The following is a 288358-nucleotide window of genomic DNA, read 5'->3' on the forward strand; positions in this document are numbered from 1 at the left end:
AGGTCAACCTTTAGTGAGCATGAGATACAAATATCTTCACCATTTTTGACCACTTAGAGAGGTCCATCCACATACTTCTTCCCCAAATTTTTTGTCACCAATTTTCCAATCATGCTTCTTCTAAGTCCCTGATCACCTAGCTAAACCACTGGCTACAGCCCATTAATCAGTATATAATCACACATCATATAGTTCTTCTTCCAAGGAAAGTGCATAATCAGGTACATAGCTTGAAGGCCTGCCCACTGGGAGATTTCCCTTTGCCACCATTAAGGATGTCCTAGAAAGGGGCTGTACTGTTGCAGCTGTCCACTTTTGAGTGGTGCCTGCATATTATGCAGAGCCATCTGTAAACCAGGCCTTAGTTTTCTCTTCCTCTGTCAATGGATCATAGGGAACTCCCCATAAGGCCATCAGTTCAGGCTGGGGAGAGAAGGCAGAGTGGCAGAGTGGGGACCATGAGCATTTCAGCCACTTCCTCAAGTTACTTACTTTTGACCTCAGGACCTACTTGAGCCCAGTCATGTGTATACCACTTCCATTTGGTTATGGAATGCTGTTGTGCCCACTATAAGACTAGATGGGGCAGAAAGCACCCAGTTTATGACAGGCAGTTCAGGTCACATGGTGACTTGATGACCCATAGTTAAACATTCAGTTTCTACCAAAGCCTAGTAATAGGCCAAGAGCTGTCTCTCAAAAGGAGAGTAGTTATCTGTAGCAGATGGCAGGGCCTCGCTCCAAAATCCTAGAGGTCGCCACTGTGATTCACCTATGGGAACCTGTCAAAGGCTCCAAACAGCATCCCTATCGCCACTGACACCTCAAACACCTTCGGATCTGCTAGGTCATATGGCCCAAGTGGCAGAGCAGCTTGCACAACAGCCTGGACCTATTGCAGAGCCTTCTCCTGTTCTGGACCCCACTCAAAACTGGTGGCCTTTTGGGTCACTTGATAAATGGGCTGGAGTAACACACCCAGATGAGGAATGTGTTGCCTCCAAAATACAAATAGGGGCAGTAGGTGTCGTGCTTTTTTCTTGGTTGTAGGAGGGGCCCAATGCAGCAACTTATCATTTACCTTAGAAGGAATATCTCAACAGGCCCCACACCACTGGTCCCCTAGAGACTTTACTGAGGTAGAGGGTCCCTGAATTTTCATTGGATTTATTTCCCACCCCATGGTACACAAATGTCTCACCATTAAGTCCAGTGTGTTTGTTACTTCCTGCTCACTGGATCCAATCAGCATAATGTAATCAATATAATGGTCCAGTTTGATAATTTGTGGAGGGGAAAAGCAATCAAGATCTCTGCAAACAAGGTTATGGCACAAAGCCAGAGAGTTGATGTACCCCTGAGGTAGGAAGGTAAATGTATATTTCTGGCCTTGCCAGTTGAAGGCAAATTGCTTCCGGTGCGCCTTATAGACGGGAATGGAGAAAAAGGATTTTGCCAATCAATAGCTGCATACCAGGTACCAGGATATGTGTTAATTTGCTCAAGCAATGACACCGCATCTGGTACAGCAGCTGTAATTGAGTCTCCACTTGGTTAAGCTTATGATAATCCACTGTCATTCTCCAAGATCCATCTGTTTTCTGCGCATGCCAGTTGGGAGAGTTGAAGAAGAATGTGGTGGGAATCCCCACCCCTGTGTCTTTCAAGTCCTTGATGGTGGCACTAATCTCTGCAGTCACTCCAGGGATGCGATATTATTTTTTGATTTACTATTTTTCTAGTTAGAGGCAGCTCTAATGGCTCCATTTGTCCTCTCCCACAATAGTAGCCCTCATCCTACCAGTCAGGGAGCCAATGTGAGGATTCTGCCAGCTGGTAAGGCCATCAAATTCTACAATTATGTTTCATTATGCATAGGAATAATATGCTATTTGTTCTATGTATTGAGAGAAGCCTTTAGCTCAATAGTGTGTCTCAATGTTTTTAATCAGTGTATCCCAATAACAGAGAACACCCTGAAATTTGAGAGTACAGCTGAAAATAAGTTCATTTCATGAGCAACCAAAAATTCATATAATTTTGAATTAACTGCAAAAATATTTTGCAGCATTAAATTAGTATTTTAACTTACTTATTTTTCCAAAATGTTTTAATAAAATTAATTAGACTGAAAAGCTTTGACATTTTAACTTATTTTTGGACGTTTAAATTTATTTTTAGAACTCCAGCACATGGTCATTTGGCCTAATATGAGAAGTTTGAGCATAGAGCCAAAGTTCAGTATTTTGTCTCTAAGTTTAGCCTTCTGTAACTGTGTAACGTAGGGTAATTTATTCAATCTGTATGAGCCTTACATTTCTCAGTTGACAACAGAGATACAGATTCTTACTTGGCAGCATAATTGTAAATGTTGAAGTTAAATGCAAGGTTGCAATGAGTTCAAGTGTAGATTTTTAAAAGGTGAAATCATGACTCTTACCTAAAAATAAAATGAATCCTTGTCAAAAAATTTATTCAACTCCTTAATTATAAGAATGATGTTATGAATGGTCCAAAGAGCTTTTGTGAAGTAGGTATAAGTTGACAAGTTAACAAAGAAATGTTAGGAGTTTTGGGGTGAGTGCAAAACTGATTAATGTCCAATAGAACCTTAAACTCTTACCTCTGGAATGATCAGTTTCACCAGACAGAAATACTCTGCAATTTGAACAGATAAGAATATGCAAGTTAACTTCTGCCTTGACAGATTAATAAATTGCCTCATCAATAGAAAGTCAAACTCAGCACTGCACCGAAAAAAGCCTAGTAATCTCTTCTGCCCATTTCTAATTTTCAGATGAGTCTAAGAGTGAATGGGGATTGGAGAAATAACTGCATTTATAAAATTAATGTAGAATTCATTTTTAAATGGCTAGGGAAAATTTTAAAAATGATAACTTTTAAACATTAAATATGTATTATTTTTTAGGTAACACATGTAAACTTTATTTTTCACCACAACTCTGAGTGATATCTTAAGGATTTTTACCACTGTTCAGACTGTGACACTGAGGCTGGGAATATTATTTATATTTACCTTTCAAAAATACTCTACCCCATCTCTTCAGTTTTTAAATGTATTTAGATATAATCTAAAATAACATTTTAGATTATACATTATTTTACCATAAAAGTAAAATAATAATTTTATTGTGGCTCTACTTCTAGCTACTGTTTTGACTCATGCCTGGTATCATATACAATAATGTTGGCTTTGTAGCCAGAGTACATGAAGATATCAATTCATACAATCTGGCTCCTGAGAATATAAGATATGAAAGACTCCTTGTGGGGATAAAGAAAGGGAGAGGGTGAGGAAGAGAAGATGAGAGAGAAAACTCACTGGTAGAAAAATTCAGAATCGACCGGGCATGGTGGCTCACGCCAGTAATCCCAGCACTTTGGGAGGCCGAGGTGGGGGGATCACAAGATCAGGAGATCAAGACCATCGTGGCTAAAACGGTGAAACCCCATCTCTACTAAAAATACAAAAAAAAAAAAAAAAAAATTAGCCAGGCGTGGTGGTGGGCACCTGTAGTCCCAGCTACTCGGGAGTCTGAGGCAGGAGAATGGCGGGAACCCGGGAGGCAGAGCTTGCAGTGAGCCGAGATCACACCACTGCACTCCAGCCTGGACAACAGAGTGAGACTCGGTCTCAAAAAAAAAAAAAAAAAAAAAAAAAAAATTCAGAATTGCTGAGTTTTTGGGGTCTAATTGAAGCTGTTAAATGTTAATTTATACTTTTAACCACCTACATTTTGGTAGATGTATTTTGTGATGTTTCTGTTTTGTTGTTTTTGTTTTAAGCAGCTCTCAATAGGCTCAGGAGATACCGTGATCAAGACAAGCAGTTGGATTTTTCTTTGTAACAGCACAGGAGAAGAAAACTTGTAAGGATACAGGTATATTTGCGGACATAAGTGTGAATAGTTGAATGGCTTCTATTTTCTTTGTGAAAAAGGATAACTGGTAGCTACTAAGTGAGGAGGAGCTGATAGAGCTGGAGATGTAAGACAAAGTTAAATTCTTTCAAGTCTGAATCCAATAACCTCCTCCCTTCTCAGCATCTCAGTCTTCTTGTGAGAATATTAAACTGAAAGCATAAAACCAGGGGAAGAATTCAGAGGAACATTTTCTTTTGTAAGGAGTTCAAAGAAAGAGAAGCCGAGAAGGAAATGAAAGGCTTAGTCCAAAAGATAGAAGCAGGACCAGGAAAATCAAAGGAGTGGAATTTTAAGATGTAGAAAGGCCAAAAGCAACAAAGCTGCTTGATGCAGGGTTAACGTAGGAGGAGAAAAACGTGTCTCAGTAATGAGGATGTTCTTAGAAACAGCAGTTTTTAACAGTAGTATGAAAGGAAAATGTTTTAAATTTGAGAAGAAAATAATTCAAACAAAATATAGAATATATTTTTAAAAACTGTTGATATGTAATTGATATACAAAAACTGTACATATGTAATGCATTTGGTTGGTGCAAAAGTAATTGCAGGTTTTGTCATTACTTTTGATTAAAAGTAAGTAACATTATTTTTAATGGCAAAAACCACAATTATTTTTGCACCAACCTAACACACAACTTGATGAGTTTAGAGATAAGTGTAGAGTGCTTTTAAACTATACTTTCAAAAATGTTGAAAAATACATTTATAATAGAAAGAGAAAGTTTTTCTTAATATTTAAAGAGATTTTTTGTGTAGTAATAAGAAATGCATGAATATTTCATTAAAGATGGTCAGATACATTGAACCAGAAATAAAAATGACCAATAATTATTTTAACATATTAGCCCACAATGGTAATAACATAATGAAATGGATACCATTATTTGCTCTATAAAACTGTTGTTATAAAAGAATGAACAGTTTTATATGCTATCTGTCAGGTCTAATTTTACATTCTTCTAGGGAGATGTAAAAGGCAATTTTCAATGTATAGGGAAGCTTGTAATAAAGTTGGTTAATTTCAATTTTTATATTTTATGTTAAGAACTTTATAAAATATAAACTAGTCAAAAAATTGATTTATATACCACAAAAATGTTTGTAATTACCCAATCAAGAGTAACAATGAACAATTAAAAATGACCTAAATGTCTAAAAATAGAAGATTGGGAAATGCTCATATAATGGAATATTAAATATCCATTACAATTACACCTTCGAAAGGCAATTTATTATAATTTAAGAAATCATAATTTGTTATTAAGGTAAAAAAAGCCTTAAAACAATAGGTACTGTATCATTCCACTTACAAAAATTAAAACATACATACTATCTGGGAACAAATATTTCTTGGAGGTATTTCAAACAAAAAGTTATGCTTTCTGTTTGCTTTGTTCATTTCATTCCACATTTTAAACTTTGATTTATGGTACTTTTATAGTTGCAAAACAAAATTCTTGAATTAAAAAATTTTGCAGTGAAGGAAAAAATAAAGTTAGAATGGTGAATGAAATGAAGATTTAGAATTGAACCTAATTTCTTTGTAAGGTAGTGTTCGCCTGGGTGTTTTTGTTCCTAGATGGGAGGTAACCAATGGAGACTGAGAGTTGAAAAGCCAAGAATATATGTATTTCATGTGCTTAAAGACAACCAGAATCTTGTCTTTTTCACTGATCACAGATCTGTTCTATACACCAAAACTACATTAATTTCTTCATTATTTGTCTGTGGAATGCCTTTTGCCATTTCTGTTTCTTAGCTCAATGTCTTCTCCAACTCTTTTCAAAAATAAAATTAAAGTCCTACTGAATTCAGAGTTAAACTAAGGTCACACAAGGCAAAACAAACAAAATGTCTCCCTAATAGCTCTGAAAGATTCTCTCAGGACTAAAGCCTAATCTTACGTTTAATGCATTTTATCATCATCAGCTGCTAAATAATACTGAATGATCTCACTGATTAGATTCAAATTTTGATGCTAGAATAATGAAGTATAAACAAAAATGCAGAAATAACTTAGATGTAAAATACGGTTTTATTATTTCACATTTAATTATTTCATGGTTTCAATTATGCTATGGGTCATATTGTATAAATGAGTGCGCACTGTGGTTTACACTTTGTGTTCTGCAGGTCTTTACTTAGCTCTGTGACCTTTTTAACTTCTAATTTTAATGTGTTCCTTTGATAAAAATGGAGCTGGGCTAAAGCAACTTAATGTGCAGCAGAATCACCAGGTAATGCTACTGTCGCTGCTGTTCTAGGGACCACAGTTTGAGAATCACTGAGTTAGTTGACATTTTAGATTTCTTCTAGCTTAGAAACTCAATAAATCTATATGCTCAAGGCAGTGCACTGATATAGTATAAGGGCACATTGGAATATTTTAGCATCATTTACATAGTTAGATCAATCAGAAGACTGGTCCTAGTCCATGTAATATTGTCATAACAGAATATCTGAGTCTGAGTAATTTATAAAGAAAAGAGGTTTATTTAGCTCATGGTTCTGAAGGCTTGAAAGTACAAGAAGCAAAGAGCTGGCATCTTCTCAGCTTCTGGTGAGGGCTTTTTGTGTTGTGTCATAACACGATGAAGAAAGTCAAAAGGGGCATGGACATGCATGAAGAGCCAAAACCTAAGGGGCAGCCTGGCTTTATAACAACATACTCTCGAAGGAACATTTCTGCAAAAACTAATCCAGTCTTGTAAGGATGATAACTCACTCCCTACTGGAGCACCAAGCCATCCATGAGGGATCCACCCCCATAACCAAAACACCTCCCACTAGCCCCACCCCCAGCACCACCACAGTGTGGATCAAACTTTAACACAAGTTTTTTTGGGAACAAATAAACCAGAGCACTGCTAAAATCCTCTTTATTCCAGATGTGTAGCATTTATATGATATTCTTTCTTACATCAGGGTAAGGAAATCATTTCACAGAGAAAGAGAGATAAATACCTTTAGTAACAGTTTACTTTAGACAATTTACTAGATGTCTTAGTCTTTTGCATATGCTGCTCTAACAAAATACCTGAGACTGGGTAATTTTTAAAAAACAGAATTTTATTTCTTGCCATTCTGGGGGCTGCAAAGTTTGAGATCAAGGCATAGGTGCTGGGAGGTTTGTTGTCTGGTGAGGTCTCTGCTTCCAAGCAGTTGGTCTCTTCTTCCAAGAAGGCATCTTAACTGCTACTTCTGGAGGGGAATTCTGTGTCCTTATGTGGCAGAAGGCAAAAGGACAAAAAAGGGACAAACTCCCTCCATCAGTCACCTGTATAAGGGCACTTAAGACAACTAATCCCATTCTCAATAGAGCAACTCTGCTGGTCTAATTTTGTCTTACTTGTCCCAACTGTTAAAATACTATCACATTGGCAACACCTGAATTTGGAGGGAATATATTCACAACATAGCCTTCTATCTCTGCCCACCCCCCGTTTGTGTTCTCCTTATATGCAAAATACGTTTATGCCATTTCAATAACTCCCCAAAGTCTTAACTCATTCCGCTAACAACTTTACAGACTCAGTCCAAAATTTTATCTAAACATCATATGGAAGAGATTCAAGGTACAGTTCATCCAGAGGCAAAGTCCACCCCAGCTGTGAGCCTATGAAATCAGACAACTTATGCGTTTTCCATTTACAATGATGAGACAGGTATAGGCCAGACATTTTCATTCTGAAAGGGAGAAATAGGAAAGAAGAAAGGAAAGGTGTGGCAGGTCCCACTAAGTCCAAGACCCAACAAAGCAAACAACATTAAATCTTAAGCCTTGAGCTCATCTTCTTTCACTCTTATGTCTCACCTTCTGGACACACTGGGATGGAGGTGGGGCCTGAGGGCCTCAAATAGCTCTGCTCCCATCTGTGCTTCAGTTCTCATGAATTGAAGTTGCATCCCTATGACTTTCCTAGGCTAGCACAGCACACTGGTCACTCTATAGTTTTGAGGTCTCATGGGTGTCTCTGCCCGCACTGCCTAGTAAACATTATCTTAGTGGGGACTCTCTGTGGTGGCCCAGATGCCACAGGCCCCTAGGTATTGCCCTATTAGGGACTCTGTTTGAAACCCTTGACCCTTTGGTGGTTCTCTGCCTGGGCCTTGAAGCTGTCTGGGACATTATTTTTTGAAATCTATGTGAAGGTAGCCATGCCTCTACAGTTTGTGCATTCGTTGAGTCAAAAGAGTTAGCACCATGATTATGCTGCCAAGGTTAATGATTTATGTCCCCCAGAGGAGTGGTCCAAGCCACACCAGGGGTCATCTGGGCCACACCTGGGATGCTGAGGAGTGCTGTGTCAGAATGTGGGAAGCAGAGATCTGAGATGACTCTTGGCAGTGAGCCTGGAGTTCCTACTGGCACCCCAGTCCCCTCCTTTATAAGTATTCTGCCATCAAGGCACTAACATCATGGATCTGCAATGAACATGTCTGCCCTGAAGATCTTCAAAATGCCTTTGAAGTCATTCTTCTATGGTTTGATAAATAGCACCTGGCTTCTTTCTAATCATATGAATCCCTTTAGCAAATGGTAATTTGCTCTTGGTCACATCCTTGTTGTTCTCTCCTCTACATGTTATATATTTTTTAGTCTTTACATAGCCAGGCTGGGAATTGTACAAATCTTTATGCTCTGGTTCCCTTTTAAAAATAAAATTTTGTCTTTAAATCATATCTCTCTTCTTGCATTTCACTCTAAGCAATTAAAGGAAACCATGCAGTACCCCGAATGCTTTGCTGTTTAGAAGTTTCTTTCTCCAAATAGCCTAGTATATCATTTTAAAATTCTTGCTTTTCACAAAGTCCTAGGACACAGACATAATTCAGCAAAGTTCTTTGCTACTTTATAACAAGGATAACCTCTCCTCCAATTTTCCAGACCTTCTTTCTCATTCCATCTGAGATCTCATCAGAATGGTCTTTAATGTTCATTTTTCTACAAACATTCTGTTCACAGCCACTTAAGTAATCTCTAAAAGAATGAAGCTTTTATAATAGTTCTTCTCTTGTTCTGAGCTCTCACAAGAATAGCCTTTAATGTTCCATTCATGACAATATAGACTTTTCCTAGAATTCACTTCAAGACTATTCCAGCCTGTACCTATTATGCAGTTCCAAAGTTGCTTCCACATTTTTAGTTATTTGTGATTGTAATGTCTCAATCCTGGTATCAAATGCTATCTTTTTGCTTCTGTTTTAAAATACCTGAGACAGGTCGATTTATAAAGAAGAGAAATTTGCTTATCACAATGCTGGAGGCACGAAAGTCCAAGATCGAGGCACTAGCATCTGGTGTCTGGTGAGGGCCTTCTTGCTGTGTCTTAAGGACTAACTTCCTGCATCAAGTTCTTTTATTCGGTCATCTAATCCCATATACAAGGGAGGAGCTCTCATGGCCTAATCACTTCTTAAAGGTCCCACTTCTTAATATTGTCACATTGGCAGCACCTGAAGTTTAGAGGGAACACATTTACACTATAGCACTAGAAAAGTATGTTGCCTAAACAAATGGTAGAGTTTTAGATGACTTATTTATATTTCTTTTCTGGGAGTGCTTGCTACAATGTTACCACCTAGTAGAAAGTCCATATTTTTTTTTGTTGTATTGAGTAGATTTGGTATTTCTTATACGAGTTATAGATTTTTTGTGGATTTGATTTTTATCACTTTAATATTGGGAGGACCAGTGTTGGTTCTGCTTTTTCTCCCCAAATAACAAATTATCCCTCTAGCTAGCTAGCTAGCTAGCTATTATCTATCTATCTATCTATCATCTAAGAATCTATTAACATAGTTTTAGATTAGGATACAGATTTGTCATTTGTCTTTTAAATTACTTAAACATTTTCACAAGAACGTCTTTTTTTTAGTCTGTTTTTCCTTCTTATTTTATTTAATATATTTATTTGCATGTTTATAATTACTGAAAAGACACTACAAATAATAGAATAAACATCTGGGGTATGGGGAAAGAACAAAATGAAAGAAATTGGAAATGTTTTACTTATTTATATCATATCAAATAAAAATCAAAAGCAACCCAACAGCCAAAATAGTCAAAAATACACAAAAGAAGCAGGCAGAAAATACACATAGGACCTCTACCCCAGAGAATAGACAAAGGTAAACATACGGTGACAGGCCATTTAGGCAGTTAAATGTTTGTTCCTGACCTCAGAATTGGTTTTCTTTGTTTTTACAGGGACTGAAATCTAATTTTAATACATCTTTACTATAAAACAAAACATATTTTACTAGGTGGTTAGGAAAGAGTAAGTGCCAGCAACAGTGCATTGTTGGGAACCATTTTAGAACCGTTCAGTAAATAATACCCTTAGCTCTCCGGCATATTCTAAGCCAAGTGGGATTTGAAACACCACACCTACAGAGTATACTTGTCATCTAGCTTTCCCACTGAAATGCCAGTGTATAATGGAGTATTGTAACACAACTTGGCAGGAAAACAGAAAGTGCAGCTCTTTCTTTATATGATTTTCAAAGAATCTTGTGTGATTGAACTGCATGACTGCCATTAGAAGAAACAAAAGTCACGCAGCTTTAGCACATCACCATCGTAAGAAAATGAAGGAGCTAGTGTTATCATTCAACTAACCATTAGAGCAAGGATTTGTGCAGACCTTCAATTCTACAGCACAGTAGGGAAAATGCACTATATCTAGGATAAAAAAATAAAAGTCAAGTGGCATTCACCTTTCACATGCCAGTCTTAATCTAAAAAACAGAGATTTGGAAGAAAAATTTCTAAGCATTTTCCATAGTGTAATTGCCCCAGATTTTCAGATGATATTACATTTTGATAAAAGTATTTGTTAGCAGAAATGACTCTATTTTAAATTTTAAAAAAATAATTAACTCAACAACTGACATTTCCTTCAATCATTCTCCACTTTGATTTTTAAATTAATGTTCTTCTTATTCTATAATTAACTGCAATACAGAAGAGAAAGTTAAAGTTACTTAGATCGACTATTATTGGCTCCAGAATGTTTCTTTCCAAACTCAAATATAAACAATCTTCACACATAAAAGTTGCCAGTTTCAAATTTTCATATTGCTAAACTACTAACTTTATCTTCATGGGCATTGAGTTAAGACATATGTAGTGGGATCAAAAGGTTCCCTATTTTGACAAAGTGTGGCCCATATCCCAGTAGCATCAATATCACCTGGGAGCTTGTTAGGATAAGGATCTGTCTATTAATGAGCTCCCAGGTGATCATGTTCACATTAAAGTTTGAGAAGCATTGCTCTATATAACTGATGCACAAATGCAAACTAGGGAAATGTGGTAGGGGGTAAGGATCAAGTTTAAATGAGTATCCACATTTTAAATTTACAAACAGAATATAAGAAAACATATTATAACATAATACTTTAAATTTCTCTATTTTGAGGATACAGTTGTTAAAAATAATCTTCATTGGTTTAATTCAGCTATAAACCACTATTCTTTCTAAGAATACAAGTTATATTATATGTATAAATCAAATATTTAATTTTGATTATTGAAATGTAAACACAGTGATACCCTAAATATGTTATTGGTCTCTGTTTTTTCCTTTTTATACACTTGTTCAGTCTTTAACAAGTGTTAATGCTATCCTATCTCAGTAATAAAAATTTGAGGCATTTTAATTTTTGTCTTGGATTCATTCTCAGGTCCTCTAATCTATGAGTTTATCACCATACTCTTCTGCACAGTTTAGAAACCTGAAGGGTCATCTCTGTATCCAAACTACATTAGACACTTATGCTAAATTAATAATAAGGTACAAATGCTGGTTTCTGCTATAGAGTCATCTCTTTGTATTCAGAATGCAATAGAAGTGTTACTCTCTGTGACGTAAGTACCAACTTAATTAAAAATATTTTTCATTATTTTGTTTTTATTGATAGTGAAATGTATAATTTTTATTTTTGTAAGGACATTGTAGTATATCACACACCAAGATATTTTAAATAGAACAATTCACACATTTTAATTCTATTCTGCTTGTGAGGTATACTAATAATCTTCATATGAAGCATAACAATTCCATTGGAACTTATTAGAATAATTTAGAGGAATAGTGCTAACCACGTTTAGCCAAATCCTGGAAACTTTCCCTGGTGTAGCATAAAATTTTTTCTGTAATATTACCATTACTACCATAACGAAAAGAATAAAATCTTAGTTTTTTTTGTAATGAAGGTATAAATGATCATTTTGAAACATGGTAAGACAAATATGGAAAGGCATCTTCCTGGATGTGACCTGCTGTTCTCTTAACCCAATGTCAGTCCCACAACTCCCATCTTTAATTAGTGAAGCAACTTCTGAAGCAGCCAATCAAGGCTGTGAGATTTGAAAAAAATATATATTCTGGTGTTTCCAGATTCCTGAATGAGAAATCAGGCTTGTTCCTTTCTGGGCCTACAGAAAGCTTGGTGTTCAGCAGTGAGTTTAGTAGCAATCATCAGAATTGCATGGAGTCTGCAGAGAGCTTAGTGCTCTGACATCCCTGGGTCCCTGAGAGGAAAGAGGGTAGCTCCAGCCTGGATCTATGTTCCTGGAGGACCTTGTGGTCTCTCGGGTTTACTGTGGCTGCTGAAAATTTGAATCTGTAACTGAATCTTCTCTGTTCCTGAGGCTGATGGATAATATTTACCTGCCCCGAAGAGAACTGGAAACTTTCAAAGAGCACACTTTCAAGAAATTGAGTTTAAAGATTCCTTTGGCTTTTATTAGTAATTCCTGAATTGGGCAGTATCTCATTTAGAAAACAAAAATGTACTCCAATAAGTTGAGCAGTGGAAGTGGGCTTTATCAGCAGAAAGGGACTAAGAATCAGAAATAGGGAACAAAAAGAAAACTGTTGCTTTTAGAGTTACTTGTTTTTATAGGGTTAAAGCAGACGGAACATTCTTGTCATGCAGCTTAGGAAGACAGGGCCTTTTATAATTGGTTGCTGTGAATCTCCTGTTTTTTGAAGAACTAGCTCGGTTTAAAGTTCAGCTGGACTGCATGGTACCTACCGCAAGTAAACCCATTGTTTGCTCTGGTTCACTGGGTCCTAGTGCAGAAGCTCATTCCAATATAACGACCTCCCTCAAACTGTATTTAACAGAGGAAAGGTTTGTTGCTGGCATACAGAGTAAGCTCAGGCTTACTGTACTTTCAGAAGAAGCCAAACATAAATCCAATATACATTAGAAATAAGGAAAGAAAAATAATAATTCAACTGGAAGTACTCAGCAACTTGAAGGAGAAACAATAAGCAAAACACACAGTTCCTGGTGAAATAGACTTGCGGGAGAAGGCAGGCGTTAAGCTGATAAGTGAATAAACCATTTTAGTAGATTTGATTATATCAACAAAGGCTATTGGGAAACAAAATACTCTGTGAATTTTGAATATTGAAATTTTAGAGAGAGCAAACAGGAAAGGAAATGGAATTTATGAATACAAAAATATGAGATTTGTAAAGTGGATACTTAAGAAAAAAGAAAATAATAGGAAAACTTGAAAAGTTAAAAACTGGAGGAGAAAAAATCTCTTGTCTTAAGCAGAATTGATGCTTATCCTGATAAAATTTATAAAGTCTATAATTGTAATTATAATGTCAGAAACTTCCAGATTAAATAAAGTTTCCTAAAGGAAAACGAAGAGTTAGTTTGGCATCAGGTGTCTTATTAGCAACACTGGAAGCAGGAATATTGTGGGAGAGAATTGCTGCCACTCAAAAATTCTATTTCCAGCTGAGATATCATTTACCAGCCAGAATGAAGGAGATATAGATTTATTTCGGGAGGAATTTAGAGACTGCATTACCCATCAAGGAAAATACCAAAATGAGGTTTATAATCAGTAAATCAAGACACTTTAATATGGGATTGATGAAGCAGAGAGGAAATACCGGTGAATGACAAATATATAAGGATCGTGATAAATGACTGGAATGGTGTAATGTAATGTTACATGAGGATGCTTGATGTAGAGAAGACATAGTGCAGGGAAAACAGCAATTGAAATTAAAAGTAGAAACTTATCTCAGCAAAAGTATAATCTGGTGGGTGGCAGAAATGGAGCATTAAAAGCATTAAAAGGGTATCAAGAAAATAGAGCATTTGGTGATGCAAAATACAGGGTATTTTATACTTACATAATAATATCAATATATTCATTAATTCTAGAAATTTTTTTTAGTGTGTACTATGTGCCAGACATTTCGATTATGTCATTGACAACAAATCGTTCATGCTTGTTTTTGGTATATGTGCATTTGATCATGATATATAGAAAAGCAATCCAACTGCAAAGAACAGAATAAATTACATATTTCCCTGGGAAGTAGGGAAAATGAATAATAGTTTGATCAACTAGAAAATTAAGAAAACAGTAAAAGAGGGAAAATTAGCAGCATAAACCTGAAAAAATGAAATCTTTGTTATAATTTGTTTATTTTTTTAGAGACAAGATCTGTTTCCAAGACTTGAGTGCAGTGGCTATTCACAGGCACTATACCATTGCACTACAGCCTTGATCTCCTGGGCTTAAGCATTCCTCCTTCCTTTAGACTGACTATGAAGATGAGGAATTCTTACATTAAAAATACTATTTATATTCCATTTTCTGTGGTTATGGTTACATGAATGTGCTTACTTTGTGTAATTTACAGATATATATAGTCATAATTTGCCACTTTATGCTTCTTTAGCAGTTAATTTAAAAACACACAGACATTTTTTAATGGTTGCAGAATTTTGTATCTTACTTTTCAATTCTTTGTTGTTAAATATTTAGGTTTGTATTCAGGTGTTTGTGTGTGCATATGTGTTGGGAGCAAGTTCCCCAAAATCTGGCCATAAACTAGCCCCAAAACTGGCCATAAACAAAATCCCTACAGCACTGTAACATGTTCATAATAGCCCTAACACCCACTCTGGAAGGTTGTGGGTTTACTGGAATGAGGGCAAGGAACACCTGGCCTGCCCAGGGCGGAAAACCGCTTAAAGGCATTCTTAAGCCACAAACAATAGCATAAGCGATCTGTGCCTTAAAGACATGATCCTGTTGCAGTTAACTAGCCCAACCTATTCCTTTAATTCAACCCATCCTTTCGTTTCCCATAGGGAAACTTTCGGTTAATTTAATATCTATAGAAACAATGCTAATGACTGGTTTGCTGTTAATAAATATGTGGGTAAATCTCTGTTTGGGGCTCTCAGCTCTGAAGCCTGTGAGACCCCTGATTTCCCACTTCACACCTCTATATTTCTGTGTGTGTGTCTTTAATTCCATTAGCACCACTGGGTTAGGATCTCCCCGACTGAGCTGGTCTCAGCACATATGCATGCCATGGACATCTTTGCCCAGAAATCTTGAGCAAGTCTTTATTTCTTAAAGCACACATTGATTTGAGACTACGATGAAAATTTAATTGAGTGACCAAATAAAAACAAGATGTCTGTTTACTATATCAAGGGTCATTCCAAGAGAGTTTTCTAAGTCTAACCTTCATTAAACAAATGGCTCTTGCTTCTATCCTTTCTTTCTTTTTTTTTTTTTCTTTGATAAAGAAACTTTTCCAGAAAAGAGTACAAGACCCTGGACCAGGCAGCAGCAGGATGATGCTCCTCCCTTTCAGAATATTTTTTTCAGAGATTGTTGAACTTCTTCAGAACATGACAACAAATATATCTCCTTTTAAACGAGAAATGAAACAAGGACAGCAACATCTTGAAGGAGCTGTTTGTTGCTCTAGCTCCATGGAAACAATCACCCACACATGAAAACCCGTCAAGCAGGGAACACTTGACAGAAATGACAAAGTAGGTTTTCACCAGAGAAAGCCTGCAGAAATCTACATAAAATCCTGTATTCCAAAAGGATCATTATGTTCAAAAAAAGTAGATGAATGTGTGGCATCCTAACATTCTCTCTTTGGGTATCTCTTGAAGATACAAATCAAATTATTTTATCACAAATGAATAAATATCATGTACAAGGAAAGTCATGAGTACAGGCTGATAGGAATGTTCTTTTAAAGCAATTACAATTATTTCTCCATTTCCAGTTGAATAGAGAACAGAACCTGGTGAAAATCCTAACAATTTCTTTCTGGATGAATGGATTTTTTAAATGCCAGAACCAAAACTATATACTTGCAAAAATCATTCACTAAAATGGTCAATAATTAAGCCTTGTATTGTATTAACAATTTTCATAATTTCATCTAGTCCCATTTAAAGCTTTTTGAAGGACTATCATTTGTTGCTATTTAAAAATAAACCTAAAGGGAAAATGTATTTGAAGAGCAAAATATTTCTTTAAAATCTCCTCACCAATTAGGTGATTTCATACTCTAGACTGGGGCACAGAATTGTTAATAAACTTTTTGAGAGTTAACATATGGAAATAGAGAAGGGATCAATTGCTAAAGGAGCTACTTATTTAGTAGTTAGCAGATACAATTCTCAGCCAGATCTCTCTCCTGAGCTTCAGACATACACATCAAATCTCTTATTAGACTTCTTCACAGCCACCTCAAATTAAACTAGGGTTGTTAAATCTCTGCACTATTGACATTTTAGGTCGTCATTCTATGTTGTGGGAGATTGTACTGTGCATTGTAGGATGTTTAGTACCATCCCTAGCCTCTGCACATTACATATCAGTAGGACATCTCACAGTTCTTACAACAAAATATGTTTCTAGATATTGCCATGTGTCACCTGAAGGGACAAAAATCAGCCTTGGTTGAAAACACTGAATTAAACAATGTCCCAGCTGAACTCACAGTTTTCTCTTTTTATTATTTATTTATTTATTTATTTATTTATTTATTTATTTATTTGAGATGGAGTCTCGCTCTGGCACCCAGGCTGGAGTGCAGCAGCACAATCTCAGTTCACTGCAACCTCTGCCTCCCAGGTTCAAGCGATTCTACTGCCTCAACCTCCCAAATAGCTGGGATTACAGGTGTGTGCCACCATGCCCGTCTAATTTTTGTATTTTTAGTAGAGAAGAGGTTTCACCATATTGGCCAGGCTGGTCTCAAACTCCTGGCCTCAGGTGATCCATCTGCCTCGGCCTCCCAAAGTGCTATGATACTGGCATGAGCCACCATGCCCGGCCACAGTTTTCTCTTTTAAAGATGATAATTTTCCTGTGTTCTCTATATCCATGCTGTTGTCCACATCAGAAATCTGGGAGTAATCAATTATACCTCATGAAATTTGTTCCACCAAAACTTCTTTTCATGTGTGTGGTTTTTTTTTTTTTTTTTTTTTTTTTGAGATGGAGTCTCCCTCTGTCACCCAGATTGGAGTGCAGTAGCATGATCTCAGCTCATTGCAAGGTCCACCTCCTGGGTTCATGCCATTCTCCTGCCTCAGCCTCCCAAGTAGCTGGGACTACAGGTGCCCACCACCACACCCATCTAATTTTTTTGTATTTTTAGTAGATACAGGGTTTCACCATGTTAGCCAGGATGGTCTCAATCTCCTGACCTCGTGATCCACCCAACTCGGCCTCCCAATGTTCTGGGATTACAAGCATGAGCCACCGCACCCAGCCTTATGTGTATGTATTTTTATGAACACTATACCATCCATAGCAGAAATACTCAGTTAAGACTTATATTAAATAAGAAAACACCTATTTATTTGTTCTCATTGAACAGATCAATCTCTCACTAGACAGATTAAGCAAAAGGGAAATACTGGTGACCAGTGAATATATGTGGATCATCATGAGTGACCAAAAGGATATAATAAAATGTTAATGAGGATATTTATGTGGATGGAATGTAATTGAAGAAAAAACACAATAATTGCAGTTAAAAGTATAACGTTATCTCAGCAAAGCATCATCTTGTGGGTAGCAGAAAGAGGAAAGCAAAACCATTCAAAAAGGGAATCAGTAGAAGAGAGGCTTTTGGTGAGGCAAAATTTTGGATTTTTTGCCTTTATATCCTAGGTTAAGCTTTTATAACATTTCATTAAGCCCCAACAGCCCTAATTATATCTTTCAAATGCAGTTTATTTATCTATTCTCATTGAATTAATTAATTTCCCTCTCATTAGACAGGTTCACTGTGTTTCAGAGTTCCAAGGAAGCCAAGCACATCAAATTCTAAGTCAATGATTTCCCTTGGAGGTGCAGCACATGCAGCAGGCAGAGGCAAAGACACAGTCCTTACAGTTTGCTCAGATGTTAATTTTGTCTTACCCAGATCATCGTGTAACTCTCTCAAATAAAACCTGTACTTCCAGCCTTGCCTAACTCTATCTATATTACGTATTATAGCCAGAATATTTTTTAATTTTGTTTTCTTATGAGATATATCATATATACACATAAAGCATATGCATAATATAAATAATAATTAGGAATAGATAAATAAAAATAGAATAATTAAAAAGAAAACATCATCCAAATCACCACCCATGTCAAGAAATGGAACATAGCCAGCTCTTCACTGTGCCCCATTGTCTCATGATTCTATTTTCCTTCTCTCAAGATAGCATTATCCTGACACTTGTGATAACATCATCCATGCTAGATATTTATGGCTTACTCCCCTATGCCTTCATTTTTAAGCAACATGAATACATCTTTCATTTTTAAGTAATCTTGTTTCATTTTGCTTGTTTTTAAACTTACTTTAAAATTTTTCTTAAATTTTCAAATATAGTCATATCAAGTTACTCATGAGATCTTACTTTTATATATTCATTTTAGATTTTTAAAATTTTTATGGTTACATAATAGTTGTACATATTTATGGGGTACATGTGAAATATTGATACATACATACAATGTATAATCATTAAATTAGAATAATTGGGATAGGCATCCCCTCCAGCATTTATCACTTTTGTGTTAGAAACATTCTAAATGCAATATTCTAGTTATTTTGAAACATACAATAAATTATCGTTAACTGTAGTTGCCCCGTTGTGCTACTGAATGCAGTATATTATTTATTCTAAGTATGTTTGTGCCCATTAACCAAGCTCTCTTAATTTCCTTCTCCCCACTACCCTTTCCAGCCAGCCAATGATAACCATAATTCTATTCTCTATCTCTATGTGATCAATTATTTTTAGCTTCCACATGTGAGTGAGAACATGCCTGGCTTATTTCACTTAATGTCATTCAGTTCCATCCATGTAGTTGTAAATGACAGGTTTTCATTCTTTTATGGCAGAGTAATATTCCATTGTGTATACGTATCACTTTTCCTCTTGTTAATTTGTAAATATCAGTATCACTGGCCGGGTGCGGTGGCTCAAGCCTGTAATCCCAGCACTTTGGGAGGCCGAGACGGGCGGATCACGAGGTCAGGAGATCGAGACCATACTGGCTAACACGGTGAAACCCCCTCTCTACTAAAAAATACAAAAAACTAGCCGGGCGCGGTGGCGGGCGCCTGTAGTCCCAGCTACTCGGGAGGCTGAGGCCGGAGAATGGCCTGAACCCGGGAGGCGGAGCTTGCAGTGAGCTGAGATCCGGCCACTGCACTCCAGCCTGGGCGGCAGAGCGAGACTCCGTCTCAAAAAAAAAAAAAAAATCAGTATCACTGTCCTATTTAACATTCCTGTTATAAATATTCTGTGTTCTCATGCATTTATTCATTCTTCCCTGATTTTTTTTAGTTTATGTGTTCTTGCATGAAATTACATTTTTATTGTTATTGTTGATATTCTCTAGTTCATATTTAGCTTCCCTTTTCATTCTTTTTAAAATAAACTTTTTTTTAGGATCATGTTAGATTTACAGATCTATTGTGGAGATAGTACAGAAAGTTCTCCTGTATCCTATACCCAGTTTCCCTATTAACATCTTATAACAGTATGGCACATTCATCGCAACAATCCAGTATTGATACATTATTATTAACTAAGTCCATACTTTATTCACATTTCTTTTTCCTAATGTCCTTTTTCTGTTTCAGGATCTCAACCAAGATACTGCATTATATTTAGTAGTCATGTTTTCTTAAGCTCTTCTTGGTGGTGACCATTTCTCCGATTTCCCTTGATTTGATGACCTTAACAGATTTGATAATTATTGACCAAATATTTTATCAAATGTCCTTCAAATGAGATTTTGCTGACTTTTAAATGATTAGATTGGGATAATGTGTTTTTGTGTGAGAGGCCGCAGAGGTACAGTGCCATTGTCATCACAGCGTATCTGGGGTATCCATATTATCAGTATGACTTATTACTGTTGATGTTAACTTTCAGGTTGTCTTTGTGAGGTTCCCTTTTTATATACTGTATTTTTTGGAAGAAAGTCACTATGCACAGTCCTCACTTTAGAAGTCGGAAGTTATGTTGTAATTCTTAAAGGTAGAATATCTGCGTAAATTATTTGGAATTCTTTCTCACAGAGACTTGTCTATTCTCTCCATTTATTTGTATATCAATCACTTATTTGTATCAGTATGAATTCATGGATATTTGTTTTATGCTTAGAGTTAGCCTCAAGGGAAACACTATATCAATAGAGTACAGAAATTAGGTACAGTTCTTTTTGCCTTTAGGGTTATAGACTCCACTCGTTTCCAAAGTTACTTAGGCCACCAACTTAGTCTTTCATTCACTTCAGTGAGGTTGTTTTATAAATTTGTAATACATTTAGAATATTTTGTCACATTCTGCATTTTACTCTACAGTCCCCTAATCTGTTAAAAATTATTTCTTAAAATTTGCATTTATTAAAGTTTATTCTTCACGCTTTCATTTCAATGGGTTTGACAAATGTCTAACGTCTTTTGTTCATGATCGTAATATCACATAAAATAGTTTCACGGTTCTAAAATATCTATGTGCTTCACCTATCTAACCCTTTCCTGACTGCATATTGAATCCCTGGTAGCCACTAATCTGTTTTCTGTCTTTGTAGTTCACCTTTTCGAGAATATAATTGACATTATATACTATGTAGTTTTGTTAGACTGGTTTATTTCATAGCAATGTGTATTTTAGATTTGTCCATGTCTTTTCATGGCTTTATAGCTTATTTCTCTTTAATGTCGATAATATTCCATTAACAGAATGCAATGAATTTTGTTTTTCTATTCAACTTTTGAAGGATGCTTTGGTTACTTCCATATTTGGGTAATTACAAGTAAAGCTTTTATAAACATTCACATGCAGGTTCACGTGCAGCTTTTCAAATCAGTTGGGTAAAAGCCTAGGAGTGTGATTGCTGGATCATATGGTAAGACTATGTTAAGTTTTATAATAAATTGCTGAGCCACCTTCCAAAGTTGCTGTACCATTATTCATTCTTATCATCAATTAATATATATTCTAATGCATTGTAATCTAGCCAGCAGTTCATAGCGTTAGAGTTTTTAGCTGCCATAATAAGGTACACATCATTGTTTTAATTTGCAGTTTCTTAATGACATGATACTGTGCATCTTTTCATATGCTATTTGCAATATGTATATCTTCATTGATGAAATATGTGTTCCGATCTTTGTCCATTTTTAAATTAGATTTGCTTGTTTACTTATTGGTGATTTTTAAGAGTTATTTTTATATTTTGGATAAAAGTCCTTTATCAGATGTATGCTTTGCATATATTTTTACCTAGTCTATGACTGATATTTTCATTATCTTAATAATGTCTTCATCAGAGCCAAGTTTTTAATGTTAATAAAACTAAAATTATCAGATTTTTCCCCTGAATTTTACTTTTGATATTTTATTTGGAAATAGCATCACTAAACTCAAGGTCCTTTACATGTTCTCTTATGTTTTTCAAGAAGTTTTGTAGTTGTACATTTTGCATTTATTTCAGGATTCATTTTGAATTAATTTTTATGTGAGTTGTAAAGTCTGAAGTTCATTAGTTTGTGTACTGACATCTAAATTTTCCAGCACCATTTGTTGAAAAGACTACCCTTCCTCCATTGAATCACTTTTGCTCTTCTGTCAAATATTAATTAAATATTAATACAATATTAATTTGTGAGGGTTAGCATAGCAAGGTACCCCAGACTGGGTGGCTTAAAGAACGTAAATACATTTCTTCACAGTTCTGGAGGCTAGAAGTCCAAGATCAAGGTGTTAGCAGGGTTAGTTTCTTCTGAGGGCCATGGGGGAAGTATGTATTTCAGGCTGCCCTCCTTGGTTTGAGGATGACCATCGTACTCTGGTGTTTTCACATCAACTTCTCTCTGGTCATGTCTGGTCCAAATTTCCTCTTTTTAGAAGGATGCGTGCCATACTGAATTAAGGCCCATTCTAATGACCTCATTTTAACTTAATTACCTCTGTAGGGACTCTGACTCCAAATACAGTCACGTTCTGAGGACCAGGGATTAATACTTCACTGTAAGAATCTGGGGGAGCACAATTTAACTCATAACAACTGTATTTGTGTAGATATATTTATAGGCTTTCTATTCTGTGCCATTGATCTACATGTCTGATCTTTCACCAATACCATGCTGTCTTGATTATTGTAGCCTTATAGTAAGTCCTGAAATTTGGTAATGTGAGTTCTCAAACTGTGTTGTTCTTTTTCAATATTTTAGTGGCTCTTTTATGTCTTTTCTTGTCTATATATAAACTTGATAATCAATTTTTCAGTATCTCTGAAATAGCTTGCTAAGATTTTGACTGAGATCTTTTTAAATTTATGGGTCAAATTGAGAAGAAGAGACATATTAACAAATTTGAGTCTTCCAATCCATACAGAAGGACAAGGACTATCTCTTCACATTATTTTTCTCATGCATAGTTATTCATATATAGGTATGGTACATATTTTGTTAAATTTACATTTAGTATATACTTTTGGGGGTGTCATTGTAAATTAAATTGCTTTTGAAATGTCAAATTCCAATTGTTGCTTGTATATAGGAATGCAATTATTACAATATTACAAAGTAATATTACAATATTAACCTTGTATCATGTGACCTTGATGAACTCATTATTTCTTCTAGGAAATGTTTTTCTTTCCCTTCTGTCAATTCTTTGGGATCTTCTTAATCAACAAACATTTCTTCTTTGAATAAAAACTATTTTTTCTTTTGCAATCCATATACATTTTACACCTTTTTTGTTTGTCTTACTGTATCATCTAAGATTTCCAATATGATATTGAATAAGAGTGCTGAAAAAAGACATCCTTACTCTGTTCCTACTCCTAAAGGGAGCATTTAATTTCTCACCATCAAGTATGACATGATGTTAGCTGTAGTTTTTTTTGTAGATGTTCTTTACCAAATTGAGGATATTCCCTATATTCCTAGTTTTCTGGGATTTTCTAATCATTAATACATATTGGATTTTTGTCAGATGATTTTCATCTCCAAAAATCACTAGCTACTAGAACTTGAATCCAAAACACAGGATGGAGATTTTAGAATGGTGAGATCTATACAGTTTTACCAGGTCATTAGATTTTATATTGTATTCTGCTGAATTTCTGCTTTTCCAGCTCAGCTGATTAATATCTCTTTTTAAGTTAAAAACCCTACTGATTTTATAGAAGAAATAAACATAGAAAAGGAAAGATTCTACAAAGCTGATTTAATCATTTTGTTATACGACTTTGAAAATAGCACAATGATTTTATTACTTATATGTTTTGTACACCTGGATATTACTTGTATGTTTTGTACACCTGGAAGTCAGAAGATTAGAGATTTGGAACCAGTATAGAATTTCTCTCGATTTTTCTGCATCTTCTAAGTCTTGGGCTCAAGAGATCCTCTGGCCTTGGCCTCTCAAGAAACTGGGACTACAGGTGTGTACCACGATACCTGGGTAATTTTTGAATTTTTTGTAGAGATAGGGTCTTACTATGTTGCCCAGCTGGTCTCAAACTACTGGCTTCAAGTCATACCTCCATTTCAGCCTCCCAAAGTTCTGAGATTACAGGTGTGAGCCACAGTGCCTGGTTCCTGCTTATTCCTTTCTTATTTTCTTCCTTTATTTCTTTTTTACACAGATACTCATGAAGATTTACAATGTGCCATTTCCCCGTGAATATTTCGGAATACTCTTTCCTACACAGAGAGTTTTAAAACTCATCCAAACAGTTGAAGACACTCTCAAGGAATTACAGCAAAAGGTAATATCAATGAACAATTCTCCTTCAGCTTGAACTTCTGCATCTGAATTTTTTTCTCATTATTCTGTTATGTCTCTTTTCCGCTAGCTTTGCTCAGCGAATAGACTCATTAACATCAGTTAATGCCATGTGTCATTCTACAGGAATAAGACTAGATTGTGGAATTCTAAGTAGTGACCTAATATAGGAAAATGTTCTATGTAGAAGACAAAGATAAAAATGATCTATTAGATTTTTAATTTAAATCCTAACAGTAAGATCGTCCATGTAGCAGAAATTAGCTATGGAATAATACTGAGACTCTTCTTCCTAATCGTATTCTTCTATGGTCCAATTCTCTCTCTCTCTGAAGAATTGTAGTATAGTTTGTCTCCAGTGTTTTGAAATTTTATGAGGGGTACGCCTTGATAAATGAATATTTTCATCTACTGTGCTAGACAATCAGTGGGTTTTTGAATCTGGAAACTCTTGCCTTTCAAATGTGGAAATTTTTCTTAGTTTATTTTGTGTGTGTGTGTGTGTGTGTGTTTAATTTCTGTTTCTGAAGCACTATATTCAGAATTTGTTCTTCTACAAGCTCATTCTCCAATTGAAACTTTCCTCTATTTTCTAACAATAAAAAACGTTTTTGCTTTACTTTCTGAAAGATTTTTCAAATTTATCTTTCTCTCTTTCATTTGAATTTGTCATCTCTGTTTTTGTTTTTATATTTTAATTTCTAAGAGCACTTTTAGTTTTCTGAGTTTTTAAAAATTTGTAAATTTGTATTCCATTATTGTTTCAATGAAGGAAAATCTCTCTCTCTCACTCATTAATTAGTGACAGTTTTTTTTTTTTTTTTAATTACTTCAACCTGTATAACCTTTCTCCTCAAGTTGTTGTTCTTATATTTGCTTATTTTGGTCTCTTTTATAAAAGAGTTTTTTCTGAAACGTCTGGTGACCATGGAGCTCTGTTCATATTTATGAATAGGCATTAAGTAACTTATTAGAATTCTGTACACATGAGTGCAGCTGGTTAACCATGGACTTTACTACAGCTGATCAGATTTCTCAGGGAAGAATATTACAGGTTCAGAATGATCTGTCCCTTTCTGGGAGCTGAGTGGATTACCACGGGGCATGTAGACTCTCACTTCCCGTCTTTCCAATATGGCATTCCCATGCTGCCTTGTGTCTTCCAATACAGAGACACTGTGCTTTACTTTCTTCCTTGTTTTCTGTCTGGTAAGATGGAACATTTCACTCTGCCACAAGATTCTAGTGATATGGGGATCTACTTGTTTCTTTGAATCTAGTGATATGGGGACCTAACTGCTTCTTAGAAGACTTTCAACAATCCTATTGTTTTAATACAAACTTTCATGCTTGTTTTCAGCCTTCCACAAATTTCGAGGTTCCATATAGCTCTATAGTGCTCTATACGATCTTATTCCTTCAGTTTTCTTTCAGTGTTCTAAGGTCTAGGTCGATTAAAGGTCACCAAAGATTATGTTAAAAACCATGTCAACAGGCTAGATAGTTCTTCAAAAGAGTTCTGAGCCCTAAATTGTAGGCATGGAGTGCTTTATATACCAAATCAAATGTTCACATTCAAATTTATTATCAACAAAAGTCAGGAACACACACACAATAACAAAACATATTGATATACCATTTGTTTCCTACAGATTGTCTATTGATTTCCATGTGATAATTTATTTAGACTTAAAAACTATTTCAGAATTGATTTTAAAAGATATAAATTAGAAGTTAATCAAAAGTTCTTATCAAACTAGGTATATTACAATGACCTAAAGTAATGTACTCCTTAGATAAACATTTCTCTCATGCCATTAATCATGACACAGTCAAATTAAATGATTCAAATAAATGACTTAGTATCACATCTTTTAGATTAATCTCAATGTCATTTATTATTAAACTGCATGTCCAATAAATTGCTATGTGTATTGCCAGACATGCAATTATAACTTTGCCCTAATGTTTCTCTCTGTCCTAAAGGAGGCAATAATTTAAATATTTGATTAAATTTATTCTACTTTACAGTTGTGGTTTCTTTTTCTTGGTAAAGGAAACAAAACATTCTTATTACCTATAATCCTTATTGTCAAATTAATGAAAAGTTTTAACCACATATATTAATAGCATTAGCTATAACTGCAGTGAGCAAATATAAACAAAAACAACTCAATATTTTCTTTTATAAACACAAATATAGAGTTCCTTCTTTCTCACATTCAATGTAATTTTCACATATAAGATTATCTGTAAATGTAATTATATTTTCTGATTATATATCAAAATTTCAACTCCTGTATATTTAATTTTGGGCAATTATTCCTTTATTTTTTTGTTTCTATTAGTGTTCATTTAGAAAATATTATTTTGATATGATATATATTCATATGTATTTTATAAAATGAAGATAAAATGGAAATAAAAATAAATGTAGTTGGATCTTTATGTAGTTTAAATTTTCAAATTTTATAATATGTAGATATACTTCATAATGTAAATATAATTATATTTTAGATAATGTAGGTAAAATTTAAAATATGGACTAATTTTATAAAATGTAGATTAAAAGAAATAAAAAATAAATTTATTTAATTAGATATTTATGCAGTTTAAAAGCAGAGGACTTGCTTCAGAGGACTTGGTTCAGACAGATTAACCATTATGTGGATGTGATAGAGTCAACGCAAAGTTAATCTGTGAGGGTTTTCATGTTTATATTATTCATAGGGTTCTTCATGTACTAGGAGATCAGTGAATCTTCTAAAACTACGAACCATCATAATTAGGTGTTTCAAATCAAAAAGGAAGAAGGTAATTACAATGCTTATGTAATCAGAGATGTCAATTTCTTTTAAGGAATGTCATTGTTTCCTATTATATTCTGATATCCAAATTTTAGCTGGATAAAATACATAAAATATCTGTTTAATATATGCATAAATATGAGAAATACTATTATTACATTTCAGACAACAAATGGTGCAACACTGTAAAATCTGGGAATATGGAAGAAAAAAAAATGGTCCTGGCTTTTTATGTGGAGATATTTTTAGGCTGCAGTACACTTTTGTGATCCCAAAGGAAGCAAATAGTATCTCCGAGCAAAGATAGAAATTGGAGCTGGCTGGGCGCAGTGGCTCAAGCCTGTATTCCCAGCACTTTGGGAGGCCGAGACGGGCGGATCGCGAGGTCAGGAGATCGAGACCATACTGGCTAACACGGTGAAACCTCGTCTCTACTAAAAAATACAAAAAACTAGCCAGGCGAGGAGGCGGGTGCCTGTAGTCCCAGCTACTCGGGAGGCTGAGGCAGGAGAATGGCGTGAGCCCGGGAGGCGGAGCTTGCAGTGAGCCGAGATCCGGCCACTGCACTACAGCCTGGGCAACACAGCAAGACTCCGTCTCAAAAAAAAAAAATAAATAAAAATAAATAAATAAAAATAAATTGGAGTTTCACATTACTAAGGTAACTGAAATGTACAGGCAGGGTATCAAAGAAACAAAATGTTACACAAAGTAAGAAATAAGTAAGAAATACGCATTGGAGACTCCTTGATTTGTTGGTCCAATTCTAAGTTGCACCTTGACAGGTAGAGGCTCCATGGTGAGGGCAAAACAGCACCAGGGAAGGAATGGCTACTGAGGAACAGTAACTAGAGGCATATGAGCCATGTCCTCATGCTGTCTTTCCTGCTCTCAGGATTTGCTGGAGCTAACACAGGAAATCCCCTGCAACAGTTGCAGCCATTTTACGCTTCCAAGAACAGGGCAGGAGATGCTCTTTTCTTTATATATTTGGTATCATCATACATTGTCGTTTTTCCATTGATGTCTGTGAAGTCATATCTCATTGCTATTTGGCATTTTATTAATTTCTCATGAGGCTGATCACATTTACATGTTTGTGGAACATTTCATTTATTCTATAAATTGTCTATCAGTATTTCCAAATTATTTGTTTCACAGTTTTTTTCTATTAGGTGTTTGTCTTTTCTTACATTTTTAAGAATTCTTTATATATTCTGCAACCAAATATTTTACAGTTGTAAGCTTGAAAAATCCTTTCAACTCTGAAGTCAAAAATACATTACTTTTTTCCTAAAATATTTAAATTATTGCCTTTTAGATTTGTGTTTTTAATTCACATACCAAGTTTTATGTATCATGCAGAAGTTCAAATTGCTCAGTTTTTCACTAATTTTTTAAAGTAAAAGGGATCTTTCATAGTTTCATTTTATTAAGTGGTTATAGCCAAACAACTTAGTAGTAGTTTGGTGTCTGACATTACTGCTGTGTTTCTCTTGAAAACTTAAATATTCCACAGCAATCTTAATTCTTATCAATTGACGTATTATGAGGTAATGATCTAATTTATCAATTTCTGAGATTGATACTCATGTATCCCAGCATTATTATTATTATTATTATTATTATTATTATTATTATTTTACGAGAAGGAGTCTCGCTCTTGTCACCTAGGCTGAAGTGCAATGGTGCGATCTCGGCTCACTGCAACCTCCACCTCCTGGGTTGCAGCGATTCTCCTGCTACAGCCTCCCAAGTAGCTGGGATTACAGGCGCCTGCCATCAGGCCTGGCTAATTTTTGTACTGTTAGTAGAGACGGGGTTTCACCATGTTAGCCAGACTGGTCTCAAACTCCTTACCTCAGGTGATACTCCCCCATTGGCCTGCCAAAGTGCCAGGATTACAGGGTTGGGCCACTGTGCCCGGCCTGTCCCAGCATTATTGACACCTTCTCATTTCCTGATTCATGTGTGATGTGGCCTCTATCATATATCAGGCTTCTGTGTGCAGGCTTTTGATGCTTGACCATATTCTGTTTCATTGATCTGTGATCCTGTCCATTTTCTGGTATTTTGTAGATAAACATGCTGTTTTCAAAACCTTCTGGGTTCTTCTTGCCTTTTGATTTTCTACATGAATTTTGGGTGAAACTTGTCATGTTTCATAAAATCTCATTCAAAATTTAGTTAGAATTACATGGAATTTACAGATTATCTTATAGAGAATTGGTATCTTTATGATATTGACTCTGCCAACAGGGAAACATTCCTTAGCCCCCTATTCTTCTTTGTTGCAGATTTACCCAATTTTTTAAAACAAATACATTTACTTCACTCTTTTACTATTTTCTTGGCAGTTGTACATAGACTTTTAGTTTTAGAATATAAGGAGCTGCCTCAGAAGAAGCTTACAAATCACTTACACGTACATGTTAAATATTGAATACCTGCTTCTGTCAGCAGACATAACATTTACTTCAATTGTATTGAATTAAGCATTACTTTGCTTTCCAATAATTATTTTGGTTTTGGAATTATATTTTTATCTTTTATGTGTAAATGTTGCTTAAATTTTGATAGTTTCATAGTTTTATGAACCTGTACATCTCCACCAATAGCACTGTTTTAGTACTTCCTCAGCTTGAGCTGCTCACCAAAACTTATATGTGAAGAATGGTACTTCTGAGTAAAATTAGCACAAAATATGTTGATTCTGGTTTCTTCAAATTCACTTTCATTATCATTATTTCATTTATTATTATTGTTGAGTTCATAAAAATCTCATCTTTTCTTGACAAAAATTCTAAGGAAGCTTGTTTTGACATTATTAAATTAGGATTAAAAAATAATAACATATATTTTACTTCCTTAATTTAGTCAATAGTAGTAAATTATACATAATAAAAATCAGGCTTAACTAAAATTTAAATTATTTATAAGATAAAACCACAAAATGACCACATGTTTTTAATTTCTTTCTTTTTACACTTTAATTTTTTTAAATTTTTAATTTTTATGGGTACATAGAAGGTGTATATACATTTACTGGGTACATGAGATATTTTAATACAGGTATACAATGTGTAATAGTCACATCATGGTAAATGGGGTATTCATCACTTCAGTCATCATTTATTCGTGTTACAAACATTCCAAGTTACTTCCTCAGTTATTTTCAGTTATATAAAGTGTATATAACTGAGTTATATAAAGTGCATATAACTGAGTTATATAAAGTGCATTACTTTATATTACTTTATATTTATATAATTGCTTTATATTACTCAGTTATATAAAGTGCACTACAAATTGTTACTGACTGTAGTCACCTAGTCCTATCAAACACTGGGTCTTATTCATTCTTTTTTTCTAACTTTTATTTTAAGTCCCGGGGTACATGCACAAGATGTACAGATTTGTACAGATTTGTAACATAGGTAAACATGAGTCATGGGGTTTGTTGTGCAGACTATTTCATCACCCAGGTATTAAGCCTAGTACCCATTAGTTATTTTTCCGGATCCTCTCCCTCCTCCCACACTCTCCCCTCCAGGAGGCCCCAGTGTGCATTGTTCCCCTCTATGTGTCCGTGTGTTCTCATCATTTAGATGTAGCCAACAATCGTATGAAAAAAGCTCAACATCTCTGATCATTAGAGAAATGCAAGTCAAAACCACAATGAGATACCATTTCACACCAGTCAGATAGTTATTTTTAAAAACACAAAAAATAACAGATGCTGGCAAGATTGTGGAGAAAAAGGAATGCTTATACACTGTTGGTGGAAGTGTAAATTAGTTCAACCATTGTGGGAGACAGTGTGGCAATTCCTCAAAGACCTAGAGACAAAAATACTACTCAACCCAACGATCCCATTACTGGGTATATACCCAAAGGAATATAAATTGTTTTATTATAGAGACACATGCACACAAATGTTCATTGCAGCACTAGTTACAATAGCAAATACATGGAATCAACGTAAATGCTCATCAATGAATGACTGGATAAAGAAAATGTGGTATACATACACCTTGGAATATTACACAGCCAAAAAAAGGAATGAGATTATGTCTTTGCAAGGACATGGATGGAGCTGGAGGTCATTATCCTTCAGCAAACTAACTCAGAAACAGAAAATAAAATGCCACATTTTCTCATATTTTAATATACTTTTAGATTACAGCTGACAAGTTGACTCTGAAATATCACATGCCATAATATGGTCCTACTTACTGCAAGCAACTGGACACAGTTCATGTAAGTCACTGCAAATTGTGTAACACCTGAATTGTTCTATAAACTGCAATTCATTGAATGAGATAGATATGCTAATTACATGTTATGCTGTTCTAGAAGTTTCTAAGTGCTTAATATTAATTTATGTACTTAACTTGTTATGGCTCAGTAACAAACATTTTATGCAAAGCATTGGTCCTTGAACCACACTTTAAATGCCAGTAGATAAGAAAATGCAGACGCTGTATATAGGAATAATAAAACCAAAGACTTTGATTTGAAATAGATAACCATTCTTTTGGTATATGTGCAATTCAAACACTGTGGTTATATAAACTAAGACTTTCTTTTTCCAGCTTTATTATCTGAAAACATGATGAAATGATATACAACTATGAAGGACTGTATGACAATAAAAGTGGTTTGATATTTAAATTTTGTGTTGGAATGTGTTTGGATGGTACAGTTGTGAAGACAGGAAAATATTCTGGAGTCATTATCCAGGTTAAGGAGCTTGTACACTTCCTTAATTAAGATAGTATTGCTATAAAAATAAAGTCAGCTAAACTAAACAGTGAGCTAAGTGGCATCATAAAGATTGTGAATTATGTAAATTCTAATGTAGTATATTAGAGAACATTCTCCATGTTATTTAATAATATGGAATCCTATCAAAAACTACAATCATGTCTCATTAAGGAATAATAACTGTTGTAGGGACTGGGCGCGGTGGCTCACGCTTGTAATCCCAGCACTCTGGGAGACCGAGGCAGGTGGATCACCTGAGGTCAGGAGTTCAAGACCAGCCTGGCCAACATAGTGAAATCCCCCTCTCTACTGAAAATTAAAAAAAATTAGCCCGGCATGGTGGCATGCGTCTGTAATCCCAGCTACTCTGGAGGCTGAGGCAGCAGAATCATTTGAACCCAGGAGACGGAGGTGGCAGTGAGCCAAGTTTGCACCATTGTACTCCAGCCTGGGTGACAAGAGCTATGCTCTACGCTCTGTCTCAAAAAAAAAAAAAAAAAAAAAAAACCAAAAAAAAAAAACTGTTGAAGGAAAATATTTTATGGAGATCTGCTTTTGGTACAAAACCAGAAACCAATTTGGCCCTATGTTTTTAAAGATGTAAATTGCACCCTGACTTGCTTAAGTGTCTGTTGTCTTGATTATTTGTAATGATATTAATACTTCCGTGAGAAAAAGTACAATGCTTTTCAATGACAAATATGATCATAGGGAAACAACAAAAATAAGAAGTTTGGAGAACAAGGTGTCTGCAAATTATTATGACACATTTCATAACATAATTACAATTTTTACCGAAGTACGAAAAATACATGGTGGTGTACTCTAAGAAAAATTTTTACTGAGTGTCTTAGAACTTTGATAGAAATATTTAAAATTTACATTAAAAGTATATACAGATGTAGAAAATCTATTGATCTGTACTTCATATTTTTTATCAAAGCATAATTTATATTTATTTAAAATGTCACAAGATAAATTATTATAATTATGGGATTACTTAATTCAGTTGGGAAAAAATTTTAAATAAATATTGTGGCATTTCTTTAAAATATCTTCACTTTGATTTATCTACTGTGCATCTTATTTAAAAGAAATGAAATAATTTAAACATACATAGTTTCCCAAAACAGTGCTTTTTCATTCCAACCTAGGCCAGATAGATTAACAAGTTAGTAAACAAAACACAAGCTTATTTGTCACATTAAATACTTTAAATATTAAAGTTCATGGGATTTATTTAAAATGTGCATATAAGGATTTTATACAGATGTATCATTAGATATTTCTACAATTATAATACACAATAGAACTCCTCAACCCTCAGTGTCTTACAACAATAAAAATTTGGTTTTGCTTATGAACTTAAGTTTGGCTTCTTAGGTTTGAAAAATAATCAGTGTACCAAATGATGGGATGCTGAGCCAGCTAGACCAATGATTTTTAAAGAAAAATACCAAATTGCAGGAAGACCAAGGAAGTCATAGAAAGTAGGGCATATTATTGGAAAGAATTAGAACACCTATCAAAATATATATCTGTCAAGAGCCAGGACTGTCAGAGGCTCAATTCATACCAGAAAGTGGTAGACATAGTCTTTCTAACAGAATCAGAAGTAAAGCTAAATTTTTCAATCAAGGATTAAAGGCCCTATCTGTGAGTGAGAAAGTTCCAAATTCCTTATTCTTACGAGTATATGAAGCATAGCCATTTTCTGATATAACCCGCAGCACTCAGATTTAGGAAAATATATACCAGAGGTCATCAAATTAGTAGCCAAATTAACCACGATTAAGTGAATACATGAACCAAGTCTGAATAAATATTCAGAACCTCTATAAATGTAGGGATAGCATAAGTTAAGAAAATGTCAATGAAGTCCATATAACTTACAGAAGAAAGACAATACTCTATATAGCATAACAGCTACTAAAAACATTGAAGACTTAATATATGCACGGAAATGGTGCCATGGGAATAAAACTATACCTTTAAAGCTAAGTTTTATAAATAAAAGGGAAATTAGCAGAATAAATTTAAACCAGGCATTTTTTACACTAAGCTAGATGGAAAAGCTATATAGAAGGCACTGTTACAAAGAGATGTTCTCAAAGAGTCAGTGGTTGGGATATCCACAGACAAAATGTGAAAAATGTCAGGAAATTATTGAAATATAATTAAATTGGTGAGTAATTGTGGATTCAAATTGTGGGGTGGCATATAAAACAGTATAAAATAATAGTTGCCCCAACAAATAAAAGCATTATAAGAATCAATATTATTAAGGTTGATTTAAAAAGTATATAGGAGAGAATAAAATTTAAAAGATCAATGAAGGTAGGATAGAGAAAATGGGAAGGTATCCCTCTCCCCAGGCTGGCTTAAATTGTACTTATCCTCTAATATAAATTAGGGATTTAAGAAAATAGTAAAATAATAGAGAAATTTTAAGAAGAAGACATAATTGAACATACCATGTCACTATATAATTCAAAATTGTAGCTTATTTATAAAAAGCTTCTGTGAAATGGAGATCTGTCATAGACTACAGAAATCTAAAAAATGGTAACATAAAGAGCAAGATCTACAGGAAATATGAAAAAGTAATTGGTGAGATTTTTATTACAAGAAGTACATGTCAGTAATGTACTTGTCATGTTCTTTGCGATTTTATATTTGAAGACGACCAACATCAATTCACATTCACACGAAAAGGTCCCAATATTCTTTCAGTGGACAGTCCCACCTTATTTCAATAGGCCGATGATAGCAAATAATCTATGTAGACAAATGTAAATATAATAGACTGATGATATTGCAATCATAGAAGAAAATATAGAAAATGTATAAGAAAGGCTAACAAAACAATAAATCTTTACAAAAAGGAAAATAATTAATGGTACAAGAAAAAGTATGCAGAAACTTGTTAAATTCTTTGAATTTACTTGATCTTCCAAGGGAACAAAAATAACTATCTTAATGAAACGACGAAGAAAAGGAAGAAATCATATCTCAAGATAAAAGAGAGTACAAAAATTATGTATTTTTTTAACCTCTCTAACAAGATTAGGAAAATTTTTGTGGAAACAAAATTTTGAAAACATTTTCCTCATATGTTTTCTAAATTGTTTATTCTCTCTCCTTCTCTGTCAGGAATACCAGTGAGTTATAGAGTTGGTCTGTTTACAGAATCCCATATTTCTCAGATTTTTTTCATTTTAAAATATTCTTTTGAAATTTTTGTCTGACTGAGTTGGTTTAAAAAGGTGATCTTCAAGCTCTGAGATTGTTCCCTTAGCTTGGTCTATTCAGCTGTTAATATTTCTGATTGTATTATGAAATTCTTGTGGTGACTATTTCCATTCTACAAGTTCAGATTGGTTCTTTCTTAAAATGGTTATTTTGTCTTTCATTTCTGGGATGATTTCACTGGATTCCTTGCATTGGGTTTCAACTTTCTTTTGAATATCAATGAGCTTCCTTGCCATCCAGATTCTGAATTCTGTGTAGGTCATTTCAGTCATTTCAAATTGGTTAAGGACCATTGCTGGGGAAGTGAGGGGACACTGACTTTTTTAATTGCCAGAGTTATTGAACTGTTCTTTCTTATCCAGGAGAACTGGTGTTCCTTTAACTGTGGTATAAGTTGAGGATAGTCAGTTGACTTCATTTCTGGGTGTTTTCAGAGAGTCAAAGTGCTGTCCAAATTCTTTACTTGTGGCTGAATTCTTGCCCTTTGTTTTCCATGGAGGGTACACTAGCCAAGTATTTTTGGTGTTGTAGTTTCAGCTGTGATTCCGTAATGGCAGGTAATAGGCTTTCACTCAGCCAAGTGACTCCTTTGTATTTCCTTGCATTTGTGGCCCTGCTCTGTGATGCGGTGAGGAGAGAGGTGACTTCCTCACCAGGTCGGCTCTAGAGCCTTGGAGAAGCCCCTTTCAATCACTGATACACCCATGTTCTTTTGTCCGGTGTTCCAGGCCACAGGGCTCCCTCGGTCAGAGACAGCAGCTGGGAGACAGGCCACACCTGTTCTGGATAGCCCTGTGGATGGAGGCATGCCTCACTCTCACAGAAGCCCACAAGCCTACGTGGCTCACCTGGCTCAGTGCTCTGAGAGTGTGGGTTCCCCTCCCTCTTGAGTGCCAGCCACAGGTCTCAGCTTGGCACTCCCTAGCTACACAGAGCAGCCCTGGGATGAGCTCAGGCTTCTTGTCATTCTCTCTCCTCCTTTTGTTATTCGCTCTCTCCTACTGCTTGGGGGCAGCAGTGGAGGGGACCACGGCAGCTGCATTGACAGAGGACCTGTCAGTGGTCTATGTATGGCACTGCACCCCAGAGTAACACAGAGCTGCCACCGACTGAAGTGAGCAGGTGTGGCTGGGGCAGCTGCACTGTGGGCCCTGGCAGGAGCCCTGCCTGGTGAAGAGCAAGGAAGTCAGGGGTTCACAGGAAAACACTGTGTCCTCTCCATAGGGCAGCTGTGGCATTCTGGAGGTGCCAGCAGAGCAATCAGGGTCTTCGTTCCCTCCCTAGCTTGGGGGAAGTGAGGACTGGTACCTTGGCAGTGGCAATGACAGAGGGCCTGTCGGTTGTCTCTGGGAACTCCCGCCCACAGAAACACAGAGCCCTCTCAGACTGAAGTGAGCAGGTCGGTGGATGGCAGCTTTGGCGTCCCAGGCTAGGAGGTCCTCTCCAGCGAGGAGACAGAGGAGCAAGGACCTGCATGGAAAACAGTCTGGCTGCTTTTCCGTTAGGCAGCTGCAGCATACTGCAGGCCCACAACTGTTCTTGGGTTCTTGGTTCGTTCCTCAGCCTGAGGGCAGCAGGGATAGGGACTGTGGCAGTGGGAATTGCAGTGGGACTCTCGGTTATGTCTGGGAGCGCCGGCCCACAGAAATGTAGGGCTGTGATTGGCCAGAGTTTCTCAAGCCAGAAGCGGGGCCGTGGCCAGACTGTGCTAAGGGCTAAGGTCCTAGGCCAGTGGGCCTTCCCCGGTGGGGTGCAGGGGAGGTGAGGCCTGCAGTCCCTTAGCTCCTTAACACTGTAAATGTGGCCCATCTCCTGTTCGAGAGAGCTCGCCTCCTCGTGTTGACGTGGCTATCGCAACTGGCACCTGGATGTGCCGGGATCCAAGGCCCATGGGGCCCCGCATGGGCTTGAGCAGTGGCTCTGTCCGGACTCCAGGAAGTTCTGTGTGTCAATCAGGATATGGGGATTCAGGAGGAATTCCCGTGCCCAAGGTTACAAAGGTCCATGACAGAAGTGTGAGTCCCCAAGGCCTCTGGCTCACTCATCATTTCCCCGTAACAGGGAGCCTCCCCTGGCTCTGCACCCATCCTGGGTGGGCAGCTGTCCTGCCTCGCTCTTCTCTGCTCTCCATGGTCACCGTTGCTCTCTTGATGAATCCCAGCTTGGTTTCCTGGATGTTCCACTTGAAGAGCTGGAATTTACTTGCTGCTCTCTCTCTCTTTGAGGGAGCCACCTTGGTGCTTCTCCAAAGCTACTTTCTGTAACAAATTTTTTTCTTCTCTGTTATGCTCTAGGTCAGCTTCCTAATCTTACTTTGTTATTCATGGCATCATATTAGAGTTTAAATTCCTAAGTGCTCTTGAAATTTTGATTATGATCTTTTTTTAAGATTTATATTTTTTATTTGTTTTCTTCACATTTGCCGTGTTTTGTTTTCTGATTTCTTGCCTTTTTTAATGAAGTGATTATTATAGATTAAATTAATTCCCTTATGAATTTTTATTTTTCTGACTATCTTAAACAGACTAATTTGAATGTCGTTTTCGGATCCTTCAATAAAATTGATATCAGGAGTTCTTGTCTGGCTGTTGACTTCTTTTGTATAATAACATTAATGTGTTTGCACGTTTTTGGATATGGGTGGGTGGCTCATTTTGGTTGACAAGTATTTTGTTTGTATCTTCTCTATCTCTGTCCCTACTGCTTTGCTCTTTCCTTTCTATCTTAGAGTTTTGTATTTGCTTCCACTGACCCCTAGTTTTGAATAAGAACTTACGGCGATTTGGAGTCTTGTTCACATAATATCAGAGATATTACAAAACCAATCACGAGGTCAGAAGCTGCCTTTATTCTTGATCTTGAATCCTCTCTTCCTAGATGTACAGCCATCATGGGCTATATACTGGGACATTTTTTGATGGCATAGTTGCTCCCCTTATTCACCATTTCACTTTCCACAGTTTCAGTTACCTGCAGCCAACCAGAGTCTGAAAATATTAAATGAAAAATTCCAATGACAAACAATTTATGTTTTAAATTTCATGTCATTTCTGAGTAGTGTGATGTAATCTTGTATTGTTTCATTCCGTCTCACCTGGACATAATCATCTGTTGCCCAGCATACCTATGCTGTATATTCTACCTTGTATATTCCAACCCCTTGCTAGTCATTTAGCAGCCATTTGGTTATCAGATTGACTATCAAGCATTGGTGCTGATGTTCAAGTAACCTTTATTTTATTTAATAGCCACAAAGCAAAAGTGTTAGTGATGCTGGAGACTTGGATATGCCAAAGAGAAGACTTAGAGTGCTTCCTTTAAATGAAAAGGTGAACGTTTATGACTTAATAAGGAAAGAAAAAAAAATCAGACTCTTAAGTTGCTAAGACCTGCAGTAACACTGAATATCTTATCCATGAAATGGTAAACAGTATGCTATTATTAAATTACATAATTGTTGTATTTTGTTATTAGTTACAGTGATTAAATTCTTACTGTGCCTAATTTATTAATTAAACTTTATCATAGGTATGTGTGTTTAGGAACAAGCAGATTCTATGTAGGCTGGGTACTATCCATAGTTTCAGGCATACACTGAAGGTGTTGGAATGTGACCTCCAGACATAACTACTCTATTTTCAGCATCTTTTCCTGATAATGGGAGGCCTTGGATACACAAACTAGTTTTAAACAGTGAGTCTTGAACTGACTTATGTGGGGCATTTTTGACTATTTTCCTATGTAAGATACTCCATACAGCTTAAGGATAATTAACACTTTGCATTTGTATGCTGATTCTGGTTCAAATTAAATGTTCCGCTTATACTCAGACTTAGCTATATCATGTTGATTTTGCATTTTAAAAAGTCTCATTATTTTATGGAGTGGAGAGACTAAGAAATCTCCACCATAATGAAAGAAAATTGATATGATTTCTTTGTAGCAGAGTTTTTGAAAAACTAATATGCAATTAATTTAAAATAATCCCTCATGAAATCCAAAAATCACAACAAAAAACACTGCAACAATTTCTCAAGGAATGAAAAGCCACAACAACAATAAGTACTCCATTTTGGTAGCTACAGTACAACATCTGGCAACCTGAATAATACCAAATAACACCCTAATAACACCATCCTAATAACAGACCACACCCTAAATAACACCAAAATAAACTTTTGAAGAAACTCTTGTCAAGGGCTATTACAATGAAGGATAAAAATTATATCTATACATAGCAACTAGAGTTAAGGAAAAACAAAACAATAATTAAGGAAAGACAAAAAACAATTAAAACAATGATTAAGTAAATAATTTAAAACCAATAAAGGTAAACATCTTATGTAACGTGAGTCTTGTCATGTGATCATCCCTTAGCTCAGGCTACAAATAACAGGATGTAGTCTGTCCCCAGAGTGAAGTATTGGTGTCCTCTTCTGGTATAAGAAATTTGGTCTATTCCTCTACTAAGGTCTATTCCTAGCACAATTCTTAAGTGAGTCCTTAGGAGTTGTGCATTCTGATTTGGTGTTTTTGTCAAATATTGAACATAATAGCAGAGAAAAAGTTGGCCTTGGTAGCCATATTCAAAATGTTATATCTGGAAGAAGTCACTGCTTCTACAGTGGACACAGATACCAAGAAAATGTGTTCTCTAGAGGAGCAAATCTTCAGGTATTAAGTATTCCCCTCTTTGTTTCTATGGTTAGTGTAGGGAATTCAGCGATAATGTCCAAGGGCTTTTAGATAAAGTACTTTTGATTCATTTTTGATTCGTTGACTGGGGAGAGGAGGACTGAGACATACAGGAGGTGATCAAAGCCCTTCAGCAGAAACATCTGGCCTTAGAGAGGTGAGTCACATTTTAGTTTGTCACATCGCTTTTGATAGTTCAACTCAAACACCACAGCGGAGGCTAGTCAACTGGCGGAAACCAGAAGGATTCTCGGAGAATCTTTTAGGTAGATTTCTTTAGGAAAGAAAAATTTGCAGTATCCAGTATCATATCAAACTACAAGATTTTAATTCCTTAATTATCTGTAGCCCAATGGCATCCTTCCTAGAACACTGAGGCATCCCAGGTTACTGAGATAAGTCTGATTTACACATTAGTACTTTTCAGATCCTCTCCCTTTTTCCCCCTGGAGAGCCAGCACCCTTTTCATTGTTCCTTTATTTACATAAGGGTTCTGATGAAAAATAAATGCAAGTTTCTTTTCTTTGAAGTACATCAAGTTGGAATGTTTCTGCAGTTGCGAAAGCGGTTCTTATCCTTGAACCACACCTAACATGGGCTCATGCTAGGATCAGAGATGATCAATACAGAAGTAAACTAAACAGAATAGCTTAAATCAGTAATGTAGCTCCCCCATTGATCTTTAAGAAAGATACTGATTTAGCCTCAATATTGTATGGGCCTAAAGAATAGCAGACTTTTGAAATTATTCCCAAGAAAATTTTATAAACTCCACTAAGGGAAAAAAAAACCTTTTAACCTGGCTTGCAGGCACAATCTACAGTAATCATTAGCCAGCTTGCCCTTTACTCACTTCCTTGTAGCAGGTCACTGCTTACTACTTCAGGATAACATAGCCCTTGTCACAAGAGTCTTTGTTCTATAGACAAAATTAAAGACATTGTGAGATGATAAGCTTTATGTCTGAGTTTTGAGTTTCTCCTTTAGGTTCTTAATACCGACAAAACTACCCATGCTAGCTGGTCTGAAGGGCCCAGTATGAAGCTGACTTATGAAGAATACAGTTTTCACAATCTGATGATTTCATCCTCCTTACACTGACCAATCGATAGCCCCAATTTTCCAGCCCCTTTGCCCTCCATGATCCTCTTAAAGACCATGGCCAAAAACTCCTCAAATAAATGGATTTGAGGTTTAAGAATTCCTCTTGTTTCCTCATTTGGTGGCCTTGCAAATGTTAAACTCTGCTGCAAACCCTGTTGTTTTCAGCGTATTGGTCTGTTGTTGCACAGTAAGCATATAAAGCTGGCAGTCTTGTAACACTTATAATGAAGACGACCTTAAAAATTGTTAAAATTACATCAAGTGAAAATATGTTTCAAAGAAGAATTACCCTGGATGAGTTAAATAGGCAAGAAAGACTTTATTCAAGACTATTGTGTTAGGAGTCAATACTGTTACAATAGAAGAGAAAGACTGACCTCCTTTCCACTGCTGGAGTGACAGAGCAAAAGAGAGAGAACTCTAAGATCTCCTTAAAAGGAAGTTGGTCAAGATGATTAGGCATTTGTTTTGCTGAATGGTACTTATGGAAGTTATGTTCCCATCTTCCTACAGAGACTGGTAGATAAGGCCACTCTTTTCTTACTGATTACATTCCAATGGGGATGGCTCCCAGGTTCTTGAGAAAGATATTTCTTGGTTGTAAAACTAGCAAGAGTGTGGGAGGAGGTTTATATTTCAAGAAAACCGAGAAATAATTTACAATTGCAAGTGTTTTTTTTTTTTGTTTGTTTGTTTTTAAGTAAATGCTCTAAGAAAAAGAGGGGATAGGAGGAAAGCAGTCTAAAGTTTAGTTAAGTTGAGGACAATGTTGAAATCATCTTAGTTACATGTTTTCTCAGGCTAAAAAACACTCGATTTTATGTTTGACAATAAGCATTCACTTTAATGTATATTTTTAAACATTCAAGTTACCCAATTTTCAATTTCCAAACTTTATGACTAGCTGCCCTCAAATAAGACCTTAGTCATATATAAGTTCTCCCTTGTATCAGATTATAAAGTACAAGTGCACTAGTTTGTTGGGATGTTTGAAGGTTAATTGATCCAGGATAGCTCTTTCAATAAGAACAAAATTTTGACTAAAATCAGAATATAAAATTGTATTCTTTATTTTTTGAGTCGAGAGGAGAAATTGGTTAGAAAATCTGATAAGTTGTGTTTGATTGTTTTGACTGTTTCCTGCAAGGGAGCACCAGCCATGAGTGACAAATCTTGGTACAGTGTTCAAGTTAAAGGTAAAAAGTCACCTAACAGTAGAAGTAATCCTGGGCAGTTTGCAGAACAGTGATGATGTTGTTCACACAACTAAACTCTTAAGAAAATCAAATGACCATATTCTTCCTGAATCAGAATTTCTGCATGATCTCTCTGGTAACACAAACTGTAGGAAATTGGATACAAAAATTACAAGGCAATGACCCCTGAGTTGTGTCAGCTCTTTAGAAATGAAAACCATGACAAGTACTATATGTTAGAAAGCCCCTAGGGTAAGAGCCATGCCTTAATAGAGCATATTGCTTCATAGAGAACTTTAAACAATGCAAATTCCATATGCAGGAAATCTCAGAGAGAAAGGCACTGAGAAAAAGACCTTTGCAACAAAAGATTCAAAAAAGATCACATGAAATAATTTTAAATACCTTGTATTACTTTTTATTCCCTTGGAAAATATTCATACAGAAACAAACAAAATTGTGTCTACCAGTTTATAAATAATAATCAAAGCATATGTAATTTAGTTCTTTGGAAAAATAATCTATCTAGACTTCACAAGGTCAACCTGTAGATAATAGAAATAAAATAAGATACTTCAAAGAATTCTAGATGGGTAACAGCACTTATCATGTCTTGACATTACTAATTCTCTGATCTTAGGCTTTACTGTGATAACAATGCTTTCAAAACTGTTTCATCTGATCATTTTGGAAATAAAGCAGGGACTATCATAATAATTATGATCAAAAAGAGGAATAGAGCAAATCTAAATGAAATAAAATGACATGATATAATATCTTGAACTTTCCCCTCAACTTTGATTTATCTTATTTTCTTTAATTTGAAATTACTATTAGATTAGAGCAAACTTTATGCCAAGAATATATTATTGCCAATAGTTAGAGGGAAATGACAAACTTTCAGTGGTTTGGGGCCAACTAGGCGTTCTTCTGAAGAAATTCAAAGTTCTGATTTTGTAACAGGTCGTTTTTGCAGAATGAATCATCTTTATATTCGGAAATGCACACACCACCACCAACACTAGTGCTAAAATGTCTATTTCAACAAATCATGAATTCAAGGTAATGAACACTAATGAATACATTTATTGTTTGAGAGGAATGTTCTGTACTACTTAAAGGAAATATTCGCCACTCTATGATGTTTCTCAGGCTTCAGAAGATTGTCTGGGACAATCTATTCTATCTGCTTATTGATACTCTTAAACATTTATGGAGTTTCTTTTTAAAGTACTCCTCTAATTACTAGGTATAATGGGTAAAACACTATACCTCCGTTTATGATTATAAATAAATGTATTAAATGAAAATATTTGGATACAAAATGGAATAACAAAGACAGTAATATTTAAATGCCAAAATATCATCTAATTATCAATGTAATTTGATAAATGTAGACTATCATAAAAGTTCTTTAACTTAGCTCATATTGGTTATTTATACTTCCAAAAAGTTACTAGTTAAATTTCTATTGTATTCAGTTTATTGAGATGCTGATCAATTGTCTTATGTACTAAGATTGTTTATGAAAAGAATCTATAGGATTTCTTCTGGCACATATATTCTTTATATAAATGATGAAGATACCAGTAGTAGCTGAGAGTAATGTGGTAGTGAAGCTTTATTTAGTAGGTAGAATATAGGCTTGTCAACCTGTATTTTCAAGTTGAGGTCACATAACTATTAATTTTTCACAGATTCATTATTTCAACCTCCTTCAGATGATGGAGGAAATGCAACGATGTGCAAATCTCTCTTTCTAAATTAATGCCTCTGGGGGCGACGTGAGTTTCAGAAACCGGGGAAATCATTGTTTCAGATTCCAACTTGTGTCCAATGTGAGTAACATTCGAAGTCCTCTACCATGGATGTGCAGCCTTCCTCATGCCTAAGTCATGACTACTGTGTCAACTTGGTTCTTGGATATTTTTTGTAATGGATTGAATAGGATAAATTGCACTTAATGCATTTCGCAAAAGATAAAATTAGGTAAAAGTTTAAGGCTTTTCTTTCATGTTAATTTTCTCCTTTCTTTCTATTCCAGAATGGCATACTAATGCTTCATATTTCAGAATCTGAATCCAGTTCATTAGGACTGTACCAACATAGGATTCTACATATCCTCAACAGAACATATTTCAAAGAGAGTTCAATGACAGATTTCAATATTCTTTAGATATTCTCAGAGATCTTGAACCCACAACAGTGGACATTGCTAACACACATGGAAATACTCTCATGCTTCTGGGGAGGGAGGTGGGCATGAGGGAGAATCTGAATCCCACAGCATTGAACAAGAGCAAAATCCAAATCATTTCCCTAAGTTTTTCATCTTAATCCACCTGCAAAAACACTGGTTTCATAAAAAATTTTATTAAATAAAAATTTTGTTCAAAAGACCTTTAGAGAGGAGTATTCAGTGTATTGATGGGTTGATAATTTCTGGAAAAATCATTCAAAACTTGAACATAACTAAGAGAGACTACTGGGTATTCTTTCAGAGAAGTCCCGGCTGCTTTATTTTCCGTTGACTAGATCTTACTACTATTCTAGTCTTACTATTAGAATATATATGTATGCTACGTATATAAGCATGCTATATACATTCATAATGCATATACATATGTAATGTATATATATATTCCTTATATATATGTAAATGTGACTTTTTCATAAAGTCAGTTTTCTGCTGATGTCATGTCAGCAATTTAGAAAGCTGATTTATTTTTAACTTAAAGGAAGTGGAAAAATACTACTTTCCAATGGTATAAAGACACGATATGATAATTAGGGACACTTCATAATAGAATAGGGAATATTTCCAAAGATAAGTTACACGAGAGAAGAAAGAGGCTGTCTAATGACAAAAGGTTAATATAAGCATTGAATCAGGAATCATAAGACCAGAGTTCTTGACCTTACCCTGCTGGTACCTAAACTACCTAAACAGAAATTATCTTAAGCTCTCCAGGTCTCTATTTCCACTTGAACAAAAAAATAAAATTAGTAGTTTCTTCAGTATTTTCAATGTATAAATTTTGTGTTTCTATGTAAAGTAATGGCAAATATCCAAGCGCTATTGCTACCAAACTGATAATTCTGGATGAATTCTGATTACACAGTCAAAAAGATTTAGTGTTTATTAATACCATTTTCAAATAGTAAGGAAATGCAAAATAATCTTGAAAGGAAAATATGACATTTCTTCGAACTCTACAACACAAGTTGATATTATTATACCCTATTCAAGGTAAGATTTTTTGAAAAATGTATGAGGCTTTTTATAGAAATAGGAAATCATCGCTACCAGATTGTCTCCTATGTTAAGGCCCACTATTCATATTTGATAAGCAACAGAATGAAACATCTAAGGGCACCAGAAATAATAGTTAAATCATTGATTTAATGAATTGTAATATTTTGTGGTTGATAATCTAAAAGAGAAAATTCAATTAGCACAAGTTGTGCCCATACTTCTCTGTGGGAGAACATATCAAAGTAACTATACGGTAGTGAGTTGAAGTTTAGAGAGGAATACAGATTCTGTGATGTGGTTTATGATAGTATAAATAAGTAATTTATTACAAAAGGATGGTGTTGAATAATATCATAAATCAAAAGAAATATTAAAGGTAACTACAAATAAATGTTTTATAATCGTCACTGGGCAAGACATGAAAATATCAAGGTGCTAACTAAAATAGTCTTGAAATATAACTCAAAGAAATGTTACTCAGATAAATATCTACCTATCTATAAGGGTTTACTGTACATGAAAACTGGATTCATTGCTACTGGTAAAAATGAATGTGACCTACCTAATGACATTAAATTCCACAGATACCAAATATATTGGTAAGTCTTGTTTCTTCCTCCTTTGTGCTAGTGGTAAACTTTTCAAAGAGTTTGTTGCACGGATGAGAAAAAAATACAAATAGTCTTCATCAATTCTGTTGTCACTTTCCTCACAAATTTCTTCTTGTGTATAGACAGCATAAGTGTTCCTATATCATTTGTGATCACTACTGAGCTGAAGTTTATTTTTTATTTATTTATTTTTTTTTGAGACGGAGTCTCGCTCTGTTGCCCAGGCTGGAGTGCAGTGGCCGGATCTCAGCTCACTGCAAGCTCCGCCTCCCGGGTTCACGCCATTCTCCTGCCTCAGCCTCCCGAGTAGCTGGGACTACAGGCGCCCACCACCTCGCCCGGCTAGTTTTTTGTATTTTTTAGTAGAGACGGGGTTTCACCGTGTTAGCCAGGCTGGTCTCAAACTCCTGACCTGGTGATCCACCCGTCTCGGCCTCCCAAAGTGCTGGGATTACAGGCTTGAGCCACCGCGCCCGGCCGGCTGAAGTTTATTTTTTATATGTTCCTATTAGAGATTCATGGATCAGCTAAAAATAATAAATAATAAATAAATGAGATACTATTTAAAAAAAAACATAAATCATTTCTGATTGGTCCTTGCAGGTAACAGGAGAAAAAAAAGATTCTTTAATAGTTGTCATCATCGTTTCTAGCCAGTGGAATTGCTGTATGTTGTCAACCCTTCCACCACACTGAGAGTTTATGTAGAGGCTGCTTCTGGCTATTGGCAGAGTTCACGTTTCACTAATTAGGTTGAAGCTGCACTCTGCAGAGATTATGCTGTGTGAAAATGGAGTGGATTGACTCTTTTCCATGCTTAAAAGCAAACCCATATATTTGGGGAAAAAGAAAAAGGAACAGAAAATGGCAGCTAAAAAATTAAAGCTATTATGACATAATTTGTCTATAAAGTTTATGAAATCTTGAGTAAATTTCATGCTATATATTAAAAATGAGTGGAGCATCCTCTTACACATGAGAAACTAAGTACCCCAAGAATTGAACATCTACTCAGTAATTAGTAGCAATGCGATAGACTGCAGGTATAACTCAGAATTCTTTTGGCTGCACAAGTACTTTTGAACCAATATGAAGATGGTAAGTGTTATCAAGCTTCCTAGAAAACTGACATATCTTCTGATTTATTCAGTGAGTCAGTGATAGTTTCACTCAATAAAGTAATAAATATAATACATTTGCTGAGAGTGTTTTAAAGATCAGTTATTGTATTAGGATTTGCAGATACAAAGTAAATAACTCACAGCCCAACCCTCAGTTTTTAGTTTTGCAAAATATAGGCTGTCCTATTTGCATATGATATTTTTCTTAATTCATTCAATTAGATTACATCATCTCCCTATCTTCAAATCCATGAGTTCGTCTTTCTGAAAAAATTAGGAAAAACATTTTGCTTATAATTCAAGACTAAAAATTATCTTTCCTATCTAAAAATTATCTTGTTTGTGTCTTCTTAGCTTAATAAAAGTCAATATAAGTGAAAATGTTCTACAATATTGGACAATACTAATTAAGTATTAATTATCATAGTGAGTTATAAATTGTATTTATATATTTGTGTAATGAAGTGTCTACTATATATGTCAACAAGAACAAGAAAAATTAATGAGTGTAATATCCAGAGTAACTGGAAGTTTAAAGAGATATAAATTAAGGGAAACATCCCTTATTAAAAAAAAGTAGTAGTAAAGTTCATATGCTAATATGTTTTTTATTAATTTTTTGAAAGCATGGATAAAAGGAGAACGTAAAATGAATTAAAACATTATTATATTTTTTATGTTAGTGAATAGGCCATACAGCCAAATATAGCACTTGGGCTCACATAGGTGAAAAATACTCAAATCAAAATTCCTACCACTAAAAGGCTGCCTTTGCCTGTGTAGGTAAAAGTAAATTGAAATTTACCATGTTACTAGAGATCCGATGGAACATCTATTGACTGATACCGATCTTGAGGTACAACTATTCTTTAGCACTCCAGGAAATTGATTGAATTCAGGCTCTTCAGTCTTAAACTTGTCTTTTAGATCCTTGTCATTAGTCTCTTCTGGTCAGTTTAATAGAACATGAGTCCAAGATAAGATGTTCGCTGAAAAACTTGGTTGGTAATACTGTCTTCTGTCTCTCACATCTATTGATTCCCTCCACTCAAGTCAACTTTAATGTTATCTTGGAGATTAATTTTCATAATATAGCAAATTAAATAGACAACATAGAATAATGCAGAAAGAATTTCTCAAAGTGAATGTTAAAATACATGGAGACATTTTATTATTGAAACTGGAATGATAATTTATTTGAAATAAAACATGTTAATGTTAAATTAAGTATATAAAACCCACTGTTCTCCATTTTTGAGAAAATATTCTAATTACACATTAGTCACTCTTTAATTATTTTTAAATAATTAAACTAGAAAAACAGTGCACCAGAGTCCCTAACCTTTGGTATAATATCTAAAGTACATTGAGCTTTAACATTTGTGCTTTTGATTAACTAGTGTCATTGGGCAAATAGGCCAAAAATTTTCTATGTGTATCTAGTAATACTTATACCTCAGTTAACAAAACATGTTAACTGCTTTCAATTTCATGGTTGGCAACAATGTATGAGAATTGTTTTCCCACATGGTTGCCATAATGATATATTTTCAATATTTATATTCAACAACAATTTGATGAGTAAAAAATATTTTTTTTCATTTATTTAGTTTTTAGTAAAGCTGAATCTGCATGCAAAATGTGAGCTTTTATTTTACTATTATCTAGGTATTTATGGGTTTGTTAATATTCAATTCAATTACTTGTCCCTTAAAAATTCTTTCACATTAGAATAATTAGTTTTTTGTCTATTACTTTGCTCCAGTATGTCTTTTATCTCCAATGATTTCCCAGTATTTTTCTCAATTTACTTTTCATTTGGACAAAGATACTTTTTAAATTACATATTAAAAATTATTTTACTTTTTGGTTACCTTTTTTTAAGGTAGAATTATTTTTGTTTCTTAGAACCTAGAGGCAGTGACAGTATGTTGGAGATTTAGATCTTCATGAATTCTTTTCAGATTTCAGGTTATAGAGTCATCATTAATTCAACCAAGTAAATAGAAAAACAGGGGAAGTTGCTGCCCTGATTGTACTCACTTTCTTTTTATTATTATTATTATACTTTAAATTCTGGGGTACGTGTGCAAAACGTGCAGATTTGTTACATAGGTATACACATGCCGTGGTGATTTGCTGCATCCATCAATCCGTCAGCTACATTGGGTATTTCTTCTAATGCTATCCCTCCCTGAGCACCTCCACCCCCAGACAGGGCCTGGTGTGTGATGTTCCCCTCCTTGTGTCCATGTGTTCTCATTGTTCAGCTCCCACTTATGAGTGAAAACATGCGGTATTTGGTTTTCTGTTCCTGTGTTAGTTTATGGAGAATGATGGTTTCCAGCTTCATCCATGTCCCTGCAATGGACATGAACTCATCCTTTTTTTTATGGCTGCATCATATTCCATGGTGTATATGTGCCACCTTTGCTTTATCCAGTTTATTATTGGTGGGCTTTTGGGTTGGTTCCAAGTCTTTGCTATTGTGAACAGTGCTGCAATAAACATACATGTGCATGTGTCTTTATAGTACAATGATTTATAATCCTTTGGGTATATAACCAGTAATGAGATTGCTGGGTCAAATGGTATTTCTAGTTCTAGATCCTTGAGGAATTGCCACACTGTCTTCCACAATGGTTGAACTAGTTTACACTCCCACCAATAGTGTAAATGTGTTCCTATTTCTCCACATCCTCTCCAGCATCTATTGTTTCCTGACGTTTTAATGATCGCCATTCTAACTGGCATGATGACCAGTGATGATGAGCTTTTTTCCATATGTTTGTTGGATACATAAATGTCTTTTTTTGAAAAGTGTCTGTTCATATCCTTCACCCACTTTTTGATGGTTTTTTTTCTTGTAAATTTATTTAAGTTCTTTGTAGATTCTGCATATTAACCCTTTGTCAGATGGATAGATTGCAAAAATTTTCTCCCATTCTGTAGGTTGCCTGTTCACTCTGATGACAATTTCTTTTGCTGTTCAGAAGCTCTTTAGTTTAATTAGATCCTGTTTGTCAATTTTGGCATTTGTTGCCATTGCTTTGGTGTTTGAGACATGAAGTCTTTACCCATACCTACATACTGAATGGTATTGCCTAGGTTTTCTTCTAGGATTTTTATGGTTTTAGGTATTACATTTGTTCTTTAATCCATCTTGAGCTAATTTTTGTATAAAGTGTAAGGAAGGGGTCCAGTTTCAGTTTTTTGCATATGGCTAACCAGTTTTCCCAACACCATTTATTTACTAGGGAATGCTTCCTCTATTGCTTTTTTTTTTTTTTTTTTTTTTTTTTGGTTAGGTTTGTCAAAGATCAGATGGTTGTAGATGTGTGGTGTTATTTCAGAGGCTTCTGTTCTGTTCCATTGGTCTATATATCTGTTTTGGTACAAGTACCATGCTGTTTTGTTTACTGTGGCCTTGTAGTATAGTTTGAAGTCAGGTACCATGATGCCTCCAGCTTTGTTCCTTTTGCTTAGGATTGTCTTTGCTATGCGGGCTCTTTTTTTGGTTCCGTATGAAGTTTAAAGTAGTTTTTTTTCTAATTCTGTGAAGAACGTCAATGGTAGCTTGATGGGGATAGCGTTGAATCTATAAATTACTTTGGGTAGTGTGGCCATTTTCATGATATTGATTCTTGCTATCCATGAGCATGGAACGTTTTTGCATTTATTTGTGTTCTTTCTTATTTCCTTGAGCAGTGGTTTACAGTTCTCCTTGAAGAAGTCCTTCACATTCTTTGTAAGTTATTTAAAGTCTTACTCAGTTAAACTTTATGGACTATTGCCTATGATATACATTTTCAATTTATTTTTTAGAAATACTTTATGTACAATCTTTATAGAACATGTTTGCATATTGGGATGAGGTAGATACACTACATATTTTTTTCCAGTTGATTTATTTAATAACTCTTTGAAACTCTGGTACTATGAGATTGAGTCTCCCTCAGAATCCTTTCTTACCTTTGTCCATTTTATGTTGTTGCCATTGACAACTTTTTATTATTATCTTGAGTTGGGAACAAAAGTATCTTCCAGTGTCATCAATGACACAGTTTCTGTTTTGACTTCTCATTCCCATTGTTTTTATTAATTTAAAAGAGGAAATAATGCAGAGATAATTTGACTCTGGTTTCTCAATCTGAAGGTTAACAAAGATTTGGGTTCTGTTACCTAACTTTTTGTGGAATTGGATACAGGATTACAAAGAAAATTTTTACATCATTTATTTAAAGGCAACATTTATTGCTTTGTTATTTAGAGAAAATGTAAAATCTTACTATTTGTGCATTCCAGACCTATTATGGTAAGCACTATTAAAGGTAACAGAAATTGTATGCTGCTTAGAGACTAGTCAGAAAAGAATCCCTACATGCAAGCAAAAGAGAGCAGTCTGGGATGACTGCAGTTCTTTTTATGTAGTCACTTTAAATAAGTTTCAGACTAGGAATCTCAACAGGAAATATCTGGAAGAGGTAAATTCTGCATCAAATTGTTCAGTTACCCAAAAGTTGCTTATGAGATTGGCCTCTTTTCAACGGAATAACATTTTAAAATACTTAATGAACTGGAGCATTCTAAATCTAAAGTTGTTTGGAAGAGGATAAGTGAAGTCAGTACCCACATTGAAGGATGTGCTTAAAATAGCTAGATTTCCCCATAGCAGTGCAGTAGATAATTGACATCTTCTCCCTTCCTTTATTTCTCTTTCTTTCTCTCTTTCTTTTTTTTCTAAAGCGTAGATTTGGCAGAACTGCAAGTTAAAACTTGAATTGTGAACACAGTTTATAAAGTGTTCCAAGTCCTAAAAAATTAAAAACCTCATGGTTTCCAGTTTTAAAATATGATTAATGTCTGTGAGATACATCCACAATGATTATCATCATAACATTGTAACTTTGAAACAACAGTAGAGAAATAATTTAATAAATTATTGTATATTCTTATGGCTGAGTGTTATGGGTCATTACAAGTAATATCTATCAAGAACCCTTGCTATTACATGGGATCAAGCCACTGATATAATATACAGGAGGAAAAGCATTAAAAATAACATGTATTGTTTGAACTAGCAATGTAAAATTATACTCACAGATATTTGGAACAAACACTTATACACAAAATATCAACTAAATGAAGACAATGAACTATGAAAAACAATGTTTAATAGAAATTTGGAAAACACACATCAATAACCTGTGAAATAGTTTGCCCTCACCACTCATATAATTATTCTTTCAACAAACCTACATAAAAATATTTTATAACATCCCCTCTCAAGCAGTCATGACAGCTCCTCTTTTTCTCCTAAATCACTTTCATCTTGAAGGTTTAAGTGTGTTTTTCATTTAAGAGAACAGGATAGAATGGCAATTTTTCTTTCTGGAAAAAAAGGACCCAAATAAACAATATTTTTGTAAAAACCACAGAGGTGTCTACCGGTTTCACAGCACCTTCTCTCAAACAAGTCCCTGATTATTATGCTTTGGGTCATCCAACAAACTCCATGTAGCCTGGTGTTTGTCCCTGCCTGTCAGTTCTGCTGAAGATCTCTGTTAACTGTGCATCATGTCTTGGAGATTTCATTGCCCATGACTGGAATGCTGGTGTCTATGAAGACAGTGATACTGGTGTATTCCTCAAGTGAATTATCATTTTGGTTCTGAACCGAGTTGCTTTCGACTCAGTGAGACACTAGAAGAACCTTCTTAATTCTGTGCCACATTTTGTAAATACACACATGTACACACACACAAAGAATATTTATTTTAAAAATATCTACTTTTTACTTTTCTTGGGAGTTCAATAGCAGCTTAAAGGATCAAGTGAAGGATCAAACACCTACCATATAATTTATTCTTTTCTTGTTCCTTTTTCTCTTCTGCTCACCTTCATTACCTACAATACCTCAATATTACCAAATCATAATTTCCTTCTTCACCTGAACGTACTAAATATATTATTTCATGCATGCAATAGGAGACCTACCTGCTGATAGAACGCTTGAATGCTGGAGTATATTTGTGCATGCAAGGACACCTATGTGGAAGGAAGTAGTGGTAGAGTGATTTTCTGTCTAATCCAGGATCAAAATGACAAGACTGCCTTGTTACACTACAGGCTATTCTGATAAATGAATGGGAATAGACACAGTAATTGACATCTGAGATTGAAGAAGGAAGATCTGTGGGATAGATTGATCATTTGCCTGGAGTAAAAATATATGTACTATGTTATATTTCAAGTTATATTTGGGATAGAGATTACAGCAGGGTGGAAAATATCATTTGTAGGCACCGTTTCAGATTCAAGTTTTACCAAAAAACAAACATCTGTTTGCTTAATCAAGAGACACTAATTAGTTATCATGGATGGATATTAACATTGATTTAAAATTTTTCAATGAATTAAGTAACCTAAAGGATTCTCTGCAGAACTCATTTTCTTAACAATAATTAACACTGTATTGTGCTTTTATGCTTTTAGTTCATTAAATCATCTTTGGAAACTAGGGTAAACATAAAATTCATTTGTTATTTTATTGTTCTCAACATAGCTGGCAAAAAAAAAAAAAAAAAAAACCTAGACGTGTCTCTGAGATATGGCATTTAAGACTTCATCTTAAAAATTCTTGCCGTAGGATTATAAATCATTCTACTATAAAGACACATGCACACTTATGTTTATTGCAGCACTGTTCACAATAGCAAAGATTTGGAACCAACCCAAATGCCCATCAATGATAGACTGGATAAAGAAAATGTGGTACATATACATCATGGAATCCTATGCAGCCATAAAAAAGGATGAGTTCATGTCCATTGCAGGGACATGGATGAAGCTGGAAACCCTCATTCTCAGCAAACTAACATGGGAACAGAAAACCAAATACCACATGTCTCACTCATAAGTGGGAGTTGAACAATGAGAACACAAGAACACAGGGAGGGGAACATCACACACTGGGTCCTGTCAGGTGGTGGGGGGCTAGGGGAGGAATAGCATTAGGAGAAATGCCTAATGTAGGTGACGGGTTGATAGGTGCAGCAAACAACCATGGCACGTGTATACCTATGTAAAAAACTTGCATGTTCTGCACATGTACCCCAGAACTTAAAGTATAATAAAGAAAAAATTACTCCCTGTTCAAAAGCACCTTTTTTTTTCTTTCAGTTTTTATAGAAGTCCGACACAAACACCTGTGCTTTCTTTTTGACTGCCGGGAGAAGGCAAATATCATTGACAAAATCCTTGCCTATTTACATTTACTGTCATGTGTCATTTTGGTTATTGCTTTCAAGGTGAACCTGATCAAGAGATTAATGAGTCCTTGTGAATATGTGAAAGAACAGTTGTAATCATTTTCCTCCCAAGAAAGGAGTCCCTCAATTCAAGTATGATTTACTTTCTGTTTATGGCAATAGCTGCAGGAATGCATTGTACAGGTATTAACATGCGTTAAGGCATAAATCACAGAAATACAGGGACAGAGGGAGAGAAAGGAAAGGTTGCTATTTTAGGCAAACAAGGGAGCTTTATATGCTGGTTGTGAAACCTGCCTTGTCAGGGTTAGCAGAGCTAATTCTGTCAAGGCACGGTGAAGTTTGACACAACTGCATTCACAAGAAAGCTGCAAAGGTCATATTATGCACTGTGTACCTTTGGGGAGCTTAACAGAACCAATTTGGACCAATTCTGTCAAAAGAACATCTAAGTAACCTAGAAGAATAAGCCTTTGAAAAGAAGTTTATGAGGCTTGGGAATGGAAAGCAGGAGAGGGCTATATGTCAAACTATTTTTCTCCCTGAGTCAAAATTGGGTATCACTACTTTTAAAAAGCTTTGCCATTCACAAGAAAAGAATGCTAGATAGAAGCATTAACGTAGAGATAGAAAAAGAAAAAAAAAAAAAGGCAAAAGCCATCAGGGATCAGGGCTTTTAGAGTGGTTTTCGCCAAATTTACAATTGAAATTTTCCAGCTTTTCTGAGGCCCAGGGAATTATTGGGCTCTATAGGAATAAAGGGAGAACATTTCTGCTCACTAACTTAGAAATCTATATTGTTTGCGAGAGAAGAGTAACCTCAGTCTCTGATGACTGCAGTCAGAATGGCTTGCACCAGAGATGAAGTAAAACTCATGGAAGTAAACATAGCCATGGTTCTTACCCAGAAATATAGATAATTTCAACAACTGATCATGGTATAAATGATTTTGAATGAATAGGATATGAAAATATCCCTTGAATATAAAATAGGATATAAAAATTACCCTTGAATGAATAGGATATAAAAATAAGCTTAGCCACAGTGTGCTGACTTTGTGTGTGTGTGTGTGTGAGATGGAGTCTCACTGTGTTGCCCAGGCTGGAGTGCAGTGGCACAATCTCCGCTCACTGCAAGCTCAGCCTCCAGGGTTCACGCCATTCTCCTGTCTCAGCTCCCTGAGTAGCTGAGACTACAGGCAGCCCGCCACCTCGCCTGGCTAATATTTAGTAGAGAGGGGTCTCACCGTGTTAGCCAGGATGGTCTTGTTCTCCTGACCTTGTGATCTGCCGGCCTTGGCCTCCCAAAGTGCTGGGATTACAGGCGTGAGCCACCGCACCCGGCAGCCAGTGTGCTGACTTTTTCAATGAGATAAATTAGGTTTACTAAGATATTGCAAGTAGTAATGAATTATAACATTTGTTAAAGACTCTACTGAGCAAAGCTTCCTGATGTTATTGAAGAGCAAAGCTTTGAAGAGCAAAACTTCCTGATGTTACAATATCAGACATAATTAAGAGGGCATGGGTAGTCACTGTCTTTCTACTCCTGCTGGAATCAATGCAAGCATACATTTTTCTTCGTAATAGCAACAAATTCCGATTTTATATGTTTGGTGACTTGACAATAATTCGGATTCTGAAATAAATTTGTAAATGTCTTGTGTCTCAGCATAGTATTATCTACTTTGACATGGGATAAAAAAATAACAGTTTGAATAATTAAACACATTGATTTGGCATAGTAACTGGAAAACATTACTCTTTAGATTTTGAAAATAAGAGCCTCTTGTTCACTTAAAAATCTATACTGAATTATGAAGTGTTTTTGATCAGTTCTTTGTTATACCAGGCATAATAAGTACTAGCGTCTTTCTAGTGATGTTATATTGAAGAATTCCATGAACCAAAATACTATTGAAGGTGTCACTATTGTGTCTTTGGTATTACTTGCCTCTGGATAAAATCTGATTCTCTGGGTCCTGGTCTTTTTTGTCTTTGGCTCATGTAGCAGCTGGTTTTGCTTTCTCTTCATTAAGTTTTCTGAGCATCAACACATTCATGGTTCTCATTTCCAAGTTAGTTCTCATTTTTGTATGACCTTTAATTAATTTTTGGAAGCTTGTGAGTTGTTTTGTTTGTTTGTTTTGTTTTGTTTTGTTTATTGAGGGAGTCTCACTCTGTCGCCTAGGCTGGAGTACAGTGGTGCAATCTCTGCTCATAGCAAGCTCCGCTTCCCAGGTTCACACCATTCTCCTGCCTCAGCCTCCCGAGTAGCTGGGACTACAGGCACCCACCACCACACCTGGCTAATTATAGTAGAGACGGGGGGTTTCACCGTGTTAGCCAGGATAGTTTCGATCTCCTAGTTTGTGATCTGGCCACCTTGGCCTCCCGAAGTGCTGAGATTACAGGCACGAGCCACCGAGCCTGGCGCTTGTGAGTTCTAAAAATCCCAGCATAAAAGACACCTGTGATCTATTTGCTATTACTGGATGGAAAGATGCCAGGGACTTTTACTTCTGTAGGTGACCAACAAGAATTGAGTTTTTCTTTCTCCTCCCTTCAGAAATCTATGTAAAAATAAGTTCCAATTATACAAAACAATTATTCCTACCTTTCCAAGTTTCTTTTTACAAAACACTCAGTTGATCAGAATGATGAAATCACACCAGTTCATCTACACTTTAAACTTAAGTGGTAAAATTGCATGACTTGACTTAAAATTTGAATGGCAGAAATCTTCCTTAGTGGAGTTCGTTGGTCTCTTGAAAAGAGTCATTCTAGTGATAAAAAGAAAAGGATGACTTGAGTGATTGAATATAAAGTGATATGCTAAATAATAATTTAAGAGTGATAACAATGATATCCTAATGGTAACTGTTGGAACACAGTGGCCAACAAAACATGTTGGCTATTCCATTAAGGTTATAATTGATTTTGGATACGCTGTGTTTAGCTGGGTTTTAATTCAGGCTCTTCAACTTGTTATATGGGTGGCATTAGGCACATTTCTTATCCTTACTAAGTTTCATCTTCTCATCTATAAACTAGGATTAATAGCAGTGTCCACCTCAAAAGTTGTTAGTTGTTGTTAGTGATAAAAAACATGATCCACGCAAAATGGACCGACTGAAAAAGTCACTCAGGAACTCATCAGCAACCGGAGATATGTATCAGAACTCATCTATTTCATCTCAGAAAAATGCATAGATTGATGAGTTCACTAACTACTTAAATAACTACTCTGATGATAATATCCACAGATAATCTCTTCTATTGGTGCTTCTCAACTTTAAATCACTTTGGGAGCTTTATACAAATCATCATACCCAGGTACAAACCATCCTGAGAAATTCCGACTGATCTGGGTCATATCCCACATAAATCAAATGTCAGCTAAATCTGAGAATCTTAAAATCTTTGTACTAAAGACTTATTCTCCTATTTCCTATTATATAAAAATAATTATTAATTTTAAAAAGCATGTAACCTACTAAATGAATCAAACCGAAGTGTCTACAGCTGCATCTTAGTTCTGTCTGATTAAAACTGATGACATTTGCTCTTTTGAAACCTCATGGGAACAATAATATCAGGCTTGTTTTGTAACAAAAAACAAATCTTATGTGACCGACAAACATATGAAAAAAAAAGATACACATTACTGATCATTAGAGAAACGCAAATCAAAACCATAATGAGATACCATCTCACATCAGTCAGGATGGCTATTATTAGAAAGGCAAAAAATATGATGCTGGGATGGTTATGGAAAGAAATGAATGATATACACTGTTAATGGGAGTGTAAATTCGTTCAACCATTGTGGAAGACAATGTGGCAATTCCTCAAAGACCTAAAGACAGAAATACCATTAGACCCAGCAATCCCATTACTGGGTATATGTCCACAGGAATATATATTGTTATATTATAAAGACACATGCACACATAATTTCATTGGAGCTCTAATCACAAACGTATGTTCATTGCAGCTCTAATCACAATAGTAAAGATGTGAAATCAACCCAAATACCCATCAAAGATAGACTAGGTAAAGAAAATGTGATATGTGTATGTACACCATGGAATACTATGCAGCCATAAAAAAGAATGAGATCTTGTTCTTTGCAAGGACATGGGTGGTGCTGGAAGCCATTACCTTTAGCAAACTAATGCAGGAATAGAAAACCAAACACCACATATTCTCACCTATAAGTGGGAGCTAAATGATGAGAACACGTGGACACATAGAAGGGAACAACACACACTGGAGCCTATCAGAGGGTGAAAGGTGGGAGGAGGGAGAGGATCAGGAAAAACAACTAATGGGTATTAGACTCAATACCTGAGTGATGAAATAATCTGTGCAACAAACCCCATGAAACACAAACATGTTTGTTACATGTTTACCTATGTAACAAGCCTACATATCCTGTACATGGACCCCTGAACTTAAAAGAAAGTTTAAAAATACTTTTTTGCTTTGTAAAAATAAAATGTTTGTTGTTTCTTTGTAAGTTTAGTGGGAATGAAACAGGAGACAAAAATGTTGCTTTCCTGTTGTCTTTCAGATTGCTGGAAGTCTGTCCTTCATACCTGAGGAAAGTTATGTGAAGAGCCTTTTAAGACAAAAAGAGGAAACAGAAGACTTGAGCAATACTACAAATCAACAAGATTTAACTGATACAGAGCATTCCACCCAAAAACAGCAGAAACTTACTTTCCCAATGTATATTAAACATTACTCAGGATAGGACACATGAAGATTATAAAACAAGTTTCAACAAAATTTTATAGTTTGAAATCATAAGAAGTGTCTTCTCTAACCCCAAGAAATAAAGCTATAAATGAATAACAGAAGGAAAACTGGAAAATTCTTAAATATTTAGAAATTAAACAATACAGTTTAAACAACTAGTGGGTCAAATAACAAATTGCAAAAGAAACTAGAAAATGTTTAGAGATATAGAACCTCAAAACAAACCAGATTTGTGGGATGTAGCATATGTGGTACTCAGAATAATATTTATGGCTGTAAATGCCTATATTACAAAGAAAATCTCAATTAAATAACCTGTACCTTGAATAAATAGTTTTTTTTTTTAAAGAGCAAAGTAAACTCAAAGCTAGCAGGACAGAAATAATAACAATTAGTATCAAGTTATTAATACATAAGATAGAAAATACAAGCAAACCAAAGAGATTTAAGAAAAAACAAAAATTATTTATTTGAAAAAAATCAACAAGATTCACATATCTTTTCGCTAAAGTGACCAAAAAAAGGGGAGAGGGAGAGAAGATTCAAACTGTTCAAATCATAAAGTGGAGACAATACTACTGACCATACAGAAATAAGAAAGAAATAAGAGATTATTATGAGAGATTTTATACCAAAAGATAGGCAACATAGATGAAATGGTCAAATTCTTAGAAACACAAAATATGTCATTATTAACTCAAGAAGAAATAGAAAATCTCAAAAGAACTATAACAAATAAAGAGATTAAGTCAGTGATTTTAAAACTTTAACAAAGAAAAACCCAGGACCAGATGGTTTTATTGGTGAATTATACCAAACAAATACTTCCAAAAAACTGAATAGGAGAGGATACTTCCTAACTCATTCCTAACAGTTATAAGCCAGTATTACTTTGATTCCAAAGCCAAGGAAATTACAAGAAAAGAAAATAAAAGGCCTACATTTCAAGAATATAGGTATAAAAATCCTCAATAAAGCACTAGCAAATTGAATCTATCAGCATATTAGATTATACATTATGACCAAGTGGGATTTATTCCAGAAATGCAACAGCGGCTCAATAAATACAAATCAATAAATGTGGTACATCATATTAATAGAATAAAGGGAAGAACACATGGTCACCTCAACTGATGTAAAAAAAAAATGTGTTTGACATGTTTTCATGGAGAAAACACTCAACAAACAAAGAACACAGGGAATTTCCAGAACCTGACAAATGGAATGTATAAAAAAACGCATAACTAACATAATACTCAAAGGTTGAACTTGGAATGATTTTCCTTAAGATGATGAATAAAACAAAGATGTCCATCCTCTCCACACATATTCATCATTTTCCTGGAATTTCCTAGAATTTACTGGCTATAGTAAGTAGACTAGAAAAAGAAAAGGCATCCAATCTGGAATAGATGTGAAATTATCTCTGTTCACAAAAATAATCTGATATTATACATAGAAAATCCTAAATAATCCACAAAAATCTATCAGAGCAGATAAATATTACATGGCCTATTTGTGAATATCAATTACACAGTAATAATACTGTAAATACCAAATGCTGATCTAGCAGCAATTATACAATTAAAACACAATGACAAGGATAAAGATTTCAGAATTGAGATACCTGAATTGGGGAGAAGAAAAAGAGATAAATTATTATGGTTTATAACGAGAAATCCGTAAATAATGCCTAAAACTTGAAAAGAAAAAAAAATAACCACACAAACATGGTATTTAGAGTCCTGTTACTGAATAGCAAAAAAAAAAAAAAAAAAATGAGTTGAGAGAACTGTGAATATTCTTACTGGGAAAGCAGCAAGGCACGGTCAAGATGGGTGCTAACAAGTGCTCTTGATCTTAAAAGTTCATAAGAATAATAGATTCCTTAAATTATGCACATGTAATAATTCGATTAAAAACAACATGAAAGATAATATGATAAGACAAATATACAAGGGTTAGAGCACTGCCAGAGGAAAAAAAGACAGAAAGGGGCCAAATAGTTATGTGAAAACAAAACAGATCATTGACTTCATTTTGATTATGAATAATGACATTCTTCAGAGCAAGTATCAAGGAATGTGAACCTCAAGGCTCATCTTTTTAAGAAAATAATTGTGATTTTCAATGGCATATTCTTTTAAAAACATACAGCTATTTTATGTAGAAGTGAAACAAAAATAAGTGTGACAGAAAAAAAGAAATGCCTGAAATGGAACAAAATAATGAGAAAAATACCTATCGAGCTTTCATGAAGAGAGATGGAGTGCAGTATGCGTGTCACTTTCTATACTTGTGACAAATTGCTAAAAGTCATAGGATATTTGGGGGAGGGGAATCAAACTGAATTATGTATAATTAGATTTTTATAAATGCCAGGTTAGATGCATTAAAATATTATCATTCTCACATATGTATGTATGTATGTGTCATATATAATTGGGGAAAGGCAGCACCTGCACTATAATACTGAAGGAAATCATCATCTTCTCTTGCCATAGTATTTCAATCACTTGCTAACAAGGGTCATCGTTGTAAACCTTGCCTGGCTTTAATTTAATCTCAAGAGTGCATAGAAGGCAAATCACCAGACTGTGCTAAAATATAACCTTTGGGCCTCCACTGATGACACCATATATGATTGCAGCCCTTGTCTGTTTATTTGACTCTTGTTCCTTTCCTGTTTTATTTCTTTTCTACACACTCATTATTAATACAAACACAAAAACAAGTGACTAATTAACATATAATATTTGTCATATCAAATTATCTTAGTTAATAATGTCAATGGTATTGTAATTTTCTATTGTTTTGACTTTTGAAATAAATTATTTCATGGTTTAGCACTAAATTATTCATTTAGCTTTTCCACAGAATTCTTCCCTAACATAAATCATTCAATGAGGAATTCTTCTAGTTGACCTTGTGTGTTTCAATATGTTGGGATTAAATGTAGACATTTATGTAAATTGTTATTAAAATGAAAGAATGAGTCAGAATGTAAAAGCATTGCTATGACACTTTGTTTTCATTTTGAAAGAATTCAGTAGTTATGTAGCACAGAGCAATTTAAAAAATCATCCTAAAAATGATACAGGCAACCATATTATCCATCCAAAAATAATTCATGTTGGCACTTCCAAAATGTTCCAGATTGGATTGCACTAATATCTCATGAGATCTCTGTACTTTAGTTTTTTCATCTTTAAAACATGAGCATTGGAAATAATTTTTAGTTTTTCTTTGAACTTAGCCTGTTCCCAACTCTAATATTTTATATTCCAGTAAATCAATTGCACTTTATTTCATGAAATTACCAAAATTCCAAATGCCATTCTCCCCTTTGTCTACTTTCCAGCTACACCAGATTTATTTTCTCATTATATTCTCCTCTCTCTCTCTTTTCCCATTGTCTCTGTGGAGGAGACATATTTTTTCCTTCCATTGTTCTTTTTGGAAACCCTGTAAGTCAGACTCATTGCAGGAATCCCTCCTCCTGAATGCCCACATAACTTCCAATAAAACTTACATTCTTTTGCCCCTCTTTTTACTGGACTGAGCTTGATAAATTCAAAGAAAAGGACTGTTTTGCCTTTCCTAATCCTCTACATAGTAGTGCACAAATATTGTATGTTCCCACTTGTAAGTGGGAGCTAAATAACAAGTACACATGGCAATAGAGTGTGGAATAATAGACATTGATGACTGGGAGCATTGGGAGGGTGGAAGGAGGGTCAAGGATGACAAATTACTTGATAGGTACAATGTACAGTCTTCAAATGATGTTGATAACTACAAGCCCAGACTTTACCACTATGCAACAGGGACCTATACAGGTTAACATTTCTCTACTTTTGAATATCTTGTTTTCTCTTGTTCTGATGTCATTTCTAAATCTCAGTTTTCTGCTTATCTATTGTCTTAACTTTTAAGATTCAAGAATTTCAGTATCTGAGTTGTTTCACTTAAGATAATTGTCTCCAGTTCCATCCATGTTACTGTAAAATACATTTTGATAGTGACAAGACTCAGCCAAATGACTAGGCAGATAAGGGTGGGTCCTTTGTGAAACCCCACCTTCAAGCCCCAAAACAGCTTGAAGGCTGAGAGAAACCCACAACCCAGACTGAGAACTTCTGTTCCTGTTTGTCCACCCTTTCCTGATTGATACTTTCTGAAAGAAACCTTTTGAACAATCAAATGTTGCCTCTTCCAATACTACCTACTGCCTGCCCCTCCCCCATTCTGAGCCCATAAAAGCCCAAGACTCAGCCACATTGGGGGCATTCTCCCACTTTCAGGTAGGGGGACCATCCCCACATCCCATTTCTGCTAAAAGTTGTTTTATCACTCAATAAAACTCCTCACTTTGCTCACTTTTCGATTTTCAGCATATCCTTATATTTCTTGGGCATGGAACAAGAACTCGGGAACTGGAGAGCAAGCCAGACTCAGCCTGGGATGGCTGAGTGCACAGACCATCTCCTACAGCAGATAGCGTGGCTGAGTGAATCCTAGGTGGGGAGACACTGGATGGAGGTATCCAGATTGCAAAGTGACCAAGAAAAATATCCTGTGTCATTTTAGGGTCTTGCTCAGGATACCTGAGGGAGTGAGTAAATGTGGACAAAGACTCTTCACTTTTTGATGAGACTTCTTGCCCTCAGAGTTTCTTCTGAAGGCAGATGAAGCACCAAATCTCTGACTAGCCAGTTGAAAAAGAATGCATAGCTACAGAGGATCGGGTGTGACCCTGCTACCTCTCTCTCTCTCAGATGAAAGGAGTGTTGGCTTTTTTTCCCTTCAGGGAGGCCTAGTCATTGTGTGAGGCCAGAATAAGGTCCTGGGGCAACTGATGGGATCTGGCTGAAACCACACCTTGGTGTGGCCAGAAGGTCCCTGAAATGGTTCCATCCCCACCACCCCACCACCCGTTAGGGCATCAGCCAAGACCCTCAGACTTTCCTATGACATGTTTTCTTACTTCTTTCATGGTTTGAAATGGCCCCTGCCTCTTTTTTTTTTTTTTAATAATGTTAAGGGTGTTGCCGAAAACTGCAGAGCTATTACTGGATAGAATGAACATTCAGCCCAACCATTAGATATGCAATTCAGAACAATGTGGTTTCCATCTGGCACAGAGGATACAGTGATTAAGAGTTTTCTTCCTTTTGGAGGAATCCATTTGCATAAAGTAAGAAGAGACTTTTTCCCTCAGGCATCTTCCCTGCCCTGCACTTAAGCTGTTTTATTTTCTTTTCTCTACATGTGAGGGGTTAACATAGCCATGTGAATACAGGAAGCTTTTCTATGCAAGAGTTTTTGGGTTTTTTTTTCTGTTTTTTGTTTGTTTGTTTGTTTTTTGTTTTAATTTCCTTTTGGAAGGCATCTTATTAGGCCAGGACCCTAGTCCACCAGACTCCCTAACTTAATGAGTCCATGCACCCTCCTGAGGTACCCCTTTGTCCCAAACTCAATTCCAAGCTTTGGGTTGAAGCCTTGGGGGAGGGGGAAATTGGATCTGAGGGATCCAGAGGCAGACAACCATGGAAGTCAAGGGGCACAGTGCAGATGAGCATGACTAATTCTTGCTGATTACCACCCCACCACCATTTCATGGACACAGGTCATGCTAGCATCCATGGCACAGATGAGGCTACCTACAGCAGGGAGGATAGGCAACATGTAGGTGAGTGGGGATAATTCCTACCCTCTAGACCTCCCTGTTTCACATGGATGAAGGCCACATTGGTACCCATTGACAGCAACCTGCCGAGGTCACCAGGACTCTGGGATATAAAGAAGGAAGAAAGAAAGAAAATGCCTTTTCTTTCTCTCCCTCTCATGTACCCCAGATATTCACTGGGAAGAAAAAGAAGCTAAAGGATGCCTTTTTCCCCTTTCCAGATAGGTAACCAGCCATCTTCAGTCTGTAATTCTCTTGAAGGCATCTTGAATCACTGGAACTCCTTTGAAATAAATAAAAAAAAACAAAAAACAAAAAAACCAAAAAAAACACCTTCTTTTTCTGTTTCCTCCTTTATCCTCTCTTCATAAATGGGTAATTGTATCCCCATAGCACAGGACACTTCCCTTGGATGCATCCTCAGAACTGGGAGAAGTTTAATGTCCCCAAACATTAGACTGCTTGGCTTAAAAATGAACTGAGAAGAAATTATAGATCTAAATGAGCAAATTTATTAAGAAGGGACAACTTTTACAGTATGCAAATAACCTATTTGTCTGCTTCCCCTTCACAAGACTCCAAGGTAGACAGAGTTCCTTAGCTCAGGGGAAGGAAACCCAGAAGGCTGACATGCTGGCAAAAAGGTAAACGTGTAATGTTTTTTGTTGTTTTTTTTTTCCCCCCAGTCAAGACTCCTGCCCTCCCTCTCTCTGTGCAAACTGGTAAAATAAATGATAAAAATCAGTTCGTATCCTCTGTAACATTTTGATTAATGGGACAAATGGATTTGTGAGGCTAGTCTGAAGCTGTAGTGAATCTCTTGTACTTTTGCTAAAAATCTGCCCTACTGTGTCCTTCTAACAGAAAGAGGAATACCTTAGGATAAAATGTGGTTGTAGGACTGCATAAGCCTGCTGATCAAGACAGCCCAGCAAACTAGTCAGTAATAAACTTTGCTGCAGATCTCCATCTTGTTTTATGTTCTTGGGAGCTTAACCCTGTAACATGGTAGTACTTTGTTTTGGTCTCTGCCATTGTAAAATAGCAGTCAGGGTTCAATCCTGGCTTAGGGAATGAGTACTTATGGTTAATATCATTTGCTGGTTCTCTTTCCTTCCATGAACAACTTCTAGCTTCTTTTCGTAAATCCTCCTTTTTCTGAGCTACCTATAATGATTCTAGGTTTTGTAAAAACTGCTTACCACCTCTTCGAAAATACCTCATACACTCGTGGTTAAGTCATAACCTTTTTGAGGATTGTTGGTTTCATCTGGAAGGTTACTTTCAGTAAACTTCAAAAGCCAGAAATATCAGCCATTTGGCATGGCTAAAGTCGGGTAGTAAGGGATTTAAAAGGATTTTCTTAAAGCGTAGTGTGGTTAAGGCCAGGCGGCATTCCAGCATGAGTGACAGAGTGAGACTCCATCTCAAAACAAACAAACAAACAAAAAGAGCAGTATGGTTAAAGTCAGCTTAATTAAAAGCAGATATCTAAGTTATAGGTATATTTAAAAGGCCTTTATGTTTTTCTCTTCTTGGATCTTGTTTTGCTGGAAAGTTTTTTTTTTTTTTTTCAGTCTATTTAATGACTTTTCTTCATTTTGACTTGACACTGTTGATGCATATGTGACAGGTCCTAAGATAACTTCCGAGAGCATGGGACTCCTTAAGATAAACAGAAGACACCACAGAGCTTGCTTTGGGAAAAGTTCTCTGTTTTCCTCATGGAACTCTGGGAATTAAAAGCAGATAGATCCCTCTCAAATTCTGTTTGTGTCTTCCAGCTATATCTGCTTATTAGGCCATAGAAACTGCATGTTCGTACAACCTATTTTTTAAAGGTCTCCACCATGAGACCAATAATCCAGGTACATGATTGCCAAATGAAAAAACTTCTTACAACTACTGAATCTTCTTCTGTCTGTATAGTTTTATATATATTATGTGTGTGATGTTTACATAAAAAGATCTCTAATTAATTGCCTTAGAGAAAAATAATCACTTAGATTAAATATTGTAGAAGAAAAATATAAAAGCTGTAATGCCTTGTAGTTCATGTGACTTTAATCTTTGAGAAATAAAAACATTTTTAAAGATTATTGGTAAAACACAAATGTCTTTAAAATTTAAATATGTGGTCTAAATTATGCAAGTTAGTTACTAGGTTTTCCAAATGCTTTAAGGTTGCAAACTGCTTCTTTGGCTTTTAAAAATTGTTCAACTTGCCTGCTTTACAGTTTGGTAAGGCCTAGGGACATATAGAATTAACCACACCCCTAACTGTGCTAGAAGGAGTCAAATCTTAGCTACACATAGTACATAACTACAATAACTTATCAGGTTTTACAATAAAAATAAACACTGCTAAGAGTTACCATTATAACATGTAACTGAGACTGAAAAAGTTGAGTTGCGTGAAAATAGATTTACACTAAAGGTGTGTAAGGAAAGTGAGATGTGTTTTTACTAAAACATAAGAAATCATGGGAATAACATTTTGCCTAATTTAGAGGGCTAAAGGATTGTTTTAAATTGGATAAGATAAAGCTGAAGTTTTAAACAAGTTGCAGAAGCTTTGTAAAATTTAATCTTGCAGAAGAAATTCTGTGTGTGAACATACTGAGTAAATGCAAAAGGTTATTATATGGTTTTTCAATAAACTGAGCATTGAAATAAAAACAGAACAAGTTTTTCTTAAGGCACTGATCTGTTCTTTAACAAAAATGTCTAAAGTTGGTAAAAGGTTTACAGGAATCTCATCCCATAGTCAAACAGGTCAGATTGGATAGAATTATCTATAAGGTTTCATTAAAAAAATTGGTGCTGATGTTAGTAGTAGACTAATGCAAGGGTGAAATTTGACTTTTCCTCCCTAAGACAAGATTTTCATGTAATAGTAAAGGACAATGAAATATTTTTGTTTGCTTTGCATGTAAACTACTAAAAATGTGAGAAGATGGGGGACAGATTGTTTGGAAAGCTAAGTCTTCCCACATAATGAATAAAGGTTTTTGCCTTTAATTTTGTTTTGAGTCATTATTTGGCTAAATAAGTGACTTATTGTAATCTGGTACTCTGTTTCATAATATCAAGTGTTTTAAACCTGTAACATGTTTAACAGGCTTCCCAAAATCAAACTCTCCTTCAAAAATGATATTTTCTGACCCCCAACTTTTGGATGCTACACAGGGCCCCTGGAACATTCAAAAGAGAGGTGAACATGATTATTTGATGTGTTTAGTTACATGAGATTGCTAAAATAAAAATAAGGCTTAATCTTCTTCAGGTTGTATTTTAGTGAATAATATCAATTTATGTTCCAAAGCTGTATGGGATTTCTAAAATTTTAATGCCTGAGTATATGCTATCAATTATAATTAAGGTTATTATGTTATTATAAACCACAGAACTAATCAAATTTCTTTGTCAATTTTTTTTTGATGGTAACTACCCTGGACATTTTGTCGTTCACAGACAATTGTTGCCTTGCTTTGATTCTTTTCAAAATATGACTTAAAATCAGCTATAGGACTTTGACAGATACTTTTAAATGCAGGTGTCTGATATCTTTGAAGATTATGACATTGGAATAAAGGAAAAATGTACAGGACTTACGAAGAGCTGAAATTCCCATAAATATCCAGTAGAACAAGAGTTAGCTGAATGGTGTGAACAAACAGAAAACTGAAGAAATCTTTTATAACTTTGCTTAAAGCATTGCTGATCCTTGTTTTGTTTTCCAGAGTCAATGGAACTTTCCTTTTGAGCTATGTACAGCATTTAACAATTGAGTAATGTATATCCAGGTGAACAAAATTTGGAGCATGTTTGTTTCTCTGTTCCTGGTTAATCTAGAATTTGTAATCTATTTGTGAGTATTCTTAATTTAAGGCAATATAGTTATTTGAATCAGTGCAATAAGAATCCATTTTCTTCTGCAGTAGGACACATTGGAGACTGGTTGTTTTACCAAGGCTTTGACTGGAAAGGTCTGCTCCCCTTTAAAGAATCAATCGTGACTTGCAGAGCCAAAAAAGCCCCTTGGGAAAACTGGCCTCATACCTTGGCTACGCAGTCATTGTACAGGTGTCTTAACTTGTGGAGATTAAAGAATGTCACTTTCTTACAGTCCCAGGAGCACCATGTTATCTTGGGAATCTCAGAAAGAGAGTAATTTACCCAACTCATATGTGTTTGGGGGTACAAACCCATGGCTGGACTTGGTTTTAAAAGGTCTCATCTGAGACTCCTTATGGAACAGAGTTCCATCAAAGCCAGTTTAAAAAGCGTATGTGAAAAATAATTGTTTTTGCTGCACATTATGGGAATGAACAAGACAAGTATAAGACTAAAATTTATTTTGCAAACAACACTGTCCTATCATGATTTGTTTTTGACAAAAATGAGAACTGGAGAAAGAAAAATTATGTTTCAAAATTTGTACAGTTGTCCTTGTTTTTAAGTTAGTTGTTTTTAAGTTTTTGCCTACATTATAGACTAACCCTACTTATTTTTGTGAACGAACCAGGAATCTCCAGCTGCAGTGAAAAAGAAACAAAAGGGATGGGTAATGTAAAAATCTGGATAAATATTCTAATTCTGAGCAATTATCCTGCAAATCCTGCCAGGTGATTGAGGTAAATGGGGTGTCCATAACCCAGTGGTTTATTTTTTTGGGGAAAATAAAACCAAAGTAATTGACAAAAGCCAAGCCTCATGCACATAAATCTCAGCAGGCATAACTATAGCCACCAGTTATCTGAGCATGTCAGCAGCCCTGGGATTTTTAATCTTTCCTTGCCACCTTGTTTCATTTTGATACATGTCTTCATGTATCAAATCCAGTTTGTCTCTTCTCACCTTCAGGCCATCAAACTCCCAATGGTCATGCAACTGGAGCCTCTAACAATGGCTCACTTTTACTGGAGACCCTTGGACAGGCCTTTGAGGGAGATCTGACTGCCATTTTCCCAAAACAGTGCCCCAGTAAGCAGTTAAGATTGGTCTTCATCCCTATACTAATGGCAGTTAGATGTACCTCTTCAGAAGGGGGAAATAATAGGACAAGAGGCAGCCAAATGCCTAGGTAAATAGGAACAGGTTCCTGGTGAAACCCCCTCTTCAAGCCAAAAAACAGCTTGAAGGCTGGCAGAGCAGACTTCTGGTCACAGATGAAACCCACAACCCAGCGTGAGAACTTTACTCAATAAACTCTCCTACTTGCTCACTTTTAGATTGTCAGCATATCCTTATTCTTCTTGGGCATGGGACAAGAACTCAGGCACTGGTACACAAGCCAGACTCAGCCAAGGTGGGCCTAGTGGGCTGCCTGTCTCCTGCAGCAGGTAGCATGGCCGAGTGAGGCCCAGGCTGGGTGTCACTGGCTGGAGGTCCAAGGCTTGCTAAGTGACCAAGAAGAAAATCCTGCATCAATATCATTCTATTTTATGGGTGAATAGTATTACATTGTGTATAATACCTCAAAAACTGTAAGATGTATGCTGCTTTACAACTTGCAATTTTTGACTGGTGAAAGCTCAGCATGTTAAGAATTCTGTTATTAGGTGACAGACATATTTTTGTATATTACTAACTTAAGAACAACAATTTGTGTGAGAGCATTTTTGGAAACTTTATTGGCTTGATGACATTCCCTGTGCTATGAGAATTAAGAAATATCATAGAACAGACTCAGAGGGAGAAAAAAATTCAGATAACTGAGTTTACTGGATTTAGCAAAAACACCCTAACTAGACACCCAGTTAAATTTGAATTTCAGATAAATCAAAAGTATTATTTTTTTTAGTATAAGAATGATTCATGCATTATTCCACATCTAGGTGAAAAAACTGTCCCAATATGTGTAGCCACCTTAAATTTTGACTGAAAGTGATAGATTATTCCCAATTTTGTTGATTTATGATTATAACATTTTATATGCATTATTTTTAGTTTGCTTTGTAGTTAGTATATAAGTGATGAATAGGTGAAGCAAAGGTGATTCTTAGGTCAGTTAAACTATTCTGTATGATATAATATTGGTGAATGCATCTCATTTATAGTGGCTTTTCTTGGGGTTTAATTTATGGTCAGTTTTATGATCATGTTGTATATAGAATAGGCAGTTTAAAATAAAACGGAGTTTTCTTTCATTTTATGTTTTAAATATATATCAACTAGAAACACTTACAATTTATGTTAATTTTTTCATCTCTAAATATGTTGTATCCACTTGATCTGTTATAATACAGAGAGATAACTAGAAACATATTGCTTATATGATATTGCAAGCATTATTCAAGAAATATGCATTGCTTTTTCTCTTTGTATTTCTATTGTATTGTTATTTTTCTTTGTAGTTCCTGTAATTTTTGTGTTAAAAATATTTATGCTCTGTTTTGGGTACAAAGATATTAGTTCTTCACTGTGGATTGTATAGTATGCCATTGTAAAAATTTTTTTTTTGCTTTGTTGATGCTTTATTGTTGATTGGGACCTGCTTGATATTAAAGTCATTATCCTGTTTTCTCATTGTTTGAGATGAGAAACAATGCTTGGGGTGTCCTTGTCCATTTTTTTAATAAGTTGACTGAGTTTTTTTTTAGGAACTCTTCTAGAAAATAGTTAATAACTTGTATCTACTTAATCAATTTAAGATTATCTTTTCTTTAAATAGCTATGTTAGTCAAATTTTATTTGCTGCTAGAATATACATGTTTGGTTTTTGTTCTGTCAAAATATTTTTCTATTTCCTTTAAAAAATAATTTTCAATCATTTATTCTATGGTTTTGTGTGTGTTTCATAATACATTGAATTAAATATAAATTTTGCACTACTTTTCAAAATAGAAAAATTAGTTTAATGAAAAGTTTCTAATTTGGGGAAAAATACATTTTTCAAACTTAAAGTTATCATCTGAAAAAGAAATTCAGTTTCTCAAAAGTTGAATTAAAAGATTGTTTTCCTCAGTTATCTTGAATGTCTCTATTTTTACAACATTTTACCCAGCCAACACTCACTTCAACTGAAATATTCTATTTGGTACTAAATTAGACACGAGTTAAAGAGAAATAAGCATTCACACCTTATCATGGAATTGTAGAAGATTCTTTTGCATCTAAACATCCCATCCAGCATGCTGTTGTACTAAAAATTGTTGTACTAAAATTAAATTACATGTAATTGCTTTTCTTTTTCAAAATTCTTCTCATTGTCCTCAGAATTACTCTGTCCCCTAACCCTAATAAAATATATTCCCTATTTAATGGCTTTTAAGTTTCTTCAAAGTAGTGTCTACTATGTATATATCAATTAAAAAAGAAAAACTTTTAGTTCTTTCATAGCTCCTGGCTTATTTCAATAAACTAAAGTTATAAAAGAAATTCTAGAGATTTTAATATATGTTATAAATATTTATATATGCAAAGAACATCTGGTTTTATTTTCATAAGAAGATAAATTCAGCTTAAGAAGATAATGCAGCATAAGAAGATAAATGCAGCACAGTTGATAATTTTTTTACTTGAAAATTTCATGTAATTAATTCAATTGTTTAGCTTCCCCTTTAATTAACAAATGTAGATACAGACATATATATTGCATATGATAAAAATTGTAACAAAACTTTAAATGTTATATTAAATTTCACAGAGATTGTAATCATTTCAAACTTAGAATTTAATTATGATTTCAACATTTTATGGCAAGTAGAAATAATAGTTCTACTGTCCAAATCTCAGTGTACATTTTGATTCTGTCAGCTCTTTGAAAGGTTCCATATTACTTTCAAGATTTATTCTTCTGGGCACAGAAAGGCACTTTTGATAAAATTTCTTTTGAGGTTATCTGACTTTCTTTACACTGACAGACATTTGATCACAAAGTCAGCCTTTAAAAATATCACCATCATCTTCACAATTTCCAAGGTATATTTTGAATTTTAGGGTTTGTAAAAATAGAATTGTTGATGTGCCTAAAACTTGGACACAGATAAGAGTTATTATTGTAATTTGTTTTCATAATTGATAATGAAAAGAGTTCCAAACCTATATGTGAAAATTTGAATAACATATTTTACAGGTAAATGATATTGGAATTTCAGGTCTACTTTTCCCTTCAACTGTGTGAATATGTCAAGATAAGTTTTGAGTCAAATTGTTTTGATGATCACCTTAATATTTCATGTGATTTATATCTGAAAATGTAGCAATTTTTAATACAAATCAACAGGAATAAAAAAAATCTCCATGCAAATAAGTAGCAAAACTGGTCCTAAATATAAACTGCAAATAAGTAATAGATATGGATCAAATGACTGATGGGAATTCATTATTTGAATAAAATGTCATTTTTAAATCAATGTGGAAAAGATGGCTTAATTCAAAAGTTATTGAACAATCAGATAGCCATATTGAATAAATCATAAATTATAAAATAGGAACTTTCTAATATATATACAAAAATGTTGAAAAACTATAAGAAAAAGTTGAACAACCTATTGGAAATATAGACAAAGTACATAATCAGGCAAGTCATACAATATGAAATTCCAACGGTCAGTAAATATATTTGACCCACTAGTTGTCATGAAGTATATTTGTTTATGGTGAAAACAGGTGCAAATTTAAAATCAGTTATATTTTTGCCTACCAGATTCTTAGATTAGAAGGAGTGATAATGCTCAGTGTAGAAGTGAATGAATGGATGTGATAGGCATATCCAAAATTTGCATGTATATACAGTATGATGATAGAGCAATGCTACAATTAACACCAAAGAGTTAATAGTGAAAGTTGGAAAACACATACACATACAAATACAAGTATATGCACAACACATATATATGAACATAAATGTATTTCCAAACAGTTTTTATAAATATATTGTTTAATATTTGCTAATATTTCTATTTCTTAAGATATTTTTCAAGGCTTTTTAAATGAAGAAAGCAGTTTGAAATGTAATTCATACATTGTTCTTATAGTGTCTATGCTGAAGAATAAAGGAGATATTCAATTCAACAGAATGAACTATTTTATTAATTATTAGAATTTGACTGAATATACTTGTGAACTTAGCTAAATTGTAAAATCTATTTCACAGGGACAGAATGTGTACATAAAAAGATATTGTTTAAAATGTATGGATTCTTTTTTTTTTTTTTTTTGACACAGGGTCCCACTCTGTCATCCAGGTTGGAGTGCAGTGGTGCTCACTGCAACCTCCACCTCTTGGGTTCCAGCAATTCTCATGCTTCAGCCTCTGGAGTAGCTGAAACTACAAGTGCACGCTACCATGCCCGACTATTTTTTGTATTTTTTGGTAGAGACAGGTTTTCACCATATTGACCAGGCTGGTCTCAAACTCCTGACCTCAAGTGATCTGCCTGCCTTGGCCTCCCAAAATGCTGGGATTCCTGGCATGATCTGTCTCACCCGGCCACCACGGCATTTTAAATATTCAATCTCTCTTTATGTATATATGTTTCCATTTTAGTTTCGAGAACTGCTCTAAATGCCTTTATGTATAAATACATATAATATATGATATATGTTCTGATTATTCATTTGTAAAGCAAAAAGAAAGAAAACGTTGTAAAATCAAAAATGCAGTTTTTTTAAGTTCTACAAGCTACTATATAACTGGCACAACAAATAATACTCTTGACTCATTCAAATGGAAATAATTTGGCCTAACTGAGTGCTAGTTGGGATAATGTGTTATTGAAACAGCTTGTTTATACTACTGCTAATTAGCACCAATATCCATTTTAGAGTATTTTCCCCAGAATGACAGAAGAAAATGAACCTAGAAATAGAGTCCAAAATTTTCAAGAGATTTTACAAGTGGTCTACACCAACTCACGAAAGTCATGAAATACTTGACTTTCTTCATCCCCCAAACTACACATGTTTAGTGATGGACAGCCTTCTACTTCCCTGTTTCACTGTTGATGGGTCTAGTTCAAGTTCTTACAATCATTCTGTCTATGAAGACTTTATGGATTCATCATCTGTAAATCATTCTCCATATTTGCAACTTTTGTAAGGTACATATTGTACCTCCCCTAGACAATGAATAAAAATGAAATTACAACCATACATATCTCATTATGAACTACTTTTTAAAGTGGCCTAGAATTCCACTTTATATCCATTCCACATATATAAACTGCTGCCTATTCTTCATCCACCCTGGTCTTTTTGCCCTGTCACCCTGCTGCTGCCTTCCATACAAAATTACTCTGAAGACCTTGATTTGCTGGCACGCTTATCTACCTATATCAAAGATAGGACATTTTCTCTCCTAATTTTGTGCCACAACCACAAAATTACGATTTCTAACATTTCTGCAAGTTGGGGAGAGTGTAATAGTTATTACATAAGACATACTTTACATGACATAAGGTAAGAGTGTCAAACTTGTTTTACCAAAAAATCTACAGTGTTAACCACTGGGTTACATTGTCTCTTTGTTTGTAGTTAGGAGAAATGACCAAAAATGAAGCTGTGGTCTTATCTCAGACACTTTAGAAAGTAATCTAGGACTCATCTTTAGCTATAAAAACATAAACTCCTAGAATTTCTATATTCCATTCATTTATACTTGTTCCTAGATCATTTTCATTTCTAGGGAAGTATATGAAACTTTCTGAAAGAAGCTACAGGTTTCTTCAAAGAAGACTTAAAGAAGCAGCCCAGAAGATATACAGATGGCCAATAAGTATATTTTTTAAAATGTATGACATCACTAATCATCAGTGAAATAAAAGTCATTCATTATTCCTACACTTGTCACAATGACTAGTATCAAAAAGACAAAAAATAACAAATGCTGGCAATGGATGTGGAGAAACAGGAACTCATACATTGTTGGAATGTAAATTAGCATAGCTATTATATAAAACAGTATAGCAGTTCCTCAAAAAGTTAAAAATAGAACTACCATATGATCCATCACTTCCACTACTGGGTGTTTATCCAAAGGAAATAAAATCAGTATTTTGAAGAGGTGTCTGCACTACCATGTTTTGTGCAGCACTTATTCACAATAGTCAAGATATGGAATCAAATTAAGTGTCTATCATTGGAAGAATGAATAAAGAAAACATTATATATACATATATATGTATAATTGTGTGTGTATATATAGACATTGTAATATATAATATATATACATACACACACAATTTGTAATATACACACACACACACACAATGGAATACTATTCAGCCATGAAAAAGAAAGAAATCTTGCCATTTGCAAAAACATGGATGAAGCCTGAAGACATACTTAGTGAAATAAGCCAAGCACAGAAAGACAAATATCACGTGATATCACTCATTTTCAAAAACTTAAAAAGTTGATCTCATAGAAGTAACCAGTGGAATAGTGGTTACCAGAAACTGGAGAGGAAGGATAGATAGGAAATACGGGGAGAGATTGGTCAAGGGGTACAAAATTACACATAGATAGGAAGAGTTACCCTGATTTTATCATTACACAGTATATACACGTATTGAAACATCACACTGCATCCCATAAATATGTACAATCATTATGTGTGAATTAAAAATAAAATAAAGAATTAGCCTAATTCTCTATTTCAGGTGAGGAAGTAAACTGTAAGAGCTCAGGGAGAGGAATTGTAGGTTGTGCAATTCATCTTAGGGCTGGTGATACTATTTCTACTCCATGTATCAAAGTTCATTAAAATGAACAAATTCTCTTTTTTGTCTGTGGAATATATAATCAAGAGTGTGAAAAGTGATTATCATCTCTAGTAATCAAATGATGGTGATTTTTGCTTTTAAAATTTTCTAATATATAATTAATTTATGGATATACCACATTTTATTTATTCATGAAAATTCTATTATTTAACATTAGTATAGCTGACTTATTCTATTTACCCAATTCTTTTTTTTTTTTTTTTCTTTTTTTTGAGACGGAGTCTCGCTCTGTCGCCCGGGCTGGAGTGCGGTGGCCGGATCTCAGCTCACTGCAAGCTCCGCCTCCCGGGTTTACACCATTCTCCTGCCTCAGCCTCCCGAGTAGCTGGGACTACAGGCGCCCGCCACCTCGCCCGGCTAGTTTTTTGCATTTTTTAGTATAGACGGTGTTTCACTGTGTTAGCCAGGATGGTGTCGATCTCCTGACCTTGTGATCCGCCCGTCTCGGCCTCCCAAAGTGCTGGGATTACAGGCTTGAGCCACCGCGCCCAGCCTTATTTACTCAATTCTATACATTGTCACATAATGTGATTTAGGATTGAGGAGTTTGTAAATATTACAATTAAAAATGCTCTTAGGCATTCTCCAAGCCACCACTTCACCAGATAGATAAGAAAATGAGACCTACAAAGATGTAGGGGTTTGCCAAAGCCATGCGGTACCACAGCCTCTGGGCTCTGTGGCATACGTTCTTTGCACCGATGACTCACGTTTAATACTTTACTTTCACAGTGCCAAGAAAATTACAAAAGAAAACTTCTCAATTTATCTTCTTAATCTTTTATACATTACTGGTTATTAGAGGAGCATATGATTAATATACTTGTGTACAATGTTTATTTTTAAAAATTAAGGATTGTCCCTACAATGTATAACACATTTTGTCAAGGTAGAGCAACATTCCTGCCCATACCACTTCGCAACTGAGTTGCTTGAAAGAGATAATGTGGCTTTAGAAATAAGTGAATCAGTCTTTATATAACATATTCATTTCTTAAGTTGGAAAATTGTTTTGGAGTTTAGAACTCCTCTTTGAATAGTGATGATGTCTAGGATAGTGAAGATTAAATTGCAGCATTAAAAAAATGTTTGTGATTTCAAGTCCTTGCAGGCTGTGCTATGGACTGGGAGTTGCAGATGGCTGTAGCTATCTTTACTAGACCCTCAAGACCTTAATGGAAACATAATGATGTGAAGAGTATTAAGGTGCTTTTGTTGTTTTAAAATACAGCCATCTTGATCACTTTCTTATGTATTTCCACCCCACCGTCTTTCCTCCTGTAACAATTATAGAGACTGAGGTGGGGAATAGACAAAAATGACATATTTTTCAGGATATTATACCATATTTAAGAAAGTCCCCAGTCTTTTTTTGAATCTCTTTGATATAAACTCCATCAAAAGTACACTTTCAAAGGTGGTAAGCACATTCATACAAGGATATATTGTTCAATTTTTGCAGAGAGTTTCTATGCTGAGTGAGGCAATATCTGTAAGTGCTGTAGTTTAGTTCAGTGGACGTATTCTGTCCCATCAATCTCTGTGCTACTGTGAAGAATGCTAGATGAACAAAAGTACCTTTTAGCTGGTAAGCCTCTGCTCAGTGTGGGATCAGATAGGGAAAGGATTTACATATGTTTTCTTTAAACTCTCTTTTCCTGCTTAGGTTAACTTTGAAATGACCTGGATATGATGAAGGGATGGTTATGTATTTTAGTTTCTTGTAGATATTTCAACAGAGCCAACATTTTATGTCCTTTTCATAGTGATGTTGAGAATGGAATGGTAGGATTTTTGCTCTGATTCAACACCCCATAGTTTTTGTTGCCATCGACAATCCGCACACCAATAGGGTGCCACACTTATTGATAAAAGCTTTACTATTACACTCCCCACATTGTTGTATCATCACACAAATCTGAATATAGGTGCTGAAGTTATTCCCGAGAGAAACTGTGAAGCAAAGCAACCAGAACTACCCTGTAATATAGTGCTTTGTTTTCAGTCAAATTAGTTGAAATATATGAGGGTGTTTTTCTAAAGTTCTCATTTTAACATTTTGCTTGTACTTAGGGGTATATTGAAATAGAAGAGACAAAACTCACCTTTATCACTATTCCCCACGCTCAGCCACATTGAAATGAGACTTGTATGTAGATTACACCCAAAGCAAGACCCCTGCTCTGGCTTTTCCCTCAAACTTTTATTGAGCTCTCTATGTAGATTAAATATCAGCACTCCTCCCCCACTCCACCTACTTCAAACAACTCTCTCCATCACACCAGATATTTTCATTTAAAGCCCTGATTCTATCAACAGCATTACCATTTTCTAGGTCATTCAAGATTAAATTGTTAAGTTTTCTTTTACTTTTTTTTTCCTTATCAAATGAACTCTCTCTGTCCTGACATCTAAATTATTCCTAAAATTAGTTGAAGCCACATTTATGTCTTATATCTATTCTCTCTTTTGTATTTCAACCATTGCAATGATCTCTTTAACCCTTCTAAATGTTTGCACGTAGCATTGTCTTACCACTATATATTTAATAACACAACCCTGAGTGGAAATAGTAGGAAGCATTTATTGCCAAACAAATTAAGTCAGAGTATTATTTTAAATAAATATTTGTTACATATAATCTTCTCCCCATAATGAACATACAAGTATGCTATGCTCAGTTTATAAAGGACTACTTACAGTGCCATCACACATCTATCCATTATGTTATAGCTTTGCTTTTGGCCTCTCATCTTTTCATGCTCAACTCCCCTTTGCAAAATCTGCCTGCCAAAATTCTACCCACATATTGAGGCAAAGCTCATATGTCTTTTAGTTGCCTGAAACTATTCAACTTTTAATCAGCTATTTTTTTTATTATACTTTAACTTCTGGGGCACATGTGCAGATCATGCAGTTTTGTTACATAGGTATACACGTGCCATGGTGGTTTTCTGCACCCATCAACCCATCACCTACAATAGGTATTTCACCTAATGTTATCCCTCCCCTAGTCCCCCATCCCCAACTGGCTCCGGTGTATGATGTTTCCCTGACTGTGTCCATGTGTTCTCATTGTTTAACTCCCACTTATGAGTGAGAACATGTAGTGTTTGGTTTTCTGTCCCTGTGTTAGTTTACTGAGAAGGATGATTTCCAGCTTCATCCACGTCTCTGCAAAGGACATGAACTCATCTTTTTAATGGCTACATAGTATTCTGTGGTGTAATATGTGCCACATTTTCTTAATCCAGTTTATCACTGATGGACATTTGGGTTGGTTCCAAGTCTTTGCTATTGTGAATAGTGCCATAATAATCATATGTGTGCATGTGTCTTTATAGTAAGAATATTTATAATCCTTTGGGTATATACCCAGTAATGGGATTGCTGGGTCAAATGGTATTTCTAGTTCAAGATCCTTGAGGAATCACCACACTGTCTTCCACAATGGTTGAACTAATTTACACTCCCACCAACAGTGTAAAAGCATTCCTATTCCTCCACATCCTCTCCAGCATCTCTTATTTCCTGACATTTTAATGATCACCATTCTAACTGGCATGAGATTGTATTTCATTTTGGTTTTGATTTGCATTTCTCTAATGACCAGTGATAATGAGCATTTTTCTTATGTTTGTTGGCTGCATAAATGTCTTCTTTTGAGAAGTGTCTGTTCATATCCTTCACCCACTTTTTGATGGGGTAGTTTTTTTCTTATAAATTTATTCGAGTTCTTTGTAGATTCTGGATATTAGCCATTTGTCAGATGGATAGACTGGAAAACTTTTCTCTGATTCTGTAGGTTGTCTGCTCACTCTGATGATAGTTTCTTTTGTTGTGCAGAAGCTCTTTAGTTTAAGTAGATCCCAATTGTCCATTTTGGCTTTTGTTGTCATTGCTTTTGGTGTTTCACACATGAAGTCTTTGCCCATTCCTATGTCCTGAATGGTATTGCCCAGGTTTTCTTCTAGAATTTTTATGGTTTTAGGTCTTCTGTTTAAGTCTTTAATCCATCTCTAGCTGATTTTTGTATAAGGTGTAAGGAAGGGGTTCAGTTTCAGTTTTCTGCGTATGGCTAACCAGTTTTCCCAGCACCATTTATTAAATAGGGAATCCTTTCGCCATTCCTTGTTTTTGTCAGGTTTGTCAAAGATCAGAGGGTTGTAGATGTGTGTTGTTATTTCAGAGGTCTCTGTTCTGTTCCATTGGTCTATAGATCTGTTTTGGTACCAGTACCATGCTGTTTTGTTTACCATAGCCTTGTAGCATAGTTTGAAGTCAGGTAGCATGATGCTTCCAGCTTTGTTCTTTTTGCTTAGGATTGTTTTGGCTATGTGGGCTCTTTGTTGGTTCCATATAAAGTTTAAAGTAGTTTTTTTCCAATTCTGTGAAGAAAGTCAATGGTAACTGATGGTGGTAGCACTGCATCTATAAATTACTTTGGGCAGTATGGCCATTTTCATGATATTGATTCTTCCTATCCATTAGCATGGAATGCTTTTCCGTTTGTTTGTGTCCTCTCTTATTTCCTTGAGCAGTGGTTTGTAGTTCTCCTTGAAAAGGTCCTTCACAACCCTTGTTAAGTTGTATTCCTAGGGTTTGCTTTTTTTTTTTTTTTTTTTTTTTTTTGAGATGGTGTTTCACTCTTGTTGCCCAGGCTGGAGTGCAGTGGCGTGATCTCAGCTCACCGCCACCTCCACCCCCCAGGTTCAAGCGATTCTCCTGCCACAGCATCCTGAGTAGCTGGGATTACCAGCACGCACCAACATGCCTGGCTAATTTTTGTATTTTTAGTAGAGACAAGGTTTCACCATGTTGGCCAGGATGTTCTCAATCTGCTGATCTTGTGATCCACCTGCTTCAGCCTCCCAAAGTACTGGGATTACAGGTGTGAGCCACCATGCCTGGCCCTTAGATATTTTATGCTGTTTGTAGCAATTGTGAATGAGAGTTCACTCATGATTTGGCTCTCTGTTTGTCTGTCATTAGTGTATAGGAATGCTTGTGATTTTTGCACATTGTTAATCAGCCATTTTTGTTTCCTGCACTTTCCTAGAATACTTATTTGAATGTGCTTTTATATGATTCCTGGTAAACATGTTGTCTTCCCTCTCTATGAGACTAACAACTCCATGAAAAGAGATCATGTCTCATTTAATGTTTAATATTCACCACAGAATATCTATCTGTCAATGTATGTATGTATGTATGTATCTATCTATCTATCTATCTATCTATTTATCTATCTATCATCTATCTATCCATCTCTCCCTCTTCAATATTTCCCACATTTATTGAGGTATAATTGAAGTACAATAAAATGTACATATGTAAAAGTGTAAAATTTGATCATTTTCATAACATATGTATATACTTATAAAACTACCAAAATCAAGACAATGAACATGTTCATCAGCCCTCTAGTATTTTTCTGTGTTCTTCTGTATTTCATGTCTCCCTTATCACCATTTACAGGTAGCAAGTTATGTTGTTTTAGTCACTATATATTAGATCACATTTTCTCCAGTGTCATATAACAAAAGTCATACCATGATCATACCATGTGCACTTTATGTCTACCTATCTTATTTAACTCGGCAAAATAATTTTGATATTCATCTACATTACTATAACGGCAGTTCATTTACCTTCATTACTGAGTAATATTTTATTACATTAATATACCACAATTATTTGAGTTTTCTTCTAGTTTCGAGTTACAAATAATGTTGCTAAGAAAACCATATACAATTCTTCCTGTAGACATACATTTTCATTCCGTTTGAGTAAATACCTAGGAATTGAAAGGCCGTGTCACTTGATATGTGTGTGCTTAATTTTTAAAGAAAATTCCAGATTGTTCTCATAGGTGGTACCATTTTAAATTCCCTCTTGCAAAGTATGAGCTTCAGTTGCACAACAGCCTTGAGAACACTTGACCAATTATCTTATTTTTACCCATCTAATCAATACATAGTGTTACCTCAATTTGTGATTTAATTTACATTTACATTGTAACAATTTTTTGTATGATTAAGTCACAAGAGTTATTTAGTTATATTTTTTATTTTTTGAAAGAGTCTCGATCTGTCACCAGGCTGGAGTGCTTTGGAGCAATCTTGGCTCACTGCAATCTCTGACTCCATGGTTCAAACAATTATCCTGCCTCAGCCTCCTCAGTAGCTGGGACTACAGGGATGCACCACCATGCCTAGCTTTTTTTTTTTTCTTTTTTTTCTTTCTAGTAGAAACGGGGTTTTATCATGTTGGCCAGGATGGTCTCGATCTCCTGACCTCATAATCCTCCCGCCTTGGCCTCCCAAAGTGCTGGGATTACAGGTGTGAGCCACTGCGCCAGACTCACAAGAGTTATTAATATGTTCTGAGTTCAGGTTCTTCCCCTGACTGTATGTTACAAATACTTTGTTAAGGATTATTCACGAGAGATATTATTCTTAATTTCTCTTTTTATAATGCTTTTGTTAGGTTTTGATATTCAGTTTGTGTAGGCCTCATAAAATGAGTTGGGAAATAATCCTTCCTGTATTTTCTACTGTATGCATATTAGAAATATGTATATATATAAAATCTATTTTTCATTGTATTCCTCTGTTTACAATGTATAGTATTCTAGGTGTATATAGTGTAGCATTTGTCTAATTTATTCCTTGAATGTTTGATGGAATTCTCCAGAGAACCATATGGGCCTATTTTCCTTTTGTGATATTTTTTGATAACAGGTTCATGTTTCAAAAAATGCATATGGGGCTACTTAATTTTCAGTTTCTTATTGTGTCTTTTTTGTTCTGTTGCATTTTTCAAGAAACTTTCTATTCTTTTCAATGTGTTAAATTAATTGATATTCAGTTTTTCAAAATATTATCTTATTATTCATTTAATTACTGAAGAGTCTGTCACAATAATCCCTTTTCTATTCCAGATATTGGTCATTCATAATCCAAGCTAAGGATTTGTCAATTTTGTCAATCTTTTTAGAGAATCAGCCAATCTTCTCTGCTAATTTTCTCCTTTGACTGTTTCTTTTATTTCCTTTACTTTTTGCTCTATATTTTTATAATTTTCTTTCTTGTACTTACTTTGACTTTGCATTGTTCCTTTTTGAATCTAGTTCTTAAAGTAAACCTAGGTCATTGATACTTTTATTTTCTTATTTCTATTACAAGCATTTAAAAGTTTAAGTTTTCTGCTTTAGCTACGTTCTACAAATTTTGAAACGCTGTATTTTCATTATGATTTCAATTCACATTGTGATTTTATATTTGATCTCTGAATTATTTAGAAGTATACCATTTAAAACCTGGATATTTTATCTTTCTCAAAATTTTTTTTGATATCTACTTTTTATTTTCTATTTGTATGTCTTAATTTTTATTAATTTCTAATTTAATTTAATGGTGGTAAAACAGTCCTTTTAAATGTAATACTTGTTTTATTAACCAGCATATGGTCTGTCTTGGTGAATGTTCCATTTGCACTTGAGAAAAATGCATATTGTGAAATTCCTGGCTGTAGACCAAAGCGGTTTGTAGTGTTTGTAATGTTCTACAGATTGTCTATATTCTTAGTGATTTTTTTTGGTCTGGTTGTTCCATCAATTGCCAAGATAGAAATATTAAAATCTCTTGCCATTATTGTGGACTGGTCTGGATTTCCCTTTAATTTTGTCTGTTTTTGTTTAACATACATTGAGACTCTATCATTAAGCACATGGTCAGTAAATATTGCATATATTTCTGATAACATTTTTCCTTTTATTATAGAAAACAGATCCTCTTTATTTCTGAGGAGTGCTTTTATCTCAAATTCTGTTGTAACAGATAATAGGACAGCTATTATAGCCTTCTTTTGCTTCCTCTTTGCGTTTTACATTTATTTCTGTCCATTTAATTTAAACTCTTATAGTCATCTCATAGTAAGACGTTAGTTTAAATTTTTTTTCATGGTTTGCCTTTTATTAGAATGTTGACATTATTACTACTTAACATAATGTTTCATGTATTTGAATTTAGGTCTACCATTTTGTTATTTATGTTTTGCGTGTCCCCTCTGTTTTTGTCTCTCTGTTTCTAATCTTTTTGCTTCTTTTGTGCTATATAAATGGATTTTGGTATCTTTTTAATTAATCTATTGGCTTTCATGCAATATCTCATTGCACTTTTTTAGCAGTTGCTCTGTGGATCAATAAATGCATACTTAAACTTTTATGGTCCACTAGATGTAAAATGCAGAAACTTGCAAACCTATAGATTAATACTTGACTGATTTTTACTTTATGTTTTTACCTATGTTATATCTCTACAGATGAAAACCACACCAGAACATTTCATTTTAATATTCAACATATTTTAAAACTCATGTAAAAACATTTTTTACATCTACCCTGATATTCACCTTTCCATTGCATTTCCTTCATTCTGAAGAAACAAGTTTCTCCTAGTACCATATTTTTCAGACTAAACAACTTCATTTAGTATTTCTTATAAGTCTAAGCCTCCTAGGGATTGATTTTCTACACTTTCTTTAATCTAAAAATGTAGGGTTCTTTTTTTTTTTTTATTCCTGAAGGATATTTTTGGTCATTTTCTTGAATCAGTTATTTTCTTTCAATACTATAAAAAGCTGTTCCTCCATCTTCAGACCTCGGTAGTTTGTGATAAGAAACTCATAGTCATTTGAAAAATTAATTGCTCCTCTGTAAACAATGTCTAGTATTCTTTAGCTGCATTCACAACTTTTTTTTGAAATCTTTTTTTTTTTTTTTTTTTTTTTTACCAACTTGATTATGAAGCATCTAAAAGGCACAGTTTTCCTTATGTTTTCCTGCTTAGATTTACTGAATTTCTAGGATCTATCAATTTCTGTGTTTCCCAAGTTTGAGCCATTGCTGCTTGTTATTTATTCACATATCTATTGTGCCTCAACCTCTGTTCTCTCTTCTGGAACTCGAATTATGCATGTTTGAGATTTTTATTTTATTCCACAGATTCTTCAGGCTCTGTTCCTGAAGAATCAGAATTTTTGCTTTCACAACATTTACCGCTTTTGTGTCATTTGTAATTTGCTGTTAAACCCATTCATTGAGGTTTTATTTCAGACATTGCACATTTCAACTTAAATTTTGTACTTGGTTCTGTATTATATTTTCCTGAAAGTTCCTATGTTTCAGTTCAGTATGCTCCTATTTACCCCATAAAACATCGTTTTATAACTGATTTAAAGTTTCTGTCTGATAGTTTCAACAGCACGGTCATCTTGGGGTTGGTATCTGTTGATCATATTTTCCCATGAGAAGTTGTTACACTTTTCTAGTACTTTGCAGCTTTGATAATTTTAAATTGTATCTGGATATTGTAAATATCATGTAGTCTCTGAGTCCTGTTTAACTCTTTGAAGAATGTTGATGTTTTCATATTATCTGAAAACCAAGCTGGCCATGTTGAGATTATAATTTCCCATTTGCCTTCTGTGTACAGTGATTTAAACCTCAGCTTAGCTCTCTAAGCTTGTGCTATGCTGATTTGAATCAGACTTAGGTATAAAAACTTTAGTATAAGACTGAGTTTATTGTGGGTGCATATGCATGGAATTAGGAGAACCTCTTTCCCTGGCTCTTCCTCTAATGGAATCTGGCTATATTCTACAGACCACAAGAGACGATAAAGCTTGGGAGTGAAAATAAAACATGGATTTCTCTTGAAGTTTCATTCTCCATATGTCCATACCACACTTCTTCTGTTCTCCTAACCCCTCACCTGGGGACTAGTCTTGAGAGAAAAAAGAAAACTGAGATGCTCACCTCCAACCAGGTCACATCTCTGTTTTGACATCTTTCCATCGTCTACTTGCTTCTGTTTTCTTTCCGTGCTTCCAGGTAGCTGTTTTTGCATTTTGTCCAACAGTTTTAGTTCTAATCAGCAAAAGTTATGGGCTTATGCCATTACATAATATCAGTGGAACTCAGAAACTAATATTTAATGAAAATTAAGTGATATTGCAGCAGATGAGATATAGTAATTGTGTCAACCAATAAAGTGAGGAAGTGTTGTGAAGCACTACTTTAGAGTAACTTACAGGCATCTTTTTATACCAAGATGCCTGCTTACTGTAACTTCTGCCTCCTAAATTCAAACTAGTCTCCTTCCTCAGCCTACCTAGTAGCTGGTATTACAGGCCTGAGCCACCATACCTGGCTAATTTTTGTATTTTTAGTAGAGACAGGGTTTCACCGTTTTGGCCAAGCTGGTCTCGAATTCCTGACCTCAGCCCTTGGCTTCCCATAGTGCTGAGATTACAAGCTTGAGCCACCACACCCAGCCTACATATATTTTTTTTCAAATTTAGATCTAAGTGAAATAAGAGACACCGGGAATATTTTTAAGTACTTAATAATCACAGCTCACTCAGTCAGTTGCTTATGAAATATCCATCCACTTATCCTTTCGTGGCTTTAATTGCTTCCAAGATTGGAAATTTTCTTTTCCCTTTTTTTTTTTTTTTTTTTTTGAGGGGGAGTCTCGCTCTTGTTGCCCAGTCTGGAGTGCAATGGCGTGATCTTGGCTCACTGCATCCTCCATCTCCTGGGTTCAAGCAATTCTCCCGCCTTAGCCTCCTAGTAGCTGGGATTACAGGCATGCATCACCACACTCAGCTAATTTTTGTATTTTTAATAGAGACTAGGTTTCACCACATTGGTCAGGCTGGTCTCGAACTCCTAACCTCAGGTTGATCCACCCGCCTTGGCCTCCCAAAGTACTGGGATTACAGGTATGAGCCACAGTGCTGGGCCCTGAGATTGGAATTTTTAATTCCAAGTAATAAATCTCTATTGACTTAAATGAATAATGATTATAATAAATACAGATTTATACAAGAAACCAAGACTGAAAACATACAATTGAAATACTGGGACTCAAAAAGAATATTAAAATTAACTACAGCTCCAGAAATTTTTCTTATTTATTGAGACTTCTGTAGAAAGAATATGCTATATCCTAATCAAAGCCTTAAATTTTTCATTTTCTAAAAAGTAATTCCTTTTTTATTTAAACATTAATTACAAAAATCATGTTTATGTTATTTTCCTTTATTTTTACTGTTAAGAAAGATAATAAATTAGACCTTATGCTTAAAATGTCTCAATCTACATTGGTAGATTTTACAACAATGTGGTAAAAGTTACCATTCTTGCTTTGAAATTCAAGTTCCAATCAAGTACAGGGACATAATTTTATTGTCCTGGAAATATTCTGTTTGGCTTTCTAGGTTTTTCCTTGCTTCTCCACCATACTCTTGTCTGCATTCTATCAGCACATTCTCAGGAATTCAATTTTCCAGTTGGCTTTGATCAAAGTTTCCCATCAATTCTAACTGGAAACCATAGTAAAAGGATGAGTCAGGTTGAAGTAGTCAATCTCCTGACTTTTTTGTCTGTAAGGATTTTCCTTATAAAATAAATATGCACATAGTATATATTTAGTCTGGAAATATGAGTAGATTAACAAATGGGCACATGTTATAGGCGAAGGTAGAAAGTAGTTCCTGAGAAAGGCAAAGAAAAACTCACTGCCAAGGAATCAATGTGGAGATATGGAAGTTTCTAACACATTCAAAAATGATCAAGATTTTGCTCTAGTTGTAGCTTAAAGTGTGTCATTGTCTAGACAAATAATTAAACCCTCATTCATGGAAAAGTCTTTTCTACCATAATCAGGCAAATGGACTTTACCCATCTAAGGTTAAGAGATTAAAGAGTTACATTGTGAGACTGGTGTAACAGAAATTACACTTTGGCAGAAAGCTAGAGAACGTGTTTGAAGAGAGTGAGAACTGTTAGAGGATTATTGAAATAGCTATGGTGAGAGATGCTGAGCATCCAAATCAAGTCAATAGCAATAGATGTATTTATTTCATTCTTTCTCATAATAGGAACAAAATCTGTCTTAAGTATATCACTAAGAAAATGCATATAAACATTCCTTATATTCATAACAACAAGAAAAAATAGAAAAAGAACCTTTCTTTTTAAATATAACACTGAATAGTATCATGTTTAGATAGGGTATCTACACATTTTTTGATGACGAAAAGTCATAATAAAAGGCAATTACTGGGTTATGTTTTCTGATAATTTCATCCATTGTATTTTACAATATTAAAAATAGCTGTCCAAGCAAATGAGAGGGGAACAATATTATAAATGCGGGAATCAATTAGTTTTGTTTTCTCTAAAATACAAGCAGATATTCAATGGTATATTTACCATTTCATAATTAACTGCACATTACAGGCAATTCTGAGCAAATGCTGAATTGCTTTATTAAATTGGCAAGTGGGCAGAAGATTCCTGTAAATGCAGATTGAAAAATAATATGGATGCAAGCACAAGGGAATGAAAAGAAAATGGCAGGGCTGATCCTGAGTGGTATATAAACACTTTTATGTGTTTAGGAAACAGAGTTCAAACTTACAGAATGTTACTATAGATCAGTTAAGATGACAACTAAAAACATGCTATGGAAAATGTCTTTTTGTTCTCCTAAGTTTTAATTTGTAAATTGCCTATATTGACATTGTGTTAAAATGATACCACAATAGAACTAGCTTCACTGTGTTATCCTTGTGTTGTCCTGCCAAGTAAATGTAGAAACCAGAGAAGTCATCCAGCATAAACGTGTACCCATGTCAAGAAGCACACATTTATCACACGCAACTCTACACATGATTAATATGAGAGCTCTCCTGACTGCCTCCTTCCATTTCCTTATCCCACTATACACCCAGGAAAAGAGAAACTCCTCTTAGGTAACTGAAAAGGGAACATGTGGGATACTCTTTTTCACACGCATCCATGTGAAGAGACCACCAAACAGGCTTTGTGTGAGCAATAAAGCTTTTTAATCACCTGGGTGCGGGCGGGCTGAGTCTGAAAAGAGAGTCAGCGAAGGGAGATGGGGTGGGGCCGTTTTATAGGATTTGGGTAGGCAAAGGAAAATTACAGTCAAAGGGGGTTGTTATCTGGTAGGCAGGGGTGGGGGTCACAGGGCACTCAGTGGGGGAGTTTTTGAGCCAGGATGAGCCAGGAGAAGGAATTTCACAAGGTAATGTCATCAGTCAAAGCAAGGACCAGCCATTTTCACTTCTTTTGTGGTGGAATGTCATCAGCTAAGGCAGGAACAGGCCATTTAAATTTCGTTTCTTTTGTGATTCTTCAGTTACTTCAGGCCATCTGGATGTATATGTGCAGGTCACAGGGGATATGATGGCTTAGCTTGGGCTCGGAGGCCTGACATTCCTGTCTTATATTAATAAGAAAAGTAAAACAAGAAAAGTAAAACAAAATAGTGTTGAAGTGTTGGGGTGGCAAAAATTATTTGGAGGGGTACTATGGAGAGAGAATGGGCGATGTTTCTCAGGGCTGCTTTGAGCGGGATTGGGGCAGTGTGGGAACTTAGAGTGGGAAAGATTAAGCTGAAGGAAGATTTTGTGGTAAGGGATGATATTGTGGGGTCGTTAGAAGAAACATTTGTCATATAGAATTATTGGTGATGGCCTGGATACGGTTTTGTAGGAATTGAAAAACTAAATGGAATAAGAGAAGGAGAAAAACAAGTATAAAAGGACTAAGAATTGGGAGGACCTAGGACATCTAATTAGAGTGCCTACGGAGGTTCAGCATAGCCCTGCCAGCAAAGATTATTTGTTTACTTTAAGAGGGAGTTGAGAGTGGTGGTATGGGATAGCACCAGGAGATATCAACTGTGATGGCTTGGGGAAACAGTGTAAACCAGCAGTGTAAACAAGTACAGGGCATTTACGAATAGTTGAGAATGATGAATAAGAGTATGACTAGACAGAAGATAGCACGGATGACAAGTTTTCTGGGGTGCAGTCCAAGTTGGTCTGGTGTCTGGAATGAGACTGGGGCCTAATAAAAAGGAGCGTCTATACAGGAGCTTAAATGGGCTGTACCTTGTAGCATTCTGAGGACAGGCCTGAATTCTGAGAAGGCAAGTGGTAAAAGTATTGTCCAGTCCTTTTCAAATTGGTGACTGAGCTTGGTGAGGTGTGTTTTTTAAAAGACCATTAGTTCACTGAATACTAAGAGCCTGAGAAAACTGCTTGGGTGATTTGACTAGTAAAGGCCGGTCCATTATCGGATTGTATAGAGGTGGGAAGACTAAACCAAGGAATTATGTCTGACAGAAGGGAAGAAATGACCATGGTGGCCTTCTCAGACCCTGTGAGAAAGGCCTCTACCTATCCAGTGCAAGTGTCTACCTAGACCAAGAGGTATTTTAGTTTCTTGACTCGAGGCATGTGAGTAAAGTCAATTTGCCAGTCCCGGGTGGGGGCAAATCCTCTAGCTTGGTGTGTAGGAAAGGGAGGGGGCCAGAACAATCCCTGAAGGGTAGTAGAATAGCAGATGGAACACTGAGAAGTGATTTTCTTGAGGACAGATTTCCACAATGGAAAGGAAATGAGAAGTTCTAAGAGACAGGCTAGTGACTTACAACCTAGAAGGAACAGGTTATGAAATGATGACAGAATAGAATGGGCCTGTGAGGGTGGAAGGAGATATTTTCATTGGTCTAAGAACCATTTGCCTTGTGTGGGAAGAGATTGATAGGTGGAAGTTTCAGCAGGGGAGTAGGTGGGATGACCGATGTGAAGGAGAAAAATTGGCTGTGAGGGACCTAAGTTGGAAAGCTAGCTGCTTATCTAGTCACCTTATCAGCATGAACATTGCCTAGAGCAATGGGATCTGATGCCTTTTGATTCCCTTTGCAGTGAATGACTCCAACTTCCTTTGGAAGTAAAGTGGCCTTGAGCAGAGTTTTTATTAAAGAGGCATTAATGACAGAGGACCCTTGCGTAGTGAGGAAACCTCTTTCAGCCCATATAACCTCATGGTGGTTTAGAATATGGAAGGCATATTTAGAGTCAGTATAAATATTGATGTGTAGTCCTTTTGCAAGAGTGAGAGCCTGAGTTAAGGCAACTAGTTTGGCTTGCTGAGAGGTAGGAGAGGGGAGCAGAGTGGTAGCCTCAATGATAGATGTGGAAGATACTATTGCATAGCCTGCCTTTGCTGGTGAGTGGCGATTAGGCCTGGTGGAACTGCCATCAATAAACCAAGTGTGATCAGGATGAGGAACAGGGAAGAAGGAAATGTGGGGAAATGGGATGAATGTGAATAATGTGGGAGGCCGGATTGAAGTCCAGCCAGGAACAATGGTAATTGTGGGAGACTCAACAAAGAGTGAGTATAACTGAAGGAACCAGGGAGCAGAAAGTATATGCATCACGTGTGAGGAAGAAAATAGATTTTGGAAGTTATGAGAGCTGTAGAGAGTGAGTTGAGCATAGTTTGTGATTTTGAGGGCCTCTAAAAGTATTAGGGCGGCAGCAGTCGCTGCACGGACACATGATGGCCAGCCTAAAACAGTAAGGTCAAGTTGTTTGGACAAAAAGGTTACAGGACGTGATCCTGGTCCTTGTGTAAGAATTCCAACTGCACAGCCCAGCACTTCGACTGTGTGTAATGAAAAGGGTTGGGATGAGTCAAGGAGAGCTAGGGTGGTGGCAGTCTCTAGAGTTGTCTTCAAGAAATGGAAAGAGGAGTGGGGAAATAATTCAGGATCTATGGGGTCAGCTAGGTTTCCTTTTGTGAGTTTATATAATGGTTTTTTAGGATGGCAAAACCAGGTATCCAAAGTCGAAAGTATCTAACCATGCCCGGGAAGGAAAGGAGTTGTTGTTTTGTAGAAGGTGTTGGGGTTTGAGAGATCAGTCAGACAAGATTGGCAAGCATAGCACATGCGTTTTTATGAGAATTATGCTGAGATAGGTAACAGATGAGGAAGAAATTTGGGCTTGACCGAAGTAATGGGGGTTGTCTGTAAAGCTTTGCAGCAGCACAGCCCAGGTAATTTGCTGAACCTGATGGGTGTCAGGGTCAGTCCAAGTGAAAGTGAAGAGAGGCTGGGATGAAGGGTGCAAAGGAATAGTAAAGAAAGAATGTTTGAGATCCAGAACAGAATACGGGGTTGTGGAGGGTGGTATTGAGGATAGGAGAGTATATGGGTTTGGCACCACGGGGTGGATAGGCAAAACAATTTGGTTGATAAGGCGCAGATCTTGAACTAACCTGTAAGGTCTATCCGATTTTTGGACAGGTAAAATGGGGGAATTGTAAGGAGAGTCTATAGGCTTTAAAAGGTCATGCTGTAACAAGCAAGTGATAACAGGTTTTAATCCTTAGAAAGCATGCTGTGGTATGTGATATCGGTGTTGAGCGGGGTAAGGGTGATTAGGTTTTAATGGGATGGTAAGGGGTGCATCATTTGTCACCAAGGAGGGAGTAGCGGTATCCCATACTTGTGGGTTAAGGTGGGGGAATATGAGAGGGGGATGCGAAGGAGGCTTTGAACTAGGGAAAAAGGTGGAAATAAGATGTGGCTGCACTCCAGGAATAGTCAGGGAAGCTGATAATTTGGTTAAAATGTCTCAACATAATCAGGGAACTGGGCAGGTGGGGATAACTAAAAAGGAGTGCATTAAAGAATGTTGTCCAAGTTGGCACCAGAGTTGGGGAGTTTTAAGAGATTTAGAAGCCTGGCCGTCAATACCCACAACAGTTATGGAGGCAAGGGAAACAGGCCTTTGAAAAGAAGGTAATGTGGAGTGAGTAGCCTCCATACTGATTAAGAAGGGGATGGAGTTACCCTCCACTGTAAGAGTTACCTAAAGCCTCTGTGATGGTCCAGGAAGGTTCTGAGGTGATTGGGTATCGTCAGTCTTCAGCTGCTAAGCAGAAAAGATCTGGGAAGGAGTCAGAGAGCCTTGGGTTAGAGTTCCAGGGGTTCTGGGAGTGGCTGCCGGGCGAGTTGAACAGTCCGATTTTCTGTGGGGTCCCACACAGATGGGACACGGCTTAGGAGGAATCCTGGGCTGTGGACATTCCTTGGCCCTGTGACCAGATTTCCAGCACTTGTAGCAAGCTCCTGGGGGAGGAGGTTCTGAAGGAACCCCTGGCAGCTGCATTTCGGGCATTTGGAGTTCTTGTGTGCTGGAGATGTGGCTGGAGTTTCTCTCACAGTGGAGGCAAGGAATTGCAACTAAGAAATATGTTGCTACTTGGCTGCCTCTACTCTATTATTGTACACCTTGAAGGTGAGGTTAATCAAGTCCTGTTTTGGGGTTTGGGGGCCAGAATTTAATTTTTGAAGCTTTATTTAACATTGGGAGCAGACTGGGTAATAAAATAAAATGCATATTGAGAATAAGATGGCCTTCTGACCTTTCAGGGTCTAGGGCTGTAAAGTGTCTCAGGGTTGCTGTTAAACGGGTCATAAACTGGGCTGAGATTTTCATATTTGATGAAAAAGAGCCTAAATGCTAACTGATTTGGGAGAGGTCGAATAAAGAAAAAGGAGCATTAACCTTGACTATGCCTTTAGCTCCAGCCACCTTTTTAAGAGGAAATTGCTGGACAGGTTGCAGAACGAAACTGTAAGTTGGACTGGGTGTGAGGAAGGGAGGTGGTAAAAGGATTATAGGGTGGAGGAGCGGAGGCTGAGGAAGAATTGGGACCTAGCTTGGCCTGGTGAGGAGGGGAGAGGTCAGATGGGTGAGTAGAAAAGAAAGATTAGAAAGACTCAGCGACACTTGGGGTTGGGACTGAGGGGACAGGCGGGAGGGGAAGAAGGAAGATATGGGACGAGTTGCACTGGGAACAGAGACTAGGGAGGGACTGATCTGTAAAAGAATGCCTGGACGTCAAGCACCTCAGACCATTTGCCCATTTTACGATAAGAATTATTTAGATCTTGTAGGATGGAAAAATCGAAAGTGCCGTTTTCTGGCTATTTAGAACCACTGTCGAGTTTGTATTGGGGTCAAGCGCCATTGTAGAAGAAAATAAGGCATTTAGGTTTTAGGTCAGGTGTGAGTTGAAGAGGTTTTAAGTTCTTAAGAATGCAGGCTAAGGGAGAAGAAGGAGGAATGGAGGGTGGAAGTTTGCCTATACTGAAAGAGGCAAGCCGAGAGAAAAGAGAGAGTAGAGACATGGAGAGAAGGGGTTGGGGGGTTCTTGCCCTCCAGAAAAGCCAATAAGTGGTAGAGATATGGAGAAAAGGGGTCCAGGGGTTCTTGCCCTCCAGAGAAGTGGGAAAGGGGTAGAGACGCGGAAATAAGGGGTTGGCGGTTTCTTGCCCTCCAGAAAAGCGGGAAAGGGGTCGGGATGCAGAGATAAGGGGTTGGGGGGTACTTGCCTCCCAGAAAATTGGAGAGAAGGGGTTGGGGGGTTCTTGCCCCCCAGAAAAGTGGAGAAGGGGTAGAGACACAAAGAAAAGGGTTGGGGGTTCTTGCCCCCCCGAAAAGCGGTACTTGCCGCTAAGGGTGAAGGACCAAGGCAGGCGTCCCTGTGTGGTCAGACACCTCTGAAATGTGGGTGAGTAATCAGGCAGCCATCCCCACGTGTTTAAACACCAAGGGAAGACTGTCTTCCCAAGTCCCTGACCGGCACCGGAGTTTTGGGTTCACCGATAAAACGCCTCTCCTTTGTCTCTATCAGAAAAGGAAAGGAGCTCAAATTAAGAGAAGGGAGAGACTGAAGTGTGGTGCCAAGACAGAAAGGAGAAAGAGGTTGAGGGATAGTGAGAGAGGTTGGAGAAGAGAGTAAAAAGAGGCCACTTACCGGATTTAAAATTGGTGAGATGTTCCTTGGGCTAGTCGGTCTGAGGACCCGAGGTTGTAGGTGGATCTTTCTCATGGAGTAAAGAGCGGGAGGACAGGGCATTGATCTCCGGAGGGAGATCCCCCGATCCGAGTCATGGCACCAGATTTCACACGCGTCTGTGTGAAAAGACCACCAAACAGGCTTTGTGTGAACAATAAAGCTTTTTAATCACCTGGGTGCAGGTGAGCTGAGTCCGAGAAGAGAGTCAGTGAAGGGAGATGGCGTGGGCTGTTTTATAGGATTTGGGTAGGTAAAGGAAAATTACAGTCAAAGGGAGTTGTTCTCTGGTGGGCAGGGGTGGGGGTCACAAAGTGCTCAGTGGGGGAGTTTTTGATCCAGGATGAGCCAGGAGAAGGAATTTCATGAGGTAATGTCATCACTTAAGGCAAGGACCAGCCATTTTCACTTCTTTTATGGTGGAATGTCATCAGTTAAGGCAGGAACAGGCCATTTAAATTTCACTTCTTTTGTGATTCTTCAATTACTTCAGGCCATCTGGATGTATATGTGCAGGTCACAGGGGATATGATGGCTTAGCTTGGGCTCAGAGGCCTGACACTTTTAATTATAAAATAGCTATTAATTATAATAAAAATAAAGCCAGAAAAGAGAAAGCCAATGTTGTTAGAATACATTAAGGTTAGGAACTTTCTTCAAGCTATTCTCTACTTAAACAAACAAACAAAATTCTAGATACAGAAGACAGTATAACTTTGTCTTTTCAGATTAATGTTTTAGTTTTAACTAGTTGTTGGAAGACCCTCAAAGAATGTTCCATAAAGACATTTGCAATTTTACTGAGACATATATTTGAATTAAGATTCCTGTGAGGGTAGCTTGTTGGATCATATTGTTTAGCTGGAGGGTAAGCCTGGCAGACCTTTTTATCATCTGCCTCCATGTAGCTTTGTTGATTTCTACACATACATATTATCATTCATGAAAATGTAGCAAATATTTATCTTTGTGAGAAATGACCATTAGATGAATATAAAAAATTTAGTATAAGTGGAAATGCAAATATCTTGTGGTGTGAGACCATGCAGAAAAAGAAATAGCTCTGGACTGAAATGTGATTAAGGGCTTATTCAAAGGATCCTATGTTCTTAAATTTGAACATAAAATAAGTGCTCATAATCAAATTTATGTTCATAAATTTGAGCGTAAATTTGAGCATTTGGGTTTTGAGATTAACCCACTGTCAAGATTGACTTTCATTAGCTGATGAAATTTAACTAGATGCATAGAGGTTAACAATGAAAATTTGTAATACTAGAGATCACAGTCTCTGGGCATGCTTATCCAATTCCTTTTCATGTTGTTTCTTTTGTGTCACACCTACCTATCTCCTAGGAGTCGACATACTAACAGATTGCTTTTATTTTGAGAGTGGAAGTAGACAATTAATAGAACTTAATGATGCATCAGTGCAATACAGAGCACACATAGGGAAGTTCAGATTTGGCAAGAAGGTTACTTAGGGCTATTTCTCATAAATATCTTAACTGTAAAGCATGAATATCTCGAAGCATGAATATCTTCACTGTAATTGTCATTTGAGTGTCTTCATTCCAGATACCTCTTTGTGTGTGTGTGTGTGTGTGTGTATGTGCACAAGTATGTGCATATGCTAATAATTTCTTAACGTTTTAATTTAGAGTGGTTATAGGTTTTTAGAAAAGTTGCAAAAGTTGTGTAGAATGTTTCCGTATATCCTACACTCAGTTTTTCCTATTGTTAACAGGTTATATTCAACAACGGTTTTGCTATAAAATCGCACCAACCAATGTTGTTACATTACCACTAATTAAACTCCATTGTTTATTTGCATTTCACTAGTGTTTTCCCTATTTTACTTTTTCTGTTCTGGAATTTCATCCCAGATACAGTATTTCATTTAATTTGGTGTGTCTTTAACCTTTTTAGGTCTTCAAAGTTCCTTAGACTTTCCTTGTTTTTCATGGCTTTGATAGATTTGAGGAGTATTGGTTAGGTGTTTTGTAGAATATTCCTCAAGATGTGTTTGTACCATGTTTGACTCATGTTTAAACTGGTATTATAGGTTTTGAGGAGAAAGACTACACAGTTGAACTGCCATTCTTAACACTTCATATCAAGGATACATGCCATTGGTATGACACGACACATCACTAATCATGTTGACCTTGACCACCTAGCTGGGGTTGTGCCTGCCAAGTTTTTCTGCTCTGTGGTCCCTCTTCCACTTCCATACCATACTCTTTGGAAGCAGTCCTTAAACACAACTCAGAAAGGATGGCAAGTTAAGCTTCACCTCCTTGAGGGGGAATATCTTCATATCTTCATAAATAATTTGGAATATTCCTGTACAAGGGATTTGTCTATTCTACCTCATTTATTAATGTATTCAATTACTTATGTATATTAGTATAAATAAATACTGGATGTTTATTTTATTCTCGCTAATACTACATTGATTACTTAATGAAGTAATAATCAGATTACTTAATCCAATACTATATTTTTTTTCTTCTCAAATTATTCCAGTTTTGGCCATTGGGTGCTCTTACAGTTTTGGTTCATGTTCCTTTGCCATAATCATATGCAGATAACTTTTTAAACAAGGCAAGAAAGGTCCTGTTGCTGAGGACTTTGTGAATGCAATTAAAATGACTTCCTGAAAGTGACTAAACTCATACAATTAAACTAATGGAGATTGATGATAAACAAAGTGCTCCTCCATTATTTTAGATAAATCCACAAAACCTCATTTGGTGATAACTATTATTCTGTTCAGTGACGAAAGAAAGGACCTGGGTAGCCACTCCTATTGTTACACATCTTTTCTTGCTTGAAATGAGCCTCCTGGGTGCCTGTGCCTTTAAATTTATCAGTAATGTTCGATACTACCTAAAATATCTGTTCATGGGAGTGTTATTTGACATTTTGATTCTTCTTCTTGTTAACTTAATGGTTAAAGACTGGCAGTAAGTATTTCTCCATAGGAAACAAATGCTATAGTTTGGCGGATAGTTATCATCCCAGCCACTGTATTATATTTAAACAAGTTATAAAGCATATATAAAATCTGTAATAATCCATACTTTCTCTGGGGGAAAGGTCCTAACTTTTTTTTCCAGAATGATAGTCACATATGAAGACTTAAAACCTTAAATAGTCCCATTTGATTTAGTATGAAATATATATTTATATGTCAATAAAATAGAGAAAGAAGAATCACCCAAAAAGGATGTGTCTGAGATAAATGTTTTACACTTAAGAAGACATTTAGGCATCTGACAAAAAGTATGAACAAAACATTCCACAATGTAGAAAAACTCTATAAATAATATTTTATAGGTACAAACATGATTTTCTTATATTCTAATTAATCATTAGAAAGTCAGATAGAATATGTTCTAGTATTTGATAGTACAGTAGGGAAATTGTAGTTAATAATGATTTATTGTATATTTCAGACAACTAGAGGAAAAAATTTGTAATATTCCCAACAAAAAGAAAAGATAAATGTTTGAGGTGATAAATATCCCAACTGCCTTTATTTGATCATTATATGTTGTATACATGAATCAAAATATCGCATGTATCCCCCAAATATGTACAACAATTCTATATCAGTTAAAAATTAATTAGTTACTTAATTTTTAAGAGGACACTAACCCTTCTGTCACCAAACTAATTTCCAAGAAAACTGTGGAGACTTGTCAGAAGCCCGTCTCCCCAAGCCTACCTTCTTTCTGTTTCATTCAGGTTTGCCATAAGTGTTCTTGTTGCGAATGGGATGAGAATGGATTTGGGTGTATGTGTGGTTGCAGACAGTCTTCAGGCTGTGAACAAAGGTGTAAAGTCACATAGGGAGAAGGGGCGGTGGGGGGGGCACTGTTCTGGAAACAGAAGGCAGAGCAAAGACTCCAAAACCCTTCAGGGAATAGGTATTTCAGTGGTGTTGTATGGATGAGAAGCAGGACCACCTTGAGTGACTACTATTTGGATAGCTACAGATTAAATAAAGGCTCAGGTGAGGAAGAAGTGTCATGAGAAGTCTTGGGCAATTGAGGCTTTCTGGGTAGAAGGGGCTGTGGAAGGAAAGGAAGGAAGTGAGTGTTCAGTATCCTTAGGCCAAAGCATCTTGTAGACCTTCCATTGGAGACTGAGGGATAAGAGTAAGGCAGCAGCTGCTAGTAGGTACCACCGAATTACCCATCACATTTTCTTATGTAAAGGGCTGCCTCTACTTTCAAATGTGTGGTCTTCCAAACTTCATTTTGTGAAGAAGTTCACTTATTTCAAAATTACAATATTTATTTAAAACATTTGAATAAGGCTGTAGCAAATGGAAAACGCTATTTTATGCTTCACAAAACAAGTTATCATATAACTTGATAATCACATCTTATTTGTATATATCTTTTAGAAATATTTCCATAGGAAATTTTAAAGTTAGAAGGTATTTCAGAATTACACTAAAAACTCAGGCTTATGTTCTTGGAGAGTTTAAGTTTTTTACTACTGTTCATAAAAGCGTTTTTTCTTTCACCTAACTCTCCTGCCCTTGGTAATATAACTCTTCAAACTACATGAAATATTTTCAGAAAAGATGCCATACTTCTCGGAGACTTAACTGGTCTTTTGATTGGCCTCGTTTTAGTAACATGCTTTATCCTTTTTGGTCTATTTCATAAAACCTTTATCTTTTTAAATTTATACAAAAGATCATTTATTTGCATCTCACAGGATTTTAAATCCAGGGTTTAAAAATATACTTTTTCTTTTAGAAAATATTTCTGAGCCAAATGCAAATTTAGGTACCATTAATAAAATTACAAAATGATTTTTGAAATCTGAATTTTTTCTTTGCTGCCATCTTGGATTTTTTTTTTTTTTTTTTTTTTTTTACATTAATAGCTGTTTTTCCTGTCACTTTGATCAGCTATAGTGTGAGTCCATGATTAGCCAGACATTGCATTAGGGCTTTATAAATCCAGACATCAAAACCTAGACATCAAAAGGGCGGCCACAAATTACATGTTTTAATCTTCTTCACATCTCTGATGAAGATTAGTCCTTTCCAGCTATAATGAGATCAAGAATAGGAGAAGAAGATGCTGAAAAGGTGAACGTAGCATAATTTGAAGAAACTTTCTTCTAAAGCCAGTGGAATTTTAAGGGAGCAAGTTACTTGACTCTCTCTAAATTAAAGAACTTTCAGTCAGCAGTGAAAAGTATGGCTCTGACGTGAGTAATTTATAAGCAGGGAAGTCAGGTAGAGACATTTTATCCTAGATTACTAAATAATGACAAATACCTGAATTAGAAAGGTTGTGCTAAAAATCAACAAGAGGTAATACTTTTAAAACAATACATTCTTTTTTTTTTTTTTTTTTTTTTTGAGACGGAGTCTCGCTCTGCCGCCCAGGCTGGAGTGCAGTGGCCGGATCTCAGCTCACTGCAAGCTCCGCCTCCCGGGTTCACGCCATTCTCCTGCCTCAGCCTCCCGAGTAGCTGGGACTACAGGCGCCCGCCACCTCGCCCGGCTAGTTTTCTGTATTTTTTAGTAGAGACGGGGTTTCACCGTGTTAGCCAGGATGGTCTCGATCTCCTGACCTCGTGATCCACCCGTCTCGGCCTCCCAAAGTGCTGGGATTACAGGCTTGAGCCACCGCGTCCGGCCAAAACAATACATTCTTAAGAATTTATTAAGAAATAAAACTGAATAGGCTTTAGATAGTGGTGTGAGAGAAAGGGAGATTGCAAAGATTATTCTGGGAGTTTTAGATCTTGTGTGGTTATTTTCAATATGACTTTTACAGTTGTATTTAAGACTGACCTTAAAAACAACATCCTCCTTTGCTGCTTAATGAGTATAAAGTTTCAATTATGCAAAATAAATAAGATCTAGAGAACTGTTGTACAATATTGTGCCTGTAGTTAGCAATATCGTATGTATGATACACTTAAAAACTTAAGACAATAGATCTCATGTTAAGTGTTCTTACCACAATTACAAGAAAAATCCAAATGTGTCTTCTCTTTCAACGTCATCACTCTGGGAGGCTAGGGTTGTAATACTACTATTGAGAATCCCTCTTTGCACATTGCCATTGATGTCAGTTTGCTGGCCTTGTTATCACAGTCAGCAAGTGCCTTACCCAAAACAGGCAATCAAATTATTGAATTGCTGATTTGTCAATTTATTGATTGTTTCATTGAAGATTTGTCAATAGGTTGATTAGTTTGTATGGAATTAATACAAGACTCTAATTTCTCATAACATCCGTTATCTTAGTAAAAATTGCATATGATAAGCAGTGGGAAGGGAAGCCAGAAAGGAGCTGGTAATTGCATTAATGTAACAAACCATAATATACATACTCTACTTTTCATGGATTTATTTTTTATCTTTCCTGCTTTTCTCCATCCCAGTCTCAGTTCCTACTCTGCCATGACATTCTTGTGCCTTTGATAATAGTAAAACCCTTGTTCTTACCCTGTCTCTTACAGAGAAGCACATTCTTTTTGCTTTTAAATGATGTAGGAGCTCTTTGTTTCACTAGCAACTCATTGTAGCTTATTGTGAAAGGCTGTGTTACATGACAGTTCTGAAAAATAAAACTTGTTAGCTCTAACAATACGATCCTTTCAATTCAGGTATTTCATTCTTTCAATAATAATAGAATGGTTTATTTTTATAATGAAGAGTACATATTTAAAGTGTAATATGTTAATGATTCTAATGGAAATTACCATGTAAATAAATGTCATGACCTTGAAGCTTTTTCCTGAAATAGACCTTTTAGTGATTTCTGTTTTAGTTATATTTCAACTTTGAGTCATCCATCGAGTCTGTGAAAAAACACATTAAAATCACATATGTTATATTACATGTATTATATATTCACTTTTAAACTGGCAAATGATGATTTAAACAGTACAGAAGGGATTTAAGTTTAATAAAAATAAAGCTCAAATGCAAGCATAGATAGTCAATAATAAGCAAGCCAGAAATTCCATTTACAAATGCCTGGACTCCTACTAGGCATTTCCTGCACATTCAGAGCTCATCACAAAAATCTTCAATTAGCACCAGAGGACATTGAAAAAGGAAAAAAGAGTGTTAGTGTGCACTTGGATGCAGATGCTGCTACCAAAGAAAGGCGCAATTGCATGCCAGCCTACACAGACAGCAACCTTGTTTTATGTGAGAAATTTACATATTAAGAAAGGACTTAGGGTATTCGCAATACACTTTTCAGTATTCATTAAAAGGAAAAAAAAATCACTTATTTTTATCCGTAATAATTTTTTGTAACTCTTACATTTTTATATGATTGTATCATATCAAGTTCTAAATGTCAGGAAGTCACTTATTAGATCTAGTAAAATATTGAAACGTAATAACTGAATAATGCCAAAAATAATTCATGAAAGAATTTTGAGTTTATGTTGATGAGAGTGAATTATTTCACTGAATACACAAATGAGACATTCATTATTTTATAAGGCCATTTACTGTCATCTGGAATAACTTCCTCTTAATTCTATAAAAGGTTGTTAACTTTAATTAATGCCAAAAAGAAAGGTAAAATTACAATGTTTATATATATATATAGTGTTGACTACTACTATTATATTATTTAATGTATGTTTTGCTTGAAATATATTTTGATGTTTTCCACTTGAATTTGTAGCTATTTAAATTTTAATAAAATTCATATATCTTTTTACAGATCAACATCTAAGCCACTCAATTCAATTATTCAAGAAAATAATTCATGACATATATAGGCTTGTCATAATATTTTGTTTATTAGTGTTCTTATGCAAATAAGATATTGCTATTGATGAACTAAATCTAAATTAATTAAATAATAAGGTAATAAATTTCTATACTGTCACTTTTTTATTGTTTTTATAGAGACATTTTTAACTTAAAATCTCTGAAAACATGTGTTTTCAGCGTGGTACTCCAATTCTCATGAAGTAATTGTTACAATAATAAGTCCGGCTACTTCAGGCATAGCTTCAATATACATGCTGAAACTTATTCAAAATATTGTGCTGTAGAACCTGATCTGCTCAAATTTTTTAAAATGTTTTTTTTATTTACCTGACATATTAGGTTTGTAAAATTAATTCATGTTTTTCCAGCTTATGTGAGATCATTGGCTCAACAGGAAATTTTAATTCCTGAGTGTTTTATTTCCTTGTGAGGAATATGCAGCAAAGGTCTTGAAGTATTCCAGAATGCTCCAGTCACTCAAAGGAACTGCAAAGGAACCTACAAAAGGTAACTCATCATAAGAAGGTTGGTTGATTTAGATTAGAGTCGAGAGAGTTTATTACTTTGTAGGAAGAACAAGTGGAAGTAGCATTAGGTAACTCTTTTCTATTGGAAGAACACTGTTTCATTAGAGTTGGTAGCTAACTATGGTGGTGCACCACAGCATTGCCACGTGTTCCTTGATTCACATCTAAAGTTGCTTCAGAACTTCACAGTGACCAGTAGTCCAGGGCAGGAGTCACTTTTAGGTCACACCTCCTAGAATTGGACAAAGCAACATTGCCATTTCACTCAAGGAGTATGTATTAAATACAGTCAGGGATGTAATTTCTCCCAGTGGGTAGAAATTTGTTTTGTATATGATGGTGTCCACTTTTCCTGTGAGAATAAATAAGCAGAGGTATGGTACACATTCATTCCTGTGAAGTGTCTATTGAGTCGACTGATTGTCAGGAACTTGTAAAGAACCTAACAGTCATCACAGAAATGAAGTTTGGGGTCAATTCAAGTGCTTGAGTGAAATGGAACATAGAATGGAGAAAGCAATATATTAAATAAATATAATTATGGTTTCATCAACAATTATAGAAGTGACATTGGAATAGTAACATATCTCTTCTTCATTGTTCTTCTATCATCTATCTATCATTATCTATCTATCTATCTATCTGTCTATCTATCTATCTATCTATCTATCTATCTATCTATCTTCTATCTCTTGATTGATCTGTTCAGCTCTCGCTAACTCACTATTTAATCTATCATTTCCAATATCCTCTTCTCAGATGCCTTTCTCCTAATATTTTGTATAAGGTATATTTTTAAACTGTATGTATAATTGTTTTCATTGATTCAGAAAAGTGTAAATAGGCTTGATCTAGTAAAGAAATAATTATCTCCCCGACATGAATGCAGTGACCACTGGGACTTTGGGGTTCCCATTTTTGGAAGAGGATAAATACGTTTTCCATGATATTAGAGTAACAGAGTAGTTGCATTATGTTGGATAAGAGCATGCTACTTTTATTGATTAGAACTTTCACAATGCCTAAAAGTGGTTCCGACAGACAAAATGAATTGGTACAGAACGTTATTTTCACCTTTCTTCAAGTGGCCCTACATGTACTGCAGAAAATCATAAGCTAAAACTATAGTTTTTAAGCCCCCTGCATATAGGTCCTAGATAGGGTATAGGATTAAGCTATCAGACATACTTGGGTGACATCTGGAAGGCAGAAATAAGATGAGCAACCATGTATTAGTTGTTCCTACCTTTTGTCCAAGAAGTCTCTGGTTTTTCTGAAACAATTTTGTAATCTGCTTCGTATCTTGTTTATGGCAGTTTTCATTATTTCAATGTCCCCAGCCTGGATATGATAGTTTTATATTGTGAGCATTTAAAAAATTGTTGCTGCCTTCCTATCAATGTAGAAAGGTGAGAATTTGAAGGGAACAACAGTGGAAACAACTTTCAGGCTAGGAAATGTTAAGCTGAGAAAAGATGAATAAGTACAAGAAAGTCCCCCCAAAATCATAATTCATAATTCGGAATTAATTGCAGTATTATGCCTTCCTTCCCAGCACTCCTGTAACACTGACAAAATAAAATTGTACATATACTAACATATAGACATTATGAAATGTAGAAGCAGTTCATATAACATCCTCCAATCACAATTTAATACAATTTTACTAACAATATGAGAAAATAAACGGTTTGGGCTGATGTAACAGAAACACCATAGACTGGGTGGCTTAACCAATAGAAATTTATTTCTCAAAGTTCTTGAGGCTGGGAAGTCCAAGATCAAAATGCCAGCATATCCAATGTCTAGTGAGGGCCCAACTTCTTGGTTTGCAGATGGCCTTTTCATTGTTTCCTCACATGGGTGAAGAGCAGAGAGAGTGAGGGCAAGTTCTCATGCCCCTGCTTATAAGAGCACTAATTCCCATTCACGAGGACTCACCTTTACGACCTTGCTATTTTACAAAGTCCCTACCTCCTCATACCACCACATTGGGGGTTAGGATTTTAACAAGTGAATTTGGAGGGAGAAAAACATTCAGTTCATATAATACCCTTATGCCTGAAAAAAAACCTAAAAATTATATTAAGCAAAAATCAAATTACCTTTAGAATATGGCACATTCTAAGTATAAAATATTGATTGTAGTATATATGATAATAAAATCTCAAGGATAAAAATAAAACATTACTCAAAGAAATGCTCATAGTCTTAATAGTTTTAAGAAAAAAAGGATAATAAGCAAACTCTACATTCTATTCACAAAGTTAAAAAAATATACTCAAAATACCCATTTAAAAAAATGAGGATTTTAGGTAGAATGTGCACAAGAGATATTTGCACAAAATGAGAAAAGATAATAGATGGAACATTATCTAAATAATTAAAGAAAAAGAATATCAATACACAAAAAAAGATAATAATTCTAAAATTGAAATAATTACAGACATAGAGGTCATACAACTATTCAACTCTCTCTTTCTTTCTCTCTTATTTTTTAACTAAGTCTATTTCATTTGCTTTTACTGAATTACAAGTGTTATGGTTTTAGTCCTGAATAAACAAATTTTAATTTATATCTTCTGTTCTTTATGGTTATTTGGTTTATATCTAGCATATTACAGTCTGATTTTATCTGATTTTACTTTCCTTGTGTGTGTGCTATGAGGTTGTGGGTGTCATGCAATGAAAGAAAATACATAATTATAATAAATTCAGTTGTAATAGTTATAACGTTATTTACACTGTATTATTTAGCCTACCTATTGGATTCTCACTAAGCACAAGGGCAAATTTAATATCTTTCTGATTGCTTTAACTTTATTTCCCACTCTATCCTCTATCGCATAATTTAAATGCAATTGTTATTATTTGTTAGTAGTTTTTCTAGTGTTAATTCAGATATTTTGAGAAACAGCTGCTTAAATGGGATAAATGTATGAAATTTAGAGGTGGAACACTTTGAAGAATAGAGAGGAGACAGCAAGAGAAAAGTAGGGGTGAACAGAGCCGTTAGATCACAAGGCATGTCTGACTCCTGTGAAGGAGAGAAGGAAGATGTGACAAGAAATGTCTTAGAATGCAGAGCAGTTCTAACGAAGTTTTAGTCAGAGCAAGGGGAAATTTTGGGACAGTCCCTCCTTAAGGGACTCCCACATTTTGCAGGAAAAGGAACTTCATTTTTACCTTACAGTGTTCAGGTATTTGCTGGAACATCCTGCAGGAAGCATGAACTTAGAGTGGATGCAGGATACAGAGCAACCACAGCTAAGGCCATCAGCTGCTTCCCATAGCAGGAGACCTGAGTGGCATCTTTTCTAGGCCACTACATGCTCAAATAAATACACTTAAACTTTTATCTCAGTAATATCTTAACTTTAAATTATACTTGTTGACTGATAATGTGATTATAAAAGATATGCTACCTTTTACTTCTTGTTAAAATTTAGTTATTTTATGTTGTGATTTTTGTTTTTATTTTTAATTCAATCTTGAGATCTCTCTAGAAATGTGACCATAAGCCAGGATAGCCACTCTCTAGAAGAGTTCCGACCAGAGGAAAATGAGGTTTAGGTGCAGGTGTCAGATGAGACACAATGAGGAAGTGAAAGAAAAAGACATGAAACAAGAAATGTATTACTCACAGGTCCAGAGAGATTATGGGAAGTCCAGAAGTGACAGGGAGCTCAACCAGTGGGTGGAGAGTGAGGAAAAGAGAGGGCCTGTGGGACGATGCCTTTATCAAGGTTTGTGGGTATTACCTTTAGGCTTTGTATCTGAGGCTGTGGATTGGCTAGCTTAAAGAAAACCACATGAAGAGGGGACTCATTTAAATGACTCTGATGTGGACTATTAGGTTTCATTGTAGTCAGCAGCTGAAAGGTGGGTTGGGTTTGGGGGTCAGCAGAGTGAAAAATAGAGGTAGGCTGTGTCATAAACAATCATGTAGGAAGTTTCAGTGAGGCCAAAGGTGATGGGATATAAATGGGTTTGAAACAACTTATGTAACGCCTAAAAATAGATACTAAGGCAGCAAGCACGTTAAACAAATGTATGACATAGTGCTGCCAAGTTTTCATTTTTTCATTCTACTTTTACAAATTTTAACCACTTGGTCCTATGGTTAAATAAATTGAATGCTCATGCTCATATATGTGTCATAGTCGTAGTGTCATGTTTCATGGCTTGTTGCCTGCAGTTCATGCTCTCTCTTCCAAAAAGACTTATGAGATTCCACCTTACTGTGAAGACAAATGCCATTTTTATACATAATAAAATTAAAATTTAGCTGCATCTAAAATTGTTTTGTCAGAAATTATTTCCCAGGCTAATCTGTAGCCAGTCATTTGCTGTCTTTTAGAATAGAGGTCTACAGAGGTCAATCTTGAGGTCAAGCTATTTTTGTTCTTTTTATTAACAAGTGACTGGTCAGTATTTCTAAAAGTTTCTGTATCCTCAAAATCTAGGAACTTTGTTAGGATTTATGTTAGTTTAGCCATCTAAATCTAATTTTTACTAGGAAATAATCTGCCCTTTATAGTTTGGTTTCAAAGCTAATAATATTTGTGAAAATATGTTCTTTACGTATTTGAACCCTTCTATCTCAGTTATTTAGATCTCTTATTCAGGGATGCTGACTTTCTGTAAATTGATTCCTTTTTGTGTCTCTTCCATATCTGTAATCTTCCAAAGCATTTTATTTTTGTTTATCTATATTTTTAGATATTTTTATTTTTCTCATATTTGTGCCTTTTGTTTATTCCTGTGTTTTCAGTAGCATATTCTCCTTTGCATAGTTTTCAGTGTGGCTTTAATTTCTGTGATGATTTTGTTTTTCTTCATTTTCCTGAGCTATGCCAGCTCGTTTCAACCCATCTGTTGTTTCACTGATACTTCCTGATTACTAATTTAAGCTTTTCTTTAAAAAATTAGCAAATGAATCACTAGTTTTTGTTTTAACTTAGAAATACATTTGTTCATATTTTTCATCTGCTTCACGACAGTATTATCCTACTCAATAGTTTTTGTTTGCCATTTGTGTTTTATTCTTTTACTTTTCTGTTCTCCATTTAATAAAAAAGCATAGATCGCATGCTGGCTTCTTTTAAAAAATACACTCATTTTTGAAAGAGGTAACTTCTTTTGGAGACCATCGTTTATAAGAGGTTTGTGTGATAGAAGCACAATAGTAGTGCTGAGTGCTCCCCGGAATCCTTGAGAGTTCCCAGGGAATTGCAGAGAAAACCATTGTGTATGGATGTGTCCTTCAGACTGTTTCTCCCCAGAAAACAGAAGTCACCTCTGCAGTGCTGCCTTCAGTTCATCTGTTCTTCTCCACACTACTTTTCTAATAGTAGACATTCTAAAATGATGACATGTCTGTTTCCCCATGTAACCCTGCCTCCTTTCCTTTTTCTGTTACCCGAAACACCCCAGGGTAATGCCTACCAGCAGTATATTTGGACGCTTCTATTTCTGATTAGGAGTTCGCATCTGCCGAGCTGCACACTGCTGCTTTGTCTAAACACAGCACCAATGGTGTCCTCTCCTGGTATCTTGCCACACTCTTGTCACATTTTCACACACTTGGCAGCTTTTCCATATATATGCTGTTTTGTGGTTGCAGATATCTCCTCCACTGTTGTGTTCTATTTATTGTTTTACTTATTAAGTTTGGATGAGTTCTGAGTGGAGAAGAGGACAGAAACATAGGTAGTTTACTACCTTACCACCATCATCTCACTGATGACAGTCTTTTCTCTTGATGATCGAAATTAGAACTTCTCAGACTAGTCTACAATATGACATTTGAGATTGCACAACTGCAAATAAAAGTCATTTTTCTTGTATTTTATGATGACATTCAGATGCATTTTTGTCCAATTCCAAAATATATGCAGTGTTCATATATACTCTATGAAATTACTTATTATAAATTGTTATTTCAAAGCAAAAATTGTTTCACTTGTGACATTACTCTTCCTTCTCAAAATTGTCACTTATCCCAAAATAACGTAGTATGAAGAAACTGAAACTGCATGGCAACATCCTTATCTCATATATTAGTGTATTTCTCCAGCAAAACAGTTAATATTGTGTTGCTTCTGAGAAATTTACTGTAAACAGCTAATCTAGTACGAGGACATCAAGAGTGGAAGAGCTGAAGGATTAGTATTGCCACCATGGCCATGAGGATAGTTTCAGCAAAGTACTCAGGAATCATACCTCTTTAGTATAGATAGAAATTATTATGGAACTATAGAGAAGACACACACACACACACACACACACACACACACACACACAGGTACATAGTGCCACAGCTAGAAAATCCTAGAGCAAAATTTATATGTTTTATCTTTCTATGTCCTTGAAGCCGAATTTCCTTCAACCTTTACTGCAGGAGATTTTCTGTTTGCCACATCACTGTTAACCCATGTGAAAGTTATCTGAAACCATTACATTTCTTAAGATTACATCCAGGTAATTTACGGGTACCTTTGATAGGTTCATTTTGGGAGTTTATAAGTTTTTCCAATGCTTTTTACCTGTTTAAACCAGTAAAAAGAAAACTTCAATTTTTTTTTTCTAAATTGAGAATATTCTTATTAGAATTACTTAGGTATTGCCATTTTTTATTTGTAGAATATAACTTGATATCTTTTTTCCACTTTTCCCTTTCTGCATTTTATTTTTAAGGGTACTTTTTAAACTCCTTGAATCAATCGTATTTTCCTATATTTGTCTGATTTTCAATTTCGTGTTTATTAAAACAACATAATATTCTTGTATACTTCTTAATCTCAGTGGAAGTCAGCTCTTGGCAACATCTCTTAGCAATATAAAAATAAATGACAGAAGAAGGAAGACAGGAGACAGGTATGTGGATGACATATTTTAACACAGCTTCTCTAACTAAACAAAAGTGTATATATTTCTCAGCAAATACATGTTAATATTCATTTTTAAGACACCAGTCTAGGGGACTGCAATGGACAAATATATATGATATGTCTCTATGATCAAGATGTAATTGAAAAGTTGACATAATATGAATATTATCCAGGCTAATTAGCAACATTATATAGACTTTGATGTAGTTCAAATTTATTCTATGACAGTAACCAGAGTGTGTGACCAAGTGTATTAAAAATGCTTTAGAATTGTTCGCAGTGTATTACTGTATATAATAACAATGCCTCTTTTTCCACTTTAAGAATCTTTACCTTTCTCAGAACCCAAGATATAGTATCGTAATAGTCCCAGATTATTTTTGACACCATCTCTACCCATCTAAGGTCTTCCTTCTATTACAGAGCCATGCTCAAGAGTGCCAGACTAGATTCTACCAAGTAGAGCTCTTACCTGAGATCTGGAAGAAAGAATGAAAACATTACCCATTCTTTTATCAGAACTGAACAAATTATATGTTTCTAGGCAAACATAGTACTTCACAAAGATCTTTCAGCCTTTTTCTAGAAATCGCTTACCTGAGTACAGAGGGCAGGAGGGATTGTTGCCAGCAGTTTCCCAAATTGCTAGTAGTTTCTATAAGTTTTTGATTTTCTAAAAGTTAGCAGCAGATCTGAGAGCTAGAAGCAGCCCTCACAGACCTTCAGGCTTAAGTCTGTCCCACGGTTTTGTAGCTATTTAATAATAATAAATGTTTTACTTACTGAAATATTTTTGTAACTCCTCTTTTATTAACTGAACTCTGACTGATAGACTAACTAGAGTTCCATTATAACTATTTATTTGCTCCCCAATGGAAAATTTGTATTAAGTATTTCTGATGCAGTATCTTGACATAATGACATGACAATTGATCGCTCCACTTGTTTAAATTAAGAATTTCCAATAGCTTATATTATTCTGAGATGAGTTTTTTAAATCCCTCATTTTTTATAGATTTTGTATGAATTAGAGGAAAGTTTTATTTAAAAGCACATGCAGACAGTAAACTAGTGGTAATATGCAGAACAGCATAATATTAAATGACCTGAGTCAGACAAAGTCAATTGCTTGTGAGTGTGTGCGTGCATGCATGCACAAATTATGAGTAATTGCTCACCAAGCCCCTCTATATCCAATGTCTCTTACACCCACTTCTATGAGGAACAGGAGGGTAAGCCAGGATGATACACCTCAAAGTACTTTATTTTCCTAGCTGAGTTAGAAACAAGTATATTTCTCTGGCTTTGTTAGTTGTTCACTATAAAAATTATTAACCACTTCAAAACTATCCATTTTATAGTCTTAAATTCTCCCGCATCCTTTCTTGGATCTTGCATAAAGTTATGACCCTAAGTAGGAGCTAGATCTCTCCACAATCCCATTTCCACCTACACAATTCATGTCCTCCCTGAACAAAACAGCCTTTTGTGTTACAAACCTCCCATTTCTGTGAACTCTGCTAGTACTTATAATCATTAACATTGATCCTTTATTTAACAGCCAATGTTGAACAATATATAAATTATAGTTTTGAATAAGTGCACTTAATGTTATTTATGACACTTGTTAGAAAATATTTTTCATCTGAGCATATTTGGTTTTTGTTCCATGTGACAAATGAAATAATCTTTATTTTGGAATTTTCTCGTTTTATTTTTTTCTCATTTAAGTCTGTATACTAGAGATTTTTGGAGCAATAACAGTGAAGACTCTCTTTGACCCAGCATTTGTGAGGCTCCTCTGCACTTTCTCTCTACTGGGACTTGACCTTGACTCCTAGCCTTGCTAGGCCTGTATAGCTCCGTTTTAGAAAGATTCCTATTTTAGTCAATTTAGAGAAAATCTACCACTCTTGATATGTGATTATTCTCAATATTTGGTCAAATTCCTCATTCTGCACACTGGATATCTGATCATCCTGCCCTGTCTTTAACAAGGATCCCCCTACCCTTGATGTCTTTTCTTAGTAATTTTCCATCCACTGACCCCTTCACTCTTCTCATTGGCTATGAATCTCCACCTGTTTTGACGGTATTCAGAATTGAGCCTGATCTCTTTCACCTGTTGTGTTAGTCTTGACACCCATCAGAATAATCCTGAATAAAGCCTTCCTTCCTATTTTAACAAGTGTCAGAATCATTTTTTCTTTAGCAATAGCTTTGTTGTAAAAGCATTAAGTAATATGTCAATTAGCATATATACTATGTATGCTTTTTCCTGTCATCAGAAAATATGATATGCAGTCCATCAGTGCCCTTTTTCAAGATATCAGTAACAACATATGGTGAAATATACTATTAATATATGATAAAATACACTATTATGAACAGAACTCAACTTATGTCTTTCTTACTGAAATAGATCTATTTTTAGTACTTATTAAGTAGAGTTAATCACTAGTTAGTTAAACTAATCCTATAGCCTCTCCTCTTTCCTTACTTGTAACTCCTTTCTCTGGCAGTGAGAAATGTGCCCACATCATGCACAATATTGGTGTAATGTAGTTTGAGATTTGCTTGCTCATATTCCCGTAAAAAATGCTAACTAGGTTATAAAACTTGTGTACAGGTTTGTTTTTCTTTTCGTCTTTAGCCTTACAATATGAAAATCTAGATACTGTTTACCAAAGTCATTAAAGTTAGTCCTTTTGTTCTCCATTTCTCTCAGAATTGTTACGTAATTTGTTTGTGATACAGTTAGTCTTAATTTTACTGTTTGCATTCTACATTCATTTCTCTCCACATCTCAATTTATGTGACAATTTAGGGGGAGGTGTGAGAGGGTATGTGAAAAATTACCATAGTTCTAAGAGTCAAAACCATAGTTAAACCAAAAGAAGTTTTACTCACACTTATCCCTACTACCCCGATCACGTTTCCTTTTTTTAATTTTTACTTATTTATTTTATTTATTTATTTATTTTGACAAGGTCTCTCTCTGTCACCCAGATGGCATGCAATGGTGCCATCATAGCTAACTGCAGCCTTGAAATCCTGGGCTCAAGGGATCCTCCCTCCTCAGCCTTTTGAGTAGCTGGGATTTCAGGTGTGCACCATCACACCCAGCTAATTATTTTATTTGTTGTAGAGATGAAGCCTCTTCATGTTACCTACTCTGGCCTCAAACTCCTGGCCTCAAGCAATCCTTCCACTTCATCCTCCCAAAGTGCTGGGATTGCAGATATGAGCCACTACCGTTGGCCTCACATTTCCTGATTCTTTCAACCCACCTCCCACCCATAAATGTAAATGAAAGTCATTGCCATTATTTTATGACCTATTATTTTCGGAACATTTTTTTTCTTTGAGATAGAATCCTGCTCTGTCACCCAGGCTGGAGTGTAATGGTGCGATCTCAGCTCACTGCAAACTCCACCTCCCAGATTCAAGTGATTCTCCTGTCTCAACCTCCTGAGTAGCTGGGATTACAAGTGCTCACCAACACGCCCAGTTAATTTTTGTGTTTGTAGTAGAGACGGGGTTTCACCATGTTGATCAGGTTCGTCTTGAACTCCTGACCTTGCGATCTGCCCACCTCAGCTTCCCAAAATGCTGGGATTACAGACATGAGCCACCACACCTGGCCTATTTTTGGAACAATTTTAAAAATATATATGTTTATAATTCACATGGTAAGGATAAATGAAGTGAAATGAAAGGAGAATTAAAAGCTTTCATATATTTTTAAGGGCATATACAAATGTGTAAAAATATGTCAAAGCAAATCCGTCAATATATATATCAAAAGTCGTAACAGACAGCCCCCTCTTCTGGCCTTCATCAGTGTTCAGCAGGGATAGGCCTTCTCTAGTTAGTATAGCCTTGGATTTTAGAAGAGCTGCCTGATGATGACCCAGGGCAAGCAGAGCTTGCTGTGGATTTTTCTGGTTGCCTTTGTTCTAATGTTGGGTGGGCTTGCTCTCTGGGCCCCACTTTCTGCTGAGGCTGCTGGCTGGGCTCTGTCACCAGGCGGAGCTCCTGGCTGGGTACTGTGATGGTTTCTGGTCAGGTGGGTCACTAGATGTGTTTTCCGGCTGAGCAGTTCTGCGATTTGAGATCTGCAGTTAGGTGGACTGCAGGCGGGATCCCGAAGTTAGGCAGAGTCACCGCTCAGGACGGAGGGACCAGATGCTATGCTGTTTAGAAATGCACGATTGAGCATTGCCTCCCTGTCAGGGGAGAGTTGTGGGGTGGGCTTTTGGCTGAGTTGATAGGCTGTTTAACCTCCCCGGGGAAGCAGGTCTAGCCTCAAAGTCTCTCTGAATGCCTTGGCAAGTGGACTTTTTGGCTGAGTGGAGCTGCTGCTTGAATTCCTCAGTCAGGCAGGTCTAGCCGCTGTGCTTCACAGAAATGGGCAGAGGCGGACATCACCCTCCCTGAGCGGAGTTTGTGGGGTGGACTCCGAGGCTAGGCATGGAGACTAGTCGTCTAGGGACTCAAGTAGGTTGAACTTCCCACCGCGCTACTGAAAGCGACCTGTTCAACTTTGGGGACGGGCTGGGAAGTTGGCTGGTCGGTGACACAGCTGGCAGGAGTTATGGAGGTGCCACCAAATTCCACGGGCTGGTGAAAATGACTTCTGCCTTCCTTCTTCATTTTTTCCTGACCCCAGGCGATGGAGCAGTGCACTTATCCGCAGTGTTTCTCTGATTTGAGACTGGAGGGGGCTTCCTGGGAAGTGTTTCAAAATGCTAGGGAAGCCGAGTGACTGCTTCCACTTCTCTCTTCCACTGTGGAAACCGTAGATCCAGGGAAATCCTCTCCTGGGATGGTGCCAACTTGGGGAGTGGCAGGGGCAGCATGGTCAGTGTGATACCGTTCTTACTCTTACTCTTCTAATTTGGTTTTCATTCACTTCTGCAGGCCATGCAGGTGTCTCAGGCTTGTTTCAAAGTATTTCAAATAGATATTCTGGTCTGTGGAATGTGGTTAGATGAACTTTCTGTGAGGAGGGAAGTGGAGCTTGAGACTTCCTGTTTCACTATCTTGTTCAATGACATAAGTTTTCTTGAAATTATGATTTATATAACATTAATTTATTCAATAAAAAGGAGCTCCATTATGGTTTTAGTACTATTTTTAAAAAGTGATATAATTCTAAAAAGCAATAAGATTTTAAAACATGCAAAAAGCCTTTATATTTCACAGTGCCTATTAATGCAGCACATATAAACAGACAGACCAATCCCAAATAGACTCAACGTTTTATGTGAATGTAGTATATGATAAAGATAACATGGCAATCGTCAGGGGAAAAAATGGACTTTTAAGCAAATGTTACTAGGAATATTGGAGAATGTATTAACTAGCCTTTTCTGTTAACAAACCAACTTCAAACTTATTTTAAAATGTAGTAGTTTAATTGAAAATGTATTATTGTTCAAAAGCTCAAGTTTCAAATGGAAAGCTTTATTGATCAACTAAAGTCAGCTAAGAAAGATCATGGGTCTGAAGTCATTTGTGGGTCATTAGAAAATCGTGGAAGGAAATGGCCCCAGTCTCCTATCTGACAGAGAGTGGAAAACTCATAACTATGAGTTTTCAAAATCCATAAACCATAAAAAAGAGTGACAAACCTGACTGTATGGTTGAAACACAGAAATAATAACATGTTTGAAAATACAACTTTTCACAAGCAACATCAAAAGGTAAATTGAAAACTGGGGAAGTATTGATACATATTTTATATATAAAGTGCTATCACTTAATATATCTATAAGGTTTTGTTAAAAAACAAGAAGATAAAACCACAAAGGAATAGAAAAATGCACAAAAGTTCTGAATAAACTGCTCACAGAAAAGAAAATACAAAGAACATTTGCACTTATAAATTCTACTCCACTTCACTCCTAAAGAAAATGCAATTTAAAACTATACTTTGCTGCTATAACTCGTATCTTGGATGCTTGGCAAAAATCCAAAACTTTGGAAACATACTAGAAACATACTCCATTCACAAAGCTGTAGGGAAAAGGACCTCTTACATATTGCTGTACTTTAGTTAGCCTTCTATTTATTTTAATCTAATGTCTTCAATTCTTTTTCTTTTATAAAGAAGTTTACAATAAATAAGTTTATGGACAGATTATTAGTTATTTTTGCAGCGTTTCTTTGGGATAGATTCTTCCACGTGAGAATGCTGAGGCAAAGGTAAATATATATATATATATATAGAGAGAGAGAGAGAGCGCTAAATACCACCAATTCAACTTCATAGAGCTTATACCATTTTATATTGCTACCAGCAATGTATTTAAATTGTATACTTTGTATTTTGATTCAAAAATTTAAAGGAGAGGAGTGCCCTGCAAAATTAACAAGACATAGAAACAAAAATGAACTACATACGAAACCGATACCATATCATACAAAAAAAAAATTGTGCCTAATGATTTTGAACACAGAACTTCTAAATAAATACCTTACAAGGAGAAAAGCATTGTAAAAACTTAATCTTTACTCAATTTTTAATATTTCTTTTTCATTTTTTTGAGATGAAGGCTCATTTTTTTACCCAAGCTGGAGTTCAGTGGTGCGGTCTGGGCTCACCGCAACCTCCACTTCTGAGTTCAAGCGATTCTTCTGCTTCAGTCTCCCGAGTGGCTGGGATGACAGGTGCACGCCACTATGCCTGGCTAATTTTTGTATTTTTAGTAGAGATAGGGTTTCACTATGTTAGCCAGGCTGGTCTTGAACTCCTGACCTCATGATCCACCTGTTTCAGCTTCCCAAAGTGCTGGGATTGCAGACGTGAGCCTCCACGTATAATAATATTTGGTCGGGTGCAGTGGCTTACTTCTGCGGGAGCCGAGGCGGGCCGATCCCCTGAGGTCAGGTGTTTGAGAACAGCCTGACCAACATGGAGAAACTCTGTCTCTATTAAAAGTACAAAATGAGCCAGACGTGGTGGTGCATGCCTGTAATCCCAGCTACTCTGGAGGCTGAGGAAGGAGAATCGCTTGAACCTGGGTAGTGGAGGTTGCGGTGAGCCAAGATCGCAGCACTGCACTCCAGCCTGGTGACAGAGTGAAATTGTGTCTCAAAAAAAAAAGAGTAATATTTGTATTATGATTTTGATGTTATGCTTTTTATATGACTTGATACAGCTGGAAAAAAAGCAAATAAGTGAATCTGTTTATACTGATAGGAATCAAGATTTTCAACACAGGAGAGATGAGATATAAATATGTGATGTTAATTTGAAAAACTCAAAGTCTTCATTTGGATTGGAATTGTTGCTAAATCTCAAGGATGATAAAATTATCGATTTCTTAATTGAAAGCAAGCTAAACGTCCAACTTATATTTCATAGTTAAGTCTCTTCTAAAAACTCCCCAGAAATTGATTTCTTGCCTCTTTTTGAATTATATCAGTGCCAAGGAAATCATTGTATCATAGATTTGATATTAGTTCTGTGACTAAGTCCTTACTCCATCTTTCCTAGATATGACTTAGAGAATTAGCTTAATCTCTCTAATTCCCTGTTGTATAAAATGGAGATAATGAAAAAAAAAAACTGCCTGACAGGACTGATTCCCGAAGAGATTGCCCAGACTGTGGAAACAATGATTTCTTACCAGCAAGCTCTTCATGACATTGTCCAGCCAAAAATCCTCCCATAAGAATCAAACTTATAAGTAGTATTGTGATTTGAGGGTATTGTGGCACATCATCCATTTAGAAAACATTGACACGCTCAGGACTAAGAGACTATGTTTTATTAACATTTGCACAGCATGCATAGTGCCTGCCACCAAGTTGTTTCTAGATACCAAAAAGAATATGCACACACGGTTTGTAAACTGCAAAGCACCATGTGAAGTTGGTTATTAGTAATATTAATGCGAGCCATTTCGATTTTGTAGAGTTGTAATTACTGTAATTCTTCCATGGTTTGACCTGAAATCTACCTCCCTGTCATTTCTACTTGTTATTCTTTGTTCTCCCTTCTGAGGTCAACGAAAAGATTAATCCTTCTCATTAAAAGGAATAAAAATTAGGTTTTCTCAATTAGAATAATAGAAACAGTAAGCATTCAGTCCTGGCTTTGATATGAATTATTTTATTAAATAAATCAACTTGTACCCCTTACCCACATGCATACAAGGGCAGCCTTACTTGCTCTTCTTTTCTTTTACTTGTCCTTTGTTTTATCGTGAACTGAGCTGTCTACTGAAGAGGGACTGTGATTCTAGTTGCTCAGTTACCCCAAGACTTTTCATTCCTGTAACTCTGTTATGTGGTTTCTTCTGCTGAAACTATTTCCCTCCACCTGTACTTTCTTTTACCATAGCCCCATCTGATTGAATTGGCTAATATTTACCTAATGAGTTGGAAAATTGATGTTCTAACTAAAAAAATTAATTAAATTTAACAAAACAATCAATTATATGTATATATATGTACATAAATATTTTTGGCTACATTATTATAAAGATATGCATGCGTGTTTGTGTATGTGTTTATGTGTATATAACAATACATGTATTAGGTCAGGGGAACACATACAGCTTCTATTAAAGTCATTTAAATCAAGAGCATACTATAATTATAATAAATAAATATATTTGTAGCATCCTGAAGAGAGTTTAATGTTAAGTAGATGTATATTTGTGATAGAAAATAAAAAAATAAAGTTACTCTTTGATTTAAGTAGATAAAAGAGCTTCTTTATTTCTTTTCAGTATTTCAAAGATAACTTCATGGAAAAGACTGACAGAGTACCTAATTTAAAAAAATAAAAGCCACAAATCCAAATTAACTCATCCAATGTAAACTGTAATATGAAATAATTATTTTATTTTCTTGGGGAAATAATTATTTTATATCTTTTCAGTTTCAAGCCCTTGTGAGGAGTACATATGCAGAAAGAAAAAATGTAATAAAATATAATTCTGGCTCTTTTGGAATTCATGGTTTTTTTTTTTTGAGACAGAGTCTTGCTCAGTCACCCAGGCTGGAGTGCAGTGGGACAATCTTGGCCCACTGCAAGCTCCACCTCCCAGGTTCACATCATTCTCCTGCCTCAGCCTCCCTAGCAGCTGGGACTACAGGCGCCCACCACCACACCCGGCTAATTTTTTGTATTTTTAGTAGAGACGGGTTTTCACCGTGTTAGCCAGGATGGTCTTGATCTCCTGACCTCGTGATCCACCTGCCTCGGCCTCCCAAAGTGCTAGGATTACAGGCGTGAGCGACAGCTCCCGGCCCATGTTTTCAAATTATTCCAACAGTGTGTCATGAATAAGGTACTGAGGGGTCCAGAGTGAGAATGCCAGACACTGGCTGGGGAAGTTAAGGATGTCTTTACAGAAAGTAGGTCATGAGAACTGACCATAAAAGAATGAATAATGGTTTGCAAGATAGATAGAAAGAGGTAGGTTGACCTCATCCAAGAAAACAAATTGTATGATCAAAGGCAGAGACATGGGTGACACAGATGTCTTTGGAGACACTACAAAATTTGGAGTCGCTGGAGCCAGATAGTGTGTGAAGAAGAAAGGATTCTCTTACAACTAAAATCGCAGAAAAATGGATACCATAAAATACCATAAAAGCAAAAAAAAAAAAAAAAAAAAAAAAACCCACAGGAATTCATTTTCTCTTGGGATAAAAAATGATTGCAACTTAATGTTGAGCTGCATATTCATGATATGCTAAAATAAGACAATGCTGTTATATAATATGAAGTTCTAGGAGATCAACAGAACAAATTTGAGAACACATCATTTTTTAAAGAAAATGTTTAAAAATTGCATTATATTTGAATGAATGTATTATATATTACCTCTGTATCCACTTACCTGATTAACTGAGTATCTTCAATGTATTTACATTTTTACATTGATTACTAATTCCCAGGGGCTGTGGTCAGATGTGTGACCAGCTACTTCTTGAGCAATAGAATAACAAAGTGATTAAATAGCTTTCTTAGATGTACATTTCTATTGTCCTCTGATACATAGCTTTTTTATTTTAAAAATGTTAGACAGAAGGCCTCAAGTAGAAAATACTTTGCTTGGAGAATAACATTGACAAGCAAGGTGCTGCAGTCTTTTGTGTAAACTTCAGTGGGATTCAGTAGATACTTGGTCTGAAGTGGCCAGGAATAAGATATAAATCTCCTTGATTTTGTTTCTCAAACAACAAACCACACTGGCAGAGACACTTTTCATGAGTCCAGAGATAAATGAGTATTAGGGGATACTGCTGGAAAAATGAACAGCTTACCAGTTCTTTGGGACATGACTTCAAATCCTTTCCCAATCTCACACTTTATAATTCATAAAAAATGCCTTTCACTAAGAACAGGCTTGTCTCATGCTTCCTTTTCTAAGACTTCATGGTAGTTTTGTTTTGTTTTTGAAAGAGATTTTATGTTTGTAGTAGATGGATGGGCAGTAGATGGATGGGCACTAGGGTAGGGTACTAAAAAGAATATATATATATATATATATATAGAGAGAGAGAGAGAGAGAGAGAGAGGAGCTTATCAGGAGAATTGACTCACACTATCACAAGATAAAGTCCCATACTAGGCCATCTGCAAGCTGAGGAGCCAGGAAGCCAGTCTGAGTCCCAAAACCTCAAAAGTAGGGAAGGCAAACAGTGCAGCCTTCTGTCTGTGGCCAAAGGCCCAAGAGTCCCTGGCAAATCACTGGTGCAAGTCCAAAAGTCAAAAAGCTGAAGAACGTAGAGTCTGATGTTGGAGGGCAGGAAGCATCCAGCACAGGAGAAAGATGAAGGCTGAAAGACTCAGCAAGTCTGTTTATTCCACTTTCTTCTGCCTGCTTTATTCTAGCCATGCTGGCAACTAATTATATGGTACCCACCCAGATTGAGGATGGGTCTGCCTCTCCCGGTCCATTGACTGAAATGTTAATCTCGTTGACAACACCCTCACAGACACATCCGGGAACAATAATGTTCACCCTTCAATCCAATAAAGTTGGCACTCAATATTAACCATCAAAACAACAGTAGCAGCAATTATTGCATACGAAATATCCATTTTCTTCTATTTGTTTTTCAGTCTTTTCACCTCTAGATTATGTCGTAAAATTGGTTATCTGAATCAAATATGAGAAGAGATATGTTATTTCCTGTCTGAGGCCATTAAAAATTTATGTAACACTGGCTCATCCTCATTCGTTTTTTCATGTGTGTATGTGGAAACAAGTACTGCATGAGGGTGAAGCTTCAAGATGTGTTAGCATGCATTCTTGCATCTACTTTCAGCAGTTTGTATGAGAAAACCCCAACCTGCATCTTAGTGTGATGTGAGTGACACATAAATCTTTGTTTTGTTTAATCCCTGAGATTGTTGCTGCAGTATAGTTTATACTAATACACCAAAAAACAAAAACAAAAAAAACCAAAATCCCAAAATGTTGAGAAAAAGGGCATTCTTATTTGTAACCCCTTGATTCTTCCATTATGAATTCCACCCACAAAGTTGGGCAAGAATTCAATCATTCATTCACTCATTTTGCAGGGAATGAACTGAGCTGAGGCTTATCAAGTTCCTTCTATGTGTCAGTATGCACAATTAATGGTGTCATCAAGGATCCTTATTTATTTAGAACTCTAGAAATAATTTTGAGAAATAAAATATCTGTTTAGGAAATCATTTGTGAATATTACCATAAGGAAATGCACATGTCTTATTACCATACTAAAACTCTATGAAATCAATGTATGTATAGGATAAAGGTTTGAGACAAATAAGAATTGAAAGACCTTTGAGCCTTTAGGAACCAAGTGAAAATTTTTAAGCAAAGTCACATACTCAATAGATGTCAATGAATCTCTCTCTATCTGTATGCCACTGGCAGTATAATTAGGTCATTATAGATACCAATTTTAAAGTCAAACGAAACTAATTTTGAATTTTGACCCTATTACTTATTGCTGTAAGATCCTGAGTAAAGTTCTTAATTTATCTAGCTAACCCTTCTTACTTTTATTTAATGGGTTCACAATAGCTTAATTTAATTTCTAAGTTGGATGTGACAATTCATGAGATGATGTCCAGAAAGTGATTAGGACAGTGCCTGCATATTTAAAATGCAGAATAAATGATATTAGTAATGTTGTCATATTATTATTATGTCTTTTTGAAATAGCCTTATGTATCTCTTTTTATGTGAATCATGAGGGTTGGAAGATAAAACAATTTACTTTTAATGTTGAATTTCTACATAGTATATAGTTAGTATAGGTACTATAGAAAAGTATTTATGATGTAGGATTTTTCTTCTTGGTCACTTTGTAATCCAGGGCCCCCTGACCACTGACACCCTGCCCGGCCCTTGCTTAGCCATGCTGGTGTGCCCCAGCTGGCCTGTGTTATAGTGAGTACTTGCATTCATCAGTTGCTGGGCTCTTGTATTGCTCCCAAGAACAATGAGGATACACTGGACATTGAATGAAGAGGAGGGCAGAGAAGATTTTTTTTGAGTGACAGAACACTTCTCAGTGCAGGGGGGAATTGGGGGTAGGTCTCCACCCCCACAGTTGGTTTGTTCTCTTCTCTTATTGACTGAGTCTGGGGTCTTTATAGGCACAGGATGGGGAGTGCATGCTGATTGGTTTGTGAGTATGCAAAAAAGGTTAAAGTGAAGACACCACCCCATTAGAATAGGCATAAAGACTGATCTTAACTGCTTCCTGCTGACAAGGTGTACTGTTTTGGGAAAACCACAGCCAGATTTCCCTCAGAGACCTATCTAGGAGTCCCCAGTAAAAGGGAGCCATCATTTGAGGCTCCAGTTGCATGACTGTTTAGAGTTTGATGGCTTGAAAGTGAGAAGAGACAAACCAGGTTATTAGAAGACACATATCAAAATGAAACAAAAGGGGTAAGAACTGCTTAAAAATCCTGAGGCTGCCAACACACCCAGATAACTGGTGGCTACAGTTATGCCTGCTAGGATTTGGGTGCATGGGACTTGGTTTTGTTCACTCTTTTGGTCTTATTTTCCCAAAAACCTCGGAGTTATGGGCACCCTATTTATTCCAATCACCTGGCAGGTTTTTCAGGATAATTTCCCAGAATTAGAATATTGATCCAGATTTTTACATTACCTATCCCTTTTGTTTCTCTTGAACTGAAGGTGGAGATCACCGGTTAGTTCACAGGAATAAGCAGGGTTAGTCTAAAATGTAGGCAAAAACTTAGAAAGAACTAATGAGTCTAGAATTTAATGACAAGTGTATGATAAGTTTTGAAACATAATTTTTCTCTCTCCAGTCCTCATTTTTGTTAAAAACAAATCATGATAGGACTGTGTTGTTTGCAAAATATACTTTAGTCTTATACTTGGCCTGATAATTTACATAAATTGCAGCAAGAATAATCATCTTTTATATAGGCTTTTAAAATTGGTTTTGGTGGGACTCCATTTAACAAGGAACTTTAGATAAAACTTTTTAAAGCCGAGCCCAGCTATGAGTTTGTACCCTCAAATACCTATGAGTTGGATAAATTCCTCTCTTCTTGAACTCCCAATGACAAGGGGGTCCTGGGCCTGTTAGAAAGTGACATTCATTACTCACCACAGGTTAGGAAACCTGTACAGGGACTGTATAGACAAGGTATGTGGATGGTTTTCCCAAGGGGGTTTTATTGGCTCTGCAAGTCAAGCTTGATTCCCTAAAGGAAAGCAAACCATTCTAGTAAAAGCGTTGGTAAAACAACCAGCTTCTCCAATTGTTTCCTGTTGCAAAAGAAAATGATTCTCATTGCACTGATATAGACAACTATTGCTTAAGTTAAAAATACTCACAAATAGTTTCTAGATTCTATAGAAACCAGGCAGACATAAACAAATATGCTCCACATTTTGTTCACAGGAGTGTACCTTACTCAATTGTTAAAAGCTGTAGATAGCTCGGAAGAAAAGTGTCATTGACTCTGAAAAGCAAAACAAGAAACAGAAATGTTTTAAGAAAAAACTTAAAAAGATTACTTCAGTTTTCTATTAGTTCAGTCCATTCTGTTAATTCTTGATCTTCTTGATATTCATGAACATTTCAGCTCTTCATGAGTCCTGTGTTTTCCTCTATACCAATGTCACAGTCTTAAAAGTTATCAGAAACCTGCATTTGAGAGTACCTGTCAAAGTCCAATAGCTGATTATAAACCATCTTTTGAAATGGATCAAAACAAGACAACAATTGTCTGTGAATGACAAAATATCTTTGGGTATTGCTCTGTTGCCCAGGCTGGAGAGCAGTGGCGTGATCTTGGCTCACTGCAAACTCTGCCTCCCGGGTTTATGCCATTCTCCTGCCTCAGCCTCCCAAGTGGCTGGGACTACAGACACCCACCACCACAATTCGCTATTTTTTTGTATTTTTAGTAGAGATGGGGTTGCACCATGTTAGCCAGGATGGTCTCGATCTCCAGGCCTCATGATCTGCCCACCTTGGCCTCCCAAAGTGCAGAGATTACAGGCATGAGCCACCATGCCTGGCCTAAATCTATTTTCAGTAGTCTCAGTAACGTGTTATAATGGTAACACTTAGCAGTTTAAAATTTTAATGTAATGCCCAGTAAGTTATTTTAGTTATGTACTAGGTACAGCTAAGGTCTGATTCTTTCCAACACAGTTATGGGCATGGTTAATTCCATGTGTCTTCAAGCCTTACCAAATTGTAAAGCAGGCCAGTTAAATAGTTCTCAAAAGCCAATGAAATAGTTTATAACATTTACCAAACCTGGTGTCTGACCTGCATAATCTAGACCACATATTTACATTTTGAAGACATTTGCATTTTACCAATAATCTTTCAAATTGCTTTTATTTTTCAGAGATTAAAGTCACATGCATTAAAAGGCATTAAAGCTTTTACTTTTCCTTCAAAATATATTTGATCTAAGTGCTTATTTTTGGTTAGGCCAATTAAATAGAGCTCTTTTTAATAAACATCACATACATAACACATATATGATTACATAGCCAGACAGAAGAAAATCCAATAGTTCTAAGATTTTTCATTTGTCAATCTCCTAATTGGATTACTGGCTTCAGGATGGAGCCCTTCAAGAAGCAAGGCTAAGAAAGCATGCAATTTCCAGGGTCTAACAAACAGGCATAGATGGAAGACAAAAACATATTTTGAGAAGGATCTATTCACTTTTAATTGTGGTTGTTCCATGAGGAAAACAGAGGTGTTTGGGGTTTTTTCCTAAAATGGGGTTCATGGTGCCTTCTCTGTTTTTACCAAAGAGTCCTATGCTTTCAGAAGTTGTCTTAGGGCCTCTCATGTGTGCACTAAGAGTGGCAAGACAAAATGGAGAAAAATAATTCAGTCTATGGAGAAAAAAATCTTTTCCAGAGAAACAAGGTCCAAGAAAAGAAAACTCCATAAACTCTTTTAATTATACCTATAGCTTGGATATCCACTTTTAATTATGCTGACTTTTAGCCATAGTGCTCTTTAAGAAAATCATTTTAAATCCCGTGTTACATTACTTTAGCCATACTAAGTGGCCAATATTTCTGACTTTTGAACTTCACCAAAAGTAATCACATAGGCGAAACCAACAAGCCTCAACTAAGGTTACGACTTAACTGCAAGTGTATAAGGTATTTTCAAAGAGGTAATAAGCAGTTTTTACAAAGTCTACACTCTTTAAAAGTAGCTCAGATAAAGGAAGATTTAAGAAAGGAAACTAGAAGTTGTTCATGGAGGGGAAGAGATTCAGCAAATGAAAAAAGTAACACAGATATTAACCAGAAAGTACTAATTTTCTAAGCTAGAACTAAACACGAACTGCCATTGTAAAATGGCAGAGACCAAAAGAAAACATTGCCCTGTTGTTACAAGGTCAAACTCAAAGCATGTAATACAAGATGGAGACCTGCGGCAAAGTTTGTTACTAACCAGTTTGCTAGTCTGATTTGAACAGTGGGCATATGGGATCCTTGATCCATGTTCTATCCTAAGTTATTTTTCCTTATGACAGAACCATGCAGAAAGACACACAAAGTACAACAGATTCAATACAGCTTAAGACTAGCCTCACAAATATTTTTTTCCATTAATTAAAACTTTACAGAGGATATAAACAGTGATCTTTATCATTCCTTTTACCAGTTTGCACAGGGAGAGGGAGAACGCAAGTCTGACTGGTTAAAAACTTTTACCCTTTTGCCAGCATGTCTGGCTTCTGGGTTCCCTTCCCATGAACTCAATTTAAAGCCAAGTCATTTAAGGATTGGGGAAATAAACTTTTCCCAGCTTGGGGATGCATCCAAGGGGAGTGTCAGGTGGTACAGTGATGCAATTGCCCATGCACGAAGGGAACAGAGGAGCAAAAAAGAGAAAAGAAGGGTTTTATGTTATTGTTGTTGTTTCTTCAAAGGAGCCCCAGTGATTCAGGAGGCATTTGAGAGAAGTAAAGATTGAAGATGATTGGTTACCCATCTGGAAAGATGTCAAAAAAGATGTCTCTTAGTTCCATTCTCTTCCCAGTGAATACCCAGGGTACATGAAGAAGAGAAAGAAATGATGTCCCCTTCCTTCTTCTGTCCTTGTATCTCAAGTCCTGGCAACCTTGACAGAGTGTCACCCATGGGTACTAATGTGGCTTTCATCCATGTTTACAGGGGGCCTAGAGGGTGGGAATTGTCCACACTCACCCACATACTGCCTTTCCCCATGCTGTCAGTAACCTTTGAGTTTCCCATACCTCATTTATGCCATGGATACCAGTATGACCTCTATTCATGAAACTGGGGGAAGGGTTATTTGGCAGGAATTAGTCGTGCTCACCTGCACTGTGCCACTTGACTTCCATTGTTGCCTGTCTTTGGATCCATCAGATCTAGTTTTCTTTTTTAGGGCTTCAACCCAAAGCTTGAAATTGGGTTTGGGACAAAAAGGTGTCTCAGAAGGGTGTGTGGACTCATTAAGTTAGGGAGTTTCATGAATTGAAGTCCTGGTTTAGAGAGATGCCTTTCAAAAGGAAAACCAACAACAATGACAACAACAACAACAACAACAAAACTTGCATAGAAAAGCATTCTGTATTAGCAGGGCTATGTGAACTCCTGACATGGTGGAGAAAATAAAAAAAGTTTAAGTACAGGGCAGGAAAGGTGCCTGGGAAGAAAATGCTGAAGCTTTATGCAAATGTATTCCTCTAACAGAGAGAGAAAACCTCATAATCTCTGCTTCCTCTTTGCCTCTAAGAATAGATGGAAACCACATTGTCCTGAATTGCATATCTGATCACTGAGCCAAATGCTCACTCCGCCCAGTAATATCTCTGTAGCTTGCAACAACACTTTTAACATTGTAAAAGAAGACATAGGTGTCATGACAGCCCAGAAATAAAATAAAGAAAATGCCATAGAAAAGACTGGATTGGAACAAACCTGACATTCTCAACCACCGAGAGTGATGGTGTTGGGGTGGGGGGAAGTGTCAGGGTCCTCTCCAGGATCCTGTCCTCTGTAGCTGGGCCACTTGTTTTTAATTGGCTCACCAGAGGTTTGGTGCTTCATGTGCCATCAGAAATGTCTGAGGACAATAGGCCTTGAAAAAAAGTGAAGAGTCTAGGTCCGCATTTGTTCCCCCTTCAGGTATCCTGGGTGAGCCCCCAAAATGATGTAGGATTTTTCTTTTCAGTCACTTTGCAAGCCAGGGACCCCTGGTTGGTGATGCCTGACTCGAGTCTCATTCAGCAATACTGGCATGCCCCAGCTCACCTATGGTATTGTTTGTGCCCACATTCAGCAATTCCTGAGTTCTTATACCATGACCAAGAAGAATGAGAATATACTGGACATTGAAGGGTGAGGAGAGAGGAGAATAATTTTATTGAGTGATGGAACAGTTCTCAGTGCAGAGGAGATTTGGAGGGTGGTTCTCTCCTCTTATCGACTGAGTCTGGGGGGGTCTTTATAGGAACAGGGTGGAAAGTGTGTGCTGATTGATTTGTGAGTATGCAAAAAAGGTTAAAGCAAAGGCACCACTCAAAGATGGGCATGACAGTGTAGATAACCAATTAGGAAAAGGTAGGTATATATGAAATAGGTGAATGGTGGGGATAAATCAGGGGACAGCACACTAAACAGGAAGACAAGTTCTCAATTTGGTCCAAGGATTAACATGTAGCTTGGGTATCAGGCTTTGAACTCTTGTCAGCTAGGAGGTGGGGATTCACAGGGTACTCACCCCTATCTACCTAGGCATTTTTCTGCCTCCTGTTACTATTATTTATGATTGCCATACTAGAAAAAGAAATGAAACATCTTAGAAGATTTTGGTAACTATTAAATTATGTAATTCAGCCAGGCATGGTGGCTCACACCTGTAATCCAAGCACTTTGGGAGGCTGAGGTGGGTGGATCACGAGGTCAGGAGTTCAAGACCAGCCTATTCAAAATGGTGAAACCTCATCTATACCTAAAATACAAAAATTAGCTGGGTGTGGTGGCAGGCACCTATAATCCCAGCTACTTTGGAGGCTGAGGCAGAGAATTGCTTGAACCTGGGAGGCAGAGGTGACAGTGAGCTGAGATCATGTCACTGCACTCCAGCCTGCGTGACAGAGTGAGACTTCATCTCAAAAAAAGTTAAATCATATAATTCATAATAATTACTAAATTACTAGCACATAAAAACCACTTACCAAAACTGTCCCTACCATTTAATTTAACTCTGATTCATTCACAGAACCTTTACTGAGCACCTACTTTGTTTGTGACTAGGGATATAAAAGTAAATGAGACACAAACAGCTTTTTTTTTTTTAGATAAACATAGAAATTGATTATTTTGGTCTAAAAGCTTGAAACTTATATTGGTTTTGTCTGAGTCCCTTCCTCAGTAAAGGACCCAAGTCCTCTCAAAAAGTATCAAAGAACTGAGGCTCATCAGAATATAGCATCCAGATCATGAGAAGCTGAGCCCCTCTTTCATCATGATGACTTCTTTCCCCACCATCCCATTTTTGTTTTCCCATGCTAGTTACATTCCTTTCCTTGCTATATAAACCCCTAATTTTAGTCAGTCGGGGAGATGGACTTGAAGCTGATCTTCCATATGTTAGGCTTCAGCACCCAGTTAAAGCCTTCCTCTTGGGGAATACTCCTTGTCTCAATCATTAGCTTTCTATGTGGCAAGCAGCAGGATCTAGACCAAACAGCTGGTGTTTCAGAAACAAATTCAGGTATTTACATATTCCTGCCTCCAAGAATGTGTTCATGAAATAGAATTAAGAAGGCATATAGTGGTGTTTTATGGAAGTATTCATTTTCTCCATAGCCAAAATAAACCCTAGGGAGGAACTTAGTCCTCAGACACAAGGCTTTTGGGATTGAAAAGACAGAAAAATGATCTTAGAGGACTGGAAAAGAGATTGTATGTAACATACAGTGACAATCATTTATTCTTCTTTGATACATGGCGGATTCTTTGGAAAGAACATAGTCACATGACAATGAAAGTAAGGCTCGTTCCATGCTCCTCAATCTTTACCAAATGTGCTTTTGAGAATTTCTTTGTTGTTATTTTTGTCAGCCAACACTGAAAGTAAGTGACATTCACAGTTATGAGACAATGGCAGAGCTGGAAGCACTATGAGAGTAAATCTCATCCAACATTCTCTTTCCAAATAGGTTATGACATGCATGGCTTTTATGTGGTACAGGCCTGTAATTGAAACTTCATCATCAGTATCACTATCTTTGTTTTGTTCCTGTTTAGCTGTTGATGTATTTCTTCCCCAAATGTTTTATACTGAAACAAATTTTGAAGAAGTCATGCCAAGAGTCTCAACCTCCCACTTCTCTTTAGGTAAGTTGACTCTTGGAGTGATACCTGGAGCTTGAAGGATATCCAAATTTGATTGAAACATTCCAGTTTAGGCAATGCTATGTTTCAATAGCACCAATCAAAGATATCCTGTGGAGTCTATTTTATCATTTTACCAATAAACAAGTTTCTTGGCATTTAATTCTATCTATGTTGAATTATAGAAACAGTGATTTGCCATAATTTAGAATCCTCTTATCCAATGAAAATAGATATATGGCATTTTCAAAAATGGTTTTATTAGTGAAATCAATGAAATTAGCACAGAATATGTTTACTTAGGAGATCATATCTCAAATCACCATATTAGCCTCAGAGGCTAAAATACCATGGGGAAAAAAGTGCTCAGATGAGAACGTGAGGATGAATGCTTCCAAAATGGGAGCAAAAATTTTATTGGTAGATTTTTATTGTGTTGGGGAAATGCTTAGAGCAGAGGCAATTGTGAAACACTTTGCACTGTGGACAGCCGTGCACATTTCTGTATATGTGGAAATGTTTATTTATTTTTTTGAGTTCAGTTTTAAGTAGCAAATAGCCTACTGCAGTGATATAAGCCATTGTCCTTATGAGAAATGTATGGTATAAGTAGTATGCTTACTGGTAATTTTTTTTCTAATTTCCTGTTATAAAATAAGACGTAGTGCCTTATTCTTGAATACTATAAAGAAAATTTGAGGTCAGCAATTTTCAGATATTTTGATGTCAGGAAACTTTTACAAGTTTAAAAATGATTGAGCGTCGCAGAAAGCTTTTGTTTGGGTGAATTATATTTATTGCTGATTGAAAAATCTGAGAAACTTTTAAAACACAAGAATGCACAAGCACACACTGTAATGAGTATTAGGATAATGATGTCATCAATCTCCAGATATTCTCTGGAAAACTGAATTGAACAACCATAAGAGAATAAGAGGAAAAATGACAAATAATGTGTTAATATTATTATATAAATAGTTTTGAAATTCAGCCTCCTTTGGAGAAGTCATGGGGACTCCTGGGGAGTCCCTGAACCAAACTTTAGAAATAATTATTTTAGATGAGTATGTTTTAAAATATGTTAAAAATCCATTGAGAATTAGTATATTTTAAAAGTATATTAAAAATTTATTCAGAATTGTGACATGTTTTGGCAATGAAATTAAATGACAAGAAAATACAGAATGAAATGAATTATGAGGTACATTTGTATAAGTAAGAAAAGAAGTAGTCGGGCATGGTGGCTCACTCCTATAATCCCAGCACTTTGGGAGGCTGAGGGTTTGAGTTTTTAGTGTTCCCATCACCTGAATAGTGAGCATTCTACCCAATAGTAGTTTCTTAACTCTCACGCTCTTCCCACCTTTTATAGTTTTTGTGTATAGTATATATTGATCTGTTATTCCACTATTATTCTACTATATTGTACAATTCCATGTATACCCGTTGTTTAGCTCCCACTTATAAGTGAATACATGCAGTATTTGACTTTCAGTTTCTGAGTTAGTTCACTTAGGATAATGGCCTTAAACTCTATCCATGTTGCTGCAAAAGACATGACTTCATTTTTTTTTCAAAGTTTTTGTAGTATTCCATGGCATATATATATATATATATATATATATATATATATATATATATATATAACGTTTTCTTTATCCAGGCCTCTGTCAGTGGACACTTAGATTGATTCCCTATCTTTGCTGTTGCAAGTAGTGCTGAGATAAACATACAAGTGAAGGCATCTTTTAAAATATGATTTCTTTCCCTTTGGGTATGTATCCAGTAATTGGATTACTTAATCAAATGGTAGTTCTATTTTTAGTTCTTTGAGAAACCTCTATATTGTTTTCCATAAAGGTTGTACTAATTTATATTCCCACCAACAGTGTATAAGCATTCTCTTTTCATTGCATCCTCATAAATTTCATTTATTTCTGCTTTGATTTTTATTCTTTCCTTCTACTAATTTGGGGTTTGCTTTGTTCTTGGTTTTATAGTTCTTTGAGGTACATTTTTACGTTGTTTATTTGAAGTCTTTCTACTTTCTTGAAATAGATGTTTATTTCTGTAAACTTCCGTGTTACTACTCTTTTGCTGTACCCATACATTTTGGTATGTAATATTTCCATTTTAATTTGTTTCAAGAAGTTTTAAAATGTCCTGCTTAATTTCTTTATTGACCCATTGGTCATTCAGAGGCATGTTGTTTAATTTCCATGTGTTGTATAGTTTATGAAGTTGCTCTTGTTACTGATTTCAACTCTAATCTATTGTGGTTATAAAAGATATTTGATATGATTTCTACTTTTCTGAATTTGTTGAGACTCGTTTTATGGCCTAAGACACATTCTCTTCTGGAGAATATTCCATATCCTAATGAAAAGAATGTGCATTCTGTGGCAGTTGGGTGAAATGTTCTGTAAATTTCAGTTAGCCCTATCTGGTTTAGTGTGCAGTTTTACTCCAGCATTTCTTTGTTGATTTTGTGTCTGGATGGTCTGTCCATTACTGAGAGTAGGGTGTTAAAGTCCCCGACTATTATTTTATTGTAGTCTGTCTCTCCCTATTAAATATCTTATAATATTTGCTTTATATATCTTGGTTATCTGATGTTACATGCATATATATTTATAATTACTGTATCTGACTGCTCAATTGATTCCTTTGTCATTATATAGTGCCCTTCTTTGTGTCTTTTTACAGTCTTTGATTGGTAATCTATTTTTATCTCATATAGGTATAGAATTCCCTGCTCTTTTTCAGTTTCCAGTTGTGTGGAATATCTTTCCACCTTTTCACTTTCAGTCTGTGTGTGTTCTTATAAGAGAACTGAATTCTGTGTAGTCAGCATCTACTTGGCTATTATCTCTTTACTCAAGCAGGCACTCTGTGCCTTTTAATTAGATAATCAAATTCATGTATGTTCAGTGTTTTTTATTGATAAGTAAGGACTTACTACTACTGCCACTTCGTTGTTTGTTTTGTAAATCTTCTCTTTCTTTTTCTCCCCTACTTATTGTTTTCCTTTGTGGTTATGTGATTTCTTTGGTAGTATGTTTAAATTTATTGCTTTATATTTTTATGAATAGGTTGTAGGTTTTTACATTGTGGTTACTATGAAGTTTACAAATATTGTATTATACTTATAACAAGTTATTTTAAAGAGCTGACAACTTAGATCACAATGAAAAGGACAAAAACAAAAAAATAAAACATTCTACACCTCAAGTCTATCTCCCCCACATTTTCATTTTTAGCTGTCTCAATTTACATATTTGGTCATTACCTGTCTCTTGCCAGGTTACTATAGTTATTATTTTTGATACATTTGTCTCTTGAACTTCATACTAGAGTTATGAGTAGATTGTACTCCGCAATTACAGTATTAGAGTATTCTGGGTTTTTCTGTGTTCACCTCAATTTCACTTTTTCCAGTGTAGAATTTATGAGTTGACTGGAGAGTTTCCATACATTTAGTGCTGGGAAGAATAATGGGGTCAATGGTGTCACAAATGAGGAAGTCCTATTCTCTTATGCTCTGCTTGAATGTTTTTTAAAATTATTATTTCTGTGTGACCCCAGGACCAGTCTCATCCTCATATTTGAGTGCCACATTATTGCTGATGATAATCTTGGCTCTATGATTTGTTTTTGGATTTCTGTGAAAAGAAGTGAAACCAACCTTCTACATCACCATTTCTACTCTTGTGGTGAATCTCTCCTCCTGTGTCCTCATTTCTATCAATTTTACTTTGCAGTTTATTAACTTCATAGTTTCTGCTGTCACTTTCTTGTAGTCTGCATTCTTCTCTCTATTTAAGCTATTCAATACTGTACTTAAAGATACATATACTTTCAGACAGGCTAATATTTGTTTTTGAGTGTCAAAGTTCTTAAAAATGCATACTGCATCAAGAAATGAAACAATGTATCTTTCTGAAGATTTATATTTAAAAAAATCAGTGGGCCAGGTGCAATGGCTCATGCCTGTAATCCCAGAACTTTTGGAGGCCAAGGTGGGTAGATCACCTGAGGTAAGGAGTTTGAGAACAGCCTGGCCAACATGGTGAAACCCCGTCTCTACTAAACATACAAAAATCAGCCGGGTATGATGGTGCGCACCTGTAGTCCCAGCTACTCAGGAGGCTGAGGCAGAATTGCTTGAACTCGGGAGGCAGAGGTTGCAGCCAGCCGAGATCTCGCTACTGCACTCCAGCCTGGGTGGCAGAGCAAGACTCTCTGTCAGAAAAAAATTTAAAAATATTAAAAAAAAATAAGTTTTTGACCAAGCGATATAACTTCTAAGTATCTGTCCTGAATGTACACTTCTACAAATATAAAAATACATATTCAGACTGCAATTTCAGCACTTTGTGAGGCTAAGGCTAGTGGCTCACTTGAGGTCAGGAGTTCAAGACCAGGCTGGTCAACATGGTGAAACCATGTTTCTACTAAAAATACAAAAGTTAGCTGAGCATGATGGCGGGTATCTGCAATCTCAGCTCCTCGGGAGTCTGAGGCAGGAGAATTGCTTGAACCTGGAGGTGAAGGTTTCAGTGAGCTGAGGTTGCATACTGTAGCCTGGGCAACAGAGCAAGACTCTGTCTCAGAAAAAAAATAAATAATTAAAACAAAAAACCCCAAGGCTATTCATTTTAACATTGTGCATCATTGCAAAGTATTGAAAAACCTGAAATGTTCAAACATGGGGAGTGGGCCTCTCACCTATGATACATCCACCATGAAGTACTATAAAGCTATTACAAAGAATAATGAAACAGTCTATTACTTGATATGGGGTGAATGCGAAGATATATTTGGAAAAGAATGCCAAGCAATATCACTTCTCTGCTATTCCATTATATAAGAAAGAAAGGGATAAAAGAAAATAGATATGTGCACATTTGCACAAAACACATGCAGAAAATATAAACCAGACACTAACAGATTAGTTACAGGAGTGCAAGAGAATAAAGTGGAACAAATTGAGAAATAAGAATGGATTTATGGGGATGACCGTTAACCACACTTCTCTGAATATACATTTTTGTATAATTCTTTCACTTACAACCAAGGTAATGTTTTACATATCAAGAACTAAAGAAATAACAGAAATTGACAGAATATGGGGAGAATTTAAAAAAGAACATAAGCAGTAACAAATGAACTGAATTAGGAATAAGTAATATGAACACGCTGTGATGATGAAAAAAGTGCTAACCTTAGCAATTTTGGAAAATAATATTTGAATGTGAATTTGAAAAATAATATTTGGGGTAGAATGCTAAGGATAAGAAGAACTGCACTTTGATACTGTATTTTGATTCATAAATGTGTTTTAAACTGGGGTTTAGTTAGCAATTCTGAAACTATTTTATGTGTTTACCAAGACTGAGCAAACAAGTATATATTTATTGTGGATGTTGAGTGCCAGATTTATCACAGTGAGAGAAAGAATTTGTAAATAAGGAAAGAAAGAAGACTAGAATGGACCCTGTGGTGTTGAATTAGAATTTGAAATGCCAGAATGAATTCATGGTTTTAATTACATGCACAGATAACGGATAGACTGATATGAAAATACATACAGATTTATCAATAGGTTTGTGTAAATATCCATAGTTTGTTTCCTAGCTCAGTTTGCTGACAGGGCTTAGAAACAATGACAGAATAATAGCAATGAGCATGTTTAGCCTCCAATCTTGGTTTGGAGAAAGTGCTGATTCTAGAGCTGGGACAGTGAACATACAAGACAGGTCCAGAATATTTTGATATCAGAGTAAGGAAATGTTCCAAACATGATAGAGAATTATTGAAAAGGCACAGAAGTCACTTGGAGTAACTCCCCATGGGATAAAGCTGGGATAATTTTGGCAACAAAATCGATCATGTTAGTATTGGATTATAACCAATAAAATAATATCCATGAATCTGTAGTCATGGATATTTATGAGTCCATAAGTAAATAATTGAATGCATCAGTAAAGGAGAAGGAAAACTTCTTACAGAAGAATTTCAGTAAGTAAATGTAAAAGGAATGATGGAAGTAGAAGATCACCATTAGGCAAATACGTCAATAATATTTTTGCAGGCAAGAAGAATCAGTGGATGCAAAAAAATTATTAAAGTATGATGAGAAATAGCATGCATGCAGTGTCAGAAATGTCTATAAATGATACGACAAAGAGAACATAGTGTTTTACAATGCAGAAATCTGGCAGATATCACTACTGTGGTATTCTTTCCCCATATGCACAAACTCAATGTAATAAGAAGAAAACATAAAAACAATTGAAATTAAGTTGAAGTCTACCAAATAACTTACTAGTACTTTTTAAAGTGTCAGTGTCACAGAAAACTGAAGAATATTGAGGAACTGTCATAAAGTGGCGGAGAGTAACATGGCTACATATGCAGTGTGGAATTCTCTATTGGTTCTGCACCGTAAGAAGGCCATCAGTGGGACAAATGTTGACATTTGAATAAGAATTGAAGGTTAATGTTAAATCAATGTCAGTTTTTGTTTTTGGATATTGTTGTATTATTAAGATTTAAAATTAGGGTAGTTTGGGTGAAAGATTTATGGAAAAACTGAACTACATTTTATTTTGGGGGAAGTCTAAAATTCTTTCAAAATAAAATGTTAAAAAAATTAATTTCTCAGTTTAGTGACAGTGTTGGTAAAGAAGTATGTGTGCTAAAGTTTATTTTAATATTTAAAATAACACAATATCATAAATATCATTTCTGTCAAAAATAGGAATTTGATATTGCCACATAATAGTATATTTCGCAGCAATTAAATACTTTTTAACATGAATAATTTTTGGCAAATAAACATGCAAATGATTTGTCAAGTAAAAAATACCACCAAAGAGTTACATATGATCATTTTAGTATGAAAATATGTACATCGCTACATATAAAAACCAAATAAGATTTCCCAGTAAAATGTTTATTTGGCTATATCTGTTTTACTTTGTATTACTGATATTTCCCCTTCTTCTTTTTCTTTCTTTCTTCTTTTTTTCCTTGGTTTGTGTGGTTTATTGGTTTCTTGGATTTGTTTTGTTTTGTTGTAACAAGCAGAGGCTTATAAAACTTAAACATAATGCCATAAGCTTTGCTGAAGAAGAAACTCTAGCAAAGATAAGTTAATAGAGGTGAAAATTCACTCTGGTCATAGTTATACTAAGACAGATTAAATATTATAGCCTGTAACAGGAAGAACACATGGTTCTAGCTTTAAAAGAACACCCTTTAACACAAAAGTTTATACCTGACTTTAAATGTTCCTGGGGAACAACTGAAGCCCATCCCCAATGATAAAAAGATGGTTATTTTTGACTGATAAAATTTGCCGTGTATTGAAAAGCTTATCTGTAATACTGACTTCTTTTCCTAGTAAGTCCCTTAAAGAGACATTAGTACTTTGAATAGATCTCTGCTGTCTGTGATGGGATCCCACAAATTGTGTGCTTCCTAATAATGTTTTAGCAGAGTTCAATTTTTATAGCATTATTTAATGTGGCAGTTGGTTCCTTATATGGCTTGGCTGTGTCCCCACGAAAATCTCATCTTGAATTGTAGTTCCCATAATCCTTATGTGTGGTAGGAGGGACCTGATGAGAGGTAATTGATTGATGGGGGCAGTTTCCCCCATGCTATTCTTGTGATAGTACATTCTCATGAGATCTGACAGTTTTATAAGCAGCTTCCCCCTTTGCTCAGTTCTCATTCTTCTCTCTCCTGCTGCCATGTGATGAAGGACATAGTTGCTTCCCCTTCTACCATGATTATAAGTTTCCTGAGGCTTCCCAAGCCCTGTGAAACTGTCAGTCAATGAAACCTTTTTCCTTTATAAATTACCCAGTCTCTGGTGTGTCTTTATTAGCAGTGTGAGAATGGAATAATACAGTCAATTGGTACCACAGAGAGTGGGGTGCTGTTACAAAGATACCTGAAAATGTGGAAGCGACTTTGGAACTAGGTGGCAGGTATAGATCGGAACAGTTTGGAGGGCTCAGAAGAAGATAGGAAAATGTGGGAAAGTTTGGAACTTCCTAGAGACTTGTTGAATGGCTTTGACACAAATGCTGATAGTGATATGAACAATAAAGTCCAGGCTGAGGTAGTGTCAGATGAAGATGAGGAACTTGTTGAGAACTGGAATAAGGATGATTCTTGCTATGCTTTAGCAATGAGACTGGGGGCATTTTGCCCCTGCCCTAGAGATCTGTGGAACTTTGAACTTGAGAGAGATAATTCAGGATATGTGACAGAAGAAATTTCTAAGCGATAAAGAGTTCAAGAAGAAGCAAAGCATAAAAGTTTGGAAAACTTGCAGCCTGACAGTGCAGTAGAAAAGAAAAACCCATTTTCTGGGGAGAAATTCAAGTCTGCTGCAGAAATTTCCATAAGTAACAAGGAGTTGAATGTTAATCACCCAGACAATGGGGAAAATTTCTGCAGGTCAGGCCAGAGACTTTCATGGCAACCCTTCCCATCACAGACCCTGAGGCCTAGGAGGGAAAAATTGTTTCATGGGCCAGGCCCAGAACCCCAATGCTCTGTGCAGCCTAAGGACATGGTGCCCTGAGTCCCAGATGCCTCAGTTCCAACTGTGGCTAAAATAGGTCAACATACAGCTCAGGCAGTTACTTCAGAGGGTGTAAGCCCCAAACCTTGGTGTCTTTCACATAGTATTGGGCTTGTTGTTACACAGATGTCAAGAATTGAGGTTTGATTTCAGAGGATGTATGGAGATGCCTGGATGTCCAGGCAGAGGTGTGCTCTGGGGGCAGGACCCTCATGGAAAACCTCTGCTAGAGCAGTGTGGAAGAGAAATATGGAGTTGGAACCCCCACACAGAGTCCCCACTGGGCACTGTCTAGTGGAGCTGTGAGAAGAGGGCCACCGTCCTCCAGACCCCAGAATGGCAGATCCACTGACAACTTGCGCCATGTGCCTGGAAAAGTCGCAGACCCTCAATACCAACCTGTGAAAGCACCTAAGAGGGGGACTGTACTCTGCAAAACCATAGGGGCGGAGCTGCCCAAGGCTGTGGGAGTCTCCCTCTTGCATCATCGTGACCTGGATGTGAGACATGGAATCAAGTAAGATCATACTGGAATTTTAAGGTTTGATTGCCCTGTTGGATTTCAGACTTGCATGGAACCTGTAGCCCCTTTGTTTTGGCCTATTTCTCCCATTTTGAACAGGTGTAATTACCCAATGCCTATATCCCCATTGCATCTAGGAAGTAACTAACTTGCTTTTGATTTTACTGGCTCATAGGTGGAAGGGACATGCCTTGTCTCAGATTAGACTTTTAACTTGGACTTTTGGGTTAATGTTAGAATGAGTTAAGACTTTGGGAGACTGTTGGAAGGGCATGATTGTGTTTTAAAATGTGAGGACATGAGATTTGGGAGGGGTCGGGGTGGAATGATATGGTCTGGTTGTGTTCCTACCCAAGTTTAATCACCACATGTGATGGTAGGGACCTGGTGGAAGGTAATTGAATCATGGTAGGGGGGGTGGGTTCCTCCATGCTATTCCTGTCATAGTAAGTTCTCAGGAGATCTGATGATTTATAATATGCTTCCCCTTTTGCTTGGCTCTCATTCTTCTGTCTCTTGCCACTGGGTGAGGAAGGACGTGTTTGCTTCCCCTTTGGCCATGACTGTAAGTTTCCTGAGGCCTCCCTAGTCCTGTGGAAATGTGAGTCAATTTAAACCTCTTTCCTTTATAAATTACCCACTGTTGGGTATGTCTTTTATCAGCAGTGTGAGAACAGACTAATAGAGTTTCTCATTTTTTTTCTTGGAACCTCCATAGAACAACTCTACACACTTTATTTTAAAAAAATAAAACAAAACAGTGTTTACAAATCAAAAACCTAGACTTCGATCTAGAAATTGCCTTCACCCAAATTATTATGCTACTGTAAACACTTGGTTGCAAAATCTTTCCAACAACATAATTTTTGGTGTTTCAAAATGCAATTTTACATTTATTTAATATATTTTATATGTGTCTTTTGCAATTCAAATATTAATGTATGAATTTCCTTTTCTCCACATGTTAAACAAAGGTTTTCTAATACCATCTTAGAAATGCCTTACTAATTTTCTTATAGTTACTTTTATAAAATTAAAGCTGGTCAAAAACTTAATATGGTGTCTTATAAAATCTCAGTTTTATATTTTGATTGCAGGAACAAAGAAAATAGAATGTCTTTATTGCCATCATTCAAAGTCAGGAAAGGGAGAATTTGTTCTGGTAGATGCAGTTTTGACAACTAAAATAGTGGGTTTGGATGTCTCTAACTTAATTTGGTTTTCTGAGCAATGTGTCTCCAGTTGGCAAAAGAGCTGAAGAGTTTTTCTGAACATATGTTTATGTAGGATGTTAAACTTGTGGTTGTGTGTAAAATAATGAAATAGCCTTCAGTGAACAATTTCTTGACATTTACCCCAGCTGTGAGATGCATCAATAGAAAAAAATGTCATATTTTAAAATATTTTCTTCACTGCTAAGATAATTTTACTCAAATATTTTGGTCAGTTATAATCTAAAGTGAAATTTTTATTTTTCTAACTGAGAAATATTTGAAAATGTAAATATAACAAACTTAATTTGATGCTTGAGAGAATCTATGAAAGATTGAATAATTGAGATGGAAAATGTTTTAGATGTGAACTGATAACCTTTGTTAAAATATTGCAATAAAAACTGAATTCTGCCGTCCTTTCAGGGTTAACTGATTCAAAATTAAGCTTCAGGATACCAGATGGTTGCTAAGCAGCTTATAAGTTGCTGCATTCATAATTTTCAGCTTTTGTAACTCATTTTATTGTTAACAGAATTGCCTATTGGTTCTTAGAAGGCAAAGATATTTGTTCGGGGCAAAAACACAAAATAGTAAATTATAAAATTAAATAGTTACTGTAAGCATAAGCCTGCTTGAAGGCTACATTTGCTATACACGACTGATCAGTGAAGAAATTCAATTTATGTAGGGAATGAAAGTCATTTTAGAAAATTAATATTTAATATGTTAATACATATTTTAAATTAATAGTACCTATTGGAATGAAATGTTGATGGTATCCTTATAGCCTTCTTTTCCAGTAACCTTGTTCCTCTCCCCACTGTAAGTCTTCTCTTTTTTATTAAGGTAAGTCTCACTGTTTTGTTTTCAATTATACAACAAAATTGTTGAGGCCTGTTAATAAAGAATGCATATTCCCACTCATGGTCTTTTCCTTCTGTGAATGAAGTTCAGTTAGTGTAATGCCAGACTTGCTTCATCTCCTTCATCTCCTTCACATTGTATGTTTACAGCGATCCCCCCAGGTCCTGTATTTCCTGTGACTCAGTGATATGTCTTTCTCATTTAAGAGTACGGCATTAATAAGGTCTTCTGCCTGTGTACATCTGTATCCAACAACTTGAACTTTTCTGGTAATAAAGATAATTATTTTGGCCTTGCTTTTTATCTTAGTTTTGTTTTTCAATTTCTTCATAAGTAGGTAGTGAAGAGGAGTGTTATTCTGGGTATTCCATTTGGAGAATCTAATACATATCTATCAACTCTTTAACAGCTATTGTGTTAAAGATAGGGAATGTAAACCTGAATAAGACACAGTGTGCTAACAGAGGGGTGAAACCAACAGAAATATAAACAGATGATTACAAATGATGGCAAAACTCCGTATTAAATGTATTATTATGAAAGAAGAGGCATGGGTGACAATGGAAGATTGGATGAGAAGGCTCTCACTCAGCTCCCTGAACTGTCTGCAGTCATGATGATCTTTTATTTAAAACACATAGCTGATGTCCTCGCCTCTATTTACAATATTATGATAATTTCAGATTAAACTTAATATCTTGTGAAACCATTTTTAGACCATGGTCTGGATCTGATCTTACTCCCCAGATTCATCAGCTCCCTGAACGGTTTGCCTGTGCTAAATCTTGTAGGGCACAAGTCAGTAACACAGGCAATTTGGGAATTAGGAAGAGGACTGCTGAAGGAGGTAAAAAAATAGGATTTAGGTAAGAAATAGCATGGTGTATTCCAGGAAACTACTAGTAATATTTTTTTTCCTGAAACATAAAATGTGAGGCAGATAGAGACAGGAGATGGGAATTAGAAGACAGAATAAGGGGGACCTGGTAGATCACATAGGCAAAGTAGAATTCCCTTTTGTTTTCTAGTTTGCTTTCATGTCTTTTTTCAAAGTGCTTCAATAAATTCTTCATTATTGTTATTTTAGTGTAAGCACAACATTAACATTTGCTAATGAGAGTATCTTGGATTTTTTAAACATATACCAACACAATTCTCATGTACAAATAAGATAATCTAGAATATCTAGGTTTTTATTCAAAAATTTCAAAATGGTCTTTGATATCAGGATACTACACAGAGAGCAGAAACTTAAGATACTTTGAATTCAACAAACACCAAAGGAAATTTATAATCTCCTTGCCCAACCTGACTGGTTTCAGGGAATTCCACCGTTACTCAAACTGCTTCTCACGTGAGGAATCTGGGGATTACCCATTGACGCACTGACTCTACTTCCTAGAAAGTTATACATTTGGCCACATCTCCCATCTTCACTTCCCCTAACTGTATAGTATCTCTCTCTCTCTCTGACATCCTTGAAATGCATTTTCTGCATTGCAGTTGTAATGATCTTTTTAAGACACAAATCTGATGTCACCTCTTCTATTTAAAATATTAGGATAATTTCAAATTAAACCTAATATGATGTGAAAGTATTTTTAGACTATGGTCCAGATCTTATCTTACTCTCCAGATTCACCCCCTTCCAGTCTCTGCACAATAGCTGCTTTAGTCCATCCTTACAAATACACATCTTTAGTTCCCTCTGCTTGGGAGATTCAGCTTTTCCTTTCAGCCTAGTTGTTTTCTGTCTTTTATATCTTGACACAAATGTCCCTTGATTTTGTTGATCTCCCTGACTGAAGTCACAGTCTCCTCTCATGGGTTTTATTTAAAGATGTCGTGCATTTTGGGATAGCCTTGTATCACACTGGCAATTTTGGATTCATTTATGTTAATATTTGATACAAATATGCCTTCTCAAGTGGACTATTAGTTCCAGTAAAGCAGGTATCATGACTGTTTTTGTTTGTTGCTGTTTATTATAATTTAGTATTACTATAATTTGGATCATCATCATTTATTTTGTGTGGTTTTGTTTATTCAGATGTGGGCAATCATAGACAGCAATTCTTTTTTTAACAGCTTTATTACAATGTAATTTATGTAGCATAAAATTTATCTACTTCTGATATGCAATTCAATGATTTATAGTGTATTTACAAAGTTGTGGGATTATCACCACAATCTAATTTTAGAACATTTCCATTAATGCTAAAAGAAAGTTCCTTCCATTTTACAGCCACTCTCCACTCCAACCACCAGCCCCAGCAGCCACTAATCCATTCACTTTCCGTCACTGTATTTGCAGATTCTTGACATTTCATATAAATAGTACCTTACAGTATTTGGCCTTTTTGTCTGACTTTCTTCACTTAGCTTAATGTTTGTGAAGTTCACTCATATTGTCACATATATTAGTATTTCTTTAATTTTTATTGCTGAATAATATTTCATCATATGAATATACCACAATTTGTTTATCAATTTATTCGTTGATGGATATTTAAATTGTTTCTAGTTTCAGCCATGGGGAATAGTATTGCTATGAACGTGAAACATAATAGGCAAAATAACTCGAATGAATGGTTGGTAAAGCCTCTGCAATAATGATCTCATGTAAATATGAGAATATTATAATAATATACAATATCCAAAATCATTTGCAAAGTCAAAATATAATACTGTAATATTCTAGAGTATAGAGAAAGTAATATACCTAAAAAGAAGGAAACTAAACAGAACTGCATGGATTTTGGATCTGACAGAATCCAAAAAATAAACCAAAACTAGATAACATTCAAAAAGAAAACAAAAATATTTAGCGCTAGTTCAAAGAGCAAACATGGTATAACACGAAGCAAAATCCAAATTCTGGTAAGATACAATTCTTCATATGGGAGAGATTGCCTATTATTTTTTGTGTTAAAGAAACCAATAAGGTTAGAAAAAAATGTTCCTTTTGATTTCTCATATTATTTACTGGACGGATTTTTTGAATCAGTTTGAAGAGGAAACTTACATTTTAAAAATCAAAGGGGGAATACAATTATAGCACTTTCTCAATTCTGTGATATTAATGAAGACTTCACTGATATAATGAAGACAATGGAATAACAGAATCAAGGGCACCTATTGTAATGTAAAACTTCACAGGTGCTGTCTTGACTTAATTTTAAAGTCATGGCTAAAACCTCTCAATTCCCCTTCACAGCAGTTTTCTAAGCCCCTGCCTCTAATCACTTCCCTTACCAGGCTTCCACTCTCAAGGCAACTATACATACACCCAACACTTCTGCTATTGGGCTCCTACCTTCTGGGGCCAGGTACTAGACAACTAGAGACAGCTTCTATCCCCTGGTGCTCATGAAATTATTCAAATTAGCTAATCCACAGGGAGTCTGGGAATCCCAGCTGGCTCCACTCAGCTTGCACACAGAAGCTGCTTTCTCCAAGTTGTCCCTGGTGCACCTGTTCCTGGGTGCAATAGTCATGTTGAGCTGCAAGTACCAAAGAGTTCTACCTTTCATCTATCCAAGTGTGCTGTATCCTGCCATCAAAAGAATCTTGAAGTCTTATAAAACATTTAGTGCCGTGAGCAGAAGGACATGGCCATAGCTACTGATGATTGGATAGCTCTTGCGCAAATTGTTTTTGGTTTACTAATTAAGTCCAGACCATGGCAAAAGCAGCGTGGGATAGAACTGCCGCCTGTTGATGGGCTTGTGCTGTAGCAACTGGTGTTTGCTGCTGTGTTTGCTGGTGGTTGCCACATCTCTTCTTACCCAAATTTTCTTGGTATCTGCATATTCAAAATGAACAGTGCTAACTGACTAAATGCCAATGTCCAGATACAACCTTAGATGAGGGCCCACCTTAGAGCAATTGGAGCTATAGGCTACTTGAGCCACCCTTGCTGAGCTTGGGGTTCCTGTGTGTTTCTGTTCACAGCCTGTTATTTGGCAGAGGCCAATCCCAGGGACCTGACACTTCTTTGGTGTTTGAATTTATTATTGTGGGCAAAACCCTTGTTTCAGGCAACCCCGTAAGAACAAAGGTGATGACTGGGCTCCCCCAAAGGAGAAGAATGGCACCTCAGTCTTGCAAGTGTTTTTCAGGTGGGATAAAAGCCTCAGTTGTTATCTTTGCTGCTGCACAACTCACTGCTATTGCTAGTAAACTTTGTGCTTCTCAGACACCCCATGTATAACGTGAATCCCACCCATGGAGGCCAGTGGCCTACTGTTTAATTCAAAGCAGGCAAGAGAATTAATACTTTATTCCTGAATCCCCCAGAACATCAGCCTAAGTGACCTAATTATGCAAACAGTGTGAAACCCCAAGCAAATTTGCATGACCACTAAGATCTCTGCATATCAACATGCTAAAGGGATAATACCTCCCTCATGGTAAGGAAACAACTGCTTTCTCTCAGAAGGAGGCAGTACTAGCTCTACTGAGTGTGACTCTCAATCCCTCAGAGGTGGACTGGAGGCCTTGGAATGAGAGTGGCTGCCTTAAGAGTTTGGCCCCTTGCCACCCAGAAAGCCAGAAGGATGGACAACTGACCAGAAACTGAATTGAAACCCTGAAATTTTAGTGGTTGTAAATAATTTGGTTCCATCTGAACCGTGCCTATGTATCTTGCCTTCCCTGGCAAATAAAATCCAAACCCATCACCCAGTCCCTTGGATGTTTATAGACATCCAATTTACACATAGGTTTAAGTGAACTAGCGTTCATGCATTCACGATCGATAACTGGTGGATTTACCATATGCCTACTTCTATAGATCACATGACTTACCACACTTTCATCCAACTGATATCTTTCCTGGAGACTGAAAATATTGGAAAATTAAAACTTCTTCCAAACTGCCATCTCCCTTGCATCTAGATCACCTCCTCATGGCAAGTGGCCATGTTTCCTCAACACATAGCACATAGATCCTAAAGGACAACTCTACACCTCTACATCCTCGCCTTAGGCACAAAAAGAAGATTACTGTCTTCTTCCAGTTCACTCTTAAGTAATTTCTATTTACCTAAAGTGAGGTAAGTGAGGGACAGCTTTCCAATCGAAAGGTAATACCACAGGGCTCTCTTCTGGGACCACCAACAAGAGTTCTCATGCCCTCTTCTTTGCCCTTCCACCACTCCTAAGCCACAAACAACATTGATGCATTCTGGGCTCTCTTGGTGTTGATCTTCCTATTTATATAAATGTTAGTAATTCTTCCTCCATCTGGACCAATGTCATTAATGTCCTGTGTTCATATATATAACACTGTGACTCCCTACCACTCTGGGATTGCTGGAACAGCCACAAGGAGCGTCTTTCTAAATCAGCAATTAAAAATCATTGATGCTAATCTACAAGCATCCAATTCTAGTATTCTATATCTCTGAAGTACAAAATATTAGATCCGCTTAATCAAGGCCAGGGAACCTGACACAAAGGGATTTTGACAATAGATTGGCCCTTGAGTATTTATTAATCAAGAAGACGTTTGTAACATCACACCAAAACAAAAATAACCCACATATTTAGTACACTCTATAATTCAACTGAAATATAACTGGAAGCCCCTGCCATGATTAATCTATTATTTTGTTTGATAAGAAACAAAAGGAGGCATGCTATAAGCTGGCTTTCAGCAATTCCTCATGCTTCTACTGGGTTTCTTCCTTTCTACTGGCATCGTAAAATGTTTTCTCCACTCTTTATGGCAACTCAGGCTCTACTTTCTGGAATTCTCTTATACAATCAAGACCACATAAATACCCCCAAATAATTGAGCTTACAACTGATGTCTGGCTCAGGCCTATAATCTCAGCACTTTGGGAGACTGAGGTGGGAGGATTGTTTAAGCCCAAGAGTTCCAGACCAGCCTGGGCAACATGGTGAAATGCCATCTCTATAAAAAATACAAAAATTAGTCAGGTTTGGTGGCATGAGCCTGTAGTCCCAGCTACTTTGGAGGCTGAAGTGGGAGGATCACCTGAGCCTGGGAGGCTGAGGCTGCAGTGAACTGTGATGGACCCACTGCACTCCAACCTGGGCAACATAGTGAGACTCTGTCTAAAAACAAACAAAAATTGTCAAGACCTCAAAAACATTAGTTTTAATGTAATATTTCACAAGTGCTATTTTGACTGAGTTTTGAGGTGATGGCTAGAAACTCTCAGATCCCCTTCACAAGCAGTCTGCTAAGCCCCCATCTCTAATCACTGCCCTTATCAGACGTCCACTCTTCAGGGAACTCTGTATGCACCGCAACCAGTCCACAGGGAGCCCAGGAAGCAAGGTTAACCCATTAACCCCACCCTCCTGGCCATGCATTAGCTACCTTGTACAGCTCCTTTTCACCATTACCCTGTCCCTGCAGAACCCACTGTGTGTTTGCATAGCAACCTCCTCTCTTCTGGAGCTGGAAGTAACAAAGAGTCCCCCTCTTTCATCTATCCCTGTCAGAATGTTGTGTCCTGCCATCAAAAGAATCTTTGAATCTTATAGAACACCCATTTCATGAAACTCTTCAATTTACACTCAACTCTTATGAGAATATTAAAATGATGTTTTATCTCATGTGTGGACTCATCCCAGTTGTAGATATTCTCTGTGTTTCATAATAGGATGCTTTAGGCTGTCACTATACTTGTGCATGGAACATGGTAACCCTTCAATACATGTGAATTTCCTCTTTACATACTTTCCAACTTTGGCTTATTTATTACAAATAGATATTTATTTCTAGAGGAGAAAAAAAATGGAAAGAAAAGGAAAAAACAAACACTGGGCCACATTAACTTGAGTTTAAAGCCACAACTTTGTGATAATGCTTTATTATTACATATCCTGTAAGAAATTGAATTCCATAAAAGCCCAAACCTGCAAATGCAAAAAGATGTAGATGACTCAGAGAAGATACAAAAGTAAAGGAATCCTTTATTGTTTTTGTAGTATTTATCTTAACAATCTGTTCTTTTCTCGCTTGCTATAATATTCACAATCTTTCATATGTGGGACAATATGTTGACTAAAAAATTAAGTATTTTTTCTTTCTTTTCAAAATTTTGGGTAAAGCTATTCTTATATAGTACAAACTATCCATAACACCTTTAGTTTCCAGTGTTTTACAGAAATATAACCAAATTAGCCTAGAATAGAATTTATTCATTGATCAATATTGTTTAATTTTTAGAACACTTTAGAATTACTTGTGATTTTTCAAACAAATACCTAAGACTGGGCAGCACCTTCAGAATATGATTTAGTTGAGGTGGATCTTAAACATTGGAGTATTTTAAAAATCCCTCTCTTCCATCATTGTTGCTGTGGGGGATTATAATGTGTATCCCTGGAGATCCCCTTTCCTAACGGCGCATTGGAAAGACTTTGCCTTATAATCTATAAGGAAAAAATAGCCTTAATTTCATGTACAACGTTTACTCCAATTACTAAGCATTTCCCATTCCTGGACTGAGTCACTAATACTGAATTATGTTAATAATAAACAATTACTTAGGCTGATATGGATTAAAAATAAAAAGCTCCAGTTAGTTAAATCTGATTTAGCTATCACATAGTATACAACAGTCATTACATGGAATCAATATAATCTTTCTTGTGTTACAATTAGTAAGTTCAGCTTTTTATATCTGAAAAAAGAAACCACTCTATCTCCTCCCTTGCCCTATGGTGTTCCCTTTTATCTTCTTTCTGTTGAATCAATAAATATTGAAGAAAAAATTGGAACTGCCATATGTTTTCTGACATGATATAAAGTTAAATAACTGCAGTCTCTGAAACGTAAAAAGACTCTGCCATTCTGTTTTTATTCAAAGTATTAAAATCATCAGTGCATTACCAGTACACTGAGGACTACAGATAATTTTGTTACCTTCATTTATTATTAAATCTTAACAGACAGTAATTCTGATGATGAATTGAAGAAATTATCATTTAATGAAGGAAATGTAACTGCTTATGTTTGAAATCTTGTAAGCTTGGGGTATTTGCCTACTCATAACTGTGGTGTATGGAGCAGTTATGACTTTCATTTATGCAGATCTTAGCCCAGTTATATTATTCTTCAAAGCATCCCAGTGAAAACTTTGTCAGCAAAGTTAATGAATTTTTAAAAGTACATTATGGGTGAAAAACTTTGCATCTTTGAAACATTAGCTAAAAAAAGTTGCTTTAGCATTTCAAAATTTGCACTTAAATTTAATGATATTAATATCAGAATCACATGGTTGTCAAGGGCTCCATTCCTCCAATCATATTTATTTCAAATAATGAGATAGATTAATGATGCTAAAACAGTAGATCAGGTTAGTAGAAAGAAAGATCGTTTTTCCAAAAAAAAGTTGAAATACTTAATCATGTGTAATTTACACTTTATTAATGGTTCTTTTGCAAACTTAAAAAGTTGACAGTATATTAGCATGTTTCTCAAATTGAATATTTTGAAATTGTATAATAAATATTCCTTGTAAAACAGCATCTAAAATTATGTGATGGAAATAGAGGTCACCTCAATCCTATTTGTTTTTTAAAGTTAAGCCTTATAATACATATACGAAGTATAAAAAATATTTAAGAATTGTTAGTAGATCAACTATAATGGATACATAAACCTGTATTTTTACTTAGTCTCCAGAAGACGTCAAACAAGAAGGAAAAATCCAGGCTCACAAGATCTTTTCAATAGAATATCTTGAATCTACATGGAGAAAATGTTAACTAGATCGTTTGGAGTAATATTATTACTATTATGTGTAAGATATTATAATTTTTCAGCATCCCTTAAAATCATATGATAATCTTTCAGTCATCGTAAGATGATTTTTTTTCTGATACCGACTTTTTGAAAATATGGAATTTGACATGCTGAATCACAGTGTTTGGTTGAAATTGGAGGCACATTTTGCAGATGTACTTAACAGTATTAGTTATAGTTTGAGCACAGTAAGCCAGTATTCTCAGGGGTTTTATATCTCTAATTTATAATTTATAAAATATAATTCATGTTTGAATTGAATTTATATCACTTGCCAAGTATTAATGCTAAATGATAATAAATGAAAGTCTTCTGAAGGTGACCTTATGTGAAAACCTAAATTTCAAAAATAGAAAGTAAGGATGAAAGTTTAACATGTTGATAAGATACTACTTGCTTCCCAAAAGCCTATATATATATATCCTTTAAACATATATATAACACACACACACATATATATAATTCTTGTTTATTTGTATTTAATTTTATAAAGCACATCCATTGTAATTCTAGTGACTAAAATTCAGGATGACATTGATAATAGTAATTAGCATTTACTATCACCATCATATATATGTCAAGAAATGACTAGCTGCTTTCATATATTTCTTTCAATCAAAGACATGAGTTAGCTATTTTAGTTATAAGGAAACAGTGAATTAGAGAAATTAAGCAAATTTTCCCTGGTCAGAGATAGAACATTGCTGAGCCAACAAACATGATTCTGTCCAAAGTCTGTGCTCTACCCAATGATATTTCTATAATAAGCGAATGTCAGAGTCTTGTGCTGCCAAACATAAACTAATATTAAAATACGTGGTGAAAATCTTTAAAGCTTAAAACTTTGCTTCCTACTTCAAGGAAGAGAAGAAGCATTTAATTATACTTGCATGTAAGGGTAAGAATGTCTTTACCTAAGGTACATGTTTTCTAATGTTAATTGTAAGAAACATTAGAAATGTAAATTTTGCACAAATGTATTCACTTATATAAATTCTAACAAATAAAAACCATAAAAGTTAGAGTTCTGTATCAAGTACTACTTATTATGAATATGTTTCTGTTTATTGGCATTTTATGGGACGGGAATCTTTTAGTTAAATCAACACTTCATAAAAACATAACAAAACAAAAAGATGCAGTATTTAAAATGTCTTATTCTCTACCAGGACTTCTGATTTCTACAAATTTCCATCATTTGAATGCACACAACATCCTGAAAGGTATCACATAGCCCTTAAAAATAGACCACCTATTTATTTCACACATAGAAGCAAGAATTTGAAGTTAGAAAGTGACTAAATGAAATCTGTGAGTCATAAAAGATTTATCCTTCTTGAAAAAAGAATCTTTCTTCACATAAAGCTTTTGCCGACTAATAGGCTGCTAAAAACAATTATGTGGGATGCTGTTTCTTCTGATGCCAAGAGATTGACAGCTGATATTAAAACATTTTGTGAGAGTTTTTATAATTAAACCATATTGGAGGAAGCTGAAAAATCTTATCCTCTACCAGCTTTATAGGGAGTGGTAATTCTGCTTAATCACTTATATTTTCATGGTGAGAGTTGTGTGATATGTGTGTGATGTGTGTGTGTACATGGGTGTGTTAGTGAGAAGCTGCAGTTCATTGGTTCATCAGATTATGCTTATTTTTCCCGACTCAACAGCTTATAAAGCAAGCTAAGATGCTTCTGTGTCCGGATACTTCTATTTCTCTCTACTCATATGTATGCATAGCTCTCTTGGGCATAAAATGTGAATTGTAAGCACCAGAACTAGGAAAGATGTCTTATTCAGTGTTCAGCATGAATTAATGGATTAATTTAAATATATTTCAGTGGTATCTCTAGCTCTTCAGGACCTTCTCTGAGACGCATTTCTTGTACCCTACATGCTTCTGCAACAACCCAGAGAATCAGTTCACTCTATGAGCAATTCTCCATGTTCCAGGAGGGCACTTTTCTCCAGTTAACCAAAGTCTGCATGTCAGTGGAGTCTTCAGAGTGGTCTGGATTGTCACTTCAACTGTGAAAGCCGTGCTATCTTTCCTACATTAGACAAGGGTAAGCTGAAAGCATGAGCAGTATGTGGCACTCCTCCATGATCTGAGTGGCATTTTGTAGCAAGTACATATCTTGACATGCAATAAAAGATTAGGAAGGAAACATTACCTGTAACTATGTGACCTATATTCTCGCTTTACCAACATACCCCCCCCCCCCCCCCAAAAAAAAAAAAAAAAGGACAGCAAATTCCCTTTTAAGCATGCACTCCAGACTTTCTGGTAAACATTCTAATAATATTTATTAGTGAAAGAGATAAAATGGAGGCAATGGAAAAGTCTTATCAGGAAAAGGTTTTACCAGGATATACCTGTGTAATAAACTTCAAGTTTATGAACTTACGGGCATAATTCACAATATCACATATGCTATGTAATAAGTAAGTGGGATGCAAAAGAGAGATGCTTCAGTTTTGACCTGACTTCATTCATACCTGTATTAGTCTGAGTGCTTCAGAGAAATAGAACCAATAGGATATAAATAAATAAGTAGATAGAGATTTATTATAAGGAATTTGCTCTTGTAGTTATGGAGGCTAAGAAGTCCCAAGATCTATAGTTGGCAAACTAGAGACCCAGGAGAACCCAAGTCAAGAATAAATTGATGTCCCTGTCAAAGGCAGTAAGGCAGGAGGAATTCTCTCTTACTCACGAGAAGGTCAGCACATCTGTTCCATTCAGGTCCTTCAAATAATTGGATGAGACCCACCCACATTAAGGAGGACCATCTTCTTTACTCAGTCTACCAATTCAATTGGTAATTTCTTTCAGTACATCCTCCCAGAAACACCCAGAATAATGTTTAATCCAATATTTGAGCACCACATGGCCCAGTCAAGTTCACACATAAAAAATTATTATAATATTCTTCAAGTGTCTTTTGCTGCCACATGTATCACTTGCAACTTTATGATAGACTAAATTTGGAACAAAATGCATCTTATTGTGAGGAGAAAGGAACAGGGAGCTTTGTTGATGATTTCAGATTACTCCATGCTTTACCTGTGCCTTGTGGTTGCCAGTATCCTGTGCGTTATTAATAGAATTGAGTATGGGTTAAAATCTCTGATTCCTGAGAGTCTGACTTGGTAATCTGATACTATGTTATTTCTAAAGAATTAGAAGCTGTTTTCAAAAATTCATTCAACTGCACTGTGTAAAATGACTCAATTTGTCCATATTTTAATAAAATGAATTTTTAAAGAAGCATAGCAATATGTTCATGGCAGCTAAAATTGAAATATCATTGTGACTCCTTCCTACCCTAATTGTGCAAATAAGTCTAAGGCTATTTTGTGTACCTGTTTCAATCATAAGAGCTTTTAAATTTGTTCCTTATACTGCAACTGTGGAGACTGGACACCAGAGAAGCTCCTACTGGACACCAGAGAACCTCCTGAAAGGGTCTCCTTTGGCTTAGGGCACATGACACTACTTCTCACTTCTTAGACACTTTCTTATACCCTTCCTTTTCTCTAATTGTAAACTGCTCTGTTCTGGCTTTTAGAATTTTTTTTTTTTTTCTCTTTTAACCCTCTTCCTCAGAGGGGAGAGACAAAAAAAAATGACTTTGCTTTTCTTTTTATTCTGAGAATGAGAGTCAAAGAAAAGAAAACAACACATATATATTTAAATTAATCCATCAACAGACTAGAAAATCCTATGTGGTAGCAGTTTAGGATCAGACGTGTCAAGAAAAAAAATAAAATGTAGATTTTGTGTTTTTGATAACACTGAAGGAATAAAGGGATCTTTAAGATATCCAGGATTACATTCCAGCACTTCTTGTATTGGGTTTAAATTATACCCAACAGCATTGTTAATCTCCCAAAGATATCTAACAACTTTCTTCTACCTTAGACATTTATTTAGGACAACAAAAACAGCAGCCAAAACATCTAACTATATTCAATGATCTTATAACTCAAACTCCTGCACAATCCCATAGCTGTTGGTTCTTCCCTATTCAGTCAAGCAGGTATTACACTTGATGGCATGGATGGCTCAAATGGAGACCAAAGGACGGGAACAGACACAAACTGAAAAGAAGACTTTCTCCAAAAAGAAGAGAACGGGTTATAGGAGATAGGGAGTGGGAAACAGGGAACTCAGTAAGAAGAAATATATCATTGAAAAAGGTCACAGGAAATGTGTGCATGATTCCAAACCCATCTCAATTTAACAAATTAGAGCAAGGTGTGAATGTCTGGGGACAATGACTGTGTGTCTGTGACAGGTTGCTATCAGCTTAGAGGCTGATAGCACAGGTCCTGGAGACATGTGGCTTTGTTTTAAATTCTAGTTTAACCACCTATCAGCCGTGTAGCTTGGGCAAATTACTTACCAGCTCTGTGCTTCAATTTCTTTATTCACATAATGGCAGTAGTAATATTTGTTTACTACTGCTGTGACAAATAGTAAACATGCTAATATTGGTAAACCAATATGAAATATTTAAGTATTAACTGATACTATATTACTAATAATACAGATTATATTAATATTTATATTAGTATTAATATCTAAACTAATTAAAATTAAAGCAATTCCTGGCACACTAGTGTTTGAAAACTAAATAATTTAACACAAATGAATATGGCATTTTGCCATTAATGCACCTTTATTCTTGGTCTTCTCAACTTCTCTGCCTTTTGGCTGAGAACTACCAGAATGAGGAGGGCTTCTCTCTGTTATTACAAAGTGATTTCCAACAGTTCCTATCACCAGGATGAAGAAGGACACATGGGGAATTTGAGAATCTCCTACACAGTCAGGAAGGCAACAATTGCATCTACCTCCCAAGCACGTAGGGAGGAAAGTTTCAAACAGAATTGCTGGCCGGGCACATAGGCTCACGCCTGTAATCCCAGCACTTTGAGAGGCCGAGGTGGGCAGATCATTTGAGGTCAGGAGTTCCAGACCAGCCTGGCCAATATAGTGAAAACCTGTCTCTACTAAAAATACAAAAAATTAGCCGAGCACGGTGGTGGGTGCCTGTAATCCCAGCTACTTGGGAGGCTGAAGCAGGAGAATTGCTTGAACCCAGGAGGGGGACGTTGCAGTGAGCCGAGATCACACCACTGCACTCCAGCCTGGGTGACAGAGGGAGACTCCATCTCAGAAAAGAAACAAAAACAAAAAACAGAATTCCCTGCACAACGCATTTCTCCCAGGGCAACATTGAAAGAATCCCAACATGAAGCACAAGCCTGTGCCAATTCTTAGAGATTTGAAAAATTACTTTAGAAGAAATAATTCCATGAGAAAACAGCTCATCTTGCTACAAAACCAAAAGACACATTGAAATTATTCATTTTGTCAGTATTCAGGAAGCCATTGCGTCCTCACTTTATGCTGATAAAACCCTTGATGTACTATGTAGACAAACAAAGGAGATTTTATTTGAAAAATAATTCCAAGTATACCAGAATGAAAAGCAAGGAAGGTTACTGTTGAGGAAGAAACAAGATATGGGTAAAACTAAAAGGGATTTGGAGTAATGTTGGAGGCAGTTCAGCAACAAGAGGCTGCATTATCTATAAAAAGCTTAAACATAATAATGTCCATTAAAAGTTGGCCTTTTTACCATCACAATGCACTAGCAATCCTAAACAACATCAGTGATGTAATATGCTTCCCCAAAAGGTTTTTTGTTATTCTAAATTATAAATAATTTAGACACACATGAACTGACCTGCACACATTTGCTTTGAGAATAAGCTCCTAATCACTTTGAAGCAACTGGATTATTTTTGGGTGGAGCTTATGTCCCTACTCCTGCACTAAGACGCATTCCTATGTTTAAACAGTAGATGTGAGATAAACAGTAGCATACTCATCCTAAAGAAGAAGAGAGAGAACTTTAATTTGGCATTCTTGGCACAAAAATGTCTCTGAGCCATACAGGGTTTTCTCTTTTTGGGAGCATTTCTTTATGCAACTCTCCATCCTTTTTATTTTCTCAAAATACACATTGACGTGGTTAAAATATTAATTCATTGTTTTTGTATTTTTATTTCATTTTAATTACTGGCTACACACACACACACATACACACATTCCAAGAAAAGAAAATTTCCTTTCTGCATTTCCTGTCTGGATAAAAGTATTACTATGTTTTTCCATGACTAGTTTTCTAGGGCTACCATAACAAAATACCACAGACTGGATGGTATTTAACAACAAAAAATAATTTTCTCACAGTTCTAGAGGTTAGAAGTCCAAGATCAAGGTGTCAGCAGGGTTTGTTTTATTCTGCGGCCTCTCTCCTTGGCTTGCAGATGGCCACCTTCTGTCAGTGTCCTCACATGGTCTTCCTTCTGTGTGTGTCTGTGTTCTAATTACCTCTTCTAAGAACACTGTTAAGATGAAATTAGGACCAATCTGACCTATATGACCTCATTTTACATTAGTTACCTCTTTAAAATACCTATCTTTAAATATAGTCACGTTCTGAGATGAGGGAGGTTAAGACTTCAACATATGAATTTTGGTGGGGACACAATTCAGCACATAACAAAGGGAGAGTTCAGAAAAAGATCTAACCCAATTATGAAATATGGCAGGTGTGCCACCAGTAGATTTCAAAGGAAAGTTTCTTGAGCTTACTCTTTCCTCAGAAATGATTTTCCTCAAAGCCAACATTCATTCTTTTAGTCAATTTGTTCTTAATATACTGTGCCATGAAAATGCAAAATTATGTTTGTCTCAGTGTGGAATCAGAGCAGTGGAGCTCCAGGCTATTTAAGCAGGTGAGCAATTGACCCCCCTGAGTGCAGGAAGTGTGGTGGAGCAGCTGAGACTTTAGAGCCAGGCAGCATCTTCCCAGCTGCATAAGCTTGGGTAAACTAGGCAATCCCTCTATGCCTCAGTTTCCTCATCGACAAAATGAAAATTCATTCATTTAGGAAATATTTAGTAACAGGAAGCCATATGCTAGGCACTGTTCTAGGGTCTTGGGATATATCAATGCACTAAACATGGATCCTTACTTCCTTACTTAAAAGGGATGCTAGGATGCCACTAAGCTGTAAGGCAAAAAGCAAAAGAGCAAGGTACAGGAAACGGAATGGAAGAGTGGCAGCTTGGAACAGAATGATCAGGTAAGGCTCCTTTGAAAAGTGAAATTAGCAAATGGCCTGGTAAAAGTTGCTTAAAATGTGAGCCAAATAAAAAAGTGGTCTACCCAACTAAATAAGAAGGCAAATATATGTTCTAAATCTTTTGCATGCTCCCATGATCCTAATGGTGAAGAGAAGGAATATGTGCCAGTGATTATTAGTTAATAGTTTGGAACTTGTCAAAAAATCCCAGAAAAAAAAATGATTAAACAGGTGGAGAATTAAACCCTATCTGGAGGTTACTGTTTGGTTTGTTTCCCAAAATGTTATGTTTAATAAATGCTGGCAGATGGAGAAATGAAATAAAAGAGAAGTGAGCTGCTCCCATAGTACGTGTGTGTATTTATTATTATTTTAAAGAGTGTCTATTCATGTATTCTGGTGTGGAAAGCATGTGCTAGATAAGAGAGAAGGCATACACACTCCAGCGATTATATATGCATGAGCCAAATATCAATTCACTATAACTTATAGTAAAAGAGCTCTGTAATTAGAAACAGATGAGAAAGGTGCTAAATTGTTTTAGGACTAATTCTTAGGTTCACTGAACTGAAAAGAAAAATACCATTTTAAACGAACAAATCTCTGCATTTTAAAAATAAAGCTTTGCTTTTTGATATGAATTATGTATTGCCTACAGGACTTGATTTGGCATGTCATGCATTTGCGCCTTCCAGACATTTCCATAAGACCTTACCCAAATGAAAGATGGTAGGCTTTGCAAAGAAAAAAGTGAATAAGAAATAATCCACTAAACATTTCACAAGAGAAAGGAAACTCTTTCTCTTGTGTATTAATTATGGGAAGGCACACGTTATATTTTGAACTTTGAGCGTTTTATCAACTAAGACTGTTTTTATTTAATAATTTGAATAAGTGTAACTAGGCATCAGAAATATCTATAACATTCATTGGAGTCTAGTGAAAAAAAGAGAAATATCTATAACACACTTAACAGAAGAACTCTTTTCTGTCAGCAACAAATGATTGTGAAATAAAAACAATGATGACAGTAAATCAGAGTTTTTTTTTATTAACCACATGGTTGTGTTTTTAAGTGTTTTAGTATTCAATTTAATTTTATTTATTATAATATAAATCATTTGGAGTTTCTAACAAATCCAAAAACTATACAGGACAAAATCATAAATGTATATATTTTAGATATAGTTATATTGTAAATTCATAATATATTTAAAATTTCCCTGAAAGATCCTTTTTCATATCCTCTTTTTTCCCCATCCTGTTTCTTCTGCCTGCAGAAATCATTAAGGTATACGTTAGGTGGAAGAAATATCTTTAAGTTAAAGAAAGTATATGTGTCTTATGTCATCTATCCTAAATATTCATGCTTGTCTTGTTTTCTGGTAATTTTTAGAAGCATTGCTTTTTTACAAAATTTGGAACATTATTAGAACTGTCTAACTAGATTTCATAGCTGATAAATGACTGTGCCATTTAGAAGCATACAGAGAAATAAATCAAATGATATATTCTGTTTGTCAATAGATTTGAACATTATATACAGGAAAAGGGCTCTGGCTCTATACATTTGCAATGGACAAGATTATCCCTTCTTAACTATATGCTGCAGGCTCCAACTCAGGAAGAAAGATCCTATTTCCACCTCTAAAAGGTTAACTACCACCTTTCAATAAGAAATGTGCCTCCGTCAAGAGAGTGCCAAGGAATGACATGAGTGCTGGTATTCACAGCTGTAGGGGGTTATGCAGAACCAGAAAAGACTGACTGGAGGGAGACTCTGAATGTAAATGGCCAGATTGTGTCTAGAGAATTCTACAATTAGGTTGATTTTTTGTTTGGTCATGTTTAGAGAGTGGTATTTACCAGTCAGCTGCAATTCAGAGTTTATCAAGATGCCAATACCCAAAGCTCTGGGTTTTGAAATGCCAAATCACAGAAATAGTGGGAATTTTGGAATATATTGCCTATACCCATCAAGCAATAATAACTGACCCACCTGTTGTCAAAATATTCATAAGTATGAGATGATATTTATCTCATTTGTTATCTAAGTAGAATTTCACCATATAAAATATAATTGGTGTGGATGTTGATAATGGAGACTATGCGTGTGTGAGGGCAGTGGGTGCAGGGGAATCTCTGTACCTTCGACTCAATTTCCTATGAACATAAACTGCTCTGAAAATATAAATGTATTAAAAAAGATAATTTCCCTCTGGTATCTTGGAAGTTGTAATAAATGAACTCAAAATCTATGATTATTCATATTATTCTTCTAACTCCTTGCAAAAATGCTATTTTGTTTATTGTACACCCTAAGATTCATATGCACGCATGTATATATGTGTATGCACATGCATGTTCATGCATGTGTCTAGAAAAACTTCCCATTTCAAAAAAAAAAAATTAAGATCCGAAAGAAAAAGCCATTGAGAGGTAGCATGGTGTAACTGCTACATTTGAAGTATTAGAAAAAATAGAATTTGGTTGAATTCCATGTCTGCCTTTTGCTGATAACATTACCTTGAGGATATCTCTTAGCCGAAGCTGTACTTCACTGTAATGAAACCTGAGAATAACATGTGCCTCATGGAGCTGTCATAAGGAATCAATTGATTAATGTATATAACCTGCTTGTGTTCTGTTGCTGCTTCTTTTATTTCATCTATTTCATTTCCCCTAAAGTTTTTTTCATACTTCTTACATCCTCCTCATTTCTGTAAAGTGAGAATTCTACACTCCAGTGATAGCAGAGATAGATAACACAAATGACATTCATAAGCATCTCTCAAAAAGCCATTACAGGACCTGTGTGTATGAGAGTGGGGGATGAGGAAAAGGGTTTGGTATAGAAGTGGGTTTGTATTGTATTTTCTATAGTGTTTGATTCTTTTTTTAAGAACAAACATGTAACATATATTATTTGAGTAATTTTGAATAGATTCACATTTAGAGTAAAAATAAGATTTATTAAAATTACTTAAACTATCCTTTGAACAACTTGCAATGGAAATAATATTGCTAACAGAAAATATTATGAAATTTTCAAACTAAGTATAGGATTGTGCTTTGTTTTCCTGATAAGTTATGTATACATATTATACAAATGTAACTAAATTATTTTTGCAGTCTTCCTTATTCATTTAAGATAATCAAAATATCTGCTGAAGCCAGTTTCCTTTCTGTGTCCCTTATTGCTTATACATAGTTTTGTGATTTGTTCATTGAGCAAATAACAGGTCTAGGGAATGTCTTTATTTAGGAAACAATGAAATGGCAAAACAATGAAATGAAACAGCCAAGTGGGAACTTGAAAAGTCATTTAAATTATCAGATATTAGTCGGTTCTGATGGTATACTAGGATTGCCAGGTTTGTACTATCAGGAGAGATCTTTTACTATTAACTTCTAGGTAGTGTATTTTTAAAAAATCTTCATTGAATGTCCTTGCTTTTCCCCCGACAAGAGCACTAAGCAAGACAAAAATCATTCTTTTTTTCTTTAAATCGTCTAAAAGGAGCATGCCTGTAAATAGCATACAAATAAACTGAGGGACAAATAAAAAATTAGATGCCTGTGACAACTAAACAACAAAAACCAAAGCACTAGTCATGCCTTCTGAGTACTTCCATCGAGTCAGATGCTATAGTATGTGCATTGCATAGCTTATTTTGAAAATAATATCAGCTCTAGAATGAAACTGCTTTTTGGTATTATCTATTAATCATAAAGTAGGGAAATAGAGCTTTGAGAAGTTTAGGCACTTGCCTGAGTTTACATGACAAATAAGTGGCAAAGCCAATACTAGAACCTAGGAGTGTCTGATGCCAAAATAAATGGATAAATAAATTTAGTAAATAAAATAAATGTCATGTTTGAATTGAACCTGGCGATTAAAAAAAAAAAAAAAAGCTATAGAAAATCATTCCCTTGAAACCAATAAGCTACCAGAAATTTTCAATAAAAAAATAGAACATAGATTACAGGACAAGGTTAAACAATGAGGAAATAGAATTAGATGCCAAAACCTTGGGTTATTTCACATTTAGATTATATATTTTTAAATTATAATCAGTTTGCAGTTAAATATTTAAACAAATATTGCAACAGTTATATAGAGCAGTCAATTTATTTTCAATATCATTGTACTTCAGTAAATATTTAGCTTTTAATTTTTATTTGGATCAACTGTCAGACGATAGCTGCCTACCTTACTTAAGTATTGATGGCAGTAGCGGCCCATCTGGAGAGGCCACTGGCATGATGCTAGCTGCAGTGGGGAAGGCACTTCTGGGGCTGGCTGCCCACTCCACAGAGCTAGCTGGAGCCCCACTCCCTTCTGAGTCCGCAGGGTAGGAACTTTGCGCTCCCCAGGTGCAGCTGCAGCTGCAGACCTAGGTATCCTTGTGCTCTTGAGGGCTGGCAGCAGGCAGGAGCGCCACCTTCCTGTGCACAGCTGCAGCCACCCAAGCCCTGGCTAGGGACCTGGGCATCTCTACAGTCTTGGGGGCCCTGGAAGGTCCCTTGCCCCCGCAGGCTTGGAGGTGTCTGTGCCCGCTGCTGACTTCTCCCTGCTCCCAGAGTCCACTCTGATCTTGGAGCAAGGTTGGGACCAAGCTCAGGCACTGTCACAGCGCGGCTGGGTATGGGCATGCTTGGGGCAGGGCCAACATGCCAGCCCCTTGCTGTCTTGTCCCCCTGTGGACTTTGGGCACTGACAAGCATGGGAGGGAAGCTGAGGGGGAGATGAGGGAAGCTTGGTGCTAGTCTGCAGGCACCCCTTGTCAGGAACAGCCTGGGTACCATGAAGGGTGGCAGGAGGCAGACAGGCGCCTAGGCAGAAGTAGGCAGGTCCTCAGTGAAGTCTCACCTTCAGGCTGGGAGGGACTGAAGCCTGGAGTTCAGACTGCCAATTGCACGACCAGAGTGGAAGCTTATGGTGCTTTTTCCAGGCCCGCCCATGGTTGCCCATGGACCAATTGGCAAGTGCTTCCTCTCCTCTGAGGCCCATAGAAGCCCTAGACTCAACCAGACTCAAGGAGATGATGGGACTACCAGCTGCGGAAAGGAGCTACCCACTCCAAGGTCTCCCCTCTACTGAGAGCTGAACGCTCATCAAGACACCCTGCCTGCAGGGAGGAGTTACCCAACGTAGGTCTCCTGTGAGCTGTTCCATTGCTCAAAAAAACTCTTCCTGGAAGCAGGACAAGAACTTGGGACCTGCAAAAGAGCTGTAACACAAACAGGGCTGAAACACATCCCTTGCTTGCCATGTTGTGAGTGACAAGAAGGAGAGAAAAGAGAAGGAGAGAAGAGCTGCAGCCCTTCTGGGAGCCCAGACCTAGGAGATCCCTGAGCCAGGGCTATAACACCCTCTTTGGGACTCTATAGTTCCCAGTGTCTCCAAGCTTCCGGACGCCACTGCATTCCTCAGTGCCAGTCGTGGAAGCTGCTTGTGGTACATTTGGTCCAGCCACAGCCTTGCAGGGAGCTGGCACCCATGCTAGTGCCTGTAGCTCCCCACCCCACCACCAGCTGGCTTGCCTGGCTGTACACAGTGGCAACACTTCATGCTCACTCATGTACCCATCACCACTCTGCACCTGGCCCACCCTTGGCAGGTATGGGATTCAGGGATCCAGTCCCAGCCAACTGCAGCCTGCCAGGCCGAGTGGATGGGATGAGTCCTGTGGGCCCAAGCAAAACTCAGGCAAAGGTGCCACTGGCCACACAGGTTTCCAGCTGATGAACTGACACCTCGAGAATCCCATGACATTATCATACACTCTTCTTAAAAACTGAACCTGAGGGAAAAAATGATGATACCCTTGAACAGTAGGGCATAATGAAAGTTTATTTAATGATTCTTATATTTATTACTACTGCTTTACTGCCTGTAGCAGGTATTACAATGTACTGATTGATTAGGCTGTAGTTAGAAAACAATTGCTTCTTTACACATTATAAATGTAACCTGGCATTATATTTAAGCTAAGAACATGCATATTTTTAATACTTGAATTTCAACTCGAGAAAAAAAATAATGTTCATAATATGTTCTATATTACACTACTTTGATGGATTTTTTAATTAATAAATACTAATATTTAGGGTAATTTGAGGTAAAACAAAAAATAAGAAGTTCATGTAGTAATCAAAGCATCTACTCTGGGTTGTTAAAAATAAAAATATCTTGGTAATTCTTTTGTTATTCTTTAACACTAAAGAGTTTTACCTCAGGTTTTTAAATAAAACCTTCAACAGAAATATTAGCAATGTGAGTATCAGAGCACTGACAGAGAAAAAAGGAAAAAGCCTATGGCATTTTTCAGACCATATTATCAGTAGCTGTTACTATATAAATTATATGATAACATATTTTGCTATTAATGTCCCAAATACAAATACATGTTCGCATATATAAATGCAGACATAGAGATATGAAAGGAAAGATTAAAGTGTTTTTACTGTAAGATTTTATAGTAAGTATGCAAATAATGATTTCATGCCGTGAAACATAACTGATGTATGAGGAAATGAGGTAGAAATGCAAAAGAAAAAATGTCTGGGTGAATTCAACAAAAGTCAATAGAAATAATAAAAAACCCTAACATTTGAATATTGGAGATAGCAGGTAAAAAATATGAATTGCTGAGGATAAGAGGCATCATATCTGAGGTCACACAATCAAGAGTTCAAAACTAGTGGAAGGCATGGTTGGAGTCCAAAGAATTTGGGAACTAGCAAAGGAGAGTAGTGATCATTGAGACAAATCCTAGGAAACAAACCCCTAACTACACAACTGTAGACCAGCATGGAGTTCATGTGGTTAGAGGTGACTTCAAGCATTCGAGTCAAAAGAGGACAGACACAATTAGAACCTGGTGGGGTGGAAGGCGGGGTGAACTGAGGTGGGTGGCTGGCTGGGTGGAAGGAAAAAAATCACTTCTAGTTGCAGTGCTTCCTGCATGGTGGGTGCAATCTAAGTTGCTGCTTGAAAGGCCACTTTAGAGGGAAATAGCAGAGAGCACAACTGACAGATCAAGGAGTGACCAGGGCAAGGAGAGCAATGTGCTATCTGTACATATGTCAGAATAATACTGTAGTCTGGTTAAGGCTTAGCATGTACTGTAAGGGATTTTGTACTCTAAGGCTAAAATTGTGTTTTGTAACTAACTTGTACAAAGATTCTTTCTACAAATATGTTTTCAAATGTGTTGTTAATAAGTGTAATTTAATGGAGTGCGATGCTGGAGGTTATGGACAAACTCATTTGGTAATGGTATTGAATCAGTGGCTCTGTCGTTTTACTCAAATTACATTAGGCAGCTAAAATTGGATACTTACATTTTCTCTTCAAATTGACACTTTAGCAAAGCCCAGAATTAGACATTACTTAGTATCATGACTTGAATCGTTTACTGTAACTTTTTCTTACATTTTGAAAATGATTTATTATATAACCTTAACTTTTCTTACACATTCAGAGACATTGGAGAAATTAGAGAGACTTATCTATTTCAGATCACTAATTTTACATGTAAAGAGAGTGGATTTATCAGAGAGAAAATGAAGTGAACTGCCAAAGTAACACAGCTAACTAATAAAAAAGGTAAGAAACTAACCAAACAGGTTTCTAGAGTTCCAGTCTTGCACTCTTTGAATGGATTTTAGGAGAAGGTAAAACAATGATGAATGAATCTGCAGTTCATTGATTTAGACAAGCTTTGGACAAATATATGTTTGAAGAAAGGAATGAAAAACCAGAAACAGGCAGTGAGTGTGATGCTGTGATCTATATCTTGCTTATGCGTTGAGCTTCAAAATCTAACCAGGTTCTGAGTTTTTTTCCTTTTGAAACAAGTGGCTAAAATGGTAATCCTGGCAGTCAATTTGTTTTTTAAGATTGCTTATTTATGTCCCTCGACCAGAAACTTTGAATCCAAGATCCAATGCCCAGGTTGTGCAAATAGCTTCTTTTGGGTCTGAACCCTGGGAGAATTGATGAGGCATGGGGATGGGCACCTCCACTCAGTTCTTCAAAACTGACTTCACAGTGTTTGCCAGTCTTCAGTGTGATGGGCCCATGTGGGTAGTTAGGGGCAATTTATTTTCTATAAACTATTGACCTATTTAGATGTACCAGCTAATTCTGGAAAGCCATCTACAACCCCTTGGAATCTCAAATTCTTCATCTACTATACCCATGTTTTTATACCTATCTCAAGAAGCTCTTGATTAACAAGAGGGCTAATTCACATAAAAAGTTTTGCAAATAGGAAAAAAAACTATGAAGATGTATTTTCTATTTAACATTTTATATAGTCCTAATTACTGTTAGTGCCTTATTGTGTTTTTAACATTACAAAACATGAAAAATATATGTTTTATCTATTAAACACACTTCTAATAATTAATAAACTTATGCAAGGATTCCATGAGGATTTAAAAATATTTATCATAAAAATATAGAATTTGTTTTGAGAATTTGAAGCTGATTGACATGAACAAATATTTATCGCTTAAATGGACTCTAATAAAGTTAAAATATATTTAATCCACATCCCCAGGAAGACACCTTGCCAGGCACTGGGGCATTATCAATAGAAGGAAACGTAGTATGTTTCTTCAAGAAGCACTTGAAGACAGATCAGTGCATAACGGTGCAAAGGGCTGTGCCCAAGCTACCTTCAGTATTCTTGGGAGAACAAGCAAGAAATACATATTTTCAAAAAGTAATCTAATGGATTGTAACATTTAAGATAATGTCTAAAGACTGCTGAAGAAAATGAGGAACTCAGTAAGACTAGAAAAGCATTAATTCTTTAATGTAGCTGATTAACCAAAGACCTCTTTCCTACCTTATATATTCCCTCACAATGAATGCCTAATCAGCCCATTCCAAGTAATGCTTGTGTGGTACCTACTTTCTTTTTCGCCAATCACACATTGCTCCCAGTTGAGCTACTTGCTTGCTATAGCACAACTTAAATACAGTTAAGCAAGTTGCTGGCCATGGCACAACTAGTTCAGGTCTAACTAGTATATTGCTTAGCACCATTATTTTAGACAAATTTGAGCAAAAGGGTGTTATGCTTCTAAATGCATTATTTTGCTTAAATTAGATTTGCCTTTCAGCAAATCAATGGGATAGATTTTGTGGCGAAACTTTTTTCCGCTCTCTACCATAAAATGGTTTAAGATGAAATATTATCTAATAGGTGTTTCTGTAGAAAGTTGGCCAATTGACATAAAGCAGCAAACTAACCTGCTATATATGCTCTCTTTGTTGTAAAGTTTCAGTATTTTTTCAAATTACATTTGACTTCGGCTCAAACGTGATACATTATTCAGTTGGTATAATACCCAGTGTAAAATACGAAGATAATTCATTTAGAGTATTTGAAAAGTTGCTTCTGTAAAAATTATTTATTTGTCAGGAAGTTCTTTCTTTCTTTAGCAGGAACATGGAAAATGTGGGAGGTGAAGATGCCCAAAATGATTCATTTGTTTGGCAGAAGGAATGATGACCTCACAATCTGTGCTCTTTGAAAATGATTATGCCACCTTTTTTTTCTAAAATAAACTTATGTGCAAGAAGATAATTGAAATATTGTGTAGCTATATTTTGATTGGTCCACCACAAGACACTAATCTGTTAAAGTAAAAGATGTATTTGTGTAACTACTTTGATATTTTGCCAGTGGGAGGTACAGTTATAAATCCCTGCTGCACTATAATGGAATCAAAAGACCCCATAGCATCATCAACAAGAGCTGAATTTCTGCCTACATTGCCACCAAACAAAGAAAAAGGAAAGAGAAGAAAATCCAGGAAGGACTTAGAAATGAATAAAAGGAATTTAATTTCCTACTTGCAAATGTTAAAAGAGTATTAAACATATCAATCAAAGTCAGGAATCTGGTATAGAATGTACCTTTATTCTATAGACTACTTATTACCCAGATAATAGGATAATTGCTATGTTTTTACACTTGTTGCGACCAGAAAGATAGCAGTTTTTTTGATGACATGATTTTATTTTAAACCATGCATGTGTTTTACCAGTGTGCCAAGAGCTCAGAAACAAGACATCTGGCCAAACTTAATAGCTAGTTTAAGGTCTTTGGCAAGGATATTTCATGTAGGTTTTAAAACTTCAGACATTTTCTGTAACCTCATCTGTCTGATATACTATGAGAGAGTAACTATCCAATCAGAAAATGTAATTTATTTCAATCTCCTATGATGTGGTTGGTACTATCAACACAGAGGAAAAAAATCTACAAGTGTAAAGGAAAGAGAAAATGGAAAAGCAATTGGAAGCAAAGCAAAAAATGAGATGAGCTCCAGGGTGTGAGGAACATAAATTGGGAGAAATAAAGAAAGGCAAAATACAAGTTAATATCTTAGGATGAAACCTGAACCAATAAGAGAAACGTATTTTAGACCTGCTGCTCATATGCTAATGGAACCTTCACTGAACTTTGAAATGTATGCAGGATAACTTCAAAATTCCAAGTTTTTGGTAGAAGTCCAGACAGTAGATTTAATTTGAGTTTTCAGAAATAGATGAAATGGAAAGCCAGGGGACACAAAAAAACTGTATAGAAAGAGCATAGCACACCAACATGGCACATGTATACATATATGACAAACCTGCACGTTGTGCACATGTACTCTAGAACTTCAGGTATTCTAAAAAAACAATAAATAAATAAATAAATAAAAAGAGTTTAGCTAGAAGAGAGATTCAACACTGAGCCCTGGGCTTCTCTGAAACATAAAAATGTTGAGGAGGATGAGAAGGATCTACCAAAACAAAACAAGAAGATGAAGCCAATAATAGAATAAAAGTTAAAAAGAGCAATATGTTAAAGGATATATAAATAAATATTTAAGAAATTAAGTGTAATACACTCTGTTAAATGCTGCTTGACATATAGAGTGAAGAGATTGAAAATGACCATCGGATGTGGCAATAGAATAACAGATGATTTGGATAAGAGAAGTATCCATGGATGGTAAGTCCTGTGGCCTTTGGCTAGAGAACAGAAAAAATATATATATAATAAAATAGGAAACACTGATAACTCTTTCAAAGTATTTCATTAAAAAGAGATAATAAAATTAGGCAATGCCTGAAGAAGCATTCTATGGTTATGGGATGATATTTAAGATGGAGATACAGCATGCCTGAATAGAGATGAGAATTAGCTAATTAAGGACAAAAACAGTGGGGAGAGTGTCTGAAAACTAGGCAAATATAATAACATTGAATGTGGCACTCTAGGATCCCTGGAGATGAGCAGCTGTACATTTAAATGTAGGCCAATCAGCAGGGTCATGTGCATCACGTATGGCAGAAGAAATGATGACCTCACAGTCTGTGAGGTCACAACCTGTAAACCTCTAGTCTACAGTCAACATTTGTGAAAGGTTGTATGGAATCATGGGTTTGGAGATTTGTTTTCCTGCTGTCCTATTGATTCAACAGTACTTTACAAAATAATCTCAGTGAGAAACAGTTTAATAAAAATTTCATTTTTTGTTGTTTAATAGAATTTCCTGAAGATTATGAAAGAGCAAGATTATATATTTATATATTAGCAGGTTTTTATATACAATTATATATAATTTTATTTACATTCATATTTATATTTAAAGTCAAAAGTCACCTAAGATTTTGCTGGCAATGGTCTCAGTCTCTGTGACTTTAGAGGCTATGACTATGGAGAAGATAATTTCCAAATATTTCAGAATTTGTTGAATTATCTAGATGACTGCATTTATAAACTCAATACTCTTGCTTGAGTATTACATAATTGAGATTTCAATACATTTTTCAGAGATGATTTAATTAGCACATGTCATCTGACAGCTCAGATATTTCTTCTGGAGTCACTTACTCCAAAAATCTTTATGTTTTCTACTGTGAACTTTCATGTTTGTATGAGGTACTTATTTCAATCTTTTCCCATTTTAGAAGCAAGGGAAATCCCTGTGACTATACCTAACTACTCCCTCTGTCTCTCTCCCCTTTCTGTGTTCATGGCAGATAGAGATGACTTACACTCATATGCATAACGAATACCACAGCCAAATGATTCAGTGCTTTCCCTCAGTTCAAATCCCCTAAAATACCACATTCTGTCACCTCCTACTTTTCATCACCGCCTACCCTCTCCAGAATGCTTGGCCATCTGGGGCTTCCTGCCCATATAGAACACAACAGCCCATTATATTCAAGATGCTGCTTTCTGAAGGAATGTTTTGTTTTATAATCCTCTCATCGTTTGCATTTTCTTTGTGACTGCATTTTTCACAAATTACAGATATTTGGCTCTCAATTTACGGTATTATTTGAATACAAAATTTGGGATAATTTGTTATTAATAAAAATACAAAAATCTCAGGGTTTCAGAGAAATGCAAACGTTTGAAGGAGAAGTAGAATATGAGCAAAATCTAACCCGTTTGAATGGTGACTAAAAGCAGGTAGTAAGTGCAATAGGAACATCTGTTTACAAAAGGTCAGGGTATCTTATTGAACCTCATGTAAATTCTTGCTGCTCCTCTTTGAGGGATTAAAGATGGCACCTATTTTTCAGGTTTTAATTTTTGATAAGCTGCCACTTGTCTCTATTATTCTTGAGAATTCTTGTATTTTAAGTTTTGAATAGGTAATAAACTCACATTTCAAACATCAGAAAGTATTAAAAGGTGCACAGTGAAATTTTTCCTTCTGCTATGGATTGAATGTTTGTGTCCCCCAACTAATTCATATGTTGAGATACTGATTCCTAATGTGATGATTGGAGCTGGGGCCTTAGGGAAGTAAATGGATTTGAATGAGATCATGGAGGTGAACCCTCATGATGGAATCAGTGCCCTTTTATGAAGATAATGTGAAGCTCTCCTCTCTGCCACATGAAGATACTATGAGAAGATGGTTGTCTACAAAACAGGAAGAAAGCCCTCACTAAACACAGAATCTTCTGGCACCTTGATCTGTGACTTTCAGCATCAAAAACTGTGAGAAATAAGCCGCTTAGTTTATTGTATTCTGTTACAGTAACCTAAATTAAGATACCTTCCCACCCAATCTACTTAGTTAGCACCTCCAACCAACACATTAACTAATGTTATTATTTACTAGTTTGTTTCTTTTTACAGTCAGTGATTTTCTTTCTGTGTGTATAAGCTAGTGTGGATATATATTCTGTTTTCTCTTCCCTTTTACACAAAGGGTAGCATACCGCATGCATTTTTCTCTTTCTTTTTTTTTGATCTGTTTTGTTTTTGTTTTTTACTTAATATATCTGGCACATTTTTTCCTATTAAAACAGAAACAGAATTTTATTCCTTACCTTGTGACCGATTATCTCATTGTACAAAAATGTCATATGTCTCTTAACTAGCTCTAACTTTTTAATGTTAGAAATGATGCTGCAATCAAAAAACTTGTGCATAAGCTGTTTTGCCTATGCAGTAGTGTATATGAACAAGAAACTCAAAAAAAATTTGCTGTTACAAAGATGTATGCATATTAAATTTTATGGAGACTATAAAGTCACAATAATGTATGAGAATGCCAGCCCCTCTGCTGCCCCTATGGTGAGGACCTCCTTATTGCAAAACTGGAGTTACATACTGAACAACCATTCGCAAAACCTATACTATGAATGAATCCCCCGGAAGGGGGCAGTCAGTTAGTTCTGCCCACAACCTTACCAATATTAAGGTGCTAAGTTATTAAGCTTTTAGATTTTTGTCAGTCTGATAGATTAAAAGAAATATCATTGTAGTTTTGATTTGTGTTTCTCTTACAATGAGTGAGAATTTGCATCTCTTCTATGCTTAAGGGCACACTTCCTTTTCTATGACTGCTCTCCTCTTATCTTTTGCCTATTTTTTCTGTTGGCTGTTGTATTAGTCCATTTTCATGCTGCTGATAATGACATACCTGAGACTGGGAAGAAAAAGAGGTTTAATTGGACTTACAATTCCACATGGCTAGGGATGCCTCAGAATCATGGCGGGAGGCGAAAGACGCTTCTTACATGGCATCGGCAAGAGAAAATGAAAAAAGATTCGAAGTGGAACGCCCTGATAAACCATCAGATCTCATGAGACCATTCACTACCATGAGAACAGTATGAAGGAAACCGCCTCCATGATTCAAATTATCTCCCACCGTGTCCCTCCGACAACATATGGGAATTATGGGTGTATAATTCAAGATGAGATTTGGTTGGGGACACAGAGCTACACCATATCAGCTTTCTTATTTAACTGTAGGTTTTCTTTACATATTAGGGAGTCCTTGTATGTGATATTAGTTATTGATATTTTCCATTTGGTCCTTGTCTTTTGACTGTGTTTTTTGTCTTTTGTCATCTAGTAGTTTTTGATGTTTATGTCATTACATTTGTCAATCTTTTTTATGGCTTCTGAATATTTTTGTCAAATGTATAAAGGATTTCCACTCTCTGAGTGTATGAAGGAAATCTCCCATATTTATTCTCTACTTTATGGTTTATTATATTTAAATCATTACCACATTTTAAATTCATCTTTGTCCAAGTATGAACACAGTTTTTTTCCTCCCAGATCTCAACACAGCTGTTGAATGGGAATCTTTCCACTTCAGATTTACTTAAAGTAAGTATTACGGTCCCTTTCTGAATATTTTGCTATGTTGTTATATTGTATAACTCTGTCTCTAAACATTTTTATAACTTAAATTTATATAGTATATTAAATATTTTTTTAAAATCCCTGTTATTTGTTTTCTCTGACAGAATTTATATTGTTTTAAGTACATATAATTGTTATTTGTCAACTGTACCTAACAAAGATTTAAAAAGAAGAATTAGTATTAATTCTTCTTCAAATGTTTTATAGAATTCACCCCGAAGCCATTTGTTCCTGGCTTTTCTTTTTTGGGAGAGTTTTGATTACTGATTTATTACCTTTTTACTTCTTGGTGTGTTAAGATTTTCTATTTCTTCATGATTCGGTCTTGGTATGTTGTACGTTTTTAAGAATGTATTCATTTTTCCCAGGTTATTCAGTGTACTGCTGTATAATTAATTATTCATAGATGTCTCATATGATTCTTTTTATTTCTTTGGCATTAGTTGTTATATACTCTCTTTTGATTCTAATTTCATTTATTTGAAGCTTATCTTTCTTCTCCCTTTAGTCTAGCTAAGGGTTTATCCATGTTGTTAAACTTCTCAAAAAATAAACTATTTCACTAATCTTTTTGTTGTTGTTCTGTTTTGTTTATGTATGCTCTAATTTTTATTATTTTCTTCCTTCTGTTAACATTGGGCTTAGTGTTATTTTTTTCTAGTTCCTTGAAAAGGAAATTTAGATTGTTCATTTGAGATCATTCTTTTTTAATGTGGACATTTCTCTATATACTTCCTTCTTAAGATCACTTTGGCTGCATTCCATAAGTTTCGGAATATCCTACTTTTATTTCGTTTGGGAAATGGGATATTTGCTAAATTTTCATTTGGTTTTTTTTTTGGCCCATTGGTTGTTCAAGGCTGTGCTGTTTAATTCCATATATTTGTGAGTTTTCCAGTTTACTTCCTTTATTGACTACTATTTGTAGTCAATAAAATGGTTGTAAAATGTATCAGTATAATTTTAATCTTAAATTCTTAAGACTTTTTTGTGGCCTAACATGTGATCTATGCTGGAGAATGTTCTATGTACACATGAGAAGAATGTATGTTCTTCTGCTGTTGCTCAGAATGTTCTATATATGTCTGTCAGGGCTGTTTGGTCTATAGGTCTGTGCAAGACACCGTTTCCTCATTAAATTTTATTTTGGGATGTTCTAAAATTCAAAGTTGGATATTGAAGTATCCTACGATTACATTTCTTTTTATTTCTTCCTTCAGATTTGTCAATGTTTGCTTTATATATTTAGGTTCTTTGATGTTGGGTGCATATATATTTTTAATTGCTATGTGTTCCCGTTTAATTGACCATTTATCATTATCTAATTGCTTTGCCTCTTATTACAAATTTTATATTTAGGGTATACATGTGCAGAGTTGTTACATGGGTATATTGCATGATGCTGAGGTTTGGGCTTCTGATAATCCTGTTGCCCAAGTAGTGAACAAAGTACCCCACAGGTAGTTTTTCAACATTCACCTTCATCCCTTCTTCTCTCTTTTTGGAATTCCCCACTGTTTATTGTTCCTATCTTTGTGTCCATAATGTTTAGCTCCCATTTATAAGTGAGAATATGTGGTCTTTGGTTTTCTGTTTCTGTGTTAAGAATTTTGATTTTTTTAAAAATTCTGTAGGAATTTGGTATTAATTTGTGTAGTTAATAAATAGCATATTTGTTGAGACCATGACAAAGTTAATAATGTACTTGGAGAAGATTGTTGATTTTTTTCATTTTTTCATTTGTTATAGTTATATTCAGGAAATTTTAGAGTTTTTAATATGGCTCTGCATGTTTCTCTTTATGTTTCTAGAAATTTTACCTTTGTAGAGTTTTTTCACCCGATGCATTTTCTATTATTTTAGTTTGTTTGACAATTATCGATTTCTCTAAGTTAACGTTATACTCAATTATATACTGAATTACTGCATATTGAGGATTTTTTGCTCATTCTCTTGTCTTTTCTCAGTATATAATCATATACTCTGCAAATACTTATAGCACTATTTCCTCATTGTTAACTTTTATGATTTTAATTCTTTTTCTTATCCAAATGGGTAAGTTAACATTAGTATCTTAGACGCTTAGTAATAATAGTATCTTAGTACAGTGTTAAAAAATAGAAGTTATAGTTGTTATTTCTTATTTCTGATTGTAGAAAAATATTTAAAATATTTTACAACTAAATATAACATTAGTCTTAGTAAAAAAAAAAAAAAATTTCTCCCACCGATAGTTTCCATTATCTTTTAAATTATTTTACAATCAGAAATAAATGTTGAATTTTGTAATTTTCAGAATATACAGAGATTATACTTTTCTTAGACTTAATAAAAAAGATTTTTGGTATTTGACTTATTACTTGCAACTCATTTTTCTATCTTTCAGTGGGAACAAACTATTCTACAAAAGCTGCTTTATTTGTAGATATTCTCATTTTAACTTCTTATTCTTAGAATAAAGTCAAAGCATGATTAAAGAGTCATGTCATAATGGAAATGTAATATGAATATATGTGAATGTGTGTTACTTTATTTGTTATTTTCTTCTGTTCACTGACTTTTCTTCAAGTTCTGATTAATGCCTACTTTAAAATTCTAAACCTACAGAAATGAAGAATTACACTAGGGAAGCAGAAGAAATTCACTCATCGGAAGCGGGGAGAACATTTTCATGTTGTGCACTAGTCCCAGAGCATGGGGGTTCAGCAGCTGGTAGGACCAATAGTACATTTGGAAGGAAACATTCACCTTTACATTAATGTGACCTGTGAGCCTTAGGTTTCTGGTAAAGAACAGTCACCTTTATAGAATGTGAACATCTCTCAGAATCATAATGTAGTAAATAAACAGCACTATCATCATCATCAAATGGGTCTGTAGAGTGGAAAAAAGATATATTCTCTCACAACAGACTTTATAACGTAGGAAGACAAACATCTTAAAATAACCATGGCAGAGCAGTAGCAGGCAAAAAGCAAGGTTGGGCAATAGAAATGTAAGTGGTGCTTTCTGTTCTCTGAGGCATGTGCTGGAAACTGTTATCCTTTTCTACCTCCCACCTCCACATCCTCCATTCCCGAGAGCTTAATTGCTTCACAAGCTCTCAATAAATACTGAATTAAATTGAATTGAATAAACCGTACCTGCATATACTTAGGATATTACTAAATTCCTGTTTGTTTCTTTGTCAAGTTTTTCATGACAACAGATGTCACACTCAAATATGAATACTTTGAGAATGATTGAATAAAAGCACCACATATAAAGGTACAATCAGAGTGTAAGGAAGTCACAAAAAGTATCAATCAGGTTGGCGCAAATGTAATTGCGGCTTTTGCCATTAAAAAAAAAAAAAGCCAGAAACCTCAATTACTTTTGCACCCACCTAATACAGTCATGTTAGTCCATTTTGCACTGGTGTAAAGGAATACCTGAAACTGATAATTTATTTTTTAAAAAGAGGTGTATTTGGCTCACAGTTTTGCAGGCTGTACAATCATGGCACCAGCATCTTCTGGGCTTCTCATGAGACCTCAGGACGCTTCCAATCATGGCAGAAAGCAAAGGGGAAGCCAGCATATCACATGGTGAGACAGGGAGCAAGAGAGAGGCAGGGAGGTGCCAGGCTCTTCAAACAGTAGCTCTTATGAGAACTCATTACCATGGGGAGGACACCAAACCATTCATATGGGACCTGCTCCCATGACAAATACCACCCACTAGGCCCCGCCTCCAACACTGGAGATTACATTTCAACATGAGATTTGGAAGGGACAAGCATCCAAACTATATCAGCATCCATAGTGCTGGTAAGAGCAGAGTTGCTGCCACTGCAGGTGCAAATGGAAGGGGTAAACAGTGGTCATTGTACCTTGAAAGACAGAATCCTGTAAAGAAGATTGGTTTAATGAAGCAACCCCATTTGATGAACATGGGTAGCCTGTTCGTGAGGGAAACCAGGGGAACAACTACCCAACCTCACTCTACCTCTTATCTTGTCTCTTGCTGGGCCACACCATGGTCAAACCGAGCTAGAAATGAGAAATCAGGGGAGCTCCTTGTTTGGCTTATAGATCAGCCTCTAAGGTGGAGGAGAGGGCAGAAATTGAAAATTAGATCTAGAGGCGTAACCAGAAGATGTGCTCTTGGTCCATGTTCTCTGACTCTGTTTCAGACTCGGTAAACTAGAACTGGGAACAGAATATAAATCATTATAACTATCAGCTGTGGTACAATTAACTTTTTTTTTTTTCAGAAAGACAAAACCAAGGAGTAACTGCAGTGACTTGAGTTGCATGTAATTTTACTTAATGTTAGCCAAGAAGTGGTTGACAAAATAAAACATACTACTTTCAAGAATACATTTTATAATTCTTTTCCAAGTATAAAAAGTTGCTTCGTAAGTCCTTCTTATTTTAGGAAAGGTCTATGAATTACTTATGATAATGTGGTTTAAGATGTTTAAGTAAGTATAAATGAAATATTCATAAGTTGGCTACTGTCAAAGATTTCACTGCAAGATTTTTTTTCCCGAAAAGTTTTTCTTTTTCTATCAAAATCTCTGGTTCACATCACCGTCAGTAGCCTGAAACATACAGCCAAAAATGGAAAAGTTAATCACCTTTAGACTGTCTGCAACTCTACTTTCACACATAATTCAACAGAAACATATAATTGAAAATAAGCTCCACAAAAATGCTGTCTTTAGCATTTTCACATATCTGCTACCGGAAATAACTCCTCCAATTGCTAAGAGAAATAATATGCCTTATCAGGAAAATAGGGAGATAAGCTAGTGATATATTTGGTTATCCTTTTGGGTATTGTGATATATAAAAAGAATTCAAATTTCTCCTTTGAAGCTTGTTTCTAGTCCCTAGAAAATGTTATGTAAATCGAATCAATTTTAAATGTCAGTACTCTTTACAGTGTTCAAATGTGCTTCCTGAAATAAAAGAAGCACCTTTACTAAAAAATACTATAGCTTTTCAAGGATGGAAGCATAATAACTTGAAAAAATATTTTATGATTAATTTGAAAAATTCGTAGAGAGGGGTTCTGGAAATATTAGAGAAACATAGAAGCATTACAATTAAAGGTTTATTGCTACTTGATATTCACTCTGGGAACCAAGATAAAACCTGTCTCCACACTCTGTTGGTTTACACTGCTCCAGCCACACATGGATCTATAAAGTTAGCTCCATTTGAGCTTCTCAGTGAGATCTCCAAAACAATTCAAGACACATTTTCAAAAAAGGGCAATTATAACTGTCAATCAAATATAAAATATAAAATAGCAACCATTTAAATGTTTTTGTTTAACGCATTAGTTAACAAAGGAATGAGACAGATGTCAATTCAAATGAGAATTTACCTACAGAGGTTTATATTGTCTACCAGACAAATTTCACTTGCATTGCCAAGAAGAAAAATCATCTGGGCTGCTATGGATAGGTAACACTTGCATGATAATTAGTTTTCTGCAACTTAAATTTTACATCTTCAAAAATGTTAAATAGCCTGGTCATGCAAAGACATTCAAAAGTTCACAGCCCTCGAAGATTAGTTAATCCTGGGTGAGTCCACTGGATACGACTCAGCATTCTACTGAAATCACTCTCAGTTGTTCTCTTTCTTTCTTTCATTTTTTTATTTTTGTACATTTCCAAGTCGGGGATGAGTTGTCCCCAAAACAAGGAGTTATGATGAAGTCAACCCCATCTAACAGTTTTAGTTGCTAAGCCATACTCCTATCTTTTTACAATTAAAATTAGTTTTCTTTTAGAAAGTTCCCTGTTTTCTGTATTTCACATACTGTGTGCTGACAGCAGCCAAAAGAAAGGGTGATAGCTCACATTCTGGTGAAACCTTGGGCTTTGTGTCTCAGAGTCCAGTTGCCATTAGCCACTCTCTTTTTCAGTAAGTGAATTTCTGTATTGTTGAGATGGTTTTCCGCCCAGCTAATAAACTACATCCGATTCAGCTGCTTTGCAGATCTGGGTAGCCAGTGTAATGTAAATAGTGCCAACTATCTTAGAGCTGAAGAAAATTTCATAAACATCAGTCTGATAAGCAAGAAAACATTTCTACCAGTATATATTCCTCTTTCTTCTACACAGAGTGTACTCTTAATGGCTGGAACGAGTAGAAGGAGTATGGAACTTTAGTAATTATGGTAAAGCAGTCATACCATCTTTAGACCATTTCCCTCTGAATTTCATTAGAAGAAAAATAAGTCACTGTATTATTTAGGGCGATGTTATTTTGTCACTGTGTTAGTGTCAGTTAAATGCAGTCATTAACGGATCCATGACTACATTTCTGTAAGGTTCTCTAAGTCAGCCACACTAAGTCATGTCATCATCACTTAAAAACCACTTTTTAGAATAGAAATTCCACCTTATTCTAATGTAAACAATATTGGATTTAAAAATTAACAGATGGGGCGGGTAATGACAGCTATTTGGAGCAGATACTGAATACAGCTTGGCTGTGTTACATTTGTAAATAAGTTTTCTCACTTTCTCACAGGCATGTTGGCGAGTTTTCCATTTGTTACTGATTCAACCTTTGCTCCAAAGCAAAATTCTAGGTTCTATATAGACAGTGTGCAAGAACAAAATCTTAACCAACAATTCTTCAATAAGCCCTTTTTAATAGGGTTTCTGGCTTGACTTAATTTATTCCCACTGTCTCCTTTTTTTTCTTTTTTTAAAAAAACATTTAGTTGTGGAAAATTTCAAACATAAAGACAACAGTATAAAGAACTATGATGTAATCATCTCACATCAACAGGTACCAATATTGCTCTATATGTGACCCCCTTTTCTTTCTCCCTTCCCTGAGTCATTTGGAAGCAAATTCCAGATCCAGATGTTTTATTTCATCCACATATCTTAGCATGTATCTTTAAAATGCAAATACTCACTTTCTTTTTTTTTGACATAGCCATAGTTGCATGTTTTCACCTAACTATTTAACAGTTCTTTAGTATTCCTTCACTCTCACTCTCTCTTTTTTTTTTCTTCATCTTAGTTGTTTTAAAAACTAGTGCCTTTTCCTTCAGTTTCCCTCAGATTGAAATGATTGATTAAATCAACTTGGCATGGTTTCATATGTTACTTCTGTGACAGGTTTTTCTTGTAAATTAGTAGTTAGATCTGGAGTATTGGTCATATCTAGGACTGATATTTTGCAAAACTACATCGTAGGCCGCTTTTTAAGTTCTGGTCAGAAGGCACATGATGTCTGGGTGATTTTTTCTACGGTATTAGCCTTGCTGACCAATTATATCATTAGATGCATTCTTTCATCAGAAGTAGAAAAGCTGTGATATTCTAATTTTTTTATTATATTTTTATGTATAAGCTAGAATATGTCTATAAAGAAAATATCCTTTTCCCAACATTTGGAGAATTTGAGGTATTATTCATGAAGGGAGAGAGAGTAAAAATGCTACATTCTTATTAATTATTTTTCAAAATAATGAATTGACTACTTAGAAAAGAGATCAGCAAGCTTTTTTGTGTGTGGGTAGGGAAAAAGAAACATTTTATTCCCATCTTATGTTCATGGCCGAGGCCTTTATAGGACAAGCGAGATTAACAGGAGAAAAACACAGAAAGTATTTAACAGAAGTTTTATGTGAGACAGTGTATTGATAACGAAATGAAGACCTGAAGAAACAGGTAAACCTGTGTGTTGCTATACTAAGTTTTATGAAGAAGTGGGTAGATGCAGAGATGTATGATTGGACAAAAGAGGTATAATCTAATGATAAAAACTCTGAGAACTTAGCAGGGCTTTTTTGGTTCATATCCTTCTATATCCCTGGGTCTTCAGAGATAAGGATGTTCCTTTCATTGGGTATAGGGTGGGCACTTCTCACATGGTCTGAAGATCTAACTCAGACGACAAGGGCAGGGAAAGATGATCTTTTACTTCTGCTGTTTTCTTAAATGCCAAGATGCTATATTTTGAGTTCAGGTAGTATGTCCTGAACCCCTATCACTTGCAAAGAGCCAATTGTAAATCTTTTAGGCTTTGTAAGCCATACAGCCTCTGTCACAGCTACTCGACTCTACTGATATAACCAGAATGCAACCATAGAAAATAATATAAACAAGTTGGTGTACTGTGTTTCAATAAAGTTTTATTTATAGAATCAGAAAGTTATACGGATTAGACTCACAGGTCATAGTTTCCAATCTGTGACTTAGAATATCTTGAAGATCACCAAGAGGTTTTTTTAAAATTTTTATATTGGCTTTTATTTAGTATTTTAGCAACTTGTTTCATTTAGTATAAAAGTTGTTACAGTGTTTTGGGCTTTTTTTTTTAAGAGTCGTTTTAGACCCAGTGCAAAATAGAGAGCAAGGTACAGAGATTTCCCATGCACCCCCTACTCCCACACATGCCCAGCCTCTCCCATTACCTACAGCCCCACCAAGTGGTGATTAGTTACAGTGGATGAACCTATATTAACACATCCCTGTCACCTAAAATTCACAGTTTTCATTAGCATTCACTCTTGGTGTTGCAATGATTTGTATCTATCAACATAGTACCATACTGCCCTCAAATTCCTCTGTCCTCTGCCTATTCCATTTTTAAGTTATGCATCTGCACCTCCTTTGGCCAATAGAAGTCTCTTTAGCTAGCTGCTGAATTCTTTGAAAACATCCTCAGGAGTCTTTGATAGCCTGATTTCTTGTAAGACAATTCATTCCAGAATTATCTTATATATTTTCTGCCCCAGATTTAGAATCAGATATTTCTTCCAGTATCTTCGACTTTTGTTGTTTTTGTTTTGTAGAAAATTAAATTTAAACACCACAATCTAGACACCATGGATACTTATTATTATTGGCTAGTCCTTGTTTCTAGACTATTTTGTTGGACAGAGTTAAGGCATCTGCATTTTTTTTTCAAGTCAAAGCCATTATGAGTTCAAGTACATCCCTGTACCTATATGTTTTCTTCGAATTCAGTCACTCAAGATTATTACATAGCCTCAGTTGTTTTACATCTGCTCCTCCTTTTTTCCCACCACAAAAACACCATTTGCCTGAGATCGTAGACCCAGATTCGAACTTCTTTTCACAGTGCTTCAGTACCTTAATGATGCACAAATTACTGTATTTTATGCTCTTTCGTCAGAAATTATTAACTATTCAATAAATATTCTATGTTTTCTCTTCTCTAACAGAACCTCAATTTTGTTGTGTCTACATGCCATGTTTCTAACTGAGTATAACTGAGCCTCAAACAGAATTGGGTTTCTATTAGTGAGAAAGAATAAGAAAGTAGATGTTACATAGTTAATTAAATGGAGTCAGTCACACTTACTATGAACCACAGCCTAGTGACTGACTTACCTAACATCATTAATGACTGCCCTCTGGCTTCCCATTGTTACTATTAATTTTTGTTACCCTCATTTCATATTTATAAATAAATTATGCTACATTAAACACCACACACCTCTTATCTACCCCTTACCTTTGCCAACACACACACATACACACACACAAAAATCTGCTTCTAATCATTATTAAATTCAAATACCCTAAAACATTATTGTCATCTTATAATTTTTGTTGATAGTAGGAAAGTAGACAAATAGAAATATTTCTAAAAGTTTGTTTCATGATACATTTTTATCAATAAATATTTCCACTTTTATCCTTATTATCTAAGCTGTCTTTTCTTTTATATGGCTACTACAAATTAAAGAAAACAATGTTTAACAAGAGAAATTATCTGTCAAATCCTTGACTAAACATCATGAAGCATGGATGCAACACAATTTCTTTCTCAAAGGCCTTGCAACAAAATGTTGGAATCAGACAAGATTTGGAACTTACTTTATGTTATCACCAGTGGCATTGACAAATGTGCAAACATTTAAATTGAAAGGAAACACATCCCTATAGCACACAGCAGTTTAGAATGACAGATCTGAAGCTAGGCCCTCTGAATTTAAATCTGGATTCATTATGTTCTAGATATGTTGCCTTAGATTAATTATATCAGTAAAGTGGGTATAATAATTTGAAGTATATATATAGAGCTGTTAGGAGGATTAAATGTGTTAAAGTATATACATCATTTGACATGACATCTGGGATATTGGAATTAATAAAGATTAGCAAAATTATATTTTATTAACTGCTTAAGAAAATGACATATATTGGATATGAGAGTGATATTGATTCTTTCATGATTATACGACTAATAAAATAAAATAGAAATATTCTTCTGTATATTAGAATAGATTTTAAGAGATATATTCACATTTCTCCAATACTACTAATAGTGTTTTGGAAACATGAATTATTTGTTGTTGAAAAAACACAGACTTTTAGACAGGACTCTAATGAAAATAACATGTTTTTCATCAACTAAATCTATAGGTAACATTTCAAGAAACTACTTTTTTTATATAGGCACAATAAACTTGTAGTAATATTCTTTGCCAAACATAAGTAACAGTCTATGAGAATCTGAGAAAATGTTTTATGATGATATTTTAGAAATAATAACATCAAAAAACAATCTAATGGCCCTTTATCAAATCACTTTTGTGCTGTACCTGGCAAGATAAACTTGCACACATATGTTTATTATGGCACTGTTCACAACAGCAAAAACTTGGAACCAACTCAAACGCCCATCAATGACAGACTGGATAAAGAAAATGTGGCACATATACACCACGGAATACTATGCAGCCACAAAAAAGGATGAGTTCATGTCCTTTGCAGGGACATGGATGAAGCTGGAAACCATCATTCTCAGCAAACTAACACAACAACAGAAAACCAAACACCGCATGTTCTCACTCATAACAGTGAGAGTTTAACAATGAGAACTCATGGACACAGGTCTGGGGGGTGTGGTGGATATCACACACTGGGGCCTGTCAGGGATTGGGGGGACTGGGGGAGGGATAGGATTAGGAGAAAACCTAATGTAGATGACAGATTGATGGGTGTAGCAAACCACCATGACATGTGTATACCTATGTAACAAACCTGCATGTTCTGCACATGTACAGGTATCTTCTCACTCCAACCAGCACAAATCCCAGCATACATGACTGGCTTAAAATAGTATTAGAGCTATATTCTAGAAACTAGACTGAAGAGCCAGTTTAGGAATAGATGTTTGACCACCAAAGAACTGTGACATTATTCCGTTAGAAATTTGGATTGGGATTAGGAAAGACTGAGCTAGCGAACTGAACCAAAAATTAAAATAAACCCTGCACTAAGTGCTGATGAGTAAGTTTAGTAATCTAAGGCATAGAGTTCTGCAAGGAAAGGACAAGACTCTATTTACTAACATTTACCATTCTTACTATGTTCCTATAGCATATTTTTTGATTGACTTATTCAACATTGAGTCTGAACATCACATACTCCTTTGCCTTTCTCTCCAGTAGGATCTATAGAACTAAAATATTTATTGCTCAGTCTCTCTATAACTAGGATAGACATTTAAATCTGTTTATGGTCATGAGATATAAACTTTAGCCCCCTATAGGGATTTCCTTGTGTTACTTGGCTTTCTCTCTTCTTCCTATATATAGACATGCATAATGATATCGGTGTTCATGTTAGAATGACAATAACAGAAATCACATGCAAAGAATGGCAAAGCTAGACAAAGAAAGGTTCTTGGATAATAACATTGCCTGTCTTTGAATTATTGAGCAAATTAAATCAATCAGGTTGTCAGTTACTTCCAGTGCTAACTTAGATCTAAGTGCTTTGTTTGTTTGAATTCTATTAACTCATGAATTTTCCTAAGTACCATAACTTGGTAGGAGTTATTGTTTTCTCCATTTCACAAAGAAATTTAGGCTTAAACAGTTACCTGACTCTATCAAAGTCTCGATCAAAGTCACATTTCTCGTATATACTAAGGCAAGGATTTGAACCCAGATGGGCTGATTCCAGAACCTTCATTCTAACCATTATCCCATGCTTATATTTACAATAAAAAAAACTCAGGAAGAATACGGGAACAAGCAGAGATTAGGATCTTCTGTGAAACCAAACAAAGTTGTCTTAATTCCAAATTTCATGAAGCTCATTAAAGTGTGTTTGCTTGTTTTTGGTGTTTGGGATACACAAGATATTCATCTTAATGTATCATGTATGTTTTCTTCATCTGCAAATTAAGTGTATAGATACTGACTATTGTATTAAATGAGATAAAATATGTAGGGTATAGCTAAAATAGGACATATCATGCTGCTTTCCAAAGCAACATAGTTCCAATGGAATTCTATTCAAATCTCAGTGGAATCTAATATTTTATCCTATATCAAAAAGCAAATGATTTTTAATCCATTAAATCTTTGCAAATCTCACAGATGCAGAGATCGCCATTCTGGCATTGCTGTAGGGTAACTACTGGCCAAACGAAGATACTTTGAATCCCTGGTTTATCCTCCAAATTTAACTTTAAATTGAAGATCTTCCATATTAGCCTTGAATTAGTGTTAGCAACATAAGCTCCCAATGAATAGAATCCTATCCAAAAGAATCTGATTTTTTTTTTTTTTTTTACTTGTCTCTGTGCCAGTTTGGAACATGAGGAAATGACTTCAGCTGTGTTAAAGTAGACAGAGATGCAATTAGCAATAGCAATATTTCAGAGCGATTGACTCTATCCAGTGTGACAAACACTGGAAAATCATTTGCTTGGTGTGGGTTGGTTGAGAGCAATAAAGAATCAAGTAATTTTTCAGGGGTGCATGTGGAGTGTTTTTGTTGTTGTTCTTCTGAATAGTAGTCAGTCATTTTAAAATCTCTTCAGCATGTGGAAATGCTAGACCAATTTACCATTTTATGACACTTATAGGCTTATACAATTACGTTAAGGTCCCTGAACAAATTCTGACAAGATTAGAGCATTTCCACTTGCCCCAGTTTTCCCTTACAGATTTTTTTTCACTGAGAATGCACATACTGCAAAGAAATCATCAATAGGCAATCAGCCTCAGACTGACTTTCTGGGCTAACATAAAACTACACCAAATCAATTATAATCTTAAATAAAAGGCCTATGGATCAGTTATTATTTCTCCAGTTAGGTAGTTTATAATTATTTATATTTGATTATCTTAAGAGCAAAACGTCACATAAAACACTAAGCAAATAATCTTCAAATTAAAGCACTATAGTCAATATAGTAATTCAGTAATACCATGTTATGGCTCCTAATGGCTTACACAATTTTTGGTAATATGTTTACCACATAACAGCAAAGCCATACAAATAGCAGTCATTTTTAAAAGGTATTTTCCAAGGAAATCAGCAATGAAGTCTACCATTTAACAAGCAGATGTTCAGAGCTCTGCTATCTATTATGTTAATAACCCCAACTGCAAAGCTTGATTTGCAAGTGGAATGCTTCTTACACTTGGTTGTCTGTCCATATCCCCTAAGAACTATCTTAAAAGCATTTTCAACATGGAAAGAATGTAAGGTAACACAAGGCTTTTTGAATCTCAATTACTTATAATTATGTTATTTTTAAAAATCAAGATGATTGACTCTAAAATCAATAATTAAAGGCTACAAACATTGCAAGCAGTTAATATACAAAACTTAATTATTTTTAGACTTCATGTTAAGAAATATTGCATATGTACCAAACATCAATAGATTAGAAGCTTTAGCTATATGGTGCATTTCTCCTAGGAAATCTTAAGTGGGGATTGTTAAAGAAAACTGGAATCTGACAGTAGTTAAAGTGGTAAAGACAGATTTTATTCAGAAATTATTCTAATAGAAGAAAATAGACCAGCACAGAATTTGGCTACATTTCAAATACAGCATGGACAGGTGAGGATTTATAGCCAAAGAAGCATGCTAGGGGTTGGTGGATAGAAAATTACTAACAGGAAACCTCAGGCATAAGTAGGCAGTGGGTATGGGTAGAGGAGTTGCGGTGAACCTCCCCTGACTGTAGTATTGCTGAAGGCGGATCAGGATGATCAGATACCAAGGATGAGGGATGAAGATCAGGTATTAAGGGTGCAGAATATTTACTAATTTTGCAGATTTTTTTTTTTCTTAAATTCAGCAATGCAAACATAGGCAAGGAAGTCCAAGAGTTGAGGCCTAGTTGATAAGAGGATTCAGAGGAGGCTGACAAAAGTTTGGTCAAAGACACATTATTTGCCAAAACCCAATATATAAAATAGATAAAAATATAGTAGTTTGAGTCAAAGGATAAGAACTAGTGATTAACCACCTATTTTAGTTCCCCTTCCTCTTTGGCAGGCTTTAAGATCTCTCACCAGAAATTCCAGATGTCTGTGTGTACAAGAAGTTTTGACATTTATTAATACTGCTGATTTTGAAATTACTCTTATTTTCAAATTATCTCTTCAGTTCTTACTGTATTGACTTAAAATAACATAGGCTCTAGAAGTTCCAATTTCCTCAACGGTGAAATGCAAATATTGTAGCTTACCACACGGGGTTTGTAACATGATTGAATCAAATAATTCATCAAAATATCTGATAATATAACAATTTAGATTAGTGGATTTTTTATCAATGTAATGACTTAAATATTAAGTCAGGAATTTACTGTAAATATGGGGACACACATTACTCTAAAAAATGGTTATTTCAAATACTTTTTCCAATAACTTTCAAGATATATTTGAATTAAAAAGTAAATTTGAGGAATGAAGAGATAAATGGATAGTGTTTTATGAAACACTAATAGTCACTGAACTAAGTGTAATGGATGGAAAAGAGGCAGCATTAAAAACAATGCTTGTGGACTAGGACCTTACACCATCGCTAGAGTCAGAGTGTTTATTATAAACTGTTTTCTTAATATAGATTTAAAATGGACTGTGCTTTCAAAGAGTTTATCCTCAAATGGGGGAAACATTTTAAAAGACACGATGTCAGTTTAACCTTAAGAGAAAAATGTAATATAAAACACTTAGCAAATCATCTTCAAATTAAAGCAAAATAGTCAATATAGTAATTCAGTAATTCAGCAAGATAGAAAGTAATACAGTGTTAAAACATTTTGTAAGTACTTCTGTGGAGGAATTTCATAAAAGGTAATCAAATAATTTGTTAAAATATTGAATGAGATAACACCAGACCCAAATTCTAAAGCATGAATATGTCAATCAGGGTTCTTATGCGAAGAATGCAATCCTCTCTAGATTGTTTAAAAAGAAAGAGATTCATAATGAACCATTAAATTAAATTTAATCGTTAAGACTGCTGATGAAATGGACTCTAGTCTGTGCTTCCAGAAAAATTTTCTAAAGCATTACAGAACTGGGTTGACAATGAAGTTGCTACACCTGTCATTATCAGGAGGTCACCTGTGGATCTGAGTAATTATCACTACAGATATTTACTTTAGAGCCATTTTTTTTCCCACTCTAAGCTGTAAGCTGCCTGAATTAGGAAGCTGATAATGCCTTTATATTATTTAAAAAATTCACGTTTCATAATTTGCTGCTCTTGTTCTCTCTGGTTGATTCTGTTCTAAACTCAAGATTTACACGATTACTAGACTTACATGGAAGTCGAAGGAGTTAGGAAAATCTCATTTTAACTTTCTAGCTCTGTAACTCAAGAAGGCATACTAGAAGGAAGTTGTAATATATGTTAAGAAAATACATACACAGTATGAATTATCCATGAGAAATAGGAAGGGGGAAATAACAGGGTGAAGGAACACAAAAGGTATTAGGATATGGACTAGCATGTAGAAAATATAAGTATTAATATTATGACATTAAGTCCAATAGAGGAACTGAAAACTAGAAAAATGGAATATGTAGGTAGAGACTACATTAAAGGGTCTGTATTACAAAATCAACATGTTTCCCTCCATGGAGGATGAGAGTATTCTCATTAAGAATATATGGCATACAAAAGATACTATGTGTCCTGTGTCCTGCATACATGGCCTATAATTGGAAAAAAAATATTTCCCCTCTCGTCCAACTCACTTTCACATACTCTTCCCTTAATGATATTTTCTACCTGTAACTGATACAGTAGAGTGTAAGTTATTAAAATATAAAATGGGATTCTGTTTTTAAGAAAAAGTCCATTTTAGAGTTTACACACCTTTATGGATTCCTGCTTTCATTTTATATTTAATCTCTGAGGATTTTAAACTTTTTTTGCAGATAGGGTGAAGTGCTATTTACCCCAACACTTTCAGAAAATATCATTGGTAGAATTTAGAAAATATCATCAGTAGAGTTTTCAGAATACATTTAAAGAAAAATGAAAATGCAATTGAAGAAAAAAGACTATAAAAATGAACAAAGAGTTGTGAAAAGGAGATGAATCAAACTTTTATAAATAAAGAACATATTAAAATAAAACATTTTACTTCCAGCTAGCAAGCAGCAAGTAATGGTAGACTAATGCTCTCAGTGCAAATTAGAAAATATAGACATATTACAAAATAATATTTTGAAGACATCATAAATTTGGAGAAGCCACAAAGATGAGATAAATTCAAATTTTGGAGAAGAAAGAGACCTTCTGAAATGAGACAATGATTGCTAGCTATTTTCTTCCCTGAAATATTTTTTGATGTTGGGTTCAAATTAAAGATTAAGGTTGGCAGCCACTGAGATGACTTCCAATCATCCCTACCACCTGTATATATGCCTTTTTGTAGTTACCTAACCTGAGAGTAGGCTGGATTTACTGACTTGTTTCTATAAAATAGAACATGACAGAGATATCATTTGGTTTTTGTGATTAGGGTTTTAAAAGAGTTGTTTCTGGTTCAGGTCCTTGATTATTCATCATTCAGAAAATAAGTTGCTATGTTATGGGGTACTCTTGTGGAAAGGTTTATATAGTGAGAGGCTAAGACTTGTCAACAACCATATAAGAAACTTGGGAGTAGATTCCTTGCCACCATCAAGTCTTCAGATGAGACTACTGCCATAGTTGTATTAATGTTTCACTAAAAAATTATGAAAGACCTTGAGGCAGAGGCATCCAACTAAGTGACGCTAGATATCTGACTCACACAACTATGGGATAATATATGTTAATGTATTAAGCTTCTAAATTCTAAAGTAATTTGTTATGTAGCGGTAGATAACTACCTCAAGGCTCAATTCATTAATAGAACAACAGCCCTGAAGGTGTATTCAACTTATAAGAGTGTCTCAAAATAAATGAAGTGAATGTTATGGAACTAAAAGAAAAATAGACAAAGTGACAATTATATAAGATTTCAATACCTCTCTCTCAATAGTGGATAGAATAACTAGTTAGAAAATCAGTAATAATACATAAGATTTGACCTAAGTGACCTAATTGATATTTATAGAGCAATACACCCCAAAATAGCAGAATGCACATTTGTATAAAGTGAAAATAGAATATTTAACAAGGTATATCGTATCCTTTGTCATAAAATAATTCTTAATAATTCAAAACATACAAAAAATATTTTATGCCCTAAATATAATTAAATTAACAAAATCAAAGTGTTTTGTTCCATGAAGTTCTAAATATTGAGACTTTTAAAAGTTTTTAGTTTAAAAAGTCTCAGTATTTAGAAGCTAGAAAATATACTTTTAAGTAACTGATACTTTAAAGAAAACATTAAAAGGAAAATTTAAAAGTATTTGGAAGTACGTAAAAATGAACACATAAATGAAAATTTGTGCAATCTAAAACATTTCATAGAGGGAAATTTAAGCATTAAATGCAAATAGAAGAAAAATGTCAGAAATCATTATCTGAATTTACCTACCGGAAATTTAGGAAACAAAGAACAGATTATACATCTGTAAACAGAGGAAAAGTTATAATAAACATTAAAACAAAACTCAAGAAATATAAGCAAAATGTATTGATAGAACATACATAAAATATTATTGCATTATGCAACTATTTGAGAATATTCATTCTTTTCCAGATCTCTGAGAGCTTCCTGAAGATGGGATTTGTAACATCTAGCTTGTCTTACCAAATTTCAAGACCGGAAGGGGCACAGCAAGATGGCAGAATCCAGCAATGGACTCTACACAGAAACATCAATTTGAACAACTATTTACGCATTTACTATTTACTAAAACATCTTCACAAAGAAAATCAGGTGAAAGGCCACAGTACTTGGTTATAGTACAATTATAAGAAAATATGTTTTAAAAGTCAGTTTTACATAACCCACACCACACTTCCCCAAACCCCAGGCAGCACAGTCAGGAGAGATATGCCATGCACTTGGGGAAAAACAGTGAAGTGAGCATAGGACTTTGTCTTGGACCTCAACATTGGGCCCACCACAATAAAACTCACCACTGAGAAGAGCCCCATAACCCCATCTTCCAGGTTATTACCCATGACCTGAATCATTAGATATTCCTCAACACAAGGCAGAGCCACACAGTCCCAGGCTTCAGACTTGCATGGCAAAATCAATTTCTGGCATATAATGCCTTTAAGCTAACATCAGAATCTGAGCTCTGGATAGCTCTCAAGACCAGATAAGTCTTAGCAACCCTTGAATTCAGGTGAGCCCCAGTACCATGCCAGCTGTAATATCCCGTAGTTTATGGTCTGCTCTAGCATCATGTGTGCTGTAGCAGGTGTCAGACTTCTGGCAGCACCACGTCAGTCACATCTGCTCTGGACTTCTGCCTGCCTTTTGCCACACCTGTCACAAGAATTTTCCAGATAAAGCCAGTCTGGAAATATTGAAATAAATGCCTGCTCCTTCCAATAAGCAGTCATCAGTGCACAACCACGGGGTCAAGAACAGCTAGGAAAACATGACATAATCAAATGAGCAAAATAAAGTGTCAGAGACTCTAATTCTAAATAAATTGAGATGTAAAAAGTGCCAGACAAAAATTTCAAAATAACTGTCTTAAGGAAGCTCAGGGAATTTTAAAGAAATATGGATAAAGAATTCAAATAAATGAACCAATAAGTGATCAGAACAAAAGTAGTTAATAAAGAGATTAAAATATATTTTAAAATTAAGCAGAAATCCTGAAAAAATACATTAAACAAAATTTTTAAAAATTCAATAGAGACCATGAATAGCAGAATTGATCAAGCAGAAGAATCTGTAAATTTGAAGACAGATTATTTAAAAATATAAGGACAAAAAAGGAGAAAATGAATGAAGAAAGCTTGCTGGATCCATGTGATAACATCAGAAAAGCAAATATTTGAGTCACGGGAATTAAGCAATATACTGAATGGGAAAAATACTCACAAATATGCATCCAATATAGGCCTAATATCGAGAATCTATAAGAAATCTAAACAATTCAATAAGCAAAAAATAAACTACCACATTAATGAATGGGCAAAAGACATGTACAGACTCTTGTCAAAAGAAGACATACAAGCAGCCAATAAACATATGAAAAAATTCTTCACATCAGTTGTCATCAGAAAAATGCAAATCAAAGCCACAGTAAGATACCATCTCACACCAGATGAAATGGCTATTATTAAAAATTCAAAAAACAACAGATCTTGGTGAGACTGTAGAGAAAATGAAACACTTCCACATTGTTGGTGGGAATGTAAATTAATTCAGCCACTGTGGGAAGCAGTTTGGAGATTTCTCAAAGTACTTAAAACAAAACTACCATTTGACCCAGCAATCCCATTACTGGGTATATATCAAAAAGAAAACAAATTATTCTAGCAAAAAGACACATGCACTTGAATGCTCATCACAGCACTATTCATAATAGCAAAGACATGGAATCAACTAAGTGCCCATCATCAGTGGACTGGATAAAGAAAATGATATATATTTACATATATTATATATATATAAAATATATAATGGAATACGATGAAGCCATATATTAAGGAAATTAATTTCTTTATAGCAACATGAATGCAGCTGGAGGTCGTTATCCTAAGTGAATTAATGCAGAAGCAGAAAAGCAATTATCATGTGTTCTCACTTATAAGTGGGAGCCAAACACTGGGTGGTTATGGACATAAAGATGACAAAAATAGACTAGACACTGGGAACTACTTGATGGGGGAGAGAGGGAGGTGGGTAAGGGATGAAAAGTTAACCTGCTTTGGTGGTGGGATTATTCATACCCCAAAACTCAGTATCTCAAAATACCCAGGTAACAAACCTGCACATGTACCTCCTGAATCTAAAATGAAAGTTGATTTAAAAAAAAAAAGTAAAGAACAAAACTCTTGGCATATTTAAGATAATAATGATAGTTACAGTAATTTATTAAGACATGTGCAATGATCCAAAGATGTAAATTGTGACATCAAAAATTTAAAATATGAAAGTAAGACTGAGTAAAAAGTATAGAGAAGTTTTATTTTTGCAATCAAAGTTAAGTGACGAAAGAAACTGAAGAAAACACAAGCAAATGGAAAGATATCGTGTGTTCATCGATTAGAAAAATGAGTATTATTATAATGTCCATACTACTCAAAGCGATCTAAAGAGTCAATGCAATCTGTTTCAAACTTCCAGTGACATTATTCACACAAATAGAGATAGAAAGATCAATAATAAATTCATATGGAACTACACAAAATGTCAGAAAGCCAAAGCAATCTGGAAATAAAGAAACCTGGAAACATCAGACTACCTGACTCAAAATATACTATAAAGCTAGAGTAATCTAACAGCATGCTACTGTCAAAAACCAGATACACAGACCAATGGAACAGAACACAGAGCCCAGAAATAAAGCATGCGTTGACAAGTCAACTGATTTTCGACAAAGGCAACAGGAACATACAATGGGAGAAAGTACAGTCTTTTCAATAAACAGTGTTGAGAAAACTGAATATCCACATATAAGAGTGAAATTAGACCCTTATCTCACACCCTATGAAAGAATCAACTCGAAATGGATTAAGGACTTAAATTAGACATAAAACTATAAAACTACCTAGAAGAAAACATAGGGGAAAAGCCCCATGACATTAGCCTGGCCAATGAGTTTTTGGATATGATTCCAAAATCACAGGCAACAAAAGCAAAACTAGATATCTGGGATTACATCAAACTAAAAAAGCTTCTGCACAGCAAAGAAAACAATCGACGGAGTGAAGAGCCAACCTACAGAATGGGAGAAAATATTTGCAAACAATACAGCCAATAAGGAGTTAATATTTAAAATAGACAAGAAATTCAACCCAAATAGAAAAAAAAAAACCCACAAACAAAATCTGATTAAAAATAAGCATCACTAATCATCAGGGAAAATTCAATTAAAACCACAATGAAACATCATCTCATACCTACTAGAATGGTTGTTATGAAAAAGACAAAAGATAACAAATGTCAGTAGGGATGTGGACATAGGGGAATTCTTGCGTGCTGTTGGGGATGTAAATTAGTACAGTCATTACGGAAAACAGTATGCAAGTTTCTCAAAAACTTAAGAATGGAACTACCATGTGATCCAGCAATCCCTCTGCAGGGTGTATATACAAAGGAAATAAAATAAGTACGTTGAAGACATATCTGCACTCATCTGTTCATTGTATCATTTTTCACATTGGCCAAGATATGGAATCAACCTAAGCATTCATCAAAGATGAATAGTTAAAGAAAATGCGGTATATATACACAATGGAATATAGTTCAGCCACAAAAAAAGAGAGAAATTCCATCACATGCAACAACATGGAAGAATCTAGAAGACATTCTGTTAAATGGAAGAAGTCAGGCACAGAAAGACAAATACTGCATAATCTCACTCATATGTGGAAGCTGAAATTGTCATAACATACAAGTATAGAGCGTAATGATGGTAATCAGGGGCCAGGTAGTTGGAGAGGGGGATTGGGGAGATATTGGTTAAACAATAAAAAATTTCATTTAGATAGGAAAAATAAATTCAAGAGATACAGCATGGTGACTATACTAAATAATATATTGTATTCTTGAAATATGCTAATAGTGGATATGAAGTGTTCTCACTAAAAAAGTAACTATTTGATATATTGCACATGTTAATTAGGTATATTTAATTATTCCACAATGTATATATATTTCAGAATATCATTTTGTACATGGTAAACAAATAATTTTATCTGGACATATAAAATATAAAAATATTATTTTTATTAAAAGGTAAATGAAATGAAACTAAATTTCATGACCATCAGACAATGTTACCTGACAACAGCATAATTAGGCTGATTTAATAATAAAAGACAGTAAAACATATTTCAACTATTATACAAAATTAATTAGGAAATAAGTTATTGAACTTAAACCGAGTTATCATTATTAAAATCATAATGAAAATTAGAGAGCTGTCAATAGATAAAGCACCCTATATCAATACTTGTCAGATGCAGGTAAGGTAATGTTAAAAGGAATTTCATGGAATTCCTTGTATTGAGGGTTACTATTATAAAAAGCTGAAAAGTAGTGAATAAACACTGGGAAAACAAAAGAAAAAAAATGCAGAAATTAATACATTATCAAAATTTATAATTAGAATCATATTTTCCAAAGTTATTCCTAGATGTAAAATAAAATAATCTGAATGATCCTCTGGCAGGTTCATGAAATGAAAATATGTAATGGTACAAATAAGCTCCATAAATAATGAAAAAAGTGCTTAATGCCAGATGCTGCAGAGATAAATATAAGGAAATTTTACTAATCTGATGTCAATGCACTTTGAAACTTAGATGAAATAGACAATTCCATTAACAAAATTAACTGAGGAAGAAATATGAAACTTGAAAGAGATAACAATTAGAGTAATTGAATCAGTAGTTTAGAAATCTTTCCACAAATAAAAATCACCCACAAATAATTTTACCAGTGTGTTCCAAAAACATTGTAAAAATAAATAATGATATAATACAAATTGTCAAGACTAAAAAGTGCACAATTATCAGCTTATTTTATGAGACTAGCATAACATTGATATCAAAATCAGTCAAAAACATTAAGATAAAAGCACTGTAGATAAAGCTCAATCACAAACACAAATGCAAAAATCTCAAGCAAAATATTATCTACCAAACAGCAACTAATTAAAAAATAATAATGCATCGTAGTCAAGTTAGGTTTAATTGCTGGAATGCACTTACTCAGTATTAGAATATTAGTAAAAATCCAACTGTCATTGCTTTCACATGGTATAATAACGTAGCTATAAATCTACATGAATATATAGGTAAGTAATTAGTATTAGAGAGTTTAGCAAAGGTTTGGATACAAATTTAACATAGAAGTTTTGTTACATTTCTATCAACCAAAAAAACAGAGAACATAATTTTTTAAAATGCAGTATGCTAGAGACCATTGTTTTTCTCAGTATTGAGGATTTAATCTAACAAAATATATACAATATCTTTCTGGATAAAAATAATATTACAGGAAAGCATTAAAGAAGTCCAAAATAGATTGTGCGTGTGTGTGTGTGTGTCTGTCTGTGTGTTTATCTTATAAATAACAAAGAAATATAGCATTAAAAAATGGGCAAACTAACAGCTTGTAGTTCAAACTACTTGCTTACTCAAGTAGTTTGCCAAGAAAAGTTTTCAATTTTATTACAAGTTAAGAAACTGTTAATTAATAGCACGGTAATGATATACAATTTATTCACTCTCCTGGCCACAAAGTCTTACAAACTCAAGGATGTGGCACAAAGAAATGATCATTCTTTCCTTGTAGTGTTGTAAATTGGCAGAAATATTGTAGAAAATTGGTTGGCATTCCCTAGTAAAGCCGAAAAAGTGTCATACTTTACAATCCAATAGGTAGCTACATACTCAAAGAAATTATTGCAAGTTGTTCAGAAGATATAGACATTCATGATCAATGCAGCACCCTGTATAATGTCAAAATGGGAAGCAATTCACTTATCTATGCAATATTTCACTTTACTAGTGGATAAACTATGGTGTGTTTATTAATTGAATAACATACAGCAGAGAATGTAAATGATCTGTTGTCAAATCTATCATCATGGTTAAACTGTAGGGATGTAACAGGCAGGAAAATAAATCCAAAACCAGTTACATGCATCAATAAGAATGAATAGACTATTATAGGAAAAATGTTATTTTGACAACCACATTGGGGTATCATGGGAAATAAAATTAATGCTTTCTAAATTGTACGTATGTACGTATTCTCTTTAGCCTTAATAATTAGTTGGAAATTTTTAAACATAATTTAATTTCCTGTTACTGAATGTATATTGATATTTAGCTCTCTTACTTCAACTCCTACAAGTTTTACAAAGATAGAAAATTGTGGAGAAATTGGCATGATCATTATAACCCGCTAATTAAAGCCAAAGCTAAGATTAGAGTGAAGTTTCCTGATCCCATATTCAGTACTTCGTTTACAACATTATGCTGATATAAATAACTTTATTGGGAAAAGAATAATAATTAAATTGATTTGTAGCTATCTTGATCTTTTTTTACGTTCAAATATATTATTTGATTTCATTTAGGGTTAATTTTTCAGCTGTTTCATTTGTTCTTAATCAATAGTTTGACTATGGTTGAAAATCAGTTTTTTGAGGAAATATTTTTCATTGTCTTATGTTGGCAGTTAACATGATATTCAAAACTAGAAATATAGATGGCCACTACCTATTAAAATGTATCTTTGGAAATTTTTATTTGAAATTCTCAAAACTTATGTGTATATATATTTTATTTATATATATATATATATATATCTCCTCTATAAACAGAACATCATTTTAAAATTTATTCAGTCTTTTTCTATTAAGAAGTTCAGCTACTAATATTTTTGATACTTCCTTATATTTGCTTTTGTTCCTGACAGTAATCAACTAGCTTTCAATATTTTTTGTTTATAGTTTTATTAAATGTTTCACATCTTCTAAAGACATTTTCTTCTTTTTTATTCCTAGTAATTTAGAGTTAAACAATGTTTCCAACAATTTGCTTATTAATTCTTAATTTTAATTTTCTATAATATCTGACAAAGGTTAAATAATATGTGTTTTTCTCTATTTGAAAACCTTTTCCTTTTTCATTTGTTCCTCCTTGGTACTCTATTCCTGTTACTCTCGTTCATGTCCTAATCGTGTCTTTCAGAATTTACCTATCTCCATTTCTTCCTCTGTACTGAGTGCAATTCACCTATTTCCTTTTATCTATTCAGAAAACCTCAAGACATTCCAATTACATCTAGAATAAAGTTTATCATCTATCCCAATATCCTAGGATATTTATGATTTAGGGACAAATTTCTTTTTCAAAGATATTTCATCCCACTTTTCTTAACATATTTTACATCTAAGCAGAGGAAAACATCTATTATTATCCACATCATCCCTAAAATTTCCTGCCTTCAGACTTGCTCATGCCTTTCCTGAACATAAAATTCTCTACCACTCTCCTCCTTTAATTTTCACCTTTGTTTCAAACTCAGTTCAAATAATAACTTTTATAACCTGAAATAGGTGATAGAATTTGACCTATGAAGTAAGACTAAAGTGTTGTGCAGTGCCATATATCCTATTATTATTGATGTAGATTTGACCAATAAATTGTCTTGAAAAATTCCTGTTAATAAAATAGGTCTAACATCTATCATTTCTTTCAAAACGTTTTTATGTTAAATAAGAAAATGCACATATCTGGACTATCATTGGCATTAGATGTATACGAGTCCCCTCGTCTGGCTTTTTCAGCTGGCAGAATTACATTTTTCCTGAAGAAAATGTAAGAGATAACTAATACCACCTTTCTAGCTTATACCACAGATAGCCTTTTATTTTAATGAATAAATGTACTTATTTTGTATAGAAATGAATCCAATGCAGTATACTATCTGGCTTTCATAATTCAGTGTCCAAAATAGTGCCATGCACATAGTGCTGCTCAATTAATGTACTAATTGGAAGTACATATATCTTTACCACGGTTATTAAAAAATAATTTTGAGAAAAATGTAAACTAATAATTTAGTCAGCTTTTATTTCTTTTGAATACATTTATATTTAACATGTGATATAAAAATAAGATTATGTTAAGAAGTAATTGCTATAGAGTAAAATTTTAGTTAGAATAATAGTAGAATATAGGTTACACATAATGAAAAGCAATTAAAACAACATTAGCCTTTATGTCTGAAAATAATTTTAATATAAACTTATTTAGCTAGAATTATATCCAATAGTTACAAACAAGTTTACTGTTCTATAAAGGTCATCTAAACATATAAAAATAATATATATACACAATAATTTAAGAACCATAACATTACATAAATTTATTGATGAGGAAAGGTCAAAGCTATCTGCTGTAATTTATATTATGCTCCCTCAAACAGCTCTGATTCTTTTTTAATACTAAACTTGAATTGAATTGGAAAAGGATGCAGTCTGAGCTCAAATTTCCTATCGTCGTCATTTTCCTATTATTCTCTTTATTTTCAAAACTCTGGAGGTGTTAGGCATGCTCACTCACTCTTGTCTTCCTTAGACTCCTGATTGTAGTCTCACTCCTCCAGAAGCAGTAACAGAAGGATGGGGCCCTCTTTGACCTGTAATATTTATTTTTCTTTCTTTCTTTTTTTCTTTTTCCTTTTTGTTTTTTTTTCTTTTTCTTTTTCTTTTCTTTTTTTTTTTTTTTTGACACAGAGTCTTGCTCCGTCGCCCAGGCTAGAGTGAAATGGCATGATCTCGGCCCACCGCAAGCTCTGCCTCTCGGGTTCAAGTGATTCTCCTGCCTCGGCCTCCCAAGTAACTGGGATTACAGGCCTGTGAAACCATGTCCAGCTAATTTTTGTATTTTTAGTAGAGATGAGGTTTCCTCATGTTGGCCAGGCTGATCTCGAACTCCTGACCTCAATTGATCTGCCCACCTCAGGCTCCCAAAGTGCTGGGATTACAGGCATGAGTCACTGTACCAGGTCGGACTTGGAATATTTCTGATTGGCAATGGTATTTTTAGAAATATTAAAATCTATTCGGATAATTTCAGTTAGGATTAACTTTAAATTTGGTCACTTCTATATATCCATAGCTAAATCAAGAATTGACTATCTTTGAAAATGAGATGTTCTTACGGGGCTTTTGTTCAATTTCTCCCCTAAGATCACATTTCTGAATGGCATCTACACCATTTAAGGACTACAGCTGTACAAAATATGTTCACTTAGCTTCAGAACGTTTCTATTTATTTAGTTCTCAATAATTCAGCCAAATATGTATTTACATTCCTTCATTTTGCTTTAAAAATAAGCTGTTAAGAATTGGAAAAAACTGCTTTAAAGTTCATATGGAACCAAAAAAGAGCCCACATTGCCAAGACAATCCTAAGCCAAAAGAACAAAGCTGGAGGCATCACACCAGCTGACTTCAAATTACACTACAAGGCTACAGTAACCAAAACAGCATGGTACTGGTACCAAAACAGAGATATAGACCAATGGAATAGAACAGAGTCCTCAGAAATAATACCACACATCTACAGCCATCTGATCTTTGACAAAGCTGACAAAAACAAGAAATGGGGAAAGGATTCCCTATTTAGTAAATGGTGCTGGGAAAATTGGCTAGCCATAAGTAGAAAGCTGAAACTGGATCCTTTCCTTACTGCTTATACGAAAACTAATTCAAGATGGATTAGAGACTTAAATGTTAGACCTAATACCATCAAAACCCTAGAAGAAAACCTAGGTAATACCATTCAGGACATAGGCATGGGCAAGGACTTCATGTCTAAAACACCAAAAGCAATGGCAACAAAAGCCAAAATTGACAAATGGGATCTCATTAAACTAAAGAGCTTCTGCACAGCAAAAGAAACTACCATCAGAGTGAACAAGAAACCTACAGAATGGGAGAAAATTTTTGCTATCTACTCATCTGACAAAGGGCTAATATCCAGAACCTACAAAGAAAAACAAACTTACAAGAAAAAAACAAGCAACCCCATCAAAAAGTAGGCAAAGGATTTGCACAGACACTTCTCAAAAGAGAAGTGCAGCCAACAGGCACATGAAAAAATGCTCATCATCACTCATCATCAGAGAAATGTAAACCAAAACCACAGTGAGATACCATCTCAAACCAGTTAGAATGACAATCATTAAAAAGTCAGGAAACAACAGGTGCTGGAGAGGATGTGGAGAAATAGGAACACTTTTACACTGTTGGTGGGACTGTAACCTAGTTCAACCATTGTGGGAAACAGTGGTGATTCCTCAAGGATCTAGAACTAGAAATACCATTTCACCCAGCCATCCCATTATGAGGTATATACCCAAAGGATTACAAATCCTGCTGCTATAAAGACACATGCACGTGTATGTTTATTGCAGCACTATTCACTATAGCAAAGATTTGGAATCAACCCAAATGTCCATCAGTGACAGACTGGATTAAGAAAATGTGGCACTTTGGGAGGCCGAGACGGGCGGATCACGAGGTCAGGAGATCGAGGCCATCCTGGCTAACACGGGGAAACCCCGTCTCTACTAAAAAATACAAAAAACTAGCTGGGCGAGGTGGCGGGCGCCTGTAGTCCCAGCTACTCCAGAGGCTGAGGCAGGAGAATGGTGTAAACCCGGGAGGCGGAGCTTGCAGTGAGCTGAGATCCGGCCACTGCACTCCAGTCTGGGCGACAGAGCGAGACTCCGCCTCAAAAAAAAAAAAAAAAAAAAAAAGAAAATGTGGCACATATACACCATGGAATACCATGCAGCCATGAAAAAGGATGAGTCCGTGTCCTTTGTAGGGACATGGATGCAGCTGGAAACCATCATTCTCAGCAAACTATCGCAAGAACAGAAAACCAAACACCGCATGTTCTCACTCATAGGTGAGAATTGAACAGTGAGATCACTTGGACTCAAGAAGGAGAACATCACACACTGGGGCCTATTGTGGGGAGGGGAAGTGGGGAGGGATAGCATTAGGAGATATACCTAATGTAAATGACGAGTTAATGGGTGCAGCACCCCAACATGGCACATGTATACATATGTAACAAACCTGCACGTTGTGCACATGTACCCTAGAACTGAAGGTATAATTAAAAAATAATAATAATAAAATAAAAACAAAAAATAAAAATAAAATGTTAGAAACCATTTATGGTTTGGTTAGAACATTGCTAAAAATTAATCTGAAATATATGAAAATAGTTGAGGGTTAGTATTTAAGTAGAAAAGTCACAGTTTGACTTCGAACTCAGGTTCGCCTTCCTCTCTCGCTCACACGTGTGATGTGTCAGTGTTCAGATCGACATCCTCACTAATTCTTGACCTGGAGCAACGCTTCAAAGGTCTTATGATTACCTATTTTTGAGGGCTGGAAAGAAAAAAGTGAATATAGTTTAAGACTTTTGATGGCACTTTTCCTTTAAAATAATATTTTCAGGCCGGGCGCGGTGGCTCAAGCCTGTAATCCCAGCACTTTGGGAGGCCGAGACGGGCGGATCACGAGGTCAGGAAATCGAGACCATCCTGACTAACACGGTGAAACTCCGTCTCTACTAAAAAAATACAAAAAACTAGCCAGGCGAGGTGGCGGGGGCCTGTAGTCCCAGCTACTCGGGAGGCTGAGGCAGGAGAATGGCGTGAACCTGGGAGGCGGAGCTTGCAGTGAGCTGAGATCCGGCCACCGCACTCCAGCCTGGGCGACAGAGTGAGACTCCGTCTCAAAAAAAAAAAAAGAATAAATAAAATAAAATAAAATAATATTTTCCACCACCCATTTACTGAACTTAACCCTGGCAACTCTATCACTGACTCATCCTCAGGGAAGGGGATGGAAATAGATTCCACTGGCACACTTCACTAGTGGCTTTTACTAAAAATGCATCATGAACAAAAATAAAATGTTTTGCAGGTAAGCCTGTCTATCCAAATATGATAATCTGCTTTATCATATTTGAATAGATAGGCTTAACTACAAAACAAATCCTTCCTTCGGTGTTTAAGTCTAGGCCCTCACCCTTCAGTGGAATTTGGCAGCCATCTCATCATTGCACTTTCTGCCCTCAGTCTGATCAGTTCTTAAAAACGCTCCCTGGGAAAACTTAAAACAAAACAAAACAAAACAACCTTTGCATGTCTCTTCTACTCAAATATCTTTACTGGCTCCCTGTTTTCTATGATGAAAAATTCTAATAAGTTTCACAAAGAAGTCCTTCCCTTCTGTTTATTAACACCTCAACCAAAATCCAAACATATCTTCCAGTCTACTTACAAAAAATATTCACTTTTATCTTCAAAGTATAATACCATTTCACACTTCGATACATTTGGCAATGCTATTTCTTCTTCCTAGAATGTCCTCTAGTCCTCAACACCCTCGATATTTGTATTCATTTGTCAAGACACAGGAAAAATACCATCTCCTCCATGATCTTCCATAACATTGTTCTTAGATGACTCCTGCCTGTGTATTCCTCTGTGCTGGGATGCAGCATTATTTGTATCTGCACAGTATTTATGCTAATTATTTATGTCATTTGTCCCCTGAACAATGAACTCCTTAACAATAGGGAAATTATTTACTGAACTTTGTTTTCTCAATGACAAATAATCAGGGACATATTATATCTTCCTAATTCAAAATATGCTTGAAAAATAAAATAAGAATGTGAAAAGGATATATTTAATATTCATAAATATTATCTCTAGTCTAAGAATGCATTACAAAGAAATTTAAGTATCAAACTTAATAAGAGCTTATATATTTTAATATTTACAAGCACTGAATTGGCATATTATTTTATCATATTAAATTCCCAAAGATATTATCATTTTAAAGAGAATGTACCAATATATTGACATACTTAGTTATACTTTTGAAATAAAGGATTTTAAAAGTGGAAAGATTCTTTGCATCATTAAATAGCAAGCTTGCTGTGCAATAATGGGCATTGGAACGTAACAAATAATTTTGTAAACCTTTTTTAAACATTTTATGATAAAGAGAGTCAAAATGGCATTTAGATTTTTAAAAAGTGAATTAACATAACTATGAAGGGATATAATGTTTAGAAAAATCTAATTATTAAATACTACTTGATAACAAACATCATAAAATCATTACATCTGCTTAAAATTAGAAGTTTAATTCACTAGTATCAGTTGGTATCGAAATCTTTATCTGTGTTACCTGTGATATTCTGTTATCATACTTTATTTTGAGTTAGCTCTCCACAGAATTCAGTTCAAATTTTAGAAACCAACAATGGATAAGACGTTGAGTAAAGTAGAACTGTTTTATTTTTTGTGTGTTTGTGCGTGTGTGTGTGTGTATACACATATATGTCTCTCATCTATATCCCCATATATGTCATATATATATATCCATATACGTCATATGTGTGTGTATATATATCCCCACTGGAGTTGTAAAAATGTGTTTTTGACTAAAAGTGGAGGACAAGATGGGACTGGAGGACAGATGCCAGCGTGAGACTAACCCTCAAGGTAAGAGAGGGGAAATGAACGTGAGAGATGTATAGGACAGAAATGATTGACTCTCAAAGAAAAGGGATAGAAATGGAACAGAGGTGACTGACACTGCAAACGGAAAGCAGAAAGACACAGGAAGTACAACAAAAGAAGGGGAATTCTCCTTAATTCTAAGGCCCGAACTCTCATTCCAAGCTTGGTATTTGTGTCTCACACTGCTAGCAAAATTTTTAGTAACCTACATTAGAGTACAGGTTGACCTAGAATTGAGGTTGTCCTGTCTCTCTGGGATGGGGGAGGTCAGGGGGATAGAAATATAATCCCTCCTATTCTCCCAGAGGGATCCTACACCACTTCACTCACGGATGGTTCTTTAAGCACCGAATTTTGCTAGTTTCTTTAAGAGAATCAAAGGAGACAGAATGGGAAACATATTCATGTCTGGATTGTAAGATGGTATCTGTAGCTTGAAAACAAATCAGTCTCTTAGTATATTATTTAGATATATTGTTCTTTTGGTGTTTATATTATTTTAAACAAATATCTCTTTTCTCATTCTCAATATCCTCACATCATTCCTACTGTCCTCTTCATTTTCTTACAGAGATTTTACATCATCATCTTCCTATTGAAAAACTGATAAAAAAGAGAAAAAAAAGCCTGAATATTAGTGTTTTAATTGGAAAATAATGCACTGCAGTACTGATATTCTGACACTGGCCGTATTTACTAAGCCACATAATAAAACATTTTCAATGATTTAATATGTATGTAGAGCCTTCAGCAGAAAATGAGCTTCCTTCAGTCCAAGTTCTTTCAGGCAGCCTACTGCTTGGTTCTTTCTTCCTTCTGGATACCTCACATGTGACTGTAATCAGATAAGGATAATCAAACATTTAAATACAGCAAACCTTAAAGATTCCAACGCAGGACTTGATAACTATCATATCTAGATTCAAAAAGATTACCAGAACTATGTAATTTTTCACATATATACAACTTAGATAATAGTGTTCATGTACTGTTTATTAAGGAAGCAGTAATAACTCTTACCCGCTGAAAAAAGATCATTTTTGCAGAAGTCTTTACATTATATTAGCTCTTTGTTTATAACTTTTCCTATAGTATAATGAGTGTTTAGCAAAAAAGAAAAAGAAAGTATAGCTTCTTTCTAATGATCCTACAACTGCTAGATCTATCTTCTCTATTAACTATGTTTCCTTGTCTGTTTGATCAGAGAGGTTTTTTTTGTTGTTCTCTCTGGCTATTAATTGAATTTTTTTTTTTTTTGGCGGGTGGGGGACGGAGTCTCGCTCTGTCGCCCAGGCTGGAGTGCAGTGGGGCGATCTCAGCTCACTGCAAGCTCCGCCTCCCGGGTTCACGCCATTCCCCTGCCTCAGCCTTCAGAGTAGCTGGGGCTGGGACTATGGTGCATGCCACCACGCCTGGCTAATTTTTTGTATTTTTAGTAGAGACGGAGTTTCACCGTGTTAGCCAGGATGGTCTCGATCTCCTGACCTTGTGATTCACCCACCTTGGCCTCCCAAAGTGCTGGGATTACAGGCGTGAGCCACTGCGCCCGGCCTAATTGATTTATTAATATTTAGAGTTATCACATTTTGGAATGATTTCTCTGCACATAGCGATCATGGGAGGCTTTTAAAAGTCTTTTCTCTGGATAGCTTCTGCATATTTTAAGCCTGAAAAAAAACAACATGGTCTGAAAAGTAGCTTACAATAACAGCAGTTTGCAACTTTACTGCTATTAAGAGCATTTTCTTAAAAGAAAAAAGTGAATATAGTTTAAGACTTTTGATGCAAATCTTCCTTTAAAATCATATTTTTCACCACCCATTTACTGAACTTGATTCTTGCCACCCTATCACTGACCCATCCTCAGAGAAGGAGATGGAAGTGGATTCCACTGGCACACTTCACTAGTGACTTTCACTAAAAATGCATCATGAACAGAAACAAAATGTTTTGTATAAATCCAAAAATGACAATCTGCTTTATTAAATATGTTTTTTATATAAGAAATTCTCAGATCCAGTATAAGCTAGAACACTCCCACTCATGGGTGGGTATTCCAAGCCAAGGAGGCATTACCCCAGCACTCCTCCCTGCCCTGATTCTTATGTAATTGCTTTGAGAGTGATGTCTGTACCCACCTCAGGAGCTGGAAGAGGCACTGTCACTTTCCCAGACAGTACTGTGTTCTATGTTTAGCTTATTATAATTTCTACTTGAAAATAAAACCTTCTTCATCAGTTATCTTTGGGGTGGAAATGATAGGACCATCGTTGTTCAGCCACAGCCCAGAAGGAGTCATTAACTTGATGTTCACAGCTGAGGTGCATGTGGAAGCAAGCTTGGATTCAGTCATCTTTCTCTCAGAGGCCTCCAAACCAGTGCCTCTCAAACTATAATGCACATGTGGATCATCTGGAATCTTATTAAAATGCAGAATCAGCAAATCTCTGGCTATTAATTGATTTTTTTTTCTAGTACTGCTGGTTGGCTCACCACAGAAAAAGTAGCAAGCTTCTCAACGGAGTCAAAAAGTTACCTTCTTTTTGTTTATTTCTCAAATAAATGGGCTTTGTAAAAATTCTTATGTGACGTAACATAAAATGTAGGCTTTTGCTTATACAGGTGGGCTAATGAGAATGGTAACAGGGTGTCTCTATAAATTGGTTGGCAATTCTTCAATTTCGATGAGTTACTATCTGTCTTATTAAGGGGTTACAACATCAAGATTTGTAACTAACTTTTTTCTGAACTGGAACATTTTGAGAACAAAAGAGGGCACTTTTAATAATTACACTGGCACAAGATAATAAGCAACTGAGAGACATGTTCACCCTACTAAGAGTGACACTACGCTAAAGAACTCTGAGCAACTTAATTCAGCTTTACCATATAGAAATTTATTTTTATAAATGACACGTCTGCTTGTCTTTCGCAGTTTTATATCCTTACAAATGTTGTTGCTTTTTTCTCCATATATTTTAAAAACTTGATCCTCAAAAAGAAAATCTTTTAAATACATTCCTGTTTTGATCCCATTTTTCTAAAACATGTATACGATATAATTTGGTCAAAGCTTTCATGGAATTATTGGCATGAGAGTATTCAATATTTCTAATTGATAATTAATTGAAATGGTAATTTTCCTTAAGTTTTAGGTTGAAATTTTTCTACATTGATGGCATTGGGAGTTGTACCTGATGTAAATGACGAGTCGATGGGTGCTGACGAGTTGATGGGTGCAGCACAAGTATACATATGTAACAAACCTGCATGTTGTGCACATGTACCCTAGAACTTAAAGTATAATAATTAAAAAATAAAAATAAAAATAAAAAAGAAAAGAAAAAATGTGGCTGGGCACATTGGTTCACGTCTGTAATCCTAGCCCTTTGGGAGGCCGAGGTAGACAGATAAATTGAGGTCAAGAGTTCGAGACCAGCCCGGCCAACACGGCAAAACTTCATCTCAACTAAAAACCCAGAAAAATAAACCAAAAAATTAGCCAGGCATGGTGGTTGCATGTGCCTGTAATCCCAGCTACTTGGGAAGCTGAGGCATGAGAATTACTTGAACCCTGGAAGCGGAGGCTGCAGTGAGCTGAGATTGTGCCACTGCACTCCAGCCTGGGCCACAGAGCAAGACTGTCTTAAAAAATAAAAAAGAAAAGAAAAAGAACAAATGTGCAAATGTCTATATTATCTTTATGTTCAAGTTAAAATATGATGTGTTTTGATATATGCTTGGCAGGTGTTGTTCGCCCTCAATCCTGGTGATAATTATGTCAGGTTGATGATGAATTACTGTTGTCTTTTACACGTGCAGGTAGATGGTGTTCTGGTTATATGTTTAGCATTACTGACGCTTTTAATATATTTTATAGACCAACAATGTGTTGTTTTACAAAGAATGGTTTCACCTTGGGAATATCTCTTAATTTCACAATAAATATTGATTTACATTCTACCAATTTTAAAAGCCTGGCCTTATAGACAAGCTTTACACACTCATAGTTTCCCTTGCGCACCTTAGATTTTACTGTAAGTTCACAGTTCTTAAAAAGCCAATAAAAAGGTTTGTTTAAAATCATCTTCATTTTATTTCCAGTGATTTACTTTTAAATCCTCCAGCTGAATTTTACGTGTATGGAATTGTAATGCATCAACTTTAATATCACACTGTAATGCACAATTTAAAAGATCCTCTAAATCTTAAGAAAAACAAGGGAAGCCAAACTCAATTACCTGCTGGTGAGTTGTCAGTATAAATGAGACAAAGGCTGTTTTCCAGCATAATTAACTGGCTTAAAGATGGCATACAGTAATTTGCCAGCTAGAGATAACCCTTTATTAACACTTTTTAAAATATAGGTTTAAGACACCGTTGCTTCTTAAATTGGTAGTTCAATTTGTTTTCAGAACTGTATAGTTCTTTTTTAATTTACAATGACTAGTTTAAATAAAGATTCATAGGATACAGCTACCCCAAATAAAATATTTCTTCTCACCTTTAAGGTGTTTCTTTTATATGCAAGTGACTAATTAATATTTTTATTATGCTCTCAAATTTCCCATTGTTCCTCATAAATTACACACACACACACACACACACACACACACACATCAACAAAGAACAAACAATCAAAAAACCTGAAGTGATATTTTGGTAAGAATTTAATTTTTTGTCCTTTACAAAGCAAAACTGCTGTATGTATAGATATATTAAGTCATACCCAAATGTGTTTTTTCACACAGTAAAATAATTTTAAAATTTGACGATTTTTTATTTTTGGCTTAAGTTTATATTCTTCATTATGTTTTCAGTTCATTTTTTGTTTTGAAATAAAATCTAACCTACAATAAATTTGCAAAACTTTAGAAAGAATGTCCACATGCCTAACGCCCAGCTACTTCGAATGTTAACATTTTCCATAATCACAGTTAACAAAACCAAGAAATGAACAGTGATGTAATTCTACCAGCTAGTCTAGAGGCCTGACTGGAATCTCATCAACTGTCCTTCTAAAATTATTTTTGTGCATCAGAATCGAATCCAGGACACACATTGCATATAGTGTGTTTCTCCTTTTATCTAGGATAATTTATTAGTCTTTGTCTTTCATGACTCTCGTATTTTTAAGAGCTCTGGGCAGTTATTTTTCTAAATGCCCATCGATTTGGTCTTTTCTCATCTCGTCTCATGACCAAATTTAGGTTATGCACTTTTGAAAAGTATCCAACTAAAATAATGTGTCACCTTTCTCAGGCCATCATGTCAACTAATATTGAGTTCCTTTATTCTTGCTATTAATTTTCATCACTTTGTAAAAGTGGTGTCATACAGGTTTCTCCACTATAAAGTTACATTATCCCCTTTGCAATTAATAAGGATGTTCTGGGGAAATATTTGAGACTATGTAAATATTGTCAACCTTATATCATGAGATTCAGAATATATGATTTAGTACCGAGTTTGACTGCAATTTGGGAGTCAGCTTTCAAAAGTGGAGAACTTAAAGTTTCTCTTATATAAAAGTTTTAGCAAGATTCCAACATTTTCCATCCAAGACCAGTGCAAACACCACAGTGACTGGATTGGTTACAAATAGCTACATTTCGCGGAAGACTACTTGATTACTTTATGAGGAGGAGTGGTGCTCTGAGGAGCTCTTCCCTCTGGCTCTGCTTGGTCTTAACTATTTACAGGAAAATAAATGCAGAAGTTGCATCTGCATGCCATGTGATTCAAGCTGCATAGCCGCATTTCTCTCAAGGATCAGAATAATTTAAAGTTCTAACAGTGTTAAGTTGAATTATTTTAAAATTGAATTACTTAATTTCGCAATATTCTGCTTAACCCACAAAGTTGTGTCCATCCTTGATGATTGTGGTCAAAAAACAATTACTATTGTGGTGTTTTATTGTGGTGCTTTTAATATTGTGGAGCTTTTTAATAGAAGACTTTTAATTTTCTTTTTGCTTCGATTTAGTTAATAATTTTTTATTAGTAATTTCTAGTTCTGTTGTATATATGAGGATTAGAGATTATTATTTTAATTAACCTTATTTTATGGAACTTAATTATTTTTTATGACTTAATATATGATAAAATTTGTAACTGATACTTGAGAAATTAGGGAGGAGGTATATTTTCAATTGCCAGTGGATAAAAGTTTGATATATATCCACAAATTCTATTGTGTTGATTGTATTGAATAGGTCTTCAATCTACTTTTTATTTTTCATCTACTTGATTTGTCTTGTGTTGGGAGTATTATATAAAAATCTCTCAATACTAATGTATCTTTATCCATCATCCAGCATCTCTTATAGGTTTATGCTTAATCTTCCTTATGAATCATGGCTTTTAGATTAAAATGTGCTTTTCTTTGTTATGTTTAATGTATCTTTTTTGCCTGATGCCTATTCAAAATAATGATACGTGCTTTTTTATTGTCTCCATTTACCTGTATACCTTTGTCTTTATTTTTATCCTTTCACAATTCATTTGTTTTAAATGTTATTAGTACAAGATGTAAAATTTAGTTGTTTCATTGTGAGTTAAATTTAAAAACTTTTCATTGAGTTATGTGTATTATGACATATTTTCTATGTTTCTCTGTAAGATGTATATTTATTGTTTATGACTTAGCTAAGTTTTGATATTTAAAAAGGTTTATATTTGGTTCTAACAATTCCCTTTTTTTAACATAATTTTAATGGTTAGTATTTTTTATACTCTATTTTTTAACTCTAGTATTTACATAATTTTTAATGCTCTTCCTCCCATTTTATTATTTAACATTTTACAATTTAGTTTTTCAATTTTTAATATTCTTCTTCAACTCATACTTATTGCCCATACAACATTGACAAAAAGATTCAGACTCTGTAAAATATTTGAAGATATTTGTTCTGAGGCAAATGTGAGTGAACAACGGCCCGTTGTATAGCCCCAGGACATCCTAAGAACAGGTGCCCAAGGTGGTTTGGCTACAGCTTAATTTTAAACATTTTAGGAAGACATATGACATCAGTTAACATATCTAAGCTGTACATTGGTTCAGGCCCGAAAGGCAGGACAACTCTAAGTAGGGGCGTCCAGGTCATACATGAATTCAACAATTTTCTAATTAGCAATTGGTTTAAAGAGTTAAGTTACTGTCTCAAGACCTGGAATCAGTAGAAGGGAATGTCTGGGTTAAGATAAGGACCTGTGGAGACCAAGTCTCCCATTATGCAGACAGAATCTATAGAAGAAAATGTTTCTTATCAGACTTAAAGAGTCTGTTCTATCAGTCTTAAGGTCTCTGTTTTAATGTTAGTGCTGGTCAGGTGTGTCTGAATTCCAAAGAGAGGAGGGTATAATGAGGCACATCACACCCCTACTTCCCATCATGGTGTCAACTGGTAAATCAGGTTATCTTTGGAATGCCCTTGGCTAAGGGTAGGGTCCATCATTTGGTTGGGAGGCTTAGAATATTTTGGGTTTACACAACAATCAATGAAATTCTTCTACTTTCTCCTTTTTTTGGTCCTCCTCTTTTCCATTTTTAGTTGCAACGTTTCTATCATCATCACATATAATTTTTTTTACATTAGTATTCAACCCTTAGCTTTTTTACTCTTGTGTGCAGGGGCAAACACATCTATGTGTATATATGTGTGCATGTACACATATGCATATATATAATGCTCAACAGCAACCCTGTTATTGAAGTTCTCACAATGAAGTCTTGGCTAATACAAACTTATCCTCTAGTAGATTCCCAAGAAGAGTTCATACATACAGTATTTCCTAAGTTCTTGCAGATTTAAAAATTGTTATTCTATAGCATTGATAATTGAAGAAATTCAGCGCAATATAAAATATCTGCTTCGGCCAGGTGCAGTGGCTCACTCCTGTAATCCCAGCACTTTGGGAGGCTGAGGCGAGCGGATCGCAAGGTCGGGAGTTCAAGACCAGCTTCGCTAACATGGTGAAACCCCATCTCTAGTAAAATACAAAAATTAGCCAAGCATGGTGGTGAGTGCCTGTAATCCCAGCTACTCGGCAGGCTGAGGCAGGAGAATTGTTTGAACTTGGGAGGTGGAGGTTGCAGTGAGCCAAGATCGTGCCATTGCACTATAGCCTGGGCAACAGAGTGAGACTTCATCTCAAAAACTAAAAATAAAAAAAATTAAATCTCTGCTTCATCCCTGTAATCCCAACTACTCAGGAGGCTGAGGCAGGAGAATTGCTTGAACCCAGGATGTGGAGGTTGCAGTGAGTGAGCTGAGATCACACCATTGAACTCCAGCCTGGGCAAGAGCAAAACTCCATCTTAAAAATAAAATAAAATAAAATAAAATAAAGAAACCATCATTGTCTTGTTTTGCATGCTGATTTGAAAAATTTGCTGTCATTCTAATTATTTTGCCCTTGTAAATTATTTGATCCTTTTTGCTTGGAGGCTGTAAAAATTTATTCTTCATTGTTGTAGCTAAATAGTTTTTCTAGGATATGTTTCAGAATTGATAGTTTTGAGTTAATTTACTAAAATACACGTTCCCTTCAATGGTTATATTCAGATACTTCATTACTGCAAAGTTTTCTTTAACTACAGTTTTGAATCTTCATGCTGCTCAACTATTTTGTTTGTTTTTCACAGACTACAGTTATACAAATATTATTTATTCTTTGCTTGTCTTATATGCCCACTTTTTTTCTGGCTCATTTAAATCCTTCTCTTAGCTCTATTTTATTCTCTTGGGCGTTTGCTTGCCTTCCTTCAATGATCTTATTAAATTTTCATTTGAGCCTATTATCCCTTGGTCACAATGTACTTTAGTAATTATATTTGAGATAATTTTGTCTTTTATTCCATTTCTTTCTTAAGTTCTTTTTTTCATCTTTGTTTTTACCCATTTTTAAAAAGAATTTGCATTTTGGCCCAAGTATTTCTTAAATCCGTAAATGTTTGCTTGATGGTATTTAATTTAGTTTGGAGTATTGTCCTGGGTTTTTTTGTTGCTGTTCATTTGTTTTTTTGTTTTGTTTTGTTTTTGTTTTTTCTGCTTCATGGTCATTACCTTGGAAGTACAGCAAGGGGAACTCCTTAGGTCCTCTTATTTTTATTCTCTTTTGTCTTGTAGAACCGTCAATTTTCTTTTTTTGCTTCATTACTTCTTCTCCACCCAATTGTCAATGAGTGGAGTGCCTCTCACCATTTCTGTTTGCCCCACATACCTGACCCTGACAAGCTATAGTTTTCAAAGACTGATATTTCAAATTACCTGCCATTTTCAGTTTCTTCTTTGCCATCTGTCCTCTGCTGTCTTGGGACTTCTTTCTGTGTTTTCCCACTTACAGGAGATTTATCTTTTCTGCCTGTGGTATTATGTTAACCATAGACCTATTGTTAGCTTTGTCTTCTCCTAATTTTTCTTAGCCTATATTTGTTCTATATAAAGATATATGATAAGATAGTGTGTGAGTGGTTGCTACATGAAATTTAGTGTGATTATTTTTTCTACTTTTTGTCATCATCATTATTTTGAAGTTTATGCATTCTTTGTACTTACATTATGTGGAGGGCATATTTGTGTGTGTGTGTGTGTGTGTGTGTGTGTTTTACTTGTTCTTCTTTCTGTTCTGTTTTATTTTGGACCAAATATTTGCAGAGGTGAATCTGGGAGCTGCCACTGCCTACAGCTACCCAGACATCCACTATACCTTGATTTCCAATTTTAATGTGTCACAGAAGTATTGGTATCTAATTAATGATTTCTATTCAGTATTTGCAATGACTGACTACTATTTTTCTCATGATAAATAAATATACTACAAATAATAACTTTTTTTTTTTTTTTTTTTTTCTGGAACTGGAGGGCATTAGTGAGATCTTGGCTCACTGCAACCTCTGCCTCCCAGGTTCAAGTGATCTTCCGGCCTCAGCCTCCCGAGTAGTTGGGACTATAGGCGCATGCCACGCCTGGCTAATTTTTGTATTTTTAGTAGAGATGGGTTTTCACCATTTGGCCAGGCTGTTTTCAAACGCCTGACCTCATGATCCATTACCTCTGCTTCCCAAAGTGCTGGGATTACAGGCGTGAGTCTCCGCGCCCAGCCAGCAAATTAAATTTCTATCGCTGATGTGTGACCCTGGGAAATCCCAGCAGTTAATTCTGGCATCATATTTATTGTAAAATGATTATAGAACATGTTTACCTTTGGAGTCTGACTAACTGAATTCATACCAACTACTTAGAACTGTGTTGCTAAGGGCAAGTTCTTCACTTTCTCTCATCTTCATTTGCTCCATGAAATGAGACTAGTAACTTTCCCATTTCATAGAATTGTTAATAAGGATTAAAGAAGATAATGCAAATAAAGCAATTAAAACAGTCTCTGACATAAAACTATTGCCTACGAAAGTTAACCTTTTTTAGCAATGTGTGAAGCATATTGGAAAATATCTTCTTGTCTATATCAATGTAATTTTTCTTACTCAGAGCCTATTATTTCAAAATTTAAAAATACTGGTGCTTATTATTTTATTCCTCTCAGTCGTAGAAGTTCCCCCTTATTCCTCTAGTTATTCTGATTAGTCAATACTCTTAAATAAATGTTGTAATTAATTCACAGCTCATAAACTTAAAAATAACTAGCATTTGTAGGGGGTTGTGTTTTGTATTAATTAAAAACATAGAAACATGCAGAGTTAATCATGGTTATGTTAGTTATAAACTATTCTCTGTTCTTTCAATAAAGCAAACACCTTTAGAACATCCAGTTAAGAAATGGGTGGATTTGCGCCAGGTGCAGTGGCTCACACTTGTAATCCCAGCAGTTTGGGAGGGCGAGGCAGATGGATCACGAGGTCAGGACCAGACCAGCTTGGCCAACATAGTGAAACCTCGTCTCTACTAAAAATAAAAAAATTAGCCAGGCGTAGTGGCGTGTGCCTATAGTCCCAGCTACTCGGGAGGCTGAGGCAGGAGAATCGCTTGAACCCAGGAGGCGGTGGGTGGTTGCAGTGAGCCAAGATTGGGCCACTGCACTCCAGCCTGGGTGACAGACTGAGACTCCATCTCAAAAAAAAAAAAAAAAAAAAAGGGTGAGTTGAATAACGAAATGCGTTCAAAATTTTTTTAATAAAAATCTAGGCTGAAAGATGGGACAGTAGGAAGAATTCATAAGGATTTCCAGAGAAGTTTCCCTAACTGGTTATTGTCATCCTGAGTGTGGTTTGTAATGTTATCTCGAGGAAGAATTCATAAGGATTTCCAGAGAAGTTTCCCTAACTGGTTATTGTCTTCCTGAGTGTGGTTTGTAATGTTATCTTGAGGAATAGATATTTTAATTGTTCTGTGCATTTGCAGAGAAAATATAGACAACATTTGCTGAAGAATAGTTCTTTCATATGATAAAATTTTCAAAATAATAATTTGAATTGAATTATCCCAATAGTATTTTGAGCCTGTAGAATTTGTACCTTTCAGCAGGATTACTTTTATTTTGTGTGTTTTAGAGTATAAAGAACACATGGTTGATACATGGAGGAAATTATTACATTCACTTGAACTTATAAGTATTGATTTAATAAATGTTTATTAGTCATAAATAATATGCAAAGAATGCTATCAAGTGTGATAAGACAATACAGAGAAGGAAGTAACTGGCATCCACCAGAAGAAATATGAAATATATACTTATAAACAATAATGCAATTCAATGCACAGTAAAAACAGGACTTCTATAGGCTAATGAGCAAAGGACTAAAGGAGTGCAGAAGTACCTGAAGTGAGCTTGAATAAACCTGAACAATTTGAAACCTTTATGATCTCAAAACTATTCAGTTAAGAAATAGTTCAAAGCCAAATGTACTCAAAGTCATCTCATGTAGCAATGTCTTTGCATGTCAGAGGAAGACTACATAAATGGCAGTTCTGCAAATTTATATATACGTGTGTATATATATATATATATTTAATTTTTATTGAAGGATAATAAATGCAACTCTGCTATTTTAAAACTTACATGCATATTATTAAGTCACAGCAATAAATGCAGTAATTATTTAGAGTTTATCCTAACAAAAGAATTGGGGGCTAGAGAGTACTACTATTTATATTATTTAGAACTGCCAATACATTTTGATTGCTTTTATTATGTTTTTACATTTCTTCAGACAATTTTCCTTCTAATTGCTCACACTCTGGGTGGGCCAGCTCCAGTCACCATTGTTATGTCCCTGCTAGAGTGATTCAAAAAATGTTAGATCTTGTATACTAGGGCTACAGGTTCCTTGTAATGCAGAGGTGGAGCTAACATTATAAATTATATTGGTTTCCAAGTTAGGGAGGTACTAAAGTGTAGAGGACCTTGAGTGTCCTATCTGTCACAATTAACTACTTTAAAATCACAAACAATTTCAGGAAACTTAATAAAAATACAGTGTAAGAGAATACATGAATAAATTTGTATTTTTTATCATACAGATGACATAAACATTTATGTTAGTTCATTTAACTGTAAAATTGCAGTGGATGCTTAGAGCTTTGCTAACAAAGAATGCTGATTTCCTCACTGTGGATATTGAGGAGGCAATTTGCATAGAGACAATTGGAATATTCCTTGTGTTGGTAATATAGCAAGTAGAGTGGGATCAAAATATTCAGTGGATAACCATTCTAAAGAATAAGACATCACAGCATTAAAAATTATACCATGCCTAATACCAGGAAATATCAGAATCTGATTCTAATAAGTTAATATTTCAACCACCCTTAATCGTGATGATTTTGTTCCTTCAGGACTACTCTTTATTCTAATGTGATGTTTTATTAATATATGGCTTTAATGTATCCCTAGCTATTTGAACTAATGATAATTGGTATTTACTTTCTTACCTAACTTAACTTTTTATATTTACTAAAGAATTTTTAATGGTTACTAGAGTCAACGGAAATGCAAAACCAAAACCAACCAAACAAAACAAAACTCCATTACTCAAATGTATTTATATATTTTAAACAAAATACATTTCAGTTTGTATATGTTACATAATTGCAACTGATTTACCCTGTCTTACCACCAAAATTTTATTTCACTGTAAATAATAAATTATTTCCTCAAATAAGACTGAGTATTTTAAATATAAAGTTCACTTTTATTTGGATGGCATCATCAAGAAACCGAGCCTCTCGAAGTTTCTTAAGAAATGTTTGATTACTTTTGCTGATGTACCCATGTGGTCCGCGTTACTCTGTATATTAATTTTTCCTGATATTGTATAAAACCCATAGTGACAGGTGCTGCTTCTTTCTGTCTTAACAAGCACTTTAATTCATAAAATTATTCAGTACATATTTGTGGAATAAAATTGATAAACCAGTCTGATATACAGAGGCAGCTGTCCAGGCAAAAGTAGTAAACTGCTACTAACAAAATTACTTCAGAGGAGCTAACATTATAAATTATATTGGTAGAAAATAATTTATGCAATTGATATGGACTAGACACTACATGTTTTACATTGTTGATTCGTTTAGTCTTCACCACAATCTTAGGAGATTTGTTCTAATATGTATCTCATTTTATATAAAAGAAAATTGAGACAAACAGAGGTCAGGTCAAGTAAATTGACTGTAAGTAGTTTTTGCTCTGGATCTTTTACTGATTCAGATGAGAGAGTTGAGAGACTGAACAACACTTTTCATGGTCTCACTTGCCTAGAAGAAACACAAATTGAAGTCCAGATTATACTCAGAGTGAAGCCTTGGTAAATCCCACAGTATAAAGACTGGAAACTTACAGAACTGCACTCCAGGAGAAAAGGTAAACAACAAGCAAACTTTCCCTTGCCAGATCACAGCTCATATTTGAATTATCTGAGTGGCCTTGTATATCTCAAGTCTAAATTTGAATGAAGATGATGCCAGATTTATAGTCTTTTTAGGCATTGGCAGAAACAAATATAAATTCTCTCAGAAAGAAGATAACATCCATCATTCTGGGCGTCAATTGTTTTGTAAAATAATGACTTTTTGATTCAAAGTCTAGAACACAATCAGCAATAATCTAGACATATGATGATGTATAATGACATAAATGAGAATCAGAGTAAATAACAGCAGAAAGATTATATTCTCTCCAGATAAAGGAATCATTATATAGAGGCTAAAAAACTAATGGATATAAAATTTTAAACTTTCTACTTTAGCAAGGAAATAAAAAATAAAAAAGAAACATTATTTATTTTATTGATGGTTTCAGGACATATTAGAGACAATTAAGAAGAAGAATGAACTGGAATATAGATCAGGAAAAATATCCAAATTAACAAAGGAAAATGAAATGAGTAAAACACAGAAGACAAGAAAGATTTACAGAGAACACAACGAGAATTTCTAATATGTGTTTATTTATATCCCAGAGAAGAACAGAGAGAAATTATGGCAAAACAAAATGTACAGAGATAATAAGATAATTACCCAAAGCTAATGAAATATACCAAGCCATGGAATTAACAAGCTAACACATCCTAAGAGGATTTTAAAAAACGAAATTTAGGCCGGGTGCAGTGGCTCACGCCTGTAATTCCAGTATTTTGAGAGGCCGAGCTAGGTGGATTACCTGAGGCCAGGAGTTTAAGACCAGCCTGACCAACATGGTGAAACCCCATCTGTACTAAAAATACCAAATTAGCTGGGTGTTGTGGCACTCGCCTGTAATTCCAGCTACTCAGGAAGCTGAGACAGGAGAATCACTTGAACCTAGGAGGCGGAGGTTGCAGTGAGCTGAGATCGCGCCATTGCACTCCAGCTTGGGTGATAGAACGAAACTCCATCTCAAAAAAAAAAAAAGAAAGAAAGAAAGAAAGAAAATAAAAGAAAATTTAGAGGCAGAGCAAGATGACAGAATAGAAAGCCCCACTGATAGTTCCCCCATACAGCACCTGCTAAGATACCCAGGTAACAACTATCTACACAGAAAAAGAAAAAACAAAAACTGAAACAAAAAACCTTCCTAAGAACCAGAAACTCAGGTGAGCACTCATAATACCTGGCTTTAACTTCATATCACTGAAAGAGAAACTGAAGAAATGGAACAAAAATCAGTCCTGAACTGCCAATGCCATGCCTACCTGACACCTGGCAGGAGTGGTGTGGTGCAGAGAGCTTCTCTGGGCACCAGGAGAGGGAGAACACAGCAATTTTGAGGCATTGAACTCAGAGCTGTTCTGTTAGAACAGAAAGAAGAACCAGACCAAATTCAGCTGATGCCTTCATACACAGGGAGCACTTAAACCAACCCTAGTCAGTGGGGGAATCGCAGATCTTAGTGGTCTGAGACTGAGTGCCTGAAAACCTTGCCACTGAGGGTCAAAGTGCTTTTGGTCTCTAAATAAACTTGAAAGGCAGTATAGGCCATGAGGACTGTAAATCTTAGGTGAATCCTGGAGCTGAACTAGGCCCAGAGACAGTGACCTAGGGGAGCACATGACATATTGAGACACTGGCTGGGACAGTCAATGGAGTGCTAGTGTCACCCCTCCCTTAACCACAGGCTTCACAGATCATGACTCCAAAAGATCCCCTTTCCTTTTACTTGAGAAGAGGAGAAGGAAGAGAGGGGAGGACTTTGTCTTGCTTCCTAGATACCAGTTCAGCCACAGCAGAATAGGGCACCAGTCATAGTCATGAGGTCCCCATTCTGGGATCTAGCTCTTAGACAACACTTCTAGACACACTCTGGGCCAGAAGGTAACCCCTGCCTTGAAGGCATTCATCACCTGCTAATTGAAGTGTCTTTGGGACCTGAATAACCAGCAGTGATATCCATGTACTATGTTGAGAACCTTGGTGAGTCTCTGAGACTTGCTGGCTTCAGGTGAGCTCAGCACATTACCAGCTGTGGTGACTATTGGGCAAAACTCCTCCTGCTTGAGAAAAGCAGAGAGAAAAGAAAAGGGGACTTTCTCTTGCACCTTAGGTAGTAACACTGCCATAGTGGAGTAAACCACGAAGAGGGTTCTTGGGGTTGCTGATTCCAGGACTCACCTCTTGGATAACATTTCTGGACCTACCCTGGTGCAGAGGGGAGCCCACTTCCCTGAAGGATGAGTCCCAGGCCAGGCAGCATACACACAAGCTGACTTAAGAGACCTTGAGCCTTAAGGGAACATCATCAGTAGCCTGGCAGTACCCCTTATGGCCTGGAGTAGCAGTGGCTGTAAGATGAGGCTCCTCTGTCAATGGAAAGGGGAGGGAAGAATAGGAAGGACTGTGTTTTGTGGCTTGAGTGACAACTCAGCTATAATACAATAGAATAACAGGTAGATTTTTAAGGGATTTAACTCTAGTCCCTTGAATCCTGGACAGCACTTCTGGACCCTCCTGCAGAGCTTGCTTCCCTGAAGGAAAGTATGCAGGCCTAGCTGACTTTGCCCACCTGCTGATTGTAGAGCCCCAGGACCTTAGGTGAGCATAGGCAGTAGCCAGGGAGTGGTTACAGCAGGCCTTGGGTGAGACCCAGTTTTGGGCTGGCTTCAAGTGTGAATCAGTACAGTCATAGTGGTGTTGACCACAGGGGTGCTTGTGTCACTCCACCTCCAGATTTAGGTGGCTCAGAACAGAGAGAGAGAGAGAGAGAAAGAAAGAGAGAGAGAGAAAATCAATGTGTTTGGGAGAAAGTAAGGGAAGAGAACAAGAATTTCTGCCTTGTAATCCAGAGAAGTCTCCTGATTTTTGTCCAAGATGATCAAGGTATACCTCTGTAAGTCTGCAAGAACCACAGTGTTACTGGGATTTGGGTGTCACCTAAAGAAGATCACAACACCAAAGTCTTTTCAAATATCCAAAACCCTTCCCAAGAAGGATGGCTACAAATAAGTCCAGACAGTGAAGACTACAGTAAATACCTAACTCTTCAACTCAATAGATACCAAAGAACATCTCCCACTATCAACACCATCCAGGAAAACATGACCTCATCAAGTGAACTAAATAAGGCACCAGGGACCAATCCTGGAGAAACAGAGATCTGTGATCTTTCAGAGAATTCAAAATAGCTATGTTGAGGATATGCAAAGAAATTCAATATAACACGGAGTTGGAATTCAGAATTCTATCAGATAAATTTAACAAAGAGCTCAAAATAATTAAAAATAATCAAGCAGAAATTCTGGAACTGAAATATGCAGTCAACATACTGAAGAATGCAGCAGAGTCCTTTAATAGCAGAATTGATTAAGCAGAAGAAAGAATTAGTGAGCTCGAAGATGGGTTATTTGAACATACACAATTAGAGGAGACAAAAGAAAGAAGAATGAACAACAATGAAGCACGCCTATAAGGTCTAGCAAATAGCCTCAAAGGGGCAAAGAGGGGATAGAAAAAGAAATAGGAGTAGCAGTTTATTCAAAGGGATAATAACAGATAACTTCTCAAACCTAGAGAAAGATATCAGTATTTAAGTACATGAAGATTATAGAACACCAAGTAGATTTAATCCAAAGAAGATTATCTCAAGGTATCTAATAACCAAATTTCCAAAGGTCAAAGATAAAGTCAGGATCCTAAAATCAAGATAAAAGAAACAAACAACATACAATGGAGTTCCAGTACATCTGGCAGCAGACTTTTCAGTGAAAAAGCTTACAGGCCAGAAGAGAGTAGCATGACATATTTAAAGTGCTGAAGGAAAACACACACACACACACACACACAGTTATCCTAGAATAGTATATCTGGTGAAAACATCCTGCAAACATGAAGGAGAAATAAAGACTTTCCTAGACCAGCAAAACCTGAGGGATTTCATCAATACCAGACCTAGCCTACAAGAAATGCTAGAAGGAGTACTTCAATGAGAGAAAAGAACATTAATGAGCAAGAAATAATCAAATGAACATACAAAACTTATTGCTAATAGTAATTACACAGAAAAAAAGAATATTATAACACTGTAGCTCTCATGTGTAAACTACTCTTTTACTAAGTAGAAATACTAAATGATGAATTAATCAAAAATAATAACTACATAACTTTTCAAGAATAGTCAGTACAAGAAGATATAAATAGAAACAAGGAAAAGTTAAAAAGCAGGAGAACAAAATTAAGGTGAGTTTTTCTTAGTTTTCTTTATATTTGCTTGCTCGTTTATGCAAATAGTGTTAAGTTATCAGGTTAAAATAATGTGCTATTATTTACCACCCTCATGGTAACCTCACACCAAAAAACATAAAATGAACACCAAGTAAACAAAAATCACAGAATTAAAAAATATCACCAGAGAAAATCATCTTCACTAGAGGAACAAAGGGATGACAAAAAGGAAGGAATAAAAGACCACAGAACAACAAGAAAACAAATCATAAAATGGCAGGAGTAAGTCCTTACTTGTCAATAATAACATTGAATGTAAATCGACTAAACTTTCAAATCAAAAGACATAGACAGGTTGAATGGATGCAAAGACAAGACCCATTGATTTGTTTCCTTCAAGAAGCATACTACACTATACAGGCACACATAGACTGAAAATAGGAAGGTGGAAAAAGATATTTCATGCCAATGGAAACCAGCAAAAAGCAGGAGTCACTATACTTATATCAGACAAACTAGATTTCAAGACCAAAACTATAAGAAGAGACAATAACTATAGAAAATTATAAGAAGCTATAAGAAGAGACACTATATAAGGAAAAATGGGTCAATTCAGCAAGGGGATATAACAATTTCAAAGATAAACATATATGCACCCAACACTGGGACACCCAGATATACAAAGGAAGTATTAATAGAGCTAAAGAGGGAGATAGGCCTCATCACAGTAGTAGCTGGGGGCTTCAACACCTCACTTCCAGCATTGGACAGATCTTCCAGAGAGAAAATCAACAAAGAAACATCAGACTTAATATACACTAGAGAGAAAATAGATCTAATATATATATTTTTAAAACATTTCATCCAAGAGCTGCAAAATACACATTTTTGTCCTCAGCACATAAATCATTTTCAAGGATAGACTATATGTTAGGTCACAAAACAAGTTTTAAAACATTCAAAAAAGACTGAAAACTCAAAGAAGACAATGAAAAAACGAAGCAAACTAACCTACATAGAATTTGTAGTCAAAGAGAAAGCACATAGTGAGATAGTAGATGTGTATCTTTTAAAAAGTGCTTATAGTAAATATTCATGAACATAATTATCTACTCAAAGATTTGTTAGGATGCATAAAAATTAGTTAATATTGACTATTTACAAGAGACACATCAAAATGTGAATTTACCAAAGGTATAATAAAAGGGTAGAGAAAAGTGTATTATTTAACCTGAACCAAAAAGGTCATATTGTTATATTCCTATCAGACAAAATAAACTGCAAGACAAAAACAATGCATTAATAATTTTAAAGGGTTATTTCACATGAATAGAAACTTTTTTATCTATTAGGAAGATGTATAAATTCTAAGCATATATACAATTAATATGGGGGCATCAAAATATATAAAACAAAAACTGCCAAAATTTCAAGAAAAAAACACAAATCCACAACATTGAGGGGTATTTGATGGAACAAACAGGTAAAAATCAGTAACAATATAATAAACAACACAAGAAAAAATTTTGACCAAATGCTTATATATTTACCACTGAAGGCAATAACTGTACATGGTACACTCTGTTTCAGGCAGACAAAACATTTTTCAATGTTCAATTTGTTTTCAGATTTCCAGTGTTCACTAACTTCTATGGCTAGTGGCCACTATACGAGACAGTGCAGTCCTAACAATTCTCAAACCTCTCTTTATATTTAAAAATCATTTTTTTATGTGTAATTTTATCTTAACTCTTACTTTATTGTAATTTATTGAAGAATATTGGGGAATATATATCTTTGTTAGCTAATGATGATAAAGCTGATAATTATATTTGAAGTACTTTTTCAAAGGCTGTCCAGGCTCCAGTGCTTTTAACCCAGAGGCATTACTTTTGTATTTAATAAAGCATTTTAAATATATAAAAAATTTTATACATTTTATGCAAAAGATACAATAGAAAACTACTTACTAAATACAGATCCAAATGCTTGGAAACCAGGAGAAAAGTAGTCACTTATATTGATTAGAGTTTAATTGACAGAGTGTCATCATCATTTTTTTTCCCAAAGGCAAATATACTGTGAGTCTATTATTTGACATCTTTGGTATCTGAATAGTTTGTGGTCTACATAAATGATATGGCTTCTATTATCGTTTGAGAGATTGTTTTACAACTCTACCTTTAGTGATAAAGTCAAGAATAGGACTTGCTAGGCACTTTACAGCAGAACTGCAATAATTTCAAGCTGACTATATCATTTTCATTTGGAGAGGCACTATGTATAGAGAAAAATATTTCAGTGGACTAGCTTGGGCTTTACTGAGATTCTTCAATCTGTGACTTGATGTCTTATCACATTTGGAATAATCCTCTTTAGTATTTCTGTAGACTTATATTTTCTCTGCCATTTACTCTCTGTCTTCTTTTCCTTATATTGCAATTATACGACTACAACTATTTTTAAAGCATGTCCACATGTATAACATCTGAATTGTGCTATATATATATATCTATATTTTTCTCTCTTTGTTTTAATTTCAATATTTTTCTATTAATCTCTCTTTGAGTTCACTAACTCTACTTTTTGCTGTGTCCCATATGCTATGAAACATATTAAATTAGTTCTGATTTTCAAATATCATATAATGCAGTTCTAAAATATTGATTGGATGATTTTTATAGAATCAATTTCTCATTTGAAGTGCATTAGGTTTTAATCCATTCTTATCTATGTCTTCAGCTATTTTGAAGTCCTTTATTGCAATTGTGACATCTGAATCATCCTAGAGTCTACTTCTATTGATTAATGTATCTCTTAATTATCTGTCACTTTTTTCACTTCTTAGCATGTTTAATAATTTTTTTCTGTTATGCTAACATTGTAGATAACATACTGTAGAGATATTGGGTTAAGATGTCTTCTTAGAGAACTGCCAATTAAAATGTGTAAATTCTCTTACATCTTGATTTTAGTCCTCATTAAACCAGATCTCTTTTAGTTTCTCCATTACTTCCTCAGTTTATTCTCTCCTAGAGCACAGCTGTAATTTATAGGGACTAGGCTTTCCAGGGTCTCACTTGAAGGGTGTGTGTACTTGAGCTATGCTAAAATCCAAAATTGTCTTAAAATCTCTGCTTGTAGGATTTTCCCCCCCAATATACCTTAGAATCTCAGTATAAGTAAGTACAATGTAGAAGCTGGCTAAAGACTCTAATTTTTGCATAGATTTTTGGTGTTCCTTTACAGCTCCTATTTCATGGGCACTGTACCCCCAAATTCAAGTTGCCATGGAAGGCTTATACTGATTACGCTTTCTATTACTCAGGACTGTTCATCTCATTATTTCTACTATGATTTGGAAAATACTGTAAAGGAGAAAACATTTGTAAATATGAAGCTCATCTCAAGTGCTAAGGCCATGTTGGTTGCTGTCTAAGAATGCTGACATTGTTTTTTAAGCTTTGTCCAGCTTAAATAGTTTCTTATAGTGAGAAAGTAAAAGCTACACCAGCTACTCCATCATGGTCAAGCCTAAAGATCTTTGCCATGAATTTCAATAAATCTAGCTTTTTTTTTTAATTTCTGAAGTTATATGACAAAACAATAAAGATATTGTGTATACATTTTTACGTTCCCCTACAGCTTATTAGTTTATATAGTACTTATACATTTGACTCTGTGTGTGTGCGTTTGTGTGTGTGTGTGTGCATGTGTGTGTAGAGAATGAGAAGAAAGGAAAGTGAGAAAGTTTGTAGATACATAAATGTGTGCATACAATACAATCATACTTCTTTTCTACTCAAGCAAAATGATTTCAAGAATTAAATATTAGCAGAAAGCTGTTAAAGGTCTTATGAAAATATATCGGATTTGGGGCACCTTTATACAGACACTTATTTCATGAAATCATTTTTAAGAAACATCTTCTGCTGGTAACCTATAGTGGCCAAGTAAAATTGCTAGAACATTAAATGTCTCCCCAAATATAAGAAACTCTTGTTTCTCAATGACATTGTATATTTGACTTAAAATAACTGAATTTTGGATCCACAAAGTGATAAATGGATAATTACAATCATAATTAGGTTTAATTATTTCTCCTGGGAACCAATTTTGCTATGCCATTATATTCACTTCCATTGCTGACAATGGAATCTTACGTATCCAGTATAGACATTCTTAGAACTTTGGGTACATTCAGGGTATCAATTTAGGAAATGCTATCAAATCAAAAAAGCAACTTTATAACTCATCTCAAAACCATACATTTTGCCAATGAGATAAATAAAATGCTAGGAGTATAATTTCTAGAAGCCAAAGCCTTTGTTTTATTGTGAATACTAAACAGCTGCCATCCAATAAATGTTTGGAATATATAAGAAATGAACTCAAAAAAGTCTTTAGCATTTAAATTTTTGTATTTCCAGAGGGGAAAAAATAATTATTTTCTTTTCTAATATTTTACATGACATTTTTGCAATACAAAAGTCATACTAAAGAGTAATTGCTCAGACATTCTGCTTAGTAACATTTTCTCACTGCAATGCACCAGATGTCAAAATCCATTACTGTCATGGTGTCACTTTCATAATTTTAATGAGTGAGATTCTGTGACATATACAAACACTGTCAGGATTTTCCAGCAAATCAAGTATTTTCCAAATTTACTTCTTTTAATAGTTGAACCTTTTAAAAGTATTCAATTTACTTTTTCTTATCTAAAAACTTTTAACAAGCCAGACAAGTAACTGACATTAAGCTTTTTTTCTATAATGTTATATCAAATTTTACATTAGGGAACTGTTACTTTGACCTACTTGAAGATTGTAGCTAATGTTTTATTAGGATTTTGGAACTAAGTGTTTCATTTTGCCTTCTTATCTCTGAGAAGGCCAAATTTCTGCATGAATATTTTATAATAATTAACTGAAAAAAATTCTGAGAGTTTTTAGTTAATACTTTGGTAAATAATAACCCATGCTTATGCCTGGAGACAATTCTTTGGGTGAAAATAAACTACCCAAACTAGCTATCAGTATCCAGGACAGCAGTAGTTCAGAGCAGAAGAAATGTGAGGGAGATGATACAGATAGAATGAGCAATGTAAGATGGAACAAAGAAGAGAATGAAGTTATTTTGAAACCTAAATTCTTTCCCGGGGAGGGACAGTTCCTGAAGCTTCGAACTACCAACTTGAAACACATCTGGCTGAATAGGTAAGCCAAAGCAGTGAACTCCACTTGGGTGGAACCACAAACGTTGCCCCACTTCAAGATGTTAAATACCTGTCCTCTAGTTTCCCTTCTCCAAATTAATTATTTTACTTTGATCCACTCGGGAAAAGCCTGCCTCTCTCTTTCTCTCTCAAAATAAATTATATTTTTAAAAATAACAAATAATATAATAAAGGTAAATAATTTTGCAAAAATTTTGGTTGATAGTTGATAATTAGAACACTGTTGCTTTGACTTGTTTTTTAAAAAACTTATCTTATTAGTTCTTTACCATACTCATTTGCGGTGGTGGGAGTGGTGGGCAAACTGGGAAGATGGCGGTAACTCATTCCAGCCACTTCCTTCATCTCCTATTGACTACCTAGAAACAGGTTTTTAAAAGCCTCATCTTCTGCCTACTTGTGCCATTACCCCCAGATATTCAGATCTAACTCAGTCAGATCATCAGTCCTTCTTTTTCCCCCCTCTGGGAAACAGTAATGCTAAAAATAGATCAGATTAAGTAGATTGTGTGAAGTCCAACGTTAGTATCCTCATTAAATAATCCATCCAGATTTTCCCTGGATGAGTGCTCAAAGGGAGGGTCATCTTAACAGAACAATAATTTCGGAAGCATTTACCACATTAAAGATCCCCTGACGTGGCCCCACACTCTCCACTCATCATGAAAAATATGTTCAATATAAAAAGCACAAACACAGTGTGCTCTTAGCTGGCTTCTGCTGCCAGGACATCTATGGCAGAGGCTCAGTTGCCAGGAACAGAGCCAATGAGGTTTGAGCTGACTAAATTTCAAACAAAGATTTATCACAATTGTTCAGGGTTATAGTTCACTCAAATAATGGAAATACTGTACAATAGAGAAGCACTGATGAATTTTATGTTTCCATCCTTGGGACTTAAAAACAATTGTAAATATAGTCCAAATATCAATCCCAGACCATCTCTGCCACATTTCAGTTTAAAAGGTTTGCTACAGTGTGAATGTATATACTTGCCCCGAATGTTCAATGTGGGGCCTGGTGGGAGATGTTCAGTCAGGAAGCAGAACCTTCATAGCTTGGTGCTGTCCTTTTCATACTGACTGAGTTCACCTGAGGTCTGGTTAAGTGTGTGGCACCTGCCCCACTCCCACTCTCTCTCGCTCCTACTTTCCCCAAGTGATATCCAAGCTCCTGCTTCACTCTCCACCATGAGTAAAAGCTCCCTGAGGCCTCCCCAGAATCTGAGCAGATGCCTGTATGGTACGTCCTGTAAAGCCTGCAATACCTTGAGCCAATTAAATCTCTTTCCTTTATACATTGCATAGTTTCAGTTATGTATTTATAGCAATGCAAGAACAGTCTAATATATGATTTATCTTGTTAAACAAGGGTAAATTTTAAAAAAACTATAAAATAAAACAAAGAATGAAATTTAAGCACAAAAGGTAAAATGTATGGGAAAATCACAAAATGTACATTCAGCCCTGCCACAGATAATTCTTATATTCTCTAAGGAATAATGTACAGTGAATATATTTTCAGCATCTACTGGCCAAGTGGTCACTAAAATAGGGAGGCAGAACTTAATAATTTGTAAAAATTATTTGGCTTTGAATCATCTAGATTGATTCATACATTTTTCAAATGCTCCAGCTAATCAAAACAGTTATGTAAGCATGGCTTAAAAATACAAAATTAGTGCATATTTATCTTATCACACATTGCCTTCTCTCTATGTTAGTATTACTTTAAGTCTGAATATTCACTGGAAAAATTGCAATGAGTTAAATCATACTATTAGTAATTCACCTATTTATTTGGTACTACTTATAAGCTATAAAAATGTCAGTGAAAAGATGAATGAATACAGCAAATGAAAATATTTTCATCACTTTTAATATCTTTGATAAAGAAAATAAACAGAAAACACAACACTTTTTATTATCATAGTTTCCAGTGCTTTCTGAAATTATTCTTTTTCAAGGAGGCTGCAAGTACTTCTCAAAAATTATTGACTTTTCAACAATAACTCTGTAAAACACATGTGATTTACAAACTGTCAGGTTAAAACAACACCTTCAAAAATATTCATTCCTAAAAATTTGAGATTTATTCTCAATACATTTATTTGAATAATCCCTCAAAACTATGACTCATCTTTTTCTGCCTTACAGAAGCTTAAGATAACACCCACTTATAATGTATTTCTGGATATAATTTGCTTTTCTGATCAAATACATAGATTTACACACAACTTTGTAAATAGCAGCAAAAAAAAGTAAACTATTTTATGTAAAGTCTTAAAAATCAGAACAAACTTTAAGTCAAGGAAATAATTTGTAGAATTTGAAGTTTTGATTTCTTAAGCTTTATTTATTCAAGGCACATGATAGTGGCTGGAATCAGGTGATCATCAGTTTGGATTCTGGCCTTTACATTATGCTCAGGGAATCCTGGAAAAATTGCTTGCAATTCAAACTACAACTCCTTATTAACAAAAATAGGCATTAAATCTACTCATATTTACTGTTGTGAGAATTAAATAAATATCATGACAGTAGAATTTTAATTTTATAGTCAACATTTAATAGAGGCATATGATGTGTTAGATTGTTTGATAAATATTTTAAATATATTGCCTTATTTAATCCTTAAAGAGCTCTATATAGAGATATTATATTGACTGTTTTTTATGGGATAAGAAATACAGAGGTAAGGAAAGTTGAAAATGTTAAGTGATTTTACATCAGATAATGATTATCTCAATAGTGAAGCAGACGTTCAGTGAAAAGAATTCTGCTCTTAAAGGGGCTAGGACATGATTGGTATTCAATGAGTTGTATTGTCCTAATTTTAAAATTAATAACTTTTTTATTTTGGGGGATGGGTTATTACAGTGGGTACTGAAGACATACCAAGGTTCAGTCCCTATTTTGACACTCGAGTGTGACACCTCAGGGAAGTCATCTAAGCTTCAGTTTCCAAATCTGTGAAGACTGGGGAAAACACATATTGTAAAATAATAAAAAAGAGATTATTGAATGATAGTTCTTACTATGGAGAGACACGTTTACCTTCACACTATTAGGGTTTTGACCTTTTCTCAAAAGATACATAAAAATAATTTGGTTCTTTAGAGTATAATAGCCTTGAGATCTCATAGTGAGTGCTATTTCTAACAGCTAAAGCCAGGGAAATATGTGCCTGTTTCCCAGGAGACTTTGGAATAATCAGCACTTTATGCATATTTTAAAAGCTAGAAAAAACAATAACAATTGCTACAAAAATAGATTTTTCTCCCACAAAAGGGCCTATGGGCCAATTACATTTGTTTGTCTTATCATTTGGAAATAGTTCTATTTCTGAATTTGCCTCACATCTAAATATTCTAATCAGTTACTGCAGAGTTTGCTCATATTACATTTACATTTCTACACTAAATATTTCAGATTTATAGATTTGGTTTCATAAATATTATTTCATTGCTTATATCTCATGCTAGGACCAAATTGGTTTAAAAAAATATTCCCATAGTCACTAATCAAATCATTTAAATCTTTCCCAATTTTAGTATTTTGAAAAAGAGTCATAATAATGACTATTATGTCATTATTTCATGTCATTATTTTTATAATGGCATAAAAACTAGTAGTTGTTTTCAATTTCTGCTTTAAACCAAGGTAAATAGGACTAACTTTTCATCACATATACAAGTAATTTTACTGTTTGTTTCTCTATCAATTCAAGTTTATGAAAGTATTTGGTCAATCTTTTCTAAGCAGAACTAGTATGAAGAAAACATGACAGTGAAAGGAAGGGGGTAGAAATACTCAGCGCACTTGAAAAAAAAGTTAAGGTAAAGAGGGAATTTCACACTCACCAATACATCTGATTTTGGAAAACATCTTATAATTGATATTAAGTAATGAATATTTAGTATGTAAGTGATTGTTAAAGTCGACTTCATGACATTTTATTTATTTAAAAGACGATATGAAGAAAGCAAGCGCAAATGTTAAAAGCGGCGTGTTATTTAGCATCCATATACTAAAAGTGTTCACCCACTCTTTGAATCAAAACAGTTTTACAATTAGAAGAAAATTCTACACATAGCCTTCTGATAATATTTAGTGAAAAAACAGAATAAAAAATGTCATCTTAAAAAATGCCTTTTTATTACAGTTAAAATACCAGAACTTTGCAGGACATATGTTTGACATGATTATAATTTATATAAAAGTTTAATCTGATTAGAATCCATTCATCCTAGTTCGTGTGACTTTGTTATATTTTCTGACAGCACATCTATTCCAAAGCCCCAATTTCATCACTCATGTTGCTGTTCATTGCTAAATGTCCTGAAGGTTTGGTGGTAGAGCCAGGGCCACAACCTTTGTTAAAAGGAATGTTATTATATTATACTTGGAATTAACTGGGAAGTTACATTTGTCACCCAATAATGAGTTATATGTGTATAGTAATGGTCTCTGTCTTTTTCTACTACTTCAAAGATTTTTCTAAAGATGCCCTCTCAAGTGGTTGATCCTAGATATTTTGAGAACTCAGGTTTGAAAAGAATGCCATAAAAGATCGTATACAAAGGTGTAATGTTGTGTGCTTATCAACACATTTACCATCTTAAAAAGACTTGCTTACCTCCGTAATATAGCATTGCGACTGAAAAATCCAGGCAATTACACAACTGGTAATAGCTGTCTCTTGCTACTCAAAAGGTGGTCCATGAACTGCCATAGTAACATCACTTGAGCTTGTTTCATTTGCAGAAACTCATCCACATCCTGGACTTACTGAATCTGAATCTGCATTAACAATGTGCCCAGGTGGTTTGAATGCATATTACATTTTGAGAACCCTGAAAGTCATACGTTTAGTGAAATTCAAGGTTTCCTGAGCTTAGATGGGCAGTCCTGAAATACAAGTTGTACCAAGCAAAGACTATAGAGCTTCTGAGCAAAGTGTGGGTAGGATGGCCTGTACCAATTGTTAAATATTAAAATTATACCGAAAATGGTTTTCTAATGTTTTAGTAGGTGAAGATAATTTAACTAAAATAAATTTTTGCAAAATATCAAGTATTATATTCAAACTGACACTTACTCAATCAGCTTTCCCCAGCACCCTTCATTCAGACATGTAGCATGGACTCCATATAAACCTGAAGAAAATTGTTAGTGTTCATGTCTTCCAAGCCAAAGTACAATTAATAAGCTGGGCATTAACATCCCAAAATAGCAATAGCCCTCAAACCTGGGAAACAGCATCAAAAAACAAAAGTAACTTACTACACAGTTGACATATTGACTGGTTGAAATCTCTACTCTTCTTTTTGATTCCTCTTTCTAAATATGTTTTAAACATATATAAAAATTAGTGGCATATAAGTTGGGTGCAAGAATTAAGTTTTAGCTCTGAAGCTGTGGGGAAACCTTTCACATTTCACATTTCTTTTAGTGTTCCGGGTTTCTCAAAACATTTGGTGTCGAAGCTTCATTTTCGTTTTTCAGTTTTACAAGCTTTTCTGGTTACCTTTGGAAAGTTTCATTTTTACAATATAACCTACATAATCACAATTCATCTTCTAATATTTACATTGTCCACTTAAGTTTAGTCACATGTTAAAAAATAAGTTTAGTTTCAACTTTGAAGTTGAGAATGTAAAACAAATATTTGTTACTGATCAATAGATATGAAGATTCTAAATACAAAGAAGATGTAAGCTACTAAAATAGCTTCATTGATTTCATTTTCTAGGACATTTAAGCTTTTATAAATAGCAACGTCATGAGGATAAAAATTCCATGATATAAGAATTTACAATACTAGCAATATATTCCTATCAAAATATTGACATGGAGAATTATTTCTTTTAAAAATAGGTACAGTATCTTAAAATATTGAAAATAAAGGTCTATGGTTCTAAGATCTTTAAAATATCAGGGATTGAAAACTCTGCTATGTTGATATTTGTATAACATAAAATATTATTATACCTTAAACATAATTAATGGTCTGGCTGACCTTTCTGACTGACCATTATTGACCATGAAACTGTTGATAAGAAAAGCTACTTTTAAATGTACTGTTCTCATTTTATTCTAGTCTAGAGAAAGAAGAATCAACTGTAATATTTTCGGTGACCATTTAAGTGTAGATTAAAATTCAAATAACAAAGAGTAATTTTGCTAAAAGCATATATATACAGTCGGCCTTTTGTATCCATGAGTTCTGCTTCTGTAAATTAAAAAATGTGTTTTAAATTGCATCTGTACAGAACATGTACAGATCTTTCTTTCTTGTCATTAGTCCCTAAACAATACAGCATAACAACCATTTACATATCATTTATATTGTGTTAGGTATTCTAGGTAATCTAGAGATTATTTGAAGAATATGAGTGAATGTGCATAGATTGTTTGCAAACACCACACCATTTTACATAGGGGACTTGAGCATCTGTATATTTTGGTATCTGTGAGGGTAACCTCACAACAATCCCCTATGGATATAGAGGGATGATTATATTTGAAATTTGAAAACACTAGTAAGAAGTTTCAGTGACTAAGACTTAACTGGACATTTTAGATACATATAGAACATTCAAGAGAGAAAAATTTTATATTTTCAAATTTATTATTCAGCCCAGACTTTTTAACATGACCCAAATGAAAGTTAGGACATTTAAGGACTGACTTAACAACCTAATTCTGCAGCTAAATAAAACTCTGCAGGCCCAGTTGTACTTTCCTCATCTAGGACACCTGACAGAAACAAAAAGTAACTTGCAATAATTGTAGGGTAATAAAGCCACAACTAATTGTTGGAAATTTCATTAATAACCTCAAGAACTCCACAGTCTTAAATAACTGCTATGAGTTACAATATCTTAAAGGCACCCTTAGAAGTAGGATTTTTAGATTTAAAAGATTTCAGGTTTTGTTTATAACTATTCTTATGAACCGAATACTGAAAAAATATTATCCTAGACCAGAGTTCTCAATTATAATGTTTCAACAGAATCACTTGGGAACTTTTAAAAATATTTATGTCTGGGTAGCACTGCTTAGGGATTCTGATAATTAAAAATGGCAGGTTCTCAGCACTGACATTTTTTAAAAAGCTATTCAGGTGGTTTCTCATGTGCAGCCAATCTTGAAAACCACTGATCTAGAGTGGTCTAGAATCACTCTAGTCTAGAGTTTAAACTGTCTCTCTCAAAAAAGACAAGGTTTATTTCCAGAGCAGTCTTGTCAGTTATAATCCTCATCATTTGTTTATCAAACATTTATTGAACACTTACAGTGGGAAGTTATTGGACTAGGTTCAGAGGATGCAAGAGTGTAAAATATAATGAAACAACCCCTGCCTTTAATCTATTGACAGTCTAGTGCAAGAGCCATTTAACAAAGAAATGATTGCAACATAGTGGTAGGAAAGGGTTAAGAATGTGTTACAGAGATTCTCCAGAAGAAGACAGGCAAAGATAGGTAGCACTGGTGGGGAAAGGACATCAAAGCAAGAAGAGATGAGCAAAGACCTGTAGCAAGAAAGATCATAGCTAGATCATTGAGAACTGAACGTTGTCCTGGGATTATGAGAGGCTTTGCACGGTAAGCTCAGGAGCATAACTTCTTATTGGAAGCAACAGAGTATCATTAAATGATGATAAGAATAGCAAGAAGATGAAAAACAATGAAAAATCAGCTAGTATTGTTTTGCGATTCCATAGTTACTAATAATAGTAATCACACAATTTTAATAATATACAGATTATTTTTAAATAATCATAATCTATGTGTTATTAAATATACAGATCATTCTCCTTAGTGAAGGCAAATATTACTTAAATATTTTAAATGAATGAATTTATTTAATATTTTCCCGAGTTTTACAGATGAAGAAACAGTCTAGAGAAGTTAAGTGACCCCTGAAGGTCACAGAGTGTGTTGGTTTGCTCTTTCATTGCTATAAAGGAATGCCTGGGACTGAGTAATTTACAAAGAAAAGTAGTTTAGTTGGCTTACAGTTCTTTAGGCTGTACACGAAGCATGATATCAGAGCATCTGCTTCTGGTGAGGGATTCAGGAAGCTTACCATCATGATGGAAGAAGAAGGGAAGCCAGTATGTTATATGGCAAGAGAGGGAGCAAGAGAGACGGGAGGAGGAGGTTCCAGACTCTTTTTAAGAACCAGATCTCCCGTGAACTAACTGAGCAATAGTTCACTTATCACAAAGGGCGTGGTGCTAACCATTCATGGGGGGATCTGCCCTCATGATCCCACCACCTTCCATCAGGCCCCACCTCCAACACTGGGAATCCAATTTCAGCATGAGTTTTGGAGGGGACAAACATCCAAACAACATCAAATAGTAAACAAGTGGCAAAGCCAGGATTAAAACCACGGAATTTGACTCGAGAGCCAGCATTACCATGCTAATCATGACTCACATTTTTAAAATTTCATTTTGTGATTTTTTTCCAAAACACTTTTATTATAATTTCATGGACTATTAAGTAGATAGTAATATTCCTGTATTAACTATTATTTGCAATTAACATGCTAGGAAATGATTTAAAAGAACTTAGTTTTTATATTCTCAATTCCTTGAAATATTTATTTCAAATTTGTTTTTTATCATTATTTAATTATTTTCTTCAGAGTGAACAGAAATAAGACTTTTATCATCCAGAATCATCTTAATATTGCAGTTTTTCTAGAAAAACTGGTAGTACCCTTTCACTGCAAAATTGTTTAGTCCCCCCCCTCATTTTTCATGAATTAATTTTATTTAACTTTCATTTTATAAAACATGAAGATTTTTACAAAACATGAGGATTCACTTTATCAAACATGGGGAGTTAAGAGGTTGGGTATGAGTTGCTACTAGAAGGGTCCCCTATCCCAGCAGCTGAGCTTTGCTGGAAGGCAGGAAGAGGCACCATACCCTTGTGAACCTACGCTTCTCACTCACCGGAATACAGCACAGGAATTGTGGCTGCTCTGACTATATTTCTCCCCTTCAAAGGAGGTTTCATTAGAAATGATGTCATGGCATGGACTGAGAAAATAGACTAGCTGCTTTCTCTTCCATGCTAAGGAGGGTGCCCTTCACATGAAGAACCCTTTTCAATCATTCCAGGCTGACCAAAATCTATGCAAGCATTAAGATTGTTTCAACTTCCCTTTGCTGGCGGTTCAACTTTTGTGTCTCATTCTCTAAGGTTCTCAAGGCAGAGATCTTATCTTGATGGTTGTTGGTCCCCAGTAATTAGAGTGCAATTACTACTTTAGAAACAACTGAGGAAAAGCCTCAATATGTGATGGTAGTGAGAGTTCAGTGGTATACCACAACAGTTCCTGGTGAGGTTTATGAGAAGTCAAGAAATCAGTGCTCTTGGAGAAGAGTATTTGGGGAAGAAAGAATAGGATATGCAAATGTCTTGGGGGTAGGAAACATGGAAAAATGCATGGAAGAAATTAGGTACGAATATGTGTGTAAATTACACACATATTGGGTATATCTCTCCTACCTCTACATGTGTATATATATAGGCAATATTCATATATACAGAGAGATATTAGCATCAGTGTGTATGTGTTCCTATGATTTCTCAACGGTTTGCTTAGAAAAGCTCCAAATGTATCATTACAAGCTACTGAAAAAAATTCATAATAATTTTGACTAAGAAAAATAGAAGTAAAATGTTCAAGAACAATAATGATTTCTACATAAAGCAAATGCTTTTGAAATAATGTGAAGAGACTTTTGAAATAATGTGAAGTTGTACAGTTTTATTTGAAGGATAGTGAACTGTGTCATTGCTGATTGTATCAGTCTGTGCTTTGGCTGATCTGGAAATCTGCCACTAGTTATTCTCTTAAAAGCAGAAATAGTAAATTAATATTTTTGGAGAAAAACAGAAAAAGAAACATAAAGCAGACAGAAGAAATAGTATAATTATTCCATTAGTGATTTTTTTTATTTCATCCACAAAGCTCTTCTTCATTTTATGTTTTTTTGCCGATATGAATTACGATAGAGGAAAATTTATGAGTGAAGAATGACTGATAAATAGTGAGAGCCCAAGGAAATCAAGCTGAGTCCCCATTAATCATGTGCCAGTGTGAGTAGCAATTGTCAAGAGCCCTCATAGACCAAGCAACCATTCAAACCTGCTGAAAACTGGGGACACATACATAATAAAACTTTTTTTAACATAAAGTTTTTTTAAAAAACAAGTTGAATTGGAGCTTCCTATATATATGTGTGTATATAGGAAGCTTCCTATATACGTGTGTGTGTGTATATATATATAAAATGAAGAAGAGCTTTGTGGATGAAATAAAAAAAATCACTAATGGAATAATTATACTATTTCTTCTGTCTGCTTTATGTTTCTTTTTCTGTTTTTCTCCAAAAATATTAATTTACTATTTCTGCTTTTAAGAGAATAACTAGTGACAGATTTCCAGATCAGCCAAATCACAGACTGATACAATCAGCAATGACACAGTTCACGATCCTTCAAATAAAACTGTGCAACTCCACATTGTTTCAAAAGTCTCTTCACATTATTTCAAAAGCATTTGCTTTATGTAGAAATCATTATTGTTCTTGAACATTTTACTTCTATTTTTCTTAGTCAAAATTATTATGAATTTTTTTCAGTAGCTTGTAATGACACATTTTGGAGCTTTTCTAAGCAAACCATTGAGAAATCATAGGAACACACACACACTGATGCTAATATCTCTCTGTATATATGAATATTGCCTATAGCTGCAGCATTAAATAATGCTAAGGAAGCAGTTCTAAATATAAACGCTGTCTTTTAAATAGTGACAGAACACACATTTTCCACATGCTTGTGAGAGATCTTCTCAATGCTTATCAGCATTCTCAGGATTAATAATATAAGTTCCTTAAATAATTATTTGGAAAAAAAGTTTGTCACAGGTCTTAAATCACTTTAATGGATTATTTTAGACTCTGTTGTAATTCCCCAAGATACAAAGAAAAATTTCAAGGAAGCATTTATGGTTATAATTTACTGTCTGCATTTATGATCTTTTGAACTCCTTCCCATTGCAGCATTTCATAGGAAAGTTTTTAATATTCTGAAAAGTTTAGACACTGATCTGAGGCCACTGAGTCACTACTGCAGATTATCATGGAGGTAGATTATCATGGAGGTTGCCAATCTGTGAGAACAACACCTGTAATGTATTCCTATAGATCTGATAATTTTCTCAAGGAAATTGACCAAAGACCTTGTGAATTTCATTCCTTTTCACCAAAGAAAACTCTCATTCATCTAACAAAGGCAACAGAGGCAGCTTAGTGGCAAAAATGAAATAGTAGGCATGAATTCTTGTTCTAATCATCTTGTTTTTACCATGAATATAACTATGCCTTAAATTTGCATTCATAACAAAAAACCTGTGACAGGATCTATTTCCATATTAGACTAAAAAGTCTGCACAGTACTTGGCAAAATGGTGCTTAATGTACTATTTATTTATAGACCATTCAATGTGCTGCTTCCACTTATTTCTTATATGTGAAAACAATAAGCTAGTCATCTCGTGTGCAAAACACAGACATTGCAGGTAAACTGTTCACCATATCTAGTTTTCAGGGTTCCAGAAATGGTGCTACAGGCTTGGACGAACTACAAGTGGTGTATGTAGGCAGAAAGCTTGAATTCAACCTACCTAGCAACAGACTGTGGCATTCACCATATTGTATGCACATGTGGCTCGAATTCATGCTGCTGGCTGATGGGCTTCCTACGGAGAAGCATTTAATTGTCAATATTATACACTTACAATATTCAGAAGTGTAAAAGTTAACTGAGAAAAAAATGGCCTAAAGTCTAAACTGAGATGTGATTTAGACAGAAAACATGACTGTGTGACAGAGGCAGAAGCCTCTGCAAATGGAACTGGGAAGGAATTGACTGTGAACAGCTGCTCATTGAGAGATGGCTCGGGAGGGAACCCTGAGTGAACTTATACCGCCTTGGAAATCAAAACGTGCTGTGGTATCACAAGCTCTGGCTAAATAAATGCTCTGTTGTAAAACAGAACTTTTGACCTAATTATTTTGTCCTCACAGCTTTGCTTCTCGGAATGTTTATAGAATGTCTATAATTGTTCCCAACAAAATTTTTATAGAAAGAAATATTGGCTGGAGAAAAATGTCTTCTCACTAGTATTGAAAAAGAGAAAGAAATAATTGCTTGGCTTAGTTTATATGCAAGCTCCTGGTGAACTTGTTTTTCAACAGATTCTTATCCATAGTAGACACTCGATATTGAACAGACGAACAAATGATTGTGGGGAGTTCTTTTATGTGCTTATGAAGAATTAAGATAATTCTTGCAATTGTTAATGAATCAATACCAAACCGTAAAGGAGTCAGTAAGAGGAAAGAGATGAAGGTCAGTTGGAGGAAGTATTAATCTAATGATTTAGTCTTGTCATCAGTATGTCCCACAGATGTATATTTAGTGCATCCTGAACAGCATGTGTGGAGACAACGTCTCTGAAATTCACTATTGTAAAGTCCACTACAATTGCCTAACATTTTGTGTTTCTCTATATTGATTCCAAAAAGTTGGAATAAGAAGTATTTCTTAATCCTTAAATTTTTTTTGTGGTTTGATGGAGTCTAGCTAGTCAAATCTCTACTTCTTAGACAAGGGAGATCAGCTACCCAACATGTATTTGATTGTGTATGTAAAATCTATGGAAACTATATGTAAAATTATCAGCATCTGACAATATAAAAAGCACCCAATTAGCTGTCGCTATCTCTTTTTATTGTGGTTATTGCCAATTCACAATTACAGTGGTAATTTTTTAAGAGTCCCTAAACAAACATGGCTCTTTTTTATTTCATTATCATTTTTCATTATGAAATTTCAGACACACAAAAGATTATATATGTATATATATAAACACATTTATAAGTAGATAAATGAAATTTAATTGTTAACCAGTCAAACATCAGTATTTCCACCTCTGATTTAAATATGTGTGTGTGTGTGTGTGTGTGTGTGTGTATATATATATATGTAGAGAGAGAGAGATGGTAGATAGAGAGATATAGATTTATAGATAAAGATAGATAGATATGGATACGGATTATATATATATCTCTCTCCAATAGAGCTGTCTTCCCTCCTGTTCATGTTCACTGATGTCTATCACTGCTCACTGGTATGCCATTTCCTGTCTTCTGCCAATTTTTTTCAATAGTTGCTTTTCATTTTCTTATTGATTTGCAGATGTTCTTCATATAGCCTAAATACTAAAATTGTAATGTAAATTAGAAGCAAATATCTTTTGCCAGTTTTTATCTTATATTTTTAAACTTTATTTTTTAAGACACAGGGTCTAGCTCTGTTGCTCAGACTAGAGTGACGTGGTGTGATCATAGCTCACTGCAGCCTTAAACTCCGGGGCCTAAGCTATCCTCCTGCCTCAGCCTCCAGGGTAGCTAGAACTATAGGCATACACTACCATGCCAGTGTAATTTTAAAATTTTTTGTAGACTTGTGGTCTCACTATGTTGCCAAGGCTGGTCACAAACTCCTGGCCTGAAGTAGTTCTCTCAACTCAGTCTCCCAAAGTGTTCGGATTACAAGTGTGGGCCACTGCACCTGGCCTGCTTTTATAAATTTTAATGATATATTTTGATGAACAGAAATTCTTACTTTTAATTATCAGCATTTATCAATTTTTTAATGGTTTATTCTAGACACCATTTTTCAAATAAATCATTTCTTACCCTGATTTCATATAGGCCCATATTTGTTCAAATAATTTATTGAGCGACAATCATCTGTGAGGCATTCTTCTAGTACTTTAGGTATATCACTAAATTAAATTCTTGATCCTTTTCTTTAAACATTTAAATGTCTGATTTACCTGCAATTGAATATTTTTATGGTGTGAAGTTTGATTCTATTTTATTTATCTTTGATAGATATAATCAGTTATCAGAGCACTTTTTTAAAAGTATATCCCTTTTTTCAGTTAATTGCAGTGCCATCTCTGTAACAAAGTATTCATGGATATGCAGAAATATTTCTATGTTCATTACTTTGCCCAGTATTTCTCTGTTTTGATCCTTATTTCTATATCACACATTCTTAATTACTATAGCATTAAAATACACCATCATATTTAGTATGAAAGTATTTCTAATATGTCATTCTTCATAAATATTTTGTATATTTGGAGCCATTTGCTTTGTCATATAAATTTTAGGCAAGGTTATCAAGTCCCACACAAACAATGTTAGAATTTTAATGAGAATTGCATTTTAGTTATAAAAATCAGTTTGAGATGAACTGTCATATTTATGATAGCCATGGACATGATTTGTTTCTATCTATTTATTTTTGGTCTTTTATAATGATTGTCACTATAATTGTACAGCTAGCTTTAAAAATATCTTATGCCATTTCTTATGCATTATTTCTAGATATTTTCACTGTTATGCTATTTACATTGCATATTTTATTTAAATATTCTATCATTTTGCTCCTATCTAGAAATACAATCCACTTTTATATGCCTTGCCACATTTTAAACTCATATTAATTTTAATACTTTGTAAAGTGGAATTGGTAATGTAAGCATCCATACCACTACAAATAATGAGAGTTATATTACTTTTTTATTTAAAATACATACTTATCTTGCTTTTGTTTCTTTGACCTTTGGAGACGGCTAGGAACTCCAATACAATAAGTCGTATATTTAGATACAATTACATATCCTTGCCTTGTTCCTGATGTTAAACAAAAATGTTTATAAATGAGTCAGAATAGATTAAATTTCACTATAATAACAACCCCCTTTTGGTCTGCTTTATAAAAATAAAAAACATAAACAGAGTACCTTATACATGACAGAAATATATTTCTCATAGTTCTGGAGGCTGGGAAGTCCAAAATCAAGGCAGCTTCAGTATCTGATGAGGGCCCATTTTCCAATTCGTAGAAAACCTTGTCCTCACATGGTAGAAGAGACCAGGCAGCTCTCTAAGGCCTCTTTTGTAGGAACACTAATCTCATTCATGAGGGCTCTGCCTTATGTTACAAACATTCAGACCAAAGCACCCTCAAAACTCAGTAGCTTAAAACAATAAAGGCTTATTTCTTGTTCATGCTACGTGTCCATCACAGGTTGGCTGCAACCCTACTCCATGTTGTCTGCAATCCAGAATCTATGCTAATAGAAAAGCTTCTCTCAATGCACATCAAAACCACGATGAGATACCAGCTCACACCAGTCAAAATGGCTATTACTAAAAAGTCAAAAAACAACAGATGCTGGCAAGGTTGTGGAGAAAAAGGGAATGATTTTACACTGTTGGTGAGAATATAAATGAGTTCAAACATTGTGAAAGACAGTGTGGTGAATTCTCAAAGACCTAAAGGCAGAAATACCATTTGACCTACCAATTCCATTACTGGGTATATACCCAGAGGAATATAAATCATTCTATTATAAAGATAAACACATATGTATATTCACTGCAGCACTATTCACAATAGCAAATACTTGGAATCAACCTAAATGCCCATCAATGATGACTGGATAAAAAAAAAATGTGGTACCTATACACCATGAAATACAATGCAGCCATAAAAAGGAATGAGAACATGTCCTTTGCAGGGACATGGATGGAGCTGGAAGCCATTATTCTCAGGAGACTAATGCAGAAACAGAAAACCAGATACCACATGTTCTCACTTACAAGTGGGAGCTGAATGATGAGAACACATGGACACGTGGCAGGGAACAACACACACTGGGGCCTGTCCGGGGGTGTAGGGTGAGGGAAATCATCAGGAAAAGATAGTTAATGGACGCTGGGCTTAATAACCAAGTGATGGGATAATCTGTGCAGCAAACCACTATGGCACACATTTACCTATGTAACAAACCTGCACATCCTCCATTTGTAGCCCTGAACTTAAATAAAAGTTGAAGAGAAACAAAAAGAATGAAAAAAAATATTTTTCTTTGTTGACAAATGGCAAAGTAAAGAAAAGCTTCTCTTGAAGATTATTGGTTTTATGAAAGAAAAAATAATAATCATGACTTTTGAAGTTTCTACCTGTTACTTTACTTATTTCATCAACTAAAGCAAATTGCATGCCTAAGGCTAACATAAATGTGATGGGGAAGTATAATTATTATTGTTAGAAGTTTAAAATTTTTACTATACTTTTACAAATCACCTTGTTTTTGCCCTGATTAATAATTTCTTCTTGTTCTTTGCTTTCTACTTCATTAAATTCTGCTCTTATTATCACCATATCAATTATTTTACATTTTTGGATGTATCTTCAGCTGATTAGCTTAATGTAATTTTACCCTTTATCCTTTTCTGCCATTTTCATTTCTATATAGTTTTCAATTTCTAATTTATCTGCATTACAAAGTTGTAATATGCTGGTAGTCGTTATTTTTGGTATTTCTAAAATATTTTAATTAAAATATTTTGATTTAAAATGATAAAGTCCTACGATTTCCTATTTGACCCATATATTACTGTATTTTTATAGTTCTGAATATATTGAAACTTTATCTTTGTTGTTTGTATTGATATAAAATGTAATTGTATTGTGATCATAATCAATCATTTCTATAATACAAATTCTTCTATACTTTAGTTCATGTAACTCGGGGAAAAGTTTTGTATACACTGAAGAAAAGTATGTTGTTTAATTGTTCCATATGTTTATACCTATGTCTAGTAAATCAAGCTTATCAATTATACTTATTAATTTGTATATGATTTTTTAGTCTTTTATTGGTCTTTTGACTTTTTAACTATGACAGTTGTGTTAGTATTTTTCAGTATAATGAAAAATGTGCCAATTTACCCTTGTAGTTATACATCTTATGGATTTATATAATTAAATGTATTTTTAGGATGCATAGAAGTTGAGAAAATTATTTTTCACCCATATATTTTTACCTTTATCTTGCCAGTTGAGCATGATCACTTTTGTATGTGCCAGGCACCATGCTAAGCACTGGACTACTATTTTTGTATTTTGATAACTTATTTCCTTTTGTAGGTATAATCTGATGTGTTCCAAAGGGGCTTCAAAATTGCTTAAAATATCTGAATACAAAATAGCAAAATAATGTAAGTTAATAATGGGAGAGAAATAGAAAAGAAATGTAAGGATATAACATATAGCCTGTCTGAAATACTGGTCTTAAATCCTAAAAACTTATTGATGGTAATAATAACATCAATAGCGAACAACTTTGCAGTTTATTATGGCTGCCACAATTTTAAGGGCTTAGTACATATATAAAGTGTTTTAATACTTACACCAACCTGATAAAGGAGGAGCTTTTTTCCATTTTTCAAATGAGAAAACTGTGAAATAAAGAGAACCAATTCAAGATCTCAAAGCCATTAAGAGCTATTAAGCAAGAGTTTCCAGAATCCATATTCTTAACCACATTTAAACAATGAATTTTAGGTATTGTGCTATTTCATATATTCAGGACATGATTTCTACACATAAATAAAAATTACCCAGAGCCAATTAGCATAAATAAACAAGACATATGAAAGGCATAAGGAAATTCAAAATGGTTTTATAAACTACATGTGACCTTTACAAACCTCACTGTTCTAAATTTCAAATGTTGTACATATATGCACTAAATCTTAAGCAAACTAAAACCCGAACACTTCACTAACAAGGTAAAATTGACATTTATACTTTTCAAGAAATAAAGAGAAAATTTGATTAATGATAGAACTAATTTTTCATTATTTTCAACTTTGTAGAAAGCCCCAAACAAGTGTTGGTCATGAATAAAATATATGAGGATTGCTATAACTGAGAGACAGAATAAATAAGCTGATAATAACAAGAAGCTGAGAGTTATTGATTCGCATTTAAAAAAATGTTCACAAAAATTCAGTATGCTAGTGTAGGTCTGGCCATTAACTAGGTGAATAACTTTCTCCTGGTTACATATACTACGAGGAACTCAAATTTCCTCATTTGTAACACAAGAGGACCAGATTAAATCATCATCCTTTCTAGATTTCTTTTGTTTCCTCAATGACTTCTTGGCCCAAAATTCTGGAGAAAAGGTTAACTTGCATTTCTAAAAGCCTTCCAGTTATCCTGGGAACTTGGTGGGAGTTTGGGGGTAGACAAAAAAAGCCACATTTCCAAGTGTACCTTCATACTTGAGTGGGCCATCTTCAAATCAAAGTAATTAGGAAGGTGAACAGTGAGATACCAGCCATTTGTTCTATTGCTTTTCTCTTTATTTATTATTTTCTTTCTCAGAATTTTAGAATACCTTCTAGGTACAGAGCTATATGAACCCCAGAGTTGGTCAATTATAAGTATTATTATTCAGACTTCATGGAGCTGGAAATGAGGTCGCACAACAAAAGAGAATTGTAGAATTTCTCCTTGCCCTCCCCCACGTTCTAATTATCCATAATCCCTCATAGCAAGTCACCTAGTATTTCTAAATACCTAGTTACACAAGAAGAAAATGTCTTCTGGATGCAAATATTATATGAAAACCTGAATCCTGAACATTGGACTGCTTCCAGAAAACATTGGAAGAGTTCTAGCTCACGGAACAGCAGAGGCTCCTCCGTAGAGGTGTCTTTTTTTCTTTTTGTAAAAAATATTCTTCTTGGTAACTTGTTATTTTTGAACCAGTTTATTTTCTAGAAAATGCCTCTCTCGTTTGGCTTTTTCTTTTGTGCTTCTTAGGAGGAGAAATTCCTACACATAGGTAGGTATGCTTAGATCTGCATCAAACTTTATTCAGATTATCTCAGGCTAAACAACTTTCCTTTATCCTACTTCTCCTTAATGTTCCTTCAATTGTCTTTAATTTTGGGCTAAAAATGTTTAAGTATAGCAGGATCTAGATACATTTTTGACAAAGTGAACTAAAATCAAACCTAAAATTTCAGCTTGTAGTGACACATCAGGATCAAACATAATTTATCCCACTGAAGAAACTGACCTGACCTCAAAGATTTTGGTCCTAATTTTGAGTGACCTGGTCTGCAAAAGCTCTTGACTTTAAACACTTACCTTGTCTCTGTTAATCTTAACTATTGCCTGGAGTTTATAGGAGACCAAACCCTGATTCTAAGCACTTTGAAATCAAAACGTATGCTTTGGATGATTTTCTGAATGTAATGCAGTAATTTAGTTTCCCTTATGTGCACATTTACTCAGGAACTTCCATCTAGTCACTGGCCCAAGCTGTCGCATTGGCAATTAGCACTTTTCCTTCAGAACCAAGAGGAAGTGTAGTTATCTTTTATGGAACATGTTTTATCTCTAGTGAGCACTTCATTAATTGGACTTTTGTTTGGAATGCGTAGGTTTAGTCTCCTTTGGATTCATCTTTTCTCTTTAATTTTTCCCATTGGTATTACTCACTGACTAATGTCTGTTTGGCTTCCTATTCTTAACGTTACCATTATTACCTCAGTGTGGGATGTACAGACCCACAGGGCAGGCACAATACTGTTAATCTGCACTCCCTTTCTTCAAAACACCATTAGCGATCTGATCATCTCTACTTTAGTGCCTAGAGTTCATAAGAGAAGGTGACAATAAAAACTGGATCATTGAAATGAGCTTACTATGTAATCATAACTGTCCCTGAGCATTGGCTTAATATTATAAAACTTTGGAAATACATTATCCCATTGCACTTACAGACATTACAAAGAACACTTTTTTATTGCTGTTGCTGTTATTACTATTATTGAGATGGGAAATTTGAAAACATAAGAAGTTAAAATAATGCATGCATCTTATAAATTTTAAAACCTATCTACTGGCCAATAAACATTAATTAAAGTCAAATATGTACCTGAGTCTCATAACAAATAAAGTATTACACAGAAAGTGCCGGTGAGTTGTGTAACAGGGAACACATTTACAGCTTAGAGTCTAGTCAGAAGGGGTTCTTTCTGGGAGGGAGGGGAATATTACCTCTGATCATTACAGCAGAGAAAAACACTGATATTACCAAAGGCACTAGATACAGAATCAGATTCTCAATTAGAAAGATGGCTACTGTGCCACACAAACTGATAACGTGGTTCTTGGGATTAATACATCAAACAAACCCTACATGTTATGAAGAATGTAGGAAATAAAAAATATAAAAATTGATAAATTAAAAACTGGTTCTTTAATTGAATTTTGAAAAGATTAAGCTCAATTAAGAATATGAAGTCTTCACACACTAATGAGGTCATAGAAAACATTGGTTTCTAAAAATAAGAAAAAGGTGAGCCAAGGATGAGGATAAGCAATGCTTGAGGAATCTGAGTAGATGATTCCTGACCCACTCTGGGTAGAGGAGGATCTGAAAGTGGCATGAGAACACAATGAATTGAAGTGATAGGTCTATTTTTAAAAATAATTGTTATTATTAACATTGTATTGGTTAGTAAACTATGTACAGTGAATGCTGATTCTCAATCTGTTCAAGTATTTCTAACAAATATTTCTGTAATTTCCATTACATGCCACATTAAAAAAACTGTTCTAGTTTTTACTACACCATGGCTAGATTATGGAATGATGAATTAACTAGACTTTACTTTTCTGAGTATGCTGCAGTGAAAATTGTGTTGCAAATTGCTATCTTTATTGACAATTCATCACAAGATATATCTTAATCTCAAGAGAACTTTCCCACTGTGTCTTGAATGCTTATTCTCATGATCTTCTAAGACACATTCACACACACACGCACACGTGCACACACACACACACACCCCTGACATGTACCATTCTATCACATCCTCCCATTCTGCAGCAGAAACAAGCTTGCCAAACACATTATCTTCTTATTTTTGTATAATCTAAAAAATATCCCTTTTATCTACACCATGTTCAGTAATTTAGTTACTTAACAATATATTTATATTTTTGAGGTGACTCAAGTATCATAGAAATCAATCAAGGTAGGAAGAATGTGGATTTGGCACCCAAAATAAGTTTGAGTTGATTCTTGTTTACTTGCTGTTAACATGCTTTTTTCACTGCCATGATCTACAGCTTGCTTATTTGAATTTAAAAAAAAAACTATAATATCTGGCTTATAGATGTGCTTAACATTTTGTAGCATAACACAAACAAAACATTGTGTAGTGAGGTAGAAATCCAATGATGTCTTCTATAAATGCTACTCATCAAATCCTATATCCATATGGGTAAAATTGAACCAGGACTCTTATCTCTTACCACCTTAATTTTAAATGGACCATAGACCTAAATGTAATAGGTAAACCAATAAGCCTTCTAGAAAAAAATTAAAATGTAGAAAAATACTTTTATGCTATTGGAGTCGGAACACCTTTTCAAAGAGGTCATAACACAAAAAAATTCTGGGCCTAATTTTCAGCTCAAACTGTGCTGTGACTGCAGTGGAAGAGAATACCTTTGAAACCGTCCAGACAGGCCCTCTGACTTTCAGATGATAGTCCTTGGGTTGGCTGTTACTAGTCTAAACCTGGAGCTTGAGATTGCGTTCAGATTCGTGTTGATTTAGGGGTAAGTCAACCAGACTCTTTGATCTCTAAATCAGTTATTGGATACAGGCCACTCCCTGGGAAAAGGCTATGATTTTACCTAGTTTCAGAGATCAAGGTGGGGAAGAGCTCTTGTGGCCCCATATTATAGTATAAAGATTTTCTCTTAATACCTTCTTTCAGCTTCATGTCAGTGCCATTCATTGGTCCTATTCTTATGAGGATTCTCATCCCAAAGATTCAATGGTGTACTGTCGCTTTCTAGCGACAAGTCTCTCCTTTCCTGCATGGCTATGCATTTGGTATAATAGGAAACTTCTTTCTGAACTTGAGAATAAAAAAGAAATAGAATATTAAATATCAGGGAATTTCTCTAAATCACTTCACAGTCAAATGCAAATATTTTAAGAGACATTTCAAATTATGAGAATGAATTTCCTTTACAATATAATAACCATCATTGTATAATCAAATACTTTTAGCTTATTGAAATTGGATATCATGAAATAAATGTTTATTTCCTCTGTTTTGTTTTTCTTTTATAGAGATAGGATCTCACTCTGTTGCCCAGCCAGTGCAGTGGTGTGATCACAGCTTGTTGAAGCCTTGAAACCCTGGTCTCAAGCAATCCTCCAGTCTTGGCCTCCCAAAGTATAAGGATTACAGGCAATGGTCACTGCACCTGGCCTGGCTCCATTTTTAAACTTGTCAAGAGATTATGACCAAGAAAATTTAGAATGATCTATCATTCTAAATATAAAAAAGTATTATGGGCCGGGCGCGGTGGCTCATGCCTGTAATCCCAGCACTTTGGGAGGCTGAGGCGGGCGGATCACGAATTTAGAAGATCGAGACCATCCTGGCGAACACGGTGAAACCCCGTCTCTACCAAAAGTACAAAAAATTAGCCGGGCGTGGTGGCGGGTGCCTGTAGTCCCAGCTACTCTGGGAGCTGAGGCAGGAGAATGGCTGGAACCCCGGAGGCGGAGCTTGCAGTGAGCGGAGATCGCGCCACTGCACTCCAGCCTGGGCGACAGAGCGAGACTGTCTCAAAAACAAAACAAAACAAACAAACAAACAAACAAAATATATATACACACACACACACATATATATATAGTATTCTCATGCAGTGTATCTACTCTAAGAAATAGACACCCTCACCTACAGACACAAACACACACACTCACACTCTTATCTTTACTTCCACAAAAACTCGTCTCAATTTTAGCTGCAGTTGGTATCTCCAGCAGAAAGAAGTTATTTAAAAAAATAAAGAAAACTTTACACCTCAGCGTTAGACAAATTGTGATAATAAAGTAGAATCACACTTTCTACACATGAAGGGGATATGACTACCATAGTTATTATAATATTTCTTATGTGGTTAATTTAACGCAGTACTGAAAAGACAGTTTGCTAAAATACCGGGTGAGATTTCATCTCAAAGCCACAGGAGAGCCAGAGCAATAGCATATGGATGATTTCTGGAACATTAGCACGATGTATTTTGTCAAGGAAGAAATATATCAGTATGTTGTAAGTTTCGGCTCAACTAAATATTAACACTTCAAAAAGAATCAATTTCACTTATCGACAAAAAGCTTTTGACTTAATAAATGCTGAAATTTTCTAAGCGCCGTTAATTGGTCAAGATATATCATTATTTTTGACTTACATAATGAAAGAAATCTTTTCAGTTGTATCTTTTGGAATATAAAAAAAAGGATTGTTTTTAAAACGCTACTGGTTAAAAATTAGTAATAGAGATAGAATTATATTTTTATTTATGTAATTTCCCTTTTTAAACAAGTCATCCAAATGCATTTTCTTATAAGGGCATCTTATAAGGTGCCCTTATGAGAAAGACAAGGTTTCTGGTCTTTTCTTATAAGGGCACTAATTCCATCATGAAGACTCCACTCTCCTATTCCCTTCTAAATCTAATCATCTCCCAAAGGTCCCACCTCCAAATATCATCACATTGGGGGTTAGGGCTTCAACATTTTAATGTAGCAGGAAAGGGAAAACAGATATTCAGTCCATAACAGTAGGAGAACAGGCAAGGAATTTAACAATGTAATTTTGAAACTGCAAACAACTTTTCCCAGGGTTGGTTTATTCACCATTCTGTACCCTTCTGAGAATGGTAGGGTTTTGGACACTAAACTGTTCTGGTATCATAGTCATGGTGGGCTTCACTAGTACAACATTATCTTATATTGTCTCTGATTCATGATTGCCCATATCTCAGTTATTAGAAAGAGGGGGGTGTGGCCAGAGCTGGCAAGCTCTACAGAAAGTTCTAAAAGACTACATCCACCCTTTGATTTAATTTCTCTTTACTTTACACCAGTATGGTCTTATGTCACCACAAAAAGGTCACCTTTACATTTTATTGCATTGGAATTCCCATGTATTCTTGAAAGATTTGTGACATAATTTTACAGATAACTAAATAAGGCTCTGAGAGATCAGTGACTTACTCATACTTAAAGAACTAGTTAATGTCAGAAAAGAGACAATACGTATTTAGACTCTTGTTTTCTTTTGTTTTAACACTTTGCTTTTCTCTGTACATAGGAGAAATTAGAATTATGTGTATATATATATGATATTAGAAATCATGAGTTACAAATAATTTGTAGTATGGTTAAATATCTATATTAATATTATTCTACCATTTAATTTTTCTACTTCTATTTCTTTAGGACTTTTATGTTTATTTTTTCCACATAACTTGTATTCTCCATCTTTCTAATTTCATAAGGAAGCTTTTTGGTTTTATTAGTTAGATTGTATTAATTCATAAATTAATTTGGAGAGATTTGAAATGTTAATAATGTTAATACACCCTATGCAAAAATAAAAGATGTCTGTCGATACATTCAGTCTACTTTTGGGCCTTTAAGAAATGTTTCATAGTCTTTATATTGGTTTTGACCAGTTCTTGTTAAGATTATTACTAATCATTTTGTATTTCTGTTGATGTTTTTTAATACTTTTTTCTATTATATTTTGACTGATTATGAAGGCTAGTGATTTTTTTGCATGTCAATTTTATATTTTGTTGCTTTATTAAATTATTTCATTTGATTTTCTAAAACATAATTATCGTTTAGGGATTTTCCTAGTGTTATCGTGAATATCATGTTATCTGAAAATACTCATATATTTTTTCTTTTTATCTTCAAATTCTCATGTTTCCAATAGTATTACGTTTATTGTTTTTCCTTTACTATTGGGTATGTCTTCTTTGCATTTTTCCGTGGAAATTATCTTTGTACTTATGCTTTAAAAAATTTTGCTGTTTGTTACATTGTTTCTTCTCAGAATATATAACACTCAGAGAGCATTCTTTCATCTGTATCTTCAACTTTGTTTTAGTCTTAGTTCTACATTTCGATAAATATCAAATGTTCATCATTCACCCCAGTCATTTCTTGGAAGGGTGTAGCTCATTGTTTTTTTACATTCTTCAGAAATAATACATGTATATCATAGCTCTTGAGTTGTTTCTAAAAAGGTTTTTCAATAGCATTTGTATTTTAACAATACCTGAACTGCAAATCAAATATTTAACTTACAGTTCCTTTCATTAAGTTTTTTGAAAATACTATTCAGCTTTCAACTTCTTAGCATGTTGATCGTGAGAAATATGATGCAAAACCAGCTTTATTTTTTCTTGAACCATTTTAATTAGACACTTTGTATTTTTCTTATTGAGTTGAAGCGTTATTAAATAAAATCTTTGTGACATTTTGGAATGCATACACAACTATTATCTGGAAAAATCTTGTTTAACGAAACTTTAAATTTATTGTTTTATTTCAATGAAAATGAATGAGTTAGACTACATGCCATTAAAATTTATAAGTATAAAATAAGTCAATTTGATTCATTCTAAGTGATTTATTAGGTAGTTCTACATAGAGTGAGAATATATATGCTATTTAATTCAGGGCTTCACATATTGCTCAATTTAATAACACCCATCCTTGTAAATTATTAATTTAGTACTAAGACCATGCAGATTACTCACCTGATCGATATCTTTTTAAGTTTAATTTTATGCCTTCTGTAGAGATAATTATTTTTGTTTCTATGCCTGCCCATAATACAAATGCCAGGAAAAAATAGGAATTATCTGATTACATGAGATATAAAGCAAATCTAGTCATATCAATATATACAGATGTAGTTTGTTTTCATAGTTTAATAAAATGCTTTCTAGTTTTCTAAACTATTTCAGCATTCCAAAATACTAATTTTTATCTCTTTTCTGATTGGAAATGGTGCAGCAATATACATCACTATGTGTAAATCCTTGAGTATATCTCAGGGCGTTTCTGCAGTAATGATATTACAGTTACAGGGTAACCAAACAATACCTCTGAATTCTTTCATCAGCAAAGTCGAAAGTAATCCTAATCCAGGTAGCCACTCTAGTAAATTCGATCACCTCAGATACATTTATATGTATAATATACGTGTATGTCTGTGGATGTGCATGCAGTTAAATAGTTATGTCACTAAATTGTCATCTCATATGTTTTTTTCATTGAGAATAAGGTATATTCATTAATTAATCAACAAAAGCCTTTGAAATTCTTAGACAATGGCAGTTACTATAGTGGCTACTTGGATTAGAATTACTGTGGGTGTTTTGGGGGTGTTTTAACTTTTTTTTAAGTTCAGGAGTACATGTGCAGGATGTGCAGGTTTATTACATACTTAAACATGTGTCATGGGGGTTTGTTGTACCAATTACTTCATCACCCAGGTATTAAGCCAAGTATCAATCAGTTATTATTTCTCATCCTCCCTCTCCTCTCACCCTCCTCCCTCCAATAGCCCCCATGCATGTTCTTCTCCTCTGTGTTCATGTGTTCTCTTACCTTGTAAATGAATAAATAAATTGTTTTGCTTGGAGTCACCAAGGAATTTATTGTAAATCTGTACACCAATTCATATTCTTCGAATATGTTTCAAGTTGATCATTCCAGCCAGTGCACCCAGATTAACAGTAAACTTTGCTAATATGTAGATTTATATTATTATTTTTTTTCTTTTATTTGTTTATTTATTTATTTATTTATTTATTTATTTTTATTGTACTTTAAGTTCTAGGGTACATTATCTTTATAGAAAATTTTCTTGGATTCTACTCTTAAACATTAAATTCTGTTTTATTTTTACTTTCATTATATGAATGTTAGACCTTCTGTGTCTGTCTTCATTTCAATTACTTTCTTCTGTCTTTTTACTTATTTCTTCATTTTTTTGTCTCTTTTAATGCTTATTTTTTCTGTTCCCCTTTTTTACATTATAATTGAAATCTTGTAATTTATTCTACATTTCTGAGATTAGTCTTTTTCTGCAATTTTTCCCCAAATCCTATCGACTCTTGTTGAATTTAATTTCTTAATTCATTTCTCTTTTTATTTGCATTTCTGGTTTTAGGTTTGTATTTAAAATATCTAAATCCTCATCATAATATATTTAGTTCAGATTAGCATGTTCTGTTTCAGTATGCTTCATGTTAGTTTCCCTTGGGAGAAATTTTATTTGCTAAACTGCTATGATTCATATTTTCTTTTTTTTCTTCATATGGTAGCTTTCTGTGGTGTTGGTGCATTTTGTTGAAAAGTTTCTTGGTTCAAGACTGTCTTTTGTCAGTGTAATAACATGAAGCTATTTAATGGATGATGTTCATGACAGTGGTCTGGGATAAGGAGAGATTTTAGTGTATCTTTTATTTTGCAGGATGTTTACTTTTATTCCATTCTTTCCTTCTTTCCCTTCACTACACATCGCTAAGGGGCTCCAAGCTTTTATAATTAAATAAAGACAGGATCTAACCCTGCATTGGTACAACTCACCTCAGCCACCTCACCTTCATCCTGGCACTGTGATGACTAAGGGAGACTGTCTTTATTTAAAATTCAATATTCTGTTAATCATGAATTATTTGCATTAATTTTTATTTTAAATCATTGCATTAAGTTATTGTTTATCTTCCTTTTCTTTTTTTCTTTTTCTTTTTTTTTTTTTTTTTGAGATGGAATTTTACTCTTGTCACCCAGGCTAGAGTGCAGTGGCACGATCTCGGCTCACTGTCACCTCCGCCTTCTGGGTTCAGGCAATTTTCCTGCCTCAGTCTCCTAAGTAGCTGGAATTACAGGCATACGCCACCATGCCACACTAATTTTTGTGTTTTTAGTAGAGACGGGGTTTCACCATGTTGGCCAGGCTTGTCTCGAACTCCTGACCTCAGGTGATCCGCCCGCCTTGGTCTCCCAAAGTGCTGGGATTACAAGCATGAACCACCAGCTCCAGTCTATTTATCTTGATTACTAAGGTTCTGCGGCATAACTAAATTTCACCTCAAGGGTAGTGTCTCATTCACTTCTACCTAGTCCAAGTCCTAGCATTGTCAGAATTGAAGTATCACTCTACTTACATGTAATTTAAAGTTTATGGGTTTTCTTCTTTTTTTATTAACCCTGAAAATGTGAATCATGTATGATTTTGTTTGCATTCCTTGTTGAATTTACAAATTTTGAGAAAGAGATTTGAAAAAAACCAAATTCATATGATGACTGAAACCTCAAATTTTAATTAAAAATTTTTTTTTTTACAAATACTCAATAATAAGGGTAGCTGTAGTAGTTTCTGCACCAAAAAGTTAGAAGCTCTTTGGATAATACACACATTTATTTATAAATTATTTCTTTACTGTAAAAAATCAGATATTTTTATTGCTATTTTGAAGATGGAATTGTATATCTCTATGTAGTTGGAACATTTTCTCTCTCAAAGCATTCCTGTGTATTTCTGGGCACTTTTAAAGTAACTATATCAACAAATGTTTGGCATCTTCCTATAATACCATATGAAAGTAAAAAGAATTCAAATAGGATTCACAAATATGAAAGCAGAATATATTTGTGGCCGGGCGCGGTGGCTCACGCCTGTAATCCCAGCACTTTGGGAGGCCGAGGCGGGCGGATCACAAGGTCAGGAGATCGAGACCATGGTGAAACCCCGTCTCTACTAAAAATAGAAAAAATTAGCCGGGCGCAGTGGCGGGCGCCTGTAGTCCCAGCTACTCGGGAGGCTGAGGCAGGAGAATGGCGTGAACCCGGGAGGCGGAGCTTGCAGCGAGCAGAGATCCGGCCACTGCACTCCAGCCTGGGCAACAGAGCGAGACTCCGTCTCAAAAAAAAAAATATATATATATATATATATTTGTGACTTGTTCTTTAAAAGCCAAACAATTAATTTTAAATGGCATGTGTTAAGTCACTACTCAAACTGTAAATTTTCATATTCTTTATCTCCATGATTATAGACACTTTTGTTTAAGTTTAGGATGAATATCTGTCCCTACTGTGTGCTCACTTTCCCATTCTACTCACCAAGTCTAACCTCTGTTGGTTCCCCAAACATATCCTCTATTCCACTAATTTCATGCTTAACATCTTAATTAAGTTTGTTAATAAACTCCACTCTGCACCCAATTTTCGATATCATACCAGTTGCTTCAGTAAATACCACTCCATATATGGAAATTTTCTGTGTCAATTACAATCTACTCATGGATACATGTAATTATAATGCATTTGTGAAATAATAATTTGCAATAGAAATCCATCAATTTTATACGATAACAATGCATATATTTTTCACTATTTTTGCACATTTTCTCCAGTCTCAACTTATTTTACATTTCACTGGAATCTAATTTGGCAGCATATTCCACATAATACAATTGTAATATTTGTATAGAAATTGAGTGTTCTTTTTTTTTTATACTTTAAGTTCTAGGGTACATGTGCACAAAGTGCAGGTTTGTTACATATGTATACATGTGCCATGTTGGTGTGCTGGAAATTGAGTGATCTTAATCCAAGATGGGCTACTATGTATAGTATACACACACAGCATATATATTTATATACTACATATATACTTGTCTATGTAATATATGATAGATACTATATATCTATATATATGTGTATTATGCTTAGGACCTATAAAAATAGGTTTAGAAAGATGAGGCTTGTTTATTTTTATTTTTATCTTTAATCATGAAAATTTGCAATCCAATTAGTATACCTTAAAAAGTATCAAATTGTCTTGATAATTATAAATATAAACTATTGAGATAGGCATTTGAGATTCATGAAGCTTCAACAATAGGCAATGTGTTCTAATACCAAAGAATTATGATATGATTTTCTCAAATTTGTGGTCATTTTATTAAAGTTACTAATATTCTATTATATATTACATCCCAGACATGTTACACTTTCAAAAAAAAGACGTAAAATATCTTAAATATCAAGAGTGTTAAAAATATCAGAAAATCAGCAAATAAATGACACTATAGTAATAAAATCTCAAAACTAGACTTAATTATTCAAGATCATTTAGGACAATAGGTAGTGTAGAGTAAAGGTACATTTTTCTTTCTTCTACATCTATATTGAAGACACAGAAAATAAAAGATTTTACATTTTCCAAATATTACACATATGCTTAGAAAAATAAAAATGTATCTACACAGAAACATCTCTTTGTATACATTTCTCAAAATGTATTGTTTCCTTTGTATAAGATAAAGTTGTATATTAGAATATCTGGATAATTAATCATAGTTATATTTATCAGATTTTATCTAATTAGTGTTGTAACTGAAATGTAAGGGGTCATGACATGGCTAAAACATCGCCAGTGTATATTTATTAATTTAAAAAAGCTTTTATTTCAGAAGTTTCTACAATATCTATAAGGCTTGCATATCTTACGATAGAGCCAGTTATCTTTTTGTAGCTGACATCATCAATTAAAACATTAACCCAAAGTTGAAAAATAAGTTTTGTAAAGAAAAAGTAAAACTAGTATTTTTGGTAATATTTTATCTCTTCTCTGAAAAATAATTCAACATAATTACACGTATAATATTGTATATATATGGCACATATACATATTTGTGTGTATGTATGTTTACATACACATATGCGCACCTTCATAGTGTTTGATGGTACAAGGCAGTAAGCCCAGATGTTAAGGTGACTTCCAGTGAGAAAACTAGAGGTGAATCTCCCCTTTTAACCAGCAAACCTCCTGTATAAGTTGTTGAAGCTGTAGAATTTTGAACCTGGTTGCTTACAGAAAACTAATTCTACAATTTTTATATTTGACTCTCTCTCTATATATGGCACTCTTTCTCTAAGTGAAAGCTTACACTGAAATTCAGTACATAAAAGAAATAAATTTGTGGTGCCAGGGTTCAGAGAGGGTAGGAGGGATAGGAGCTACACAAAGGACATGTGAATATCAGATAGGTGGTGTAGATTTAGTGTGCTCATATCCAGTCTGGCTGCCTCTCAATGCCTTGTGCATGGCAAGTGTCCAAATGCCAGCTCCCTTGTAGGGGCAGGTATGAGTTATTTCAGGGCAAACTGTAAGTAGTGTCCTCACAGCACTGCCACTTAATGTGGAAATTCATTCTTTTTCTTTTCCCTTTCCCAGATCCTGCGTTTGGCAGCCCAACACACAATCTATTGCTGTTTGGTGCTCTTCGGCAGCCTACCAGCAAGACATCTCACGCCCAGCTAGTTTTCATTGCCACTTAATTCATGGGGGACTAACAGCCCTTCCGCTGCCAAATCGTGGGCATGCAGACGGCTTCATGCTGCCACTTCTCTCTGCCCTGCTGGCTCTCTCCCACCCTCTTTAACCTTTAGTCACGGAGACAAAATAAATAGGTCATAGAGTATGGTACAAACGCATAGCCAAAGGGAAGTGAAGCATTATCCCCATTAGTTTTAGACAACTCCATTTCATTGAATATTTTTGAGACATACTGAGTTGGATTTTTAGGGAAGAGTAAGTCCTCCTCTTTTAATGTAGGAGGAAAAAGCTGTGGTTTTCCCCTCATGAACCCAGTGATCATCCTTCCTGTTGTTCTAGTTATGCCCACTAGGGAGAGGGAGTCTGGGATATTGACAGCGTATTGTAAAAATGATTCGGTTGTTAAGTTTTTAAGGGATTTCTTCTCCCTAAATTTGGGCACTTGATCCATTTATTTCCTTTATTTCAGTATTTGACACTTTATAACTCAATATATTCAGAAAATACTTTTGAGAAAAGTATATTTTTATGTTTTTGAAGAAAACTTTTATTCCTAATAGCCAATACTCATAGAAATTTATATGCTTACATCCTTTTTGATTGAACCAAATGAAGACTTTCAGAAAGTAGGTGTTTTTTTTTCCTAGTAATGAGCCCAATATTTGTTGTATAGTGTGGGGTGTATGCCGTGTGTGTGTGTTGGTGGGGGGTTGTGTGTGTGTGTATTTCAAGAATTGGGTGTCTGTTTAGTTTAAGACTATATTCATTTGAAGATTACTCTGGGAAGCAAGCACTGATTTCCATGTCTGTAGAGAAATAAAACATAGTACAACATAACCACTGATGGCTTTTTTAAAATAATGCTTTAAGTTTTATGTACATTTTACAAAGTGTTATGGCTGTTCCACTCCCTACATAGGTATTAAGGTACATTTTACTTTCCAAATAAATGTACGTATCCTCCTATGCAATGCATGAAACAGCTAGAGATGCTCTATCATCATTTTGCATCACTATACAGTCACTTTTTAACCAACTGCTCTTACATAACTGAGAATACAGACATCTCTCTATATACCCTGCAAAGCTTAACATGGCTGGTTCTTTAAGGTAAAGCTATTCCATAAGTCATATTCTAAATGCCTTTTACTATTGTGGAGAATTTACCATATTATACATCTGTATAGCATAAAATCCTATTTTTATTATAGAAAAATGAGATATCATGGTAAAACAAAGAATATTTTATGAAGAAATTTATGTGGCAAAAATGGAGTTAGTTGTCAAAATATTGATGACTGTCAGGCAAAAGAAACAAATCACTATTTCTTTTAAATGACTCTTGCAGCCCCAAATAAAATAAAAAATATAAACTAAAGGAGGACTGGGTGCCCAATATGAATAACTATAATATCAGTGAAACAAAGCACATTTAGAGGGACCAGTACACAGAAGGATTTTATATAAAAACTCATAATTTCAACATTTGTTTTGTTAGAATGAATGTTAAAATATACTGAGACTATGCGCTAGAAAATGTAAGGATAAAGAGAATTCTCATTGACATTCATGTGAAAAGGGGACCTTTTTCACAAACAGGATGTACAGTACCTAACTAGTAATTTTCAGCCCTCTGTTTTCTATTTCTGCCAACATCTATATAGAAATAAAAGCCACCTCCCCCACAAACCTCCCTTTCCTTTCACACTCAGCCAGAAGCAAAGCATAATAAAACAGCCACCTCACTGGTTGACTGTGGTCAACTACAAAACCAAAAATGTTCAATTAAAGTGTCATTTTAAAACTGTAGGAAAATTTCAAGAATATGGAGCTTATTTAGTATGTGGTTTATTCACTTATTATTTATATAAAATTACTTCATTTGGTTTATGTAGTTTGATTATATAGAACAACTAGGGTTTGATTCCATTACTGACATTTTAATGAGCTTAGCCTCATTATTTTCTTGGTAGTCAAGATAAAAATAGATTTTTTTCACCCTTAAAAAGCTTTGTGGCTCAATCTGTTTGAATCTCAACTATTTCAATTTGAAAATGAAGAACAGAGGGTTATTGCTGATAGAACTTCATGTATTTGGATCACAATCCTACATTCCCCTATGGTACATCTTCATAGGAAATGGACCACCTGAATTATTCTATTGCCATATATATTAGTCCATTCTCTGATTGCTATGAATAAATACATGAGACCAGGTGAAGAAAGAGGTTAAACTGACTCACTATTCTGCAGGTTGTACAGGAAGGTTGGTGGCATCAGCTTCTGGCGGGTTCTCACAGAACTTAAAATCATGGTGGAAGGTGAACAGGGAGTGAGGCACTTCACATGGCTGGAACAGGAGGAAGAGAGAGATGGGGGACGTGCTACACACTTTTGAACAACCAGATATCACGAGAACTCAGCATACAGTACCAAGGGGGATGGTGCTAAACCATTCATGGGAACTCTGCCCTATGATTCATTCACCTCCAACCAGGCCTGTATTAGTCATTTTCATGCTGCTAATAAAGACATACTCAAGACTGGGCAATTTACAAAAGAAAGAGGTTAATTGGACTTACAGTTCCACATGGCTGGGGAAGCCTCACAATCATGGCTGAAGGCAAGGAGGAGCAAGTCACATCTTACATGGATGGCAGCAGGCAGAGGGGAATTCTTCTTTTTAAAACCATCAGATCTCATGAGACTTATTTGCTGTCACAAGAACTGCACAGAAAAGACTTGTCTCACGATTCAGTTACTTCCCACAAGGTCCCTCCCACAACACATGGGAATTCCAATGAGATTTGGGTAGGGGCACAGCTAAACCATATCATTCTGCCCCTGACACCTCTCAAATCTCATGTCCTCACATTTAAAAACTAATCATGCCTTTCCAACAGTCCCCCAAAGTCTTAACTCATTTTAGCATTAACTCAAAAGTCCACAGTCCAAAGTCTCATTCAAGACAAGGCAAGTCCCTTCCTCCTATGAGCCTGTAAAATCAAAAGCAGTTGCTTCTTAGATACAATGGGGGTACAGGCATTGGGTAAAAACAACTATTTCAAATGGGAGAATCTTGCCAAAACAAAAGGGTTACAGGCCCCATGTAAGTCCCAAATCCAGTGGGACACTTAAATCTTAAAGCTCCAAAATGATCTCCTTTGACTCCGTATCTCAGATCCAGGTCACTCTGATGCAAGAGGTGGGTATCACCCCTTGGCTTTGCGGGGTACAGCCTCCCACTTGGCTGCCTTCACAGGCTGGCATTGAATGTCTATGGCTTTTTCAGGCACACAGTGCAAACTGTCAGCGGATCTACCATGCTGGGGTCTGGAGGATGGTGGCCTTCCTCTTACAGCTCCACTAGGTGGTGCTCCATTAGAGACTCTGTGTAGGAGCTCCTCCCATTTCCCTTCTGGTCTTCCCTAGCAGAGCTTCTCCATGAGAGCCCCGCCTTTGCAGAAAACTTCTGCCTGTACATTCAGACATTTCCATACACCTTCTGAAATCTAGGTAGAGATTCACAAATCTTAATTCTTGACTTCTGTGTACCCACAGGCTCAACACCACATGGAAACTGCCAAGGTATGACACTTGCACCATCTGAAGCCATGGCCCAAGCTCTACATTGGCTCTTTTCATCCATGGCTGGAGTGGCTGCAACCTAGGGCACCAAGCCCCTAGGCTGCACACAGCATGGGGACACTGGGTTTGGCCCAGGAAACCATTTTTTCCTCCGAAACCTCTGGGCCTGTGATCAGAGGGGCTGCTGTGAAGACCTCTGACATACCTTGGAGACATTTTCTCCATTGTCTTGGGGATTAATATTTTACCCCTTGTTACTTATGCAGATTTCTGCAGGCTTGCATTTCTCCTCAGAAAATGGGTTTTTCTTTTCTATCGCATTGTCAGGCTGCAAATGTTCTGAACTTTTATACTCTGCTTTCCTAATAAAACTGAATGCCTTTAACAGCACCCAAGTTACCTCTTGAATGCTTTGCTGCTTAGAAATTTCTTCCACCAAATATGCTAAATCATCCCTTTCTAGTTCGAAGTTCCACAAATCTGTAGGGCAAGGGCAAAATATCACCAGTCTCTTTGCTAAACATAACAAGAGTTTCCTTTGCTCCAGTTCCCAACAAGTTCCTCATCTCCATCTGAGACCACCTCAGCCTGGACCTTATTGTTTATATCACTATCAGGCTTTTGGTCAAAGCCATTCAACAAGTCTCTAAGAAGTTCCAAACTTTCCCACATTTTTCTGCCTTCTTCTAGGCCTCCAAACTGTTCTAACGTCTGCCTATTACCCAGTTTCAAAGTCGTTTTCACATTTTGGGGTATCTTTTCAGCAGCACCCCGCTCTACTGGTACCAATTATTAGTATTAGTCCATTTTCATGCTGTTGACAAAGACACACCCGAGACTGGGCAATTTACAAAGAAAGAGGTTTAATTGGACTTACAGTTCCACATGGCTGGTAAGCCTCACAATCATGGCAGAAGGCAAGGAGGAGCATATTACATCTTACATGAATGGCAGTAGGCAGAGAGGAGCTTGTACAGGGGAATTCCTCTTTTTAAAGCCATCAGATCTTGTGAGACTTATTAACTGTCACAAGAACAGCATGGGAAAGACTTGCCCCATGATTCAATTACCTCCCACCAGGTCCCTCCCACAACACATGGGAATTCAAGATGAGATTTGGATGGGGACAAAGCTAAACCATATCAATGCCCCACTTCCAACACTCGGGATTGCAATTGATCATAAGATTTGGTTGGGAACACAGATACAAACCATGCCACCAAAGAAAAAAAAAGTGTAAAGGAAATAAAGAAAACTTTTCCATTTTATAATTCTTTAGTGATTATTAAATTCAATTAGTCAACCAATTTATAAGACTATATTGTAGACCAAATGTAAATGAGAAGAATCTCCAATGATGCCTGGGCCCTGGATGAGTCATTTAGACAGTTCAGAGCTTAGGTGTTTTTTTCTGAAATATAAGTGTATTACAATGTGTAGCTTATACAGCTGTTTTCAGAATAAAACAACATGATATAATTTGAAAACTTTTATAATTCAATATACAGATATTAGTATTTTATACAAACCATTATGCTAGGCAGTTCACTGATATAACAGTGGGTTTTACTTAAGACTGGTACTCTGCAGCTATCTCAACTTGTTATTACATTTCATATGCTTTTTCTTGGTGAGAATTAAGATACTTATAAATGAAAATATTGAATCCTAATATATCATAAAGAATATCCTAATATCCTTGCAAGACTGGCATGCCTTCTGTCCACCAATCTTTTATATTTGACAGTCTTGAAAATATTTGATTACCTAAGTTATTTTACACCTTAATTAAAAATATTAGATTGTTGATTTATTGCCCTAGTCATAGCATCTGAGTATTTTTTTCAGGATAACTGATAATAGCCTCCCTTGTACTGGTTTCTTGACAAAAATAGTAAAGTCGAGAACATCAATACAAAGATCACAATACTCGTAAGCCAAATTGCCTATGTAACTATATCAGTGGTAACGTATATCTTGTTGGGAGCATTAAAAATGTTTAAATCACTTTTGATAAGCCTCTTCAGCCAGGGATAAGATTTGGACAGATGGAAATTGGAGTAGGCTTGGAGCAGAAGATGTGTCTTAGACAAAAACAGTTTGTAAGAGTATTGTTAGGTGAAAACAACCAGCATCCTGATTTTGTTCATATATATATGGATAATGTAGAGCAGTGATTTGACTTCGAAGATCAAGTTTGTACCTTCTTTAGTAGACATTAGGGAATAGTCGCATGTCCTTAGCAGGGAATTATTAAGAAGAAAATACTGGCAACATTATTAGAAGAGTTTGTAAAGTGTGAGTTAGAAATGAAGATGTTAGAAAGTACTGATTTATTTCTGCACTGGCAGGGTTAGGGATGCTGATCAATACCAGATGTCAGAAAACTGCAATTGAGTTCAGAGCCTTTTTGATGACTTCAGCAGCTGTAGAATTCCAGATAACTGGCACTAGACAAGTCTGGACCAGTACCTTGTAGAGTATTTTGTGCTTCATCCATAAAGCAATAGAAAGCTACTGAAGGGGCCGAGCATGGTGGCTCACACCTGTAATCCCAGCAGTTTGGGAGGCTGAGGCTGGTGGATCACCTGAGGTCAGGAGTTCAAGACCAGCCTGAACAACATGGTAAAACCCCGTCTCTACTAAAAATACCAAAAATTAGCTAGGCATGGCGGCGAGCACCTGTAATCTCAGCTACTCAGGATGAGGCAGGAGAATAGCTTGAACCTGGAGGCGAAGGTTGCAGTGAGCCGAGATCATGCCACTGCACTCCAGCCTGGCAACAGAGTAAGACTCCATCTCAAAAAAAAAAAAAAAAAAAAAAAGAAAGCCACTGAAAATTGTGTATGAGTCAGCATTAAGTCAGGAAACTAGAAAACAGTCTATGTATTTCAAAGAGAAACTATTTTATACAGGAAAATAATCACTAACAAATCTGTTGGAAGAACTAAAAGGACAAACTCCAGAAAGGGCCATCAGTATCTTTCAGGTGCCCTTCTCAATTTGTGCTACAGAGGTTGCTTTTTTTAAAAAAAAAAAAAAAAAAAAGCTGCTATAAAACATAGAGGTGAATAAAGTTGAGAAAGTCACTACAAATGTCATCCCTACCCTATGGCCCTTGAAGAGGGAAATAAAGTCAAGTTAATCACTGTAAAATTTCATGCGTGCTCAAGTCCATTTGTCCATTGCCTCTGCCATTAAAGAATATAGTCTACTTCTCTGCTTCTCTTGTGCTGTAAGACTGTATCATATGGGTAGAATCTAAGTAATTTCTGAACCCTTTTGTCAAAGTCATCTAGGAAATGCAGTCTCCATTTTTCATGCCCTGGATAGGTGTGAAAATGGCCAACAGCCAATAGAACTGAAGAAAGATTGTCATGATAATATTTATGTTTTAAAATGTTCACTCCAGTTGACTTGTAAAGAAGAAAACGACAATAAAAAATAAATATCAGTCCGGATGATAAGTCAAGTAAGATGAATAAGATAACTGGACTATAGTGTTAGCATTGGAGATGGAAAAAACTTGAAGATCTGCAGATATTTAAAACATATAATAAGCAGATTTTAAATGGGATTGTTTTTCATGCTGTAATTTTATGAACTGTAGAACTGTACAGGTTTCTGTGGATTCTCCATTATCCCACTTTATTTCTCAATTAAGATTGGCTACAAGGGAATACTCTGCAATAATAAATATTCTGTAAATTATCAAAGAAAGCAAATAATTTCCTTTGCGGTTTTATTAGTGATATTTTAATATTGCAATCTAATTAAAACCTGAGTCACACAGAAATGCCATATTATTAAGAATCTTATTAGCTTACAGAGCATAAATACTTGCAACTAATGCCAAAGAGTTGAAGAATTCTATTTAGCACTTTAGATTTAGATTATCTGACTGCCACCAATTAAAAATAGAGAATTATCTCTTTATATTTTAATTTTGCAAGTAATCTACATACTAGCTCCTAGAAGTTCATCTTTGTGAAGTAATGAAAAGAGAGTGTTGTATGGTAATTTTATTATCAAAACGTTCAATGTATCTTTCAACATGCACTGACCTTTTAAAAGTTTTATGTGCATTGGAATTTGAAGCCTCTGTAAATGGCTTACAATATGTGACTATATGTGAAAATGTATTTAGTCACCTTCTACTCAACATTTTAATTATATATATCATTAAATATAGAATACATTAGATATAAAAATATAATATTAATTTATTCCATATACATATGATATATACAGAATCAATAATTATATATACATGATTATATACAACAAAATTTAAAATAAAAGATTGAAAACTGAAACATCCTTCTAATTTTAGAGGACTGAAATTTCATTCCACAGCATTTTGAAGTCCCAGGCTGGTACTTTTTTTTTCGCTGTCTTACATTTCACTTTTTTTCTTATAGATCAATACCAGAGAGATCTGGTGTTGAAAAATATTCATTGTGATAAGGTCTAAGACAGGATGAAATGTACAACCTCCAAATGAATTCCTTATGCATTACTATCAAAATTCCAATAAATCAAATCTTATTTCTTTATTAAAATACTCTCAGGTATGATAGTTAAAAAATAGAACTCAACTCATTTTATTAAACGTAAAGGCTCTTAAGAGTAGAAAGATCTTTACTGAGGTTTGAAAAGGGGATGTGGTGGAATTGATGGGGCAACTTAATCATCAAAAACAAATATAATCTACTTCACAATTTTATTTAGTGCCATGGGGATATCACAAGTTACAGTGGCATGCCATGACTCTTCAAGGGTATTTTTAGCAGTAAAAAGTTGGAATCTGTCTACGGAATTAACAGTAGTTGGTAGTTATATGTGACAGGCAGGCCTTAGAGACTAGATTTATGAACTAAGCACAAACAATGAGTGAGATAAGTAACAAACTCCAAAACCTCAGTGGTTTAACACTTGACAGGCTTTTTTCTCATTCATGTTACACTTACAATTCAGGCCAAGCCACTTCCCAGACTCCTTCTGCAAGTGTACCATCAATCCAGTTTTGCTTTGCTTTTTTCCGTCCCATGGCTTAACCATCTTATCATTTGACTGCATGATCACCGTTGCAAAGGAAGAGAGAATGTGGAGAACTCTCAGCTGCTCTATGATAACCCCTAAATGACATATCTGACTTCCCTTCACAGCTCATTGACCGGAACTACTCATATGAATACCAGATAACCTCATGTTAGGCTAGAATATGTAGTATTTCTGTGTCCCCAGGAAGAAGAAAATAAAAAATGATTTGTTTAAAGCAAAACTGTAGCCAGTTATGTATGATAGGAGGAAATCTGACTGTACAGAAGGAGCATGATGTGCAGAAAGTATGATGACAGAAAATAGGTACTAAGCAATGTCACCTATCAGTGATAGAGTCTATCTTGGAGGATAATTGAAGAATAGTTATAGGAAGGCTGAAGGTACTCTGTATAAAAGGATGCAGGCTGACCCAGCAGCAGGTGCTTCATCTCTAACAATGAAAGTTAAATTGCCAGGCAGGATTTAAATCACTGTGGAGAACCGAAATGAAAGAGGCACTCTCCAGAAGTTTCTGTGGAGCAAGAATAAAATATGTATTCCTGAATTTAGTCTGGAATATATATTTGACACTTGGTATCTGGATCAAGGATTAAATCTAGTTACTAGAATTTAAAATAAGACACAGAAAGCTTGACTCAACCACTGATTAGTTTGTTTTAAAACATGTAAGAGAGAAACACACTGAGGTCACCTTAATTTAAAAAAAATTCCATAACAAGATCTCATGGCAATGCAAAAACAAAATTTTAAAATGTAACCATAGCATAGCCAGGACTCATCAAGACTGGACTGTAACACAGAAACTGTAAGGATTTCTAGAATGTAAAACAATTTTAGGCCCCAGGTTACAGTTGTGATCCCCCAACATCTCTGCTACCTGTGACCACTTTTGCATGTTTTAATGTTTCAACATTCAACACTATTACTCAGCTACATTTTATCGCTCTTTTAATTCTTTTTCTTTGTATTCAGTGTTCAAAATCCCAAAGAGACTTCAGCTTCTTTTAGTGTGAGAACATACGATATTGTGTTCATTTTAGAACACTTACAAAAGATAGAACGAGGCTGGGCGTGGTGGCTCAAGCCTGTAATCCCAGCACTTTGGGAGGCCGAGGCGGGCGGATCACGAGGTCAGGAGATCGAGACCATCCTGGCTAACACGGTGAAACCCCGTCTCTACTAAAAAAATACAAAAAAACTAGCCGGGCGAGGTGGCAGGCGCCTGTAGTCCCAGCTACTCGGGAGGCTGAGGCAGGAGAAGGGCGTAAACCCAGGAGGCAGAGCTTACAGTGAGCTGAGATCCGGCCACTGCACTCCAGCCTGGGCGACAGAGCCAGACTCCGTCTCAAAAACAAAAACAAAAACAAAAACAAAAACAAAAACAAAAAAAAAAAGATAGAACAAAATGATCACAATTACCATGCTCATATTTGTGAGAACAAATCTGCAAGTCACTCTTGCCTTCATATAGAAACAGTTGTTCTGAAGTTAGCACTCTGGCATAGTTAATTTGTTTGGCTCTACCATTCAGAATTAAAAAAAATAAAATCACATAGATTTGAAAATAACGTATGTAAATATAAAGATGATATATGTGTTTGTGTGTGAGAGTGGGCATGTGTGGTTTATGAAATCTGTATGCTCCGGGCATCACCAAACCATGAATAACAATCATGATTTTAACATTATTAGAGCATATACCTTCACCCATGTGTCAGCAAATGTCTTAACTCAAAAAATCCTCCAGTAATTTGGGGGAGAGTCTCAGAATACTTCCTCACATATATTCCAAATATGTACTCAGGTATCTCTACTTTGCCATTCTTGTCTTTCCACTTTGCTGCTTTTCTCTGCCAAGGGCTTTTTGGGTATCACTCACTACACTGGTCTCAGCAGTCCTCTATATATGGCTGGCCCCCATTCCACTAACTGACCTCTGCACAAGGAAACCTCTTTCCTCTTTGTGAATTTGTGTGAAGAGTGGTTCAGACTATCTTAGTTTCTCATGGTTCAATTAAGGCCAGACTTATTGAGGTATTCACCTATTTGAGTATACAGTTCTGTGAATTTTTACAAACTCATACAGTTACGTAACCACCACAACAACAAGATATAGAGCAATTCACTCACTTCCCCCAAAATTCTCTAGTGTTCCTTTATGATCAACTCAATTATCCAACATCCTGGCTCAGGTTACAATGGATATTGTTTTCTGTCCTAACAGTCTGCCTTTCCAAAAGGTCAAATAAATGAAATTGCACAGTTTATTGGCTTTGAATTTGGAATAGTTCACTTAATTCATTTAAAATTCATTTAAAAATTGAATATAAAATTTTTGCATTGCGTTTTATTGCTCACTCATATTCCATTTAATCCATTTAATGGCTATTCCACAATTGGTTTATCTATTTACTAGTTGATGAACATTTGAGTTGTTTACAGTTTGAGATAGTTATTAATAAAATGCATAAACTTCCTTGTAAAGGTTATTTTGTGGATGTACGTTTTCATTTTTCTTGAGTAAACCCTGCAGGTAGGATTGCCGAATCAAAAGGTGAGAGTATGTTTAGCTGTACAAGAAACCGCTCAGCTGTTTCCAGGTAGCTGTGCCATTTTGCATTCCCACAAACAGTGACTAAGAATTCCACCTGCTTCGCATCCTCATCAGTACATGGTGTTATCTACTGTTTTGGGGCCGGGGTGGGGGGCAGGTTGTGCATGTGTAGTTTAGTTTGCATTTCTCTAATGACTAATGATTTTGAGCAGCTTTCATTTACTTATCACCCACAAATAAGACATCCTCTCATTTATTGCAGCTGTAAATCTTGAAATCAGGTAGCGTGCAGTCTCCAGATGTGTTCTTTTCCAAGTTGTCTTGGCTATTCTAATATTTGTGCTATTCCATATAAATTTAGAATTAATCTTGTCAAAAGCTAATAGATTTTCATTTTTTAAGTCTTTTTTGATTACTCATCAGTATTTTGTACTCATCAGTATATAAAGCAAATCAGTATATAAAATACAAATCATAAATGGCTTTTTTATTGCTAGACTATAGAAATACAGTTATTTATTTTAGCTTCTTATTTGAAATAACTGTAGACCCACAGGAACTTGCAAAACCAGTTTTTAATTATAGTCAAGTCAAAATTGTTTTATCAATTTGCTTTTCTTTTATGGATAATGACTTTGGTGTCATGCCTAAGAACTCATTAACTAATCCTGAATCAAGATTTTCTCTTATGTTCTCTTTTATAAGTTTCATAGTTTTACATTGAGATCTATGATCTGCATTGAGTCACTGTTGGTATAAGGTATAAGGTATGTGTCAAGATTCTCCTTTGATTATTGATGTCATTGTTCCAGACCATTTGTTGAAAAGACATTCTTTCTTTATTGAATTGCATTTGCAGCTCTATGAAAAATCAGCTGAATATATTTGTTTAGCTCTATTCCTTGGTTCTCTATTCTTTTTCATTGATTTATATGTGTACCCCATTTCTAGCCCTCCACTGACTTAATTATGGTAATTATAGTATTTTAAAATTATGAAGTGTAAGTACTCCAAATTTATTCTTCCTTTAAAATATTTTTCTAGCTATTCTAATTTATGTACCTTCTTTTTTTTTTTTTTTTTTTTTTTTTTTGAGACGGAGTCTTGCTCTGTGCCCCAGGCTGGAGTGCAGTGGCGCGATCTCGGCTCACTGCAAGCTCCGCCCCCCCGGGTTCACGCCATTCTCCTGCCTCAGCCTCCCAAGTAGCTGGGACTACAGGCGCCCACCAGCTCGCCCGGCTAATTTTCTTGTATTTTTAGTAGAGACGGGGTTTCACCGTGTTAGCCAGGATGGTCTCGATCTCCTGACCTCGTGATCCGCCCGTCTCGGCCTCCCAAAGTGCTGGGATTACAGGCTTGAGCCACCGCGCCCGGCCTTATGTACCTTCTTATACACATTTTAGTATAGGCTTGTATATATCCTCAGAAAATTCTATTGGGATTTTGATGGGAATTGTGTTGCATAACTGATTGTTGTATATTGACGTTTGTCTTACAACTCGTTTTTACTCCTCCTCATGTTATTTATCTTTTATCTCTGTCAGCTTTCAAGATTTTATTTTTTATCCTTAGTGATCACTATTCTGACTATAATGTGTGTATGTACTTTCATTTGTTTTCATTTGTACCTATCTTTCTAGGGTGTCCTCTGGCTTTTTGGATATGTAGTTTGATGGCTTTTATTAGTTTTGGAAAATTCTCAGTTGTTACCCCTTTAAATACTTCTTCACTGGGTTCTTTCTCACTTCTTCTTTTGGGATAATAACTACTCAAATGCCAGACGGTTTGATATTTTCCTCCATATTAGGAATGCTCAGTTCTTGTTCTGTATTCTTTTTGTATTTCAATGTTCCTAAATTATACAGAACTAATTTTTCTTTTGTTGTGTTTGCTATATTGTTGAGCCCCCAAAACGGAACTATTCATCTCTAATACTCTATTTTTTATTTCTTGAATTTTCTTGTAGTTCCTATCTCTATTTCAATCCCCCATCTGTGTATGCATGTTATCTGTTTTCCACTAGACTCTTTATCATATTAATTATGATTTTAAAAATTGTTTTACTGGTAATTGCAATATATGGGTTATCTAAGTTTGTTCTCTTGACTGTTTTTATTCCTGATAATAGAATTTTCTTTTCTTTCCAGTTTTCCTCATAAGTTTTTATTGAATACTAAATATCATGTATATAACAGTAAAGACTGATACAAATAATACGCATCCTGAAAAAATGGGCACTATTTTCTTCTGTCAGGCTATGAGTGAAGGAGTTAAGTCAATATTGTCAGAGATTAAACTGTATTTAAGTTTTGTTGTTGCTATGGTTACCAGTAGTGCACAAATGCTTCAAATTTGTATATAATTGTCTTGCCTTTAAGGATGGGCATGGTGTGCTGGGTTTGCGTGTGTGTGTGTGTGTGTGTGTGTGTATTTCAGCATCCCTGATTCACTGTCAGTTTCCCTGCACTGACAGTTTCCTTGCATTTCTCAGACATCTCTGCACACTTATGCTACAAAGGAAGTTACTCAGCCCACAATTGCACTGCCCCCAGTTGTAGACTGCTATTACTTGTTGCTTCAATCTCACTAGGCTTGTGGTGGAGGGCTTCCTGTTATCGTGGTCTTGTGCCAGCCTTCTGCAAGCCCTGTGTGCCTGGGCTATGTATGTGAGAATTTCTCAAGGTGCCTGCCTCTCTTCCTCATGGTCATCAAATTGTGTTGTGTCTGTGGTGTGTCTTATGTGGGAGAGAGATTCCTGCTTCATTTCCAATAGTAAGAGCCCTACAATGTTAATGGTGTAGGTACATGGTCTCAGGACTGTCCCTCTTTGAAGGGTGTTGGGTTTGGCTGTGTCTGCTTTTCCCCACAAAATAGCTCTCTACCTTTACCTGGAGGTGAGAGCATTGGATATCCCACATCAAGTGGCTTGAGGCTTTAGGCAGGGGCAGGGCTTCATGCCTACAGCAGTATTTAGGAAAACGTGGAGATTTTGGAGAGCTGTGAGTTCCCCTAAGTAGTAATGGTGGGGATGTCTTGTGAGCTGCGGGAGAGGGCTAGAACAAAGGAAACTGAGCAGCTTATAGTAATATTCCTGATATGTGGCCCAGTGACCCTAGACCCTGTAGAAAGAAGAAACCATTTTCTCTTTAAGGGGAAACCTCTTTCTTCATAGTATCACTGACAGTAGGACGATCAACATCTGAAGAAGTATCCTATTTTATCCACAAGGATGTCATCTGCTCCAGTGAGGAAAATTGTAATACTACTACTAAAAGACATTTCCCAACATCCCGTTGATTTATTTTTAACTCAGGAACCATTGTGTAAACCAAAACTACGTTTTCTTGTTTAATGCCCAAGGATCTGGTTCTTTTTACAACCTTTTTTCCATGTTGAGGTAAGGAGAAGACAGAGCCTGCATGTGCAGCTGACTGTAGTCCGGTATAAACCATTACTCTCTTATGAACTAGAGCTGGGACAATAGCAGAACCTACACACGCATTCTCTCTCTCTCTCACACACACACACACACCCCTATGCTACCACATACAAACACTCACAGATCTATATGACACCCACTCGAATCAAAAATTTAACAAGTTTTAGGTTACAGATATACAAGTAAACATTAAAATTAGACAAGAAAACTAACTTCTAGGGACACAATTTTGATTATATATTTACATATTTTATTTTTGTAAGAAAGTTAAAATCTTGGTCAGAACTCTCTTGGCTGCATTCTGTCACTTAACTTTCCTGGCTTACAGTTACATAATTTAAGGAGCTCACTAAAGCAGCTTTACCATTCCTCTGTCCCATCCCCTGGTAAAAATAGTCCTCTGCCTCAAAGGTAAATCTGAGTTTCCAAATTAAAAGGGAAATTTAGTTAAAAAAAAAAATCTTTAAATCCTTCCTTCAAAGGGAACTGCATTGCATTTCTGGCAACACTAAAATTTAAATCATTTATTTTGGTCTTCTATTTATATGAGCAAACAGTATTTGGAAAGTTTTTAGACTATAGTGAAAAAAAAAGAGTTCTGTGGAGTCTATTTCTCTCCAAAATTACATTTTGTTTGGCACCTCTGAGTTGCAACCTCTTCGTGTAACCACCTTTTTTTATTTTCTCACAGGGACACATCTAAGAATCAAGCCATAACTCTGTTCTCACACCTTCATCACAAATGAGAGCTAAGAAATTCTGTCATAGTGGGAATTCCCGTAAGAAGATGAACTTTGGCATTTCAGGGACTGAAGAGAGGACACTTTCAAAGTCTTTTGTGAAGATGTTATAAAATATGTTCCTTTGGAAGCAGAAAAGCAGGATAATTTTGCATTCTACTCTGATAGCATTATACATATGTGTTTACTTTAGAGAGCAGTTATGAACTAATTTTTAAATAACTTTCATAAAATAATGATACATCTGTAAACATGAGGTTATGGGAAAATACTGTAATACATGCATTGTATATTTAATTATGGCAAATTTCATTCTTTCAAAAATACAGAAAATAGTATATCAGACCCTTTGTACTTGCATGGAGATTTTAAATGTATTAATATTTTTCAGTGTTTGCTTCACACCACTTTCATTTTATTAAAAAAAAATTACAATAGTATATTGCTAGGATAACCTTTCTCCTAACCTCTAGATAAATACCATCCTGAAGTTGATGTGTATGAATCCTATATGTTTTGGTATCTGTACTGTGTATGTAGATATGCATAAAATTGTACATACTATTAGTCTTCAGGTTTAAATTTTATGTTAATGGCAACATACAGTTTCCATCACATTGTAATTTTTTTAGATTGAACATAATGTTTTTAAGTTACGTACATGTTGATACAGTAAAGTGGGTTTTTAAAAGTTAACTGCAGCAAAATCTTGCAAATATGAACAAAATAGTTTACTCATTTGTCTACTAAGGGAAATTTATATTTTTTTTATTGTTACAATCTCTGATAAGAAAAATGGTTTTGTAAGTATCTCAAGCATAGAAGAGTGTCTCAAAGGTAAATATTTTGAAGGAAAATTGCTAGGATATGCACATGTTAAGTGTATTAAACATTATTAAAATGTTATTACACGTATTAAAATAAATTTTTATCCAAAATATGTGTACTAATTTATGCTCTAACCAGCTATGTCCAAGGGTTTCTACTTCTTCACACTTATGTCAGTGTTTGGTGAATCCAGACTTTAATTTTTCCAATCTGAGGACTGAAAAATGGTGCCTTATTGTTGTTTTAATTAATTTGATTACTAGTGAGAATGAGCATGTTTTCATATATCTGTTGTTCATTTGGCAAATTGCCTGCCTGTAATCTTTGTCCTTTTTAAAAATTGATATGTTTGTCTATTTATTATTCATTTAAACATTTTTTATATTCTGGATACTAATCTTTAGTTGGTTATATTGGTTGCAACCTGATATGATTGGTATGCTGCCATTAATATGAAATCTAATAATGCAAAACAATAGCACACACACATATACACATGCACATATGTGGTAATCATACAAAGTTAGATGAGATTTATTTAGATGCTAACTTCAGAGGTTATCTAGAGGTTGGGAAGAAAGTTGTGCTGACTACTATATTGTTATAATTTATTTTCTTAAAAATGAAGAAAAATAAGCTGGGCACAGTGGCTCACACCTGCAATCCCAGCACTTTGGGAGGCCAAAGTGGGCTGATCACCCGAGGTGGGGAGTTCGAGACCAGCCTGACCAACATGGTGAAACCCCGTTTCTACTAAAAATACAACAAAACAAAACAATCCAGGCGTAGTGGCACATGCCTGTAATCCCAGCTACTTGGGAGGCTGAGGTAGGAGAATCCCTTGAACTCGGGAGGCAGAGGTTGCGGTGAGCTGAGATCGCACCATTGCACTCCAACCTGGGCAACAAAAGTGAAACTCCATCTCAAAAAAAAAAAAAAAAAGGTATAAAGCAAACATTATAAATATTAATATATTTAAATGTGTGGTTTGTCATTTACTTTGCTATACATTTTCAAACATATTTTATTATACATTTATCAATATTTTTACTTTATTTTGTATTTTTTGACTTGTTTAAGAAATCTTATCCTATTCTGATATTTTAACTATTTTTTTCTAAAAGGTTTATAGCAATGCTTTTCATACTTAGAGATTTAATCTACATAAATTTCAAAAATTTTATTTCTATCTTTAAAAAACTTCAAGTGGGCAGATCACTAACTCAAGAGATTCAGACCATCCTGACCAACATGGTGAAACCGTCTCTACTAAAAGTACAAAAAAAATAGCTAGGTGCGGTGGCACATACCTGTAGTCCCAGTTGCTCAGGAGGCTGAGGCAGGACAATCGCTTGAACCCGGAGGTTGCAGTGAGCCGAGATCGCAGCCCTGCACTCCAGCCTGGGCGATAGAGCTAGACGCGGTCTCAAAACAAACAAATAAAAAATACATTCAAACTTATAGATGAGTTGAAGGGAAAGTATATATGTTACTCAAATTCCCCAATTGTTAATATTTTGGCGACTAGTGGTATCATTTTCTTTTTCTGTCCATTGGAGAGTAAATTGTCCTTTCTTCCTTAATATTTCAGTGTGTATTTTCTATTACTTAACCCACAATATAATGATTGAAATCTGGAAATTAGCATGATACAGTATTATTTTCTTGCTACAGTTCTTGTTTTATATCCCAATAATGCATCCCAAAATACATTTTATAGCATATTGTCATTATATGTTCCAATAATTATACCAATACTATGCTTTACAGAATTGTTCCAGTAATATGCTAGGCTATGATCTCCAGTTGTTTGGTCATCCACCAATAAACATTGTTGTGGAAGTATTTTTTCAAGGTGATAAATATTTAAATCAGTAGACTGAGTAAAGGGGATTACCCTCTATATTGTCATTGCACCTCTTTAATTATTTAAAAGCCTTAAGAGCAAAGACTGAAGTACCCGGAAGAACAATTTCTGCCTCCAACCTGCAAATAGGAATCTTATCTTAGTTTCCAACCTTTGTACACAAGACTGCAACATCACGCTTGCCTCAGTAGATTTCAGTCTTGCCAGCCCCTGCATTTTCTTAAGCCAATTCCTTAAAAGAATTCTGAGTTCATAAAGTTTTTAAAACCTAAATTTATGAGTTGTAAATATGCATCTTACTGGTTCTGTTTCTTTGGAAAGCTCATATATATAAAATATATATATAGTTACTTTTTCAAAGGAATGGATTTAATTTAATAAGTAAATATATATTTAAGTAAAGTAAATATATGTACGTAAGATATGTTTCATGGATTTTTTATTTAAACTTTCTTTTATTCACCTTCCTATTGTATTAATTTGTGTTTCCTGTCCCCCTCCCCAGCATTTTGAATTAGGAAATTAATTCATGTATTTTCATTCATTCATTTTTATTGATACAGATGTTTATGGCTATGATTTGTTCATCTCTTAACTGATTTAATATAGTGTAGAATTTCAGATATGTAGTTTTTCACTCATTATTTTTTAGAGATTATGTAATTTCAACTGTCATTTCCCTCTTCACCCAAGTGTTATTTAATAGAAAGCTGTAATGTCCAGATGGAAAATCCTTTTAAAATGTGTTTATAAATTCTTTTTAAACTGCATTTTAGTTGGGTCTCAGTTTGTAGTATGTCTACACCTAATATATAATCAATGCTGTGATTGGTCTATGTAAAGAAATAAAAATATGTATTCTCTATTATTAGCGTATAACTTTCTATATTTATCCAAAATATTTATCTAGTTGATTGCATTGTGTAGATATTCTACATCCATATGTAGTTTTTGCCTGTTTGATCTTTAACTAAGAGTGGTATGTTCAAATTCTCCATTGCTAACGTGGTTTACTCCTTGTGTCTCTTGACAAATTTCTACTTAAAAAGTGCTTGCTAAGTTACCTGGGGCATAGGTACTCACACATATTTCATTTTCATTATAAATTATGGATTTTTACATCACAATGTGTCTTTCTTTGTCATCTATAATACATTTATTTTGGCTTAAAATTTACGTTATTTAAATTAAAATTTTGAGTTTTAAATTAAATTTTAAAACTCAAAATTTTAAAATTTAAATTTTAAATTAAATTAAATTAAAATTACATTCTTTAATATTAGAATTTGTCATCGTTTCAATTTGCCAGGTATAGCTTTGCTTTTACCTTTACTTTTTAGATTTCCTGAATAATTTTGTTTTTGGTATGATTTTGTGTATATAATCAAATCTTGCTTTTGGAAGCAACCAAAAATCTTTTCTTTCTGTAATAGGTGAGTTAATCTCATTTACAGTTTTAGTAAATATCTCATTTACTTACACATTTTGTGGCAAAATTCATGTTCACTAGATATAATTTATTAATTGTGCTGCTCATATTGTCTATAACTATTAATTTTTGTCATTTGCATTAACTATTCCAGTATGATGTACATGATGTCTAGTATGATTCCATTTGGCCCTTAAACTTGATAAATAACTGCAAGCAAGTTCAGAGCTGTTGTATGTTCCTAGTAAATTTTCTTCATTATATAATAATCCTCTATTCCTAATAGGCATATTTGTTTTAAAGTAAACTCTAATTACTACCAAAATATTTATGTCAGCTTTTCATTCATACTTCTCTCACTTTTTTTCATTAATTTTAAAGTTTCTGAGATCTATACTTTTTATATGTCATGGGGGATTGCTTGCATTGTTTTCCATACACAGTTTATAAAGATGATATTTGATATTTCTTCTGTTACTGTCATTATTTTACCTTTCACAAATAGTTCCTCAATTCATTTGAAGTTGAATTCAATTATTTTACTATATCATAGTGAGTAGTTTTCTCCATACCAGACACTAAAAAATGTTCTGTCTTTTCTCTAACTTTTGTTGTTTCCTTTTTATTATTTGTCTAATACTCATATATGCAAGGGTCTTTTCATTACATTTACATTTGTTTGCATATGGTTTATTATTCTCTGTACAGCACCATTGTCATTTCTCTGGTTTTATAACAGACAACATTTTAAAGGACAAATCTCTTATATTCATTTCATGCTTTTAAAAAAATTAGACTCGGTTATTTTTAGCATGTCGTTTTACTTTGTTAAGCAGTTAGAGGTGTTTGCACATGAAAATTCTTCAGATACTTTTATCTTACTACCTTGCCATAATCAGACATCTATAATATACTATTTGTTCCATCATAATTATCTTAGAATTTCCAGGAATACTTGGAAAAAAGATTGATATTAAAAATCTTATAGCTATTACAGAAAACCAATGTGCCAAGGAATGTATCTTTCGAAATAGCAGTGTAAAGCAAAATCATTTATAGATACTTAAGTCTTAAATAAAATATTAGTAAATGAAATCCATGTGTGTTATTAAAGGTTAATATTCCATGACCAAATTGGGTTTACTTTAGCATCCCAGAGTGATTTCATATTAGAAAATCCATTTATGTAATTTATTATATTAATTAAAGAGAAAAATATATGATTACCTCAATAGAATCCCAAATGTAAATTTCAATATTCACTACTGGTGAGGATAAAATTTAATCATCAAAAAACCCCACAAGTCTCTTACTATATTAGTAAGAGGGAAAAATTACATCTTAAAGGTATATATTATAAAACATTCTGTGAAGGATCTAATTGATGCAATGAAATAAGAAATGGAATTAGATAATGTATTATTATTTACAAATAATTTGCTTCTCTACACAGGAAATTCAGGAAATCAAAAAACCCAGAAAAAACAACAAATGACAGAGTTCAGCAGACATTTAAGATTAATATACATAAACAAAATACATGTATGTTATATAAATTTACTGCAAAATATGTTTAAAAATCTAAAAACAAATACTATATCATTTGAAGTGCCTACTAAAATTATTTAAATATCAAAATGTTTCTTAAAAGGAAGTTGAAAGACGAATAGACCAAAGTGTAGATTCAAAAAGAAGAATTTAATGTATGTTAAATGAGACATTAAAACTTGGTGACTAAGAAAGTAATTAATTATTATAACAAATTTCAGTCTGCTATGATAATCTTTTGAAAATACTCGAATCTTCTTCTACAAAAAATAAAAAACCTAACTCCCTATGGATTAACTTCCTGTGGATTTACATGAAAGAGATAACAACACACAATGCAGAAATACAAACATTTGGCCAGGTGTGGTGGCTCATGCCTGTGATCCCAGGACTTTGGGAGGCTGAGGCGGGAGGATCATCAGGTCAAGAGATGGAGACTATCCTGGCTAACATGGTGAAACCCCATCTCTACTAAAAATACAAAAAAATTAACCAGGCATGGTGGCCGTCTCCTGTAGTCCCAGCTACTCGGGAGGCTGAGGCAGGAGAATGGCGTGAACTGGGGAGGCAGAGCTTGTAGTGAGCCAAGATCGTGCTACTGCACTGCAACCTGGGTGACAGAGCGAGACTCTATCCCCCCAAAAAAAGAAATGTGAACATTTTTACATGATTAAATGAACAAAGATTTTCTTAGCATGATGCTAGATTCATAAGCCATAAATTAAAAAAAATGCTTGTGCACATAAAAATATAAAACTTGTTATATACCATAAAAGAAGAAAAATATAAATTATGCAAGAAAATATTTACCATTTATAAGACCAATAGATACCTAAATTTATATTTACAATAAAAATTTTTGTATACAACAAAACGATTACCAACATAATTTTATAATGAGTGTATCTTTTTCCTCATATGTTTTTTCTAAAATATTCGTTAATTCTTGGCTTGCCAAAAATTGAGAAAAGATAGAGTATTTCCTCCACTCAAATGAGAATCCTTGTTCTCTTGATCATAAAAGCAGGTTCTGTCTTTTAAATTCTACCCCGTGTGTGTATGAGTGTATGAGTGTTTGCGTGGGGATAATGTTATAGATAGACATATGAATGGGTAGGTTGTGCAGATACTGTGTTGTCAGGGTGTTTAGGCACAACCCAGCTGGCAAACGTATGATCTGATCTTACATCCACCTCTACTTCCCAAATGGCAGCCTCTACTCTGAATGTCTCTTGGTTTGGAACTCCTCCTTCAGAAGCTAGACTTGCAGAATGTTTGTTCTAAGGTCAAATGCGAGAATTCACTTTTCCTGGCTGTTTCTTCTACGAATATTATTCATCATCTCAGGCTCTTCTGACATCTTTTGCAAGTAGCAACTATGTGGTCAGCAGTTCTACCTAAGCAGATTGTTTTATTTAGAAAGTTATTCTTACCCTCCACCACCCTGGACATTTAATTTACCCATGTAGCAAACTTGCACAAGTGCCACTTGAACCTAAAATAAAAGTTGAAAAGAAAAAAAAAGAAAAAGAAGAAAGATATTCTTAGGGATACACCCTTGGGGAATATGCCTCTGCTCCACCTCTCAGACTATTTACAAGGGATTCAGCTATCTCAGAATATAGTCTTAATTAATCACTTTGATGATTGTCCCATTGGCTTCCTTCTTTTCTGAAATTCCCTTTGTGCTTGACATTCCTCTGAGATTCTATAAAGGAAAAAGTTTTCACTTGAGTAGTGGATTTATATTTCAAGTATTCTTGACCAGTTTGCTCTGCTCTGGTTTCTTCTTCAATCTTATTCAATTTTCCCATGTTTCAGAAATGCCTCAAAATTTCTCATGCAGTGGTAGAACATTATTTTTTTCATTCATAGTATTGCTCTGGAGACTGACGATGTCCCTACTTATCTCATCACTCTATTTTTATTTTCTGATGGCTCTGTTCCGACCGTCTTTTTTATTACTATTACATTTGTTTCTTTATTGTTTATGAACCCTACCTTAATGTAAATTTTCTGAGAACCTTGCCAGTCTTATTCACTTCTGCAGCTCTTGTACTTAAAACAATGCCAGGAACACAGAAGGTACTCAATACATACTTGTTGCCAAAATGTATGACTGGATGAATAACAAAATTGAGAGAAAAGCACATGTGTTCATGGTTCAGGCCTGGTTGCTTGGCTTGCTTTCTATGTTGCTGCTTGTTGTACACTGATAAGGACCACAGCTTTTCTCTGCTTCTGGCCCCAATGTGATAAGCAACAAAGGCAGTTTCCTACTAAAGCTCATGCCACGGTCTCCATTTGTGAACCCATGACTGAATGGGCAAGCTCAATTCACGGAACAATGAGTAGGAAGCCCTCACCAGATTCCACCTGCATTCACAAATCCATCTGTCTCATTCACAGAGCTGATATTCTGATCCCCTTGTGGCCCGGTGGGGTGAGTTATATAATATAATTTGAAATAGGAAAGGAATTTCCTGAACACAATACATTCAAGAAGAGGAAACTCCACTACAGAGTTTAGTGATTCTGGGAGATTTTGTGAATGTGAAAAAAAAAAAAAAAATGTCAGAAGGATAGGTGAAAAGAAAGAAGAGAAAAAATCACGTTGAGATAGTAAAATGTGAATAAAACTATAAAAGCACAAAAGCAAAAGATAAATTGAGAAAGACTGAGGACTATTTTTTGACTCAAGTAAAACATTTTATGTCATCATTTACTATTTTAGAATATTTGTTAAAATGCTTCCCTTATTCTAGCTCATGTGGATTAAGATTGCAGTATAAAGTATTACATACCCCTATCTTCATTTCAATAGCAGTTACAAGTTCTGTTCCCCTTTTATTTTTATCTAAAACTAATTAATTTTTACATCATTCTGATACAACTACTAAGCAATTTTATGTGATCATTTGTAATAAAGGCAACATTCAGAAACAATTTCTGTCTTCCTATAGCTCTGTCCATGTTAATTAAGACAGAAAAGACAATTGGTTTAAAAATTACCTAAACAAAGTGACTTGATCAATTAGAATCAATCTACTAAACTGAAATATTGCTTATTCAGTCTAACAGATAAAAGTTCTGCTGAGAATAATGATGTACTTGTAGTTTGGATTATAAAATTTTTGCTAAAAATTTTTACAAAAGAAAAAATGGTTTCTTAGCTAAATAAGAATGATTGTCTTCACTGAAATAGAGAAGAAAGCTTCCATGAGTTGAACACTAATTTTGGGAGAGAGGAGATTCTAAAAGTCAAGCATCATCCGCTGGGCTTTTCTTTCTTTCTCAGATTTCATTTGCTTCTTATTGTAACACAAGCACATTGACCACAGAAATATGCTCTCTCCTTCCTTCGAAAGAACATAAACATTTATTTAAATTGGCTTTCAACGACATTAAGACACTTTGCCATTCAAAGCTATTCTTATAAAACTCACAGATTAAAGGAATATATGAAAATATAAACAAAAAATTAAATAAAGTAGATTTTCTAGAGAACAGATTTCTAGTCTAACTAAATAATTTATAGGAACCTATCTGCCTTCATTGTACACCAAAACTAAAAATAAATAAAAAGAGCTTCTGCTTTAGGACTTGGCCTCTCAGCACACTCTTGTCATGTGAAGAGTTGCCATCTAGTCAGTTGGAGTCACATGGCCCAGCTGACAACCAGCACCAATCACTCAATGTGTGAGGGAAGCCATTGTCAACCACACAGCCTCCATCAACCACGAAATCGCTACAGTCACCTCAGTGCCCCAAGTGAGATCAGTTCAAGTTGCTAAATTACAAAATTATCAAAAACAAAATGGTTGCAGTTTTCAGCTACAGTGTTTTGGGCTAGTTTGGTTGGCAGCAATAGATAACTGATGCTTAATTTATAAAATTTTTATATATATTAAATTAGTCAGCGAGGCACAGTGGTTCACATCTGTAATCCCAGCACTTTGGGAGGCCGAGACAGGTAGATCACTTGAGGCCAGGAGTTTGAGACTAATTTGGCCAACATGGCGAAACCCCATCTCTACTAAAAATTAAAAAAAAAAAAAAAAAAAAAAAGCCGGGAACGGTGGCACATGCCTGTAATTCCAGCTACTCAGGTGGCTGAGGCATGAGAATCGCCTGAACCCAAGAGGCAGAGGGTGTAATGAGCTGAGATGGAGCCACTGCACTCCAGCCAGGGCGATACAGTGAGACTCTGTCTCAAAAATATAATTAATTAAACAAATAAAAAAAAAGAGTGAATACTCCTATAATGCTTATAACTGTCTAGAAAGTTGCAAACTTTCTAGATTTTTAACTTTCTATTAATTTTTCAAATTAATAATACTTATTAATGTATTTGCTCAATATAATAATAATTTTTTACTTCTGCATTCATGAGGTTTCTTAAGAATAGTAAATATGACTGTGATACATCTTTTATACATAATTTGGGGGAATAAAGGGATGGGGTAGTGCAAACACAGGGAATTAAGATTTAATATCTAAAACTAGTTTTGACATTAATTTTCACAATGACTTTGGGGGAAATCAGTACTTTTCTCTGGTTCTTAATTTCCTGTTTTGTAGAGTAGAAAAGATTTAGGTGTCTAAGTTTCTTCCCATTTGTATATTCATGAATCCACATTTTTCAGATAACCTATGGCTTTTTATTTTTATCTTAAAAATTTTGCAGAAAATTTATTAAAACATATTATCTTTCCTCCTCTTCTTAAACGAAGTCTGCATCCAGGTCATGGCACCATTACTAAATGAGTCCTAACCACTGTTGAATTTTTTTCAAATATAAAGATTGATGTATTTTGCAGAAGGAAATGTTAAATGTTATAAGGCCGTTTATACTCACATAAAAATCTCTCTGACTACGGTACTATATTAATTTTTATATTTGCTTGATATTTGTAATGCTATATTTTTATCTATATTTTCAAAACTGTAATGTCTGGCCTTTATTCTAAATATTTTAAAATATATTTCTCTTTGTAGACTGAGATACAATAAAAAGATAACTTTAGAGCTATGCTAGAAACAGAAAGTAGGCACCCATCTAAAGCCTGGAGATTTCTTTTTTTTTTTTCTTTTTTTTTTTGAGACGGAGTCTCGCTCTGTCGCCCAGGCTGGAGTGCAGTGGCGTGATCTCAGCTCACTGCAAGCTCCGCCTCCCAGGTTCACGCCATTCTCCTGCCTCAGCCTCCGAGTAGCTGGGACTACAGGCGCCTGCCACCACGCCCGCTAGTTTTTTGTATTTTTAGTAGAGACGGGGTTTCACCATGTTAGCCAGGATGGTCTCGATCTCCTGACCTCGTGACCCACCTGCCTCGGCCTCCCAAAGTGCTGGAATTACACGCTTGAGCCACCGCGCCCGGCCCGATTTCTTTCATAAAAGTAAACAAGGAAACTCAGTGGAATATACATACAGATAAATACATGCAATTTATATAAACAAAAATATATTAATATAATCATTTTAATGAATAATAACATTAATGCTTATGTATTTTGATCCCATTTTTAGAAATAGAACCTTACTAGCAGCTTAAAAGCATCACTTATGCACCCATATTGTTTTCCCACCTGCAGTCATTTTGTGTATATATGTATATATTATATATAAAAAACACAAACGTTATATGTACGTAACATAAACTATATGATAGTAAAACTATATGAGTGTGTGTATATATACAGGCGCACACACACAAACATATGTGTGTAGTGTTGCCTGTTTTTAGGTCATATATACATGAAATTATACTTATTCTCTTATTTCCTTTTTTAAAATCAAGATTCTTTGTGAAATTAGTTTAAGTGGTTGCATATTGTTGTTGTTCGTTCAGAGTCACTGAATTTTGGAATTCTATTTATTACCAATATGAAAATCTTATTTGCTCTAATATCAACAAACATCTGGGCTGTTTCACTTGGGGGTTTTAATACACAATGCCACTATGAGTATTGTTTGCAAGAATTCCCGTAGGTGTAGTGCCTAGGAGTAAATTCCTGAGTTTTAAAACATGAGCATACACGTCTTCACTATGTCATGGCAAACTGGTTTTTCAACTACTTTCATTTGAGACAAAAATAAATCTTGATAATTGTTTAACCCGCTATTTTTCTGGTTTTCTTTTTCCGACAAGCAAAAATACTCTTTAAATGTTTTTCTATAATTCAGCTACACAAATGGTATTTACTTATACATATTCAGAAATGCAAATATTTGAACAAGTGATTATATTTTGGTATGGACCTACTAGGTGCCAAGGCCTTGTCTGAATTGCTTCTTTTAATATTCATTCTGAGAACTATCATGCCTTCACAGAAATTAAGTAACTTGCCTCTGGTTAAAAAGATAAGTAACAAAGCCATGATTCAAAACTGGGTTTGCCTAAAACTAAGGAAGTTCATGTTCACGGCTACTTTGAAGTAATTTGAAAAATGCACACAGTAATTGCAATGCCTTAACGTCCAAGAGCTATTGCATTTGTCAACAAAAGGGTTAACTTGGCAAAACTAAATTTAAAAGTAAATTATGAATTTTGACAAAGTAGGTACAAAACGTAAAAGTTCATATTTTTATATTTTGTAATCTGAACTGAAGTTTTTATCTAAATATTGTGAAAATGGCCTTGTACAATTAAGTGAACCCTCAATATGAATGTAATAATATCTAGTTTTATAAAACATACAATAATACATAATCCTGTAGCTTCATCATATCATACTGTTTGCAGGTAAATATAAAGTGTGTCAATTCAGGATTTATAAATGTAGATAATTTCACTGTCACTTAGTGAAATTAATTGTTTCCCAAATTTTACGTGAGTAAAAATCTCTATGATGCCTTTATGTAATGATAGGCATGGCTATTAATTCTTGCTTTCTATCGTTGTATAGCCTTCAGATTTGGCAGATAAGAATTACAAAAGGAAGTAATCAAGACTAAAGGGATGAAAGAGCCACTGTGTTTAATGAGCACACATGGTGTTCTGTCATAACAAATTACCCCATGATTAACTAGGCTGCCACTTGTTCTATAAGCTTACAGTATCATGAGCCAAGTAAGCATAATAGAAAACTGTCTACAAAATTTGGAGGCTGTTTTAATTTTGTATTTATCACCATCTTGTCATCTGTGATAACACTTCATCATACATGTGCTCTTGCCTGGAGTTATCAAAATTAAAATTTATTTCAATAAAAGTGTTGTCACTTAGTGCAAGACCAGTGAGGCAATTCAGTGCAACAAACAATAAGGTGTACAAATTAGAATGAATTTGTTCCAGTTTGAGCACAATACCATAATCTCAAAGTGTTCCCTTTGAGAATGCTATCATATATCCCCATTATGGGGAAATTCACATAATTAAGTCTATTGATAGACTTAATCACCTTAATCAAACTCTTTGACACCTTGTCCTCTTTCATGTTAGGATTTCAACCAACACCAATTTCAGAAAAAAAGCACTAGGTAAATGTGTTCTTGAAAAGGTTTTGTGAGGAGAGAATATTGACTGTCAAATTATGCACAGTAAAAAATGCCACTAAAAAAATGCAGAAGCATGATGAATCATACAGCAGTGTATCAAATCACAACCAATAAGGGATTACAAATTTTATATATTTAATACACTATAGACAGAGATAGAGTGTTTTCACTTTATGTTCCTGATAAACATAGCTCCCTTTTATGGCAAACATCTTCGTCCAGGAATTAAAACTTTATTTTATGGCAATCAGGCAGGGGCTGTTCATCAAATACAGATCAGTCTTCCTTGCTCATTAACTGTCATCCTATAATTTTTCCCAACCTGGAATATGCTCCTTCTTCACTCTATCTATACTAACTTTATCTATTTACCTCCATAATACTACCTAAAATTACTCCAGTTCAAACTATATCACACTTCTCAAAATTCTTTTTGCATTCATAATCCATGAATCGCCATTTGTTTCCAACATACGTACTTTTATTTCCCCAAATTATAAGTTCTTTGAGGTCAGGAACATACTCTTATGTTGTCCCTACTGTATTTATGGCAGTGATATATATATTATAAATGCTCATATATTCTCATTAAATACGTTTTTACTCTTTGTTATAGAACTGGGGGAACCTCAACATGTAACATTCTTCTTTCCAACCAAACTCTGGGACAAAATATCATCTTTGTTACCAATGAAAGAGATACACTAGAATGTGGCTTAAGTATGGAGATAACTTCCTATTCAAAATTCTCCAATTCTGATTGAACTCTATTATTGGACAAATTGATAAGCACAGGCCAGCTCCTTCCTGTATTTTTCCTCTTGGGAGTCTGCACTCAAGAGATGTGTTTTCTGCTCTGTTTCTTTTATAACCTGTAAAGCATATGGAAGCATCACAGAAGTATGCTTCTTGCATGCAGACTCCTGAGACAAAAGAGTGTGAAGGAATTAAGCTACCCCTGACCAATTCCTTTTTTCAACATCACCAGTCAGATAATAGATGAATGAGTAAGAAGGTAGAGAGAGGCCAGGATTTTTACTTTAAATGGATAACCCACTACATGGAAGGACTGTAGAGTAAGGGTTCTGCCCCAATACTGTTAGCAGAGCACACAGAAAATATATTTAGACAAACTATGGTAATTTAAGATTATTTTTGAACAATTTTGAATTGTTTTAATTCAAGCATATATTCTTGGTAGCTTTCAGGAACCAAACATTTTGGTTCCCAGCCAATTTGGAAAAGCAGTTTAAAATCTGTAGACAAGTCCCAGTTTTGTTTGTTCATCTTATTGTAGATTAATATTATGAGTATGTTCAACCCTCACATAGACCAAGTGAGAAGTGTGTGTGCATAATAATATTAAATATGTAATTGAACGTGCATGCAATCTGAGCAAAATATTCATCTCTATTAGCAAGAAAAATCATCACATGGGTATTGGTGGTGGTGGATAAAAGTAAAGTCAAATATATTCAGATTCTTCTGTAATTCAATAATATAAAGTTTGAATGTGTGAAAGAAACTAATCTGCCAGTGGAGAAAAATTGTCTTCAAAAATGGAGAAAAGATGTCTTCGAATTATAAAACGAAAATTGTTTGAGTTATTCAATGATGTCTTTGTAATTTAGGGTATTTTTAAATTCCTGTTTTATTTATGGGCACACAAAGAAATAGAAAACAAGTAAATGACAGCGACTGATAATATCTATAGAAAATTATCC

Source organism: Theropithecus gelada, chromosome 5 (assembly GCF_003255815.1).
Source record: "Theropithecus gelada isolate Dixy chromosome 5, Tgel_1.0, whole genome shotgun sequence".
NCBI lineage: Eukaryota > Metazoa > Chordata > Mammalia > Primates > Cercopithecidae > Theropithecus > Theropithecus gelada.